The 288,358-nt window shown below is 41.5% G+C and overlaps 11 protein-coding genes and 1 non-coding gene across 59 annotated transcripts; 4 read left to right on the plus strand and 8 right to left on the minus strand.

Moving 5' to 3' along the window:
* The first annotated feature begins 490 nt into the window (after positions 1-490).
* On the plus strand, positions 491-30,534 carry LOC139386671 (acid-sensing ion channel 1C-like). 3 transcript variants are annotated; one of them, XM_071132453.1, is made up of 11 exons: positions 491-1,640; positions 6,949-7,099; positions 7,521-7,648; positions 14,423-14,573; positions 16,396-16,452; positions 16,699-16,852; positions 19,300-19,391; positions 21,985-22,064; positions 22,300-22,371; positions 25,156-25,208; positions 26,836-26,997. In XM_071132453.1, exons 1-11 carry the CDS (start codon positions 906-908, stop codon positions 26,912-26,914), a joined length of 1,752 nt encoding a protein of 583 aa, XP_070988554.1. In that variant the 5' UTR covers positions 491-905; the 3' UTR covers positions 26,915-26,997. The 3 variants fall into 3 exon arrangements, with proteins under 3 accessions (XP_070988554.1, XP_070988556.1, XP_070988555.1); XM_071132455.1 differs by lacking the exons at positions 25,156-25,208; positions 26,836-26,997 and adding an exon at positions 30,181-30,534; XM_071132454.1 differs by lacking the exon at positions 25,156-25,208.
* A 2,229-nt stretch (positions 30,535-32,763) lies between these two features.
* On the minus strand, positions 32,764-41,631 carry LOC139387160 (cyclin-dependent kinase 5). Its single transcript, XM_071133204.1, has 12 exons — positions 41,453-41,631; positions 40,995-41,083; positions 40,814-40,881; positions 40,558-40,618; positions 40,293-40,349; positions 37,404-37,499; positions 37,158-37,232; positions 36,963-37,059; positions 35,503-35,572; positions 35,261-35,321; positions 34,965-35,045; positions 32,764-34,629 (listed from the first exon to the last, which is right to left on the minus strand). Exons 1-12 carry the CDS (start codon positions 41,487-41,489, stop codon positions 34,543-34,545), a joined length of 879 nt encoding a protein of 292 aa, XP_070989305.1. The 5' UTR covers positions 41,490-41,631; the 3' UTR covers positions 32,764-34,542.
* Positions 41,632-47,114: 5,483 nt separating this feature from the next.
* On the minus strand, positions 47,115-53,584 carry LOC139387159 (ATP-binding cassette, sub-family B (MDR/TAP), member 8). Of its 3 annotated transcripts, none has more exons than XR_011629135.1 (16): positions 52,242-52,454; positions 51,528-51,864; positions 51,243-51,398; positions 51,028-51,122; positions 50,762-50,867; positions 50,347-50,508; positions 50,072-50,157; positions 49,824-49,921; positions 49,627-49,732; positions 49,443-49,476; positions 49,183-49,319; positions 48,985-49,079; positions 48,740-48,873; positions 48,403-48,569; positions 47,939-48,189; positions 47,115-47,738 (listed from the first exon to the last, which is right to left on the minus strand). XR_011629135.1 is itself a non-coding variant. In XM_071133203.1 (16 exons), exons 2-16 carry the CDS (start codon positions 51,744-51,746, stop codon positions 47,655-47,657), a joined length of 1,911 nt encoding a protein of 636 aa, XP_070989304.1. In that variant the 5' UTR covers positions 51,747-51,864; positions 53,402-53,584; the 3' UTR covers positions 47,300-47,654. The 3 variants fall into 3 exon arrangements, 2 of the variants coding, with proteins under 2 accessions (XP_070989304.1, XP_070989302.1); XM_071133203.1 differs by lacking the exon at positions 52,242-52,454 and adding an exon at positions 53,402-53,584 and having other exon boundaries at positions 47,300-47,738; positions 48,403-48,550; XM_071133201.1 differs by having other exon boundaries at positions 47,300-47,738; positions 48,403-48,550.
* On the plus strand, positions 52,657-76,211 carry LOC139387158 (autophagy-related protein 9A-like). 2 transcript variants are annotated; one of them, XM_071133199.1, is made up of 15 exons: positions 52,657-52,956; positions 53,588-53,720; positions 54,000-54,043; positions 56,635-56,699; positions 56,822-56,992; positions 59,674-59,815; positions 60,146-60,894; positions 61,227-61,380; positions 69,605-69,784; positions 70,509-70,754; positions 71,015-71,256; positions 71,490-71,583; positions 71,695-71,782; positions 71,927-72,105; positions 72,630-76,211. In XM_071133199.1, exons 2-14 carry the CDS (start codon positions 53,612-53,614, stop codon positions 72,085-72,087), a joined length of 2,445 nt encoding a protein of 814 aa, XP_070989300.1. In that variant the 5' UTR covers positions 52,657-52,956; positions 53,588-53,611; the 3' UTR covers positions 72,088-72,105; positions 72,630-76,211. The 2 variants fall into 2 exon arrangements, with proteins under 2 accessions (XP_070989300.1, XP_070989301.1); XM_071133200.1 differs by having other exon boundaries at positions 52,718-52,956; positions 53,594-53,720.
* trnaa-ugc (transfer RNA alanine (anticodon UGC)) lies at positions 74,856-74,932 on the minus strand. Its single transcript has one exon. It is a non-coding gene; the product is annotated as a tRNA-Ala (tRNA).
* A 16,815-nt stretch (positions 76,212-93,026) lies between the features above and the next one.
* LOC139387425 (cathelin-related peptide SC5-like) lies at positions 93,027-94,840 on the minus strand. Of its 2 annotated transcripts, none has more exons than XM_071133579.1 (4): positions 94,594-94,840; positions 94,319-94,441; positions 94,093-94,200; positions 93,027-93,831 (listed from the first exon to the last, which is right to left on the minus strand). In XM_071133579.1, exons 1-4 carry the CDS (start codon positions 94,771-94,773, stop codon positions 93,667-93,669), a joined length of 576 nt encoding a protein of 191 aa, XP_070989680.1. In that variant the 5' UTR covers positions 94,774-94,840; the 3' UTR covers positions 93,027-93,666. The 2 variants fall into 2 exon arrangements, with proteins under 2 accessions (XP_070989680.1, XP_070989679.1); XM_071133578.1 differs by having other exon boundaries at positions 93,027-93,834.
* A 7,051-nt stretch (positions 94,841-101,891) lies between these two features.
* LOC139387257 (cathelin-related peptide SC5-like) lies at positions 101,892-106,849 on the minus strand. 2 transcript variants are annotated; one of them, XM_071133367.1, is made up of 4 exons: positions 103,561-106,849; positions 103,184-103,306; positions 102,958-103,065; positions 101,892-102,699 (listed from the first exon to the last, which is right to left on the minus strand). In XM_071133367.1, exons 1-4 carry the CDS (start codon positions 103,738-103,740, stop codon positions 102,532-102,534), a joined length of 579 nt encoding a protein of 192 aa, XP_070989468.1. In that variant the 5' UTR covers positions 103,741-106,849; the 3' UTR covers positions 101,892-102,531. The 2 variants fall into 2 exon arrangements, with proteins under 2 accessions (XP_070989468.1, XP_070989469.1); XM_071133368.1 differs by having other exon boundaries at positions 101,892-102,696; positions 103,561-103,799.
* Positions 106,850-115,521: 8,672 nt separating this feature from the next.
* Positions 115,522-203,480, plus strand: LOC139387467 (obscurin-like). 39 transcript variants are annotated; one of them, XM_071133663.1, is made up of 73 exons: positions 115,522-115,746; positions 117,586-118,684; positions 121,698-121,967; positions 122,455-122,715; positions 124,519-124,824; positions 125,341-125,607; positions 126,366-126,472; positions 126,825-126,993; positions 127,765-128,037; positions 128,268-128,546; positions 129,021-129,299; positions 130,262-130,537; positions 130,995-131,273; positions 134,047-134,322; positions 134,693-134,968; positions 135,309-135,584; positions 135,670-135,942; positions 136,056-136,322; positions 137,643-137,912; positions 140,050-140,319; positions 140,999-141,268; positions 141,380-141,492; positions 141,641-141,794; positions 142,088-142,249; positions 142,712-142,816; positions 148,922-149,191; positions 149,394-149,660; positions 152,905-153,171; positions 153,340-153,606; positions 154,345-154,611; positions 155,717-155,983; positions 156,437-156,703; positions 157,365-157,439; positions 158,128-158,229; positions 158,451-158,543; positions 159,754-159,840; positions 160,540-160,617; positions 163,766-164,035; positions 164,708-164,971; positions 167,298-167,576; positions 168,048-168,305; positions 168,571-168,837; positions 169,325-169,600; positions 173,123-173,389; positions 174,007-174,282; positions 174,560-174,832; positions 181,853-182,143; positions 182,416-182,688; positions 183,284-184,690; positions 185,652-185,933; positions 186,155-186,236; positions 186,391-186,512; positions 187,027-187,224; positions 187,381-187,413; positions 187,562-187,660; positions 188,404-188,622; positions 188,849-189,019; positions 191,063-191,202; positions 191,522-191,722; positions 191,847-191,923; positions 192,281-192,451; positions 195,434-195,593; positions 195,711-195,827; positions 195,993-196,157; positions 196,277-196,435; positions 196,712-196,889; positions 197,101-197,214; positions 197,362-197,529; positions 198,282-198,384; positions 198,587-198,716; positions 199,101-199,194; positions 199,432-199,474; positions 200,056-203,480. In XM_071133663.1, the coding sequence occupies exons 2-73, from the start codon at positions 117,595-117,597 to the stop codon at positions 201,191-201,193; spliced, it is 17,640 nt and encodes a 5,879-aa protein (XP_070989764.1). In that variant the 5' UTR covers positions 115,522-115,746; positions 117,586-117,594; the 3' UTR covers positions 201,194-203,480. The 39 variants fall into 39 exon arrangements, with proteins under 39 accessions (XP_070989764.1, XP_070989774.1, XP_070989765.1 ...); XM_071133673.1 differs by lacking the exon at positions 163,766-164,035; XM_071133664.1 differs by lacking the exon at positions 160,540-160,617.
* A 305-nt stretch (positions 203,481-203,785) lies between these two features.
* LOC139387470 (guanylate kinase-like) lies at positions 203,786-213,857 on the minus strand. 3 transcript variants are annotated; one of them, XM_071133703.1, is made up of 7 exons: positions 213,657-213,857; positions 207,602-207,715; positions 207,460-207,501; positions 207,072-207,307; positions 206,787-206,871; positions 206,602-206,687; positions 203,786-206,441 (listed from the first exon to the last, which is right to left on the minus strand). In XM_071133703.1, the coding sequence occupies exons 2-7, from the start codon at positions 207,711-207,713 to the stop codon at positions 206,403-206,405; spliced, it is 600 nt and encodes a 199-aa protein (XP_070989804.1). In that variant the 5' UTR covers positions 207,714-207,715; positions 213,657-213,857; the 3' UTR covers positions 203,786-206,402. The 3 variants fall into 3 exon arrangements, with proteins under 3 accessions (XP_070989804.1, XP_070989805.1, XP_070989803.1); XM_071133704.1 differs by lacking the exon at positions 213,657-213,857 and adding an exon at positions 212,601-212,724; XM_071133702.1 differs by lacking the exon at positions 213,657-213,857 and adding an exon at positions 212,578-212,692.
* Positions 212,521-217,321, plus strand: LOC139387469 (multiple myeloma tumor-associated protein 2 homolog). Its single transcript, XM_071133701.1, has 8 exons — positions 212,521-213,369; positions 214,133-214,286; positions 214,372-214,417; positions 214,716-214,798; positions 215,211-215,283; positions 215,485-215,573; positions 215,675-215,767; positions 216,596-217,321. The coding sequence occupies exons 1-8, from the start codon at positions 213,273-213,275 to the stop codon at positions 216,843-216,845; spliced, it is 885 nt and encodes a 294-aa protein (XP_070989802.1). The 5' UTR covers positions 212,521-213,272; the 3' UTR covers positions 216,846-217,321.
* Positions 217,322-218,382: 1,061 nt separating this feature from the next.
* On the minus strand, positions 218,383-222,508 carry LOC139387472 (ADP-ribosylation factor 1-like). The gene is made up of 5 exons (XM_071133705.1): positions 222,410-222,508; positions 221,660-221,839; positions 221,358-221,468; positions 221,135-221,259; positions 218,383-220,972 (listed from the first exon to the last, which is right to left on the minus strand). Exons 2-5 carry the CDS (start codon positions 221,802-221,804, stop codon positions 220,811-220,813), a joined length of 543 nt encoding a protein of 180 aa, XP_070989806.1. The 5' UTR covers positions 221,805-221,839; positions 222,410-222,508; the 3' UTR covers positions 218,383-220,810.
* Positions 222,509-245,388: 22,880 nt separating this feature from the next.
* Positions 245,389-268,460, minus strand: LOC139386694 (protein Wnt-3a-like). Its single transcript, XM_071132515.1, has 4 exons — positions 268,366-268,460; positions 256,547-256,785; positions 246,027-246,292; positions 245,389-245,868 (listed from the first exon to the last, which is right to left on the minus strand). Exons 1-4 carry the CDS (start codon positions 268,458-268,460, stop codon positions 245,389-245,391), a joined length of 1,080 nt encoding a protein of 359 aa, XP_070988616.1.
* Positions 268,461-288,358: the final 19,898 nt, after the last annotated feature.

Raw genomic sequence — 288,358 nt, forward strand, 5'->3', positions numbered from 1 at the left:
GCCTGATTACGGTAAAAGCCCTTGTGACTGATATATCAAAGTTTATAAATGCATTTGATTGATTTTCAACTAGAATTCTGAGGGTGTAATTTGAGTTCATGTCTATTGGCTAGTATCTGATTTACTGTTCTCTGGTTTATCAATAATACAGTTGTCATGGATCCCAGTAAATAAGCTGCTACTGTTGCAGCACTACTGTAGCAGAGTGTAGGTAGCAGTAGATGGAAATGGAACCAAGGCATTCCCTGTTGCAATAGGACTTTTTGCTGTATTCTTGCTTGTATTTTCGAAATACCGTTCCCCTTCCCCTCCTCGCATCTGTGCCTATTCTATCACTGGAGGAAAACAATTTCACTCAGTGGCTCCACCTCATTCCCATTCGACTGTAGAGAAAAGAGAGTGAGGGGGGAAAGTAGCTATATATTCCTGCTGCAAGTCCACAGACAAAAGCATATCTTCCAGCTGAGCAGAAGGGAGGAGTTGATAGCTTTCTAGGCAGCTTGCGCACAAAAGGCACAAACCACTGGAAACTGGGAGAACTATTGTCTCATTGTGGAGATGAAGAGGAAGGTGAAGAAGAAAAAGAGAGACAACATCTGAGCAACAGGGATACGTGTTTACAGATTTCCTAAGTGACTGATTGCTTCAGGAATTGAACTACATGCCTGAACCTGCAACATAGTATTATCACACCCATCTGTTGATGAGAGACTGGTGTTGGTTATCTTCTCTTTAAAATGTAATTACATTTTTTTTTAAATTAAATCGTGAAGTTATCAAGCCTAAGTACTGGACAGCTGAGTCTATCTGGAGCATCGAAAAGGATATTCTTTTTCACTTTTTCCTGGAATTGATGACACCAGTTCAACCAGAAAACCCATTATGATTTTCCAGGAAGCCACTGTATGCAAAATGAAAACCCTAAAGCTTGCCTAAGAAGACTGTATTTTGGCTTGAACCTTACAGGTTGCCTTTGGACAGAGATCATGATGTTAACTGCCCCCACATCAGAATTAAACAGCCTGGGGTCTCTACCTAACGATGCCCAGGAAACCACTATCCAGAACAAAACAGGAAGGAGGAAGAAGAGCATGCTGAAACAGTCATGGATGGAGATCACCATAGCCTTCATGAGGAGGACCAAGGTCCACGGGCTGAAGTTTGTCTTCTCCCCAGACAAGACCTTACCCCAGCGGGTCCTCTGGCTCCTGGCCTTCTTTGTGTGCATGGGTCTCCTGTTCACCTGGTCCTGGAACCGCATCCTCTACCTGATGTCCTACCCGACCGTCACCAAGATCAAGATGGTGTGGGCTCACAACATGTCCTTCCCGGCCGTGACCTTCTGCAACCACAACCTGTTCCGGGTGTCCAGTCTGACCAAGGCTGACCTATACCACAGCGGCTACTGGATGGACCTGATGCATCAGAACCACACGGTCATGGAGAGGAGCCTGGCTCTTCTGAGGGACAACCACAAGTACAGCCTCCTCAACCTGTTGGACTTCAATGGCTACACCCCGTCTCCACATTACCATGTCAACACAACTGAGATGATTGGCAGGCTGGGCCACCAACTGGAGGACATGTTGCTGGAATGCAGGTTCCGGGGGGGGAACTGCACCCATCAGAACTTCACCACTGTATGTAAAGTAACGTAGTCTAGAGATATAGAGACCAATGTTTGAGAGGTGTTGTTGATGGCATTTTGTGTACATGGTAATAATAATTAATTCAAGGGTGTGTTTGAATGATATTCACTCGAGCAGGTACTCTCTAGGCAGGAGGATTGAAGGTATTGAAGTTTTAAGGCTAGCTGCTGGTATCAAGTCAGATGATTTGTCTGGTCCTTGGTAAACATGCCATGTCTTTTTGGTAACACTTATTTTAAGGGTCCGTTATAAAACATTTATAAGGCATTTATAAAGTGTGTGTTCACTATTTATTAAGCATTAGTAAAGTATTTTTGCAGCCCCTAGTCTAAAGTGAGCGCTATTTATGCTTTATAAATACTTTATAAATGTTTGGAGTGTCCAGTGTTATTTCTCAAAAGAAGATTGTCATGCCATTGGTAGACATTCCAGCAGTACCTGGTAAAAGAATAGGCACACAATAGAGGATATTTAAGGAAATATATATATACATTTGTGAATAATTAGCTTACTAAGATTTTCAAATGTGGGAGTAATGATTAATAAATGGTGCGCAAACTGTTTGGAAATGTTTTAGAAATGCCTTATAAAACATTTATTATGGACCCTTCACATAAAGTATTGCAGTCTTTTATTTAGCCTATTAAACATAGTAGTTGTTCAGTGAATTGTAAGAATGCAAATAATCCAAATACAGTTTAGAGAAGGTTATTGATCCATTTCTTTACATATTGTTAACACGCTAGATGATTTTAGAGCCGCAGTGGTACGGTATAACAAAGTGAATCCTACCACATTCACATTGTCTCCATCTCCAAACATGATCCTTTTAGTAACTGCTATTCAAACCACAGTGGCAGCTTCAGGGAAGACTAATGAAGGCATCAATAATTCAACCATTATAAACGTACAAAATTAAAGTTTCCGCATCTCATATTAAATATCTGGAAGTTTAATGACTGTGTGCATCCATTTCATGAGCTTATTCCTCGGAGAGGTGGATTGCTTTAGGCTTATCAGTGAAAATAAGCCCCTGAATGCACCAGTCTATAATTATAACAGTCAGCTACTCTCAACCATTTCACCTCAAAGCTATTAGCACTCTTCAAACAGATTGCTGCTAAATTTGACATGAAAAGAAAATGGATGTCATTGTTAGTCACATTCAAGTGCTTAGTAGACATGACCAATTTATCAAGAGCACAGGTTTGGAAAAATTATGAATAGACAATTTGGGATTTGAGTTTAAGTAGCTGACAGGTCCAGAGATTTTTATCGTCTGTCATTTCAAGTTTTATCGGATTAAATGAGATTCTATCTAAAGGAGGACTTTTCTCTTTAGGTTCCGTCTTTTGACAGCTTTGACAAAGAGATTTTCCACAAAGATTTGGTACTTCATTGTGAGGCATTGTAAAGCTTCATCCTAGGGATTATTTTATATTAAACCAGCACATTTTCAAAGGTCAAACCAACAACAACAAAAAATTGAACTCCAGCTGCCATTTTGTGCAGGGGCCAGTTCCTCCGAGGGCCTCATTATGGACAGGAGGAGAGAGGAAACTGAAGCCTTGTCATGTCCGTCTGAGCCGATGTTGGTCTATCTAAGACAGGACATGGAAGCCTGACTGATATCTAGAGAGAGGCTTTGTTACGCTGTCAGAGTCATCTCTCTCTTCCCCATCATCACTCTCCCTAAAACGTTCACCACAATGGATATTGAAAGGGAAATCTGTAGCCCATGGCTACAGAGTACTGGGCTACCTGTTTCTCTTCTAATGTATATATGTGGGACCAGAGTATTAAGCCAGGTGGTGATTGATTCAGCAACAAGGCTTGTCTTGACCATGCTAGTGTCTGTTAGTGGCTATTAAATACTGGCATATTATGCCCCAGCTCAAATCAAATGGTAGTTGGCAGTGTGAAGGGATTAAATAGTGGTGATTTATCCATCATAAGGCCTTATTAGTTTGATGAGACAAAATACTCCCAACAAACAGGTTTACCTTTTATATGGTAGTTGAGAGAGCAGGCAGAGGCAAGCGGGTCTCGTGCCATGATCTTGGATGTGTAATATTCCCATGTGTATGAACACCGTCATGGATAATTGTGCCCATACAGTACCTTACTGATGTATCACCTGTCCTGTGGTTATGAATATACAGTGGGGCAAAAAAGTATTTAGTCAGCCACCAATTGTGCAAGTTCTCCCACTTAAAAAGAGGAGAGGCCTGTAATTTTCATCATAGGTACACTTCAACTATGACAGACAAAAGGAGAAAAAAAATCCAGAAAATAACATTGTAGGATATTTAATGAATTAATGTATTTGCAATTTATTTGAATTTATTTGAAAATAAGTATTTAGTCACCTACAAACAAGCAAGATTTCTGGCTCTCACAGACCTGTAACTTCTTCTTTAAGAGGCTCCTCTGTCCTCCACTCGTTACCTGTATTAATGGCACCTGTTCGAACTTGTTATCAGTATAAAAGACACCTGTCTACAACCTCAAACAGTCACACTCCAAACTCCACTATGGCCAAGACCAAAGAGCTGTCAAAGGACACCAGAAACAAAATTGTAGACCTGCACCAGGCTGGGAAGACTGAATCTGCAATAGGTAAGCAGCTTGGTTTGAAGAAATCAAATGTTGGAGCAATTATTAGGAAATGGAAGACATACAAGACCACTGATAATCTCCCTCGATCTGGGGCTCCACGCAAGATCTCACCCCGTGGGGTCAAAATGATCACAAGAACGTTGAGGAAAAATCCCAGAACCACATGGGGGGACCTAGTGAATGACCTGCAGAGAGCTGGGACCAAAGTAACAAAGCCTACCATCAGTAACACACTACGCCGCCAGGGACTCAAATCCTGCAGTGCCAGACATGTCCCCCTGCTTAAGCCAGTACATGTCCAGGCCCGTCTGAAGTTTGCTAGAGAGCATTTGGATGATCCAGAAGAAAATTGGGAGAATGTCATATGGTCAGATGAAACCAAAATAGAACTTTTTGGTAAAAACTCAACTCGTCGTGTTTGGAGGACAAAGAATGCTGAGTTGCATCCAAAGAACACCATACCTACTGTGAAGCATGGGGGTGGAAGCATCATGCTTTGGGGCTGTTTTTCTGAAAAGGGACCAGGACGACTGATCCGTGTAAAGGAAAGAATGAATGGGGCCATGTATCGTGAGATTTAGAGTGAAAACCTCCTTCCATCAGCAAGGGCATTGAAGATGAAACGTGGCTGGGTCTTTCAGCATGACAATGATCCCAAACACACCGCCCGGGCAACGAAGGAGTGGCTTTGTAAGAAGCATTTCAAGGTCCTGGAGTGGCCTAGCCAGTCTCCAGATCTCAAACCCATGGAAAATGTTTGGAGGGAGTTGAAAGTCCGTGTTGCCCAGCAACAGCCGCAAAACATCACTGCTCTAGAGGAGATCTGCATGGAGGAATGGGCCAAAATACCAGCAACAGTGTGTGAAAACCTTGTGAAGACTTACAGAAAACGTTTGACCTCTGTCATTGTCAACAAAGGGTATATAACAAAGTATTGAGATAAACTTTTGTTATTGACCAAATACTTATTTTCCACCATAATTTGCAAATAAATTCATTAAAGATCCTACAATGTGATTTTCTGGATTTTTTTCCCTCATTTTGTCTGTCATAGTTGAAGTGTACCTATGATGAAAATTACAGGCCTCTCATCTTTTTCAGTGGGAGAACTTGCACATTTCGTGGCTGACTAAATACTTTTTTGCCCCGCTGTACATGTTGGTGATAACTGTATGACAGTATCGATAAAACCCTTAGAGAACTGCATGACCAATCAATTCCACCTCGGTGAAATTAAATCACTTACACAGCAAAATGCATAGAGAATTTAAAGCCATTATCGCCTTTATCTATTTTAACTTTTAGTTTTAAGTTATAGCTCACCAGCCATGTGTGTCAGTTGTGCAAAATCAGATGCAGCATTCTAAGAGGCTCCTAATGATTATTTTTGCTCTGCTGGCACACATGAAAGCAAAAAAAAAATAATGAAACGTCAATATGAAATGTGTGAGAGATGGTGCTAAAAGAACATGGTGGTGCTATACTGGAATATCAGCACTGTATATCTCTGAATCAGTTAAACCAGCTGGCTATTTGCTGCAGGCAAAATTTTGTCTGTACCAATACTTAATAGTACAGATGTAGGATCTTAATTTGAGCCAGTTTGCTACAGCAATCTGAAGCAGTGGAATTTCTGCTGACTTCTGTGCTGCTCTTGGGAGCCAATTCTTAATACACCTAAATCACGGCTGGTAATTCACAAAGCTTAATTATTTATTTTGTTCTCTCTTACTCAGAGTCTGCTACCATTGCCTTTCTGTTACACCACAAAATATTATTTTCACACTCAAAGGAAATGGATTTACTTTTATACAAAAGGAATTTGTCAACAGCTTGCCATTGTTCTTTGTATTTTTTGAAAAGCCAACCAGTCAATGTAATTTTTCTCACTACATGTTATTATGCATTACTGAATGCAATTTATGTACAGATGTAGAATCTTTATTTGAGCCAGTTTGTACAGCAGGAAAACAATCCTGCAGCAACAGGAAATGGGAATTATTATGTGGATTATAATATTTTGTAGAGGTTGATACATTTTCTTAAGGGAAAGTCAAGTCTGAAATTTCAAAGTTAAAATGACATGCTTCAGAAGCCTTTTAAAACATTAACTCTACTGCAAGTTGTACATTTCCTGGAAATGTTATCTTGCAAAAGGGTGATCCAATTAAGATTCTACATCTATAGATTACCATTGAGCTGCATTGGTACAAGTTAATGCTTTCAAAGGGGTCTATAAGACACTTCCTAATATAAATTGTATTTGAACAATCTAATTTAGTGTTTTGTGGGATGGAAGAGGTTGGGTTTTGGCTACATTGCTTTGGATTAACTAGAACTTTCAGTTTTAATGGAAAATATATCCTAAAGAAGTATCTAAATTACTCAGGGGAAATAAAAAAAAATGGGTCTGGGTAAAGATTGCCAGTTGCCACAGTAGAGGTGTTAATTTATTTATTCATTCATCATTCTAGTATCTTGTTTGGTTCAGTGTTTTCTAAGATAATTACCTGCAAAGCTTTCCTGCCCAGCAACCCTATCCCCAACCGCAATTTAAATTGGTCTACACAGAGAGCAACCATTGCTCAAAGTGACTGTGCTGTTTACTGTCTGTGTTGTCGCTATGTCAAAACAATGTTGTTGCATTGAGTTAATGTCATGTACCTTCTTCTTCTTGCAGATTTACACGCGGTATGGAAAATGCTACACGTTCAACTCTGGTTTGGATGGCAACCCGATGTTGACAACGTTGAAAGGCGGGACAGGAAATGGGCTGGAGATCATGTTAGATATCCAACAAGATGAATACTTACCTGTTTGGGGAGAGACAGGTGAGTACCCAGTGGTATGACACCACTTAATTAGTACCACAATAACTGATCTGTCCATAAATACAATAATAACTTTGGATTTTGGGACATTGGTAGAATGAACTTTACACATCAACCAGCCGACTGACATGCATTCATTCAAGGTTCCTTCCTAGTGCTGAATTTGACCTGTACACTATTACAACAACATATAGTTTAACAACTTATCCAACACAACATTTATTGTCTCCGTCCTGGGAAAAATAGTTAATTCTTAGCACTGCATTTTCAACACGTGACTTTATCACAACAGATGTCCAATATCCAGTAAAAACACATATCTCATTCACAACACAACAAGCAATGTCTCTGACCAGGGAACAGCGATCAGCAGAGGTTTCTGTTGTTACATTCTCTAACCTGCTGTTGTATGTATCCACAGATGAGACCTCGTACGAAGCAGGCATCAAGGTTCAGATTCACAGCCAAGATGAGCCTCCCTTCATTGACCAGCTGGGATTTGGTGTGGCCCCTGGTTTTCAAACTTTTGTGTCATGTCAGCAGCAACTGGTACATACTGCTTAGCCTTTTGCACAAACACCTTTCCCTTCCTTCCTTCCTTTTTTTCTACTTCAATCCTCCTCTCGCTCTGCTTTTGTCTGTGTTTTTATCCAAAGCCCCAACCCTTCTTCCTTCTCCTGTCATTGGCTATACATCTGTGTCTCAGAGCCTGGAGAAAAATATATTCTATTTATCTTATTGTATAATGCACGTAATAACATGCGACCAGCACAATCGCTAAATCTGAACAGAAACCGTCTAATGATTCTGAACTGAAGTAGTAACAATATAATGTTTTCTACCTAGTATGTATCCAACAAGGAATACAGAAGGAGAGACAGATTGGATGTACAAAGCAGAAATTGCCTGTAAATGTATTTACACTGTTATTGGTGGCCAGAGCTACAGTACCCCAGGCAGTTCACACGCAATCTCTGACGGCTCAAAGGTATATTTTCCATATAATCTTGCTGTCGCTGATACCAGTTGGATAGAGAACAATAGCATAATATATGCTACAGATGTAAGATCTTAATTTGATCACCCTGTTGCATGAAGACATCCTGCAATGCAGGCTTCTGAGGTTTGTCATTTTTTATTTTCCCTTATGAAAAACGTATAAATTAATTATAATCCACATAATAATTCACATTTTCTGTTGATGCAGGATTATTTTCCTGCTGTAGCGAACTGGCTCAAATTAAGATCCTACACGTGTACATAAATTGGATTTAGTCATGCATAATAACACTATGTAGAGAGAAAATAACATTTGGGAGACTTTGGTTTGCTTTTCATAAAATACAAAGAACGATAGAGTTACATTTTGTGGTGTAACGAAAAGGCAATGGTACCACAATTATCATGGCTTTGAGTAAGAGAGGACCAACAAAATCATTAAGCTTTGTGAATTACCGGCTGTGACTGAAGTGTAGTCAGAAATGCCTCCCAAGATTAGCACAGAATACAGCAGAAATGTCATTGCTTCAGATGCTCTCTCTCTCGTTCAAATCAATTCCACATGCTAAATAAATACAAATCATGAATGATGGAGCATCTGGTACATTGAATCAAAAATATTTCCAGAGGATTTCATTTACATTGTATGGATACATTTCAGATGGAAAAAAAGACCTAGCTATAGGCTACAGACAGTGCCTGTAACCACAGTCCTATACAGTAGCCTATATCTATTGGGCACTGTGAACAGTCGTAACGGAGCAGCAACATCTACACTGAACAAAAATATAAACATCACAAGTATTGTGTTGGTGTTGGTACAATGTTTCATGAGCTGAAATAAAAGATCCTACAAATTTCCCATAAGCGCAAAAAGCTTATTTCTCTCAAATATCTAGCACAAATTAGTTTACATCCCTGATAGTGACCATTTTTCCTTTGCAAAGATAGTACATCTCCCTGACAGGTGTGGCATATCAAGCAGCTAATCATATTAAACAGCATGATCATTACACATGTGCACCTTCTGCTGGGAAAAATAATAGGCCACTCTAAAATGTGCAATTTTGTCACACAACTCAATGCCACAGATTTCAAAGGTTTTGAGGGAGCGTGCAATTGGCACGTTTTAATTTTTAAAATATATATAACTAGGCAAGTCAGTTAAGAACAAATTCTTATTTACAATAATGGCCTACCCCGGCGACACTGGGCAAATTGTGCGCCACCCCCTATGGGACTCCCAATCACTCCCAAGCCTCTTGCACTGAGATGCAGTGCCTTAGACCACTGCGCCACTCGGGAGCACTGCAGGAATGTCCTCCAGTGCAGTTTCCAGAGATATTCATGTTAATTTCTCTACAATAAGCCGCCTCCGTTGTTTTAGAGAATTTGGAAGTATGTACAACCGGTCTCACAACCGTAGACCATGTGTATGGTGTTGTGTGGGCAAGCAGTTTGCTGATGTCAACATTGTGAAAGAAGTGCCCCAAGGTGGCAGTGAGATTATGGTATAGGCAGGAATAAGCTAAGGACAATGAACACAATTACATTTTATCGATGGCAATTTGAATGCACAGAGACACTGTGACGAGATCCTGAGGCCCATTATCTTGCCATTCATCCGCCACCATCACCTCATGGCCTTATGTAGCAAGGATCTGTACACAATTCCTGGAAGCTGAAAATGCCTGCATACTCAGCAGACAGACATGTCACTCATTGAGCCTGTTGGGATGCTCTGGACCGACATGTATGACAGTGTGTTCCAGTTCCCGCCAATATCCAACAACTTCGCACAGCCATTGAAAAGGAGTGGGGCAGCATTCCACAGGCCACAATCGACAGAATGATCAACTCTGATCAACTATCTGAAGGAGATGTGTCGCGCTGCATGAGGCAAATGGTGGTCGCACCAGATACTTACTAGTTTTCTGATCCACGCCCCTACCTTTTTTAACTAACAGATCTGTATTCCCATTCATGTGAAATCCATAGATTAGGACCTAATTAATATATTTAAATTGACTGATTTCCTTATATGAACTGTAACTCTTATATGAACTGTAAAATCTTTGAAGTTGTGCATGTTGCGTTTATATTTTTGTTCAGTATAGTATCCATTATCCAGTTGTCAGACACGAATATTAAAATCAATGTAGTCTTCCATTAGGGCAGATGTCAGGACCACGGGAGTCATTTTAATACTGAACTAAAATGTCTCTAATAAGTCTGTATTCCATGTGGTCACAATGGTCTGTTTGCCAGATCCATAGGTCATCTATTTCACAGTCCTGTCATTGTCACTAACTGTAACCATATCCAGGGTTAAATCAGTGAACATCAAACATACGTTAATAGACTCTCTTCGCAGTGTTCTTTCGAGTTGAGCACCCAATACTTCCTTCAATAATAGAACAGGTGCTTGTCCATAATACCCACATTGTTTTTCACATCAAAACCCAGACAAATCAAAATGTGTCGAAGGAATGTTTTCTACTACTGCATAATCATTTAAAGAGGATAGAAAATAGTATTACAAACCGTGCACCAGCGCCGGTTCCACGCATAAGTGACATAGACGGTCTCAATTGACTCTATTGAGAGTAAGAATAGTAGAATACACCAGGTGTAACTTCAGAATTTGTTTGTGCATCAGCAGTTTTTCTCTTGTTATGTCTGTCACTGACAGTCACTCAATTAGCCATGTTTGCGAACAACTTTTAGATTGGTAGTTAGTCTAGCCAGCTGTAATCATGGCCAAATACTGACCGGGCACACAGGGCACGTGCCTAGGGGCCCTGACCTCCAGGGGCCCCCATAGATTTTTTTTGTCATTCTCACTCAGATATCATATTAACATGGCATAAGAAATTACAAAATGTGTTGTATTGCAGGAAATGTGCTTTAAAACGGCAAATATTCCTCTCACGCCCATTTCAAAATCGGTAGAATTGCAGGAAATTTGCTCTAAAACTGCAAAAATGTCTCTCAAACCCATGTCAAAATCGGTAGAAATTCAGGAAATTTGCTCTAAAACTGCAAAATAATTTTCTCTGCCCCATGGCATAATGAGTAGAATTGAATGAAATGTTATAATATTGCAGTTTTTTCTCCCCATTGCAAAATGTAGAGAATAGCAGAACACTTTTTAACACGCTTTAAAACTACAACATTTTCTCTATGGCCCATGGCAAAATGTGGAGAATTGAAATTTTCTCAAGAGGGGGCCACTAAAATGTTTTTCCGCAAGGTGGGGGCCCCCCAACGAAACCTGCTTAGGGCCCCCAAAAGGCTAGAGCCAGCCCTGCATTGCACATTGTTTTTTGTCCATAAAATAAAATCTAATAAAATCTATTGCAATAACATGCCACTCAGGCTGCAGCTCGTGAAATCCTGTGGTTTGAAAACAGTGACAGGACAGTGAAATACAGCTGTGATCTTTTGATAGATATTTTATTTGGCAACCACTTTATTGTAAAGGACCTCAGCAAAGTGTCACTGATGTCACAATGTCACGTTTTATACACCCATTGAAGATACAAATCTCATTAGGTGTCAGAACTCAGTTTCTCTTGAGTAGGGGTTTGTGGCACTTTTCCTACTGAATGAGTTACAAACTCATCAGAAATTAATTATAATACCTAGAATTATACCTTGAACCACAAGTTATTCAAAAAATCCTTTGATTCCAGAGAAGATATTATTTGGTACAAGTCACAAGTCTCTTCAAAATCCCTCACGCCATATTCAACAGAATAACATAGGGTTATCGGTGCAGTGCATCTCTAAAACAGACAATTGGACACAACAATCCAAACAACACTGAATTCTGAATTCAATCGACTTCCCTTGTAAAGTAGCTATGAGTAGATATATAAGGTGATATAAGGGCTCAGCTGTTTTGGGGCTCAGTAAGATGAACACCTATAGGTTGACTGGCTGGCTGCTTACTGTGTATCTGAGAGCCAAACAAAGGGCTTTGACAGATGTTGTCCGTGTCAAAATCGGTAGTTGGTGACGTGTTCACTGGTCCTTCCCCTAAATGAGAAGTCCTATGAGGCCTGAGTAAAGGTTCAGATTCACTAGTCAGAGCCTCCTCTCCCACACTAGATAGGTTTCGGGGTGGAAGCCCTCGGCCAACTGTAACCCCAGGCTTCCAAACGTTAGTTTCCTCCCAAGTGCAGCGGGTGGCACACCATAGCATACCGTAGTGTACCATAGCATACCGTAGTGTACTGTAGCTTAACGTAGCGTACTGTAGCACACCATATGTACAGTAGCGTACATAGCAAACCTCCCAATCTCATTACCGATCAAGTCTTCATGATGGAATGGACCAATCACCTCCCTCCATGTGGCTGTCGTGACCTCATTTCAACGAAGGGTTCTTCCTGGTTCATCTCTGTCTTATGTCTCTTCATAACTACCATCACTATAGAATATCAGCACATAATGTTATCCTTTCCAGCTAACACATTAAACACTCATTATCCAGTCTTTGTCTTCATAAAAGCTGTTGTATATGGTGCAACCAATATTATTGTGCAGTTATGTTGAGTTTGTTTTGTTGTTTTTGGGCTTTGCATTTGAATGTTGTATATTGCTGGGATAATCTACATCTGGCTAATGTCTTCTGTTAGCCAATCGTTGTGTTTAATGTGGTTCTATTACCCTCCCAGAGTAAAGTCCTAGGAGACATTAAACAGATTCAGAGGATCCCAGGAGTATGCAACATTCAAATGCAAAGCACAAAAACAACAAAACAAATAAACATACTGTAACTGCAAAATAATATTGGTTGCACCATATTCAACAGCTTGTATGAAGACAAAGACTGGATAATGAGTGTTTAATGTCTAGAGGGCCTGTTATTTTCTCTGGGTTTTTATTTCCTACATGGATAATGTTTATGAGAGGCTGTAGCCTGGAAATCAAGTTCCATAAAGAATAAAATCAAGTATTCCATTTCAAGTCACTTCATGACTTACTGGCACTCTGTATCTGTCACACTCAGTCTTCCAATGCATGCAGATGCAAGAGACGGTCAAGGGTAGATTTGGGGAAAATGATTGAGAAGTTCGGAAAATCTCTAAGCCACACCAAGGTCTTTTTCAGTTATCTGTCATGTCCAATGGGCTATGTGCTTCTCTGAATGTTGGTACATACACAAATACAGTTGAAGTGGGAAGTTTACATACACCTTAACCAAATACATTTAAACTCAGTTTTTCACAATTCCTGACATTTAATCCTAGTAGAATTCCCTGTCTTAGGCCAGTTAGGATCACCACTTTATTTTAAGAATGTGAAATGTCAGAATAATGATTTATTTCAGCTTTTATTTCTTTCATCACATTCCCAGTGGGTCAGAAGTTTACATATACTCAATTAGTATTGGGTAGCATTGCCTTCAAATTGTTTAACTTGGGTCAAACGTTTCGTGTAGCCTTCCACAAACTTCCCACAATAAGTTGAGTGAATTTTGGCCCATTCCTCCTGACAGAGCTCAGAGTCAGGTTTGTAGGCCTCCTTGCTCGCACACGCTTTTTCAGTTTTGCCCACAAATGTTCTATGTGATTGAAGTCAGGGCTTTGTGATGGCCACTCCAATACCCTGACTTTGTTGTCCTTAAGCCATTTGCCACAACTTTGGAAGTTTGCTTGGGGTCACTGTCCATTTGGAAGATCCATTTGCGACCAAGCTTTAACTTGATGTCTTGAGATGTTGCTTCAATATATCCACATCATTGTCCATCCTCATGATGCCATCTATTTTGTGATGTGAACGTGTCCCTCATGCAGCAAAACACAACCCACAGCATGATGCTGCCAACCCCGTGCTTCACGGTTGGGATGGTGTTCTTTGGCTTGCAAAGCCTCCCTCTTTTTCCTCCAAACATAAAGATGGTTGTTATGGCCAAACAGTTCTATTTTTGTTTCATCAGACCACAGGACATTTCTCCAAAAAGTACGATCTTTGTCCCCATCAAGTTTTAATGACTCCAACCTAAGTGTATGTAAACTTTCAGGACTAGACCTGACCTGCATCACTGATTTTCTGCATGGTGTCTGCTTGTTGCTTTCTGTGAGCTGTGTTTCTCAGTTACACCGTTGTCTGAGTGGAATATTCTTATAGATGTGAACAGAAGCCAGAAAACATGTCATTATTTCATTATGTTCCCTTATTAAATGTTCAATACATATGTTTGTTTTTTTGTCTGCTTGTGTGCACTTTTATTTTGGATTTCCTGCTGGGCTTGACTAGATGTTGTTGAAAGTGGCCAAGATACTGAGGGGAAATCTATGCTCTGTTCTGTCGCAGCTTCAGTACCTCCCTCCCCCATGGGGAGACTGCAAGTCCACTCCCATCGACTCTGAGTTCTTCTCCACGTACAGCATCACAGCCTGCCGTATCGACTGCGAGACACGCTACCTGGTGGAGAACTGTAACTGCAGGATGGTCCACATGCCTGGTACTCACACACGTCTTGGCTTGACCATCACATAGTTCCTCAATGGAATATGATTAATAATGTTTTCTGTGTTGTTGTTGTCATTCATAGGAATATGTACAGTGGGGCAAAAAAGTATTTAGTAAGCCACCAATTGTGCAAGTTCTCCCACTTAAAAAGATGAGAGAGGCCTGTAATTTTCATCATAGGTACACTTCAAGCATGACAGACAAAATGAGAAACAAAATCCAGAAAATCCCATTGTAGGATATTTAATGAATTTATTTGCAAATGATGGTGGAAAATAAGTATTTGGTCACCTACAAACAAGCAAGATTTCTGTCTCTCACAGACCAGTAACTTCTTCTTTAAGAGGCTCCTCTGTCCTCCACTCGTTACCTGTATTAATGGCACCTGTTTGAACTTGTTATCAGTATAAAAGACACCTGTCCACAACCTCAAACAGTCACACTCCAAACTCCACTATGGCCAAGACCAAAGAGCTGTCAAAGGACACCAGAAACAAAATTGTAGACCTGCACCAGACTGGGAAGACTGAATCTGTAATAGGTTAGCAGCTTGGTTTGGAAAAATCAACTGTGGGAGCAATTGTTAGGAAATGGAAGACATACAAGACCACTGATAATCTCCCTCGATCTGGGGCTCCACGCAAGATCTCACCCCGTGGGGTCAAAATGATCACAAGAACAGTGAGCAAAAATCCCAGAACCACACGGGGGGACCTAGTGAATGACGTGCAGAGAGCTGGGACCAAAATAACAAAGCCTACCATCAGTAACACACTACGCCGCCAGGGACTCAAATCCTGCAGTGCCAGACGTGTCCCCCTGCTTAAGCCAGTACATGTCCAGGCCCGTCTGAAGTTTGCTAGAGAGCATTTGGTCCAGAAGAAGATTGGGAGAATGTCATATGGTCAGATGAAACCAAAATATAACTTTTTGGTAAAAACTCAACTCGTCGTGTTTGGAGGACAAAGAATGCTGAGTTGCATCCAAAGAACACCATACCTACTGTGAAGCATGGGGGTGGAAACATCATGCTTTGGGGCTGTTTTTCTGAAAAGTGACCAGGACGACTGATCCGTGTAAAGGAAAGAATGAATGGGGCCATGTATCGTGAGATTTAGAGTGAAAACCTCCTTCCATCAGCAAGGGCATTGAAGATGAAACGTGGCTGGGTCTTTCAGCATGACAATGATCCCAAACACACCGCCCGGGCAACAAAGGAGTGGCTTCGTAAGAAGCATTTCAAGGTCCTGGAGTGGCCTAGCCAGTCTCCAGATCTCAACCTGATGGAAAATCTTTGGAGGGAGTTGAAAGTCCGTGTTGCCCAGCAACAGCCCCAAAACATCACTGCTCTAGAGGAGATCTGCATGGAGGAATGGGCCAAAATACCAGCAACAGTGTGTGAAAACCTTGTGAAGACTTACAGAAAACGTTTGACCTCTGTCATTGCCAACAAAGTGTATATAACAAAGTATTGAGATAAACTGTTGTTATTGACCAAATACTTATTTTCCACCATAATTTGCAAATAAATTCATTCAAAATCCTACAATGTGATTTTCTGGATTTTGTTTCTCATTTTGTCTGTCATAGTTGAAGTGTACCTATGATGAAAATTACAGGCCTCTCTCATCTTTTTAAGTGGGAGAACTTGCACAATTGGTGGCTGACTAAATACCTTTTTGCCCCACTGTGGTTATGTTAACATTACATTTTTGTTTTGCCCTCTCTCTCTCTCTCTCTCTCTCTCTCTCTCTCTCTCTCTCTCTCTCTCCCGCTCTCTCTCTCTCGCTCTCTCTCTCTGACGTGTTGAATAGGGACCTCAACAGTATGCACACCAGAGCAGTACAAAGACTGTGCAGACCCAGCTTTAGGTAAGGCAGAAACAATGGTAATGACATAAGGATTAGGAATATGAACCAGTTATCACTGATCAGTAGATACACCAAACAATATTTTAGATGAGTACGAAAGCGTTTATACAATACAGCATTTTGAAATAAGGAACTGCTGAGCAGCAAAGGTTGTTTTTGCAGCTTCTTTTGAATTGTACTACCTTTTATCATGGGGCCTGTAGTGAATTGGGCCCAGGACTCCCATTCTATTGTCATCCCCCACAGACTTCTTGGTAGAGAAAGACAACGACTACTGTGTGTGTGAGACACCCTGCAGCATGACACGCTATGGCAAAGAGCTGTCCATGGTGAAAATACCCAGTAAAGCCTCTGCCAAATATCTGGCCAAGAAATTCAACAAAACTGAACAGTACATCGGGTAAGTATCTGGATAGTTACAGTGAGTTAACAACTTCAAATTAATTTAGTCTCAAATAGCCGCCTGTCCCTTTTAATAGTCAGCAATGGTACACATTTCAGCAAATAAATGACTGTTTCAAATAAACGCTGGGTCTAAATGAATTGTTTCCAATTTTACCATGAATTGTTTACTATTTTTAACGTGAGATTTGTTGCATTAAATAATTAAGTAATGACTCTGAAAAAATATGGCAATCATCTGTTTTTATTGCCATTAAGAAATTGACAGCCATTGGCTACTAACAGCTGAGAACTGCTAGCTAGCTGGCTAGCATAACAAAAACAGGAAATCATGCTCCAGTTGCGGATTACGCTCTAGTGGCAAAAGTAAGAACTGACGAAAATGCACAGTCAAAGAGGAGAATAATTATTCTGTCAAGGAAGTTTTATTTAATTTTAAAAGAGGTATACTTAGACAGAAGACATGTAACACAGTGCTTAAATGATAACATATTAGTGCAGGAAATAAAAAAATGTATTAAAATACTGGAAGTGGACTTAAACAATGAACTACAGTTGAAGTCGAAAGGCTACATACACTTAGGTTGGAGTCATTAAAACTTGTTTTTCAACCACTCCACAAACTATAGTTTTGGCAAGTCGGTTAGGACATCGACTTTGTGCATGACACAGGTCATTTTTCCAACAATTGTTTACAGACAGATTATTTCACTTACAACTCACTGTATCACAATTCCAGTGGGCCAGAAGTTTACATGCACTAAGTTGACTGTGCCTTCAATCAGCTTGGAAAATTTCAGAAAATGATATCATGGCTTTAGAAGCTTCTGATAGGCTAATTGACATGATTTGAGTCAATTGGAGGTGTACCTGTGGTTGTATTTCAAGGCCTACCTTCAAACTCAGTGCCTCTTTGCTTGACATCATGGGAAAATCACAACAAATCAGCCAAAACCTAAGAAGAAAAATTGTAGACCTCCACAAGTCTGGTTAATCATTGGGAGCAATTTCCAAACGCCTGAAGGTACCATGTTCCTCTGTACAAACAATAGTACGTAAGTTTAAACACCATGGGACCACGCAGCCGTCATACCATTCAGGAAGGAGACGCGTTCTGTCTCCTAGAGATGAACGTACTTTAGTGTGAAAAGTGCAAATCAATCCCAGAACAACAGCAATGGACCTTGTGAAAATGCTGGAGGAAACAGTAAAACAAGTCCTATATCGACATGACCTGATAGGCCGCTCAGCAAGGAAGAAGCCACTGCTCCAAAAATGCCATAACAAAGCCAGACTACGGTTTACAACTGCACATGGGGACAAAGATCGTACTTTTTGGAGAAATGCCCTGTGGAACAAAAATAGAACTGTTTGGCCATAATGACCATCGTTATGTTTGGAGGAAAAAGGGGGAGGCTTGCAAGCCGAAGAACAATATCCCAAACGTGAAGCACGGAGTTGGCAGCATCATGTTGTGGGGGTGCTTTGCTGCAGGAGGGACTGGTGCACTTCACAAAATAGATTGCATCATGAGGATGGACAATTATGTGGATATATTGAAGCAACATCTCAAGACATCAGTCAGGAAGTTAAAATGGGTCTTCCAAATGGTCAATGACCCCAAGCAAACTTCCAAAGTTGTGGCAAAATGGCTTAAGGACAACAAAGTCAGGGTATTGGAGTGGCCATCACAAAGCCCTGACCTCAGTCCTATAAAACATGTGTGGGCAGAGCTGAAAAAGCATGTGTGAGCAAGGAGGCCTACAAACCTGACTTAGTTACACCAGCTCTGTCAGGAGGAATGGGCCAAAATTCACTCAACTTATTGTGGAAAGCTTGTGGAAGGCTACCAAAAACGTTTGACCCAAGTTCAACAATTTAAAGGCAATGCTACCAAATACTAATTGAGTGTATGTAAACTTCTGACCCACTGGGAATGTGATGAAATAAATAAAAGCTGAAAGAAATCATTCTCTCTACTATTATTCTGAAATTTCACATTCTTAAAATAAAGTGGTGATCCTAACTGACCTAAGACAGTGAATTTTTACTAGGATTAAATGTCAGGAATTGTGAAAAACTGAGTTTAAATGTATTTAGTGTATGTTAACTTCTGATTTCAACTGTATGCAAATGAGCAAAAGCTGTGTACATTAAGGAAACAGAAGTCTCTATCTATTAAGCGCCTGTTGTGTTCAGTGATTTAAGCAAATAATCACCCGGGCTATTAATTGACGTTTTACGGTAAGTGACGTAACGATCAGAGGTTTGCATTTTGATTAAAATAAATCATAATAAGTATGATATTGGTCTCCACCGTTCACCTTTATTGTAAATTAATGCAAAATGTCTCAGAATTAGTAAATTAAATCAATCAATTGTATCTCTAAGATTGATGTACGTTATAAAGTAACACCTTTTCGATGTATTTGTTTTTGTCTCTAGAGAAAACTTACTAGTCCTGGACATCTTCTTTGAGGCATTGAATTATGAGAAGATTGAACAGAAGAAGGCGTATGAAATTGCAGGGTTGCTTGGTGAGCGATTGTTTCAAGTTTTCCCATCAGGTTCATGATCTGTTTTTACAGACTGAGAGGAAACGCCCTAGGCCTGAAGATCACATCCTCAGCAAGCACTACACGTTGTCCCATTGTGTGATCATGCCTGCTGGTCTAAACTCCTTTTGAGACTATTTTCTTTGAACCTGTAAGACTCGGTCGAATGCATTATTAGAATGTACTTGAAAAGAGCACTCAGTCAGGAGAGGCATATGAAAAGCAAAGTCTGGATGGACAGTTTCTGGTCTGAGTCTGACAGCTCTCCTCATCTTGCTGAGAGACAGAGCTTAAGTTAATGTTTCAGGAATCGTTTTGTGCACTGTGTTTTTAATTATTTTTATTTCACCTTTATTTAACCAGGTAGGCCAGTTGAGAACAAGTTCTCATTTACATCTGCGACCTGGCCAAGATAAAGCAAAGCAGAGCGACACAAACAACAACACAGAGTTACACATGGAATAAACAAACATACAGTCAATAACACAATATAAAAATCTATATATAGTGTGTGCAAATGATGTAAGATTAGAGAGGTTAGGCAATGAATAGGCCGTAGTGGCAAAGTAATTACAATTTAGCAATTAAACACTGGAGTGATAGATGTGCAGAAGATGAATGTGCAAGTAGAGATACTGAGGTGCAAAGGAGCAAAAAATGTTTTTAAAATAACAATATGGGGATGAGGTAGTTGGATGGGCTATTTAAAGATGGGCTATGTACAGGTGCAATGATCTGTGAGCTGCTCTGACGAATATGAAGCGAGGGCCAGCCAACGAGAGCATACAGGTCGCAGTGGTGGGTAGTATATGGGGCTTTGGTGACAAAACAGATGGCACTGTGATAGCCTGCATCCAATTTGCTGAGTAGAGTGTGGAGGCTATTTTGTTAATGACATCGCCGAAGGCAAGGATCGGTAGGATGGTCAGTTCTACGAGGGTATGTTTGACAGCATGAGTGAAGGATGCTTTGTTGCTGAATAGGAAGCCAATTCTAGATTTAATTTTGGATTGGAGATGCTTAATGTGAGTCTGGAAGGAGAGTTTACAGTCTAACCAGACACCTAGGTATTTGTAGTTGTCCACATATCAGAACCGTCCAGAGTAGTGATGCTGGATGGGCGGGCAGGTGCGAACAGAGATCGGTTGAAGAGCATGCATTTAGTTTCACTTGCATTTAAGAGCATTTGGAGGCCAAGGAAGGAGAGTTGTACGGCTTTGAAGCTCGTCTGGAGATTAGTTAACACAGTGTCCAAAGAAGGGCCAGAAGTATACAGAATGGTGTCGTCTGCATTAGAGAATCGCCAGCAGCAAGAGCGACATTATTGATATATACAGAGAAAAGAGTCAGCCCAAGAATTGAACCCTGTGGTACCCCCGTAGAGACTGCCAGAGGTCCGGACAACAGGCCCTTCAATTTGATAAGAATACAGTGATTGACAGAGTCGAAAGCCTTGGCCAGGTCGATGAATACAGCTGCACAGTATTGTCTTTTATCGATGGCGGTTATGATATCGTTTATAGGACCTTGAGCGTGGCTGAGGTGCACCCATGACCAGCTCGGAAACCAGATTGCATAGCGGCGAAGGTACGGTGGGATTCGAAATGGTCGGTGATCTGTTTGTTAACTTGACTTTCGAAGACCTTAGAAAGGCAGGATAGGATAGATATAGGTCTGTAACATTCTGTGTCTAGAGTGTCTCCCCCTTTGAAGAGGGGGATGACCGCAGCAGCTTTCCAATCTTTGGGGATCTCAGAAAGAGAGGTTGAACAGGCTAGTAATAGGGGTTGCATCAATTGCTGTGGGTAATTTTAGAAAGACAGGGTCCAGATTGTCTAGCCCAGCTGATTTGTAAGGGGTCCAGATTTTGCAACTCTTTCAGAACATCAGTTATCTGGATTTGTGTGAATGAGAAATGGGGGAGGTTTGGGCAAGTTGTTGTGGGGGGTGCAGGTCTGTTTACCGGGGTAGGGGTAGCCAGGTGGAAAGCATGGCCAGCCTTGGAAAAATGCTCAATTATCGTGGATTTATTGGTGGTGACAGTGTTTCCTAGCCTCAGTGCAGTGGGCAGCTGGGAGGAGGGGCTCTTATTTTCCATGGACTTTACAGTGTCCCATAACTTTTTGCAGCTTGTGCTACAGGATGAAAAATTATATTTGAAAAAGCTAGCCTTTGCTTTCCTAACTGCCTGTGTATATTGGTTCCTAATTTCCCTGAAAATTTGCATATCACAGGGACTATTCGATGCTAATGCAGTACACCACAGGATGTTTTTGTGCTGGTCAAGGGGAGTCAGGTCTGGAGTGAAACAAGGGCTATATCTGTTCCTGGTTCAAAATGTTTTGAATGGGGCATGCTTATTTAAGATGGTGAGGAAAGCACTTTTAAAGAATAACCAGGCATCCTCTACTGAAGGAATGAGGTCAATATCCTACCAGGATACGCGGGCCAGGTCGATTAGAAAGGCCTGCGCGCTGAAGTGTTTTAGGGAGTGTTTGATAGTGATGATGGGTTATTATTTGTCTGACTGTGGTATTGCCTGTTTATGTCTTTTCATCTGTCATCCTCTTTTCAGGTGACATTGGTGGGCAGATGGGTCTGTTCATTGGAGCCAGTGTTTTAACAATACTGGAAATATTTGACTACTTATATGAGGTAAAGTGGAGGCATTCACATTTGTTTAATCACTTAAAAGTATTCTCAAGTAGTAGAGTTGGGGTTATATGTTGAAAGTACACAATTCATTCATGATGATGAAGTATTTAAATGAAATCAAAAATACGAGAAACCCTTGTCCTAATGATGTTGTCTGTCTGTATGGTTTTAAGTGTTTTCAACTGTTTGCACTGTCTGGTTTGTTGTGATGTTAACTAGATACTCTTGTATTTAGGTATTTAAGGATAAAGTTTTGGGTTACTTCATGCGCAAGAAACGACCGCAGCGTTGTCCAAGCGACAATCTGGTAATTTGAGTCTCCCACAATGCACTGGTTTGTAGTTCTGCACTGCACTACAAACAAAGTAAAGCACTGTAATGTGTCAGAATCTCAAGCCTTTTTCATGACCAATCAATGACAGATGTGGAACGCAAATCAAAGTGAGCACTTTTTCTTTAGTTATATACAGTGCCTTCAGAAAGTATTCATACCCCTTGACTTATTCCATATTTTGTTGTGTTATAGCCTGAATTCAAAATGGACTAAATACATTTATTTTCATCAATCTACACACAATACCCCATAATGACAAAGTGAAAACAAGGGTTTTAAAAATGTATTATGTGACTTGTTAATCAAAACTTTACTCTTGAACTTATTTGGGCTTACCATAACAAAGGGGTTGAATACTTATTGACTGAAGACATTTCAGGTTTTCATTTTGTTTTCATTTGTAAAAATGTCTAAAAACATAATTCTACTTTGACATTGTGTGTTGTGTGTAGAACAGTGACAATAACATCTAAATGTAATCCATTTTAAATTTAGGCTGTGAAACAAAAAAATGTGGAACAACTCAAGGGGTGTGAATACTTTCTGAAGGCACTGTATATGCCCATAGTCTGGTTCCAAGGTAGTGAAAAAGCCCTGGGTTTCTGTTTCTGCATGAACTATCTGCATGCACGGTTGCTTCAATCTTGGAGTTTTTCCAGTAAACTGATGTGGTGGAAAAGGTTAGATAAAGATGTCCTGGCTCCCCTACTGAGATAACTGCAGCTGCATGTGCCAAGGAGGTATGTCTCCTACTGATATTTTTGTAAAACCTATAAACCAAATAATACATTTAAAAAACTCTAAGACTGAATGAATAGGAAGTCTTTAAAATACACTTCTGTTGTTACTTGGCTTTCAGCTCTTTTTGCATTATGTGTAAAATAGAAAGTCCAGTTGGATTCAGCCTACAGATTTGGACATGTTGACACTTGGATACAGTTTGACTTACAGTATCCTACAAAAAGCAGTTTAAACGGTCTATTGTAATTTAAACAGTCAAAAGGTATATAGTAATTTAAACAGTCGAAAAGGCAAGAGATGTTTGACAATGAATATCATAGATATGGTTCTGTATTTTTATTTGTTTGTTCAAATGGAAATAACAGGTTTATTCAGAGCATTCTACATGACAAAGAGGAGAGAGAAGTAAACAATTTCAACTGGATGTACCCTATGAGAGATCCGCTCCAGGCATAGAATAGTTTCTTTAGTATCACATTGTGTCAGCACTATCACTCTCAGCTTGATACTGGTAGAACCCATCATATCTGAACAGCTAAATCTGGACACATGGAGAGAAACACTTCTCCCAAACCTGTTTTCATGCCTGTTGACTTAACTGTTTCTTAGTGAATCAACAATACTATGCATGCCAGTCTCTCTTGGCTAAGAGTTAAGGAAATACACTTCATCACTTATTGCTTTAATAAGAAACATGAATGTGTTGGAAATTCAATTTTCTTTGCATAGTCAACTTACACAGAGCACTGATACACACACTTACAACGCCAGAACCCACCAGGGGTCTTTTCACAGTCCCCAGGTCCAGTACAAATTCAAGGAAACATACAGTATTATACAGAGCCATGATTGCATGGACCTCCCTTCCATCTCATATAGCGCAAATTAACATCAAACCTGGTTTAAAAAAAATCTAATAAAGAAACACATCACGGCACAAAGCCTCTCCCCCGTGTGACCTACTTTTTATGTGTATGTACTGACATGTATGTGTAACTGATAGATGCCCACACACACTACATGCAAATGTTTTTAAATATATGTAAATTGTAAAGTATGTTGTCTGTAATGTCTTTTTCGTTGTGTGTCGGAGCCCAGTAAGACTAGCTGTCGCCACTGGTGTCGGCTAATGGGGATCCTAGTAAAATCAAAACAGAGTAGAGCAGAAAAAATACCTTTGTGGCATCACAACAGTTTTTCCTCAGGCTTCAGCATTATAGATGCTTTTCATCAGCAGGAACCAACAATGTTATGTAACATACCCTGACTAGAGGCACATACTGCAACATGAAACAAGGACATGGAGCTTTAGGTGGATGTAATGCTGTTTTACTGTAACATTGTTTCTCCACCCATGTCATGTAATCATCCATTATTGGAGGCTTTCTTTGCATTGAAACATAATGATAAGCCATCTTTAATAGCTTTTACTGTCATGTTCCCCAATCCTCTTCTCCTTTACTTCCAACTCCATTCATCTCCTCTCCTCTCTAACCACCCAATAAATCAACCTAGATGAGATCAAGACAAGTGCTATATGAAAACAGTCAAATAAGTAATGCAGATGAATGTTAAACATAGTGGTATGATAGTTCTAAGACTACTGACTTTACATAGTACATTAGATGGCATGTAAGACGAATGGCGCCAATAGCAACCCTTCCATATCAAGATACAGTATATTAGTGATTTCTATTTCAATGAATGTCTACAATCTTTGAAACATTACAAAAAACATACATGGGCAGAGACTAAGAATGGTCTCTTGCTTTCTCAAATGTCTCTGATTTTCATTAAAATTAAATGGCTGAATGGAGGTAGCTCTCTGTAACATTTATGTATTGGTGTGCAGCATTCTTCTCTGTAACTAATCAATTACACAGGGCTGTAGCCTAGCCATTGTGCACAGACAGACTTGCTTGGTGGGGCCACTTGTTTACTTACTTATCAGCTCTGCATTGTATTTTAATTTCATTTCAGTCACCCTCATCTTTCTTTTCATCATGTCTATTCCAGGAGTTTCCAGAGAACCCAACCAGCCCTGGTGTCACGCCTAATCATGCCCCCAGGTAGCAAACCCCATTGATAATAGCTCCTCCCACCCATACTGTCCTTCCTTTTCAGACATTCTGGGAACCATTTCATACATCATTTCCATTCTGGTTAATGAGATGTTGGTTCACCTGAAACTGGTTTGGTGGGTGATTTTGTAGAGATGTTGGTTCACCTAAAGCTGGTTTGGTGGGTGATTTTGTAGAGATGTTGGTTCACCTAAAGCTGGTTTGGTGGGTGATTTTGTAGAGATGTTGGTTCACCTGAAGCTGGTTTGTTGGGTGATTTTGTAGAGATGTTGGTTCACCTGAAGCTGGTTTGGTGGGTGATTTTGTAGAGATGTTGGTTCACCTGAAGCTGGTTTGGTGGGTGATTTTGCAGAGATGTTGGTTCACCTGAAGCTGGTTTGGTGGGTGATTTTGCAGAGATGTTGGTTCACCTGAAGCTGGTTTGGTGGGTGATTTTGCAGAGATGTTGGTTCACCTGAAGCTGGTTTGGTGGGTGATTTTGCAGAGATGTAAAACATACTAGTAGTGATCACTTTATACATTTGTTTTTCCAACATTGCGTTAGGTTAATCTTCCTAAATACAATACAATGTATTTTCTGTGGAGTCTATTCTGAAATCAATGACTCTTAATGCCGTAAATAGGTTTGCTGTGTGGATTTTTCATTCTGAGATTATTATCGGTTTATTATAAACAATGAATTGTTTGGATTCTCCATCTGTTAAGACAATTTGGGACTCGGCTATAAGAAAATTAGCTTCTTTCTTATTGTTTTCACTGAATAATAAAGATGCTTTCCTTCCCTTAGGATAAAATGCAGTTTCCTGAGAAAAATATAAATGTGTATACATACATAATTTGTTGTAGATGGCACAACAAAAGCTGATCCGCAGGGGATCATCTACATATTGCTTCCCTGCAGCACCAAGGTCCATTTAAGCGGACCATTTTACTGGAATCTGTGTTCAATAACATCACTAGATGCATTCCTTTGTGATGCTATCACAGGTCTGCATGCAATGCAGTTTGCATCAAATTAAATGGTTCTTTGTCTGCTGAAATAGCTATCTACATCTACAGTATGGCTAATGCTTCTTTTGAACCCACATATCAGCAATATTAACTGAAACAGCCGCAGTTGCACTAAACGTATGCAGATATCATGTGGATGTCGATGAACATGTAGGAATCAAGATACTAACATAGAGACAAGGACTAAAAAACTGTTTTGTTTTCTCTTTCCCTTCTTCATCCATACCATACTCCTCTTCTCTTTCTTCTCTCTACCCATACCCTGAAACATAACTGACCTACTTTAAATGTCCCCTACACTACCAATTTAATGTTCACCCATTTGTATTGTATTATTTTGTCAATGTGTGTACTATGCTTTCAACCCTCTCCCTCTGTCTGATGTATCAATGATGGTTAACGTCATGTTATCTACATCTATTCTGTTTCCACTTGGTTCTGGTTATGTTAAATTGTCCCACTTTATTCCTATTTATGTCACATCCCCTCCTATTTTTACTGTGACCTGTGTGCCTCTCGATCTCCTCTTCTCCTCCCTCCCTCATCACCCCTCCCTTAATACGGTTGAACTCCTCTTCCCTCCCTCCCTTCCCTTGTCTTACAGAGCACCTGTGACACCCTCCGGAGTCACTCGGACAGTCTCGGATTCACGCCGAACATGTTACCTCGTCACCCGACTCTAGGCAACTTTGAGGAGTTTGCTTGTTGACGACATAAAGCAGGGGGGGGGGGGGGGGGCTCTTGGGATATTCGGGGTTTGACAGAAAACTGTGAAATAACATGTATTATTACAAACATGGTTAGTGTAGAGTAGTAGGATCTAGCGATTGCCTGAATAGAAATAGAACACTATCATAAGAATAAAACCATTTCCAAAGCAGAACTCAGGTGACGGACATATCAAGGCGTCGACGACACTATTTATTTGATGTTCCATTCATGTTGCATTCTATTAAACAGGGTGACATTAGTGTGTTTGAATTGGTTTTAATCAGCCTAGTAATGTATAAGACTAGTAATGTATAAGACTAGTAATGTATAAGACTTGTAATGTAGATGGAAAGGACTTCAGAGTGGTCTCAGTTCATGTCAACTTATTTAAACCATTGTAATATACTCAACAAAAATTTAAACGCAACATGCAGCAATTTCAAAGATTTTCCTGAGTTACAGTTCATAGGAAATCAGTCAATTGGAATATATGAATTAGGCCCTAATCTATGGATATCACATGACTGGGAATACAGATATGCACTTGTTGGTCACAGATACCTTTAAAAAGTTTAAAAGTTGGGGTGTAGATTAGGAAACCAGTCAGTATCTGGTGTGACCACCATTTGCCTCATGCAGCGCTAAACATTTCCTTCGCGTAGAGTTGATCAGGCTGTTGATTGTGGCCTGTGGAATGTTGTCCCACTCCTCTTGGCTGTGTGAAGTTGGTGGGAACTGGAACGCGCTGTCGTACACGTTGATTCAGAGCATCCCAAACATACTCAATGGGTAACATGTCTGGTACATGCCATGGATGAAATGGGAAATGTTCAGCTTCCAGGAACTGTGTACAGATCCTTGCAACATGGGGCCATGCATTACCATGCTGAAACATGAGTTGATGGAGGCGGATGAATGGCACGACAATGGGCCTTAGGATCTTGTCACTGCATCTCTGTGCATTCAAATTGCCATTGTGCTCGTTGTCCTTATGCCTGCCCATACCATAACCCCACCACCACCACCATGGGGCACTCTGCTCACAACGTCATCAGAAAACAGCTCACCCACACAACGCCATACACGTGGTCTGCGGTTGTGAGGCTGGTTGGATGTACAGCCAAATTCTCTGAAACAACGCTTATGGTAGAGAAATTAACATTCAGTTCTCTGGCAACAGCTCTGGTGAACATTCCAGTAGTCAGTATGCCAATTGCATGCTGCCTCAAAACTTGAGACATCTGTGGCATTGTGTTGTGTGACAAAACTGACCATTTTAGAGTGGCCTTTTATTGTCCCCAGCAGAAGATGCATCTGTGTAATGATCATGCTGTTTAGTCAGATAACTGATATGCTACACCTGTCAGGGGGATGGATTATCTTGGCAAAAGAGAAACGCTCACTAACAGGGATATAAACAAATTTGTGCACACAATTTGAGGGAAATAAGCTTTTTGTGTGTATGGAACATTTATTGGATATTTTATTTCAGCTCATGAAACTTGGGACCAACACTTTACATGATGCATTCATATTTTTGTTCAGTGTAGCAGTCAGTTCTGGTGTGCTGAATATCAAATTGAGAGGCTAGCCATGGTTAGCATGTGTAGCATCAGCATAGCCAGGTCCATTCATTAGTAGAATCAAGAGGGGTTTTAAAGACATATTCATGTTACCACTCTTTCATTTATAACTAATTGAGAGTAAGAGAATGCAGATTTCAGTGATGCCCACTCAACTATGATCACAATGCTCAAAGGAGAACAGCAGACCTAACTTGAACCCCCCAGTAATAGACAGTTCGCAGTAATTGTGCTGCCTTCGTACTCAAATGATTCTGTTCAGAGATTGATCCTATCACTGATTTGAAACTATAAACCATCAAGTAATGAAAGCCTCTCGCGTTAGGTCCCCGGAAGATAAACTATTGCAAGATAATTGAATGCAATTCTTTGTTTACAAGTGACATATTGGAAAGTAGAAAAAAAGTGTATGTTTTCACATATGAACAATCACAACTTTTCCATGAGATTTGGGGAAAATAGGAACATTTCCGTTGTTATATATAGTGCTCCACATACTTTCTATCTGCTTACTGCTGAAAAAATGTACATCAATGACAACATTTTCTTCTGTCGTGTTTTCCCATTTTTTCTGGGAAAAGAGTTGTCGTACTGACCGTACTGTCACTGGAAATGGACACTCTTCACAGGAGTCTGCTGTAACTCAGCCCCCCTCTTAATCACCACTTTCAATAGAATAGACAAACAAGCAAGATGATCCACCAAACGTAAAGTTAGTTTATGTGGGTGTTGTTCAATTTTGTTCCATGACCATGGCTTTTAACTGCTACAAAAACACTCATTAGCACAAGTCCCCTGTGATCGTAAACTATTCTCTATTGGAAACTAGTGGAGTACAAACATTGTCAAGGTGGTGTTCTAAATATTGATTCAAATGTGTAAATACCAGATCAAAATGCCCTTAAGAAATTCAATCTCGCTCATATGTTGATATGTTTATAGTATGTAAAAAAAAAAAAAGACAAAAAAATGTATCCATTACTGCTGTTGCACCATAAGGGAATTGGAGGACAAGGGAGCTGCAGACTTACCATACGAACACACAATGGCCTACCCCAAGAGTTGTCCATTAGTTTGTGTTGTTATCCAAGTGGACCTCAAGTGTCTTCCAGCTTCTATTTAATTTTAGGACTGGACACAAGAGTAGAATTTGTTAGATGCCAGAGGCAGTTTAATACAGTGCTTCAAAAACATACATGTCCCAGGTTCCCTACTTTATTCAGTTCAGTTGGTTTAAAACACTGAAATGCATTGTATAATTGCATTGTTATATACTATTGTTATTGGAATTCCAGTACATGTAATAAGACTAACTTAACAGTCAGTTTGTGATGTGTAAATTATCAAATATAATAAACTATATATTTAACCATCTTCCTATGTACATACTTTTTTTTTGTAAATCTTTTGTGTCTATTTTCTCTTATGCTACTGTTCATGTTGATCTTTGCATTAATTAGCTAACAACATAGTTTTTTTTATCTATGTGAAATTAGTTCTAGTCATGTTAAACTTTGTTATGTGGTCATTTTAGAGAAAAGACACCAGAACACTTCAAAGGGACATTCAAAGGGACATCTGTAGCGTTACCCTTTTTCCTATGGAAAATGTCTAATTCTAGAAGTTATATTTCTATGCTTTTGTCTGTTTATTAGATGACTGTTGATGAGAAGCACAAAGACCTTGAGATCAGCCTTGGTTCCTGAGCCAATTACCTCCCTCTCTGATCAAGACTGGCTACCTTATTGGCACATCTTATATCCAACTATGTATCCTGGGATAAGCCTTGTCTTGGGTGAGACTAGAACCAAGCCAAACATCACTCAGTAAGGGTCTCTTTTTTGTAGTTGTAAACTTTAAGATATGGTTAATCAGTGTTTTGTTATGAGCAATAAATGCATAGGTCCAAAAATAATGTAATTGTCAAATCAATGCTATTAACACTATTTTCAAGTCTGGTCACAGCTCCCCTACTAATGGAATTTGTGGATTTGGCATAAAGGAATTCATTTTTGTACTGGGTTACCACAACTGATGATGTGACATTGTCTTGGTGTTAACTGTGTGTCCCATTGTGGTCTGGTCTTTCATGACAATGTGGAGGTTAGTTATAAAACTCACCACCAAGGGGGTATCACCTGTCCTTCCTGAAAAAAATACAGTACGTACTTAACAGAAATCAGAATACATTGCAACTATTTGCTTATGCTTTGTAAGCATCAATCTAATTTACATTCAATTCATTATAAATCAGATTGAAAGTAAAACAGGTAGCAAATTTAAGGGGTTAAAGTTTTAGGAATACTTTGTACTACGTGCCATACTGTGTCCCATGCTAGAATCCTTATCTACCCCTGCCATAATGCCAATCAAAGAATAGCAGAGCAGAAGCAACACAATAGTCTGAAACAGAATATGGACATGGTCCTGTCAATACTGGTTGTGCTTATTGATTCAAGTCTTTTAATGGGTATTTTATAGCATTATAAATCACAGCCAAGTAGATGACAGTGTTGTATATTTATGTCAACTAATAGTCTAAAGACCTTCATTCTTGCAGCTTAATGATGTGTATTGTTATTGCACCTCACCTCTTTTCCTCCTTGCATGATCATTGTGTACTCCTCCTTGTGTATAACCAGCCGCCATGTTACTTTACTATTTTGTTGGGAGCGAGATGGTTAATATCCATGTTGTGTGGTAGGGTACTGTTCAATCTTTAGAATGAAAAAATCTTCATGAAAAACTAGGCTTAGGGTTGTGCAATATTCAGTGACCATGAAGTATTGAACATGGGGCTGAGAAGCCGGGATATGTTTCCTGACAACAACAAAAATATATATATTGTACGTACAGCATGTGGCCACTGGCTTGTAAGGAATGTTATACTTCTGTAAGACTGGATCTTACAGAGAGTAGATTATAGTATGTCTCGCACTGTTGGAGGCCTACAGACAGCTGTGGAACTGAACTAGGATCAACTGGCACTATGTACTGTATGTATATGATACTTCCACCATGTGATTGACCTTAAATATCCATTAAATAATGAATACCCTCTCCTAACCAAGTGTAACATTCTCAATCTTACGTGAAACATCACGTGCAGACATTTCTGGAAATGTAATCAGCATTGTTTGGTCTTCTATGCATCATCATTCATGTAATTACATGTAGATCATGTAACACCATCTTTATCTACCCTTAAACAATCAATCAATCAAATGTATTTATAAAGCCCTTCTTACATCAACTGATGTCACAAAGTGCTGTACAGAAACCCAGCCTAAAACCCCAAACAGCAAGCAATGCAGGTGTAGAAGCACAGTGGCTAGGAAAAACTCCCTAGAAAGGCCAGAACCTAGGAAGAAACCTAGAGAGGAACCAGGCTATAAGGGGTGGCCAGTCCTCTTCTGGCTGTGCCAGGTGGAGATTATAACAGAACATGGCCAAGATGTTTAAATGTTTATAGATGACCAGCAGGGCCACTATAATACTAATCACAGTGGTTGTCGAGGGTGCAACAGATCAGCACCTCAGGAGTAAATGTCAGTTGGCTTTTGATAGCCGATCATTCAGAGCATCTCTACCGCTCCTACTATAGAGAGTTGAAAACAGTAGGTCTGGGACAGGTAGCACGACCGGTGAACAGGTCAGGGTTCCATAGCCGCAGGCAGAACAGTTGAAACTGGAGCAGCAACACGACCAGGTGGACTGGGAACAGCAAGGAGTCATCAGGCCAGGTAGTCTTGAGGCATGGTCCTAGGGCTCAGGTCCTCCGAGATAAAGAGAAAATTAGAGAGAGCATTCTTAAATTCACACAGGACACCAGATAAGACAGGAGAAATACTCCAGATGTAACAGACTGACCCTAGCCCCCCGACACAAACTACTGCAGCATAAATACTGGAGGCTGAGACAGGAGGGGTCGGGAGACACATGGTATGACATGTCTCTCCATGATATAAGTTCCTTCAACTATTTGAACCATTTGTGTAACTGAGGTATTCTATTTGGCAATATTTGGTGCAAAAAGTTACTTTAAAATCCTGGGTGATGGACCATGGTAACATCTTAACGGAAATTCACTCACGCCAGCTGGTGCATAGGGCAGAAAGTTGGAAAAGGCTCTCCACTTCTGGTGGTTGTTGACCATCTTTTCCACCGTGCCCCTGCTCTGAAATTGATGGAGCTTTGTCTTGATTTTACTGAAAAGGAAATCATTTTCCAACAACAAAAAAATGTTGAGTCCACTTTATTGAATACTGAACCATTGTGTTTTAAAATGTACACAAAAAGACCACTGCTGACAGCAATTGTCTAAATACTTGACCCAAGTTTTACAATAAAACAATGATAATAATAAAAGTGCAAAGTCCACTCTTCTTTCAAAATAGAAACGAGTCATATTTAAACTAATAATCTACAGCAGTCTTGTCTAAAAAATAAGCACTGGAATTGCTTGTCTTTACAGATGTAGGATCTTAATTTTATCACCCTGTTGCAGGACATTTCCTGCACGGCAGGAAATGCAAACTTGTAGTGTATTTGAGGTTTAAAAGGATTCTAAAGTTTGCAATTTTCACTTTAAAATGTCAGACTTGATTTGCACCATCTAAAAATTTATCAAACTCTACAAAAATGTCTATTAATTATAATCCACACAAAAATTCACATTTTCTGCTGTGAGAAACTGGTCAAATTAAGATCCAACATATCTGCATGTGATAATGGAATTGAATCTCAACTCAGATGCAAACATCAATGCACACTATAAAGAGCTGTAAAAATGACATGGAACTAAGTGTCACAAATGTTATTATTTGAATAAGAAGAGCAAATACAACTCCTGAAAGTAATTTGTTTGATAGAGAAAAAGACAATGCACACATAAGCAGACATTCAATGATCAATAAATACATGCATTCTGCTTGTCATCTTACATCATCAAAACACATATTTCACCTATCCATGCAAACCAATGTTTTGGTAGATTACTTATAATTGTGGCTTTCGTGGGATAAGTAGCTGGAGTAAAATAACACTGAAAAATGTGCTAGTTCCTTGCCAAAATTAAGTTACCCATCTGAGTGAACACAGTCAGTCAGAGTGGTGCAAAACAATATTAATGTGGTAATACAGGTATCAGTGGATTTCCTCCTCTCTTCACTTTCTCTTAAGCTATAAGAGATTAGGTCAATTATGAAAGATTGTACAAAGTTACAAAAATGTAACTATAAAATAAAAGCAATGACTCAAGTTCGTATGGTCCACTGTTCATAAAATATATCAGTTGGCCCCAGCTTTGACAATACCGACTGTGTTCAACTTTACTTTATAGAGTAGATGAGATCTAAACTATTAAAAAAGCAACTGCCATTTACAAAGTGCACAAAAAAACTCAAACACAAAAAGCTAAACAGCAAGCCTGAGAAGTAACTGATAAATATGCCTCCCCCTCCATTTTACAATCTCCTATTGTAAGTGGAATATTGTTATAACTATGATGAAGAACAAGGGAAATATGCAAGTCTGTCTCCAATCTTATGACCAATTAATGCAATATTGACAAGTTAACAGCAGTAGCACAGTAAACCTATTTGAACAATGTATCCAAATACCTACATTTTGCCAGTACATTATGCAGCACACAACTTCAATTGTTCAAACCTCTTACTCTGCTGCGCAGCTATTGGCTCAGAAGGATTCACGGTTTCTCTGGGTCCAGATTTGTTATTCGCTACATGTTATATGTTTCCATATCAGTGCGCTTCACAGACAAAAGCAGACAGGTTTGCTAACAAAGTCTAAAATATTGCAGAGCCCACAAGGACTTGATTCCATTTGGAGGCACAACAGGATGAAGTGAAGGGAAGTGTCTTAGTCAAAACAGGTGCTGCTGAAGGATGAGCCTTGTAGGGAGTCGGGATAGACAGATCCTGGTGAGAAAATGGGAGTGAAAGAGGATTGATTCAGATGGAGGAGGTTCAGTTGAGTGACGTGTTTGGGCACCTCATCTACGGTGGGCAGAAATCAGCAAAGTAAGGGTGTTGTAATGCCTCCTCTGCAGAGATCCTCTGGACAGGATTACACTTCAACAGATTCTAAAAGAGAGAAAAAATAAATAATGCAAGTCAGATGTGTGTTGTTTGTAAGGCAACATTTCTTAAGTATTCAAGTGGCATTTGGGAAAAGCTTAGCACTGACTCCACCTAGTGACAACGTGACATTCCTGTCTAAGCTGTCTGCCAGGTACACTACACACAACTAGTTTGTTGTAACTCCACAGCGTGGGTTTGCTTATATGAAACATATGAATTCAGAGTATTACAGTAAAGGACATTGCATTGTAAGTTTATGTTAACGTCAAGGAATGATATAGCATGATAATACATTGTATACTGATTAATATATTGGTTATGGGGGGAGGAATACTAACCTGCAGGAGATCCCGTCCTGTGCTACTGAGTTTGGGGACAACATTCACCAGTGAGGTCGTGGCTGGATACATGGGGTACGGCTGTAGGTAAAAACAACGATAGAGAAAATGGATGTACAGTAAACAGACAGCAGCGCAGAAAATATTTGTTCCATCTCTTATCGATGAATCTGATCTACAAACGTCAATTACTCTCATACCTTGTAAATCATATATTCTTATTTTCCTGAAGGCAGTAGAAAACATGAGTTTCTGTATGGTCATCAGTAATTGACAACATCAGTGGGATAGCCTACCTTATAGTCTGGAAGCTTTGTCATTGTCTGCCACTGTTCTTCAGTTGGTGTACCCAACAATGTGCCACAGCATTAAGGAAAGACTTTCACCAGTAAATAGGACTGGTAAAGTTTAGTCATTGCAATAGATTAATCTCAACAAAGTGGACCAACTTTAGTTTCCGTGTCTTTGTTTCTACATACCATACAACACAGACAGTATATTGAACCTGGTTACCATCTAAACATCTCTGAAAGGATATCGGAAGATCCTCTTCAGCTGGTCGTCAACGTCATTACCCGGAAACAGGGGCCTTCCAGCGTTTGCCAACTCTAAATGAAAAAAAGCAAAAGTTATAGAAGATCAACAAAAGGTAGAGGCCCTAACTTATTTACTTACTTGATTGTCCCCATGGGGAAATATTGTTGCAGTGTCATGTACACGTTTAAAGTGGCGTTTAAATACAAAACAAAATTGACAATACAACTTTCCTAACAGTTACATACCAATATAAAACATTCATATATATATATAAAAATAAAAAAATGTTTTAAAGACTAGCCTGCTGGCCTTACTGAGTCAATAGGAAAATTAGCCGGAGCTATTTAGGAGGGATATCACACCTGGCACAAATGATTGTCTAGTTCTGTTTTTCCTGCTGAGGGGTGCCCTATGCCTGCGCCCAGAGGGGAGCAGTTCAAAGTCCGGGTACAGGGGGTGGCTTGGGTCTAAAATGATTTTGTGAGCCCTGACCTTAAATATCTTAAATATCTCATCCAGGCCTTTCTGTTTGACTCCAAGTACCTTGCTTGCTTTGGTGATAATCCTTCTCAGCAGATTTATCTGGCTTTCTCTGACAGTGTCATTGCCAAACCAACAAACAAATCAAAAAGTTAAAATACTTTCAAAGAAAGATTTGTAAAACAGAGTCAGTATAGTACAGCCTACATTAAAAGATCCCAGCTTTTTGAGAAAATAGTCTCTGTTGGCTCTTTTTGTAGGTCAGGTCTGTACATTTACTCCACTGAAGTTAATTGTCCAATAGGACACCAAGGTATTTGTATTCCTCTACAATCTTTATATTCTGACCTCTGACAGATGTTAGAGGTAGGTGTTGTACACTTCCTGAAGTATATGCACATCTCTTTGGTCTTGAGGACCAAGTGTGATTCCTCACACCACTCTACAAAGTAATCTAGGACCGGGAGATGATGTTCCTCGTCATCATGCAACAGGCTGACCAAGGCAGTGTCATCAGCTAACTTAACAAGGTGTCTGTCAGGATGGTGTACAATATGTACAGGAGTGGGGACAAAACACATCCCTGAGGAGAGCCTGTGTTGCTATTGCGTATGTCTGACACTTGGGGACCTATTTTGACTCGCTATGAGCGTTGGGTCAGGAAGTCCAACAGCCACAAAACCAGCCCCCCCATCTAAAGAGCAGTCCCAAATGAGTCTCTGTGCCAGAATGTAGGGCTGGATTATTTTGAAGGCAGAAGAAAAATCAACAAACAGAACCCTAACATGGGATTTGGCACCCTCTAGATGTCTATAGACCATGTTAAGGAGGGTAAGAATGGCATCATCAACTCCTCTGCTAGGCAAAATGAAATGGGTCGAGAAGCTTCTGGGTGACTCAGAGAATATAACACAGGTAAGTAGAGTGTACAATCATCCCCTTGAACTTGCTGTGCAATTTTGATCTCAAGGTTATACATACCTGCAAATATGCATCCAGCAGACCACATGTCAATAGAGGTAGAATAAAGCTTAGCACCGAAGAGCACATCTGGGGGCCTATACCACAACGTCACAACCTACAGAGAGAGAGAGAGAGAAGCTTGAATGACACCAGTAATTTAGGCATTCATTTTCTTTGCCCGTATCCAAATTAATACAATAATTGTCATATCACCTCTGCTGAGTAACATCTCACTGGGATTCCAAAGGCTCGAGCCAAGCCAAAGTCAGCCAGCTTCAATTCCCCATTCTAAAAGGAGCAAATCATTCCACATTGTAGACTATGGAAAAGGTAAATTATTTTCTCACTAACCAAGCAAGATCATTTCTGTTTAAGTGAAGACACTTACAGCACAGTATATCCTCTAACTTTCAAGAACTAGAACTTAACCAGTCAAAGCCTAACTTTCCACTGACTTACCCTATTGATGAGGAGGTTCTGTGGCTTCAGGTCTCTGTGGAGAACATTCCGACTGTGGCAGAAGGCAAGCCCCTTCAACAGCTGGTACATGAACGACTGCACATACAGAAAGTAGGAAAAGACTGAGTTAAGCACAGAGATACAGAAAGACAACAAAGCAGTAATACTTCATTCTCATTATTAATGAGAGAGGACATTGGTGGTAGTCTTCGGAGTTACACGATAATTTGTGTCACACAGTGGAGGAAGGGGAGGACCATCCTCAGTGAATTTTATAAAAATAAAAAGGTCTAAACATTTAAAAAGTTATAATTTTTAAATGAAACTAAGCTAAATATAATCACGTCAACAAATAATTTATTAAAACACACTATTTGGAATGAATATAGTAGCCTTTAACAGAACTCTGTAGGGTAGCACAATGGTATAGCCGGAGGACAGCTAGCTTCGTTCTCCTCTGGCTATATTGACTTGACAAAACCTAGGAAGCTCATGGTTCTCACCCCCTTCCATAGACTTATAGTAAGAGCTCATGCAGCATTTTATTTTTTATTTCACCTTTATTTAACCAGGTAGGCTTACAACTGCAACATGGCAAAGATAAAGCAAAGCAGAGCGACACAAACAACAACACAGAGTTACACATGGAATAAACAAATGTACAGTCAATAGCATGATCTGACATGTTGTCCACCCAATCAAATGATCAGATAATGAATCTAGTACTGAAAGCTACAGCTAGCTAGCACTGCAGTGTATAAAATGTGGTTAGTAGTTGACTCAAAGAGAGGAAGACAATATTTGAACAGTTCTGAACAAATTAATTTCTTCCAAAATGAAGGAGAAGCAAGAGTCTTTTTTTCCACTTTCAGTTTCACTTAGCTAGCAATTGCAGCTAGACATTGAAACACCCTGCTCAAACAGAGGGATGCTATGTTAGCTAGCTGGCTATGACTTTAACACAACACTGGAACTCTTCCAAGTCATGGTAAGCTTTTGGTATTACTAATTTATTGCCACCGGGGCCCGCCCGCGTAACTGCTTACTGACTGTACACTAACGTTACTGCATGATTGTAGTGGGTTTACTAACGCGTTAGTTCTATTAGCTACATTGACTATGACATTATTGCAAGTAAAACTAAATGCATGCTCTTCAACCGATCACTGCCCGCACCTGCCCGCCTGTCCAGCATCACTACTCTGGATTGTTCTGACTTAGAATATGTGGACAACTACAAATACCTAGATGTCTGGTTAGACTGTAAACTCTTACTCCAGACTCACATTAAGCATCTCCAATCCAAAATTAAATTGGCTTCCTATTCCGCAACAAAGCATCCTTCACTCATGCTGCCAAACATACCCTGGAAAAACTAACCATCCAACCGATCTTCGACTTTGGCGATGTCATTATAAAATAGCCTCTAACACTCTACTCAACAAATTGGATGCAGTCTATCACAGTGCCATCCGTTTTGTCACCAAAGCCCCATATACTATCCACCACTGCGACCTGTACGCTCTCGTTGGCTGGCCCTCGCTTCATACCCGTCGCCAAACCCACTGGCTCCAGGTCATCTACAAGTCACTGCTAGGTAAAGCCCCGCCTTATCTCAGCTCACTGGTCACCATAGCAGCACCCACCCGTAACATGCGATCCATCAGGTATATCTCACTGGTCACCCCCAAAGCCAATTCTTCCTTTGGCCACCTCTCCTTCTAGTTCTCTGCTGCCAATGACTGGAACAAACTGCAAAAATCACTAAAGCTGGAGACTCTTACCTCCCTCACCAGCTGTCAGATCACTGCACCTGTACATAGCCCATCTGTAAATAGCCCTTGCAACTACCTCATCCCCATACTGTATTCATTTATTTATCTTGCTCCGTGGCACCCCAGTATCTCTACTTGCACAAGCATCTTCTGCACATCTACCATTGCAGTGTTTAATTGCTATATTATAATTACTTCGCCACCATGGTTTATTTATTGCCTTACCTCCCTTATCTTACCTCATTTGCACTCACTGTATATAGACTTTTATTTGTTTTTTTCTACTGTATGTTTGTTTATTCCATGTGTAACTCTGTTGTTGTATGTGTCGAACTGCTGTGCTTTATCTTGGCCAGGTCGCAGTTGTAAATGAGAACTTGTTCTCAACTAGCCTACCTGGTTAAATAAAGGTAAAATAAAAAAAATACTTTACATAATATGGTGACAACGATGTAGGCTGTGTGTAGTGGTTTGGCTTGGAAAGTTTTTTTTGTTGCCTGGTCACATACAGCTGATGTGTTGTGCTTTGAAGTCCACAAGTGAAGGGAAGAGGTGAGAGGAGGAGAGTGCATTGATACGAGAAGGAATACAACGTGGCTGCTATGAAAGTGAACTATGTTTAAGCGTGATCAGTGGTGTATTAATTGTGCCGATTCTGTTCAAAAACGGTTCTTAAACAGAAACAAAACGAGGACCAAAACCTGAATTTGTCCAATAGAAACTCGTTTGCAATTGTTGGACTAATGATTACACCCTATATCAGCTAGATGCAAGCAAGTGTGCAAGGCGGTATTGAATATCACTGTCTGTCACCTCAAACTTGTTTCTCGACCTGTGTGCACCTACTTTCATTCATTGGATAGATTGTAGCGACCTCATGATCGGTTTAGGGAAAATTTGAGTAACATGTAGTAGTCTCATCCAATATGCTGTAATAGAATAAGGCTATGCTCTTAAAAAAAAAAAATCCTCCCTCATCTTAAACGGCACTGACCGCCACTGGTGTGACATTACATGCATTTGACTTAGTTAGTCATGGGACATCATGGTGTGGTTACACAAACATGTTTCTCAGAGCCATATTCTGCACCTTATTTGAATCTCAATGACTCACCTTGACAGTTTCTGGATCTAGGTCTCCATTGCAGCTGTCAAAGTATTTCTTTAGATCCTGTGGTTGTAAGAGTCAAGTTAAATCACTGCACCCCAGCAAAAAGAAAATCAGACATCAAATCAAACAAGTGAATCACTGGGGAGAAAACTTGTATCTTGTGGGCGGGCACTTCTACTTTAAATTGGTTTAGGTAAATTGTCATAGCTAAAGCAACAAACTACTCTTCATACAAAAACGGCATTCACATACATCTGGCAGCACTCACCTGATCACAAAATTCAAACACCAATGTTAACTTCTTGTCACTGTGCAGAACATCATGCAATCTAGGAAAAGCAAAATTAAATGTGAATTAAACTCTTTGCATAGCTAGATATTTAATAAAATGCTAGAAATTACACTGTTGAAAAGTTATTTACTAGTCACTTAAGTTCTGATTCGGGAAGATGTATGCCATACAATAGTTGGACATAGCTAATTTATGCATTTTCAGAATTTGATAAATTTCACATCAGACATACCTCACAATGTTTTTATGCTTCAGCTCTTTCAGGAGGCAAATTTCTCGCAGGGCAGAACTTGGGACCCCCTACAAGAAACCAGCAAGCAAATTGAGCCGTCAACAAATATGTCATAACCTTAGCAAACTAACCAGTTGACTAGCCTTAGCATAGCTATATTTGTAGTCTCAATAATTCCTACCTCATCGTCGTCATCCAATCTCACTCTTTTTAAAGCCACGATTTCATGCGTTTCTCTATTTTTTGCTTTGAAAACAGTTCCATATGTGCCTGCAGAAAGAAATCACACATTTTACTAGATGGCTAGCTAGCTTGGCTGAATGGGTTATGTTAGCTTGCTTAGCTACATTGCTAGCTAACGTGCCCATGACTGGAATAATGACACGCTAGCTAGCTCAAGATAACTAACTTTAATTAAATTAACTGCCTACATTTTCATTGTGGCTTAATCTTGCTGCTAGGTAGGAAAGACATTGTCAAATTAGCTAAATATTATCAAACGTGTGTAACATATCAATGTCAATGACTTGTCATTCAAAATCGCTAGCTGGCTAACGTTAGCGATCTAGCAATGCTAACAGAAAACAACATTATTAGATAACATTAGAGATTATCTGGGAAAGAAACAGGCACACTTACCCTCTCCAATCTTCTCAAGTTTTTCATACTTCTGCATATTTTGTCAATAAAGCTAGCCTTTAGCTAGCTAATAGTAGTGGAATGCAGCCTCAGTGGAAATGTTGTTAACGTTCGCTAGCCAGCTGTTATTCACAGCTACAATGTTGCTGCTACACCGGCATCTAAAGCGGTCAAATTATGAACTGCAACATGCGGGTGAATCACCACCCATTCCCTCAGTGAAACAGCATTCATGTGGATAATGAACCTGTAATGACTGTCAATCTTAGAAATATTTACAAAAAATGTAACATCTCTAATGTTACCTTCTAACGAAATCCTCAGACATTGGTCCAATTAGACAGCCTGTAGGTGTACAATCTTGTTAAATATGTTAATAGTTTAGCTAGAACCACCATCTTCACACAGTATAATCTATTTTACACAATGATTATCGCACGCACGCACGCACACACACACACACACAAACACACACACACACACACACACACACACACACACACACACACACACACACACACACACACGGGAAATATGTTTACATTGCCTAAGTAAGTGAAATAGATAATAAACAAAAGTAAAATAAACAATCAAAAATTAACAGTAGACATTACACTCACAAGTTTCAAAGGAATAGGCACATTTAAAATGTCATATTATGAATATGTACATAGTTAAAATGATGTGCAAATAGTTAAAGTACAGAAAGGAAAATAAATAAACATAAATATGAGTTATATTTACAATGCTGTTTGTTCTCCATGGGTTGCCTTTTTCTTGTGGCAACAGGTCACACATCTTGCTGCAAGGCTGCAGGCCCAGATGGCATCCCCAGCCGCGCCCTCAGAGCATGCGGCCAGACCAGCTGGCCGGTGTGTTTACGGACATATTCAATCAATCCCTATGCCAGTCTGCTGTTCCCACATGCTTCAAGAGGGCCACCATTGTTCCTGTTCCCAAGAAAGCTAAGGTAACTGAGCTAAATGACTACCGCCCCGTAGCACTCACATCCGTCATCATGAAGTGCTTTGAGAGACTAGTCAAGGACCATATCACCTCCACCCTACCTGACACCCTAGACCCACTCCAATTTGCTTACCGCCCAAATAGGTCCACAGACGATGCAATCTCAACCACACTGCACACTGCCCTAACCCATCTGGACAAGAGGAATACCTATGTGAGAATGCTGTTCATCGACTACAGCTCGGCATTCAACACCATAGTACCCTCCAAGCTCGTCATCAAGCTCGAGACCCTGGGTCTCGACCCCGCCCTGTGCAACTGGGTACTGGACTTCCTGACGGGCCGCCCCCAGGTGGTGAGGGTAGGCAACAACATCTCCTCCCCGCTGATCCTCAACACTGGGGCCCCACAAGGTTGCGTTCTGAGCCCTCTCCTGTACTCCCTGTTCACCCACGACTGCGTGGCCACGCACGCCTCCAACTCAATCATCAAGTTTGCGGACGACACAACAGTGGTAGGCTTGATTACCAACAACGATGAGACGGCCTACAGGGAGGAGGTGAGGGCCCTCGGAGTGTGGTGTCAGGAAAACAACCTCACACTCAACGTCAACAAAACTAAGGAGATGATTGTGGACTTCAGGAAACAGCAGAGGGAACACCCCCCTATACACATCGATGGAACAGTAGTGGAGAGGGTAGCAAGTTTTAAGTTCCTCGGCATACACATCACAGACAAACTGAATTGGTCCACTCACACAGACAGCATCGTGAAGAAGGCGCAGCAGCGCCTCTTCAACCTCAGGAGGCTGAAGAAATTCGGCTTGTCACCAAAAGCACTCACAAACTTCTACAGATGCACAATCGAGAGCATCCTGGCGGGCTGTATCACCGCCTGGTATGGCAACTGCACCGCCCTCAACCGTAAGGCTCTCCAGAGGGTAGTGAGGTCTGCACAACGCATCACCGGGGGCAAACTACCTGCCCTCCAGGACACCTACACCACCCGATGTCACAGGAAGGCCATAAAGATCATCAAGGACATCAACCACCCGAGCCACTGCCTGTTCACCCCGCTATCATCCAGAAGGCGAGGTCAGTACAGGTGCATCAAAGCTGGGACCGAGAGACTGAAAAACAGCTTCTATCTCAAGGCCATCAGACTGTTAAACAGCCACCACTAACACTGAGTGGCTGCTGCCAACACACTGACACTGACTCAACTCCAGCCACTTTAATAATGGGAATTGATGGGAAATGATGTAAATATATCACTAGCCACTTTAAACAATGCTACCTTATATAAATGTTACTTACCCTACATTATTCATCTCATACGCATACGTATATACTGTACTCTATATCATCGACGGTATCCTTATGTAATACATGTATCACTAGCCACTTTATACTATGCCACTTTGTTTACATACTCATCTCATTTGTACATACTGTACCCGATACCATCTACTGTATCTTGCCTATGCTGCTCTGTACCATCACTCATTCATATATCCTTATGTACATATTCTTTATCCCCTTACACTGTGTACAAGACAGTAGTTTTGGAATTGTTAGTTAGATTACTTGTTATTACTGCATTGTCGGAACTAGAAGCACAAGCATTTCGCTACACTCGCATTAACATCTGCTAACCATGTGTATGTGACAAATACAATTTGATTTGATTTGATTTGTTATGGCACACTGTGCAATTTCACTCGATAGATATGGGAGTTTATCAAAATTTGATTTGTTTTGGTATTCCTTGTGGGTCTGTGTAATCAGAGGGAAATGTGTGTCTCTAATTTGGCAGGAGGTTAGGAAGGGCAGCTCAGTTTCTACCTCATTTTTTGGGTTGTGTGCATATTTTCACACAACCCAAGTTTTCATCAACACCACAGGCCTTTTTGGGGTGGAGGGTTTGTATTTTGTCCTGTAGTTCATTCAATGTAATTGGAGAATCCAGTGGGTTCTGGTAGTCTTTAATAGCTGATTCTAAGATTTGTAATTGATCATGTATATGTTTTTGCTGTTTGTTCTTTGTTATAGAGCCAAAAAGATTGGAGAAGTGGTTTATCCATCTCTATTTTGGATAGATAAGTCTTCATCTTGTTGTTTGTTTAGTGTGTTTACATTTTCCCAGAAGTCGTTAGATTCCTTCCATCTATAGCATTCCTTAATATTGTGCAGTACCTTTAGGCTGACACATCATGATTGAGTATTGCTCTGTTCAAATAGACTGTGATTTTGCTTTGATCTGATAAGGGTGTTAGGGGACTGACTGTGAACACTCTGAGAGACTCTGGGTTGAGGTCAGTGATAAAGTAATCTAAAGTACTACTGCCAAGGGATGAGCTGTACCTACCATAGGAGTCTCCTCAAAGTCTACCATTGACTATGTACAGACCCAGCGTGCGACAGAGCTGCAGGAGTTGTGACATGTTTTTATTGGTTGTTTTGTCATGGTTGTGTCTAGGGGGGAACATTTGGGAGGGAATACTGTCACCTCCAAGTAGGTGTTTGTCCCGCTGTGTGTTGAGTGTCAGGTTCTTGTCCAGTTCTGGCATTTAAGTCGACACAGACTAGTACATGTCCCTGGGCCTGGAAATGGTTGATCTCCTCCTCTAGGATGGAGAAGCTGTCATTGTTAAAGTATGGGGATTATATTGGGGGGATATACAGTGCATTTGGAAAGTATTCAGAACCCTTCACTTTTTCCACATTTTGTTACGTTACAGCTTCATTAAAAAAAAAGAACTCTCTCCAATCTACACACAATACCCCATAATGACAAAGTGAAAACAGATTTTATTTTTGCAAATGTATAAAAAATAAATAAATGTATTTACATAAGTATTCAGACCCTTTGCTATGAGACTTGAAATTGAGCTCAGGTGCACCCTGTTTCTATTGATCATCCTTGTGATGTTTCTACAACTGAAATTGAAGTCCACGTGGTAAATTCAATTGATTGGATTTAATTTGGAGAGGCACACATCTGTCTATAAAAGGTCGCACAGTTGACAGTGCATTTCAGAGCAAAAACCAAGCCATGAGGTTGAAGGAATTTTCCGTAGAGCTCCGAGACAGGATTGTGTCAAGGCACAGATCTTGGGAAGGGTACCAAAAGCATTGAAGGTCCCCAAGAACAGTGGCCTCCATCATTCTTAAATTGAAAAAGTTTGGAACCACCAAGACTCTTCCTAGAGCTGGTTGCTGAGCAATGAGGGAGGGGGGTCTTGGTCAGTGAGGTGAGGTGACCAGGAACCTGATGGTCACCCTAACAGAGCTCCAAAGTTCCTCTGTGGAGATGGGTGAACCATCTCTGCAGCACTCCACCAATCAGGCCTTTATGGTAGAGTGGCCAGACGGAAGCCACTCCTCAGTAAAAGGCACATGACAGGTCTCTTGGAGTTTGCCAAAAGGCACCTAAAGGACTCTGACCATGAGAAACAAGATTCTCTGGTCTAATTAAACCACGATTGAACTCTTTGGCTTGAATGCAAAGCGTCACGCCTGGAGGAAACCTGGCACCATGAAGCATGGTGGTGGCAGCATCATGCTGTGGGGATGTTTTTCAGTGTAAGGGACTGGGAGACTAGTCAGGATCGCTGGAAAGATGAACGGGACGAAGTACAGAGAGATCCTTGATGAAAACCTGCTCCAGAGCACTCAGGCCCTCGGACTGGGATGAAGGTTCACCTACCAACAGGACAACGACACTAAGCACACAGCCAAGACAACACAGGAGTGGCTTCAGGACAAGTCTCTGAATGTCCTTGAAGGGCCCAGCGAGAGCCCGATCTAACATCTCTGGAGAAACCTGAAAATAGCTGTGCAGCGAATCTCCCCATCCAACCTGACAGAGCTTGAGAGGATTTGCAGAGAAGTATGGGAGAAACTCCCCAAATACAGGTGTGCCAAGCTTGTAGCATCATACCCAAGAAGACTCGAGGCTGTAATCGCTGCCAAAGGTGCTTCAACAAAGTACTGAGTAAAGGGTCTGAATCCTTATGTAAATGGTTTATAATACATTTTTTAAAATCATCCTCCCTCATCTTAAACGGCACAGACCACCACTGATCTACCGGTGGGTTAAAAGTCAGCCTCAGTTGGTTCTGTTTTTTCTCCTGCAGAAATTCCAGTTGAAAAACTAGGGATGGTTGGAGGAATTTGTCACACTTATTCCCTCTTGATTCCAGAAAATCTGTTTTCACTTTGTCATTATGGGGTATTGTGTGTGGACGAGGGAAAAAATATTTGATCCATTTTAGAAGTGGTCTGTAAGGTAACAAAATGTGGAAAAAGTAAAGGGGTCTTGTGACGACCCTCCCACTCTGTCTGCCGTATTCTCTCTTTGTTATTGTTTCCTTATTAGGATGCCGGTGGGCGGAGTTGGGAGGGTCGTCAGCTACATGTGAAACACCTGGGCCCGGTGTGTCCCAGGATAAATAGACCTCTTCCACATTCATGGAAGAGACTCTCTCCATGCAGACACCTTTATAGATTTTTGTTGTGTTTCTTGGTGGCTTTTTGGTTGTTTGCTTTAGCATCTTTCAACACCCTGCATTATCACATTCATGCATGCAAAACACTCACTTACACTACTGATTAAACACACCAATCTATATTATACTTAGTTACTTATTTAATAAATATATATTTTGTTACTCCTTATCTCCACGTTGTCTCCCTTTTGTTCCGGGCTTTGAGCCGGTTCGTGACAGTCTGAATACTTTCCGAATGCACTGTAGGTAGCACACAAGGAATTTTTTTTGTTTCTAGCCAGATGTATAATGTTCCTGTTTTGACTAATTTAATAGTGGGTTAGGTCTGCTCTGTACCAAATTAGCATTCTCTCGCTCTCTCTGAAAACAGATTAGTGGATGAATAGAATTTAATGATTAAAAGTCTTGCAAAATGTACAGACACAGGACAGGGCCAAGTAACCCTGCTAAAACCACATTCACATCCTGTACAGTTAGTATTCTCTTCCTATAAACACATGATAAACACTTGCAATTTTAGCAGCCTTACTTGGGCCACAAAATATAATCCAATTGGTCCAACCATACATTTGGCTTTAAAAAAAAATGGAATTGGACCATTAAACTAAATCAACTTTACACCAACAAAACAAGTGATAATACCTATGCATCTTTAATTTCTTATGAAAAGGCTGTCCCTAAGTTCATGATATAGGCCTACAGTTCTGTGCCATATCAAAGTAGTGTTCACTTCTCTCCCTCTGATCTCTGCCTGCGTATCAAGTCAGCATACAGCCCTCCTTTGCTCAGCAATTCCGTGTGAGTTCCAGCCTAGGAAGAGACAAGACAAAAACTATACAACCAAGCATTTGTAGTTAAATTGACATACATCATTACGTGTTGTGATGCTCTTTAAAAAACTTTACGATTATTACTTTAATGACAAGAAAACGTGTCTGGAAAAAAACACCAACGGGACAGAGGACAATAGACATCCCTCTCTTCCTTCAGTGCTTTAGCCGCTCCCTCACCTCTACAATGCGTCCATTGCTCATGACACAGATGAGGTCTGCCCTCTGGATGGTGCTGAGTCTGTGGGCGATGATGAGCACAGTGCGTCCTGTGGTGGCCCGGTCCAGAGCCTCTTGCACCACCCGCTCTGACTCTGCGTCCAGTGCACTGGTGGCCTCGTCCAGGACCAGGATGCTGGGGTTCTTGATCAGGGCACGGGCAATGGCAATACGCTGCTTCTGGCCCCCTGACATAGTCACTCCTCGCTCACCTGTGTGTCCACAGAGGTACAATATTCAGTAAAAGCACTTATTGTAATGCAATTAGTACTACTTATGTTAAAAAGTATTTAAGTACATTTGATTTGAATATGTGTGTCTGGGATTTATTAGAGTGGAATAGACTAGTAATAAATCAGAGGATGTTAGAACTAGGCCATTCACAAAAAAATATGTTTTTTTCTCAAATATGTGATGTCACTTACCAACCACAGTGTTGTATCCATCTGGAAAGCCTGTGATAAAGCGGTGGGCGTTGGCCTGCTTGGCAGCATTGATGACCTCAGCATCAGTGGCCTCCGGCTTTCCAAAGCGAATGTTCTCCATCACGGAGGAGCCAAACAGCACAGGCTCCTACACGCAGGGGTGGGTTCTGAATTGTTAATAACAAAGTAACATTGCTATCACTGTTATTAAGGCTAAAATCACACAAGAAGGCTGTTTCTTACAGAGGACAATCACCAAATCTGAAGCAGTTCTGAAAGAAGATCCTAGAACATCCTTATGCACTAGAAAACAGAATGATTATTCTAGAACATTTACCTGATTGATAAATCCAATGACTTGTCCTCTGAGCCAGGATGGATCCAGTGTCCGGATATCCAGACCATCCAACATGATCACACCACTGCTGGGGTCATAGAAACGCTCCAACAAGGAGGCCACTGTGGACTTCCCTGCAGTGCAGGAGAACCATAACTGACACATCATTTTCATAAATATTTCATTATGTTTATGTAATCAGACTAATTGAAAACTTGTATCCATGGGAACGCATGGAACATTACCTCCTCCGGACTCTCCAACGATTGCGACAGTCTTACAGGGGGGGATGATGAGGTTGAAGTTCTTTAGGATCTGTTGGCCAGGTCTCGTTGGGTAACTGTGGAAAAACAAATAGAAAAAATGTCACTTACTGATATATATCATTTGTATGTGTTTGTGTGTGTCTTTTTGTTAATTTTGTCTTTCTGATGTGGTCATGCCTGAAAGTAATGTTCATGAAGTCCACCCGTCCTGTCAGAGATTTGTAAGGAATGCGGCCTCCTCCCGAAAGTGGAATGGTAGGCTCCAAAGACAGGTACTCAAAAACACGGGCCCCAGAGCTGAGGCCTCTGACCATCTGCAAAACATGGTAGGTTCTAATTTCTTATTGCCATATCAACTGATCACCTTGTGAAACCTGAAACTCTACATTGATGGCAATGTATTTCTGACTTCTTCTATACGTCAAGTCTTTACTCACTTGGCCAAACAGGATAGAGATGCTGGCCAAAGACCTAAGAAAAATAACCGAAGGAAAGGTCAAATTCAATTTGTTATTCACCTAACTTTCATTGAACACTTCCATTTGACAATGCAAGCATTTGGCACGTTACAGTGTGAGAGATTAGCTTAAGTGTTATCTTTGCTAACAACAAATATTTTACCTCTGCACCGTCTGTGAAGCCACCAGGAAAGACATGAGGTCACCTGGAGACATTTCATCACCTGCCATCAATGACCCACCAGCAAAGATGGTGCCTAAAACAATGCCTGCAAGAAAAGAAACCATGTAACAGATAAGCAATGGCATACTTAAATAAATAGCAAGTTCAATCCACTATTCATGATAAAAGGAACTCACAGTTCAGGACGATATTTGACATTCCTTGGAAAACAGCTATCCCTGAGCCTAGAGATTCATTCATCTCGCATGATTTGTCCACTTCCCAGGCATATAACCTGCAAAACACAGACAAATAGTTACATTCTTTCACACAATCCCTCTAATAAGGGGTGAAATTAGGAATGCTTTGAAAGACAATTGTGACTTTATTATAAGGCAGGTCTGATAATATTGTCTGATCTGGACTATAATAGACTGTCACTCACTGCATCTCTCGCTCCTCCATGGCGAAGGCTTTCACTGTCCTCACATTGCCAAGGGCCTCGTCTGCCACCCCTGTTGCTTTCGACACCTACACAACCACAACAATACACATACTGTATATCAGTCTAGACACAGACAGACACCAATGCTCAGCACACACCATTCTCCATGCTGTAGTTCTGATAAACTCAGTAGAATGCTTTCTCAGTTGACACTTTTATCTATTTCTCTAATGTGTTTCAGATAGTGAATGAGTCAGAATGAGTGATGATGTCACCTGTTCCTGAGCCAATCGGGACAGCCTGCGAAGGAATGAGCCAATCAGAGCTCCTGCCCCCACCAGACAGGGAAGTATCACCACTGTCATACCAGTGAGTTTAGGGGAGATGACATAGAGGGACACGAAACAGCCAACCGTCTGTGTTACACTCCGCAGGCCCTGTAGATATGAGTAATTGAGGCAATATCATTAGATTTCGATCTTGTGAACTGTCTCTAGATGGGAGCAACAGCTAATTAATAAATTATACTGAAAAGTTATGGCAATATGTAATAGGGAAGTGCATAGGGAACCACAATGGAAATAAGCTTTATTGTGTTTTTATCCTAGATAATTTTGAATGTATGTTGTCTTCGGCTGGAGCAGCCTACTACTTTTAATTATCCAATAAATCATATGTACACAGCCATACCTGAGAGACAACCAGTTTGAAGGAAGACTTGAACTCCTGAATATCAGCAGTCAAACGGTTCACCAGCATGCCAGTTTTGTTGGAATCAAAGAAGGCTACATCTTGCCTGAAACAAAAATGGCAAGTCTTGTGTTAGCAAGAGTAAAAGTTGGACAGTGGATAGCAGGTCTAGTGACATCTAGTCAGTCACTCTACTCTCTGTCTTGGAACTGGTCTATTCTACCTCTTGTTGCTTTCAATATATATTACTGCAACTGGGTGTATACCTGAGTAAAGATTGGAAAAGAGTCTTTCTCATGTCTGCTGCTACTCGCTCCCCTACCCTGGAAAGCAGGATGATGTAACCAGTCGTGAGCAGACCCTGAAGCCAGGAAAGAGATTTCATGACCATATTGTTTTTCTATGTATTCCGCAGAAGTAGATTTTTCAATCTACATTTAAATTAAATCATTGACAATGACTTTTTTGACAAACAACTTACTTGGAGACCATACAATCCCAGCAACTTCAGAGCAGGTCCCCTCATCTCTCTCATGTAATTCCCAGTATGTTCTCTCATGTAGCGTGCCACTATGTTCACCAGATCGCCCAACATCAGGGGAATTTGAATATTCAAGATGGCAGCACCAAAAGCAAGCTGCAAAAAAAACATGATTGGTCTAAAATATCTCAGCATTCCAATACTATTAAAACACCAATGGAGTTTAGCCAACATGTTACTGTCTAAACAGTAGATTGTCCAGTAGTGTTAAGTTATGTTGCTCACCACAACAGCACCAAGAAGGGCAAAAAGCTGGGGTTTGACAAACTCCCACAGGATATGCCAGTCGAACTCAGGCTCAGTTTCTTTGGCTTGAAGCTCTAGTAGAACATTGTTATTCACATCTGCCTGGCAATATGCTACACTACCAAGTACTTGAGCAGAGATGGTGAGAACCACTGGCCCCAAGATGAACTTCAGGGCACCCCCTGGTGGTTTTGACATCCAGCAGGCAGATTGGCGAACTGCTGCTTGAGCCAGACCCCAGATACGCCCAGCAGCATTACTTGGCTGTCCAGAGGAGTTGCCTGCATTGGCCAATTGTGTTGTGTATAGCCGTGATCTGAAACGAAAACAAAACAAACAAACAATATAACAAGCTGTACTGTTTGTAGTGTGATCTGTATTATACAAGTTTGAGAGACATGGACAACATGAGCTTAACAACTAATAATAACTATGTGGTTGGCTTTTCACTCAATGTATTGTTAAAATTGTGACAAAAAAAGTTACAAAAGGCATGACACTTCTGGATGGTCCATTCCATTAAAATCACTTTACTGAACAGTGAACAACACAACTTACAACTTTGGGACAGAGCTGAACTAATATTGTTTTCATAAGGAATCATATTAGCTAGTGCAAAGTCTAAGGTCTGTAACTATAGTAGCTGTCTGATCAGCTGACTACCGGTATTAGCCAACTAGAACGTTGTCCTACCGTGGCTGTCTCCATAAACCTTGTGTTCTATTCAAATGCGAGTAGAGGGGGCGCAACGGTGCAGTTGTGGTGACTCTATTACAAAGTAAGTGAAACATATTTAGACGTTTTCACGGAAATCTAACAAAATTTAAATAATCTGAGCGCTTAACTCAGAAGGGTACAAGGAACAACATGTAGGCTGCCATGTTGACACTATCCCAGAATGCATCTCATTGGCACAGTAAATGGGATCATGTTTAATGTCAATAACAAAACACGCATTTTGATCGCTAAAAACAATGTTAAAAGGCTACAACATGAATCTGTATTCATTATCATTGGCAAGGATTATCTCTGTCATTGGGAAAAAGAAGAAAAAAAAGACACTCGTCTCGCGGAAGTGACGATCGTTAAAATTAAGTGACGTCAAATTGTGTTTTGTTGACATATGTTTGTGAAAGACAAAACAGTGGAAGCCCACGAATGATCTCTAGCTATTTAGCTGGCCAGCTACTGTTAGTTAGGTTGTTAGCAACCATTAATATCTATTAGTTAAATATATAATATTGGTTATTCCAATAGCTCGACAAATAACGTTGAAGTCCAGGCCATTTGAATTTAGAATTCTGCGAATGGACCGTGAAGGGAACAATAACGTTAATAGCAGTACATCAAGGCAAGGATAAACGAGTGACGTTAACTGACTGGCAAGCAAGAAAATAAGCTGATCGAGGTAAGAACAGTTAGCTACCTTGCTAGATAGTTAGCTACTTGGTAGTTTGTTGCTGCCTTTGTTGGTGTTAGGTAACGTTAACCATTCAACGTCACATTGTAATGCTACGTATCTAACTAACGTTAACTAGCATAATAGCTACAGTAGCAAGAAGTCCCCAGCTGTCTGATTTCGCTTTAGCGAATGTTAGCTAACTAACGTTAGTTATCTGTGAAATGACTGGTTGGTTGTTGACAACAAGTAACCAACATAACACAATATTTAGTCAATCTAACTAACGTTAGCTATGTGACGTTATGCCTATTTCTGTTAGCTAGCCAACGTTACCTGTCACACTGTCGTGAACACGACTGCTAGCTAACGTTAGCAAGTTAGATTCCAAGAAAGGCAAGAATGCATAGAAAACCAAATAGACCAGATATTTTAAATCTAACGTTACACTTACTTGGTTATCTAACTCTCCAGTTGAATGTTGTTGACAGCTCATCTTGCTGTGAATTGTCTCACACAGCTGACATCATCTATGTAGTGTGTGCTCACTGTGTCTGACACTCGTCGTTGATGAATGCTGCTCTTTCCAATCCACACCACAATAACACTGTGTGTGTTCCCAACTTGCCTACTGGAAGAGGAACAGTGGAGAATGTGAAGGACAATGGCGAACTTTGAAGCTTACCAGGAGTATCAGCGGATTGATGACTTTGAGGAGGACTCACCTCCCGGGGAGGAGGACCTATTAGTGCATGTGCCAGAGGGCCTGAGTGGTACTGTACTGGTTATATTATAACGTAATATATATTGATCTATTATGGATAGACATAAAGGCTATGTTATGGTATAATATGATTTGGTGTGATAATGTGATTCCTTGTAATGAATGACACAGTACTACTATTTCCTATAAGCCCAGGCTCTAGATTCACTGAAAGTTGTTGTTTTCTTCAAATCATACCTGATTACTACTGTTATTGCTGTTTTGTTGAACAAAAGTAATGGTTTCATTAAGTCTCAGTGTTACTTTTATTCCCACCCCTAATTTGCAGACTCATGGCACCATATCAAGAATCTGGACAACTTCTTTACAAGAATATCCTTTTAAGATAAACATGATAAACATGTTTCTCTGGCAATATACAGTACCAGTCAAAAGTTTGGACACCAACTCATTCAGGGGTTTTTCATTGTTTCAAAAATGTTTTACATTGTAGAATAATAGTGAAGAGATCAAAACTATGAAATGACACATGGTAAATAGTTGTTTACATAGTAAACAAAAAAGTGCTAAACAAATCCAAATATATTTTAGATTCTTCAAAGTAGCCACCCTTTACTTTGATGACAGCTTTGCACACTCTTGGTATTCTCTCAGCCTGCTTCACCTGGAATGCTTTTCCAACGGTCTTGAAGGAGTTCCCACATACTTGTTGGCTGCTTTTCCTTCACTCTGCAGTCCAACTCATCCCAAACCATCTTAGTTGTGTTGAGGTCAGGTGATTGTGGAGGCCAGGTCATCTGATGCAGTTTAACAGTTTAGATCCGTCCCTCTCCTTGCTCCTACCTGGGCTCGAACCAGGGACCCTCTGCAAACATCGACAACAGCCACCCTCGAAGCATCATTACCCATCGCTCCACAAAAGCCGCGGCCCTTGCAGAGCAAGGAGAACAACTACTTCAAGGTCTCAGTGCAAGTGACATCACCAATCGAAACACTATTAGCACACACCCCGCTAACTAGCTAGCCATTTCACATCGGTTACACTCATCCCCCTTTTGACCTCCTCCTTTTCTGCAGCAACCAGTGATCCGGGTCAACAGCATCAATGAAACAGTTTTGCTTCCGTCCCTCACCTCGCCCCTACCTGGGCTCAAACCAGGGACCCTCTGCACACATCAACAACTGCCTCCCACAAAGCATCATTACCCATCGCTCCACAAAAGCCGCGGTCCTTGCGGAGCAAGGGGAACAACTACTTCAAGGTCTCAGTGCGAGTGACATCACCGATTGAAACGCTATTAGCGCACTCCCTGCTAACTAGCTAGCCATTTCACATCGGTTACAGCAGCACTCCATCAATCTCCTTCTTGGTCAAATAGCCCTTACACAGCGTGAATATGTATTGGGTCATTGTCCTGTTGAAAAACAAATGATAGTCCTACTATGTAAACTAGATGGGATGGTGTATCGCAGCAGAATGCTGTGGTAGCCATGCTGGTTACGTGTGCCTTGAATTCTAAATAAGTTACAGACAGTGTCACCTGCAAAGCACCATCACACCTCCTCCTCCATGCTTCACGGTGGTAACCACACATGTGGAGATCGTCCGTTCACCTACTCTGCATCTCACAAAGACATGGCGGTTGCAACCAAAATTCTCAAATTTGGACCCATCAGACCAAAGGACAGATTTCCAATGGTCTAATGTCCATTGTTTGTGTTTCTTGGCCCAAGCAAGTCTCTTCTTCTTATTGGTGTCCTTTAGTAGTGGTTTCTTCACAGCAATTCGACCATGAAGGCCTGATTCATGCAGTCTCCTCTGAACAGCTGATGTTGAGATGTGTCTGTTACTTGAACTTTGTCAAGCATTTATTTGGGCTGCAATTTCGGAGGCTGGTAAACTCTAATGAACTTATCTTCCGTAGCAGAGGTAACTCTGGGTGTTCCTTTCCTGTGGCGGTCCTCATGAGAGCCAGTTTCACAGCGCTTGATGGTTTTTGCGACTGCACTTGAGAAACTTTCAAAGTTCTTGACATACCTTCATGTCTTAAAGTAATGATGGACTGTCATGTCTCTTTGCTTATTTGAGCTGTTCTTGCCATAATATGGACTTGGTCTTTTACCAAATAGGGCTATCTTCTGTATACCACCCCTACCTTGTCACAATACAACTGATTGGCTCAAACCCATTAAGAAGGAAAGAAATTCCACAAACTAACTTTTAACAAGGCACAGCTGTTAATTGAAACGCATTCCAGGTGACTACCTCATGAAGCTGGTTGAGAGAATGCCAAGAGTGCACGCTGTCATCAAGTCAAAGGGTACTTTGAAGAATCTTAAATATAAAATATATTTAGAATTTTTTGGTTACTACATGATTCCATATATGTTAAGTCATAGTTTTGATGTCTTCACTATTATTCTACAATGTAGAATAGTCAAATTAAAGAAAAGCCCTTGAATGAGTAGGTGTATCCAAAGTTTTGACTGGTATTGTGTATCGTAGCTTATTGTCATGTAAATAAGCATTACTTTCAGTATGATGTTTAAAATTGCAGCTTTATCATGTATGTTATCATTATTATCACCTAACAATCTAATTTAGGAAGGAGCCATTTTAAACACCGCTTTGACATGAATATGATTCTGACAGTAAATAAATGCAACTCGTGATGCACAGTGACTTTAAATAAGAGACTTGCCTCAGGAGAACGACTTTCAATTATGTGTGTCCTTCCAGAACGTCCTCTGTACTTTAATGATATTGATGCCATACTGGTTCACTTTACGTTGCTTTGTTGTGGTTTTGTTTCTCTGTAATGGATGTATTAAGTCTACTTAAAAAAAACGACATCATGGTTATTATTTGATTAGCCATCAACGATTACTTCAAGAGTGGTTGTTTTGTAGGCTATGACAAAACAAAAACACTTGACTCTGTTTTCCTTAACTCAAATTTCCACATCTATCAGTTTCATCAGAAAAATGGCTTTGCTTGTATGATGTTATCAGAGTTCTTTGAACTTTTGTAAGTATATCCATTTATTTACCAACCTTATGTTAATCTAAGATTGTTTCAACTTTTAAGACAATATTCAAAGTTTATATCGGCTAATGTTTAACCCCAACATCTCACACTCCTTATTGCAGTCAGTTCCTGTTTGTGGTCGCTTTCACAACATTCCTCTTCAACTGTGTGGAGTATGATATACTGTTTGCCAACCGGGCAGTGAACCACACAGGACCTGGCCAGAACCCCCTGGACAGGAACAAGGTCTCTCTGCCTGATGCCATCCTACCAAGCCAGCAGTGCACTGAGAGGTAGGTCAATCAGCATTGGCTTAATAGATGGATTGGTAGCCTATATAGGCATGGATGGCTATAAGAATATGTAGTTGAGGTAGAAATAGTTGTCCTTGTTGCCAGTTCAGGTTTATTGTTTTTGTACATGATCCCTCAGAAACAAATCTGAGTGCTTGACTGCATAGATAAATTGGGTGGTTTTCTTACCACTACAACGCCTCTCCCCCATGTGACCTACTTGTTATGTGTATTTACTGACATGTATGTGTAACTGATAGATGCCCACACACACTACTTGTTAATGTTTTTACATGTATGTCAATTGTAAAGTATTTTGTCTGTAATGTCTTCGTTATATGTCGGACCTCAGTAAGACTAGCTGTCACTAATGGGGATCCCAAAATCACTGCCAATGCCAGAATGTAAATCCTTCTTCATGACATTGGGTATTTTATTCTCTTGTGACTAGACATAATTATACCAGGGTATACGTCTCAGAGCCTGCAGAACTTCATCAGGCCTGAAAAGGGCATTTCCAGAAAAATATAATGATGACCAGTAATTCTGAGGCTAATGTTTGCTTATTGGGTTGTGTCAGATGAGGTTTTACTGTAAGACATGCTCACATTCATAGAGATACTCTGTGGAGCGCAGAGCTCTGGCCTACTTTCACATTGCCTGTGGGTTATACTTCCACTCAACATTATGATGAAGAAATAATTTTCTTGTTTATCAGAGATGCTAATTGCGATATGAGCTCTTTTGAGTGGTGAAGTCTTATCATTGTCATTTTCTATTATCTAATTGGAAGTTGACATTAATTTAATTAATTTGGAGTGCTATTGGCATGTAAGTCTAATTGTGTTCAATGGACTGAGGGAGGGCTGCTGTTTTAATTAAATTTGATCCAAAGTTATTTTAGTTAGCCTTGTGTGCTGTGAACTAGGTGAACCCTCTTCCTGTTGAAGAGTTTAGTTAGTTAGACCTACCGAGCAAAGGCTTTGCTAGTCATGACTTCTCTGTCAAAGACAAATCTGAAATATAAATTAAGTTCCCTGCAACTACATTTGAATAGTTTATTTCAAAATACTAAATCATCCACATAGCCTCGGCCTAAAACACTTGGAAACACGAGGCAAGTTGCAACACCGTCAGCCTGTAGTTGATGACAGGTTCTTGAAGCAGGTTATTTGTGTATCAGTGCACTGTGTTCAGAGTAATACCAGGGAAAACAATGTAATGGATAGCCCCTACATGGTAAGTCTCACACAGGGACAGCTCACTGAGTAGCTGAAAGGAGTCACTCTTGAGGTCTGGGCAGGCAGTCTGTGGACCCCATGACACACCCATGCTCTGCTGCTAGACCCAGTCCCCTCCACCCCCACCACAGCCACATTTGTTTCCAAGATGGATAAACACGCTTTCCTGTTTTCATATCATTAATCTGGTTCTGCACACAAACACAATCTTAGGCTGCCCCCCCCGAATCCCTTTTCTGAGAACCCTCCATGACTGAATGGGTGTTTAGACGGAAGATGATGACACACCACTGCTAGGAATTCTAATCGAGGAACAGCATGTCCCATCATTTAAAACCACAGACGTTGCCTGCTCTCCCATACTCCCCCTAACTCCTCTCTATTTTAACATTTGAATTGGTCTGGAAATGAAAAAGATGTCACGCAAATTCGGAAGTAGCCTAACTTTGTCACGTTGTTTGTTTTAGTTTTTTTAACTTCCAAATTAAACTCCTGAATGTATGTTTATGTTCATTGTTCATTCTTCTGAATATGTTTACCCGGGTGGTTACCTAGATCAGGGGTTCCCAAACTTCCAGCATTAGGGAACACCACCCACTAATGATGCACTACCCAATTTTTAAATTGCACCTTGTGCATTCTACTATTTAAACTTTCAAGAGTAAGTTGAAAAGGGAACTAAGTTCCTTAAAAAAAAAATAGGAGTTTAGGGACATAACCTGTGTGTGACTTGTTCTGTGTTTTGAAATTACATGGGATACTTAAAAGTTTACCAGCTGATTCTCAGCAGCTCTCTGATACGCAGGAGAGACCACGTTAGTTGGACATAACCAAGCCACAAACCTTAAACAGGAGTTAATTTACCTAAGATATCTCTCAGGCCCAACAACATACATTACAATATAAGGTTGGTTCAGGTCACCTGTGAGGAGTCTTAAGTCTTAAACTAACAGATTTATAAGGCTCCTTTACTCTCATTTGTAGATAGTTAGTTAGTTAGTTAGTTAGTTATGTTCATACATCAATGGTGCAAATAAATCATTTTAACCTTCTATGCATGGCCTGCATCATCATCCAAAGGGGTATAGTAGTAGGTGCCAGGTGCACCTGTTTGACTGTGTCAAGAACTGCAACGCTGCTGGGTTTTTCACGCTTACAGTTTCCCTTGTGTATCAGGAATGGTCCATCACCCAAAGGACATCCAGCCAACTTGACACAACTGTGAGAAGCATTGGAGTCAACATGGGCCAGCTTCCCTGTGGGCCGCCTCAACGAATTGAGGCTGTTCTGAGGGCAAAAGAGGGGTGCAACTCAATATTAGGAAGGTGTTCCTAATGTTTTATACCCTCTATACACATTCATTTTCCATTAATTGAAATGAACCTTTAATGTCAAACAGAGACTAAAAATATGAATTATTTCATCCCTTCTTTTCCCCAGGATCCAGGAGAATAGTTGGATCATCTTCCTGCTCATCATGGCGACCATCTTCTGGGTCTACCGGATGATCAAGGTCTTCTGCAACATCCTCAGCTACTGGGAGATACGCCAGTTCTACATCAAAGCACTGAAGATCAGCATGGTAAGGCTTTTTTTATGTCCACTGGACATAAGGGGTTGACATGACTACATGCTAGACATTTTATGTCAACCCCTTAAAGGTTTCAGTGACCAGGAATAACACATTAAGGGATAATTGTATTTTATGTTTGATCCTAGAGTCTCATGAAACAGTGGTATGCTGATTTTTCAGACCGTTTTAGCTTACTGTAGTTGTCAGTTTCCTTGGAATCCATTGGTTTCAAAAGATATAAAGAAAAATGTTTGTTATATCCACCCAGCTTACCTGCAAGTAGGTGTCCCTCATATCAGGGTACAAAGTCTGAACACCTTTGACCTCTCCCCTTTCCAGGACGAGCTGTGTAACTTCACATGGCAGGAGGTCCAGGACCGTCTGATCAGCCTGCAGCGGGAGCAGCAGATGTGTATCCACAAGAAGGAGCTAACTGAGCTGGACATCTACCACCGCATCCTGCGATTCAAGAACTACATGGTGGCCATGGTCAATAAGTCACTGTTACCTGTACAGCTTCAGCTCCCCCTTCTGGGAAACCTGGTGTTCCTCACCCAGGGCCTCAAGTACAACTTTGAGCTGATTCTCTTCTGGGGTCCGGGGTCGCTGTTCCAGAACAAATGGAACCTGCACCCCAAGTACAAGCGAGCAGGGAACCGTCTGGAGCTGGCCCAGCAGCTGAGCCGTGTCATTCTTCTACTAGGCGTGGCCAACCTGCTCCTCTGCCCCTTCATCCTGGTGTGGCAGGTGCTCTACGCCTTCTTCAGCTACACCGAGGTCATCAGGAGGGAGCCAGGGAGTCTGGGAGCACGCCGCTGGTCTATGTTCGGCCGACTCTACCTGCGCCACTTCAATGAGCTGGACCACGAGCTGCACGGCAGGCTAGGCCGCGGCTACAAGCCCATCTCCAAGTACATGAACTCGTTCACCTCGCCGCTCCTCACCGTGCTGGCCAAGAACGTGGCGTTCTTCTCGGGCTCGGTGCTGGCCGTGCTCATCGCACTGACCGTGTATGATGAGGATGTCTTGACCGTGCAGCACATCCTGACCGCCATCACCGTGCTGGGAGTGGTTATCACCATCACCAGGTAAGCCAGGGGACAGGGGGAATGGTGACCTCTCGGGATGATCTTGCAGTGATTTGTGGCTGTGTATCATTTGAAAAATGTGTTCCTTACCCCTTCCCATTGCAGAGTTGGTATGCAACACCTCCATCTTTATTCCACCATATTGTTGTCACCCCACCAGTTCTAACAGACAGTAATGAGCGAGGGAGCAGAAGGAAACGTCTTTGTTAGATAATATTTCAGCCTATGTTAAACCCCCAGACATACCAGTCTGTCCATAATCCATATAATATGTCGTGTTAAGTGTTGTGTCAAATAGAGAGATGATGTCTGTGAATATGCCCTCCTTCTAGGTCCTTCATCCCAGACGAACACATGGTGTGGTGCCCGGAGCAGCTGCTGCAGTGTGTGCTTGCTCACATCCACTACATGCCAGACCACTGGAGGGGCAACGCCAACAAGAGCGAGACCCGGGACGAGGTGGCACAGCTGTTCCAGTACAAAGCGGTGGGTGAGAAGGGCCAGACAGTAAATAGAGACTGCTCATTGGCTGCAGCTTAGATAGAATGGAACTACTGAACTATTCAGAGTGTTCAAAACATTAGGAACACCTTCCTAATATTAAGTTGCACCCCTTTTGCCCTCAGAACATCCTCAATTCGTCGAGGCATGGACTACAAGATGTCGAAAGCATTCCACAGGGATGCTGGCCCATGTTGACTCCAATGCTTCCCACTATTGTCAAGTTGGCTGGATGACCTTTGGGTGGTGGACCATTTTTGATTCATACGTTAAACTGTTGAGCGTGAAAAACCCAGCAGCGTTAAAGTTCTTGACACAAACAGGTGCCTGGCACCGACTACCATACACTGTTCAAAGGCACTTACATTTTTTGTCTTACCCATTCACCTTCTGAATGGCACTAATACACAATCCATGTCTCAATTGTCTCAATGCTTAAAAATCCTTCTTTAACCTGTCTCCTCCCCTTCATATACACTGATTGAAGTGGATTTAACAAGTGACATCTATAAGGAATCATAGCTTTCACCTGGATTCAGCTGGTCAGTGTATGACTTTATGACATACGATCTGAAATTGAAATGCTCTTGTAACTAGGGCTGTTGCGGTGGCCGTATTACCGCCACACTGGTGGTCATGAGTCATGAAGGCAGTCAAATTCCACATGACCGTTTAGTCACGGTAATTAGGCTTCTCCAAGCTCTGATGCTGCTGCTGGTCATTAGTAGCCTACCAAACTTGGTAACTGTCACTCTGACATCAATGCAAATGTAATCAAAAATCGAATCAAACACTTCATGAGAGCTCATGTTGCGCAACATTTCTATAGGCTATGCAATTGTGGAAGAAAACAGTGATGGCCGCTAATAAAAATAGGAGGATCCTATTAGCTTTCTATAGGCTAAGCCTACTATATTTCTCAACTTTCCTAATATTAAGCTCATTGCTTCTCTTTAAAACTGGAGTATAGCCTACCTGGCTGGCATGAAAATGAACCATGGGAAAAAGCATCCTCCATTCGCTATTTAAGTACGTAGATGACATGTCTTTTTTCCCTCTGCCCCTGTTTCGATACAAGTGCATGATAATGGTCTCTTCTAAATCAAAACAAATGTCACATATATATTATTTAGTATACACTACTTGTCAACCATTTTAGAACACCCACTCATTCAAGGGTTTTTCTTTTCTTTTTACTATTTTCTATATTGTAGAATAATTGTGAAGACATCAAAACTATGAAATAACACATGGAATCATGTAGTAATCAAAAAAAGTGTTAAACAAATCAAAATATATTTAATATTTGAGATTCTTTTAGCCACCCTTTGCCTTTGACAGCTTTGCACACTTGGCATTCTCTCAACCAGCTTCACCTGGAATGCTTTTCCAACAGTCTTGAAGGTGTTCCCACATATGCTGAGCACTTGTTTGCTGCTTTTCCTTCACTCTGTAGTCCCACTCATCCCAAACCATTTCAATTTGGTTGAGGTCGGGTGATTGTGGAGGCCAGGTCATCTGATGCAGCACTCCATCATTCTTCTTCTTGGTAAAATAGCCTTTAGACAGCCTGGAGGTGTGTTGGGTCATGGTCCCGTTGAAAAACAAATGATAGTCCCACTAAGCCCAAACCAGATGGGATGGTGTATCGGTGCAGAATGCTGTGGTAGCCATGCTGGTTAACTGCCTTGAATGCTAAATAAATCAGACAGTGTCACCAGCAAAGCACCACCACACTGTAACACCTCCTCCTCCATGCTTTACTGTGAGAAATATACATGCAGAGATTGTCCACCTACTCTGTGTCTCTCAAAGAGACGGCGGTTGGAACCAACATTCTCAAATTTGGCCCAAGCAAGTCTCTTTTTATTATTGGTGTCCTTAAGTAGTGTTTTTTTTGCAGCAATTTGACCATGAAGGCCTGATTCATACAGTCTCCTCTGAACAGTTGATGTTGAGATATCTATTTTTATTTAACCTTTATTTAACTTGGCAAGTCCAGTTAAGAACAAACTCTTATTTATAGTGATGGCCTACAGCGGCCAAACCCAGATGACGCTGGGCCAATTGTGCTCCGCCATATGGGACTCCCAATTACGGCTGGACTCCCAATTACAGCCTGGATTCGAACCAGTGACGCCTCTAGCACTGAGGTGCAGTGCCTTAGACCGCTGCGCCACTCGGGAGCTGGTACTTGTACTCTGTGAACCACTTATTGGGCTGCAATTTCTGAGGCTGGTAACTCTAATGAACTTATCCTCTGCAGCAGAGGTAACTCTGGATCTTCCATTCCTGTGGCGGTCCTCATGAGAGACAGTTTCATCATAACGCTTGATGGTTTATGCAACTGCACTTGAGAAAACTTTTAAAATTCTTGAAATTTTCCCTATTGACCTTCATGTCTTAAAGTAATGTTGGACTGTGGTTTCTCTTTGCATATTTGAGCTGTTCTTGCCATAATATGGACTTGGTCTTTTATCAATATACCCCCCCCCCCCCCCCCTACCTTGTCACAACACAACTGATTGGCTCAAACATATTAAGAAGGAATGAAATTCCACAAATCAACTTTTAACAAGGAACACCTGTTAATTGAAATGCATTCCAGGTGACTACCTCATGAAGCTGGTTGAGAGAATGCCAAGCATGTGCAAAGCTGTCATCAAGGCAAAGGGTGGCAACTTTGAAGAATCTTAAATATAAAATATATTTTGATTTGTTTAACACTTTTTTGGTTACTACATGATTCCATATGTGTTATTTCATAGTTTTGATGTCTTCACTATTATTCTACAAGGTAGAAAATAGTAAAAATAAAGAAACACCACCGGTCATTTTAGAACAGGGTTTATGTAAAGATGAGAATAAATGAAGAATAGTCTGATGGGTGACAATATTAGCCTATCACTTGTGAATTATATAACATCACTTGTTAATGATGCCCAGCATCAGAAACAATGTTGTTGTTTTTTTGCAACTTTTTGATTCATAGTCGCACATCTCATGTAGCCTAGCCCATAGGCCGATGTGTGTGTTTTAATGAGGTTTGTATCTCAACTAAAGTGGCCAAATAAATTCTTAAAATTAATCACATTTGTATGTATTATGGATCCCCATTAGCTGCTGCCAAAGCAGTAGCTACTCTTCCTGGGGTCCAGCAAAATTAAGGCAGTTGATACAATTTTAAAACATTACAATACATTCTCAGATTTCACAACACACTGTGTGCCCTCAGGCCCCTACTCCACTACTACCACATATCTATAGTACTAAATCCATGTGTATGTAGTGTGTGTATGCATGTGTCTGTGCCTATGTTTGTGTTGCTTCACAGTCCCCGCTGTTCCATAAGATGTTTTTTTAATCCGTTTTTTAAAATCAAAATCAAATCACACTGCTTGTGTCAGTTACTTGATGTGGAATAGAGTTCCATGTATTCATGGCTCTAGGTAGTACTGTGTGTCTCCCATAGTCTGTTCTGCACTTGGGGTCTGTGAAGAGACCCCAAGATGTCTTGTGGGGTATGCATGGGTGTCCGAGCTGTGTGCCTGTAGTTTAGACAGACAGCTCGGGGCATTCAACATGTCAATACCTCTCATAAATACAAGTAGTGATGAAGTCAATCTCTCCTCCACTTTCGGACAGGAGAGATTGACATGCATGTTATTAATATTAGCACTCTGTGTACATCCAAGGGCCAGCCGTGCTGCCCTGTTCTGAGCCAATTGCAATGTCCTTTTTTGTGGCACCTGACCACACGACTGAACAGTAGTCAAGGTGCGACAAAACTAGGGCCTGTAGGACCTGCCTTGTTGATAGTGTTGTTAAGGCAGAGCATCACTTTATTATAGACAGACTTCTCCCCATCTTAGCTACTACTGCATCAATATGATTTGACCATGACCGTTTACAATCTTGTGTTACTCCACGCAGTTTAGTCATCTCAACTTGCTCAATTTCCACGTTATTTATTACAAGGTTTAGTTGAGGTTTAGGGTTTAGTGAGTGTTTTGTTCCAAATACAATGCTTTTAGTTTTAGAAATATTTAGGGCTAACCTATTCCTTGCCACCCACTCTGAAACTAAGTGCAGCTCTTTGTTGAGCGTTACAGTCATTTCAGTCGCTGTAGTAGCTGACGTGTATAGCGTTGAGTCATCTGCATACATGGAAACTCTGGCTTTTCTCAAAGTCAGTGACATGTCGTTAGTAATAATTTTAAAAAGTAAGGGACCTAAACAGCTACCCTGGGGAATTCCTGATTCTAACTGGATTATATTTGATAGGCTTCCATTAAAGAACACCCTCTGTGTTCTGTTAGACAAGCAATACTTTATCCACATTATAGCAAGGGGTGTAAAGCCATAACACAAGTTTTTCCAGCAGCAAACTATGATCAATAATGTCAAAAGCTGCACTGAAGTCTAACAAGACAGCCCCCACAATCAGTTTATCATAAATTTCTCTCAGCCAATCATCAGTCATTTGTGTAAGTGCTGTGCTTGTTGAGTGTCCTTCCCAATAAGGATGCTGAAATTCTGTGAGAATGAACCAATCATGTGACGGAGAGCAATGCGAGTGAGAGACGCTTCGGATTGCGCAGCACACTCAGGGAGAAAGGCACAATGCAGCACTCCGGGCCACAAAAGACATTAATTTGTTTAGGGTCCATTATCGTCACAAAGAGGATGCTTGTCAAAATGTGAATGAGAGACTAATTGGAGTGTATACAGCCTGCGCAAAAAACAATGCACAGCTCGTGCCTTTTCAAGCAAGTTTTTTCAAATCATCATTAGCGTCTCATCATGCAACCTTACAATGTATTAAAAATAAAAACATATGGCCCAGTGTTTGTAGAACAACTAAAGTTACATTAATAACTCTAAATGAAGCATATAGGAATTCCTATTTCTTTGTTAATACCTATTTCTTTTTTAACATCACAGAATAACCACGTGTGCACTCCCTCAAATCGTTTGGAAACCAATTTTATATTATGTTCCATTGTATTCTTCATACTATAAAATACTATAAAATAATGCCACGGAATTATAAGCAAATCTTGTCTGCTAAATGAACTAGTGTAGCCCATAGCCATTTGGCATAGCCACATCAGGACCTAACTTTTTATTTTTATTTAAACTTTATTTAACCAGGAAGGGCTCATTTGAGATTTAAAATCTCTTTTTCAAGAGCGTCCTGGTCAAGATAGGCAGCACCAAGTCATTACAAAAATTACAGACAAACAACATGAAAAACTACAAGTAATCTAGTAAAAACCATAGAATTCACAAGAGTATATCAAAATCAAAAACAGCATTATTGAGGATAAGTTTCAATTGACACAATGTATGTTGAACAGTATAAAAAGCAGTTTGCAAGTTCTGTAAAGCTTTTGTAACAGACGAGGCACAACAGTAAATAACAGTATCATCAGTATAAAAATGAAGTTGCGCATTTTGGAAATTTTTGTCTAAATAATTAATATAAATAGTGAATAAGAGAGGACCAAGTACAGAGCCTTGGGGCACACCATTAAAGACAGACAATTTAACAGACATAAGCCCATCAAATTGAGTGCACTGAGTTTTATCAGACAGATAGTTAGCAAACCATGCAACTGCATGCTCTGAAAGACCTACACTCGACAATCTCTGCCTTAGTATAGCATGATCAACTGTATCAAAAGCCTTAGAGAGATCAATAAAAAGTGAGACACAGTGCTGCTTTTTGTCAATGGCTTCAGTGATATCATTTAAATCCTTCATGGCTGATGTAATTGTGCTATGCTTCTTCCTGAAGCCCGATTGGTACATTGATAAAATAAAGTTAGTAAATTAAAACTCTTTTAGCTGTTCACTCACAAGGGACTCACACTCACAAGTATTTTCACCAGGGGTGACAGCTTTGAGATTGGCCTATAATTATTTAAAAGAGTTGGATCTCCCCCTTTTAAAAGTGGTAGGACAAATGCTGATTTCCAGATTTTCGGAAGTTCATTACATTCTAGGGTTAGATGGAACAGTTATGTAAGTGGTTCAGCTATGAAATCAGCTGCCAGATTTCTCTTATGAATAAAATGTGGGTTTGTCTTAGGAACCTTAGTATTTCTAACAGCAACAAATGCACAATGGTCACTTAAACCATTACAAAAAACACCAACCGCAGAATATTTATGTGGAACATTTGTCAATATCAAGTCAATCAGGGTAGATTTATCTGGGCATTTAAGATTTGGGCGAGTGGTTGAGTTAATCAACTGGGTAAGATTCATAGAATTACAAAACATTTTTAAATCATCAGACACCGGCTTTAATCAACATCAGTTGAGATCACCAATCAAGATCATTTCACTGCAAAGAAGTTTAGACATAAGGTGCGTCAAAGAAGAAAATGCATCACCGAGAGCCAATCACAGTTATAGAGAGACCCTTTGAAACCTCAATATTCAAAGCAAGAAATTCCAACTGTTTACAAATAGTTTCAGACTTTGCCACACTTACAGGGAATTTAGATTGTACATATATAGCCACACCCCCACCTTTCTTAACTTGATCAGTGCGATAAACATTGTAACCACTTGTACAAATATCCTTATCAAAAACAGACTTGCTGAGCCAGGTTTCAGAAAACACAATTACATCAGCATCAGTTGATTTAGCCCAAATCCTAACCCCATCAATTTTTGACAACAGGCTGCTGCGTACATTTAAATGAAAAATACCAAAACCAGATCTTGATTTAAAATCAGAGGGGGTTTGGAGACATTGCATATCAGGGCCAGGGTTAGGTTGCACGTAACCTGATATCAACAAAAGAAGAATAACTAGGCACCTCTGTTTAATAACCTTACACGGCTTCTCTTTTTTAAGAGACCTAATCCAAGCGAATTCTACAAGTGAGTTTCCAGACAATACAAAACAGTCATTTAAAACCATTAGACTTTGGTATTGACACATTCGTACTGTTCACATCATGCCACAAATACATAGGCACTTGGACGAGTGGACTGAGTGAAAAAGAGCGAGTTCCTGCAGACAAAATGTCTAATGGACAGGAGAGCACATTGTCAGATGTACTCACCCAGCGACAATGTTCGTTTTCTCCAGAGTTCAGTAAAGTCAGTGCACAAAGCAATACCACGAAAATTGTCATTTTCTCTGACAAATGTAAAAAATAGAGGTCAACAAAGGTAAGGGGAGAGAGGGACAGCGTGTATGTATGAGTCTGAATGTGAGTAGATTGGGTGTTGAGGTCGATTGAGAGAACGGGTTGGGGATTGTTGAGCTGCCACTGACATCCAGGCGAAGAGCAAAAAGGAGCAGCTTGGACGAGACACTCCGCGGATGAAGGAGGAACTCAGGCCAGCCAGAGATAGGGTTACTTTGGTCAACTTCAAGTAATGAAGTGCCGAGTTGAGGGAGACCCGTAATCTTTACACCAGCAAAAACAAAAAAGTTTGCACTACACAACAAGGAAGTTACTCAACCATAAATAAATAGGTTATTAGTAGGTTAAAATGTACTAGTCACAGACAAACGACTTGACATGCTGCCATCTTGGATTTGCCGCAAAACATAAAGACAACTCAGAGTATGCTCTGCTTTTCTTCTGAAATATACTTTCTTTTTGAAATATCATGTTTTCTTTAGACCTGTCTAAAATAAATAATATATTTATTGTGAAGGTGTAGACTGTATTACATGGATTTATTATACTTTTTTTAATGGTGTGTGGAAGCCAGGAAATGCTAAATATGTTAATTTATGGTCAATTACCGTGAGACCAACAGTTATTTGCTTGACAATCACCGGCTGACGAAATTTCGTGACCGCCACAGCCCTACTTGTAACACACATGTAAGGATTTGCTCAAGATTTGATCAATGCCTAAACAAGTGCTTTAATTGTATTAAGTTATTCTTGTACACTCCAATTCATATGACCTCACCATAATATTGTATGTCACTTTCCACACAGGAAGTAATTCATCTTATGCCACTTTAATCATTCGTTTGGGGGACACAATGGAAAGTATTCAGACTTGATCAAAGTACTTAACTTTACTCGCAACTCTCTCATTAACAATCAGTGAATGACAGGCTATGTAAAAAGTTCAAGTTAAGGGTGCAGATCTCAAGTCTGAATAGCGCCAAATCCTCATCCAGTATTGTCTGTCTTTGTGTCTGTGTGTGTCTGTCTGTCTGTTTAGCTGTTTATCCTGGAGGAGCTGCTGAGCCCCATCGTCACGCCCTTCATTCTCATCTTCCTCCTGAGGAACAAGTCCCTGGACATCATCGACTTCTTCAGGAACTTCACTGTGGAGGTAGTTGGGGTCGGAGACATCTGCTCCTTCGCACAGATGGACATCCGTCGTCATGGAAACCCTCTGGTTAGTGCCTGTAATTTAGGGTATGGGAAAAGGACTTTGATATGGAAAGTATTGTCATTACTTTGTTGAAATGAAGATTCTCACTGCTGTTTTTAGGTCAGTGATCACCAGGTCATCATTATTGCATCAGAAATGAATGTGAATGCGTCCTCTCCTGATATTAGTCACTTATGCATAGTTCTTTTTTTTAATATAATTTTTGTTATTTACCCTCTTTTTCTCCATAATTCCGTGATATCCAATTGCCATCCAATTACTATCTTGTCTCATCACTGCAACTCCCCAACGGGCTCAAGAGAGGCGAAGGTCGAGTTATGCTTCCTTCAAAACATGACCCGCCAAGCTGCACTTAACACCCGCTCGCTTAACCCAGAAGCCAGCTACACCAATGTGTCAGAGAAAACACCTTTCAACTGACGACTGAAGTAAAACTGCAGGTGCCCGGCACGCACAAGGAGTCACTCGAGCGCAATGAGCCAAGTAAAGCCCAACGACCAAACCCTCCCCTAACCCGGACGACGCTGGGCCAGTTGTGCGCCGTCCTATGGGACTCCCGATCACGGCCGGTTGTGACACAACCTGGAATGGAACCCCAGGCTATAGTGATGCCACAACACTGCGATGCAAAGGCTTAGGCCGCTGCACCACTTGGGAGGCCGCATAGTTAATTTTTTTCAATATTGCATTGTTTCAGTGAGTAATTGTCACACGTTGTCTGTTTCAGTGGATGTCTGAGGGCCAGACGGAGGCGTCTGTGTACCAGCAGGCTGAGAACGGCAAGACTGAGCTGTCTCTGATGCACTTCACCATCAAGAACCCCCGTTGGCAGCCCCCCCAGGAGAGCTCAGTGTTCATCAGCCATCTGAAGGAGAAGGTGCACCAGGACGCCCAGGGAGGACCCCCCACCCAGCTGCTGCTCTCTGAGGCCCCGCTCTGCTCCTCACTGCTCTCCAACGGGTCCGGCAATGAAGTTAGTAACTACAGTAACTCCCCACTACATCCACATCCCCATCCAGCTAATTCATTGTCAGTCACAGTTAGGACACAGGTAGATTTTTGCCTCAACACTATAACGGCAACCAGACTCTGCTAGTCATTCAACTGTTTCATCCAACAATGATGTCAATGTATTGCAATTTGTCTAAGGTTTGTTATTGGATTACAGTATGTTGAGTTATATCTTGACAATTTGCTTGTATACTGCCCTCTGGGTTATGTTTTCCTGTCCAGCCTGACAACCTATTGGCAAGTGTCCTGGCCCACCCTGTGCTGACCGCGTCAGGCCTACCAGGCCGAGACCGCCGCTTCGTTCCTCCCAGCACGGCTGCCTCTGCCGCCGCCAGCGTCCTGGCCTCGCTATCCAACTCCCACTCTCAGCTCCCCCACGCCAGCCGCTCCCGCTCGCATGTCCATCTGCCTTCCACCCACCCCGACAGCACCATGTACTGCAGTGACCGCACCATCATCGACAGGTAGGTAGACCGACACCATGCTCTGCAAACACACACTGCAAACACAACACTGTTGTCTAGGTTAATCCGTAATGCAAAAGTGTTGATTGATTTGATACAGTACCTGCTTGTCGAAGGTGCATTATTGATTGAATATGAGGTTAGTTCATAGTCTGTGAATTAAGTGATTAATAACAATGTACTTAGATGTTTTTTTTAGACTTGCTGATAATAGCTTGTTTTTATTTCCTCAGCATGTCAGCCAGTGATTCTCGAATGAAGAGCACTACATTGCTATCAGAGTTTGCCTCGGCTGAGATGAGTCTCCATGCTATTTACATGCATGAGGTAGGTTACCTCGAAGAGGTGGCCTCAGGGTCCTTCTTTTCATTTACCTTTCTACACGCACGCACACACACACACACCGAGTGTGTGACGTGTGTTCCACTCTGTCCCCAGGTCCACCAACAGAACTCGCTCCCCCACCAGAGGACATTCGGCCAGTGGCAGAACCCAGTGCCAATGAGAGAGCTAAGCAGCAACGCTGGTACGAAACAGTCATTCATCTGTTTTTACTTACATAAGATCTTGGCTAACGTCAGATGGAGCGTGTTTGGTAGTTGATCGTTTTTAGCTTATGACATCCAGTTGTCCAACTGTCTATGCTCTGACCCTCTATCTACGCAATCAGGTTCTCAGACGCACAGCGTCCACACAGCAGTCAGCCTGTCTAATATGCCCACCCCGCTGCGTCTGGGAGGCTGGACGGAGGAAGAGGAGGGGGATGCAGAGGAAGAGGAAATCCTCAACAGTGGGTCGACTCCTAAACAGGACTCTAGGAGTAGCTATTGAAGTGCCTTAAATAAATGGGTTTGTTCCATCACATCTCTATTTCCTACACACGGACACTCCTCCATAATCTATAGGCTAATATTGTCAGAAAATTATCTTTTATCTAGTACTACTCTTTTTGCTTTTCTTAAATGTGCAATATGTAGAAATAGCCCTGCCTTTTCCTGTTTTCTAAAATTCTAAAATGATTTCAGTTTGTGACATCAAGCAAATGTAGAGAATTGTTGTACCATCTAAACCACTGTGAAATATCTTTAAAGCCAAAAATATTAAATATCTTTATAGCCAAAAATATGAAATGGCTTCATAACCAAAAATATTTTTCAGCTGTTTGAAGCTGATGTACAAAACCGAAAGTAAAAGAAGCAAAAATTAAACTTGTGGAGGGGAAACAGAAATATTGCACATATAATGGATCTACTGCTTATCAGACTTGCTTTCAATGACTAAAATGTCTGTCTGAAAACAGTCGGGTCATACACAATTCCATTATGGAACTTAAAAAAAAAAAAATCCTGACTGTCTTTTCTCTTCTTTTGCAGTGTTTACACTTTCCTTTCTGGATGAACATTGTGGCCTTAGATGATCTTTTTGGAGTATAGGATAGATAGGACCTTTATGACGTCACACAGCACAGACAGCTGGGGAACTCATTGGATAACCACTGTCTCCATGCCTCTCCTCCTATCACATCAGGAGGCTTTGTCGTCAGGGAAACCAACTGTATGTCTTCCGTCCCTCTCCATGTTTTTGTTTTGTTATAGAATGTATTTACATCGCTCATAGAGGTGTGTGTGTGTGTGTGTGTGTGTGTGTGTGTGTGTGTGTGTGCGTGTGCGCGCGTGTGTGTGTGTGTGTGTGCGCGCGCGCTTTGGGACTCTGCGAAAGAGTGGCATGCACAGCTAGGACACTTGCAAGGCAGGCTTGAGCATGGTACGCAGCAAAACCTGTCACACTTTTGTTGAATATTCATGTTTTTTTATATATATATAAGTTTGATTTGTGCATTTGGGAGGTTTACAATATGGGTCTGGGTTCACTTTCTCATGGTGGAAATGGTGTCTTTCCTGGTGCTGAAGAGACTGGAGTGAAGGTGTATCATACTAGCTGCCTGACCATTTTCACTATATGATGAAAGTTAAGTGCAAAATTCTACATTGGCATATTTGGCCCTTACTTATTGCTTGACATTTGTAAATACACTTTAGCGTCTTACCTCTATATGAATATTTAAGTTTTGTTGTTTTTAGTCCTTGGGGCAGTTTTAATCATTGGGGAAGATGGAAAAGTACTGAAAACAGTGACATGAAGCAGGCTGCAACTATACTACTGCTTCTACAGATAGGACCCCACTAGAAAATATGACAAAAGCCTACAGATGCGCTAGATTAATTAACCACAATTGTAAACAGGATAAAATCTCATTAAAAGCTGCTGTCTGATTTAAATGGGCCTAATATTATTATCTTTCTTTAAAATCCTGGGTGACTCTAAGACAGGATTCAACATATAATAACTTGATTATTTTGTATCAAAGTATCTTCCATGTACAGTCTCCACTGGCAACAGGGGTGTTATACTTGACAAAGGTACATACATCAAGATTACATATGTACAGTAAATTAAGAAGTGTTGTTGAAAACATTAATTTTGCATGTACTGCTCAACATTTTGTTTACAAAACACTTTCCCCTATGTACACACAAGTGAACTTTATTATTATTTTGCAATTACAGCAATCAGATCTTGAGGCTTAAACCGGTTGGTTTTCTGTTCTACCTGATAGTTAATTGCACTCACTTGGTGTCCACGGTCTAAATTAGTCCCTGATTAGAGGGTACAATGAAAAAATGCAGTGGAACTAACTTCGAAATCCAGAGTTGAGATTGAGGGTTATAGAGGATGATGTGAGCTGGCCAATCAGCGGTCTACTCACATTAATATTTTTAATGACCGGTATACACCCACACCATTCTGTTTTTGGGGTATGCCCACACCATTCTGTTGTTGGGGTATGCCCACACCATTCTGTTGTATTGGGTATGCCCACACCATTCCAACACAGAATAGCATTCTTTTTATACAAATAATTGTACATTCTTCATTCAAAAACTGTGGAAGGAAAACAACTATTTCACTCATATTGGTATTCATTATATGTCATATTTCATAGAAATCTGGTAACTGGATAGTTACTTTAATATATTTCATTTAGTATTTATTGTTGAAAAATCATCTTTATAGTAAATACATTCATACCAAATATGATTGGGATCTAATGTTAATAACTGAATGTCTTAACAGAAATCTTGAAGGCACCCATGTAAATCTAACTTGTTTTCCTTAATGTATGTCTCATACAACATTGAACAAAACTGATTTAAAAAAATATATATTTTTGTTGAATTGCCTTTGACAAAACATATTTGGATATGCAACTTTTAAATGAAACAATCCTTCATGTTGCTGGTTTCATCAGTACAGTACAACTCAAAGGAGGGCACACTTGTCTGCATGTAAATGCTGAACCCACCCAGCCATCATCCCATGAAATACGTGGCATGATGTATCATTGGTACTGTAGCCAGAACAGTTTATTGAAACATTATACTAAAGCTCCATTACTGCTACTGTATCCATGTCCCACTGATACAATAACCTAGTCCACACCTATATGTATATCTCTGTATCCTCCACAACATTTTAGTCATTTAGCAGCTGCTCTTATCCAGAGCGACTTACAGTAGTGAGTGTATACATTTTTGTTTTGGTCCCCCGGTGGGAATCAAACCCACAACCCTGGCATTGCAAGCACCATGCTCTACCAACTGAGCCAAACAGGACCACTATTGTAAGACTAGAGAGTATATGTGTTTGACGACTTTTTCCCTTCATTTAGTTTTTTTCATTTGTGTTTTGAAGTGGTGTGGATGTAGACATCATCCTAACTATGCTAAGCTAACGTTGACTCAAAAGTTTTGCACTGATTGAAAATAAAAATTATATTGCTAGAGACCTGCATCAAACTATATTTTCGATCAAGCCGAGGTCTCAAAGGAACAGTGAGTGGAACTCCCTTCCTGAATGGCCTCTCTCACTATATATAATAACCATAAGTAGGATTGTTATCATCCATACCGTGGGCCTATCACAGACCTGGTTGTTGTTACCTCTGGTCAGCAAAAGTTCACCAATTAGTGGGGAATGTCTGTCAATGTTTTAAGTAACATTATAGGCCTAGTCAATGCCACATATGGTATTGCTGTTGGTGTTCCATTTGTTTTACTGATGTAATAAGTTTTAGGGGAGACGTGGTAGTTCATGAGTCTTGCCAGTTTCCATAGCTAGATTGCACTGCCTCTCCCTATCTTTTTTTATTTGATTATTTTGCTTTATTTTGAGCAGTGCCTTAGGGTTAGCTTTAGTTCATATTAGAAACCATTGAAACCGTCAGAGCTCATTTTACTTTGTATTTTAGCAGCACATAATGTACAGTATTTCTTTTGGCAGGATTGTCATGTTTTGGCACCAAGTATACAGTGGGACTTGTATTCTAATATTGTTGATGAGTCCTGAGTAACATGAACTACAACAGACTGATATTTGACATAAAAGTAGTCAAATCACTTTCACCTGATGACAGAATTAATCTGATCAAAGTGTTTCGTTCTGTACTGTCTGCCTCCCCAGTCCAAAATAATCAGTTGGGGAAGGGAAATGTTCTATACCCTTTTCATTTATGTTTAATTATTATTTAATTCCATCCTTGAGGCTCCCCATTCAATATCATTGCTTCTTATCCACTACAAACCAGTCTCCCCCCAAAAAACATGTTGACTGGTACAAGGTGCTACGTTTTCATATTCTTAGTGTTGAATAGATTTTGAGCCATCTATTCTTTGTTGCTTAGGTTTGTTCTTTTTGTTTGTTTTGTTTAATTTAAGAAACACTAGCTGAGAATGAACAATGCCAAAATAACTTGTTTTCAGCAAAGCTTTATCATACACATTTTATTTGTTTTCTGTAACTGAATAGGCAAAGGAATTCTTATTGTGTGTATTTAATCATTGAAGTGTGTCCCAAATTCTAATGTACTTGATTTGAAATAAAACATGTAATATACATTCTGTTCTATGCATTTCTTGAGTTTCCTTGGCAATGTTTGCATTGGAACAAACTTTTCAAATACTGTAGTATTCCTGAACTGCCATGAAACATTTAATAAATAATGCATTGCCCAGCCATTCTCTTTTAAAAAATGTATTTTTCAGTTTATTAGTGTGATAAACAAACTGGACATAACTAGTAATAATTAACATTCAACAATTGGCATATAAGAATATGTGTATCAACAATTTTTTATTAAAACGAATTGCAAACAATTCAGAAGGTAAGAAAACAAAGCTATTGGCAGCATTTTAGAAAAAGAGCTAAATAAAAGTTGTTCAACCACCATAACTTGAAGTTCTTTAACAGATCGGACGAGTCATGGAGGTGCGATGGAGACACTTCTAGGGAGAAGAACTCTGCTGCCCCCCCTGGAACCTTTACTGCCCACCTTTAACCCTCAATTACTGTTTCTTATCTGAATCTGCTGTTGCAATCATGAAAAATATGATTAAAATGTGTATAAAATATAATTAGATAATTACAAGAAGTGCATGTTCACTTCATCAAGAAACATGAACTTCAAACAAATAATTAACATATGCATTTTTTGATAGAAGAGCAACTCTTCTGTCACTCACTTCATCGTTGTGTCTTATAAACTTCCAGTGCTCAGTAGCATCCCAACTAGTTGTTTCCATGTCATTTCAATGAAATGATGTTGAACCAACGTGGAATAGATATTGAATTTATGTCTGTGCCCAATGGGCCACCTGCGTAGCATGATATCCTACCTAGACACTTTAGACAGGTTGTGTGATTTGTTTTGTTTGGGTGTCGTCAGATACAGTTCAGGGAAATAAATATTCAAACGTATAACATCTATTATGATTTTTTATACTCTGAAATCAAAGATAACCCTTTTGGTTAGACCGCAAGTGGCAGTCTAACCAAAAGGGTTATCTTTCAGGATTTCGGAGTATTTTACAGTACAGTATTTTAAGCTACACTTGGAGCACCTGTATTTGGGGATATTCTCCCATTCTTCTCTGTAGCTCCTCTCAAGCTCTGTCTCAGGTTGGATGAGGAGCGTTTCTGCGCAGCTATTTTCAGGTCTCTCCAGAGATGTTCGATTGGGTTCAAGTCCGGGCTCTGGCTGGGAAACTCAAGGACATTCAGAGACTTGTCCTGAAGCCACTCCTGCGTTGTCTTGGCTGTGTGCTTAAGGATCTCTATGCACTTTTCACTTTTCTCATTCATCTTTGCCTTGATCCTGACTAGTCTCCCAGTCCCTGCTGCTGAAAAACATCCTCGCTGCATGATTCTGCCACCAACATGCTTCACCGTAGGGATGGTGCCAGGTTTCCTCCTGACGTGACATTCAAGCCAAAGAGTTCAATCTTGGTTTCATCAGACCAGAGAATCTTGTTTCTCATTGTCTAAGAGTGCTTTAGGTGCCTTTTAGCAAACTCCCAAGTGGGCTGTCATGTGCCTTTTTGTGAGGAGTGGCTTCCGTCTGGCCACTCTACGATAAACACCTGATTGGTGGAGTGCTGCAGAAATGGTTGTCCTTCTGGAATGTTCTAACATCTCCACAGAGGAAATCTAGAGCTCTGTCAGAGTGACCATCGGGTACTTCGTCACCTCCCTGACAAGGCCCTTCTCTGCGATTGCTCAGTTTGGTGGGGGGGACAGCTCTAGGAAGAGTCTTGGTGGTTCCAAACTTCTTCCATTTATGAATGATAGAGGCCACTGTGTTCTTGGGGACATTCAATGCTGCAGAAATGTTTTGGTACTCTTCCCAAGATCTCTGGCTCAAAACAATCCTGTCTACGGACAATTCCTTCGACCTCATGGCTTGGATTTTGCTCTGACATGCACTGTCAACTGTGGGACCTTTCCAAATGATGTCCAATCAATTGAATTTACCGCAGGTGGACTCCAATCAAGTTGTAGAAACATCTCAAGAATGATCAATGGAAATAGGATGCACCTGACCTCAATTTCGAGTTTCATAGCAAAGGGTCTGAAAACTTATGTAAATAAGGCATTGCTGTTTTTTTATTTTTTATAAATTTGCTAACATTTCATTTTTTTACATTTGTCATTATGGGGTATTGTGTGTAGAAAAGGGCTGTAATGTAACAAAATGTGGAAAAGTCATGGGGTCTGAATACTTTCCGAAGGCACTGTGTGTCTGCCATTCAGAAGGTGAATGGGCAAGGCAAAAGATTTAAGTGCCTTTGAGCAGGTTATGGTAGTAGGTGCCAGGCACACCAGATTTAGTGTTTCAAGAACTGCAACACTTTCCCGAGTGTATCAAGAATGGTCCACCACCCAAAGGACATCCAGCCAACTTAACACAACTGAGAGAAGCATTGGAGTCAACACGCACCAGCGACTCCTGTGGCGGGCCGGGCACAGTGCACGCTAACCAATGTTGCCAGGTGCACAGTGTTTCCTCTGACACATTGGTGCGGCTGGCTTCTGGGTTGGATGCGCGCTGTGTTAAGAAGCAGTGCGGCTTGGTTGGGTTGTGTATCGGAGGACGCATTACTTTGTAGTAGTAGTAATGGTGGTAGTAGTAGTAGTAGTAATGGTAGTAGTAGTAGTGGTAGTAGTAGTAATGGTAGTAGTAGTAATGGTAGTAGTAGTAGTAATGGTGGTGGTAGTAGTAGTAGTAGTAGTATTAGTGGTAGTAGTAGTAATGGTAGTAGTAGTAATGGTAGTAGTAGTAGTAGTGGTAGTAGTAGTATTAGTGGTAGTAGTGGTAGTAGTAGTAGTAGTAGTAGTAGTAGTTTATTGATCCCAACATGGATAATTGATTTATCACCACAAGCATACACAATACATAATGTACAGACACCCGGACAAGGGTCAATAACAATAGTCTTATTGACAACAATGAAGACTACCAGGTCTGCCTTGTCAACAAGCACAATTTATTCCAAGCAGTTGATAATCCAAAGAATACAGGCAAACAATACCCCATTCGGGCAGAATATGTTCTATTAAAGCCCCCATACAGTCTTTGTAATGTTATTTTTAAATCATCACTGTATGGCTAATAAATCACTGTGTGTGTCTATTTAATGAAAATAACTCCAAAATATATTTTTAATCATCTATTTCGCTGAGCCTCGTTTGGCCCTTGAAATGCTCAGTCTGATCATGTGGGCGTTAGGAAAATGTGAAAATATTCACATACACACTGAATGGCTGATAGTAAAGTCTAGAGCCCACCCCTTTACCCAGATGAACAGTTATTGGTCTAGTATAATCAGATCACATTAAGAAATCATGATGTCTACAAAAAAGCTTTCTTAGTGTCCAACAAGCTTTCTCTGCCCTTAACCTTGTTCTGAACATCTCCAAAACAAAGGTCATGTGGTTTGATAAGAAGAATGCCCTCTCCCCACCGGTGTGATTACTACTACTGAGGGTTTAAGAGCTTGAGGTAGTCAACTCATACAAGTACTTGGGAGTATGGCTAGTATGGTACACTGTCCTTCTCTGAGCACATATCAAAGCAGCAGGCTAAGGTTAAATCTATACTTGGTTTCCTCTATCGTAATCGCTCCTCTTTCACCTCAGCTGCCAATCTAACCCTGATTCAGATGACCACCCTACCCATGTGTAGCCGATGTGAAATGGCTAGCTAATTAGCGCTAGTGGAGTTTCAATCGGTGACGTCACTTGCTCTGAGACCTTGAAGTAGTGGTTCCCCTAGCTCTGCAAGGGCCGCGGCTTTTGTGGAGCAATGGGTAACGATGCTTCAAGGGTGATTGTTGATGTGTGCAGATCGTCCCTGGTTCGCGCCCAGGTTGGGGCGAGGGGACGGGTGTAAAGTCTACACTGTTACACATGCTAGATTACGGAGACATAATTTATAGATCACAGGTAAGGGTGCTCTCGAGCGGCTAGATGTTCTTTACCATTCGGCCATCAGATTTGCCACCAATGATCCTTATAGGACACATCACTGCACTCTATACTCCTCTGTAAACTGGTCATCTCTGTATACCTGTCGCAAGACACACTGGTTGATGCTTATTTATAAAACCCTCTTAGGCCTCACTCCCCCCTTTCTGAGATATCTACTGCAGCCCTCATCCTCCACATACAACATTGTTCTGCCAGTCACATTCTGTTAAAGGTCCCTAAAGCACACAAGTCCCTGGGTTGTTCCTCTTTTCAGTTTGCTGAAGCTAGCGACTGGAACGAGCTGCAACAAACACTCAAACTGGAGAGTTTTATTCCATCTCTTCATTTATAGACTCAATCATGGACACTCTTACTGACAGTTGTGGCATCTTCGTGTGATGTATAGTTGTATCTACCTTCTTGCACATTGTGCTGTTGTCTGTGCCCAATAAAGTATGCCTTTTGGTATGCCGTCATTGTAAATAAGAATTTGTTCTAACTGATTTGCCTACTTTCTAAATAAAGGTTATGTAAAAATGTCTGCCAAAAGTTCCATCCCACCTGAACAGCCTGACATTCAGCTCTTATGAAAAAGGGCATTATCATCATTTTCACAATTTCAGAGTGTTAGCTCGACCTCGTAGTGCGGAAATCTTTTTCTTTTTTTACTGCACTGCCCACTTCAGAAGATATCTTACTTATTAAGTCATAGATACACATTAACTGCAATGAACTGTTTCTCAAATATATAAACATATATACTGAACCACCAAGCACCATTGTAAAATGAGAGGCTTATCTCCGTGTCACATTGCACAAGCAACATGCCTCCACCCACTGGGGTGCATGGCTTACTAACCAGGACAACCGGTTGTAAGACCAATAACTATTAAATGTACAGTGTTATCGTGTAAGGTACACATTCTGTTTGTATTTTTAACTGGTCTGACCTTCCATTTACTTTCTCTCCTATCCCTCATATCTATCCCACCTCTCTCTATCAGGTTTGAATCATGAAAAGGCATGTTATGGCTACGATTATTTCTTATCATCTAATGTCGCCATTTTCAAGCATACAGCCCACACAACCCAACTGTTCTTCACTCCATTGTGGGCACCAGAATGCATCTGGAAATTGGTGATGGAAAGTTTTAAGGTCAGATGTTTTATCTTGGTTACCTATCAGCCAGGCTTTTCACCTCACTTCGAGGTGAAAACCTGTGGCAGAGGCTACCTATCAGCCTTAACTGCTTTGGGACGGTGCATTGGCCTTGTTCAAAAACCATCTATTTAGACTGAGTTACCTGTAGGACCCTCTATTTCCCATAACTGTGTTATTAAGTGTGTTAGCCTCTAAAAGTCTAAGCCGTTGAATTTGGCCCTTGCTACTATAGCCCATATAAATGCATTGAATAACATTCATAAATGGCAAAAAAGACAGTCCAAAAATAAAGAATGTTGTTTTAGACCCATTTTTAACCCCTTATTTTTGTTTGCACAAAACTACCACCATACTTCCAGTCATTTGTATGGGTTACCTTCAGACAGGTCCCATGACACACCTTCGTGTTTGTGTGAGTCTCCCCTTTCCATAGAATGGTCATAATAGAGTGACAAACACCGCTCTAGCTCTGCCACCTTTCAAAGCAGATGCGCAAGGCCGACATAGGCACAAGGAGGACTGATATCTCTTGCTTAAACTGACGGATTTTGATGGGGAATCCACAGGGAAACACAGGTCAAACTAGTAGGTTTTTAACATGAATTAAAAATGTGGTTATGAGGTGTCTTCTTTTGACAAGGTACATTTTTAATATTGATTTTAAGGAAGAGAGTCAAGATGATGCATAGTGATCCATTTGATGGAATAGTAATAGGACAATTGTAGAACCCACATTGTTGCATTATATGTGCATGCTGATATGTCGTTCAGCACTCATCTTGGTCTTGCAGTTGTATAGTAGCCTAAACATCATGCCAGGTTATATTTATACTACATCTCAAACTGTCTCAACATTCTGTTCTTTCCAGCCTCTTCTCTTTCCTCAGCAGAATGCACCACTCTACCCTAGGGTCTGTGGCAGGCCAAGAGACCAACCTGTCATGTTGCTTTAATACTGATCAGACCAGTGTGGAAGTGTCCTTAACATTTGTATGCACTGCAGATTAACTTTGCATAATGTACCCCGTCGTCATGTATTGCACTGTTATATTCACGTAGCCTGTGAACCATTTAGTAAAAATATAGGCAGGATATGAATTAATGCAAATACTGCCATAGCCTTGCGAGAGAGAATATACTGTATATCTACATCTGAAACTGCTAACAAACTCTTTCTTTTTATCTCTCTGTATACCCCATGTTTCACAGATGTCAGATGATATTACATGTAACAGACAAAAACACCTAATAGGATAATAATTGAGAAACCTCTTTCTTACAAGCGTTTTCAATGATCTGGGGCCGGCAAGCCCAAGCAGGGCCTGAACCAGCACTGGCATCAAAGATGATCAGGCCGAAGAGCTACAGCGCCGTGCCGGTCTTCAGCGTCCAGAACACCCTCCTCACCATGCCCACTAACAGGCACAGGACGATGGACAGCACCAATCAACCAGAGCTAGGAGAGCCCACTGGCCTACCGAGTGTGAAGTGAAGTGAGGAACGGCTGGTGAAATGGAGAGAGAGGGAAGAGAGAGAGAGAGGGGGCAGGGAGGAGAAAGAGAGGGGAGAAATAGAGTGGGAAGAGAGAGGGGAGAGGGGGTAGTGAAAGAGAGTTTAACTGAATTCTAAATATGACTTGTGCAACTTTTGTGACTGTAGTTTTTCTTCAGAGGGCATGGTTGGCCTTGCTGCCCCTGTGCCTTACTGCAGAGCGTCTCCTGCAGGGGGAAGCTCAACCTTACAGACACCTCAGACTGGTCCACATCCTCTGTATTCAACTGGGATCATTTTCATGAAAATGTGTACATGTTGTTACATATTAAACAGACAATTATTGCTTGACTTGAATGAAAGAAAACTATTTAACAAACCATGACACGTAAACGTTGTTGTGCCCATCAGCACTGTGTAAATAAGGAGGGAAACTTTCATACTGTCAGAATACTCAGTCTCGACTTCCAGCTGGTTCAGAAACGACCGAAAGCCTGCTCTTCCACAGGAAGCAGCTGATTTGAAGCAGCTGTGATGACGTCTTCATACCTAGTCTCAGTCTGGGTCTGACCTCTGACCAGCAGGCAGGCCACATTGAGCAAGAGGAGAGATCTCACCAAAGCCTTCATCTTCATGTCTGATTCCTACCTTGAGATCCACTTCTGTTTTATAGTCTGTCTTGTGTTTATAGGAAACCCCAGTAATAAGCCATTTTGGGAAACCACGTCCCTTTTGTCAAACCACTGCCTGCGGGGTAATCCCTGTTTACTCTCTGTGCCAGAAAGGTAAACGTACAAAGCAACGTGATGGCTCAGGCAGCATTCTCAACTTGTTTTCTTTTCCCAGCCTGGCCAATTAGAGATAGGCCAGGCTGGTTTACCAGACACATAAAGTCCTGGACTGAAAAGTATTTTGTATTAAGATTATTTGTCCAGGACTAGGCTTCATCTGCATCTGGAAAGTGGGTCTTACATGTTTCAACAAAGCCAAAATTGTCTGCCAAATAGATCAATCATAGCATTGACCATTTATATATATATACATATATAATAACCTGTAACTGAACCCACAAATGCTGATGCTCCAGATACTCAACTAGTCTAAAGAAGGACAGTTGTATTGCTTCTTTATCAGCACAACAGTTTTTAGCTGTGCTAACAAAATTGCAAAAGGGTTTTCTAATGATCAGTTAGCCTTTTAAAATGATAAATCTGGATTAGCTAACACAATGTGCCATTGGAACACAGGAGTGAGGGTTGCTGAAAATGGGCCTATATAGATATTCCATAACAAATCAGCCATTTCCAGCAACAATGGTCATTAACAACCTTAACAATGTCTACACTGTATTTCTGATCAATTTGATGTTATTTTAATGGACTAAAAATGTGCTTTACTTTCAAAAACAAGGACATTTCTAAGTGACCCCAAACTTTTGAACAGTAGTGCATATATACAGTCGTGGCCAAAGGTTTGAGAATGACACAAATATTAATTTTCACAATGTCTGCTGCCTCAGTTTGTATGATGGCAATTTGCATATTCTCCAGAATGCTATGAAGAGTGATCAGATGAATTGCAATGAACTGCAAAGTCCCTCTTTGCCATGCAAATGAACTGAATTCCCAAAAAACATTTCCACTGCATTTCAGCCCTGCCACAAAAGGATCAGCTGACATCATGTCAATGATTCTCTCATTAACACAGATGTGAGTGTTGATGAGGACAAGGCTGGAGATCTCTCTGTCATGCTGATTGAGTTTGAATAACACACTGGAAGCTTCAAAGGGAGGGTGGTGCTTGGAATCATTGTTCTTCCTCTGTCAACCATGGTTACCTGCAAGGAAACATGTGGAGTCATCATTGCTTTGCACAAAAAGGGCTTCAGGCAAGGATATTGCTGCCAGTAAGATTGCACCTAAATCAACCATTTATCAGATCATCAAGAACTTCAAGGAGAGCAGTTCAATTGTTGTGAAGAAGGCTTCAAGGCGCCCAAGAAAGTCCAGCAAGCGCCAGTACCATCTCTTAAAGTTGATTCAGCTGCGGGATCGGGGCACCACCAGTACAGAGCTTGCTTAGGAATGCCAGCATGCAGGTGTGAGTACATCTGCACGCACAGTGAGGCGAAGACTTTTGAAGGATGGCCTGGTGTCAAGAAGAGCAGCAAAGAAGCCACTTCTCTCCAGGAAGAGCATCAGGGACAGACTGATATTCTGCAAAAGGTACAGGGATTGGACTGCTGAGGACTGGGGTAAAATCGTTTTTTGGGACATCCGGAAAAAAGCTTGTCCGGAGAAGACAAGGTGAGCGCTACCATCAGTCAAGTGTCATGCCAACAGTAAAGCATCCTGGAACCATTCATGTGTGGGGTTGCTTCTCAGCCAAGGGAGTGGGCTCACTTACAATTTTGTCTAAGAACACAGCCATGAAAAAAGAATGGTACCAACACATCCTCCGAGAGCAACTTCTCCCAACCATCCAGGAACAGTTTGGTGACAAACAATGCCTTTTCCAGCATAATGTAGCACTTTGCCATAATGCACAAACAATATTTTAAAAAATATAACCAATATAATTACAGAGATAAACTCAAAATACAGTGCCTTGCGAAAGTATCCGGCCCCCTTGAACTTTGGGACCTTTTGCCACATTTCAGGCTTCAAACATAAAGATATAAAACTGTATATTTTTGTGAAGAATCAACAACAAGTGGGACACAATCATGAAGTGGAACGACATTTATTGGATATTTCAAACTTTTTTAACAAATCAAAAACTGAAAAATTGGGCGTGCAAAATTATTCAGCCCCTTTTACTATCAGTGCAGCAAACTCTCTCCAGAAGTTCAGTGAGGATCTCTGAATGATCCAATGTTGACCTAAATGACTAATGATGATAAATACAATCCACCTGTCTGTAATCAAGTCTCCGTGTAAATGCACCTGCACTGTGATAGTCTCAGAGGTCCTTTAAAAGCGCAGAGAGCATCATGAAGAACAAGGAACACACCAGGCAGGTCCGAGATACTGTTGTGAAGAAGTTTAAAGCCGGATTTGGATACAAAAAGATTTCCCTAGCTTTAAACATCCCAAGGAGCAGAGTGCAAGCGATAATATTGAAATGAAAGGAGTATCAGACCACTGCAAATCTACCAAGACCTGGCCGTCCCTCTAAACTTTCAGCTCATACAAGGAGAAGACTGATCAGAAATGCAGCCAAGAGGCCCATGATCACTCTGGATGAACTGCAGAGATCTACAGCTGAGGTGGGAGACTCTGTCCATAGGACAACAATCAGTCGTATATTGCACAAATCTGGCCTTTATGGAAGAGTGGCAAGAAGAAAGCCATTTCTTAAAGATATCCATAAAAAGTGTCATTTAAAGTTTGCCACAAGCCACCTGGGAGACACACCAAACATGTGGAAGAAGGTGCTCTGGTCAGATGAAACCAAAATTGAACTTTTTGGCAACAATGCAAAACGTTATGTTTGGCGTAAAAGCAACACAGCTGAACACACCATCCCCACTGTCAAACATGGTTGTGGCAGCATCATGGTTTGGGCCTGCTTTTCTTCAGCAGGGACAGGGAAGATGGTTAAAATTGATGGGAAGATGGATGGAGCCAAATACAGGACCATTCTGGAAGAAACCTGATGGAGTCTGCAAAATACCTGAGACTGGGACGGAGATTTGTCTTCCAACAAGACAATGATCCAAAACATTAAGCAAAATCTACAATGGAATGGTTCAAAAATAAACATATCCAGGTGTTAGAATGGCCAAGTCCAGACCTGAATCCAATCGAGAATCTGTGGAAAGAACTGAAAACTGCTGTTCACAAATGCTCTCCATCCAACCTCACTGAGCTCGAGCTGTTTTGCAAGGAGGAATGGGAAAAAATTTCAGTCTCTCGATGTGCAAAACTGATAGAGACATACCCCAAGTGACTTACAGCTGTAATCGCAGCAAAAGGTGGCGCTACAAAGTATTAACTTAAGGGGGCTGAATAATTTTGCACGCCTAATTTTTCAGTTTTTGATTTGTTAAAAAAGTTTGAAATATCCAATAAATGTCGTTCCACTTCATGATTGTGTCCCACTTGTTGTTGATTCTTCACAAAAAAATACAGTTTTATATCTTTATGTTTGAAGCCTGAAATGTGGCAAAAGGTCGCAAAGTTCAAGGGGGCCGAATACTTTCGCAAGGCACTGTACCAACATGTGAGAAATACTGTACTTTATTAATGACCAATGGAATCCACCAAAATCATACAACGAATTAATACAAAACACATTTTACCAAAATCAAGGTTTCATAATTATTGTCACTCACCATTTAGTTATATTTTACTTTAATATATTAACTAGGCAAGTCAATTAAGAACAAACGATGGCCTGATGGCCTAGGAACAGTGGGTTAACTGCCTTGTTCAGTGGCAGAATTACAGATTTTTACCTTGTCAGCTCGGGCATTTGATCTTGCAACCTTTCGGTTACTAGTCCAACGCTCTAACCACTAGGCTACTTGCCGCCCCATTTAGTACATAGTGCAACCACCTCTGGCAAGGATAACAGCATGGAGTCTATTCCTGCATTGTTTGACAAGATTAAGGAACACATCTGGAGGAATTTTGGACCATTCCTCTATGCAGATCCTTTCAAGATCCTTCACATTCTTGGGTTTGCGCTTATCAACTGCTCTCTTTAACTCAGCTCTCAGGTTTTCTATTGGATTGAGGTCCTGCAACTGAGATGGCCATGGCAGAACATTGATTTTGTTTGTCGCAGATCCATTTCTGTGTGGATCTTGAGGTATGTTTTGGGTCATTATCTTGTTGGAAAGTTCATATACGGCCAAGTCCCAGCCTTCTGGCAGTGGATTGTCAGACAAAATTGCCTGATACTTGGTGGAATTCATTATGCCATCAATCTTAACCAGTGCCCCTGGACCTCTGGAATTAAAACAGCCCCAAAACATTACTGACCCACTACCATATTTCACCATGGGCATGAGGTGCCTCTCCTTGTATGCATCTCTGTTTCGATGCCAATCATGCCAATGTTTCAATTTTGGTCTCATCTGACCAGAGCACCTTCTTCCAGTCATAATTTAAATTACGTTTTGCAAACTCCAAGCACTTGCGTCTATTTCTTGGGGTCAGAAAGGGTTTCTTCTGGCAACCCTTCCAAAGAGCCTTTGGTTGTGGATGTGGTGTCTGAGGGTGCTTTTTGAAACCTGGTGACCCCAAGATACCACCACGGCCTGCAATTCTTTTACAGTGATTCTTGGGGGTTTTGTTGCTTCTCTCACAATCGTCCTCCCTATCCCGGGGGACAAAATGCATTTGCGTCCTCTACTTGTGAGGGTTTCAACTGTTCCATATCTTTGGATTTTTTAAAATAATTGCCCTGACAGTGCTCAGTGGTATATTCAATCATTTGTGGATCTTCTTGTTATGATTATGATTATGATTATTAGAAAGCAAATTACGGACTCCTTTTTAAATCTGCGTATTCCTTCAAAGCTTGGTTGTCCTGAGTCTGCACAACTCTGCCAGGACCTACGATCAAGAGAGACGCTCAAGTGTTTTAGTACTATATCTCTTGACACAATTATGAAAATAATCATGGCCTCTAAACCTTCAAGCTGCATACTGGACCCAATTCCAACTAAACTACTGAAAGAGCTGCTACCTGTGCTTGGCCCTCCTATGTTGAACATAATAAACGGCTCTCTATCCACCGGATGTGTACCAAACTCACTAAAAGTGGCAGTAATAAAGCCTCTCTTGAAAAAGCCAAACCTTGACCCAGAAAATATTTAAAAAACTATCGGCCTGTATCGAATCTTCCATTCCTCTCAAAATTTTTAGAAAAGGCTGTTGCGCAGCAACTCACTGCCTTCCTGAAGACAAACAATGTATACGAAATGCTTCAGTCTGGTTTTAGACCCCATCATAGCACTGAGACGGCACTTGTGAAGGTGGTAAATTACATTTTAATGGCATCGGACCGAGGCTCTGCATCTGTCCTCGTGCTCCTAGACCTTAGTGCTGCTTTTGATACCATCGATCACCACATTCTTTTGGAGAGATTGGAAACCCAAATTGGTCTACACTGACAAGTTCTGGCCTGGTTTAGATCTTATCTGTCAGAAAGATATCAGTTTGTCTCTGTGAATGGTTTGTCCTCTGACAAATCAACTGTAAATTTCGGTGTTCCTCAGGTTCCGTTTTAGGACCACTATTGTTTTCACTATATATTTTACCTCTTGGGGATGTTATTCGAAAACATAATGTTAACTTTCACTGCTATGCGGATGACACACAGCTGTACATTTCAATGAAACATGGTGAAGCCCCAAAATTGCCCTTGCTAGAAGCATGTGTTTCAGACATAAGGAAGTGGATGGCTGCAAACTTTCTACTTTTAAACTCGGACAAAACAGAGATGCTTGTTCTAGGTCCCAAGAAACAAAGAGATCTTCTGTTGAATCTGACAATTAATCTTAATGATTGTACAGTCGTCTCAAATAAAACTGTGAAGGACCTCGGCGTTACTCTGGACCCCGATCTCTCTTTTGAAGAACATATCAAGACCATTTCAAGGACAGCTTTTTTCCATCTACGTAACATTGCAAAAATCAGAAACTTTCTGTCCAAAAATGATGCAGAAAAATTAATCCATGCTTTTGTCACTTCTAGGTTAGACTACTGCAATGCTCTACTTTCCGGCTACCCGGATAAAGCACTAAATAAACTTCAGTTAGTGCTAAATACGGCTGCTAGAATCCTGACTAGAACCAAAAAATTTGATCATATTACTCCAGTGCTAGCCTCCCTACACTGGCTTCCTGTCAAAGCAAGGGCTGATTTCAAGGTTTTACTGCTAACCTACAAAGCATTACATGGGCTTGCTCCTACCTATCTCTCTGATTTGGTCCTGCCGTACATACCTACATGTACGCTACGGTCACAAGACGCAGGCCTCCTAATTGTCCCTAGAATTTCTAAGCAAACAGCTGGAGGCAGGGCTTTCTCCTATAGAGCTCCATTTTTATGGAACGGTCTGCCTACCCATGTCAGAAACGCAAACTCGGTCTCAACCTTTAAGTCTTTACTGAAGACTCATCTCTTCAGTGGGTCATATGATTGAGTGTAGTCTGGCCCAGGAGTGGGAAGGTGAACGGAAAGGCTCTGGAGCAACGAACCGCCCTTGCTGTCTCTGCCTGGCCGGTTCCCCTCTTTCCACTGGGATTCTCTGCCTCTAACCCTATTACAGTCACTGACTTACTGGGGCTCTCTCATGCCGTCCCTGGAAGGGGTGCGTCACCTGAGTGGGTTGATTCACTGATGTGGTCATCCTGTCTGGGTTGGCGCCCCCCCTTGGGTTGTGCCATGGCGGAGATCTTTGTGGGCTATACTCAGCCTTGTCTCAGGATGGTAAGTTGGTGGTTGAAGATATCCCTCTAGTGGTCTGGGGGCTGTGCTTTGGCAAAGTGGGTGGGGTTATATCCTTCCTGTTTGGCCCTGTCCGGGGGTGTCCTCGGATGGGGCCACAGTGTCTCCTGACCCCTCCTGTCTCAGCCTCCAGTATTTATGCTGCAGTAGTTTATGTGTCGGGGGGCTAGGGTCAGTTTGTTATATCTGGAGTACTTCTCCTGTCCTAATCGGTGTCCTGTGTGAATCTAAGTGTGCGTTCTCTAATTATCTCCTTCTCTCTTTCTTTCTCTCTCTCTGAGGACCTGAGCCCTAGGACCATGCCCCAGGACTACCTGACATGATGACTCCTTGCTGTCCCCAGTCCACCTGGCCGTGCTGCTGCTCCAGTTTCAACTGTTCTGCCTTATTATTATTCGACCATGCTGGTCATTTATGAACATTTGAACATCCTGGTCATGTTCTGTTATAATCTCCACCCGGCACAGCCAGAAGAGGACTGGCCACCCCACATAGCCTGGTTCCTCTCTAGGTTTCTTCCTAGGTTTTGGCCTTTCTAGGGAGTTTTTCCTAGCCACCGTGCTTCTACACCTGCATTGCTTGCTGTTTGGGGTTTTAGGCTGGGTTTCTGTACAGCACTTTGAGATATTTTAGCTGATGTACGAAGGGCTATATAAATACATTTGATTTGATTTGATTTTTTGCCATTAACAGATTTACGAAGGTCTATGACCATCTGTCTCTTTTGAACTGCCAGTTCTTTTCTTTTCTTCATGGTGTTGGAAGACGAAGGGATATTGCATGCGTGTTACCTTATTTGTAAACCCAGTGAAACAGGAAGTGATGTAATGACTCAATGTAGCTCCTTAAGACTTAGATAAACTAAAATAAGTGGAATTTAATTCCGGGTTTAATTTTGGTAGATGTTATTTACAATAATCTTAAGGCTGCCATTAATTGTGAAACCTTGATTTGGAGGTCATTGATTCATTATTAAATCAATAAATGATTTTGGTGGGTTACATTGAAACATTAATAAAGCACAGAATTTCTCACGTTGGTATTTTAAATTTATCTCCATAATTATATTGTTTATATTTTTTTAAGTATTGTTTGTTTATTGCCAGTCAGGGGTGCCAGTAATTTTGGAGCACACTGTACGTGTGTATGTGTATATTGTATATTGTATATTTTTCCACACTGCGTCTGTTCAACTTGGTCACACGGCATAAGACAAATAGCCTCTGTGAAAGACCACTGTCTCAGTCCATACTGTTCTTCTCATATATTTCAAGGGCACAGCTATGTGGAGATGTAAGGTGAACAGAGGCTGGCTTGATCAGAGAGGAGTAACGGAACTAATGTCATCACTTGAAAGACCTCAGTATTTCCTGTATTGTCACCTAACGGTGGTCATTGACCAGCTCCATTATTGCAATAATTTAGCGATATTAAAGTATGATTGTTTGAAGAAATAAAAGTCACTCCTTATTGGTTAGAATTTCCACATCTTACCACTTACCACGGTCCCAACATCTTACCACTGCTACACCTGGATATCAGTAGAGCCTTGTCTGGCAGCGAAACAGTTCATTCAGCCTCATTTACTACCTTTAAAAAAAATAGCTGATACTGTATGTTTGACTTGCTTAAACAAATGTGGTTTCTAATGACAATTGAGATGTAAAAACTATGGCATAAGGGGACGACAAGCGGATAAGAGGCACTCCGTAATTTTGATTAGGACGGACGGTTACTCAATATAACTATTTGTTCAGCAACAGAATTCAGAACATGGGCCGTTCTTACAGTATTATCCCTGTACACCAAGTTAGAACCGTATAATAAATAAAGGGGGCATATAAGCAGATAATGAAAGCTCTTACAATATTAGATGATTACATTTCTCTAAAACAGGTTATAGGCTACCTTAGAACAGTCAGAACAGTAGGCGAAATTAAGATGGGTAAATAGACCAAATTATTAGGGTGAGACAAATGCGCTACTAACATCTTACTACACAACATACACTTAGTATTGCTTTCTTAGCTACAGTATACATATCTTCCTGGCATATTACATCATTTACGAAGCTGAATACATTACATTGTTTTACTCAAATTGTTGTGCTCGGCTCACTTGAACAGGAAGGTAATGCGGCGGTCCTCCAAGTTAACAGTTGTTTTGATCATCATGCTTCATTGACAGCATGGCCAATTTTTAATGTTTATCATTTTAAACTCGGAAAAGAGTCCCTTAATCCCAGATTTGTGTCCACACAGCCACTGTCACTGATTCCTTCCAAACCACTCGTTGAATTATTTGTGATTTCCAACTTGTTGTGTAATGTTTATGTCTAACCGCCGATGAGCACCGATACGTTTTATTTATCATTTCTCTTCATTATTTCTATTCATGTGACAAGGATTAAAAAGGATTTGCCAGTAGATTGTCAACTTGATTCATGATGATGACTGCTAGCTAAGATTTTGAAGGTATGATGTTGACATGAACAGTCCAGTCAAATCTGCTGTACATATAACGTGATTTTACATCATTTTATCTGTGAACAATGACCATGAGCCTTCTTGGATGGGCACGTCTATGGCAGTAACCGAAGAGCTAGCATTTTCAATGTCTCTTCTTACACTTGGCAGTGACGTAAAGTCCCAATGAGTGACAGAACACTGAGCCAATCATGGCGCAACGATCCGTACTTTCTGCTGGCTTGCCCCACCACCACAAAAAGCACTGAGCTAGGATGAAACACCTGCATTTTGGAGATGCCTTACTCAAGAAAACAGAAAAGAGACCATGTTTGTATGCTGCTTTATTATGTCAATGAAATATATATATTTTTTACATTGTTGGCAAACTGATATGTGACACGTATTAATGCCAAAATAACATGCAAAACAGGCAAATGTCTGGCTAAAAATGTGGGGCTCTGCCCCCACCTGCCCTGAATGATAGGTCACTGCTCTTAACTCAATCTGTGTCCAGGAAACCATCCCGACATGTTTCAGCAAAGCCTAAACTGTCGGCCTAACAGAACAACAGAGAAATTATCTTTTTTTAAAGAACAATAAACACAAAAACGAAAAACGTAGAGCTCTCAAAAACTTCCTAAACTGCCATGAAATTACATATTTTACACACAGTGTCTTTTGAAAACTTATTTTGCAGTTTATTAGTGCAGTAAACATGAACTGGAAATAATTTTCGGTAGTTAAAATTCAAAGATTGGCATGTAAGAATAGGTACATTATTACAAACAATGATAGCTACAAAATACAAAACAATTCATAATGTAGACAAAAGAGTTACCAGAAGCATTTTTTTAAAGAAGCTCAAGGTTTTATGTTCACCCATTAACCACAACTTTGAGTGCTTTTGAAGTTTATTTGATTGGGGAGATATCTTGCAGTTATCCAAAGGGTGTGGTGTGCTGTTCTATGCAGGGAGAGTTCCAACATGGTTTACTCCGCTAGCTCCAGCAATGCCGGAGCCAAACCCAGGACGAGAGCCACTCCCAGGACGACCTCTCCAACCCCCCTTGGAAGTTTTTCTACCCATCTTAGGGCCTCCGCTGTCCTTGCCTCTTCTTGTCCGAATCTTCTGCTGTAATCATTAAAAATATGAATTTAAACTTTTAAAAAGGAAAAAGCAGAACCTTTTTGACCAGACTAATCGGAAAAAGTTATTATTTCAAGAGATGCATGTTTCCACATTCATGAAATTCATAAACTGCTATGCATTTAATGACCTTTAACATCTGCATTTTTTTTTATTGCAGATCAACTGTTCTGACACTGTTAGGCTACCTTTAGCATTACGTCCTAACTAATATAGGTAGGGAGATGTTGAGAAATAACTTACAACTTCTGCCTCCATGTATTCACAAGAAATGTCAGACCGGTCAGTGTTGAGGGTGTTGCCAATCTCCAGAATCGGATGTCTGACCTCCATGCTGCACATCATTCGTTTCTATAGAGGAAGGAGTCATTGACAATTAGCCATTTGCCAATCTCAGCTTATTATTGGTTGTTTCTTGCGTCCCATGACTATTATTTCACACAATACTGTAAAATCCAATTGTTCTTACCCCATTTTTCTTCAGAGGGCATGGTTGGCCTCGCTGCCCCTGTGCCTTACTGCAGAGCGTCTCCTGCAGGGGGAAGCTCAACCTTACAGACACCTCAGACTGGTCCACATCCTCTGTATTCAACTGGGATCAGAGAGAAAACACAGTATTGTCAATTATTTCAATGGTCACCCCCCCCCAAACCATGATACATAAACATTGTTGTGCCCCTCAGCACTGTGTAAATAAGAGGACGGAAACGTTCATACTGTCAGTCTCACTGTCTCAATACTCACAGTCTCGACTTCCAGCTGGTTCAGAAGCGGATGGAAAGCCTGCTCTTCCACAGGAAGCAGCTGATTTGAAGCAGCTGTGATGATGTCTTCATACCTGGTCTCAGTCTGGGTCTGACCTCTGACCAGCAGGTTAGCCACAGCGAGCAAGAGGAGAGATCTCACCAGAGCCTTCATCTTCATGTCTGATTCCTACTCTGAGAACCACCTCTGTTTTATAGTCTGTCTTGTTCTTATAGGAAAACCTAGGGTTGAGCAATCCAGGCTTTTGGGAAACCACTGCCTGCAGGTTGTCATGCTTCTTCCAGGACTAGGTTAGGCCTAATCTGTGTCTACGAAAATGGCTCTACATGTTGTCTGCCAATTAGATCAGTCAGACTATTGGCCCCTTTGCAGTATATTGCTAAATTAGATACATATTTTAGTTTAAACAGCGTAATGAACAATTATTCTAATTCTAATAATGTCTGTTAAGATGATGTATGTTTTGTATTCTACTTTATACATGCTAAAACAGTCATTCGTTATGGGCTAGACTATGATGATCTGTAATGTCTACTACACTTTAAAACAAGTTGTTGAGTGAAATTAGCACTCGTCAAACTTGGACGTGTATTAAGTATGCATGTAAAGTGGACTTAAGTGCTGAACACCTAAACATACACAACTTAATTGACCAGGAGAGATAGTTGACAAGCAAACATAATTGGATGGCAAGAATTATCACAGACGTCCTTGTAATGTATTGTGTGATATGTTTCTTGTTTAATATGCAATACAGTGTAAAACTTTTTTTATATACAGTGCCTTCAGAAAGTATTCATACCATTTGACTTATTTCACATTTTGTTGTGTTACATTTTAGCAAATGTATAGAAAATGAAAGATCAAATTTACATAAGGATTCACACCCCTGAGTCAATACATGTTAGAATCACTTTTCTGGGTAAGTCTTTAAGAGATTTGCCCACCTGGATTGTACAATATTTGTTCTGATCAACTGGCAAGTGGCTTTGCTGAATTTTTCAACCTCTCTATGACTGAGTCTGTAACACCAACATGTTTCAAGCAGACCACTATAGTCCGTGTGCCCAAGATCACTAAGGTAACCTGCCTAAATGACTTGCCTACCGACCCGTAGCACTCACGTCTGCAGCCATGAAGTGCTTTGAAAGGCTGTTCAGGGCTCACATTAACACCATTATCCCAGAAACCCTAGACTCACTCCAATTAGCATACCGCCCAAACAGATCCTCAGATGATGCAATCTCTATTGCACTCAACACTGCCCTTTCCCACCTGGACAAAAGCAACTCCTATGTGAGAAAGCTATTCATTGACTACAACTCAGCATTCAACACTATAGTGCCCTCAAAGATCATCACTTAGCTAAGGACCCGGGGACTTAACACCTCCCTCTGCAACTGGGTCCTGGACTTCCTGACGGGCCGCCCCCCAGGTGGTGATCAACACATCTGCCACATCTGCCACCTCAGGGGTGCGTGCTCAGTCCCTTCATGTACTCCCTGTTCACTCACGACCAAGACCATCATCAAGTTTGCAGATAACACAACAGTGGTAGGCCTGATCACTGACAACGATGAGACAGCCTATAGGGAGGAGGTCAGAGACCCGGCCGTGTGGTGCCAGGACAACAACCTCTCCCTCAACGTGATCAAGACAATGGAGATGATTGTGGACTACAGGAAAAGGAGGACCGAGCACATCCCCATTCTCATCGACGGGGCTGTAGTGGAGCAGGTTGAGAACTTCAAGTTCCTTGGTGTCCACATCACCAACAAACTATCATGGTACAAACACACCAAGACAGTCGTGAAGAGGGCACGACAAAACCTATTCCCCCTCAGGAGATTGAAAAGATTTGCCATGGGTCCTCAGATCCTAAGAAGGTTCTACAGCTGCACCATCCTGACTGTTTGCATCACTGCCTGGTATGGAAACTGCTCGGACTCTGAACGCAAGGCACTACAGAGGGTAGTGCGTACGGCCCAGTACATCACTGGGGCCAAGGTTCCTGCCATCCAGGACCTCCACACCAGGCAGTGTCAGAGAAAGGCCCTAAAAATGTTCAAAGACTCCAGCCACCCTAGTTATAGACTGTTCTCTCTGCTACCGCACGGCAAGGGGTACCGGAGCGCCAAGTCTAGGTCCAAAATGCTTAACAGCTTCTTCCCCCAAGCCTTAAACCTCCTGAACAGCTTATCAAATACCTACCCAGACCCCTCTTTTACGCTGCTGCTACTCATTGTTTATTTTTATGCATAGTCACTTTAACTCTCCCTCCATGTACATATTACATCAATTACCTCGACTAACCGGTGACACCGTACATTGACTCTGTACCGGTCCCCCTGTATATTGCCTCAGCAATATACAGCAGATCATTGACATATGGAGGTTAGTGTTCTTTAGTGACGTATGCTTCTGAAGGTGCTGGCCAAGTAGCAGTAGGAAAGCTAAGCCAGGAAAAAAAGTGTTGTGAAACGTCTCATGACTCATGTTCCCCCGTCACTCAAAATGTGTGTTGCAACTTGCTTAGAACCTTTTATTTCCCAATCTGACTGCCACTATGTCAAGGCACTGTCAAATGTAAACACATATCAGAAAACTTTACAGCTACACAAAACGTTCCGTTTCTAGATCTAGTATATCTGTATGCTAGATGTTATTGATTTGCATCATTTTGAATTGAAGAGGTGAAGAACATTAGGCTACTGATCTACTGTATGTTTTCCTTGTGGGTTGGTAATGTGGGGCAATTTAATACTCAGTTTCAATGACATGCATTTTAAATGGTTATATATCAGTATGTGGCAGTTATTACAATGCAGTCTACTGTTCATAACAGTAGGCCTATACTATATGCATATGTTGATACCTTTACTTTGACTGTATAGATGAACAATTATGTCCCAAGATCAAAAAGATTTTCAGATTTGCACATTATTGTCACCCATGATGTAACTGTATCAAGTCTGCTCTCAATTGTAGATCCACCGCAGTATACACAGTAGTAATAATAATAACAATTATATTTATTGGGAAATATACATATAGTGCTTTTCAAGGACTCAATGTCACTTAAACTAGTTCTTTATTGCATAGACTATAATTTGCTAGCTCACCGAGTAATACTGTCTCATTCTCGCCATCTCCTGGACATGCTGTGAAACCTCTTCTCTTGTTATCTTCCCAAAAACATGTGCATGTCTGAGTCACCAACATCATACACACTTGACTGTAGACGGCAGAGGTCACGTGAAAGACCGAAAGAGGGTTGGATCCTCTGCAACAAAGGCATTTCAACCGCTTTATCTATTTGGACATTTTTTTGTTGTCATGTTTGAAAACAAAATACATTTACATTTCCAGACATTTATTTTCACACACCTTCCTATTTTGTTTCAATTTACATGAACACATATATTGAAGTGTCACTACAAATCAACTTGAATAGAGTTCAGTACTGCTGTAGTGTTGTTGTTGTAGTACTGTCTGGAGATGAGTCACACTAAAGTAGCTTCTCTATGCTTGTCTATAGCAGCTGCTGTAAGAATCCCTTCATTTACACAGATGTACATGTGCAGCACTGTAAAGGCACAAATGGCACCTCAGTTGCTGTAGGAGTAGTGACCGCTTGCTGTTAATGTCTTTTGGGTGTTTACTGAGGGGTGTGGAAAAGATTTACAACTCGCCTCTAGACCAGCTGGTTTTTTCAGCATGCTCTGATAATATTCTCACTCGCAACAACTCAAGATGGACTGTGAAAATTCACATGCACCTATAAAACATGCACATACATGTAGACAGTAAAACACATACAACAACAAAAAAGTACACATATGATGAATGTAATGCTCAGTTATAATAATGTAATTAAAATGTACCACAAAACATATGTTGTTTATTGTTTTCGCATAACTACAGTAAATTGTATGCATGACATTGAGCACTAAGTTTGAATGTTACAGTATGAAGCTATGCACAAAGCTGGAGACATTGGAACTTGACATGCCAATACCAAGTATGCAGTGGCGTGCCGTGGGCCTGGGGCCTGGGCCTTCAGTGAGGTCCTACACAGTCCCCTTTGAATTAATCCACCTCTTATTACCATCATTATGATGCCATGGCTCTAGACACTATACATTTAGACAGAAACGCAGTATAACCAGGCGTTGCGTCACCTTGAAATTGACATTTTTATTCAGACAATTGCAGGGGAAGAGTACAATACAGTACAGTTCAACTAATAGGCAAGAACATAGTCGAGTGCAACAGAGTTATATTAATATTCTTCTTCTATCCATTTCTGGTCCACAAACTTTGAGCTTTAAGTAAAAAATAAATAAAAAATACAGTTCCTGTTTACCCAAAAACATGACACAATAAATGAGTCTTTTCAATATTTCCCTATTTTTCTTCACCTTTTCATTGTGCAGCTCCGTTGCCCTGCGCGCTTGTTCGTTGAGCTGTAGATCCACTCGGGTGTCCCCAAAAGTTTTCAAAAGCACCATTGCTTGTAAGTGCCCAGCCATACTTTGGTGTCTCGTTGCTGCCTTGGTTAGACAACTCAAGTTTGCAAAGCCAGTGTGGCTCCAAACACCAAATCGATCACTTGCAAATAATAGGCATTCCCAGCAGTACAGTTTGCAGTGCTTCTCGTAGCCTGTGAGCCATTGATAGAGCTCGTAGTTGGAACTTTGAAAGTGGCGAACGAACCCCTTTCCCGCTTGTGACAGGCTTTGTAGCGTCGGCGTTGGGCGACCTCTCCTTACAATGTCTAACTTTTCTTGAAAAGTTAGTCTTGAGAATGGCGTTATAATTATATCCTCGACCAAATCGATATCTTCTCCTCCTTCCGCCATTGTGGGTTGAAAAAACAGCTTAGTAGTACCCAAATTAATTTGTTTATCAAATTCAGTTTCCTAGTTCTGAGGTTCTGCATAGACCTGCCCATAGGACTTGCCTCTCAATATTGGTAATCCAATCAAAAGACGTGCACACACTACGCCTGCTAGCTGGCTCCTGTGTAACACTGGAGCCAGCCAGCAGGTGTACAATAGCCAACTCTAAAGCTGATTGGTTGACACAAAATTTTAATTTCCATTCACTTTAAGCTACAAGCGCCCGCACTGTTGATTCTGAAGGCCTGAGGGCAGATTTTAGACCCCTGGCAACACATGATGGCTGAATATGATTGCATAAAAGATCTAACATAAAGACCAGCCCTCCAAATCTCAACCTGGGGCTGGAAGCAGTGCAACCAAGAGGAAAGCTATGAAATGAAGAGTATAACTCTTACTCTGGGGAATAATTTGTGGGAAAATATATATTTTTTAAAATTATATTCTGATGATGTTTAGGCCAGCAGAGAAGGCCTTGCTGGCCCTGACGGTCCACCACTGCAAGTATGGAATTTCAATTTTGACATTGTGTCCATCATGACATTGAAGTGTCGGTCTCATTGATCAAAAATAGTACAAGCATAAATTGATAGCAAAACATGGCTATATGTATTACTGTACATGTGATAAACCGCCTGTAATTCTAAAAGCAGATACAGTACAACTATGTATTTAGTTTATGTGATCCTCTATCCAATTTGCCTATCCTCTATCAGGTACAGTATAAGCATTTTTAGGTCCACTATATAAGACCTCAGCATTTCCTGTAGTGTCAGGCTTGATCAGAGAGGAGTAACGGAACTAATGTTATCACTTATTTGTGCGCTATGAACCAATAGCCACAAGAAGAAAACAAGGTAGCTCCCTGATCTGCCGGGAGAGATGGAACTAGCCATGACTACGCATTTTTAGGTCCACTACATAAGACCTCAGTATTTCCTGTATTGTCAGGCTCTCAACGATCACCTAAGGGTGGTCGTTGACCAGCTCCATTATTGCAATAATTTAGCGATATTAAAGTATGATTGTTTGAAGAAATAAAAGTCACTCCTTATTGGTTAGAATTTCCACATCTGACCACTTACCACGGTCCCAACATCTTACCACTGCTACACCTGGATATCAGTAGAGCCTTGTCTGGCAGCGAAACAGTTCATTCAGCCTCATTTACTACCTTTAAAAAAAATAGCTGATACTGTATGTTTGACTTGCTTAAACAAATGTGGTTTCTAATGACAATTGAGATGTAAAAACTATGGCATAAGGGGACGACAAGCGGATAAGAGGCACTCCGTAATTTTGATTAGGACGGACGGTTAGTCAATATAACTATTTGTTCAGCAACAGAATTCAGAACATGGGCCGTTCTTACAGTATTATCCCTGTACACCAAGTTAGAACCGTATAATAAATAAAGGGGGCATATAAGCAGATAATGAAAGCTCTTACAATATTAGATGATTACATTTCTCTAAAACAGGTTATAGGCTACCTTAGAACAGTCAGAACAGTAGGCGAAATTAAGATGGGTAAATAGACCAAATTATTAGGGTGAGACAAATGCGCTACTAACATCTTACTACACAACATACACTTAGTATTGCTTTCTTAGCTACAGTATACATATCTTCCTGGCATATTACATCATTTACGAAGCTGAATACATTACATTGTTTTACTCAAATTGTTGTGCTCGGCTCACTTGAACAGGAAGGTAATGCGGCGGTCCTCCAAGTTAACAGTTGTTTTGATCATCATGCTTCATTGACAGCATGGCCAATTTTTAATGTTTATCATTTTAAACTCGGAAAAGAGTCCCTTAATCCCAGATTTGTGTCCACACAGCCACTGTCACTGATTCCTTCCAAACCACTCGTTGAATTATTTGTGATTTCCAACTTGTTGTGTAATGTTTATGTCTAACCGCCGATGAGCACCGATACGTTTTATTTATCATTTCTCTTCATTATTTCTATTCATGTGACAAGGATTAAAAAGGATTTGCCAGTAGATTGTCAACTTGATTCATGATGATGACTGCTAGCTAAGATTTTGAAGGTATGATGTTGACATGAACAGTCCAGTCAAATCTGCTGTACATATAACGTGATTTTACATCATTTTATCTGTGAACAATGACCATGAGCCTTCTTGGATGGGCACGTCTATGGCAGTAACCGAAGAGCTAGCATTTTCAATGTCTCTTCTTACACTTGGCAGTGACGTAAAGTCCCAATGAGTGACAGAACACTGAGCCAATCATGGCGCAACGATCCGTACTTTCTGCTGGCTTGCCCCACCACCACAAAAAGCACTGAGCTAGGATGAAACACCTGCATTTTGGAGATGCCTTACTCAAGAAAACAGAAAAGAGACCATGTTTGTATGCTGCTTTATTATGTCAATGAAATATATATATTTTTTACATTGTTGGCAAACTGATATGTGACACGTATTAATGCCAAAATAACATGCAAAACAGGCAAATGTCTGGCTAAAAATGTGGGGCTCTGCCCCCACCTGCCCTGAATGATAGGTCACTGCTCTTAACTCAATCTGTGTCCAGGAAACCATCCCGACATGTTTCAGCAAAGCCTAAACTGTCGGCCTAACAGAACAACAGAGAAATTATCTTTTTTTAAAGAACAATAAACACAAAAACGAAAAACGTAGAGCTCTCAAAAACTTCCTAAACTGCCATGAAATTACATATTTTACACACAGTGTCTTTTGAAAACTTATTTTGCAGTTTATTAGTGCAGTAAACATGAACTGGAAATAATTTTCGGTAGTTAAAATTCAAAGATTGGCATGTAAGAATAGGTACATTATTACAAACAATGATAGCTACAAAATACAAAACAATTCATAATGTAGACAAAAGAGTTACCAGAAGCATTTTTTTAAAGAAGCTCAAGGTTTTATGTTCACCCATTAACCACAACTTTGAGTGCTTTTGAAGTTTATTTGATTGGGGAGATATCTTGCAGTTATCCAAAGGGTGTGGTGTGCTGTTCTATGCAGGGAGAGTTCCAACATGGTTTACTCCGCTAGCTCCAGCAATGCCGGAGCCAAACCCAGGACGAGAGCCACTCCCAGGACGACCTCTCCAACCCCCCTTGGAAGTTTTTCTACCCATCTTAGGGCCTCCGCTGTCCTTGCCTCTTCTTGTCCGAATCTTCTGCTGTAATCATTAAAAATATGAATTTAAACTTTTAAAAAGGAAAAAGCAGAACCTTTTTGACCAGACTAATCGGAAAAAGTTATTATTTCAAGAGATGCATGTTTCCACATTCATGAAATTCATAAACTGCTATGCATTTAATGACCTTTAACATCTGCATTTTTTTTTATTGCAGATCAACTGTTCTGACACTGTTAGGCTACCTTTAGCATTACGTCCTAACTAATATAGGTAGGGAGATGTTGAGAAATAACTTACAACTTCTGCCTCCATGTATTCACAAGAAATGTCAGACCGGTCAGTGTTGAGGGTGTTGCCAATCTCCAGAATCGGATGTCTGACCTCCATGCTGCACATCATTCGTTTCTATAGAGGAAGGAGTCATTGACAATTAGCCATTTGCCAATCTCAGCTTATTATTTGTCGTTTCTTGCGTCCCATAACTATTATTTCACACAATACTGTAAAATCCAATTGTTCTTACCCCATTTTTCTTCAGAGGGCATGGTTGGCCTCGCTGCCCCTGTGCCTTACTGCAGAGTGTCTCCTGCAGGGGGAAGCTCAACCTTACAGACACCTCAGACTGGTCCACATCCTCTGTATTCAACTTGGATCAGAGAGAAAACACAGTATTGTCAATTATTTCAATGCCCCCCACATTGAGTCTATTTCTTTTCCATGTAAAAGTATCTGAAAATGTGTACATGTTGTTGCATATTAAACAGACAAATATCGCTTAACTTGACTGGAATAAAACTATTTAACAAACCATGACACATAAACATTGTTGTGCCCCTCAGCACTGTGTAAATAAGAGGAGGGAAACGTTCATACTGTCAGTCTCACTGTCTCAATACTCACAGTCTCGACTTCCAGCTGGTTCAGAAGCGGATGGAAAGCCTGCTCTTCCACAGGAAGCAGCTGATTTGAAGCAGCTGTGATGATGTCTTCATACCTGGTCTCAGTCTGGGTCTGACCTCTGACCAGCAGGTTAGCCACAGCGAGCAAGAGGAGAGATCTCACCAGAGCCTTCATCTTCATGTCTGATTCCTACTCTGAGAACCACCTCTGTTTTATAGTCTGTCTTGTTCTTATAGGAAAACCTAGGGTTGAGCAATCCAGGCTTTTGGGAAACCACTGCCTGCAGGTTGTCATGCTTCTTCCAGGACTAGGTTAGGCCTAATCTGTGTCTACGAAAATGGCTCTACATGTTGTCTGCCAATTAGATCAGTCAGACTATTGGCCCCTTTGCAGTATATTGCTAAATTAGATACATATTTTAGTTTAAACAGCGTAATGAACAATTATTCTAATTCTAATAATGTCTGTTAAGATGATGTATGTTTTGTATTCTACTTTATACATGCTGAAACAGTCATTCGTTATGGGCTAGACTATGATGATCTGTAATGTCTACTACACTTTAAAACAAGTTGTTGAGTGAAATTAGCACTCGTCAAACTTGGACGTGTATTAAGTATGCATGTAAAGTGGACTTAAGTGCTGAACACCTAAACATACACAACTTAATTGACCAGGAGAGATAGTTGACAAGCAAACATAATTGGATGGCAAGAATTATCACAGACGTCCTTGTAATGTATTGTGTGATATGTTTCTTGTTTAATATGCAATACAGTGTAAAACTTTTTTTATATACAGTGCCTTCAGAAAGTATTCATACCATTTGACTTATTTCACATTTTGTTGTGTTACATTTTAGCAAATGTATAGAAAATGAAAGATCAAATTTACATAAGGATTCACACCCCTGAGTCAATACATGTTAGAATCACTTTTCTGGGTAAGTCTTTAAGAGATTTGCCCACCTGGATTGTACAATATTTGTTCTGATCAACTGGCAAGTGGCTTTGCTGAATTTTTCAACCTCTCTATGACTGAGTCTGTAACACCAACATGTTTCAAGCAGACCACTATAGTCCGTGTGCCCAAGATCACTAAGGTAACCTGCCTAAATGACTTGCCTACCGACCCGTAGCACTCACGTCTGCAGCCATGAAGTGCTTTGAAAGGCTGTTCTGGGCTCACATTAACACCATTATCCCAGAAACCCTAGACTCACTCCAATTAGCATACCGCCCAAACAGATCCTCAGATGATGCAATCTCTATTGCACTCAACACTGCCCTTTCCCACCTGGACAAAAGCAACTCCTATGTGAAAAAGCTATTCATTGACTACAACTCAGCATTCAACACTATAGTGCCCTCAAAGATCATCACTTAGCTAAGGACCCGGGGACTTAACACCTCCCTCTGCAACTGGATCCTGGACTTCCTGACGGGCCGCCCCCCAGGTGGTGAGGGTGGTAGGTAGCAACACATCTGCCACGTTGATCAACACATCTGCCACATCTGCCACCTCAGGGGTGCGTGCTCAGTCCCTTCATGTACTCCCTGTTCACTCATGACTGTACTCCCTGTTCACTCACGACTCCAAGACCATCATCAAGTTTGCCGATAACACAACAGTGGTAGGCCTGATCACTGACAACGATGAGACAGCCTATAGGGAGGAGGTCAGAGACCCGGCCGTGTGGTGCCAGGACAACAACCTCTCCCTCAACGTGATCAAGACAATGGAGATGATTGTGGACTACAGGAAAAGGAGGACCGAGCACATCCCCATTCTCATCGACGGGGCTGTAGTGGAGCAGGTTGAGAACTTCAAGTTCCTTGGTGTCCACATCACCAACAAACTATCATGGTACAAACACACCAAGACAGTCGTGAAGAGGGCACGACAAAACCTATTCCCCCTCAGGAGATTGAAAAGATTTGCCATGGGTCCTCAGATCCTAAGAAGGTTCTACAGCTGCACCATCCTGACTGTTTGCATCACTGCCTGGTATGGAAACTGCTCGGACTCTGAACGCAAGGCACTACAGAGGGTAGTGCGTACGGCCCAGTACATCACTGGGGCCAAGGTTCCTGCCATCCAGGACCTCCACACCAGGCAGTGTCAGAGAAAGGCCCTAAAAATGTTCAAAGACTCCAGCCACCCTAGTTATAGACTGTTCTCTCTGCTACCGCAGGCCAAGGGGTACCGGAGCGCCAAGTCTAGGTCCAAAATGCTTAACAGCTTCTTCCCCCAAGCCTTAAACCTCCTGAACAGCTTATCAAATGGCTACCCAGACCCCTCTTTTACGCTGCTGCTACTCATTGTTTATTTTTATGCATAGTCACTTTAACTCTCCCTCCATGTACATATTATATCAATTACCTCGACTAACCGGTGCCACCGTACATTGACTCTGTACCGGTCCCCCTGTATATTGCCTCAGCAATATACAGCAGATCATTGACATATGGAGGTTAGTGTTCTTTATTGACGTATGCTTCTGAAGGTGCTGGCCAAGTAGCAGTAGGAAAGCTAAGCCAGGAAAAAAAGTGTTGTGAAACGTCTCATGACTCATGTTCCCCCGTCACTCAAAATGTGTGTTGCAACTCGCTTAGAACCTTTTATTTCCCAATCTGACTGCCACTATGTCAAGGCACTGTCAAATGCAAACACATATCAGAAAACTTTACAGCTACACAAAACGTTCCGTTTCTAGATCTAGTATATCTGTATGCTAGATGTTATTGATTTGCATCATTTTGAATTGAAGAGGTGAAGAACATTAGGCTACTGATCTACTGTATGTTTTCCTTGTGGGTTGGTAATGTGGGGCAATTTAATACTCAGTTTCAATGACATGCATTTTAAATGGTTATATATCAGTATGTGGGCAGTTATTACAATGCAGTCTACTGTTCATAACAGTAGGCCTATACTATATGCATATGTTGATACCTTTACTTTGACTGTATAGATGAACAATTATGTCCCAAGATCAAAAAGATTTTCAGATTTGCACATTATTGTCACCCATGATGTAACTGTATCAAGTCTGCTCTCAATTGTAGATCCACCGCAGTATACACAGTAGTAATAATAATAACAATTATATTTATTGGGAAATATACATATAGTGCTTTTCAAGGACTCAATGTCACTTAAACTAGTTCTTTATTGCATAGACTATAATTTGCTAGCTCACCGAGTAATACTGTCTCATTCTCGCCATCTCCTGGACATGCTGTGAAACCTCTTCTCTTGTTATCTTCCCAAAAACATGTGCATGTCTGAGTCACCAACATCATACACACTTGACTGTAGACGGCAGAGGTCACGTGAAAGACCGAAAGAGGGTTGGATCCTCTGCAACAAAGGCATTTCAACCGCTTTATCTATTTGGACATTTTTTTGTTGTCATGTTTGAAAACAAAATACATTTACATTTCCAGACATTTATTTTCACACACCTTCCTATTGTGTTTCAATTTACATGAACACATATATTGAAGTGTCACTACAAATCAACTTGAATAGAGTTCAGTACTGCTGTAGTGTTGTTGTTGTAGTACTGTCTGGAGATGAGTCACACTAAAGTAGCTTCTCTATGCTTGTCTATAGCAGCTGCTGTAAGAATCCCTTCATTTACACAGATGTACATGTGCAGCACTGTAAAGGCACAAATGGCACCTCATTTGCTGTAGGAGTAGTGACCGCTTGCTGTTAATGTCTTTTGGGTGTTTACTGAGGGGTGTGGAAAAGATTTACAACTCGCCTCTAGACCAGCTGGTTTTTTTCAGCATGCTCTGATAATATTCTCACTCGCAACAACTCAAGATGGACTGTGAAAATTCACATGCACCTATAAAACACACACACACACACGTAGACAGTAAAACACATACAACAACAAAAAAACACACATATGATGAATGTAATGCTCAGTTATAATAATGTAATTAAAATGTACAAAAGAATATATGTCGCATAACTACAGTAAATGGAATGCATGACATTGAGCACTAAGTTTGAATGTTACAGTACACTATGCACAAAGCTGGAGACATTGGAACTTGACATGCCAATACCAAGTATGGAAATTATTTTTGACATTGTGTCCATCATGACATTGAAGTGTCGGTCTCATTGATCAAAAATAGTACAAACATAAATAGATAGCAAAACATGGCTACATGTATTACTGTACATGTGATAAACCGCCTGTAATTCTAAAAGCAGATACAGTACAACTATGTATTTAGTTTATGTGATCTTCTTTCCAATTTGACTATCCTCTATCAGGTACAGTATAAGCATGAAAAATTAAACACCTTGCCTTGTCACTGAAACATAATATTATTAGTCTTTCCATTGTTTGTCAAAAGCATGACTGTCAGTCTACAATTAATTAATTAATTAGTCTCTAGGACTATTATTTTAGCCCAGGACATACAGTAACTCAGTAAAGACATGAAGTCTGAATTCAAGTCGTCCGTGGCAATAGAGACTTAGTAATGTTAGGATTACCCTCCGCTAGAGTTTCAGAGTTTAAATAAGAGCCATCGGAGGCCTGCTGTTGTCAGTCACACAGTAAGCTAAGCAGAGCAGAGGGGGAAAGCCCAGTGAGAGGACTAGGACCATGATATGGCTTGAAGGCAAACAGTCAGGCAGGGGCTGCATCAGCTTTGCACTACCTCTACTTTATTCCTATAATAAACCATATTTAATTCAGGTTGCAGCTGAAGTAGATCATGCTTTGAACCAGAGCCATATAAGCTCATATGGTTCTGCTTTGAACTGTTTGCCCAGTGGGGTAGTGCACTTTCGTGGTACCCCCGCAAGGTTCAAGCAAAATTGTATAGCTAATCTTATGCTATTTTACACATTATTCCATGAGGCTCAGAGAAAATAGCGCTGTTAGAGCTAATTTCCTGTATAAAAAAAAAAGATAAGTCATTGCCCATAACATGATATGCTATCTGGGGAGTGGGGAGCCCCCCCCCCCCCCTGATATTTAATAGCTTATTCATAGGTTGCACCTCTGTCACTCATTGAGTAGAATGCTCAGTCGGGCATAAGTCCAAAACGAACCTACTTCCATCCAATGAGATGCAATTTGTTCTGTAGTCCCATAATAGGAGGGATGATTTCTATATTAATTGTCTTTGAATTGCTCTGTTGATTGATTTGAATGAACTTTGGTAAACAGAGACATAAGAACACAATGCTGTATGTTGTCCGTAATGGTAAATTCAGAGCAACTCCATGGTAAGAAATGTGACTGTTCCTGGTGCAAATACAATGTCCTATCCCATCCTATCTAGCCCTATGCCCTCTCTAAATCATGGCATTGAATGTGTTAGCAGGATTATCTCTCTTCACAACTGGCTACGTGATTATTGCAGCTCAATGGGTGTAACTTTTGTTGACAATTTTGCTACCTTTTGGAAACAAAACACGTTTATAAGGAGGATGGGATCCACCCAAATAATTTGCATTCCTGGATCCTTTCACAGCATCATAAGGCTGCGTTGAGACAATGACTTATCAATGACCCAAGCCCAGCTCAGCTAATCCCTACCATTGTGTTGCTGAGTTTTTATAATGCTTCAGCAAATGTACATTATCCCAGGGGTGTTGGTAGACACAATGTAAGTAACCTAATGTATGTCCCTCTAACTGCCCTGAATGCCTCTGCTGATCCTACAGCAATTGTATGCAGTAATCATGTGCCTATGAACCGGGGCTATACTGTTAGCACTGATGCGGTGTGCCCTAGTAGGAAGTCCACTGTGTGCAGCTCAGCCTGCACTAACATAAATTGCATGAGCATGTCTACTGCTGCTAAGCTTTCCAGTAAAACTAGGAAAACAATCAAATCACAGAAAAGTTCTAAAAATAGCCCACTTTAACACATGTAGCTTAGGAAACAAGGTTCATCAAATGAATAACTTGCTACAGTAGTAACAGATGACATTCATATTCTGACAATCTCTGAAACTCATTTAGATAATACCTTTGATGAAACAGTGGTAGCAAAACATGGTTATAACATCTACAGAAAAGACAGAAATGCCCATGCTGGAGGTGTTGCTGTTTATATTCAGAACCACATTCTTGTAAAGCTTAGAGAGGATCTCATGTTAAATACTGTGGAAGAAATATGGGTAAAGGTTCATCTGCCTCACTTAAAGCCCATTCGGGTGGGATGTTGCTATAGACCACCAAGTGCTAACAGTCAGTATCTGGATAACGTGTGAAATGCTTTATAATGTATATGATATCAACAGAGAGGTATATTTTCTGGGTGATTTAAATATTGACTGATTTTCATCAAGCTGCCCACTTAAAAAAAGCTTCAAATTGTAACCAGTGTAGTTACAAACAGCACAGGAATGAAATCATAAACATGTATTGATCACATCTTTACTAATGCTGCAGAAATTTGCTTGAAAGCTGTATCCAGATCCATCGGATGTAGTGATCACAATATAGTAGTCATATCTAGGAAAATCAATGTTCCAAAGGCTGGGCCTAATATAGTGTATAGGAGAAAGTGTGTGCCCTCTGGCCTGGAGGGAAGCAAAAGTCATTTTGCTACCTAAGAATAGGAAAGCCCCCTTTACTGGCTCAAATCGCCTGTTACCAACCTTTAGTAAACCTTTGGAAAAAATTGTGTCCGACCAGATACAATGCTATTTTACAGTAAACAAATTGACAATAGACTTTCAGCATGCTTATAGGAAAGGACATTCAACAAGCACAGAACTTACACAAATGACCAATGATTGACTGAGAGAAATTGATGCTAAAAAGACTGTAGAGGCTATTTTGTTAGACTTTAGCAATGCTTTTGACGTTATGATTGTAGTCTGCTGTTGTGGCTAGGGCTGTGGCGGTCAAGAAATTTCGCCAGCTGTTATTGTCAAGTAAATAACTGCCGGTCACACAGTAATTGACCGTTAATTAACATAAACACATTTAGCATCTCATGTCTTCCATGCATAGCCTACAAGCCACTGATGCAGACCTTTGAAACGTCTACATTAAAAAAATCCATGTCTAATAAATCTATGTAATATAGCCTACACCATCACAATAAATCCATGTCTAATAAATCTATGTAATATAGCCTACACCATCACAATTATTCCATCTCTTATAAATCTATGTAATACAGCCTACACCTTCACAATAAATCCATCTCTTATAAATCTATGAAATACAGCCTACACCATCACAATAAATCCATGTCTAATAAATCTATGTAATATAGCCTACACCATCACAATTATTCCATCTCTTATAAATCTATGTAATACAGCCTACACCTTCACAATAAATCCATCTCTTATAAATCTATGAAATACAGCCTACACCTTCACAATAAATCCATGTCTAATAAATCTATGTAATATAGCCTACACCATCACAATTATTCCATCTCTTATAAATCTATGAAATACAGCCTACACCTTCACAATAAATCCATGTCTAATAAATCTATGTAATATAGCCTACACCATCACAATTATTCCATCTCTTATAAATCTATGAAAAACAGCCTACACCTTCACAATAAATCCATGTCTAATAAATCTATGTAATATAGCCTACACCATCACAATTATTCCATCTCTTATAAATCTATGAAATACAGCCTACACCTTCACAATAAATCCATGTCTAATAAATCTATGTAATATAGCCTACACCATCACAATTATTCCATCTCTTATAAATCTATGAAATACAGCCTACACCTTCACAATAAATCCATGTCTAATAAATCTATGTAATATAGCCTACACCATCACAATTATTCCATCTCTTATAAATCTATGAAATACAGCCTACACCTTCACAATAAATCCATGTCTAATAAATCTATGTAATATAGCCTACACCATCACAATTATTCCATCTCTTATAAATCGACGAAAAACAGCCTACACCTTCACAATAAATCCATGTCTAATAAATCTATTTAATATAGCCTACACCATCACAATTATTCCATCTCTTATAAATCTATGAAATACAGCCTACACCTTCACAATAAATCCATGTCTAATAAATCTATGTAATATAGCCTACACCATCACAATAAATCCATGATTTATTTTAGACAGGTCTAAAAAAAACATGATATGAAGAAAATGTAGTCTATTTCAGAACAGAATAGCATACTCTGAGTTGTCTTTATGTTAGGTCCTGTTCTGGCTATGCCATATGGCTGTAGGCTACACTAGTTCATTTAGCAGACAAGATTTGCTTAGAATTCCATGGCATTATTTTATAGTGTGAAGAATACAATTGAACATAGCTGAATAAAATAGAAGGGGTATTTTCTCCTAAACAATTTTAGGGAGTGCGCACATGCAGCTATTCTGTTTTGAGCGGTTACAATGAAACAGGTCCTCCTATATGAGTTATTTATGGAACTTTAGTTGTGATACAAACGTTGGACTGTATGTTTTGATTTTTAATACATTCTAAGGCTGTATGATGCGACTCTATTGGTGATTTGAAAAAAGTTGCACGTGCCGTTGTGCCCTTGGGTTGCATATAATTATTAGTATTCCTTTCTCCTGGCTCCATGCTCCAAGGCACCTCTCACTCAAGTGGGTCTCTGTCATGTGATCGGGTCTTTCTCACAGGCTACAAGCAACTCTGTGCATCCTTATCCAATTCCGAGGCGCATAGTGAAGATATTGGAAGAACTGTCCACATTTACTTTTTGTCAGCCAACAAGATGAGTAGACCTAAGGAACAACAAAAGCACTCACCTATGTCAATATACTATCCCCCATAGCACAAAAGTTCTGTGAGAGAAATAAATATTCCAAACAAAGTCTGTGACAGTTGTGGGATGGGATAGGTCCCAAATCAATACAACCATTAGCATCAACAAAAACTTTTTAAAGCAATGATCAGAACGTTTAGCTTAGAAATCTTGTTAAACTATTAGGCTACTTCGCATTATAAATGCAGCAAAGCGCAAATGTTCCATTAACGGAAAACACCATTCTTAAAAGTGACTGCAAATGCGATTATGCATGTAATGTTTTAATTATAAAGGTGCATTTTTATAGTGAAAATGATCTTCCCCAAACTCATGTGCTGCGAATAGTTGCCAGTTAGACTCCAAACCCGTTGTAAAGCTGATTAATGTTCTTAATTTTAAGAAGTTATTTGGCTACTTTAGTTGTGACACTAACCTTATCACTACATATAGGCCTATGGGCTAGCCTACATGAGGTGTGTGACTATGATTTTCTTGCCTTACTGTACACAAACTTGGCATCATTCACAACTTAAGTGATAATATAAATCACACTTTTATTGATTTATCTTGTCTTTATAGATACCAAATAAATAACATAAAGCTGTCATCAAGGCAAATGGTGGCTATTTTGAAGAATCTCAAATATAAAATATATTTTGATTTGTTTAACACTTTTTTGGTTACTACATGATTCCATATGTGTTATTTCATAGTTTTGATGTCTTCACTATTATTCTACAATATAGAAAATAGTAAAAATGAATAAAAACCCTTGAATGAGCAGCTGTGTCCAAAACGTTGACTGGTACTGTATGTGTGAAATTAGTTTTGGTTTAGAATGGACCATTATGATGCATCTGTCGGAATAGGGGGGAAAATACATGTAATCTATGCACTTAAATAGAGAATGGAGGACACTTTTCCAATGGTTCATTTTCATGCCAGCCAGGCAGGCTATACTCCTGTTGTAAAGGAAATAAGTGTGCTTAATATTAGGAAAGTTGAGAAGAAAATATAATAGGCCTAGCCTATAGAAAGCTGATGGAATCCTCCTAAAATTACAATTGGCTCATAACAGGGCAGCAGGGCTGGCCCTTAAATGTACACGGAGAGCTAACATTAATGATGTGCATGTCAATCTCTCATAGCTCAAAGTGGAGGAGAGGTTGACTTCATCACAACTTGTTTTTGTAAGAAGTGTTGACAAACTACAAGCACACAGCTCAGACACCCATGCAAACCCCACAAGACATTCCACCAGAGGTCTCTTCACAATCCCCAAGTCCAAAACAGACTATGGGAGGTACACAGTACTACACAGAGCCATAACTACATGGGACTCTATTCAACATCAGGTAACTGTTGCAAGCTGTAGAATCAGATTCAAATAACTGATAAAAAATATACCTTATGGAACAGCGTGGTCTGTGAAGAGACACAAATACAGGTACACAAAAACCAGCTTCATGAGGTAGTCATGTGGAATGCATTTAAATTAAAGGTGTGCATTATTAAAAGTTCATTTGTGGAATTTCTTCACTTAATGCATTTGACCCAATCAGTTGTGATGTGACAATGTGAGGAGGTATATAGAAGATAGACCTATTTAGTAAAAGACCAAGTCCATAATATGGCAAGAACAGCTCAAATAAGCAAAGAGAAACAACAGACCATTATTACTTTAAGTCAGTCAATACGGAACATTTCAAGAACGTTGAAAGTTTCTTCAAGTGCAGTCGCAAAAACCATCAAGCACTATGATGAAACTGGCTCTCATGAGGACCGCCACAGGAATGCAAGACCCAGAGTTACCTCTGCTGCAAAGGGTAAGTTCATCAGAGTTACCAGCCTCAGAAATATCTGCCCAAATAAATAATTCACTGAGTTCAAGTAACAGACACATCTCAAAATCAACTGTTCAGAGGAGACTGTGTGAATCAGGCCTTCATAGTCAAATTGCTGCAAAGAAACCACTACTAAAGGACACCAATTAGAAGAAGAGACTTGCCAAGAAACATGAGCAATGGACATTAGACCGGTGGAAATTTGTCCTTTGGACTGGAGTTAACATTGGAGATTTTTGGTTCCAACCGCTGTGTCTTCGTGAGACGCTGTGTGGGTGAACGGATGATCTCTGCATGTGTATTTCCCACCGTAAGGCATGGAGGAGGGGGTGTTATGGTGTGGGGGTGCTTTGCTGGTGACACTGTCTGTGATTTATTTAGAATTCAAGGCACACTTAACCAGCATAGCTACCACAGCATTCTGCAGCGAAACGCCATCCCATCTGGTTTGGGCTTAGTGGGACTATCATTTGTTTTTCAACAGGACAATGACACATCACACCTCCAGGCTGTGTAAGGGCTATTTGACCAAGAAGGAGAGTGATGGAGTACTGACCTGGCCTCCACAATCACCAGACCCCAACTCAATTGTGGTAGTTTGGGATGAATTGGACTGTGTAGTGAAGGAAAAGCAGCCAACAGGTGCTCAGCATATGTGGGAACTCCTTTAAGACTGTTGGAAAAGAATTCCAGGTGAAGCTGGTTGAGAGAATGCCAAGAGTGTACAAAGCTGTCATCAAGGCAAAGGGTGGCTATTTGAAGAATCTCAAATATAAAATATATTTTGATTTGTTTAACACTTTCTTTGGTTACTACATGATTCCATATGTGTTATTTCATAGTTTTGATGTCTTCACTATTATTCTACAATGTAGAAACTAGTAAAAATAAATAAAAACCTTGAATGAGTAGGTGTTCTAAAACTTTTTACCGGTAGTGTAAATTTTGGTATTGTTGTATGGTGTTTTTTTTTGAGTTGTGGATAAGTAGTGGTGTATCGATGTTATATGATTTACAGTTTAATTGTTTGCTTAATTGTAATGTAAGTGTCTTGATGTGCTTAGACCCCAGGAAGAGTCGCTGTTGCCTTGGCAGAAGCTAATCTGCATCCATAATAAAATACAAAAAAATACTAATACAAATGATGGCCCTCATATGCACAATTTTGAATCTGTTGTTATGGTGTAGGCTAGTCAAGGTAGATCAGCTATACCAGCCTGTCCATCCCCCTGCTCCAGCACGCAGGCTATATCTACAGTAAATGACAAGTCTATTTTGGGAAGGAGGCTGCACCATAATAGGAACGTCAGCTACTTGGCATCATGAGGTACCAATGAAGAAAAAAGAAACACGCGTAGTCAAACACCCACTGCAGGAGACTGGGGGATGTTACACTGCCCTGGATACAAATCATCATTGTAGGAATATTGACCAAACATAAATTTGTTGAATCTCAACGGCAAAGATTGCATCATCTTTCGGACTGTAAAAGTTTGTTAAAGTTTTCGTCCACATGTTTCAGTGCTTGTTTTACCAGAGAGTGTCTGAAGACTCAAGGTGAGAAAATTATTGCTGAAATTGAATTAACCCAGTTCCCAGTTGAAATAGTCTAAATGTAAATTTAATTTGCAATAACTGAACAACATAAATGGTAATTTAATCAGGCCTAATTAATGTAGGCCTATTTTTAAATGTCGAGTTTCTTATTTTTAGACACATCATCTTCATTAGTGTGCTGTTCTATGTTTGTGGTGACAGTTTTACACGGTCTAAAACCTACGTTTTTTTTAAACGTATATGTTGAATTGCAATGAGTAACTTATAGGTCGAAGAAGACCATATCTAAAATGTTTTTTTGCCGACTATCTATAGTATATCAAACCATCTACATAAAACATGTATGATCTATTTGCATCATTGTATTGGTACATTTATCAAACAATATCGAATAACGAAGCTTTTCCTTCTCTTGCGGGTTCTCTACCAAACAGCTGAACTCTCTTTGCTACTACAAATGGCAATGGACAGAGACGCGGCCTGACAGCTGAGGTTATTTTTGGGACAGGCAGCTCAGGGGAGGGAGGTGACAAAGATGGCAAATGTCACCCTTTCATATACAATATTTGCTGTATTTAACTGGGTTAAAACAGCATTTATGGTAATCTGACGGTGCGCTGATCAGTTTGGGTAGGCTACAGGCCTAATAAACCACCTGCTCCCCTCTGGATACGTCTTTTTAGCAAGTGTGTGGGTGTTATTTGATCTTGATATGGGTCTGGTTGATGTCATATGCGACCGTGCTCCTCAAGTCTGGTCCTGCAGACTCAAATAATGTATTAATAAAGAATGTGCACCCCTGTGGGTTCCCAGGACCAGAATTGAAGAACAGTTACGCCTATGGTACCAACTAATCTAAATATTCCACTTCAGTAGGCTAGTATTGTTTTAAGTGTAACAAATAGGCAGAAACCTATGAAATATGCACTTCTCACCCAAAAACCTACTGTCGGCTATTATTTTGGAAAAAATGAGTAGGATTGTTTTTCTATGCATCCCTCTGTCACTCTAGAATCTGCCTCCCTCTTGGTTAGCTCTGATGATTATTTATCATCAGTTGGACATTTTTTGCTAGAATATGATCCATTTTGTGGTTGTTACTTGTAATCTTGTTAGCCTACTCTGTATCACGGTGTTTTAGTTGAAAATCTGTCCTGGGTAGGCAAATGTGCTGTACAAAACAATAAAACTGCAGATTGTTACATTGAATGGGACAATTTTATGTTCGACCTTCATAGAGACATTATTTACAATATTTAAATCAGTATTCTGTATTGTTTATGTAAATGTAAACAGATGAAGGCTGAGTGATTTGCTCTATAAATGTTTTAACTACTGAGATATCATTGTTATCTGTCCTCAATGCATATCTTACATTTTGGAAAATATGTTTTGTTGACTTCCATTGCAGACAGACGTCACTAAAAATATCTAGGCCATAAGTGAGACATGTTAACACATTCCTCCAAGTTCCGATGAAAACAATCTTAGTTTACAGCAAACAATTAACTCTACAATGGCCCACCCAAACACAGTGTGAACCTATGTGTGAACAAGGTTTTCCAAACTTTAGTCATTACTTGCTGATGTAGAGTTGTTACATTATTATGTCAGGCATGAGAAGGATGAGACACTAGAGGCTGTGTAGTGTCATGCAAGTTTGACATTCCAGTTCAAGAGGCAAGTGATTTAAATGATTGACAATAAGATTAGAAGGATATTTCATAGATTTGGTTGCCTTTCCTATACACTTCTTGATATAGCCTAGTAATCTTGATTATTCTATTCTCTCAAAGGTGTGTTTCAATTCTAAATGACACTATTTCCTTGGTACACTAGGATCTAGTAATGGACCAGAACCTGTTTGGAGGGGCCCCCAGGTTTCTCACGCGGCCCAAGGCTTTCGCAGTGTGCGTGGGAAAGGATGCCACCTTGAGCTGCACCATCGTGGGCAACCCCACCCCACTGATTACCTGGGAAAAGGAGAAGCTACGTCTGACCTCTGGGGGCCGCTTCAAGATGGTGGATGATGGTGACGTCTACCGCCTCACCATCTACGATCTAACCCTGGAGGACAGCGGCCAGTACATGTGCCGGGCCAAAAACAATGTTGGGGAAGCATATGCATGCGTAACCCTTCACGTAGGCCTTCCACAGGAGATGGTGGAGAGGGCCCCCGTCTTCATGGTCAAGCCTACCTCCACACGCGTAGGCCTGGGGGGCGATGTGGTCTTCCACTGCCGGGTTGCGGCTTACCCAGAGCCCAAATTTGACTGGGAGAAGGACGGGCGTTACCTGGCCGAGACGAACCGCATCAAGGTGACATCGGACAGTGACAGCAGCTCTCTGAGGATCCAGAGCGTGCGCAGTCTGGACAGCGGCACATACACTTGCCGTGCCCAGAATTCGGTAGGCCGCTCTAACTCCGCCGCCACCTTGGTTGTAGACACCCAGGACTCCCATCACCTGGGCAAGGACAAGAGCACCTCCCTCCTCTCCCACCTGCAGAAGCGTAAAGAAGGGATCTCTATCTACTGCACCGCCGAGACCAGCAGCTCCACTTACAACTCCACCACCACCTCCTCGACCGCCACCACTATGGTCACAGATGGGTTGAGCCTTCTGGGTCTAGACCACAGCAGCGCAGCACTGGTCAGTCATCTGCCCAAAGGCGTCTTCACCCGCACCTGCACAGTGACTGAAGGCAAGCACGCCAAACTCAGCTGCTTCGTGACAGGCCACCCCAAGCCTCACATCATCTGGAGGAAGGATGGGGGGAACATTGGCGAGGGACGCAGACAAATCATGTATGAGGACCAGGCCGAGAACTTCATCCTCAAGATCCTGTACTGCAAACAGAGGGACAATGGTCTGTATACCTGTAACGCCTCCAATATGGCTGGACACACCTACAGCGCCGTGCTGGTGATAGTTAAAGGTAAGCAAAAAAATATATAAAAATCACAAATGGTTGGTATTTCAAGAGCGATGTTTGATTGGAATATAAATTATGTAGAATAGTGCATTTACTCCATCGATTATTATTTTAATTTGAGAGTGCATCACATCTAAGTCTTCTAAAATAAAATGTTTAGCGTTAGTTTTTCCATATTCTGCCATTACCATACTCCCAAGTCTAGTTCATCACTCGGCTGTTGAGGATAAAGGGAGTGTAGTTTTCTTTAACGTTTCCATAACGAGGCAAAGGGATTCAGGTGTATTTAAGGGACATGACAATGCTTGTCGTGTGGGGAGATGACCTTAGATTAACTCTCTCTCATTGCTCTATATGAATTGCTGATAATCGACTAGTATATAACATATATAGCATTTGTTTAAATATAGCTCAAATGTCTCTGCAATGCAGGCCTGCATAACAGTGGAGTTTGTCATTCTTGTGATGTTGAGGTCCCCCTGTACACGGGCTTATGTATGTGAAAGCATTGATTTCAAAGAGTGTTTAAAGGCCCAATGCAGCCATTTTTACATGTTTTACCTTTTACATTTTAGTCATTTAGCAGACGCTCTTATCCAGAGCAACTTACAGCAGTGAGTGGATACATTTTATATTTTTTTTCCCATACTGAGCTCATTATCAAATCATTTCTGGGCGACAGTTAAGTACCTTATTGTGATTGTTCTCAATTAAAATGGTCATAAAGAAACAAAAATAGCTTCTTAGCAAAGAGCAATTACTCCAGCAATAATTTTACTAGGACTGTCTGAGTGGTCTGAGTGGATAGTTTAAAAACGAAAAAATGAGCTGTTATTCACCGCATGTTGATGTCTCCATGGCAACACTCCATTCCACCAAAACAGGCTGAAATTTCAGGCGGTCTTTACAAACAGCTTTTACACTAAAAGAACATTATCAACAATTGTACAATACACAGTATTATTACAATTTCATTGCGTGGAAATATACTGTATATAAAACACAGGAAAATCACATGGTCCTGCACTGGGCCTTTAAACATGATAGTGCAAGGAATCTGAAGAGGTTAACCGAGGGTGTGCTGTCCTTGAGATATCGGATAATGTCATACAGTCATGCTCTTACGGAAATTAGTCTCTATCCACACGAAAATAATTAACCAAAGTGAGCTAAAACGTTCACCTGAGCACAGTTTTACTTTGCCCCAACATAGACTTAAACTGTGCAACTAAGTGGTGGAATGCTGGCAGCGAAATGAAGGGGGGGGTGTCATGTTTCATCTATTTTCTGCTAGTGATGAGTAGTTCACAGTTGCAATGATGGCCATTAGGTGCCAGAGCTAGGGTGATTTTCCATGAGCAACTCCTGATTTGCTAGAAGCCTGGAGCATGGAGATTTATCAATGGCGGTCGGTCTCAATTTGACAGCGAGTGCAGTGCCCATGGCAGTGATTTTGGTTGCATCTGGTTATACAGTAATTGACACCAGATAATGGATTCTTGAGAGGCTTTGCAAACGAGAGGGACTGTATCCCTCCACCCTTTATGTACCAGTGTTTTTATTAACACCAGATCATTTGATGACCCACTGGTGTACAATAAGAACCTCTAGGAAATGTCATAATTGAAACATACTCAGTAGTCACAGTCCCAGCCAAACATTCAAAACACACATTCAAAAGTTATATGGAAAGATGATACCAGCACATAAACGCTAAACTAAAATGTAAGTGAATATGGTTTAGCCTCTGTTCCTTCTCAACTGTTTTCAAAGAGCATGAGCCAATATTTAACCTTTTACTGCAGTGGGCTAAACAAGGGTCACACAGTATGTCTTGGTAGCCTTACACAAATTTATTTTGAAACACAAGTCTACACCTCACACACATGGTTATGGTCTTAAAACAAAGAAGACACCTGTACCATGTCAGATATGGAGTTGAAATGCATTCCATTTTGAGTTTGCATCACAATATTACACTTGATATATATCACATAAGACTGAAATATAACAAAACAGTTTGACATAGAAACACCTGATTTCCGGGTGGGTTTTTGAAATAATGTTTATTAATTAAGAAATTATGAAAAATATGAATAACATTCCACCCATGAGGCAACTAGGTCATTTGACTGCGCTGCCTATTTTGAAATAATAAATAAATAGAGCTGATTATTCTGAGTGCTGATGTCTTGTTCTAAACTTGTCCAAATGGAAATGCAGTACATAATAATAGCCCTGTAAGTAGCCTTGTAAGCTCATTCCATAATAAAGTAAACAGACAGTTAAATCGTAGAGAATTAAAGCATTCTCAAAATGGAATGTTTCCTTTTGTTGCTGAAAATGGAACAGCACTTGTCTATGTAATCTGCTTTCTAAGGACTGTAAATTTTAGTTTTATTTGATGGAAATACTCTGTGATGTATTGGAGCCCATAGAAATCAGTCCTGTAGAATGTGTGTGTATCACATGAGGTGGACACATGACAAAATGCTGGCTTGGACTGGTCCAACCTTGGGTTGTTGATGGAGTACAACTAAAATACATAAGTGATTGAAACTTTAGTACTGTACAAGTACTTTAAAGGTTGAATCAGTGAAATTACGTTGCCACAGGCAGCACCGGAGATATTGAGATGAGCGAGAGTCACACACAGTATCTGCGCATGTGCACAGATTCGCTTTGTGCTGTATACAGTGTGGTAGCCAGGGCACCAAAACAGTGGAGAAGTTGCGCTTCAATGCTCTTAGTTGTTGCTGTTTACTTTCTGCTGAGAACGGTTCAAAGTAAGATACATTCATTTAATTACAGGAGTCACTCACCTTTTTAAAAATGTTCTGCAATCTTCCTATGTCAGAGCCCAAGGCAGGGTATGGCATATTAAAATAAATACATCCATTGTATCTGCAAAACAGAAAGAGATTGACTTTATGAGCAATTGATTTACGCATCCACCAATTTCCATAATTTCACTCACCTTCTGACAATTATTGTGTGTTCTTTCAATGATCCTCAGAGCCCAAGGTGCCTTTCAGGAGGAAGCTGCAGGATGTGGAGGTCCAGGAGAAGATGACGGCCACGCTGCTGTGTGAGGTGCCCATCTCCACAACCCAGGCCAGCTGGTTCATGGAGGAGACGCGACTGGAGGACTGCTCCAAGTACCGAATGGAGGAGGAGGGCACCATGCGGCGCCTCACCATCCACAACGTCACCACCAATGATGATGCCGTCTACATCTGCGAGATGAAGGAGGGGAGCCGCACCGTGGCCGAGCTCACTGTGCTGGGTACGAGAGCCATTTTGTTGTATCTAGTCTTCTGACAAACTTTTGATGCCTCAATAACAAATGCCTCAATAACATTATCAACATTGAGATTGTTCCTACATCATACTTTGATGGAAAATATATCAGAGAGAAGTTTACAATGAAATGTTGTGCAGTTTCATCATGTAATAGGCATTACTGCCTATTACTGTCAAAATACTGTCAAAATATACTGTCAAAACACTGTCAAAATATACTGTCAAAATATACTGTCAAAGTACTGTCAAAATATACTGTCAAATACTGTCAAAATACAGTGTCAAAATATATTGTCAAAATATACAGTAAAAAAACTGTCAAAACATTTAATGATGCAAAGGGAGTCTCCAATTTCCTTTCTGACCTTTCAAGGGGGCAATAACCTTGGTATTCAGTTTACACAGTGTTAGTGCTGCAGCGTTGTAGACTACACTTGCCATTTGGTGACCCTTGTACTTGTCACTCACAGGCAACATCACTAAGAAGCTGCCCAGGAGGACTGTAGTGCCAGTGAGTGATACAGTGATCTTCTGCGTTGAGCTGGAGCACCCCTGTTCTGACGCCTACTGGACACGCAATGCCGAGCGTCTGAAGCCGGACACACGCATAATAATTGCGTGCACCCTCAGGCAGTACACTTTAACCATCAGCCACTGCCAAGCTGACGACTCAGGAGAGGTGGCCTTCATGGCTGGAGACTGCAAGACCTCCACAAGATTCTCTGTCACAGGTGAGCTACAAACATAGACCTACATGCATAGCACAGACTCTAAAGCCCTTTTCCTGTCACAACATCAAATTAGGAAATCCTACGTTTAAATTCCATTTTGATTCATCTGATCACAAAGGCTAACTATATTTATTTTATTTCACTTTTATTTAACCAGGTAGGCTAGTTGAGAACAAGTTCTCATTTAGAACTGCGATAACCAAGATAAAGCAAAGCAGTTGGACACATACAACAACACAGAGTTACACATGGAATAAACAAACATACAGTCAATAATACAGTAGAAGAAGAAAAAAGTCTATGTGCATTGTGTGCAAATGAGGTAAGATAAGGGAGGTAAGGCAATAAATAGGCCATGGTGGCGAAGTAATTACAATATAGCAATTAAACACTGGAATGGTAGATGTCCAGAAGATGATTGTGCAAGTACAGATAATGGGGTGCAAAGGAGCAAGATAAATAAATAAATACAGTGTGGGGATGAGGTAGATGGATGGGCTAATTACAGATGGGCTATGTACATGTGCAGTGATCTGTGAGTTGCTCTGACAGCTGGTGCTTCAAGCTGGTGAGGGAGATAAGAGTCTCCAGCTTCAGTGATTATTGCAGTTCATTCCAGTCATTAGCAGCAGAGAACTAGAAGGAGAGACAGTCAAAGGAGGAATTGGCTTTGGGGGTGACCAGTGAGATATACCTGCTGGTGCGCGTAATTTGGATTGGAGATGTTTAATGTGAGTCTGGAAGGAGAGTTTACAGTCTAACCAGACACATAGGTATTTGTAGTTGTCCACATATTCTAAGTCAGAACCGTCCAGAGTAGTGATGCTGGACGGGCGGGCAGGTGCGGGCAGCGATCGGATGAAGACCATGCATTTAGTTTTACTTGCATTTAAGAGCAGTTGGAGGCCACGGAAGGAGAGTTGTATGGCATTGAAGCTCGTCTGGAGATTAGTTAACACAGTGTCCAAAGAAGGGCCAGAAGTATACAGAATGGTGGCGTCTGCGTAGAGGTGGATCAGAGAATCACCAGCAGCAAGAGCGACATCATTGATGTATACAGAGAAGAGAGTCTGCCAAAGAATTGAACCCTATGGCGCCCCCATAGAGACTGCCAGAGGTCCGGACAACAGGCCCTCCGATTTGACACTCTGAACTCTATCAGAGAAGTAGTTGGTGAACCAGGCGAGGCAATCATTTGAGAAACCAAGGCTGTTGAGTATGCCGATAAGAATGTGATGATTGACAGAGTCGAAATCTTTAGCCAGGTCGATGAGTACGGCTGCACAGCATTGTCTCTTATTGATGGTGGTTATGATATCATTTAAGACCTTGAGCGTGGCTGAGGTGCACCCATGACCAGCTCGGAGACCAGACTGCACAGCGAAGAAGGTACGGTGGTATTTTAAATTGTAATCTGTTTGTTAACTTGGCTTTCGAAGACCTTAGAAAGGCATGGTAGGATAGATATAGGTCTGTAGCAGTTTGGGTCTAGAGTGTCTCCCCCTTTGAAGAGGGGGATGACCGTGGCTGCTTTCCAATCTTTGGGAATCTCAGACGATACGAAAGAGAGGTTGAACCGGCTAGTAATAGGGGTTGCAACAATTTTGGCAGAACATTTTAGAAAGAGAGGGTCCAGATTGTCTAGCCCAGCTGATTTGTAGGGGTCTATATTTTGCAGCTCTTTCAGAACATCAGCTATCTGGATTTGTTCTATACATCTGCAGATACATCATATCACTGACTTTTCTCAGGATTTATCATACATACGTGAGCCATTCCAAACTATACCTCCCTACCTCCCAGCTGCCAGAAAGCATCCTCCTGATCCCCCCGTCGATGTGGTGGTGCGCAACAAGACAGACTCATCCATCACCCTCCACTGGTCCCCCCCAGACAGTGACCGCCCTGTGCCCATCAAGGGGTACATGGTAGAGAGGAGGAAGGTGGGTGCCCAGACCTGGCAGAGGTGCAATGGCATGGAGATCAGCCCGTTTACTGAGATCACGATCCAGAACTTCACAGAGGAGGCCAGCTACCAGTTCCGCATTTCTGCAGTCAACAACTATGGCCAGAGCCAATACCTGGAGGTGCCCGGGACCTTCTACCTTGGTGAGACAGACAAACATCTTCTTACTCCTTATTATTTGGTTTTATTGAAGAAGAAACTAATGGCAGTCTAGGAATACTCCTGGAGATGTATGAGGTAGACAAGAAGAATGTGGGTCGGCACCAAGGCTTTTAGGTAGAAGGTGACTTGTACGTAAGAGTAAAATAACTAAGTACACTCTTAGAAAAAAAGGAGCTATCTAGAGCCTAATAGGGTTCTTCGGCTGTCCCCATAAGAGACCCTTTGAATTACCCATTTTGGTTCCAGGTAGAACCATTTTGGTTTTGAGGTTCCATGTAGAACAAGAAGAGGGTTCTACATAGAACCCAAAAGGTTTCTACCTGGAACCAAAAAGGGTTCTACCAGGATCCTAAAATGGTTATCCTATTGGGACAGCAGAAGAACCTTTATGGAACTTTTCAACAGGTACTCACAATCAAACCGTAATAAAAAAATATACATAAAAACACCAGCATGCTACTTTTGTAATACTGATGTGATTCAACCATTTCTTACAGAGCCCAGTGCAGAGGTGAAAACAGGCCTGATGAACAGCACAGCCATCTCAGGTGAGGAGTCCTCACTCTCCGTGGATCTGTCTGCCGTGTGCTCTGGCTTCTGGTCTATCAACGGACGCCTCCTGCGTAGTGGTGGTGACTACCTCATCACCCGCCAAAAGACCATGCACACGCTGATGATCCGGACGGTCTTGATGGAGATGAACGGAGCCGTGGTCAAATTTGTGGGCGGTGGCTCGGAGAGCACTTGTATACTCAAAGTGAAGGGTAAGCACTGGAATAGGGGGCAATGCCAAGAATAAGAACTGTGGTTGAATATGCATATCTTCATTAGCATGATGCTTTGAGTTGCCTGTATAAATCAAATCAAATAAAACATGCTTTGTAAACAACAGGTGTAGACTAACAGTGAAATGCTTACTTACGGGCCCTTCCCAACAATGCAGAGAGAAATAAAATAGAGAAATAATAGAAAGTAAAACATGTAATAATAAAAGTAATAATAAATACACAATGAGTATAAAGGCTATACATACATAATCAAAAAAATGTACTACCTAGAACCGAAAAGGGTTCTTTGGCTGTCCCCATAGGAAAAGAACCCTTTGTTGAACCCTTTTTGGTACTACTGTAGGTAGAACCCTTTTGGTTCCAGATAGAATCCTTTTGGGTTCCAGGTAGAACCCTTTCCTCTCTTTCTTATTGATCTATTAACTAATTTACCGCATGGTGATGTCACCAGGCAGACCAAAACTCCATCCCACCAAAACAGGATGAAATTCTACACTTTCTTTACAAGTAGCTTTTACACTTTTACACTAAAAGGGCGTTATACTCATTTTCACAATTTCACACTATTATTCCAAACTCATAGGGCTGTACAAGCAGTTAGGAACCTCATCTGTTAGCTGTTCTGTTGGTAGACAGTCACCATCTTTCCATTGGAATTTCCCATACAACAACTACAATTCAATACTCTGTAATAAGCATAGCCCCGGTAGCTTATGTGAAACCTCTATTTACAGCTCCACCTATCCGGTTCACCAGTAAGTCTGCTCACACTGAGGTGGTGACCTGCAGCGCCCAGTCCTCCGCCCAGCTGACCACAGAGGTGTCTGATTACCATGCCCAGGTGTGTAGTGGTCCTTTTGTAGCTCAGTTGGTAGCGCGTGGCGCTTGTCACACCGGGGTAGTGGGTTTGATTCCCAGGACCAGCCATGCATAAAATGTATGCACGACTGTAAATCACTTTGGATAAAAGTGTTTGCTAAATGGCATATATTTTCTAATGGCATATAATATATGAAGTCCAGATGACTGAATTAATTAATGAACCCTGTTAGTGTTAGGAGTAGTGTTATAAATACAAAAATACTTAAGACTTCCTCTTTTGAATTGTTCAGATTCAATTCACTGTGTAAATCACTGTGTAATGCTGTCTCTTGTGCAGATTGTGCATTTCAATGTTTCCTCCGACTCTGTAGGTGGTCTGGATGAAGAATGGACGGGAGCTGAAGATGGGCAAGAAGTATGAGTGCATAACCACTGACCACAAGAGGATCCTGATGGTGCACAATGTCACTGAAGAGGACACGGGAATCTATGAGTGTGTCCTAAACGAAGACAGAATGTCCCTGAAGCTTTCTCTAAAAGGTACAACAGGACAGCCGAAATATCAAGAATAAAGACTCAACTCCTATAGTAATCTATCATGCTAGAAATAAGAAAACACTCCAATGTCTACAACATATTAATAACTTGTTGACACCTGGTGGAAAGTGGAAACCTGATCCCTCAGATTCCCATATAATTGTAATACAATAACAGAAATAGCTACATTTTGTACAGCTTCACTGAAAACCCGTTTTGTACTTTATCTTTATTTTTTACGTATGACAGATGTTGTTACACTCGAAATCCAGTAGGTTAGTCTGACCCCGGATCTTAAACTGACACTGCGTATGAAGTGCAACCTCTAACCTACATTGCCTACAGAAAGCCCCTCTCACACCACGTGACACACAGGGACAGACTGTGCTGTGACAGCTAACACCAGGTGGTAGTGAGTCGTCTAGCATGGGAAAGAGCTCTCTGTCATCATGTAATAAAGTCCAATGTGTCACTGGTACCGTCCCCAATCCTCCAACCACGCACAGGCAGGCACCCACCTATCATATGATGGTGTATGAAATGTAGCTGTTTGGTTATAAAAGCATAATCAAATATTTGTAAAGCAAATAAATCATCATAAATGATTCTGTTATTGCATATTTTTTGTCATATTCAATTCCACATGGGCTTTTGTTAATATTTAATTATAACCTTAAGGTATTAATAGATTTCCACCACAACTCTATAAACTAAAAAAGCAGACAAATCATGTTTTTGTTCTTGATGACAAATCCATCCATGTTTCTCTTCCAGATGAAGCAAAATTCCTGAACAAGCCCAGGGGTCCCATGGGGGTGGCACCTGCCCTCAGTGGGCACCTTGAGTTGAACTGTGAGGTATCGTCTGCCAGCGGGGTGGTGGTGTGGAGGAAGGATCAGACAGTGGTCATTGAGGACCAAAGAACTACCATTATCTCCAAAGGGACACAGAGGAGACTGGTCATCAAGAACGCCAAGAAGAGTGACGAGGGACACTACTCCTGCGAGACAGCGGAAGACAAAGTCACATTCCAGGTCAAGATAAAAGGTAAGAGGGAGAAGGAATGTCTGTAGAGCACACCGGACAAACAATATCATTGTATTCAGCTTGTAGAATACCTAGTCATATATATATATATATTTTATGTTTAAGCTAGAAAAACTAGTGTCCCCTCAGAATCACAGACTGCCCATACAAATACTGTTCCTGTTTTCAGTGTTCAACCCAAAAAGAAAGGTTTCTGATTTTACTTAGCCATTCCATGACTGTTCCCTCAGAAGTTCAACAGGCTGCCTTCACCAACAAGGACTCTGTACAGAAGGAAGTGAGGGCTACTCTCTCCCAGAAAGCCACTCTGAGCTGTGAGGTTGCAGATACCAAGACAGAGGTGAAATGGTACAAGGATGGTAAACAGATCATTGCAAGTAAAACAGTCTCCATGGAGACAAAGGGCAAGAGTCGTCTGTTGGTAGTAGACAAAATGGAGAAAAAGGATGCTGGAGAGTACACCTGTGAAGCTAGAGCAGAGAAGCTGGTCTTTAAAATACATGTGTCAGGTAAGCCAAATATTGAGTTACTGTCTATTGTCTACTTTTGCACGAGGTTGCTGGAGTGGTTGTCCATGTGCCAGTCTTGCAAATTGGAAACGTTTTCCCCCTTAGTCCTTGGTGATGGTTTGAACAATGTACAACATTTGAATTTCTTCAGCTCTGCTCATTATGTTAGACATGTATGGTTGTTTTGTTAGTTTCAATGTGTTCTAATTGAGACCTAAAAATGTGTGAGGTTATCAGATAAAATATTGTTTGGAGATATGGGCTTCAAAGCTGTTTCATTGGATGATTTTGCTTTCATGGCTTCTGAGGACACCTCAGTGATGCGATGTGTCTGCCTCTGCTATATTAGTGCTGTAGCTGGTTGACTATGGCTGTTATATATGTCAATGCTACCCATGTCTGTCCAGTGTCGAAAAATTATTCCTGTTTTCATTATTTGACCCCTACTATGCCCCTCCATGATTGTTCCCTCAGAAGCCCAACAGGCTGCCTTCACCAACAAGGACTCTGTACAGAAGGAGGTGAAAGCTACTCTCTCCCGGAAAGCCACTCTGAACTGTGATGTGTCAGATTCCAAGACTGAGGTGAAATGGTACAAGGATGGCAAACTGCTGACTTCCAGTAAGACAGTCTCCATGGAGACAAAGGGCAAGACTCGTCAGCTGGTGATAGAGAAGGTGGAGAAGAAGGATGCTGGAGAGTACACCTGTGAGGTTGGAGCAGAAAAACTGGTCTATGAGATACAGGTGACAGGTAAGGAGGATATCGACTTGCTGTCTTGTCTCCTTTCTGCCCGATTGCTTGAATGGTTGTCTGTCTGCTCTTTACATTAATGAGGAATTGGACCTTGCATGTTACAGGCACCAGCAGTCCGCCACCCCACCTCCAAGCACTCTGAGCTCTTCAGCCTAATATCTATTGCTTCTAATATTGTTATGTAGCCCAGCTCATTGTCTTTTTTCAATTATATGTGACATTTGAATTGTCCATTTTTTTTATTCTTCCACATATCCCTTGTTAATATGTATTCACTCCTTTTTCGCCAGTCTCTAATCAACTATCTGCTTGCACCTGTTGCGCCTGTTACGCACAGCAGGTGTGTCTTCTTAAGTACGTCTTCCTAATTTGTTTGTACATTACTGATGATAAGGCCGAAACGTATGCTCCGTTTTTGTTTATTAACTTTGTACTTTTTGTATTCTTTTGAGCGTGGATTAAATTAAGTGTATTATTTTTGCACATCGGCCTCCTTGGGTTATTCCTTTTCATGGTTTTGAGTGCCAGTACCTTTTGAACTCTACATATATTTTTTCTCCTACACACCGGCTGCCTTCCATTGTAGCCTGACTGCAAACCCTCATACTGGCTTTCTGCTCTACACATTGGACATGTTTATCTTAGGAGAAGATAACTATTAAATATTTACCTCTCCCCTCGGATGCTTTGGCAAGTGTACTGTTGAATTACATTTAGCTTTTGTCTCAGTAAGAAACAAATGCCTAGTTTTTTGCCATACTGATAAAGTTGAGATCTTAGGATTAGTTGATTCCATCAGACAAGGGGCTATGTTGAGGCTTCAATGTTGTTTCCTTGCTTGATTTGGCTCTGGTTGTTTTGCTTTGTGGCTTATGGGGACGTCTCACTGGTCTCTGTCCCTTTTGTGGCTGTGTGTCTATTCCCATTCTAAATTTGAACTGCTAATGGTTGATTTACAGAGGCCCAGGCTGCCTTCTCCAATAAGGACTCTGTACAGAGAGAGGTTAGAGCTGCTCTCTCCCAGAAAGCCACTCTGAGCTGTGATGTGTCAGATACCAAGACTGAGGTGAAATGGTACAAGGATGGCAAACTTCTGACTTCCAGTAAGACAGTCTCCATGGAGACAAAGGGAAAGACACGTCAGCTGGTGATAGAGAAGGTGGAGAAGAAGGATGCTGGAGAGTACACCTGTGAGGTTGGAGCAGAGAAACTGGTCTTTAAGATACATGTGACAGGTATGGAGGATATATTGGATTTACTGTCTGTCTATTGTTTGCTCTGGGGCATATAGTGGGACAAATGGTTGTCTATATGCCTGTCCTACAAATATTTATTTGATAAAACTTGTCTTTGACAAAGGTTGTTTCATTTGTCGAGTTGTCTTCCCAAGTTGACATCTCCTACATTCTGTGTTGCTGCTCTAGCTTATATTACATCTGAATAGTCTGTTTCTGTGTTGCTGCTATAGCTTATATTGCATCTGAATAGTCTGTTTCTGTGTTTGTTGCGCAGTTTGTTTGTCTCCGTACCATGTTAGAATTGCTGACAGTTAACACTCGGTGTCATTCTGTAGACAATTCTCCCCATGTCTGTACAGGACAGTAAGTGGTGTGTTCTGTGTTTGGTGCTGATACTGTTTGACTCTAAATTAAGTTTTTCTGCCATTGTGCCCCTCCATGACTGTTCCATCAGAAGCACATCAGGCTGCCTTCACCAATAAGGACTCTATACAGAAAGAGGTGAAAGCTACTCTCTCCCAGAAAGCCACTCTGAGCTGTGATGTGTCAGATACCAAGACAGAGGTGAAATGGTACAAGGATGGCAAACTGCTGACTTACAGTAAGACAGTCTCCATGGAGACAAAGGGCAAGACTCGTCAGCTGGTGATAGAGAAGGTGGAGAAGAAGGATGCTGGACAGTACACCTGTGAGGTTGGAGCAGAGAAACTGGTCTTTAAGATACAGGTGACAGGTATGCAGGAGTTGTTTTTTAGTTAGGAGCCCTCTGTGATGTGATTTAGGTTTTGGTTGCTTGAATGGTTGTCCGTTTGTCTGTCCTATTAATTAAACTTGTATTCTCCTTATTTAAAGATAATCGTAAGAGATTTTCTTAAGTCGGAGAAGATGTTATGGGACATACACAGTTACATTTTTAGTTCTGTTTTTTAACTTACAGCTATTTAGTTATTTTCTAAGTGTAATTGGTAATGTTGCCTTAGCATTTGTGAGTTCTATCTTGCAAAAAAATAGGTTTAATTGGTTGTTTTGATTGCGCACAGCATTGTCCTTTGAACATTTTGTCTCGATTCACAGATGTTTCTCATGGGGATATCTGAGTGCTCTGTTTCCCAGTTTGTTGCTCTGGACTGTGTGTCCGTCTCCACGCCACATTGGAATTTCAGATGGTTGACTTTGCAAGGCTGCTCTATGTCCAATAACTCCCGTATTTGTCCAGTCTAGAGATATGGTTCCTGTTTTCATGTGATATTGAGGTTTCTCATTTCCATCATATCCCTCAATTGTTCCTCCTTTAGAAATGAAGGCTGCTTTCTCCAATAAGGACTTTGTACAGCAGGGAGTGAAAGCTACTCTCTCCCAGAAAGCCACTCTGAGCTGTGAGCTGTTAGATACCAAGGCAGAGGTGAAATGGTACAAATATGGCAAGCTACTGACTTCCACTAAGACAGTCCACATGTTGTCAATGAGCAAAGCTTGTCAGCTTGTGATAGAAAATGTGTAGAAAAAGGATGCTGGAGAGTACACCTGTGAGGCTGGAGCAGAGAAGTTGGTCTTTAAGATACAGCTGGCTCTATTATTGTTTCTCAGAAGGCTTTGGAGGCTGAACAGTTGTCAATGTACAGTGGGGAGAACAAGTATTTGATACACTGCCGATTTTGCAGGTTTTTCCTACTTACAAAGCATGTAGAGGTCTGTCATTTTTATCATAGGTACACTTCAACTGTGAGAGACGGAATCTAAAACAAAAATCCAGAAAATCACATTGTATGATTTTTAAGTAATTAATTTGCATTTTATTGCATGACATAAGTATTTGATCACCTACCAACCAGTAGGAATTCCGGCTCTCACAGACCTGTTAGTTTTACTTTAAGAAGCCCTCCTGTTCTCCACTCATTACCTGTATTAACTGCACCTGTTTGAACTCGTTACCTGTATAAAATACACCTGTCCACACACTCAATCAAACAGACTGCAACCTCTCCACAATGGCCAAGACCAGAGAGCTGTGTAAGGACATCAGGGATAACATTGTAGACCTGCACAAGGCTGGGATGGGCTACAGGACAATAGGCAAGCAGCTTGGTGAGAAGGCAACAACTGTTGGCGCAATTATTCGAAAATGGAAGAAGTTCAACATGACGGTCAATCCCCCTCGGTCTGGGACTCCATGCAAGATCTCACCTCATGGGGCATCAATGATCATAAGGAAGGTGAGTGATCAGCCCAGAACTACATGGCAGGACCTGGTCAATGACCTGAAGAGAGCTGGGACCACAGTCTCAAAGAAAACCATTAGTAACACACTACGCTGTCATGGATTAAAATCCTGCAGCGCACGCAAGGTCCCCCTACTCAAGCCAGTGCATGTCCAGGTCCGTCTGAAGTTTGCCAATGACCATCTGGATGATCCAGAGGAGGAATGGGAGAAGGTCATGTGGTCTGATGAGACAAAAATAGAGCTTTTTGGTCTAAACTCCACCCGCCGTGTTTGGAGGAAGAAGAAGGATGAGTACAACTCCACGAACACCATCCCAACCGTGAAGCATGGAGGTGGAAACATCATTCTTTGGGGATGCTTTTCTGCAAAGGGGACAGGACGACTGCAACGTATTGAGGGGAGGAGGGATGGGGCCATGTATTGCGAGATCTTGGCCAACAACCTCCTTCCCTCAGTAAGAGCATTGAAGATGGGTCGTAGATGGGTCGTGGCTGGGTCTTCCAACATGACAACGACCCGAAACACACAGCCAGGGCAACTAATGAGTGAGAAGCATCTCAAGGTCCTGGAGTGGCCTAGCCAGTCTCCAGACCTGAACCCAATATAAAATCTTTGGAGGGAGCTGAAAGTCTATATTGCCCAGGGACAGCCCCGAAACCTGAAGGATCTGGAGAAGGTCTGTATGGAGGAGTGGGCCAAAATCCCTGCTGCAGTGTGTGCAAACCTGGTCAAGAACTACAGGAAACGTATGATCTCTGTAATTGCAAACAAAGGTTTCTGTATCAAATATTAAGTTCTGCTTTTCTGATGTATCAAATACTTATGTCATGCAATAAAATGCAAATGAATTACTTAAAAATCATACAATTTTTGTTTTAGATTCCGTCTCTCACAGTTGAAGTGTACCTATGATAAAAATTACAGACCTCTACATGCTTTGTAAGTAGGAAAACCTGCAAAATCGGCAGAGTATCAAATACTTGTTCTCCCCACTGTATATGTTCTCTACATTGTCTACAAATGTTTTCCATAATAGAAAGAGGCGTTATAGTGTTGTCTTTTTTTATTGTTTTGCTAATGTCTGAATTGTCCGTTACCCTGTTTGTTGCATTGTCTTGTCTGTCTTACTACTTTATAAATGCAGATGGTTGATTTATCTAGCATTTGTATTGCTTATGTCCCCTAATGTCTGTTGTGTGTAAGATATGGTTTGGTTGTTGGGATTGTTTGACCTTGAATGTTATGTTTCTGGTACTATCATGCACCTCCATAATTGTTCCCTCAGAAACTCAAGCAGCTTTCACCAATAAGGACTCTGTAGAGAAGGAGGTGAAAGCTACTCTCTCCCAGAAAGCCACTCTGAGCTGTGAGGTATCTGACACCAAGACTGAGGTGAAATGGTACAAGGATGGCAAACTGCTGACTTCAAGTAAGACAGTCTCCATGGAGACAAAGGGCAAGACTCGTCAGCTGGTGATAGAGAAGGTGGAGAAGAAGGATGCTGGACAGTACACCTGTGAGGTTGGAGCAGAGAAGCTGGTCTTTAAGCTACAGGTGACAGGTATGGGACGATTTCAAAGCTGGCTGTCCATTGATGTTTCTCTCAAGGTTTTGGAGGCTGGATGGTTGTCAATGTACTGTGTCTGTGTTCTACGTTGTCTACAATTTTCTTCTCCCAAGGAAAGACATGTTATACTGTTTGTTTTGATGGTTTTGTTAGTGTGGAAGTCTAAATTGTATGTTCTTCTCTGTCTCATAATGCTTTAGAAATGCAGATTTCTTTTTTTTACTTACTCTGACAATATCGCTTGATTTCCCTTTTGTATGTCATGTGCAAGATATCCAAAGGGTTTCTGATTTGGTGTTGGGATTGTTTGACCGTGAATGAAGGGTTTCTGGTTTTACCATACCCTTCAATGATCCCCATTCAGAGGCCCAGGCTGCTTTCTCCAATAAGGACTCTGTACAGAAGGAGGTGAAAGCTACTCTCTCCCAGAAAGCCACTCTGAGCTGTGAGGTATCTGACACCAAGACAGAGGTGAAATGGTACAAGGATGGCAAACTGCTGACTTCCAGTAAGACAGTCTCCATGGAGACAAAGGGCAAGACTCGTCAGCTGGTGATAGAGAAGGTGGAGAAGAAGGATGCTGGAGAGTACACCTGTGAGGTTGGAGCAGAGAAACTGGTCTTTAAGATGCAGGTGACAGGTATGGAGGATATGAAAGCTGGCTGTCTATTGATGTTTCTCTTAAGGCTTTGTAGGCTGAATGGTCCCAAACCAGTTGATGTTTTGTATACTCAAGTCAATGGCCTCTGAATGTATTGCCCATTTTGTTTTGGTAGATGTCTGTCTCTTGGTTGCATATTTGTGTCTAAAACTATATTTCAAAAGCTGGTAATTGACTTAATAGTCTAGCCATTGTATTGCTCAACACCTCCCAGTCTCATGTCTGTCCAGTGTAGAGATGTGCTTCCTGTTTGTTTTGTGTTCAACCCTGAATGAAGGGGTTCTAATTCCACTGTGGCATGTCATCATTTCTCCTTCAGAGATTCAAGCAGCTTTCACCAACAAGGAGTCTGTAAAGAAGGAGGTGAAAGCTACTCTCTCCCAGAAAGCCACTCTGAGCTGTGAGGTATCTGACACCAAGACAGAGGTGAAATGGTACAGGGATGGCAAACTGCTGACTTCCAGTAAGACAGTCTCCATGGAGACAAAGGGCAAGACTCGTCAGCTGGTGATAGAGAAGGTGGAGAAGAAGGATGCTGGACAGTACACCTGTGAGGTTGGAGCAGAGAAACTGGTCTTTAAGATACAGGTGACAGGTATGATGTCATTGACTCATTCAACCGTATTTGTTATACCCATCACTATCATCACTATGCTAACAAGTCTTATTTTTTTCTCTAGAATCCTCTGCCAAGTTTAAAAAGACTGCCGTGAAGGATATATGCAGTGTTCAAGCAAGTGAGAAGATTGTTTTGACCACTGAGCTGACTTCGGAGAGTGCCAGTGTTAAGTGGTTCAGGGATGGAGTAGAGTTGAAGGAAGGCACTAAATATGAGATGAAGAGAGAGGGACATTCTCGTACCCTGATTGTGAAGTCCACCGAAGTCAAAGACAGTGGCACCTACTCTTGCCACACTGATGATGACAAGCTTGAGTTCAAAGTTCAAGTCAAACGTTAGTTAGCAATTAATTCATCAGAACAATTGATTGGCGTGTACAGTCAATACTGACATAAGAGCGTGCATATAAAATGTAGTTAATTAAGTTCTGTCCATGTTTCCTCTCAGAGACACCGCTGAAGTTTGTGGTGCAGTTGCAGCCTGTAGCCACAGAGCTGGGTGTGACGCTGACCCTGACCTGTGAACTGAACCAAGCCTCAGGGGACGTACTCTGGCGCCACAACAGTCGTGAGGTCAAACCCGGTGGCAGGTTCTGTGTCAGCGCTGACAGTGCCAAGCGGGTCCTTACCGTAACAGGAATGACCAAAGAGGATGAGGGAGAGTACATCTGTGAATGCAAAGATGATAAGACCTCTGCCAAGGTCTCCACCAACGGTAGCTGAGGCTTTACTTTCATTAGATTTAACACTTGGTCACTCATTACTGCAGCATATAGTTACAGACATAAACAACATAGTTAATGACATATACATCATAGTTACAGACATATACAACACAGTTACAGACATGTACAACATAGTTACAGACTTGTACCAGAAAGTTACAGACATGTACTACATAGTTACAGACATATACAACACAGTTACAGACATATACAACATAGTTACATACATATTCAACAGAGTTACAGACCTGTACAACATAGTTACAGACCTGTACAACATAGTTACAGACCTGTACAACATAGTTACAGACCTGTACAACATAGTTACAGACATATACAACATAGCTACAGACATACACAACATAGTTACAGACATATAGAACATAGTTAGAGACAAATACAACATAGTTAGAGGCATATACACCATAGGTACAGACATATACAACATGGTTACAGACATAAACAACATAGTTACAGGCATGTACAACATAGTTACAGACATATACAGCATAGTTGCAGACCTGACCTGTCCAGCATAGTTACAATCAAATACAACATAGTTACAGACATATACAACACAGTTACATACATATACAACATAGTTACAGACAAATACAGTACAGTTACAGACATATACAACATAGGTACAGACATATACAACATAATTACAGACCTGTACTACAAAGTTACAAACATGTACAACATAGTTACAGACAAATACAGTACAGTTACAGACCTGTAAAACATAGTTCCAGACATATACAACATAGTTACAGACATATACAACGTAGTTACATACATTTATAACATAGTTACAGACATATGCAACATAGTTACAGACACATACAACATAGTTACAGACACATACAACATAGTTACAGACACATACAACATAGTTACAGACATATGCAACATAGTTACAGACATGAGTATCATAGTTACAGACATATAAACATAATTACAGACATATTAAACATATTTACAGACATATACAACATAGTTACAGACATATAAACATAATTACAGACATATTAAACATATTTACAGACATATACAACATAGTTACAGACATATACAACATAGTTACAGACAAATACAGCATAGCTACAGACCTGTACAACATAGTTACAGACATATACAACATAGTTACAGACATATACAACATAGTTACAGACATATACAACATAGTTACAGCCATATCGTCAAACATAATAGATATGAACCCATGTATTTCAATATTAACTCATTTTCTTTGTGCCTGAGTCTAATTAAGTGTCTCCAGATAATCTTTTCCATTCTGAACTTTTCAGCCCCCAGACTGGTGAATCTGACTTCCAAGCTGAGCAGCATCGTTGCAGTGGAAGGGAAAGATGTCATCTTCAAGTGTAGTGTCACCCCAGCAGACGTCAAAGTAAAATGGTTCCGCAACAACGTGCCAATCACTGCTGGGCCCAAGTATAAGATTGAGCACAGGGCCACCAGCCACTCCCTCACCATCACGTCAGTCAGTCAGGAGGATGCTGGGGAGATCAGCATGGCAGCTGAGGGCAAAACCTGCAGCGCTACCCTCCAAGTGCAACGTAAGAACCAACCTCTATTCACTTTAACACTTAGTGTATGATATAATATCTGAGCTAATTTCCAGTGGATATACTTATGTTCTGTATTATCATCAAATCAAATCAAATTTATTTATATAGCCCTTTGTACATCAGCTGATATCTCAAAGTGCTGTACAGAAACCCAGCCTAAAACCCCAAACAGCAAGCAATGCAGGTGTAGAAGCACGGTGGCTAGGAAAAACTCCCTAGAAAGGCCAAAACCTAGGAAGAAACCTGGAACCAGGAACCAGGCTATGTGGGGTGGCCAGTCCTCTTCTGGCTGTGCCGGGTGGAGATTATAACAGAACATGGCCAAGATGTTCAAATGTTCATAAATGACCAGCATGGTCAAATAATAATAAGGCAGAACAGTTGAAACTGGAGCAGCAGCACGGCCTGGTGGACTGGGGACAGCAAGGAGTCATCATGTCAGGTAGTCCTGAGGCATGGTCCTAGGGCTCAGGTCCTCCAAGAGAGAGAGAGAAAGAGAGAATTAGAGAGAGCACACTTAAATTCACACAGGACATCGAATAGGACAGGAGAAGTACTCCAGATATAACAAACTGACCCTAGCCCCCCGACACAAACTACTGCAGCATAAATACTGGAGGCTGAGACAGGAGGGGTCAGGAGACACTGTGGCCCCATCCGAGGACACCCCCGGACAGGGCCAAACAGGAAGGATATAACCCCACCCACTATGACAAAGCACAGCCCCCACACCACTAGAGGGATGTCTTCAACCACCAACTTACCATCCTGAGACAAGGCCGAGTATAGCCCGCAAAGATCTCTGCCACGGCACAACCCAAGGGGGGGCGCCAACCCAGACAGGAAGATCACATCAGTGACTCAACCCACTCAAGTGACGCACCCCTCCTAGGGACGGTATGAAAGAGCCCCAGCAAGCCAGTGACTCAGCCCCTGTAATAGGGTTAGAGGCAGAGAATCCCAGTGGAAAGAGGGGAACCGGCCAGGCAGAGACAGCAAGGGCGGTTCGTTGCTCCAGAGCCTTTCCGTTCACCTTCCTACTCCTGGGCCAGACTACACTCAATCATATGACCCACTGAAGAGATGAGTCTTCAGTAAAGACTTAAAGGTTGAGACCGAGTTTGCGTCTCTTACATGGGTAGGCAGACCATTCCATAAAAATTGAGCTCTATAGGAGAAAGCCCTGCCTCCAGCTGTTTGCTTAGAAATTCTAGGGACAATTAGGAGGCCTGCGTCTTGTGACCGTAGCGTACGTGTAGGTATGTACGGCAGGACCAAATCAGAGAGATGGGTAGGAGCAAGCCCATGTAATGCTTTGTAGGTTAGCAGTAAAACCTTGAAATCAGCCCTTGCCTTGACAGGAAGCCAGTGTAGGGAGGCTAGCACTGGAGTAATATGATCAAATTTTTGGGTTCTAGTCAGGATTCTAGCAGCCGTATTTAGCACTAACTGAAGTTTATTTAGTGCTTTATCCGGGTAGCCGGAAAGTAGAGCATTGCAGTAGTCTAACCTAGAAGTGACAAAAGCATGGATTAATTTTTCTACATAATTTTTGGACAGAAAGTTTCTGATTTTTGCAATGTTACGTAGATGGAAAAAAGCTGTCCTTGAAATGGTCTTGATATGTTCTTAAAAAGAGAGATCAGGGTCCAGAGTAACGCCGAAGTCCTTCACAGTTTCATTTGAGACGACTGTACAACCATTAAGATTAATTGTCAGATTCAACAGAAGATCTCTTTGTTTCTTGGGACCTAGAACAAGCATCTCTGTTTTGTCCGAGTTTAAAAGTAGAAAGTTTGCAGCCATCCACTTCCTTATGTCTGAAACACATGCTTCTAGCGAGGGCAATTTTGGGGCTTCACCATGTTTCATTGAAATGTACAGCTGTGTGTCATCCGCATAGCAGTGAAAGTTAACATTATGTTTTCGAATGAGGTCAAAGAGGTCAAATATATAGTGAAAACAATAGTGGTCCTAAAACGAAATCAGATTGTTTTGATTGACTGATACACAATTATAACTATTGTTTACAAAAATGTATAAGCCTTTTAAGCATTTTAGCTTAGAAGGGCTACAGTTATCACGAAGGAGTTGTAATATCTGTGTTTTCTTTGTACCCTGACAGTGGAGCCGGTGATGTTCAAGAAAAAGCTGCAGAACGTGACGACGGTAGAGGATCAGAAGGGAGTGAAGCTGGAGGTGGAGCTTAGTAGACCTTCTAAAGAGGTCAGGTGGATGAAGAACAGCGTGGTGCTGCAGCCCGGAGCAAACATGGACATCAGGGTGGACGGGGCCAAGCAGACCCTGGTCTTCAAGAGTGTGACTACTGCTGACCGCGGCTACTACTCCTGTGAAACTCTGGATGACAAGACCCAGGCCAAACTCACGGTGGATGGTAAGTACATTTATATTTTAGTCATTTAGCAGACGTTCTTATCCTGAGTGACTTACAGTAGAAATGAGGGTTAGGTGCCTTGTTCAAAGGGACATCGACAGAATTTTCACCTAGTCAGCTCGGTGATTCGATCTAGCGACCTTTCAGTTACTGGCCCAACGCTCTTAAGCACTAGACTACCTACCGCCCAAGTAAGAGTATGTCCCATTTACAGATGCTGTAGTTTTATAATTATGTATAAATAGCGATCTAGTGATCTTAGTTAAGCACAGACAGTATTTCCTAATCTGACATGCAGTTTGTACATTTGATCTCCACACAGATGTTTATTTTGTTATGTATATATTTTTGTACCTTTTTTAACTCGGCAAGTCAGTTAAGAAGAAATTCTTATTTACAATGACAGCCTACCCCGGACAAACCCTAACCCGGACGATGCTGGGCCAATTGTGTGCCGGTTGTGATACAGCCTGGAATTGAACCAGGGTCTGTAGTGACGCCTCTAGCACTGAGATGCAACGCCTTAGACCGCTACGCCACTCTGTAGCCCCAGACTATTTATATCTACAGTGTCAGTGCCGAAAAGAGATGCACAGGACACTTAGCGATGATTCTTTATAACCTAAACATTTAGCATATTCCAACACACCTAAATATTCCCTCTATCTGTATTTCACAGTGCAGAAGATTGAGGTGGTCAAGGGCCTGCTGGCCGAGGTCAAGGCCAATGAGAAGGAGACAGTGACCCTGGAGGTGGAGCTCAGTCAAGCTGACGTGGAGGGTTCCTGGATCAGGAGCGGAGCCAAGCTCAAGGCAGGGTCCAACTGTCGCATCACGGCCCTTGGAAAGAAGCATGCCCTTACACTGTCCCAACTCAAGATGGAGGACGCAGGAACGATTGTCTTCCAAGCGGAAGGGGTCAAGTCTTCTGGCAAGCTCATTGTTGCAGGTAGGTTATCTCAATTTCTGTCCAACATTAAGCTATTCATCAAGTTGAGTGTTATTTGAAGTGGCACCTCTTATTTAAATACTGTACCTTTTTGCATTGTGGCTCATACAGAACCTGCTGCCATGATCTCTAGGCCCATGGAGGATGTCAAAGCTCCAGAGAAGGAGAAGGCAACACTTGAGTGTGAGGTGTCCAGAACCAATTCTGAGGTCAAGTGGTTCAAGGTGAGAAAACATATTCTAGTGGTAAATCATAGAACTCGAACATCCAGTCATGCAAAATGAGAAAATGTTCAATGTTAGCAATTTACTTTGCATAATTGTGTATACAAAGTGAAGTAATCATTTGTACTAAAATATCACTGTTCCCTAGGGTGATACGGAACTAAAACCAGGAAAGAACTTTGGCATCCACTCCCAGGGTCGCACACGTAGCCTCCTCATCCATAAATGTTCCAAAGAGGATGAGGGCACATACGTTTGTCGAACGTCTGACGACAATACATCAGCCAAACTCACTGTACATGGTATGAGTCCTTACATGTTATTCTTATGATACAACATGATACATGGTATATTATGCGATCCAATGATAATGATCGTATAATACAATCCAATGATTGTATAGGCTTGTCAATGATAGATGTACTTACAGGTTGGTAAAATAGTGCATGTCTCAATTTTAAATAATAGGCATCCTTCTTACCAGATATATGGCTATGAATCAATGGAAAAGAATGGCCCTATTCCATTCAGCATTAGATGTGTTGAAGGCTCTCTGATGTCTCTTTTAATGGTCTCTTGTGATTCTCCCCCAAAGCCCGAGACATTAAGATAGTGAAGAAGCTAGAGGATGTGGAGGTGATGGAGAAGGAGAGTGCGTCATTCATGTGTGAGATTTCTCACGATGAAGTGGCCTGCCAGTGGTTCAAAGGTGACACCAAACTCAAAGTTGGTGACAACATCAAGATGAGACAAGACGGTGAGGAGGATACACACATTTAGAATTCTTTCCAAGTATATGTTTAGATGTCCATTTTAGCAATAGACTCTCATATATTATATTTTAGTAATACACTCATATATTTTAGTAATAGAAACTCATAAATTTTATTAATAGACACTCATACATTTTATTAATAGGCACCCATTCATTTTAGTAATAGACACTCATATATTTTTGTAATAGACACTCATACATTTTTGCAATAGACACTCATACATTGTTGTAATAGACACTCATACATTTTAGTAATAGACACTCATACATTTTAGTAATAGACACTCATACATTTTAGTAATAGACACTCATACATTTTAGTAAAAGACACTCATGCATCAGCTTTTGAATTATTAGACATCATTGATTAATTAGGTCTAATGTACTATTTCTGTGTTTTACCATTCTGTACTGTTCTTATAAGTTGCCCTCTTTCAATTAAAGGTAAAATCTTTGTGCTGCTGATTAAATCGGTGACACCAGAAGACGTGGCGGAGATTAAATTCACAGCTGAAAAGGCCTCTTCAACGGCCAAACTGACAGTGAAAGGTAAAGAAACAAAGTCCATTTCCAGCATGCATTCCTCATAGAATGCTATGTACGGCACAATATGTCATATGATAGAATACCTTTGTTAAATTAATGATGTTCAGGTCATCACAATATACACAACAAATCCACAGAATTCACTAACACTTATTAAACATACCAATGGTGAATGCAGTGCTCTAACCATAACTAAAATCTAGTTAGTCTGTCCTCTGTGTCCTCAGAGTTATTGTCCTGGGGTTTATTTTGGTTCAGCAGCCAGATGTCTGTGGGGATTGCCTCTTTTATTCTGAAATGTTGGTGTTTTGCATCCCTGGCCAGAGGGCAAGATGACCCCTAAGAATATGTAGAGGTTGTGAGTTGTTTCCCTGGAAATCCATGGTGCAGTATTTTCTTGATATACGGTTGTTTTACATCCTCTGGAAACCTGAACCACGGGACACAGATCCTAGGGTGACCTGACCACCCTCGGGAGCTTGCGCTCATGTTGCTTATGGAGATCCCTCTGTACCAGGCCAGGAGTGAAAAGGTCATGCAGTGACTATCCAAGCCCCTCAGGACGTTGGAGCAGATGGAGGACAGCACAGGAGAAATCCCTGTTCCTTGGGGTAGCCCGTGGATATGAATTGCACAGGGAGATGTTTTATTTGGCTTACTGACCCCATATTGAGGAGAAAGTCAATGACCCACTTAATTAGACTTAAGTCCACTTTGAGATTCTGTAGATTGGGACAAAGTTGGTACAAAAAAAATATTTGAAGAAAAATTAATTTGAGGAAAAATGTATTTACGATGACTGTGATATTTGGTTGTCTCATCTAGCTATCTTAAGATGAATGTACTAACTGTAAGTAAATCTGGATAAGAGCGTCTGCTAAATGACTCAAATGTAAAATGTAAAAATATAAGTCTGTCCAAATGTGTGTAGGCTGCTGATGCATCAGGGCGATTATTATAACGTTTTACTCCAATGAATTCCTCATCTTGAGGATTGGACATATTTCAGAGCTCCTTGAAGTTATTTCAAGATCTTTCCTATGATGAGATCCAGGGGACATGGCTCTTTTAGTGTTTCCATCTCAATTTAGGGAGTTTGCTGTTCTGTAAAAAAGCCAGTAAAAAAAGCCAGTGCTGTAAAGTACAGTTGTGGCCAAAGGTTTTGAGAATGACACAAATATTAATTTTCACAAAGTCTGCTGCCTCAGTTTGTATGATGGCAATTTGCATGTACTCCAGAACGTTATGAAGAGTGATCAGATGAATTGCAATTAATTGCAAAGTCCCTCTTTGCCATGCAAATGAACTGAATCCCCAAAAAACATTTCCACTGCATTTCAGCCCTGCCACAAAAGGACCAGCTGACATCATGTCAGTGATTCTCTCATTAACACAGGTGTGAGTGTTGATGAGGACAAGGCTGGAGATCACTCTGTCACGCTGATTAAGTTCAAATAACAGACTGGAAGCTTCAAAAGGAGGGTGCTGCTTGGCATCATTGTTCTTCCTCTGTCAACCATGGTTACCTGCAAGGAAACATGTGCCGTCATCATTGCCTTGCACAAAAAGGGCTTCACAGGCAAGGATATTGCTGCCAGTAAGATTGCACCTAAATCAACCATTTATTGGATCATCAAGAACTTCAAAGAGAGCAGTTCAATTGTTGTGAAGAAGGCTTCAGGGCACCTAAGAAAGTCCAGCAAGCGCCAGGACCGTCTCCTAAAGTTGATTCAGCTGCGGGATCGGGCCACCACCAGTACAGAGCTTGCTCAGGAATGGCAGCAGGCAGGTGTGAGTACATCTGCACGCACAGTGAGGCAAAGACTTTTGGAGGATGGCCTGGTGTCAAGAAGGGCAGCAAAGAAGCCACTTCTCTCCAGGAAAAACATCAGGGACAGACTGATATTCTGCAAAAGGTACAGGGATTGGACTGCTGAGGACTGGGATAAAGTCATTTTCTCTGATGAATACCCTTTCCGATTGTTTGAGGCATCCGGAAAAAAGCTTGTCCGGTGAAGACAAGGTGAGCGCTACCATCAGTCCTGTGTCATGCCTACAGTAAAGCATCCTGAGACCATTCATGTGTGGGGTTGCTTCTCAGCCAAGGTAGTGGGCTCACTAACAATTTTGCCTAAGAACACAGCCATGAATAAAGAATGGTACCAACACATCCTCCCAACCATCCAGGAACAGTTTGGTGACGAACAATGCCTTTTCCAGCATGATGGAACACCTTGCCATAAGGCAAAAGTGATAACTAAGTGGCTCGGGGAACAAAACATCGATATTTTGGGTCCATGACCAGGAAACTCCACAGACCTTAATCCCATTGAGAACTTGTGGTCAATCCTCAAGAGGCGGGTGGACAAACAAAAACCGTCAAATTCTGCCAAACTCCAAGCATTGATTATGCAAGAATGGGCTGCCATCAGTTAAGATGTGGCCCAGAAGTTAATTGACAGCATGCCAGGGTGGATTGCAGAGGTCTTGAAAAAGAAGGGTCAACACTGCAAAAATTGACTCTTTGCATCAACTTCATGTTATTGTCAATAAAAGCCTTTGATACTTATGAAATGCTTGTAATTATACTTCAGTATTCCATAGTAACATCTGACAAAAATTTCTAAAGACACTGAGGCAGCAGACTTTGTGAAAATTAATATTGTGTCATTCTCAAAACTTTTTCCCACGACTGTACTTAAGCTACTTTAGTTTTTTGGGGTACTGGTACTTTACTTTTTAATTTATATTTTTGACTACTTTTACTTCACTACATTCCTAAATAATAATGAATAACTAGTCTGGGGATGTTTTTCATGGTTCAGGCTAGGCCCCTCAGTTCCATTGAAGGGAAATTTTACAATGACATTCTAGACAATTCTGTGCTTCCAACTTTGTGGCAACAGTTTGGGGAAGGCCCTTTCCAGATTCAGCATGAAAATGCCCCCGTGCACAAAGCGAGGTCCACACAGAAATGGTTTGTTGAGATTGGCGTGGAAGAACTTGACTGGCCTGCACAGAGCCCTGACCTTAACCCCATCGAAGACCTTTGGGATGAATTGTAATTGGAATGCAGACTGCGAGCCAGGCCTAATCGCCCTACATCAGTGCCCGACCTCACTAATGCTCTTGTGGCTGAAAGGAAGCAAGTCCCCTCAGCAATGTTCCAACATCTAGTGGCAAGCCTTCCCAGAAGAGTGAAGGCTGATATAGCAGTAAAGGAGGGACCATCTCCATATTAATGCACATGATTTTGGAATGAGATGTTTGGTTAGCAGGTGTCCACAAACGTTTTGTCTTGTAGTGTATGCTGGAAGCAACTGTACAGTAAATAGATCAGATATGCTTACGAAGGGTTTCTGCATAGGCTTATAGGCTTCTTTGGTATTGTCATGGCCCATCAAGTACTTTCTTTTCTTTGTAGACTGTATTATTTTAGTGCTGCTTTGATGTATGATAGAGTTTTTATATGCTACTGTGGAACTGCTTAGTATGGCTTCCTTGTATTGATACGGTTGTTATTGTTACTGTAGAGCTCCCTGTCCAGTTTGTGAAGAAGCTCAGGGATAAGTTAGCCATGCATACACACCGTGGGTTCCTGGAATGTCAAATGTCTCGGGCAAGCGCCAAGGTCAAGTGGTACAAGAACAAGAAGGAGACCAAGCCCAGCAAGAAGCACGAGATTAGCAGCAAGACTATATACCGCAAACTCACTATCAATGACGTGGGCTCGGATGACGAGAATAATTACACCTGCAACGCCATCGTCGACAAGACATCCTGTAAACATGTTGTGGAAGGTAACGGAATGAAAATCAGGACATTGTCTATTGTAAACTTCTAGGAATTTTCTTTAAAGTGTATTTATATAAAGGTTGATGTGACTTTATAAAAATACACGTTCAATCTCTTTTAGCACGTATGATTACTTCAGGACACAGGATTACCCGTCAGTGAGTGAATGAATGGAAATAGCACTCTTATAATATCCCTAAAGAGTGTAATTAAGAGTGCTTCTGTCTCAAGTTAGACCTATACGCTCGGTATCTATGGTCCCTCTAGAGCAGGCCATCAGCATCGTACGGGAGCTAAGTGCCGTGGAAGTGACCGAGCCCTTTTCCGCCTTCTTCGAGGTGGAGATAAACATCAACTCAGTCCTGAATGGTGTGGCCATGCAGGACATTGTTGACTTGGAGATGGAGAAGTAGGGCTCCATGCATCGTCTCACCTTCAAGAAGGCCAAGGTCTCCATGACAGGACCTGTCCAGTTCAGTGCTGGCAAGAGCAAGAGCAAGTCTGTGGCCCAGGTCACTGTCAAAGGTCAGAGGCTTCTCCTCACACAGAGCACCAGATTCCCAGTGGGTATAACTGGCTGAAATGACGTTGTTACAACCAGATTACAACCAAAACTGGGTTAGGACCATGTTACATGACTTGCCTATGATCAGAGCTGTTTGCACGTCTTATTGTCTCGACTACAGAGCGCCCTCTTGAGGTTGTAGAGCCCATTAAGGATGTGACAGCCAAAGAGAAGGGCTCAGCCACGCTGAGCTCCAAGTTCTCCACCGCACCCAAAGAGGTGAGCTGGTTCAAAGGCCAAACCCTCCTGGCGACATCAGACAAGTGCAGCCTGAAACAGGACGCTGTGCGGGCTAAGCTGACCATACCGAAGCTGACTGAGGAAGACACTGGGGAGTACCGCTGTCAGTCGACTGCTGCCGAGACCAAAGTCACTCTCACTGTAGAGTGTATGTTTTGTATTGCTTTTTGGTGTTGATTTGACTTCAATGCTATTTGCTTTGCTGAGCATTGATGGTTCAAATGAGATTCCATCCTCTTAATTTAAACCAAATCCATGGTACAATGATGATGTGTGCTGTGGTTTATCGCAGTTCGGAAAGTGGAGATCACCAAGCACCTGGCGGACACTGAGGTGGATGAGGATAGTGATGCAGTGTTCACCTGTGAGATCAACTCAGCTGCTCAATGACAAAGTACTCTTCTCAAACGAAGTCAACACCATCACTCAGGTGGGCAAAATGCACACGCTCACACTCAAGAACCTTGCACCTGAAGAAAGGGGCACCATCACCTTCAAGGTCAGGGAGGTCAAGGAGGCTGTGACCCTAAAGGTCAAAGGTAAGGACTCATGACCTAGTCTGGTTCCAAGTCAAAATATTGTAGTGTAGAAGTGGGACTAAAGAATATGTTAAACGTCTGTCTGGTGGTTGTGGGGTTGCTCTCCATTTGGATTCCTCCAGAAAAGTGTGCAGTGTTCCTCAAGTCTCTGGATGACGTGGTAGGAGAAGTGAAAGGTATGATCACCCTGACGTGTGAGGCATCCAAGCCCAGGGTCTCCCCCACCTGGAGGAAAGATGGTACGGTCCTGACCGCTGGGCCTAAGTATGTCAAAGCCGGGGTCTGATCGTCAAAGCCGTTACCAAGGAAGACGCATGTGATTACAGATGTGACCTGGGAACTGAGCTTTCCAAGTCAAAGGTCACTGTGAACAAAGCAGCATAACTTGCGAACAAATGAGTATAGTGCGCTGAAGCCTCAGGTCCTTGAAACAAAGATCCTCTCCCCACCCTTTACGTAGACCTGAGCACAGGTATCACCAAGCAGTTGAAGTCTGTGGAGGCGATGGAGGGAGAGACATGTAACTTTCAGTGTATTCTATCATGGGAGAGCACTGACGAGTGTGCCTGGACCTTGAATGGCCAGACTGTGGCAAATGGAGGATGCTTCCAGGTCTCCAGTACAAGTTGCAAACACATGCTGGTTATCAAGAACGTGACACCAGCCGATACTGGTGAGGTGGTTTTCAACATCAAGAACCTGAACTCCAAGACTACCCTAGCTGTTGAAGGTCAGACATCTGTACCAGTTGAGGCTCTAACATCAATCTGCAGGGCTTTTAGCATTCATTGTTTTGAAACGTCGAGCAACTGATCCCTGAGGTTATCGTTTTACATTGGATATGTAGACCATTGGGAGAAATTAATCAAATTAACCAATTTCTGAGTTTTTTTTTGTTTCTGTAATTGGAAGGGAATTGAGCCATCCTCAGAATTAAAACAAAGGTAGTATAAATGTCCTTTATTTCAGGCAAAGCCCAATCTGTGTCACGAGAGCTGCAGAGCGTCAGCGTTGTCTCAGGTGAGGATGCTGTGTTTACCTGTGAGGTCACACAGACCAGCACCACCGTCCAGTGGGCCAAGGATGGGAAGGACATCAGGAAGAGTGAGAAGTATAACATCAGCAAAGAGGAGAGGGTCATGAAGTTGACCGTCCGCAGCGCCACTGTCCAGGACTCTGGAGAATATAGTTGTGAGGTCATCGGAGGAGCCACTACCAAGGCCAAGCTGGTGATCAAAGGTAAGTCTGACAAGTTCCTTTCACAGACACCTTCAGTTGTTTAACGGTTCTTGTTTACTGGATATTCAGGTAACATTGACAGTGAACTACCACTTTTCAACTATGACTGCTTTTTAATGTTAAATAACATATAAATATAAGCGCTGCCTCTCCTACCTCAATGCCTTCTGCTGTGCTCCTACCGGAATGTCCCTTTCCTCAGAACCAGTCCACAAGTTCACCAAGGAGCTGAAGGACAGTGAGGCGGAAGAAAAGGGTTCAGTGACCCTACAGTGTGAGACGGCCCAGCCTGCCTCCAAGGCCACCTGGTCCAAGGGAGGCATAGAGCTGAAGGCCGGGGGACGCTGCGAGATGACCCAAAAGGAGACCGTTCTCACACTTACCATTAAACAGCTGGAGGAGAAAGACAGCGGAACTTACACCTGTGACGTGGGCACCGCCAAGATGACGGCTAAGGTGACAGTCAAAGGTAAGACCTTGGCCTATATATGTGTCTTTGTCTGAAATGTTTGGTGTTGCACATTAATATGTTAATAACTTTTTTATTTAGTAATTACACCCGCTGTAAATGAAAGAGCTTTGCTGACGTGCTGACTGCTGTGCATAGCAGGGCACAGAGCTTTGAATTTGTGTTGAGAATTTGGATTCTTTCCTGAAAATGTTTTGTGAGTGATGTGATTGACCTCTGCCAACGTTTAAAGATCAGAACTTGAATATTACTTGAGGTCATATGAGTCATAGTTTGGTTGGGGTGTATCAGAGCTGACATTGTGACATCTAGTAAGATTTACTCCCCTGCTTGTCTTCTTGAGCAGACATGCCGATTATTACAACATTCATACGATGCAACAATATTGACTGAGCGTAATTCATGTCCCTTTGCTTTGCTTCATTTTTAAACATTTGGGAGATCATTCCTTCTTACTGTCTATTCCCATGCTGGTTGGTGGACAAGAAATACATTATGCTCAGAGCAGCATTTGACCTGGATGTGTTCCATCCAGGTCAGACAGTGCTCATAGTAGTCACCCCAGGACGTTGAGTGTTTTGAGGGGGACTCTGCCATGTTTAGGTGCCTTGTAAGCCCGCCTGACCTGACCCATCAGGTGCGGTGGTGCCTAGACCAAACCCCTCTGCAGCCCAGCCCCCTCAATGAGATCCAGGTACCTCAGGGGGGTTTCCACTCCCTCACCATGAGGGAGCTGACCCCTATGGATTCAGGCGCAATCTCTGTGGTGGTTGGGGATAAGAGAGTGTACGCTTCGCTAATGATCAAAGGTAACTCCCATGGCCGGGTCCATGGTTCAAATTATATGTGAGCTAGAGGGGGCTGGGAACCCTCATAACAATCCACCTCTCCCACATAACACTGTATCTATATCTATTGTGGGTCTACAGTTCCAGTGGATACCAGAGATGGAAGTGCATCACTGCGTTTGCCCTCTTTTTCAGTTTCTCTGAAAACGAAATGATACTTGCTTGACTTTTAACGTTCATCTAGACTCGTCGTTGCAGTGTGCATTGTGAAATGCACAATTTATCCAATTTCATAAGTGACCATAAGTGTCTTCGATCTCAGTCAACCATTCTGTATCGGTCTGCGTTGGTCTTGATAAAACTTATTTGGGATAGGGGGCAGTATTTTCACATCCGGATGAAAAGCGTGTCCAAAGTAAACTGCCTGCTTAGCCCAGAAGCTAAGATGCATATTATTAGTAGATCTGGTTGGAAAACACTCTGAAGTTTCTAAAACTGTTTGAATCAGTGAGTATAACAGAACTTATTTGGTGGGTGAAACCCGAGGACAAACCATTCAGATTTTTTTTTGAGGTCACTCTCTTTTCAATGGGTTTTTATTGGGAATCCAGATTTCTAAGGGACTTTTGCTTCCACTGAATGTCAGTCTTTAGGAATTGGTTGAGGTTTTTCCTTTGAGAAAAGAAGAAGTAGCACTGTTCAGAACGAGGGTAAAGAGAAGTGTACTCTTTGATAGAGGCGCCTGACCTGAAAAGCACGCTCCACTTTGTTTTCCTCCGGTATTGAATACAGTTAATTCCGTCTTAAATTTGATCGATTATTTACGTAAAAAAATACCTAAAGTTGTATTAGGAAAGTAGTTTGAAATGTTTGGACAAAGCTTACATAAATAGACATTTTGGATATATATCGACTGAATTATTCGAACAAAAGGACCATTTGTGATGTTTATGGGACATATTGGAGTGCCAACAGAAGAAGCTCGTCAAAGGTAAGGCATGAATTTGTTATTTATTTATTATTTATTATTTATTTCTGCATTCTGTGTCGCGCCTGGAGGGTTGAAATATGATTGTCTGTGTTTGTTTGCTGGGGTGCTGTCCTCAGATAATAGCATCATTTGCTTTTGCCGTAAAGCCTTTTTGAAATCTGACACGTTGGCTGGATTTACAACAAGTGTAGCTTTAATTTGCTGTGTTGCATGTGTGATTTCGTGAAAGTTACATTTTTATTGTAATTTATTTATATTTGGCGCTCTGCACTAGCGTCCCACATATCCCAGAGAGGTTTTAATCATTCTCTCGTCTTTGGGTCTCCAATCCTCATGGGAAGTGCATGATGTATTTGAATCCATGATGCAGGTAAAAGAATAAAGACCAAAAGATTTGATTCTTAAAGGATGCATACTTGATGAATAGAGGCATCCCTGATCCGTAGATTCTTAGTTGTCCAGTTTATTTGCTCACTCTACCTAGACAGTTAACAAATGTCTATGTAAAAAAAATATATACAGTACAATACCAGTCAAAAGTTTCGACACACCTACTCATTTAAAGTTTTTCTTTATTTGTACTATTTTCTACATTGTATAATAATAGTGAAGACATCAAAACTATAATATAACACATATGGAATCATGACGTAACCAAAAAAAAGTGTTGAACAAATCGAAATATATTTTATATTTGATATTCTTCAAAGTAGCCACCCTTTGCCTTGATGACAGATTTAGAAACTCTTGGCATTATCTCAACCAGCTTCATGAGGTAGTCACCTGGAATGCATTTCAATTAACAGGTGTGCCTTGTTAATTTGTGGAATTTCTTTACTTCTTAATGCAATTGAGCCAGTCAGTTGTGATATGACAAGGTAGGGGTAGTATACAGAAGATAGACCTATTTGGTAAAAGACCAAGTCCATATTATGGCAAGAACAGCTTATTTTTTTACCATGTAGGCTCAGTTTTACATCAAAGGTTTGGACAATGTTTCTATTGTGTCTTGGAAAATACCGCAGGGTCATAAACTAAGACATTATTCCTATCTTGAAACTATTCTGAATATTGTTCATGTACAGATGTGTGCCTCAATGCAAAGTTATGCTGCATAAGTGATACAAAAGCTCCACAAATGTATTTCTCTGTAAGCTGCTGATCCTTTGTGCACTTTGGAAGGATTTCATTTTGTGGTGGTGACCAGTTGTGAACACCATGTTCATTCCATGTACTGGTTTGATAACTATCTTCAGTTAACAAGTCATCTGTTTCATTGAACAACCCAATCATTGGAATCGTATTTAGGTTCCAAAGGACAGCAATAAAAGTATCGGAATCATTGTCCACTACCCATTCTTCTCCACAATTTTGATTCTTATGCCCTTCCATTACAACTGAAGATTGCAAAGAAAATTATTTAGCCTACTTTTTAATGAAGTTGGGCATGTTCGTCTTTTTCCAGCCTTGCCTGCCAGCTTTAAACAGAAGCTGAAGAACCAGCAGGCCACGGAAGGAGAGAATGCTACTCTCTGCTGTGTGTTAGCCAAACCTGGAGCCAAGGTTCAGTGGAAGAAAGGCATTGAGAATCTCAAAGCTGGAAACAAATATGAGATTAAGCAAAAAGATGCCTGCTGTGAGCTTCAGATAAAACATCTGAAGGTTGAAGACAGTGGAGAGTTCTCCTGTGAGTGTGGAGATCAGAGGACCACAGCGACTATAAACGTCAATGGTATGGGTACATGTTCTTGGTCAATGGGAATGTTGGGGAGGTCTTGTTTACAAGGAGTCAGTCAGTCTTAATTGATATGTGTAAGTTCATGTGTTGGAAGCAAAAATGTGTGTAGTTAGTGGACTGTATATACAGAATAATTTCCTATTTAAATCAATTGTTTGTCAGCGTTACCTGTGACCTTCAAACACAAACTGGCGAGCCAGGAGGCTGAGGAAGGGGGCAGTGTTACCCTGCACTGTGAGCTCTCTAAACCTGGAGTTCATGTAGAATGGAGGAAGGGAACACAGGTGCTGAATTCTGGAGAAAAGTACCAGATGAAGCAGAAAGAATCTGTGAGTGAGCTCCTGATCAGCAAAGTAGTACCTGAGGACAGTGGAGACTACAGCTGTGTGTGTGGAGAACAGAAGACTACAGCCAGTCTCAAGATTAAGGGTAGGGGGAAGATTGGTGTCATTAAATTGCTACTTTCTGTTCCGCTGAAGATGTTCTGTATTGTCTTTGTCACTGTCGTTATCAAAGTTTCAAGTGTGATTCAGCAGAATATTTTAAAGAAGTTGGTTTGGTATAACGGCTCTGATTTGTGTTGAGTTGGCGTAGTTGTCAACTTGGCTTTGATGAATTTTGTACATTTAATGATTCATTGTCAGCAGGAAGTTCAGAATTGTCTGGAAATCTAGTGCTTAAGCTGATAAATGTTCCCATTTTACTATTACTCTCTCAATGTCTTATCTGTCTCTGTGTCTCATCTGTCTCTGTGTCTCATCTGTCTCTGTGTCTTATCTGACTGTGTCTTAACTGTCTCTGTGTCTTAACTGTCTCTGTGTCTCATCTTTCTCTGTCTTATTTGTCTCTGTCTCATTTGTCTCTGTCTCATCTGTCTCTTTGTCTTGTCTGTCTATGTGTCTTATCTGTCTCTGTGTCTTAACTGTCTCTGTCCAGATTGATCTTTGTAGTCTGTCTGTCTTCATTGTGTTGATTATCATGTTGTTAGTCTTTGTGTGCTGGTGATCATTCTGTCTCTGTTTCTGTGTTTGGTTTCATTATTCAAGTATCTGCTTTCTGAACTGTGCCATTCTCATGATTTTTAGAGAATGAACTCATGTCTGATTGCCTCATATCAGTGGTTATTGTGTTTCAGTGTATTTTATATTGTTTAATTTGAATCCACAGCCCAACCTGTTACATTCAAACACAAACTGGCGAGCCAGGAGGCTGAGGAAGGGGGCAGTGTTACCCTGCACTGTGAACTCTCTAAACCTGGAGTTCATGTAGAATGGAGAAAGGGAACACAGGTGCTGAAGTCTGGAGAAAAGTACCAGATGAAGCAGAAAGAATCTGTGAGTGAGCTCCTGATCAGCAAAGTAGTACCCGAGGACAGTGGAGACTACAGCTGTGTGTATGGAGAACAGAAGACTACAGCCAGTCTCAAGATTAAGGGTAGGGGGCAGATTGGTGTCATTAAATAGCTACTTTCTGTTCCGCTGAAGATGTTCTGTATTGTCTTTGTCACTGTCGTTATCAAAGTTTCAAGTGTGATTCAGCAGAATATTTTAAAGAAGTTGGTTTGGTATAACGGCTCTGATTTGTGTTGAGTTGGCGTAGTTGTCAACTTGGCTTTGATGAATTTTGTACATTTTAATGATTAATTGTCAGCAGGAAGTTCAGAATTGTCTGAAAATCTAGTGCTTAAGCTGATAAATGTTCCCATTTTACTATTACTCTCTCAATGTCTTATCTGTCTCTCTGTCTCATCTGTCTCTGTGTCTTATTTGACTGTGTCTCATCTGTCTGTGTCTAATCTGTCTCTGTGTCTTTTTTTAATTTTTATTATTTTAATTTTTTACCCCTTTTTCTCCCCAATTTCATGGTATCCAATTGGTGTAGTAGCTACTATCTTGTCTCATCGCTACAACTCCCGTACGGGCTCGGGAGAGACGAAGGTTGAAAGTCATGCGTCCTCCGATACACAACCCAACCAGCCGCAATGCTTCTTAACACAGCGCGCATCCAACCCGGAAGCCAGCCGCACCAATGTGTCGGAGGCTACACCTGGCAACCTTGCAACACTGCGCCCGGCCCGCCACAGGAGTCGCTGGTGCGCGATGAGACAAGGACATCCCTACCGACCAAGCCCTCCCTAACCCGGACGACGCTAGGCCAATTGTGCGTCGCCCCACGGACCTCCCGGTCGCGGCCGGTTACGACAGAGCCTGGGCGCGAACCCAGGGACTCTGATGGCACAGCTGGCGCTGCAGTACAGCGCCTTTAACCACTGCGCCACCCGGGAGGCCCTTGTGTCTTAACTGTCTCTGTCCAGATTGATCTTTGTAGTCTGTCTGTCTTGTGTTGATTATCATGTTGTTAGTCTTTGTGTGCTGGTGATCATTCTGTCTCTGTTTCGTGTTTGGTTTCATTATTCAAGTATCTGCTTTCTGAACTGTGCCATTCTCATGATTTTAGAGGATGAACTCATGTCTGATTGCCTCATATCAGTGGTTATTGTTTTTCAGTGTATTTTATATGGTTTCATCTGAATCCCCAGCCCAACCTGTGACCTTCAAACACAAGCTGGAGAGCCAGAAGGCTGAGGAAGGGGGCAGTGTTACCCTGCACTGTGAACTCTCTAAACCTGGAGTTCATGTAGAATGGAGAAAGGGAACACAGGTGCTGAAGTCTGGAGAAAAGTACCAGATGAAGCAGAAAGAATCTGTCAGTGAGCTCCTGATCAGCAAAGTAGTACCCGAGGACAGTGGAGACTACAGCTGTGTGTGTGGAACACAGAAGACTACAGCCAGTCTCAAGATTAAGGGTAGGGGGAAGATCTATGTTATTACTATTTACAGTACTGCATAATTGTTGTGTTCTTCCGACGTTCTGATCAATTGTAGGTAATATTTCAAATGGAATTTCAGTGCATTGTCAAGCAGATTTCTTTTGGTTTTAAATATATCTGTATTCGGTAATTATCAATTATGACGTCCATTTGTTGGTTAACTTCATCATGTTTTGTGAAATGCCATGTTATGTCTGTCTCTCTGTGTTTTGTCTTTGTGTCTAAGGATACTTTGCTTCAGTGTTACGTCAGTGTATCGTTGTTTATATCGCTTTGATTCAAGGAGTTATATTGTTGTTTATGTAAATGTTTTAGTACTGTTTAGTTCCATTTATTGCTTTGAGTGTGTTTCATTGACTATGTAAGGATGACTTTAGTTTTTGGTTGTTAACTGTCGTCATTCATAACTAAACCATGAATGACTTTCAGCCCAACCTGTGACCTTCAAACACAAACTGGCGAGCCAGGAGGCTGAGGAAGGGGGCAGTGTTACCCTGCACTGTGAGCTCTCTAAACCTGGAGTTCATGTAGAATGGAGAAAGGGAACACAGGTGCTGAAGTCTGGAGAAAAGTACCAGATGAAGCAGAAAGAATCTGTGAGTGAGCTCCTGATCAGCAAAGTAGTAACCGAGGACAGTGGAGACTACAGCTGTGTGTGTGGAGAACAGAAGACTACAGCCAGTCTCAAGATTAAGGGTAGGAGAGAGTTAATACATTTAGATGTGCCTTTGTCACTAAATATGTTTGGTAAAAATATATTTGTATGGTCCGGATTTTCTATCTGTAGATGTGCTACAGATGGTCATTCTATCAACAAACTATATGTTGATAAGAAACTGCTTTCCAAGGTTACAGTTAGGGTTAGGGTTATCAAGAGCCTCTGATGCAGGAGACCAAACTGGGTCAAGGTAGGAAGGGGAGCGTACATGGAGAACAGTTTTTCTGTCTGCTTTAACTTGTCATCTGTGCAGTTTGTCCTGCTTCTTGGTCCTGTTGATGATGTCGGTGATGATGCTGATAGTATTCGTTGTCCTTTTACAGTCAGTGCATATGTCGCTGTACTTGAAGTTTCTTGTGGTTTGTTTGTGCCACTGTTTGTTGTGCTTAGAAAGGAAATTGAGCAGGCATCTTTGTCTCTGTATTCTGTTTGCAGTCAGTCCACATGTTCGGAAGGTTTTGTCTCATTGCTTCTGGTGTTCACAGTTATCATGTATTTATTTGAGACTTGTGTGGTACATCCTTTGTTGGCAGTTTGTATGATACGTCCCTCTGTTGGCTGTTTTTCTGTTATGGTCAGTCTTGTCATAAAAGGTTTGGTTATGAGGTTTTATATTCTAATTTGCATGTTTTACGGCAGCTCTGAAGTATTCAGCTCCTCCAGTAACTCCCAAACAGGAGGAGCCCCAGAAGGAGAAGGCCAAAAAGGAAGAAGGTAGGGAAGGACAAGGAGAGTAACAGTTTGGTTTATGCTTGATTCTCTGTCTTTATGGTATGTCTATAGTGCCTATGTCTTGGCTGAATGCGGTGTGCAACATCCTAAATTGTCAGAAAATCAGAAAATGTTGGTGTAAATTTGTGGTTAAATTAGGACAGTACAAATATACAATGGGCGGCTCACCATTAAAGCTTGTTAAGGAGGAAAAGTATGCATTTGCAGCCTGAATGTGGGATGCTTTATGTACGAGCCGGTCCACGGGGAACACAAGTGTATTACCTAGGTCAGTGCTCTCCGGGATCCTTGGAACATCCCTACACCATTGAAGATGAAATTGAAAATGGTTAAGGTAAGGTTTAAGGTTAGGGTTGGGTAAGGGTTATGGTTATGGTTAAGGCTAGGGGTTAGGGTTTAGGTTTAGGATAGGGACGTCCCGAGGATTCTGGTTAGCACTGACCATTCTCATTAGCCAGATGTAGTTTGTTGTTAATCTGTCAAGAAGTAACCCTTAACCAGGTTGCAACTATGTTTTGTATGTGTATGTAAACCTTGTCTGTGCACAATTGTCACCTTAGCTTTGAGCAGCCTGACATTGTTTTGGATTCTCTGCTTCCCTTTGAGGGCATGCTTTTGTGAGCATACTCAGCTCAGAGTTGGATCTAAAGTGAAATGTTTAAACCCCCAGCTCCTCCAGTCACTCACAAACAACAGGAGACCCAGAAGCAGCAGGAGACCAAAGAGGCCCAGAAAGAGACAGTAGAAAGGAAGACAGTAGTAGAAGCCCATGGTAGGAAAAGATAAGAAATGTTCTCTGTTGAGCTCATTCTGGAAGTTGTAGAATATTGAGGTATTCTGATTTCTGCTATATCTGTGATGACTGCTGTTCCTGCCGGCCCTAAACCAGAGCCCCAGAAGGAGACCGTAGAAAAGAATACAGTAGATAACATTTATGGTTACTTGTTGAAGTAAAGTTAAAGAATGTTTAGTTATTATGGTGTTTTGTCATAGTCTCGGAGCCAGCGACCCCTATTGCTCCTGCCACTCTCAAAACGGATCCCCAAAAGGAGACATTAGAGAAGAAGACCGTAGTAGAAGCCTCTGGTAGGAAAGATGAACTATATGTTGTCTGTCACAGCAATTTTAAAAAATCAATTGTATTCTGGTGTTGCTGTATGTAATTGTGTTGTTTTATCCGGTCGATAATTGCAGTCAGATAGGCCAACAAGCAGTAGTTCATCTGTTCCTTTGTGGCTTTAGCACTGCGTGACTCATTTTTGGGGTCTGTGTTTCAACTTGTGATCCTCTCAGTATTATCTTACTTGACGCAAATATGTAATAATGTAGTAATGTAATAATAATATGTTTTTGTTTGGTTTTCCCTCAGTTTTAATGGCAGTGTGTGTCTGTTCTAAAGATGTTTACTTATGTGACGTAATATGAATTCATGTTCATGCCGTCACGCGTGTTATTGAGTTTTCTGCTTTCTAGACAACTGATAAAGTTCAGTTATACACTGAGTGTCCAAAACGTTAAGGACACCTGCTCTTTCCATGACATAGACTGACCAGGTGAATCCAGGTGAACGCTATGATCCCTTATTGATGTCACCTGTTAAATCCACTTCAATCAGTGTAGATGAAGGGAAGGAGACAGGTTAAAGAGATTTTTAAGCCTTGCGACTACTGAGCATGTTTTGTGTATGTGTGCCATTCAGAGGGTGAGTGGGCAAGACAAAATATTGAAATGACTTTGAACGGGTTGTGGTTGTAGGTACCAGTCGCACCGGTTTGAGTGTTTCAAGAACTACAACGCTGCCTGTTTTTTTTTACTCTCAACAGTTTCTCTTGTGTATCAAGAATGGTCCACCACCTAAAGGACATCCAGTCAACTTGACACAACTGTGGGAAGCATTGGAGTCAACATGGGCCAGCATTCCTATGGAACACTTTCGATACCTTGTAGAGTCCACGCCTCGACGAATTGAGGCTGTTCTGAGGGCAAAAGGGGTCCAACTCAATATTAGGAAGGTGTTCCTAATGTTTTTTCTACTCAGTGTTTTCTGGTAGTCATCTTGATGTTTTGTCATAGTCTCTAAGCCTGTTGTAGAAAAGAAGATCGTAGAAGCCCCTGGTAGGAAAGATGAGCTATCTGTTGTCTTTTCAACTCATACCTGTGGGTAGTTGGTCACATCAATTCAAATATGGCTGCTCTTTGGCCTATCTGTTCAACTTCAAGCAAACATCATTCGTGGCTTTAGTATTGTGTGGCAAATTTTGGGGGTGATTATAGTCATTTTGGTGTTTTGTTATAGCCTTTAAGCCTGCTGCTCCTGCCACCCCCAAACCGGAGCTCCAGAAGGAGGAGACCGTAGAAAATAAGACTGTTGCAGACGCTCAGGGTGGGTACTTTTTGTTTTGGAACTGCTGCTCTTTGGTCAGTCTGTTCAAGCGAACGTCATTTGTGGCTTTAGCATTGTATGGCTAATTTTGGGGTTTCTGCTTCACCTTGTGATCCTGTTAGTGTGTCCTGTAAGCTTCTTCTGTTTAGTCTTAGCCTACACTGCAAGTGGAGGACAATGTATTGGCAGTCTGTGTCACTGTCTGTTTCTCTCTTTGAAGACTGTTGCATGACGTTGGGAATTCATGTTCATGCTTTTGGTTGAGCTTTCTGCTTACTAGACAGACGATGAAGTTCAATTATATACGGGTAGTTATTTCGGTGTTTTGCTACAGCCAAGAAGCCTGCTGCTCCTGCCGCCCTCAAACTGGAGCCACAGGAGGAGACAGTAGAAAATAAGTCAGTAGTAGAGAAGATCAGCTATCTTTTGCCTGTTAAGCTCATACCTGTGGCAAGTCTGTCATATCAATTTAAATACTACTGCTCTTTATCCGTTCAATTGGACATAATTTGTGGCTTTCACATTGTGTGGCACATTTTTGAGTCTCTGCTTTATCTTGTGTGGTCCTATTAGTCTGTGTCATGTATGATGGTTGCCCTTCACTCAAAGGGATGTAATGGCAGTTTGTCTGTTTAAATACTTTTTGTTGTATGACATTGGGAAGTTAAATCATATACCGGCTTTGATGTTTTGTCATAGCCGTGAAGCCTCCTGCCGCCCCCAAACTGGAACCCGGGAAGGAGACAGTAGAGATGAAGACAGTAGTAGGAGCCTCTGGTAGGAAAATATGAGCTGGCTGTTGTCTGTTGAGCTCCTACCTGTGCATTGTCTGTCACATCATACTGTGTTTCTCAATGTAGACTCAGAAAGCTTGGATCTTTGCTCTTGATTCAAGTTGTACTGTATGTGGTGAACAGTGTGGATATATTCTTTCTGAAGGCAAGTTGTGTCACATAGTCTTTCTGTAGCCCTTCAGCTAGCTTCCCTTATCTTGTGGCTTCGGCTGGTTTGTGGCTTCGGCTGTTCTCTTAAGAGGTGTTGAGGATCTTATCAAGTGTATTACTGTACCACAGTAGAGAAACCTCCAGTTCCTGCAGTCACCCTTAAACTAGAGCCTCAGAAGCAAGAGACCAAAGAGAGAGGAGATTCGTTTGTCATTCTTAAGTTCAGTACATCGGTCATTGTTTGTATGAATGGATTAAAAATAATTGACTTTGGACATGGTTTGCTTCCATCAGGTTTGCACGTGCATTTTTTGAAATGCAAAAGTTATTCATCTCGTACTTTAGGCTATCTGATATAGTTCCTGTCCTTTTCATTCTTACCTCGACGAAGTACATTCTTTATTGACAATATATTCAGTAGTATTGTTTTGTCTGCATACTTTGCCATGCTTCTAAATCGTAGTGGAAAGAAAGTAGGCTAAAATGATGGTTGCCATTTGAATGGGTAAGATTTGAAGCTCCGTGGACAGTGGGCTTTGTTTGCTTCCGTCTGGTTCACTTAGGTGCACAATTTTAAAGTTGATGTTATAATGAAGATATATTCAACAGATTGTTCATGTTTGTGCTGTAGTTGTGGAGACACCAGTTGCTCCAGTCCAGCCAAAACCAGAGACTGAAAAGGAGGAGAAGACAGTGGTAGAAGCCAATGGTGGGAAAAGAGGAACTTTCTTTTGCAGTTTATTCTTGTATAATGCTGCCATGGAGCTTGCAGTTGTAATATATTTACAAGTCTCCTTGCCCTTAAATGGGGATCTACTACAGGTCTTAACTTGGTTGTCTTTTGTTGACCTTGCTGGAGTCTCCTTGATGTAGATTCCTTGTTGTAGTTGGATCATGATATTCCAGGTGTATTCTGCGTACAAAATATTGAATTTAGGCAGAGACCAGGATTGTTCATGCAGTCCTCTACATAACCTTGGTTATGTGTAAACCCAGAGTAGTTAAAATCTCACTTTCAATGTGGTGGTGGGTCACACACAAGTATTTTTTTAAACTGCTGGCCTGGACGGATGGACACCAAGCAGAAGAGTGCCTACATTAATGGTCATTGAAAGTGTTTACCATACGTAGAGACACCATCCCAGTGGGATCGTCTTCCAGATGCTAACGCCATATGGGTTTGCAATGTCTCTTTTTGAGGCATTGTGACAGTGGATGAAGATATTTTAACCCTTTATTTCTCAGCTCTTCCAGCCACATTCAAACACGATCTTGAGAGCCAGGAGGTTGAGGAGGGGGGCAGTGTTACCCTGCACTGTGAGCTCTCTAAACCTGGGCTCAATGTAGAATGGAAGAAGGGAACACAGGTTATAAAGTCTGGAGAAAAGTACCAGATGAAGCAGGAAGATTGCAGTGTGAAACTGCAAATCTGTGATTTGAAACCTGAAGACACAGGAAACTACCACTGCAGCACTGGAGACCTAGAGAGCTCAGCATACCTGAAAGTCAATGGTAGGATGATGACCTTTTCACTGGAGCCCAATTCTTCACTAGCACAGAAAATATCACCTTGATTTATGATAAATTGATCTGAAGCACCACATGTATTAACTGAAATGCTATAAATAGTTAGTAAAAATAGGTGATCCAACAAAACAGTTGGAATAATGCCTACCATTTATTATGTAAGTGTAGGCTTATAATTAATATTTTGCGATTTTGATTTGTCAGCTCTCCCAGTCATATTCACCAAAGATCTGCAGAGCCAGGAGCCTGAGGAAGGGGGCAGTGTTACCCTGCACTGTGAGCTCTCTAAACCTGGAGTCCCTGTAGAATGGACGAAGGGGGAGGTGGGTCTCTGCCCCTGTGCCAAGTATGAAATCGTCCAGGAAGGACACAGCGCCAGACTAGTCATCCACAGCTTAGACCCTGAAGACTCAGGCAGCTATACTTGTGACAGTGGCAACCGGAAAACCACAGCAAACCTTTCTGTGAAGGGTAGGCTGAAAGAAAACTCTTATGGTTTTAGCTGTGTATGCTGTCGGGAAAGAAAATCTAACTTTCCCACGTTTTATACATATTTTGTGGTTTGGAGGCACAATTCTGCCCTCTAAAAGTTTCTCTATCTCACCTCTCCCAACCTACATCGTTCCTACCCCCCCTTTTGCTTTCCACAGCCCTGCCTGTTTACTTCAAAACCCGACTACAGAATCTAGAGTGGGACGCAGGTGAGATCGCCATCCTCCGCTGTGAGATCACAAATCCTGGGGCCAGCGTTGTTTGGAGCCGGGGCGACAGGGTCTTGGAGTCTAACAACAAGTATCAGCTGAAACAGGAAGGTGCCATAGTGAAGCTTATCATCTATAACCTACAAGGGGCTGACTCTGGGGAGTATATCTGTGACACGGGTTACCAGAAGACCTCATCCATGCTCACTGTACAGGGTAGGGGACAAGATGAAAGTCTGCTACTGTCTTCTGACATTCTTTTCAACCACTCTTTCTCTCTGCACACCTCTTGAATCATGGCACCTCTCTTTTAATTCACTCTATCCCTACCACCGCTTTCCATCCTGAGTCCCACAAGACTAATATCACGCAAGGCTTTAGAGGACCAAAGGCCTAAAGAGCACAGAAGTAAAGCTTGTTTGGATCTTCATCCATTTCCTGATTCACCTACTGCTTCCTATGTCTTTCATATCCTTCACACACCTTCCTCTGCACTTCTACCTTCATAACCATTCCACCCGAGTGCTCTGCTGTTAAGGACAATGATCTGTCTCACACTTCCACTTCCTCTGTCTTGACAGGAGCAACCTTATGTCTTGACAGTTGTCTCTGTATTGTAATTGTATTGAGTGTGTATGGTTAGGTTCCTTTTTTCTGTTGTAATCTAACCATGTACACCCATATAGACACTAGTGCTCCCTTAGATTGAGATTCGCATCTAAGCAGTAACACATAACTGGCTTTTTAAAACAGAGCTGGAGGTGACCATAGTGAAGGTCTTGAACAGCTGCTCGGTGCGCGAGGGGGAGGACGTTCACTTTGAGTGCCATCTGTCCCACGAGGATGCCAAGGAGGTCCAGTGGAAGCTTGCGGATGTCCCTCTGCAGAACAATGAAATGAATCTGATCCGCAGCCAAGGCAAGGTGCACAGCCTCACCCTCAGGGGGGTCACCCAGGCTGACTCGGCCACAGTCGCTTTCACCGTCGGCCACCATACCTCCACCGCCAGCCTGACCGTCGGAGGTAAGGGGTGCATATACATAGTCCAAGGTTAGGAGTATACAGTATATAGTCATATACTGTACATAGTCTGAGGTAAGAGATACATCTGCTGGTAATCAGCCCCAACCTTCTCCCATTGTACCCCAATACCAGGATCCATTCTGTCCATTCCAAATCCGTTTTATACCCCGAACGTCCAAGGTAAAGGGTACATATACTGTATAGTCTGAGGTAAGGGGTTATATAATATATGTATGATGCTAATCACTGACTTTTACTAGACCTAACCCTTTTCCATTGTACCGCAATACTTGGAGCCATTCTGTCCATTCTTTCATAGATTCTTCATGTCTTTTATCTTCTCTTATCAATAATAGATCTCTCAATTCATGTTCATCTTGTTGTGGAGATCGATTATAATAGCAGTGCATGCCATTGGTAGGCCACTTGTTAATTTCTCTCACATTACAACATAGCAAGAAACAAGAAATCCCCCCCGTTTTTGTCATTTGCTATTTGAAACCTGCAGTGGTTAATGTCTGTTCAGCAAATGCTTTTAAATGTTGTTGTTAAATGTTGAATGTTTCCTTTCAAGATATTGGATGTCCGTCCCGTCTGTGTCCACTCCCTAAACCAGGTAATGTCTCCATCAATTTGAACCTGGTCTGTATCTATCTTGCTGTGTCCCCCCAGGGGCCCCTGTGGTGTTCATGAAGGAGCTGGAGAGCCAGGAAGCAGTTGAGGGGGGCAGTGTCTCCCTGACCTGTGAGATCAGTGTTGAGGGCAAGGTGACATGGAGAAGGGGCTCCGTGCTCCTCACCCAGGGGGAGAAGTATTCCATGGAGCACACAGGTTCTACCTACATCCTGATGGTTCACAAGCTGAAGGTCGAGGATGCTGGAGAGTACACCTGCGATACTGGGGATAAGCAGAGCACGGCCACCCTGAAAGTCAAAGGTAATGGAGCGTCTGTATTCACATCGGTCTCTCGTTTGCTGTGACTCTACATTATCGTCTGCTTTCATTCAGTGTGCCAACGGACTAAGAACTTCCATCTTAATGCCAAGGCAGCAGCAACTCTTCCTGGGGTCCAACAGAATTAAGGCAGTTATACAATTCTAAAAACATAACAATACATCCACAAAAGATTTCACAACACATTAAGTGTGTACCCTCAGGCCACTACTCTACTACCACATATCTACAACACAAAATCCATGTGTATGTACAGTGCATTCGGGAAAGTATTCAGACCCTTTGCCTTTTCCACATTTTGTTATGTTACAGCCTTATTCTAAAAACTATTACATTACATTTTTCCTCATCAATCTACACACAATAACACAGAATGACAAATCAAAACAGATTTTTTGAAAATGTTCAAATTTATAACAATAAATATCAGATTTACATAAGTATTCAGTCCTTTTACTACTACTTTGTTGAAGCACCTTTAGCAATGATTACAGCCTTGAGTCTTCTTGGGTGTGACGCTACAAGCTTTGCACACCTATATTTGGGGAGTTTCTTCTCTGCATATCCTCTCAAGCTCTGCGTCACTGCACAGCTATTTTCAGGTCTTTCCAGAGTTGCCCGGGTTCTGAATGGGCCACTCAAGGACATTCAGAGACTTGTTCCCGAAGCCACTCCTGTGTTGTCTTGGTTGTGTGCTTAGGTTCGTTGTCTTGTTAGAAGGTGAACTTTCACCCCAGTCTGAGGTCCTGAGTGCTCTGGAGCAGGTTTTCATCAAGGATCTCTGTGTACTTTGCTAAATTCATCTTCCCCTCGATCCTGACTAGTCTCCCAGTCCCTACCGCTGAAAAACATCTCCACAGCATGATGCTGCCACCACCATGCTTGACCGTGGGGATGGTGCCAGGTTTCCTCCAGACGTGATGCTTGGCATTCAGGCCAAAGAGTTCAATCTTGGTTTCATCAGACAAGATAATCTTATTTCTCATGGTCAGAGTCCTTTAGGTGCCTTTTGGCAAACTCCGAGTGTGCTGTAATGTGCCTTTTACTGAGGAGTGGCTTCCGTCTGTGCACAGTACCATAAAGGGCTGATAGGTGTAGTGCTGCAGAGATGGTTGTCCTTCTGGAAGGTTCTCCTATGTCCACGGAATAATTCTGGAGCTCTGTCAGAGTGACCATCAGGATATTGGTCACCTCCCTGACCAAGGCCCTTGGGTTTTGCTCTGACATACACTGTCAACTGTGGGACCTTATATAGACAGGGGTGTGCCTTTCCAAATCATGTCCAATCAATTGAATTTATCACAGGTGAACAATCAAGTTGCAGAAACATCTCAAGGATGATCAATGGAAACAGGATGCACCTGAGCTCAATTTCTAGTCTCATAGCAAAGGGTCTGAATACTTATGTAAATATGGTATTTATGTTTTTATTTTTAATACATTTGCAAAAATGTATAAAAACCTGCTTTCACTTCGTCATTATGGGGTATTGTGTGCAGATTAATATAAAACAAATATAAAGAATTATCCAATTTAGAACAAGGCTGTAACATAACAAAATGTGGAAAAAGTCAAGGGGTCTGAATACTTTCCGACTGCACTGTCTAGTGCGTATGTTATTGTGTGTGTATGCATGTGTCTGTGCCTGTGTGTCTCTTCACAGTCCCCGCTGTTCCATAAGGTGTATTTTGATCATTTAAAAAAAATCTAATTCTACTGCTTGCATCAGTTACTTGATGTGGTATAGAGTTCCATGTAGTCATAGCTCTATGTAGTCGTGGCTCTACAGCAACCAGTTTTAGAGGTATAATCTGTGAGTAAGCATAGTTGTCGAGTTAACAATAAAATGTTTGTTGATCATGAAATGTAGGTTTCATTAATCAATGTGTGTTTTTATGTTTGAACCACAGTCTATTTGCCATGTTGGGGACTACTGCATGTTGGTTTTGTTTTCATAATCAGACCTATATTAAGCTATTGTGTCAGATCACTTCTTGCATATACATATGTCTACAGTACCTTCCTACACGTTAGTCATTACGTAGGAAGTGAAAGTGTGTTTTGCGTAATATTGTACTCTTTCAATGAGAAGTCCTAAACATTGAGTTGGCAGAAAGAGTTTCACTAATATCCATGGTGTCTCCTGGAGTGCAAGTGTCCATCCTCTATAGAACTCACTTTTAAATTGGGATACCAATGTTGGTGCTCTAATGTTGAGTGTTTCACCTGAATGAATCCCCTGGGAATCCTTGACCCCAGGATCCTTTAAATCTCTCACTCCCCCATCGTCACATTCATTCACCTCCAGAGTCTGTACGCATCACTCGGGAGCTGCACGACATCACAGTGACCACCGGGCAGGATGCTGTCTTTGCGTGTGAGTTGTCCCAGGAGGGCGTAACCAATGGAGAGTGGTGGCTAGGGGATAACCTCCTCCAAAACAACGACCTGAACCAGATGACCTTCCAGGGCCGGGTGCACCGGCTGACACTGCAGATGGTCACCACTGATGAGTCAGGGGACGTGGCGTTTGTGGTGGGCGAAGAGAAGACCGTCGCATGCCTACTGGTGGAAGAGAAGCCCAAAGGTAATGGAGATGTTAACGGAGATGTTAAAGATGGCAATCTAGTCCTCACTCCTCTCCATCTATATCTTCCATCAAACAGCATTGGAACAACCTCTGTTCATCTGCTGTGCACCATCATCCATTCCATTCTAACCTTTCTGTAAACGTGTGTTGGCCATCCTCCTGGCTTTTCTTTTTATAGCATCTTTGTCTTTAAAGATACTATGAAATGAAGTTGACAACAAGATGGTTGTCAGTGACATAAACATATCACTTTGCTAACTTCAGTATCAATTTGAATATCAATTGAGTGATTCACGCCTAATGGACATAGTCTTTATGGTTAGCATTGGCGGCATTGTAGACCTGTGGAAAAAGAGGCACTTTAAACACTGCCCATAGAAATACCATACAAGTTTGACATGCATGACATCTGACACTCAAAGTGCATTACACTGTATGTACTTAGCTTGGGATTTCCCATATCTACAGTCTTAATCCTAGAGAAGCCTCATGACACAGTGGCCTTGGAGGGTGAGACAGTCACCCTGTCCTGCACCGTCTCCGACCCCACGGCCACTATCAACTGGAGCAGGAATGATGTTGACATCAAAGCAGGCCTCAAGTACGACCTGCGGAAGAATGGAGCTCTCATGCAGCTCCGTATCCACAACCTGGAGATGGAGGACTCTGGAACTTACTGCTGTGATACCGGGGATGCACAGTGCACCGTCACATTGACTGTGGAAGGTAAAGAATGATGCTGCCACTTGAAAAGTTTGGACCCTCTACACTGCATCTAATGGGTACTAGAAAATAGTCTCCTAAAACTGAAGGCTCAGGATGAGTTCCCCCACAATACTGTTCTTAACTTGCTTGCCTTCTACAAACTATCAGGCACCCAGTCTTCCGTCAACATACAACAGAGCCATCTTACGCCCCTGTCCACCATGCCACCATCGTCTACACATCTTCTATTGTCCGACACTGATGTCATGTCTCCTACTTCCACCAGGTGCCCCAGCATTCTTCCAGAAGGAGCTGAAGAACAAGGAAGCCCAGGAAGGCGATGATATCACTCTGCGCTGTGAGCTCTCCAAGGCGTGCACTCAAGTGGAGTGGAGGAAGGGAGGCATGGTCCTCCAGGCTGGTAAGAAGTATGAGATGAGGCAGGAGGGCTGCGTTCAGGAGCTCTGCATTCGTAACCTGGAGCCAGAGGACAATGGCTACTACACCTGCGATGCTGGAGACCAGCTCACCACGGCGTCGGTGGCAGTACAAGGTATCATGTCACAACTACACCATCTGTCCCTGAAAGGGTTCATTTCTGTATCGTTTTTTTCTTCATTTCTCTAGGATCAAGGAATGAATTCCTAACAGTTTATAATACACTTGTTGAAACCACAAAGGCTATTGTATGTTTTTTAGCAAGATAAAGATGATCAGTTATAGGATGTAATTGTAAATTAAAAAGATGTAAGATTTATTTGTTTACATAGACCGTTTCCAGTCTTGATTGAAAACAGATGGTTAACATTTAGTTGAACAAAATGTATATTGTATCATGGAACATAGGGAATAAATAACCCAATGAAGTGAACAAGGATGCTTGCCCTCTTAAAGTCAAAGTTTAAATGAGGAATGAGACCAGGTCAAGGTCGAAGTGATCTTTATTATCCCATAGGCTGGCATTGTGAGTGTTAGAGGTGAGTTGTGTGACTGTGAGTGGCAGTAGCTGAGTGTCTGACTGTATCTCCACTACTCTGCAGAGGCAGAAGTCCTCATAGTGTGTGGTCTAAAGAGCACCGATGTCTTTTTGGGCGAGTGGGCCACCTTCTCCTGCCAGCTGTCCCGCGGTGTGAGGCCCGGGGAGGTGCAGTGGTGGCTGGACGGGACCCTTCTCCAGGACAGCCCCTCCAGCGAGATAGGGCAGAGCAAGGGCCACGTCCACACCCTCACCCTAAAGGACCTGGCCCCGGATGCCTCGGGCACCGTCACGTTCAAAGCCTGCAGCCTGGTGTCCTACGCCAAGCTCTTAGTTAAAGGTATCAGGGAGGAGGAACTAGAGGGATTGAGAGGAGGAGGAGGGTGACTTCTAAAGCTCCAGCTGTGTTCTCCAGACCTTGCAGCATCAATGCTAATAATACTCAACATACATACAGTGGGGCAAAATAGTATTTAGTCAGCCACCAGTTGTGCAAGTTCTCCAAATTAAAAAGATGAGAGAGGCCTGTAATTTTCATCTTAGGTACACTTCAACTATGGCAGACAAAATGAGGAAAAAAAATCCAGAAAATCACATCGTAGGATTTTTAATGAATTTATTTGCAAATTATGGTGGAAAATAAGTATTTGGTCAATAACAAAAGTTTAGCTCAATACTTTGTTATATACCCTTTGTTGGCAATGACAGAGGTCAAACGTTTTCTGTAAGTCTTCACAAGGTTTTCACACACTGTTGCTGGTATTTTGGACCATTCCTCCATGCAGATCTCCTCTAGAGCAGTGATGTTTTGGGGCTGTTGCTGGGCAACACGGACTTTCAACTCCCTCCAAAGATTTTCTATGGGGTTGAGATCTGGAGACTGGCTAGGCCACTCCAGGACCTTGAAATGCTTCTTACGAAGCCACTCCTTCGTTGCCCAGGTGGTGTGTTTGGGATCATTGTCATGCTGAAAGACCCAGCCACGTTTCTTCTTCAATGCCCTTGCTGATGGAAGGAGGTTTTCACTCAAAATCTCACGATACATGGCCCCATTCATTCTTTCCTTTACACGGATCAGTCATCCTGGTCCCTTTGCAGACAAACAGCCCCAAAGCATGATGTTTCCACCCCCATGCTTCACAGTAGGTATGGTGTTCTTTGGATGCAACTCAGCATTCTTTGTCCTCCAAACACGATGAGTTGAGTTTTTACCAAAAAGTTATATTTTGGTTTCATCTGACCATATGACATTCTCCCAATCTTCTTCTGGATCATCCAAATGCTCTCTAGCAAACTTCAGATGGGCCTGGACATGTACTGGTTTAAGCAGGGGGACACGTCTGGCACTGCAGGATTTGAGTCCCTGGCGGCGTAGTATGTTACTGATGGTAGGCTTTGTTACTTTGGTCCCAGCTCTCTGCAGGTCATTCACTAGGTCCCCCCGTGTGGTTCTGGGATTTTTTCTCACCGTTCTTGTGATCATTTTGACCCCACGGGGTGAGATCTTGCGTGGAGCCCCAGATCGAGGGAGATTATCAGTGGTCTTGTATGTCTTCCATTTCCTAATAATTGCTCCCACAGTTGATTTCTTCAAACCAAGCTGCTTACCTATTGCAGATTCAGTCTTCCCAGCCTGGTGCAGGTCTACAATTTTGTTTCTGGTGTCCTTTGACAGCTCTTTGGTCTTGGCCATAGTGGAGTTTGGAGTGTGACTGTTTGAGGTTGTGGACAGGTGTCTTTTATACTGATAAAAAGTTCAAACAGGTGCCATTAATACAGGTAACGAGTGGAGGACAGAAGAGCCTATTTAAAAAAAGGTTACAGGTCTGTGAGAGCTAGAAATCTTGCTTGTTTGTAGGTGACCAAATACTTATTTTCCACCATAATTTGCAAATAAATTCATTAAAAATCCTACAATGTGATTTTCTGGATTTTTTTTCTTCTCATTTTGTCTTTCATAGTTGAAGTGTACCTAAGATGAAAATTACAGGCCTCTCTCATCTTTTTAATTGGGAGAACTTACACAATTGGTGGCTGACTAAATACTTTTTTAGACATACTAGATTAGACATAATATTCAATTATGGTATTTATCTCTAAGTGACCACCAGAGCATTTTCACCACATGGAGAGTAGACTACTATTTGCACACTTACTGTCCAAGGCTAATGTTAATCTTGACAGTATTATGCCAGTGTCCTCAAGAGTTCAAAGCACCCTGATTCAGTAGTGGGAATGACTAGTTCAGTAGCTAAGGTCTTTTTGTGCCTCATCCATGCATGCTTTCATGCATGAGCATACATTTGAGTAATTTCACTAATAGTTAGAATGAGAGTTTTCATGCTGCATGCTTTTGATAAGACCAAAACATACAAGATGGTGCAGCAGTAGAGGATGTTTCCACCAGTTTCTTAGTAATATGGAGCAAGAGCAATGTTATCCAATGAGGATTCACACCCATAGTTCCATTGTGTATCTATATTTTTAGCTAATAATGGCAAATGGTACCTAACAGTTGTGGTTTACAGAATATCTAGTTGTAATAGATTAGGACTGGCGGACATATTTTGATGATTAAAGGTGGAATATGCAGAAATCGCACCGCCATTCCTGGTTGCAAAAATGTGAATAGTTTGCCTAATTTCAGTTTGTGTGTAGAGAATCATTGTACCATCTAAAGCGCTTTGTAATACATTTTCAATAACCAAAAATAATATGTTTGAAGCTGGTTTACAAAACCGAAAGTAAAAGATGCAAAAACTAAACTTAAGAATAGAAATAGCGCACATACAACAGATATACCACTTCTTAGACTTGCTTTCAATGAGAATGACAGATCTATAACTCACATTTATACGTAAATTTGCTTGAGTCACCCAAAAATGAACATATTGCAGCTTCAAGTATAGTTCTAGGAATCATCCACTCTAATCTTATCCAACAATTATAGAAATAAATCATATCTACCTACTGTAGTGTATTCACATTGAAATAGATTACATAATATGTAATCTATTTTGTGGCAGTATGTGGGATGTATGATTGCTGATAAGTGATGTGTGCACACAGGTAGTGATTTAAGAAATAAAGTGTGCACTGTGTATTTTATGAACTTAGTTTTGATGCAGTTCAATTGGTACAGTGGGACAGATTTGACCTGTAAACAAGCTTTGCTGTTGTTGTATGTCAACCTATAGAATCATCAGTAGCTGGAAATTACAGTGTAGGGCAGTACTGCTCCACCCATCCACCCTGGCCTGCCACTTTCCCTTACTTACTCTCACTCTTTGCTTCACCTCCACCCTGCACTGCACCGCCCCTAGCCTGCAAGCACTGAAACTCTCTAACCCTTCCTACCTCTGCCCTGTCAGTCTGGCATATCTATCCACCCACTGGCATATCTCCCCTTTCTCATTGGTTGGTTAGTGGGCAGTAGTTGTGTCTAACTCCCCCTGCCTCTTGAGGAGATTGGGCTTTTCACTCCCCCTTCAGTTTGGAGTAACAAAAACATCTGTCACAGATAAGTAGACATTCACATACTGTATCTAAGTGCATATTTGGCCACGGAGTGCTGCATCCATAAGATATACTGTTAATCAAGGCAACTCTAAGGGCTTGCCACAGCAGCACACAATGCATACTAAAATACTAAGCCACCTCTGATACCACCAACAACTCAAAACATGTATCAAATTTCCCCCTTGGGGAACAATAAAGTTAACTCAATTCAAAGTAATATACATCAAAATACTCCAAGGTGTACTGGGGTGTTTATAAAGCCCAGGTATTGTTCTTTGGCATGCCGAGAGAGTGCATGTCAGTCATGATGACCTTGTCATATGACCCCTGCCCCCACTCTCAGACCCCACAGTAGAGGTGGTGAGCGAGATGCAGGACCTGCGGGTGGCTGAGGACAAGCCGGCTGAGTTCATCTGCCAGTACTCCCGGCCGGTCCAGGCCCAGTGGAAGAGAGATGGTCGGCCATTGCAGCCTGACGGCCAGAGGGTGGTAGTGGAGCAGGACTGGACCGTGGCTCGCTTGTACATTAAACACGTGTCCACCGAGGACAGGGGGAGATACTCCTGTGAGGCAGAGGGGACCTGTGTGGTTGCCTTACTGGAGGTGGAAGGTGAGCTTCTCTCCATTTGGAAAGAGCACCTTGCTATTCTACCCTTCCACTGAACTTGTAAAAATGTTCGTTGTTGTTTTCAATTATGAACAGCAGATAGCGATTTAAAATTTTTTTATCCTTTAATTTATACCATCTTTCCCCCCACCCGTCTTTAGCAGGCAAGGCTAAATGATAAATGTACATGACTTCTAAACCATGAGACCTGATCAGGAAAAACTCTGATCAAATAGGGCCCTTGTTTCTCATGGTCAGGTCACATGCACAGGAAAAACTCGTGGCCCTAATGTGAAAATGGGGCAAAAGCATTGTAAGAAAACAAAGCATTGTAAGACAAAGCATTGTAAGACTCACCAAAGACTGCATTGACGTCCCTGGCAGGTCATTTCATGTATTGTGTGTATGTGTGTGTGTCTAGCAGTTTTAGCAGGTTTTCAATGTGAGGTTCCACTTGAATAGCAGCAAGTGTCAAGCATAAAAAATCCACTTGACCCACAGGCCACCGTGAACCTGAAAACCCCACAAAAGCTTGTCTTATGACACATTCTCCCCTCTCAGTCAAAGCTATTCTTTTACAGTAAACTGCCCTCTCCCTGCTCCCCTCTCCACACATACAGCCAAACCCATTGAAATCCTACAAGGCTTGGAGAACATGGACACCATTGATGGCGGGGAGGCCCTATTCGAGTGCTCTATCTCTCGTTGCGAGATCAAAGACTGCCACTGGCTGATTGGGGGCAAGCCGGTGAAGGAGTCGCCCACCACGGAGATCGTGTCCTTCGAAAATGGACGCCGCCACCTCTTGCTGCTCAAGGATCTGCACGTTGGAGACAGCTGCAAAGTTACTTTCCAAGCCGGCACCGCAACAACCTCCGCCATGCTCAACGTCAAAGGTGTGTCACCCCAATTAATGTCCAACTTTCAGTATGTTTGTTTGTCAATTAGTCACCCCAGTTAATATCCCCTTATGTTTGTTAGTTCCTGTTTTTTCTGGAAGCGTAAGTCTTAGGCCTGGTCTACTGGTGGAAATAACATACTACAGATGAAAATAAGGAAAATCTGCCTGCAATTGCTATAGGAACCGAGACTAGCATTAGTTTCTGTATATGTAACAGTATTGTGAGTCTTGAGTTTGTTAGGCATTATGTGACATGGATTTTGTGTGAGTAGGCTGGCAGCTGGATGTGGTGAGTGGTCTGGAGGATAAGGTAGCTGTGGTGGGAGAGACTCTAGAGTTCAGCTGCAAGCTGACTGAGCCTGTGCCTGAGGCGGAGGTAGCCTGGTACTCTAACGGAGCCGAGCTAAAGGCTGATGACACCTGGGGCATGAGGGCTGACGGCTGCTCCTACCACCTGGTGCTTAGACAGGCACCAGCTATGCAACCACAGGAGATCACCTTCGCTGCCAGGGACGCCATCTCCATGGCCAAGCTCACCATCATCAGTAAGTGTCTGAACAGCCATTTTGGAATCAATAATAGAAGCGTTCTCCAGGGAAGTGATTCTCAATTCTGTTAGATCCATTCGTCTCTCTTTCTCCTATTCCCTACATTCAGAACCACATTCCTGTTCATGTTAAATACTGTTGAAGTTATATGGCTACAGGTTAATCTGCCTCACCTAAAGCCCATTCTGGTGGGAAGCTCCTATAGACCACCAAGTGCTAACATCAGTATCTGGATAACGTGTGAAATGCTTGATAATGTATGTGATATCAACAGAGAGGTATATTTTCTGGGTGATTTAAATATTGACTGGTTTTCATCAAGCTACCCACTTAAGAAAAAGTTTCAAACTGTTACCAGTGCCTGCAACCTGGTTCAGGTTATCAGTCAACCCACCAGGGTAGTTACAAATAGCACAGGGTTGAAATCATCAACATGTATTGATCACATCTTTACTAATACTGCAGAAATTAGCTTAAAGTCAGTGTCCAAATCCATCAGATGTAGTGATCACAATTTAGTAGCCATGTCTAGGAAAACCAAAGTTCCAAAGGCTGGGCCTAATATAGTGTATAAGAGGTCATACAAGTTTTGTAGTGATTCTCATGTGGATTATGTAAAGAATATTTGCTGGTCTGTGGTTTGTAATAAAGAGCAACCAGACGCTGCACTTGACACATTTATGACATTTCTTATTCCAGTTACTAATAAGCATGCACCCATTAAGAACATGACTGTAAAAACTGTTAAATCCCTGTTGATTGATGAGGAATATAAGAATTGTATGGTAGAGAGTGATGAGGCAAAAGTTATGGCAAATAAGTCAGCATAACTGAATGGCAAACGTACTGCAAATTAAGAAATCATGTTTATTTTATTTTATTTCACCTTTATTTTATTTCACCTTTATTTAACCAGGTAGGCAAGTTGAGAACAAGTTCTCATTTACAATTGCGACCTGGCCAAGATAAAGCAAAGCAGTTCGACACATACAACAACACAGAGTTACACATGGAGTAAAACAAACATACAGTCAATAATACAGTATAAACAAGTCTATATACGATGTGAGCAAATGAGGTGAGATAAGGGAGGTAAAGGCAAAAAGGCCATGGTGGCAAAGTAAATACAATATAGCAAGTAAAACACTGGAATGGTAGATTTGCAATGGGAGAATGTGCAAAGTAGAAATAAAAATAATGGGGTGCAAAGGAGCAAAATAAATAAATAAATTAAATACAGTAGGGAAAGAGGTAGTTGTTTGGGCTAAATTATAGGTGGGCTATGTACAGGTGCAGTAATCTGTGAGCTGCTCTGACAGTTGGTGCTTAAAGCTAGTGAGGGAGATAAGTGTTACCAGTTTCAGAGATTTTTGTAGTTCGTTCCAGTCATTGGCAGCAGAGAACTGGAAGGAGAGGCAGCCAAAGAAAGAATTGGTTTTGGGGGTGACTAGAGAGATATACCTGCTGGAGCGTGTGCTACAGGTGGGAGATGCAATGGTGACCAGCGAGCTGAGATAAGGGGGGACTTTACCTAGCAGGGTCATGTAGATGACATGGAGCCAGTGGGTTTGGCGACGAGTATGAAGCGAGGGCCAGCCAACGAGAGCGTACAGGTCTCAATGGTGGGTAGTATATGGGGCTTTGGTGACAAAACGGATTGCACTGTGATAGACTGCATCCAATTTGTTGAGTAGGGTATTGGAGGCTATTTTGTAAATGACATCGCCAAAGTCGAGGATTGGTAGGATGGTCAGTTTTACAAGGGTATGTTTGGCAGCATGAGTGAAGGATGCTTTGTTGCGAAATAGGAAGCCAATTCTAGATTTAACTTTGGATTGGAAATGTTTGATATGGGTCTGGAAGGAGAGTTTACAGTCTAACCAGACACCTAAGTATTTGTAGTTGTCCACTTATTCTAAGTCGGAGCCGTCCAGAGTAGTAATGTTGGACAGGCGGGTAGGTACAGGTAGCGATCGGTTGAAGAGCATGCATTTAGTTTTACTTGTATTTAAGAGCAATTGGAGGCCACGGAAGGAGAGTTGTATGGCATTGAAGCTTGCCTGGAGGGTTGTTAACACAGTGTCCAAAGAAGGGCCAGAAGTATACAGAATGGTGTCGTCTGCGTAGAGGTGGATCAGAGACTCACCAGCAGCAAGAGCAACCTCATTGATGTATACAGAGAAGAGAGTCGGTCCATGTGACGAAAACTGAATAAAAACAAGAATAAACTATACTATGAAACAAAAATGAATGATAGTAAAAAGCTTTGGACCAACTTAAAACCTCTTTGGGTTGAGATCCCGCTAACGGGATCGATATGACAACAGCCAGTGAAAGTGCAGCCAAATTCAAAACAACAGATATCTCATAATTAAAAGTATTTTACACAATTTTAAAGATACACCTCTTGTTAATCCCACCACAGTGTCCGATTCCAAAAATGCTTTACGATGAAAGTAAACCAAACGTTTATGTTAGGTGAGTGCCTAGTCACAGAAAAACACAGCAATTTTTCCAGCCAAAGAGAGGAGTCACAAAAAGCAGAAATAGAGATAAATGAATCACTAACCTTTGATCTTCATCAGATGACACTCATAGGACTTCATGGTACACAATACATGTATGTTTTGTTCTATAAAGTTAATATTTATATAAAAAACCTCAGTATACATTTGCGCGTTATGTTTAGTAGTTCCAAAACATCCAGTGATTTTGCAGAGAGCCACATCAATTTACAGAAATAATCATAATAAACATGGATAAAAGATACAACTATTGTGCATGGAATTATACATACACTTCTCCTTAATGCAACCGCTGTGTCAGATTTCAAAAAAGCATTACCGAAAAAGCACACCATGCAATAATCTGAGTACAGCGCTCAGAGACCAAAACAACCCAAACAGATATCCGCCATGTTGTGTAGTCAACAGAAGTCAGAAATAGCATTATAAATATGAACTTACCGTTGATGATGTTCATCAGAATGCACTCCCAGGAATCCCAGTTCCACAACAAATGTTTGTTTTGTTCGATAATATCCATCATTTATGTCCAAATACCTCCTTTTCATGGCGCGCGATCACTAGGAGCAGACGAAAAGTAAAAAAGTTCCATTACAGTCCGTAGAAACATGTCAAACGATGTATAGAATTAATCTTTAGGATGTTTTTAACATAAATCTTCAATAATGTGTCGTGACGTTGTATTAGTTAATGTGACGACTGTTGCTCATCGAATTATTACAAGTTTCTAATTACGTGATTAACTGAATCAAGCAATTATTAACTCATTAACCTGGGGCACCATGGGAAAACTAGCTTTTATTGAGTTTCTATTTCCCAAATTAACTCAAAGAATATCAGATTATCGATTTTACAACAGCCGCTAATTAACCAGTTTCCTCTACTAATCTCGTTCTGAACGTCGTATAGCCCATGAATCTGCACGGACCCGGGTCCCACCAATGAATTCGTACCACACCAATCTTCGTTGAATATTTATTTACTAAAAAGCTAAAATGATGATAAAAGATACACATAGACAAAACACATTATAGGCTATTGATTAAAACTTAGTATAACGGGCCAACACACTATGGCGAGTGTTACCCACAATGGGAATTTCAAAAGAGAGAAAAAAAGAAAGTACACGAGAAATATACGTTTGGGTGAATTTGTCAGCTATGCTATTCTAACCCTAGCCTTGCCCCAAACTGCCGCTCTTATGGGTCAGAATATAATGATGTAATTACGTGGGGATGATCGCCGAGGATTCTCTGCGCGGACCGTTCTCCTGCGCACCTCCCTGCTCGTCCTCTCCATGTCAGTGTCCTTTTTGGCTTAGGAGTCTGTTCCCTCACCCTTTTCTCTGGAAAGGGTCTTCTGAGGACAGTCAGTTCTGTAGCTCAGAGCTCACAGCATAGGAATGAAACCCTTTAGATACCACGATTTGATGGGAGATGGAGGCTAGGTGGTTCGACTTGAATTCACCCGCTTAGACACAGCTACTCAGCCGTAGCTTGGGTAGAAAAGGATTTCTTTGTCCTCAAACTTGCTTTGCGTTCTGGGTTCATTGACTTTTTTAGACCTTGTTGCAGCTGGGGTCACGTAGTCCTGCTGTAAATTCTATACTCACAGGTTTTATACCCTTGGGTCAGAAGTGGGCGTAGCCGCCTTCAGGGCGATTTTCTGGGCGTACCAAGTTCATGAGGCAAGGTCCAGATTTTACTCAAATCCAATTTTAGACAACTAACTTAACATTTCATCTCCCCCAAAACATTCCCTTTGATTTGGACATTTTCCACACAATGTACAATGTATAAACATCAAACATATACTAGGAAAACTCTTCATGTTGCAATGTTTTTGTAATAACGTCATCTATTAACCTTTAATAACATTTTCATATTCCATCTATCGTCAAGACGAAAACCATTGTTCCAAAGTCCCTTTAGTTCATGTTTAATGTTCTGAGGCTGATTCTCCATAGTAACAGGACAAAGGAATTTGTCTGTGGCCTGAGATTTACCAGGGGCGTAAGGGTCCATAAAACCCCCCACATCTTCAGACCCCTAGATCTCTCCTCCTCTGTTGGGGTTGAGAGATAATCTGTAGGGTTGTGGTCTCCTGTAATCTGACCTGATCAGGACAGTCATGATAACTCAAGATAACTCTCACATGAACTCTCGTGGCCAGCTCGTGACTCTCTGGCAGACCTCTGACTCATTCCCCTCTCATTCGTCCCCACTTAACAGTAGAAGCATCAAACAAGGTTCTAAAGACTGTTGACATCTAATGGAAGCTGTAGGAAGTGCAATTTGGCCCCATAGATACTGTGCATTCGATAGGGAAGGAGTTGAAAAACTACAAACCTCAGATTTCCCACTTCCTGGTTGGGTTTTGTCTCAGGTTTTTGCCTGCCATATGAGTTCTGTTATACTCACAGACATCATTCAAACAGTTTTAGAAACTTCAGCGTGTTTTCTATCCAAAAATGCTAATAATTTGCATATATTAGCAACTGGGCCTGAGTAGCAGACAGTTTACTCTTGGCACCTTTTTCATCCAAGCTACTCAATACAGCCCCCAGCCATAACAAGTTAAATGATATTTTAGGCAAAAAAGCAAACTCAGCTCCATCATTCATCGAATCAGATGGCTCATTTATCACAAAACCCACTGATATTGCCAACTACTTTAATGATGTTTTTCATTGGCAAGATTAGCAAACTAAGGCATGACATGCCAGCAATAAACACTGACACTACACATCCATGTATTCTGTCCAAATTATGAAAGACTAGCATTGTAATTTTGAATTCCGTAAAGTGAGTGTGGAAGATGTGAAAAAATTATTGACAATGACAAGCTACCGGGGTCTGGATGAAAAATGGCGGTCAATATTGCCACTCCTATTTGCCATATCTTCAATTCAAGCCTACTAGAAAGTGTGTGCCCTCAGGCCTGGTGGAAAACAAAAGTCATTCTGCTGCCTAAGAATAGTAACGCCCTCTTTACTGGCTCAAATAGCCGACCAATCAGCCTGTTATCAACCCTTAGTAAACGTATGGAAAAAATTATATTTGACCAGATTACAATGCTGTTTTACAGTAAACAAATTTACAACAGACTTTAAGCACGCTTATAGGGAAGGACAGTCAACAAGCACAGCACTTACACAAATGACTGATTGGCTGAGAGAAATTGATGATAAAAAAATTGTGGGGGCTGTTAGATTTCAGTGCGGCTTTTGGCATTATTGATCATAGTCTGCTGCTGGAAAAACATATGTGTTATGGCTTTACATCCCCTGTTATTTTGTGGATCAAGAGTTACCTGTCTAACAGAGAACAGAGGGTTTTCTTTAACATAATCCAGGTAAAATTTTGAATTCTTCAGGGAAACTGTCTAGGCCCCTTACTATTTTTCTATCTTGATGAACGACAAGCCAGTGTGTCTATGTAGAGTTGAAGTCGGAAGTTTACATACACTTAAGTTGGAGTCATTTAAAACTCGTTCTTCAACCACTCCACAAATTTCTTGTTAACAAACTAGAGTTTTGGCAAGTCAGTTAGGACACCTACTTTGTGCATGACACAAGTAATTTTTCCAACAACTGTTTACAGACAGCTTATTTCACTTATAATTCACTGTATCACAATTCCAGTGGGTCAGAAGTATACATACACTAAGTTGACTGCGCCTTTAAACAGCTTGGAAAATTCCAGAAAATGATGTCATGGCTTTAGAAGCTTCTGAAAGGCTAAATGACATCATTTGAGTGTACCTGTGGATGTATTTCAAGGCCAACCTTCAAACTCTGACCACTGTTCAGTTGTGTTGTCCGGTACCACAAAGAGGGACTTAGGGAAATTACAATTGGTTTGAACAGGGCAGCACGACTAGCCCTTAAAAGATCATGGGGGCGCTAACATTAATGATATGCATGTTATCTCTCGTGGCTCATAGTGGAGGAGTGATTGACTTCATCACCACTGGTTTTTGTAGGAAGTGTTGACATTTTGAGTGCACCAAGCTGTCTATTTAGACTACTAGCACACAGCTGAGACACCCATGCGTACCCCACAAGACATGTCACCAGAGGTCTCTTCACAATCCCCAAGTCCAGAACAGACTATGGGAGGCGGACAGTACTACATAAAGCCATGAATACATGGAACTCTATTCCACATCAGGTAACTGATGCAAGCTGTAGAATCCCAATTATTATTTTTTATACACCTTATGGAACAGCGGGGACTGTGAAGAGACACACAGGTACAGAGACACGCATACACACACAAACAATAGCACTCTACAAGCGCACATTGAAATAACGTTGTATGGTGTTATTATACATTTTGTATTGTAGATATGTAGCGGTGTGCTAATGCTATATGATATTTTGTTTGTGTAATATAAGTGCCTTGGCAGCAGCTAATGGGGATCCCTAATAATTACAAATACAAATTCCTCTCTCTTCAAACCCACCATTGACCCACTCTCCTTTTTATAGCTGTTCCTGACCCCCCGGAGGACCCAGAGCTGGTCAGTAAGAGTAAGCAGGCGGTGACCCTGTCTTGGTTCACACCCCTCAGCGACGGAGGCAGCCCTATTTTGGGCTACAGGGTGGAGATGAGGCTGGCGGACAGTGTCCTCTGGCTGCCGTGCCATGCAGAGCCTGTGTGTAACACAGAGTTCTCTGTGGATAACCTCATCCCAGGGAGCGGCTACAGGTTCAGGGTGGCAGCCATCAACAGAGCTGGGACAGGAGAACCTGTCCAGCTGCCTCAGAGCGTTCAGCTGGGTGAGTTGGCTATTTGATGAGCTCACACCTTAGCCAAACATAGATATCTCTATATGGCTCTGTCTCAAGCCCAGCATGTTGAGCAACCTAATTATAACCTAGTCCTAGATCATGTATGTGTTAGTTACACCATTTAAAACCTAGGAGAGTCTAATACATTTCCCATTGGCATGAATTGTATCTGTAGTGTCCCATCTATTGGAAAAAATATAACTCAATCAACAACCAATCAATCAATCAACGAACAGTCAATCAATCGTTTTGGTCCATAGAGGCTCCAGTGACAGTGACCCAACAGTTGGCCTGTCCAGACCTGCAGGAGGGTAAGATGGCCCGTGTGGCTTGTGACCTCTCTGCTGAGGGCAGCTCGGTCACCTGGCTCAAAGACAACAAGGAGGTGGAGTATGGGGTCAAATACCAGGTCACCACAGAGGGCAAGACACAAGTGCTGCTGATCAAAGACTTTGAGTCTGCTGACCAGGGTGTGTACACCTGTGTGGCCTCAGACGAGGCAGAAAGCTCCCTTAATCTCAACCTACCAAAAGGTACATATGCCCAAACAAACCAGAATATTTTACCATGTAATTTTAATTTTGCTTTTCCATTCGCCCACATTCATTTATTATGAAACTCTTGTAAGCCATTCTCCTCAAGCCAAACTGGAAGCTTGGTGGAGATGTGTTTGTTATTTGAGGGTAAGTTAAGGTAAGTTCATCTGCTAGTTCTAGCAATCAATCAAATCTATTTATAAAGCCCTTCTTATATCAGCTGATGTCACAAAGTGCTGTACAGAAAACCCCAAACAGCAAGCAATTCAGGTGAAAAAGCACGGTGACTAGGTAAAACTCCCTAGAAAGGCCAGAACCTAGGAAGAGAGGAACCAGGCTATGAGGGGTGGCCAGTCCTCTTCTGGCTGTGCCGGATGTAGATTATAATTATTATCAGCTAGTAATGGTGTGAGGTGAGCTCCTTCTTTCAAAGTATACATGAACACACTACTCCTATCAGAAAATAATTTAATCCCATGGGTAATTGTCACTACATGATCAACATAGTTCTTATAAATGTGTGTGTTGGGGCTGCTATATTGTAGATATGTCCATTTGCTGCATATAACATTCCATTGTGTCCTGGTTGTAGGTGGAGATGGGGTTCAGTTGGAGGAGGGGGCCCAGCCCAGCCTGCCTCCTGAGGCTGCCTCCGAGGGTGACGTCCATGCACTGTGGGAGGACCTGGCCAAGAAACGCCGCATGAGCCGAGAGCCCACCCTTGACTCCATCTCTGAGCTGCCTGATGAGGAGGACAAGGAGCCCAAGACACCCAAGGGACCAGTCAAGGAGAAGAAAGCCCTGGAGAAGGAGAAGGTGGGGGTGAAAGCCCTGGAGAATGAGAAAGTGGATGTGAAAGCCCCGGAGAAACAAAAGGTGAAAGAAAAGGAAAAGGTTGTAGAGCATGTCATCGTCCCTAAGAAGAAGGTGTTGGAGCCAAACTTGTACACCAGCTCTGAAGATGAATCCAGGCCTCCAACACTGGTTTCCTACCTGAAGAAGAGCAGCAAGTCCTCCCTCTCTGTGTGTGACCAGACAGATTCCATCTCCACTGAGAAGTTCTACGCACAGTTCAAGTTGAAAGAGGCGACCACAGTCCAACAAACTTCAGTCCAACAGACCTCATCTTCAGTACAGCAGATCACAGCACAGACCACGGACATCACAGAGGTCGTTGATGAGGAGGACGAAGAAATGGGGCTGCTGGATGCTGCTGTAAAGATCCAGGCTGCCTTCAAGGGGTACAAAGCCCGCAAGGACATGCGTCCAGTCTTCAAGGACGTCTTCAAGGACCAGACCAAGGAACCCAATGGCACCATCCACCTGGAGTGTGTGGCGGAGGGCAAGCCAGAGAAGGTGCGCTGGCTGAAGGATGGCGAGCACCTGGCGGACGGCAAGCACCACCACATTGACATCTACAACGATGGCACCTGCTCTCTGGTCATCACCGCCATAACCACCAAGGACACGGGTGTCTACACCTGTGAGGTCACCAACAAGTTCGGGGTGACCACCCACAGCGGCAAGGTGACGGTGGGCTTGGCGCGGGAGGCATCTGGAAGGAGGCCCCTGACCATGGGCTACAGTGCCGACAGCGAGGCGGAGAGCTCGTCGGCAGAAAGCGAGATGGACGAGTCTCTGAGGCAGGCTAGCAAACGTCTTCGCCGCCTCCTCCGCACACGCCTGCCGGCCACGTCGGAGGAGGAGTCGTTCGTCAGCTGTGATGATGAGGCTGAGCTGCAGGCCCCCGACCCCAAATCGTACCGCGAGGACGAGCGATACATCTACATCCGCTTTGACAAGCGGTCTGAGGCCCAGGTGGCGTCTCAGCGCTTCAAGGAGATGTTCACGGCCCAGGGGGTCCCTGTGGAGACCACCATCCAGGAGGCTGGACCTCTCAAAGTGGAGCTGCGCATCATGAAGATGGGATACACTCAAGATGGCTCTGCAACACCCACACAGGAGAAGCAGCTGCCTGTGTTCATGACAGGAGCCCCCGGTATGAAAACCAGAGAGTACATTTCTCTGTACGCCTTGCTGCAATTAAGTTTGATGCTGAGATTATACCATATAATTAAATAGGTATTTAATGTATCTCTATCGGTTATACTAAGTCATTTTGTCTACCATTCTATTTAGTAATCTAAATTAACCAGTTAAATCACAAAAAGACTAATGCCTTGACATTGAAGTAATGTACATGTAATTTATTTTGCTTGAATAATATAAATACATGTTTCAATGTGTTTAAATTCCAAACATTAACAGGAGCCTTTGCTTGTTAGCTAAGACGTTACGTGTGTACTTGCTAAATAAATTGTCAAATTGTCCTCATCCAGGCTTTCATCTTGCTTTTCATGGTGTATTGTGTGTTCCATGTGGTTATACTACATTACCTTTTCTGTCTTCGTGTGTGACCTAATGTTAATTTTCTCTTGCCCAAACAGTTTGTCTTTCAGTCATATCAGTGTGTGTCTTCATTGGTATGTTTGTTTTGATGTAGTGTCCTCAGTTATGTCCCAAACATTTGTTTGTTTGTCTTTGCTGTAATTTAATGGTTGCTTCAATTTCTTTTTACCCACTTCTTTCCAGTATTGACACTATATATCCATACTATCGTTCTATTCACACTTACCCTCCATTTCTCCTCATGCTGTTCTGCCCTGTCGTAGTCCTCAGTTTTAAATATGTTTGCCTTTGCTCTCCTTGACCCACTCCGTTCTAGTATTGATACAATCCTTTCCCTTCAATAATCCTCATGTTGCACTGCCTGCCTTTACACCCTTTTATATCTGTGCTTTTTGTTGTACTGTAAAAGCAAATTATAAAAATATATATATAGATAATCCTGGTCAGTAATAATTACACATGGAATACCAGTGAAATGAATCCCCTGCATAATGAATAAAAGCTCCTAATTTATTGTTGTGCCTAACTGATTGTCCCGGTCTCTCCCCCAGCTGCCCCAGTCTTCCTGACTGAACTCCAGAGCCAGGACGTGCCAGACGGTTACCCGGTCAGCTTTGACTGCGTGGTGATTGGGAAGCCTCCACCCAGTGTGCGTTGGTTCAAGGATGGTAAGCTGCTGGAGGAGAACGACCACTACATGATCAACGAGGACCAGGAGGGCTGCCACCAGCTCATCATCACCACCGTGCTGCCCTCTGACATGGGCGTCTACCGCTGTATGGCCGAGAACACCAGTGGCATCGCTGCCACCAAGGCTGAGCTCAGGGTCGACAGTGAGTACAGAACATATAATATTGATTGTTAGGTTGGTTATTTTGTTTGTTATTTTGTTAGTTATGTTTTTTTTGTCGTTGGTTCTTTTGGTTATTTCGTTGTTTATTTTGTTGATTATTTGGGTATTTAGTTGGTTGGTTGGTTGGTTGACTGTATGCATAGGATATCCTCATCCATGTTATTTTGAGAGTAATTGTGTAATGCATCTCTCTTTCCTCAGTGTCTTGCAGCTCAGACTACGATACTGCAGCTGATGCCACTGAGACCGGCTCCTATATCAGTGCCAAGGGCTACATGTCTAGGTGAATGAGACAACTCAGAGTTTACAAGCCCTTTGACTTTGAATGCAACCTTCTTTACAATGGAATCCTGATTCCTAATAGTACCTAAAACGTTTCTCTGGTCATGTTACTTCTTTACTGACAGCCTTACTTTCTTCCTATCCTCTCCCCTCAGGGAAACGGAAGCCTTTGAGTCTGTGGTAGAGGATGAGCAGATGCCACAAGTACTGGATGAGCTCCATGATGTGCACGTCAGCCCAGGCTCACCCATCGCTAAGATGCAGCTGAAAGTCAAAGGTTGGTCTGTGGGTTACTCTCCACCTCCTCTGCATTAATCAAACCCTGCTAGACTAAGTTGTCTCTGCTCAGTTCCTTCAGAGGTCGATAACTTAAATAGAGAATAATTAACTTCAGTCATGTGTACCTAGATCTGGTAAAAAAGCCAAGTAAACACTAAAATCAAATTTTATTTGTCACATGCACCGAAATGCTTACTTACAAGCCCTTAACCAACAACGCAGTTCAAGAAATAGAGTTAAGAAAATATTTACTAAAAAAACTACCGTAAGTAAAAAATACAATCAAATCTAAAAGTAACTCAAGGATATTAGATAACGAGGCTAAATACAGGGGGTACCGGTACCGAGTCAATGTACAGGTTAGTCAAGGTAATTTGTAAATAGACTATGCATAGATAATAAACAATGAGTAGCAGCAGTGTAAAAACGACTGCCCACAGAGGCAATTTATTATTTATGCCCCCAGGGTCAATAACTAAGTGAGTTGCTTACTCTTTGTTGATATTTCCCAGGGTTCCCTAGTCCAAGGGTGTACTGGTTCAAGGACGGCCACCCGCTGCGTTCCTCAGACAGGATCCTGCTGCTGGACAAGCGAGATATCCACAGCCTGGAAGTCCTGGTGGTGAAGAGGGAGGACACAGGAGAGTACTCTGCCTACATCAGCAACGCTGCTGGAACAGCATACTCCTCTGCTAGGCTGCTGGTTCTGGGTAGGTCTACTCATGACTGAAAGGTTTATATTGAGAGGGATTCCTGTCTTCTACTTAGGATGATGTATATAGTCTGCATTATGATATGTGTGTTATTGTATACACAACATAACATTCTTGTATTTACTGAAGAATTCATGGTTACCCTCTCAACAGGTCCAGGAGAGCTCACGCCTGTAGAGAAGCACGGTATTTCATTATGATTTTATAATATTCATTGATTAATTAATTTATTCATTCATTACTGCTTGCACTGTTGCCTATAGCATGTCACATTGTTCTGAACTTTGAGCTACGTAATGATGACGCTTTTCTACACCCATGTTTTACTTCCTAGATCCCAAGGTGCCTCTGGTGCCACCCCGCTTCCTGGAGAGGTTCAGCAACAGGAAGGTGAAACAGGGAGCCAGTGTCACCATGTCTGTCAGAGTGGAAGGTATCTATCAACAACACTGAACTCATATATAATGATGGTATATTTAAGCAATAAGGCACGTGGAGGGGTTGTACAGTATATGGCCAATATACCACGGCTAAGGGCTGTTCTTATGCACATCACAACGCGGAGTGCCTGGATACAGCCCTTAGCCGTGGTATATTGGTCATATACCACAAACCCCCAAGGTGCCTTATTACTACTATAAACTGGTTACCTACTTAATTTGAGCAGTAAATGTTTTTTCATACCCGTGGTATAACATGGCTGTCAGCCGATTCTCATTTAGGGCTCAAACCACACGGTTTATAAAACATGTTATAAACTTGGTAATTTGTGTCATGCCTAAGAACAGCCTTTAGCCGTGATATATTGGCCACATACCACACCCCCTCGATCATTATTTATTAATTATAATATGTGGGTACGTTTTTGTTTTGTAGTGTGACGCTAAGCTAGAGAAACAACAACTTCAACCTCAGATTGTTTTGGCATTTAGTAATTGGTTTCTATAGCCGCAGTAACAGTACAGTATATCTCTCAACCTTGGCTGAGAGTTGACCAAGTCAGAGGAGCAGACCCAGAATCAGTAACGCGTCCTATGAGAGATACGCTTCCATAAAATATATTGTCATTTATCATACAGACACGCATGCGAGTCCACAGACTACTGTTTGATAAGACTATTCATCATACACCATGTGAATTCCCAAGTCCCACTATCTAAATGTCTGCTCTCCAAGGTTCTCCCACCCCAATGGTGACGTGGTTGAAAGAGGAGTCTGCTGAGGACGTGTTGTGGATCAAGCCAGACACTAAGGGCTACAAGGTGGCCAGCTCAGGGCGCCAACACAGTCTCATCCTGATGGATGTGGGCTCTAAGCATGCAGGCACATACACCTGCATCGCCACCAACAGGGCCGGACAGTCCATTTGCACTGCCCAATTTGAAGTGGAGGATGGTGAGAAACTGAACGATACACTGTACTTGGTTTGTTTGTTTGGATCCCCATTAGCTGTTACTATTGCAACATTTCTTGAGTCCACAATACATATTAGAGAAACAGCTAAACATACTGACACATGCTTTTCTAATCATACATAATATAAATTCATGTAGGATATGCGTGGCAGACAGCAAGTTCTAATGTGAAACATTCCTAATGTATTATCTGCTTTCTGTTGTAGCACCACGACCAAAGGAAGAGACCACAATCCCTCTGGGGATTACTATCAGCCCTCCACACGAAGATGTTGGCAGAGGAAAAATGCAGTATCTAGGTGAAGTTGGAACAGAAGAGTTCCTTATGAAGCTCACCTCCCAGATCACTGAAATGGTATCTGCCAAGATCAGCCAAGGTGAGTGAAAAGGTGTCATGGGCTGTTCCATCAAAGGTCCAAAATAGGGCACAGTTAGAACATTTTCTTATTTGATTTAAAGAAATATTCTTCCACTCTTTGTGTTGATTTAAGATCAAGGAAATACACTTTTTGATTTGATGCAAATTTATTTCGATTTTACATGTAACTTATAATGACTTCTAGAATAGGTTAAAGTGATGTAATATTAATATCTGGTAAATGGGGATATAACGGTCAAATGCATCCTGGTGTATTTTACAGTCTGTGCTTTTATTGCAGGCTAAAACATTTGAATCTGCTTGTCTATGCTAATACAGAAAAGGCTATTATAGTGTTTTAATAGCATAATAAAATATATATGTATATGTCTCTAATATTGCCATTGATCAAGTCTAAATTCAAATTGTATATATACATTACCTTGGTAATGCTGTCATAAACACTATAAGCTATCTGTCATAACACTTCATCACAGTTTATGTAATATTATGACAAGTTACTCTCATCCCACATGCAGTACATCAGGCAAAGGGCCAACTAACACACCAGCGTTTGTTGGATACAGCTACACCGCTGCGACTGTGGATATGTCAGTTACTAATAGAGCTTCATGTAGGCTTTAAGAATTAACAGCTCAAAGAAAATGTCATGCACATTGCCTCTTGCTACTCGCCATTCTCTTTATGTTCATATAATTAAGTATGCTTTGATCTCTTTCTTCTCACTCACTAATACTTGTTCTGCTTGTGTTTTGAGCAATGTGTGGATTCCTACACCTTGTCCTCCCCTACGACCGACAGATATGAATTGTCATTGCTTCATTTCATCATCCTTCAGCCCTCCATCCATTAATTCACTCACATGCACTCATCCAATCGTTAATTTGTTATTCAGACAGCACACAGAACCATCAAGTGCTCCAGTGGATGAAATCATGGCCCAAAGCCTCCAGTATGTATCCACAGTACATAAAGATCTCAGCTACTCTCACTAAAAACCAGACATCCTTTACACAAGTTAGTGAGTCTCCTCTTATGTTATATGTCCTCCTCTCTGCATCTGTCTCTAGCTGTCTGACTTGGATTGGATTGACTGAATTTAAAAGAGGAGTACTACTTGACATGAAACAAGGGGTCAGAAAATGACGTCCCTCTGTTCGTGTTGCACGACAGTAAGAATATCTTGGCTATCACCGGCGATGATGACTTGTGGAGATGACATTAACATACAGTATTTCACCGTTCAAGACACATTTAAACATTTTGAAACAAAATGGTCAAGATTCCATTGTATAGTGGGGGACAAAACTATCATTAAATCAGTTCCATTATTCTGCTGCCATTTCAGTATAACAAAGAATATATATACCTGGTCAAACATTTCTCCCTTTATGTTTTTGTGCTCCATGATATTTATTTGATGCATTAGTAGAAGTTGTGTCTTGGCAAAGCAGTGATTACCTGAGCACATGATTCAAATGGCTTTGAAGTGATACTCCGGATAGCATATAGCTGGAATACATGGCTGCACTCAGACATGTATGGACACAACTTAAGACACCAGGTCTTATTTGTACAGTATCTTTCTTATGCATGCATCTAGTGTTCTAACTAGTTTGTAATAGTGAAAACTATTTAATCAAATAACTTGTGCAGTAGCAGCAAAACTGTTGATGGCACTAATGTGTAGTTTAGCTAACCTTCTGAGGAATCTTGATAATTAATTGTGCTATGCCAGTGATAATATTCATTTTACGGGTCAAGAAGCCAAAGCTACACATTCCAGGTGGTCTGTGGATGTTTCAGTGGCCAATTTCACCTTTCTGTGAATGTGTGTACAGTATTATTAGGCCTATGTGCAGGTAACTGCCGAAATAAAGGAAACACTTGTGTAACTGAAGGATACTATTGACACTTAATGTATGTGTTTCCTTTATTTTGGCAGTTACCTGTATATACTGTGATATGTTGAGGTGTGTGTGTGTGTATTGTATGCTCTCCTGGCTGTCTCCCTCTGAACCCCTCCCCCTTGCTGACCCAGCCTCACTACGTGTCCCGGGAGGCGATAGTGACGACGAGACCAAGACACCCTCCGCCTCACCACACCATGGTCGCTCTCGCCCCGGCTCCATTCTCGCTGACTCCTCCTCTGAGTCTGACGACCCTGATGCCAGGGGAGAGGTATGGAACTATATAAAAGGATCTGTCATTCTTGTTCTTTGTTTGGAACACCTCAGTATCACATCACTCATACTGGGTCCTCTCTAATGACTCTGAATTTTTTTCTCTTATATTTTTGACTGGATTTGCAGACTACTTACTTGACTTATTCCTTTCAGCTCCTAATGCAGAAAAGGGCTTCAACTGGCCTGCATCACCAGCAAACCCAGTTCTGGGAAAATCTCTTATAAATACAATTATATTTTTTCATCCAAGTCACTCTGCAAATATAAACTCTTATAGACAAGACTTTGTGTCTGATGTTCGACTCCTTCTACAGATGTTTGACATCTATGTGGCTACGGCTGACTACAACCCCACCATCCCCAACAAAGATACCATTTCCCTGAAGGAGGGCCAGTATGTTGAGGTTCTGGACTCGGCACATCCACTCAAATGGCTGGTCCGGACCAAACCCACAAAAACCACTCCATCCCGACAAGGCTGGGTCTCACCTGCCTACCTGGATAAAAAACTCAAGGTGTGTTTGAAGATCCAAGTAATTGCTTTAGCACCAATATTGTACATCGACCTCTACTCTCTTGATCCTATTTTAGTTCAATGTTATTGTGTTCTTAATGTTACATTAAACCTTTGTGTTCTAGCTGTCTGATGTTGCTGGTGACATCCCAGAGGGAGGTGGAGAAGAGGTCTCAGAAGGAGAGTACAAGAAGAGACTACTGTGAGTCGAGAGCTTCTAGAACTTCTCACACTCTCTTCTATTAGGGCCAAAACTTAAACTGAGATCAGACTGCCATGCAACTCTGACTTTCACACAAATCAAGATGATTTGTGTGAAATCAATGCAGGTGCTTCTACACCTTGCTGTTTGGGGTTTTAGGCTGGGTTTCTGTACAGCACTTTGTAACATCAGCTGATGTAAGAAGGGCTTTGCAAATACATTTGATTTGATTCGAGAAGGAATGTAAAAAAAAAAAAAAGAAGAAGATAGTTAGGATTCGGCTCTGCATGCACAAGCAAGAAACACCACCACACTCAACGACACCCCATAGTAACCACAATGCTCTGTCATCCTCAGCCAACTGATTCAAGACATGATCAACAGCGAGGCAGAGTTTGTCAAAGAGATGGACTTCTTCACCTCCCACCACATCAAGCAAGTGGAGAGCCCTGACACCCCATCTGACATCACCAGCCAGAAGGAGGCCATATTCAGGAACATCAACGAGATCAAGGCCTTCCATAGCGAGTAAGTACCACTGACTGTTTTTTGGCCCGTCTTCAAACAAACTTAAACTTTTAAGGATTAATGAAGCTTTCATAAAGCCTTTATAAGGCTTGTATGTATGCTTCAGAAATGACCTAACTGGTTCTATTGTATTGATGTTTTGTCATTATATAATACCATACCATTACAAAACATTAGGAACACCTGCTCTTTCCCATAACATAGACTGACCAGGTGAATTCACCTGAAAGCTATGATCCCTTATTGATGTCACTTGTTAAATCCACTTCAATCAGTGTAGATGAAGGGGTTATTTTGAGACATTTGAGACATAAGCCTTGAGACAATTGAGACATGGATTGTGTATGTGTGCCATTCAGAGGGTGAATGGGCAAGGCAAAATATTTGAGTGCCTTTGAACGGGGTATGGTAGTAGGTGCCAGGCACACTGGTTTAAGTGTATCAAGAACTGCAATGCTGCTGGGTTTTTCACACTCAACAGTTTCCCGTGTGTCTTAAAAATTATCCACCACCCAAAGGACATTCAGCTAGCTTGACAAAACTGTGGGAAGCATTGAGTCAACATGGGCCAGCATCCCTGTGGAACGCTTTTGACACCTTGTAGAGTCCATGCACCAACGAATTGAGGCTGTTCTGAGGGCAAAAGGGGATACAACTGAATATTAGGAAGGTGTTTGTAATGTTTTGTACACTCTGTATATACCACTTATAAACTGGGCAGTTTGGGTTCTGGATGCTGATTGGCTGTGTTAGGTTCTAAATAAACACAGTAAAAAAACTAAGACTCTTATTAAAGCTCAAACCAAGTTTATTCACCCACTGGGTCATACAGCTGCATAAGACAAATCATATCCACACAAGCAGTAGTATTTAATCCTTTCCCCTATGCTGAGCCCCTCTTTACACATCTGAACAGCCAATACACCTCTGTTACTATGCAGAAGATTAGTGATGTATGTTCTTCCCCACTTCTTCTAACCTGACCTCTGCCCAAATTCCTCACTCCTCCACAACTCACTGTCATGAGACTGTCTCTTCTCCTCCCATAGGATCCCTAATGTCTGACAATAACATATCCTGGTAGAATGTAAACATTCTACATTCCCCTCTCTCCTCCAGTGACATGAGAAATGATATTTAATGTTTTCAAGTCTAAAAGTCAGAACCCAACAGATGAAACAGCATCCCAGCTATATCAGACAATATACCACAGGTATTACATAAAATTACACTAAACAAAAATATAAACGCAACATGTAAAGGGTTGGTCCCATGTTTCATGAGCTGAAATAAAAGATCCCCAAAAATGTTCACACACACAAAAACATTATTTCTCTCAAACTTTGTGCACACATTTGTTTACATCCCTGTTAGTGAGAATTTCTCATTTGCCAAGATAATCCATCCACCTGACAGGTGTGGCATATTAAGAAGCTGATTAAGCATAATGTAATGTCATGTAATATTTCTAATTGCATATAACTGCCTTAATTTTGCTGGACCCCAGGAAGGGTAGCTGCTGCATTGGCAGCAGCTAATGGGGATCCTCAATAAATACAATTTACACAAGTGCACCATTGTGCTGGGCACAATCAAAGGCCACACAACACAATGCCACAGATGTTTTGAGTTTTGAGGTGGTGTGCAATTGGCATGCTGACTGCAGGAATGTCCATCAGAGCTATTGCCAGAGAATTAAATGTTCATTTCTCTACCATAAGCCGTCGCCAACGTCATTTTAGAGAATTTGGCAGTACGTCCAACATGCCTCACAACTGCAAATCACATGTATAGCATTGTGTGGGTGAGCGGTTTGCTGATTCAACGTTGTGAACAGAGTGCCCCATGGTGATGGTGAGGTTATGGTATGGGCAGGCATAAGCTACGGACAACAAGCACAATTGCATTTTATTAATGACAATTTGAATGCACATCAATACCGTGACGAGATCCCAAGGCCCATTTTCGTACCATTCATCCACCGCCATCACTTTATGTTTCAGCATAATAAGGCATGGCCTCATGTCACAAGGATCTGTACACATTTCCTGGAAGTTGAAAATGTCCCAGTTCTACCATGGCATGCATACTCACCAGACATGTCACCTATTGAGCATGTTTGGGATGCTCGGGATTTGATGTGTGTGACAGCGTGTTCCAGTTCCCAACAAAATCCAGCAACTTCACAGAGCCATTGAAGAGGAGTGAGACAACATTCCACAGGCCACAATCAACAGCCTGATAAACTCTATACGAAGGAGATGTGTGGCGTGCATGAAAAAAATGGTGGTCACACCAGATACTGACTGGTTTTCTGATCCACCGCCCCTACCTTTTTTTTAAGGTACCAGTGACCAACAAACGAATATCTGTAGTCCCAGTTATGCCTATTTCAATTGATTAATTTACTTATGTGAACTGTAATTCAGTAAAATCTTTGAAATTGTTGCATATTGCATTTATATTAATGTTCAGTATATTTTTTACTGTTCTATTTATCTTGGTAACTGGTTTGTAAAAGCAATAAGTCACTTCTGGGGTTTGCGTCATGCCTAAGGTTTGCATAAGAACAACCCATAGCCGTGATATATTGGCCATTATAAACTGCGTGGTTTGAGCCCTGAGTGCTGATTGGCTGACAGCCATGGTATATCAGATCGTATACCATGGGTATCATAAAACATTTATTTTTATTACTCTAATTACGTTGGTAACCAGTTTATAATAGCAATAAGGCACCTCTGGGGTTTGAGGTACTTTGCCAATATACCACGGCTAAGGGCTGTGTCCAGGCACTCTGTTTTGCATTGTGAGAATGAACAGTCCTTAGCCTTGGTATATTGGCCATATACCACACCCCCTCGGGCCTTATTGCTTAAACTTATCACACCACCTCTGGGTTTATTGCTTAAATAAACTGGTAATAATTACATTTCTCACAAAGCTGCTGAATGAATTGACCCCATACTGTGTCATGCGTAGGTCCATGCTCCCTAAGTTGAGCCACTGCGACACTGATGACGACGTGGCCATGCGCTTCCTGAGGAGTGGCGAGGGCTTTGAGAAGTACCTCCAGTACCTCGTAGGCCAGCAAAAGGCAGAGGCCGCTATCAGTGACAAGACCGTACACCGCTTCTTCAAGGTAAGTGAACCCTTCACAAATACTGTTAGCACAAGTGGTCATTAATGTGTAAGTCTTGTCATCTTAGTGACTATGTAAGGCTAGTAATGTTTCTAAACCCTGTTGTCTTTGTCACAGGAATACACAGACAAAGAACAGGCCAGTGCCGACCCTGCTGAAGGTCCTGTACTGAGCATCAACGCCTACCTACAGAAACCTCTGGACAGAATCCAGAAGTACAAGGCCTTGCTCAAGGTGAGAGTTTAACACTGTAAATTGGGTATTCTTTGTTCTTGTTCACACACTAGGAATTAATGCACCAGAGCATAAATTGTCATGTTTTTATGTTATATAATCTTGTTTAAATATTAGTGTTATTATTATTATCTTAAATCGTTGTGCCCATTTCTGTGATTGTAGGAGCTGATCAGGAACAAGGCCAGGAACGGTCAGAACTGCTGCCTGCTGGAGGAGGCCTATGCCATGGTTTCATCACTGCCTCAGCGTTCAGAGAACACACACCACGTCTCCATGATAGAGAACTACCCTGCCACTCTGGATGTATTGGGGGAGCCCATCAGACAGGTGAATAACCAAAATCCATTTGCTTCCGTTTGGTGGCTAGTGAATACGACCATATTCTTGAGGATTTTCAACTAATTTTGTTTCTGTAGCCTATGTGACGGTGTTGTGTTTTGTGACAGGGACCCTTCATGGTGTGGGAGGGTGCACCTGGGGTAAGGTCCTCCTCCAGAGGTCACCATCGACATGCGTTCCTCTTCAAAAACTATGTCATCATCTGCAAATCCAAGAGAGACACCAACACAGACACCCAGGGCTACGTCTTTAAGAACATGATGAAGGTAAGACTCTCTTCATTGCTCTTTCTAAAAACTCCAGAAGTAACTCAGCATGTCTATCCACTGAAACAAGTCACTAAAGAATTAGTCAACTCTAAACACCAGACCATTCCAATCTGTTGTTCAGGGTTGGCATAGAAATAGATTGCTGCTGGAGAGAATATATCATCAATGTCACACTTCCTATGACATAAAAAATAATTTCCTAACAGATAAATAAATAAAGTGAATCATAGTCTTGAGGATAACTACTGTTTCTCTGTCTGTCTCCCTCCCTAGCTGAACAACATAGATGTGAATGAGACAGTGGAGGGTGATGACCGGGCCTTTGAGATCTGGCACGAGCGTGAGGACTCTGTCAGGAAGTACACGCTTCAGGCTCGCACCGTCATCATCAAGAACTCCTGGCTGCGAGACCTCAGGGAACTGCAGCAGCGCTACACCATGCCTGCCTGGAGTGAGTCTGACACACATATATTCACTCAGATCCACCAGACAAACAGAGACTAGTTTTACATAGCATATTGTGATCTAACCTTTACTATCAAACAAGTACTTTTTACATACTATGAAATTGCATACTATAATTTAATCTGTAATTGCATAAAATGAGTCATCTCTCCACTCAGGATTGATTGATGTGTAAATACATCCCTCTATCTGTCCAGGTATGCCTGACTTTGATGAGATTCTGGCTGACTGCACAGCGGAGCTGAGACAGACGGTGAAACTGGCCTGCAAGGTTACTGGAGTACCCAAACCTGTGGTCACCTGGTACAAGGGTATGAGACACACCATCGAGACCGCTGTGCGAAACGCAATAGCTGTGCATACAGTGCATGTTTGTTTTTATCTACATAGCCCATACCCTGTTAATGTTTTTGAGGTAGAAACACCTCTGTTAAAACTGTTTCCTCCTCTGATGACAGACGGACGGGCAGTGGAGGCCGACCCTCACCACATCATCATCGAGGACCCTGACGGTTCCTGCACCCTGATCCTGGACAACATGACGGCTGATGACTCTGGACAGTACATGTGCTTCGCCACTAGCACAGCAGGCAACGCCAGCACCCTGGGAAAGATCACTGTCCAAGGTCAGTCTCTATTACAGAGGGGAAATGACACCAACATTAGGCTTGAACTGTAAAAGTGAACATAGTGCACACCCAGACCCTACTCATATGAATCATTGACATACAATGAGTGTCCAAAACATTAGGAACACCTGCTCTTTCCATGACATAGACTGGCCAGTTGAATCCAGGTGAAAGCTATGATCCCTTATTGATGTCACTTGTTAAATCCACTTCAATCAAATCAGTGTAGATGAGGGGGAGGAGACAGGATAAAGAATGATTTTTAAGCCTTGAGACATGGATTGTGTGCTATTCAGATGGTGATTCAGGTTCCTTTGAACGGCTTATGGTAGTAGGTGCCAGGTTTGAGTGTGTCAAGAACTGCAATGCTGCTGGGTTTTTCATGCTCAGCAGTTTTCCGTGTGTTTCAAGAATGGTCCACAACCCAAAGGACATCCAGTCAACTTGACACGACTGTGAGAGGCAATGGAGTCAACATGGGCCAGTATCCCAGTGGAACGCTTTCGATACCTTGCAGGGTCCACGCCCCGATAAATCGAGGCTGTTCTGAGGGCAAAAGGGGGTCCAACTCAATATTAGGATGGAGTTCCTAATGTTTTGTACACTCAGTGTACATGTCAAAAGTAAAAGTGATTGATACTTTGCTTTGGGGAAAAATCTACAATTCCAAGAATCTAAATTGTCTGGGAGGAATGTTGATCTTATAAAAAAATAAGCCTGTTTTCAAGAGTAACAATTGTGTGTTTTAGTGCCTCCTCGTTTCGTGAACAAGATGAGGAATGCTGTCTTAATCGTTGGTGAGGATGCTCAGTTTTCCTGCACCATCCAGAGCGCCCCCAGCCCCAAGATCAGGTACACTACACCACACCTGTCTCCTAGGCTTTTTAAACTGACAATTTTTTAGTGACAGTGGACTGTGCCATTTTCTTCTTCCTACTGTGCTCATTATGTTGCCCATTCTTAATAGTTAATATACTGTATAAGCTAATAAATAAGTATGTGTAAGGTAATTCATATTATCTCAAAATGTAATTTCATGCGTGTCCCTGAACAGATGGTTCAAGGAGGGCAGGCTGCTGACTGACCAGGAGAAGTATCAGACCTACACTGAGTCCCGTAGTGGAGTCCTGGTGCTGGTCATTAAAGGCCCTACGGAGAGAGACCTGGGACACTACGAGTGTGAGGTAGGCCTTTAATTCACCACCCCTCAGCTAAAAAAAATAGGTCCGGTTTCCCAGCCAAATAAAGCCTAGTACTAGACTGAAATGTACTTTCAATAGAGATTCTTAATCCAGGACTGGCCTAATATGGGTCCAGGAAACCATTCCATACAGTTGTAAAACACTGGACTGCAAAGCACCTCGTGTGAATAGCTGCTGCTGTATCACTTGTGAATGATCAATACAAAAGAAAAATGAGAGATACAGTAGTAGTAACATGTAACAGTAGTTACATTATTTGGATGCTTGACATCCTTCAAAGAGGATTGTTTTCATGAGACATTACATTGATAAGATGAAGCCATTGTTTCAGTAAGCCTAATGTATTCTCCTCCCTGCCCATCCCAGTTGTCTAACCGACTGGGCAGTGCTAAATGTGCAGTTGATCTGTGCCTTCCTTCTGCTGTGGCTAGAAGAGGAGAGCAGGCGATCACCATCGAAGGTAGGAATACTCCCATTCATGCACATACCGTTGTGCATTAGTTTCATAATTTACCTCTTTTACCAGGTTCTTAAAATGTAGAGAATGTATGCTTTTATTTCCATACGCCACGTTCCTACAAAGGAAAAGATGAACCATCAGTTCATCAACAATTTAGATGATGTAGTCTTTTTGTCTTAACATTAGCTATCAATTTATCTGACTAACTCCATAAGCCCTGTCCTGCTTTCCTTCTAGTCACTGAGCAGGAGACTAAAACACCAAAGAAAACCATCATCATGTAAGTGTGAACAGGTTATGATACACACTATAAGAAGCATGCATACTTGTGTGTGTCCTCTTTAGGCCTCTGCATGCATGGCCAGGCAGTATTTCAATGTGTAAGAGTGTAAGAGGGGCTCACTCAACGCCAAATATAACTTCCAAGGAGCCGGCATTTGGAATGGTTCCATAAGGGAATGGTTGTTAATATTTCTTTGTCTGCACATTTTCCTTAACTCATGTGCCATTGCATGACATGTTTGTATGAGTAGACAGGACTCCACTTTGTGTGTGTGTGTGCGCGTGTCCGTGTGCGTGTACACGCTAATTAACACCTTTTGTATGTAGTCTTATTGTGAAAACAGCATGCCAGCAAGTTGTTCTATCTCTCTGCTGTCTCTCTCATACCTTCTGTTCTGTTCCTGGCATACAATACACTCTTAGAAAAAATGGTTCTAACTGGAACCAAAAAGGATCCTTCTTTGGGTTCTCCTATGGGGACAGCCAAAGAAACCTTTTAGGTTCTAGATTTAACCTTTTTTTAAGTGTTCCTTCTGGTCTGTCCCTCTTTCACACCCTCTGTGCTGTGTCCCCTTACAGAGAGGAGACCATAACTACGGTGGTGAAGAACACCCGTATGAAGCGTCGCGGCATGTCTCCATCTGGGTTCAACCTCTCCGAAACCAACACCCCAGATCTCCCCACCACCCCCACCGGCACGGCCAGGCAGAGGAGGCAGGTTTCTGCCAGCAGGAAGACCACCATCCCCACCCTGTACGTCACGGAGCCCGAGGGGGGTGCTGGGGCCCGGGCCGCAGAGAACAGGTGGGTGGAGGTAGAGGAAATCATTGAGTACAAGGTGAACAAGTCGCCCAGGCTATCCAGGAGAAGAGGGGTCTCACCAGCTGGGTCGGAGCGAGCGAACACCCCCTCCTTCACCCGGCCACGGAGGTCCCCGAACCCCAACACCAACAATTCCAACAACAAGCTGGTAGAGCTGCAGAACTGCTCCGAGCTGGAGGGGGCTCATCCTACAGCCTGGGATGATGATGAGGATGATGAGAACATGGCTTGGTCCGAGGTTGCCCCTGAACTCAGTGGAGAGGCCTGCGAGGTCTCCGCTGTTCTAATCCCTAACGACCATGAACATGATGAGGCCTGGCTAGAGGAGCAGAAAGAGGCCTTTGTCACAGAACCGGATGATGATGATGATAACATGGAACCTCCCAGGAAGCTGGAGCCTAAGACCCTGACCCAGGCCGGTCGCGTTCTCACCCTGGAGGACTTGGAGGACTATGTTCCCAGGGAGGGGGAGACCTACAGCTCCTCCAACACCAGGCCCTCCCCTACCGAGAGACCCTGTGAGGTCTCTGTGCTTCAGAGGGAGATTGGGGGCTCTGTCGTGGGCCAGCCAGTGCTGCTCAACGTGGGGAGGCCTGTGGTGGTGCCCAGGGGGAGGCGCAGCCCTGGCTTCTTCAGCCGATTTAGAGAGTACCTCTCAGGCAGCATGTTCTCCCTGGCTGCCCCCCACCACCACCACCCCAGCGGAGACCAGTCTAGAAGGGAGAGAGAGATTCCCATCCAGGTCAGCCACGCCAAGCAAGAGGTCAAGCCTGCATACTGCTCTGAGGTGCAGAGAGTGGAGGGAGGGCAGCAGAGATACAAAACCAAAGTCTACACGTCAGTGGGCAAGCCAGTCACTCTTCAGATTAGCCAGAACCCATATCAAAACCAATAACCTAGTGTGTGAAAATCAGTTGCTTGATCTGAACCAAACTGATTTTTGTTAATTGGTGATACGTACAATAGTCGTTTTAGTCTTAAATGGGAACATTACTACTTAAGTGTTAAAAAGCATATTCTAACCTTGCATTTTCTTGCAAATGGGAGGATCATTCCATTTTGAAACAACCCATCTGAAAGTCAAATGCAGACACAGGAAGTCAGTTGTTTTGGTCAGACAAAGTCGTTTTTAAAGGACAAAACATCAAAAGGGGGTTGGATATGTTGTTTAGGCTAAATGATTTCCAAACGCCATTGTATACTATCCAGGCTTCAATTTATTGTTGCCTTGCTTGCCACATATTTGATTATTTGATGTACAGAAAAATATAGAATAATTGCAAGTCTTGCAACATGGACTGACACCGTTTGAAAGTTTAAAAAATCCATCTGCTTTACCCTCAGGTGACAGCTGTTTTGAATGTCAACATCTTGATGTTAAACTTCTGTTCTGTAGGAGAACATCAGTACAGTACTATATTTCTCTCTGTGTGTTATCTCTGAAGTTTAATGAACAAGGAATATCCACCTTGACTTGTAGCATATCAGTTTGTAAATAGGCTAACTAACTCCTGTGAAAGGAAAAAAATGTGTCTCGACAGTAACTAACCAAACCAATGACTTCAGCAACGAAATTGCTAGAAGTACAAAAGAAGTCTAAAAGAGCATTGATTACAGACGTTGCTGGATTGTGTGAAACATTGTCGATGTTCTTTCAAATGCAGCCACGGTCTGCTTGAGAATACAAGAAAGACAGATTAAAGACTGATACATGGATCATTGAGTTGTACTTCAGATTGGGCTGTCCTGTCCTATGGAGAAGTCTAGAATTTTCTAAGCGTTTCTAGATGGGCAGTTACATGTTGTGCAGTGCTGATGCTTTTACATTAACTGTATATCACTCACTTGTGGTGTGGACTGTGGAATGATATAGGCCTATGATTATGTTATACAGGTCTCGTATAAAGGGTCTCTGTTTACTTTAGGTCATATACATGCAAAACATAGACCTATATAGGATATTTCATTTTGAACTGGGTCATTTGTTTTATAGAAAAGCACTTCATTATCAGTTTATTGAGAGCATTAAAGAGTAGATTGACCTCAGATAATTAAGTATTTGTGATTACTTTAAGGTCAAATGTAATTAATTATATTTAGAAAAGTGGGAGCATGTTATGTATTAGCTTTTTGAAAGCTGATTTGCGTGTTTATCTGATTGACATAATTTAATTAACACAATGAGTCCCACTGTAACTCCGGCACGTTTTGGACTTCTGGGTAGAACCATTGGATTTGTCTTTCTTCTGCATCCGTAGATACCTACCATTAGTCTGTGTAATTAACGGGGGCTGAGCTAGAGCTGTGTTTGTGAGACAAGGGCGGATCCCAATGGGGCCCTGGGCTGTGTCTTTTTACTAAAACCTATGTAGTCTGAATGATTTGAGCTACAAACTATTCAGATATTTATGAAAAGGTGAGACTCTCACGAACACATGCATGTAACTATGACGCTCAACACCTACACAAGAGTCATTAGAAGGTAAGGGGTTGTTCTACATAGAAGATCATAGGAAATCCCAGGACATAGTGTCTATAATAAGCTCACATAGTGGCTCTCACAAAATCTAAACAGTTGTCATTTCCCAGTGAGCATACAATTTCTGTACTTACAGGATTTTGCTTTGGCAGATTAAAAACATTTTTTTTTTGACATTTGTCAATAAAACTCATGAATGCAACTGTTTTATGTCAAAGAGTTTTGTGTTCTACTTGTAGCCCTGGTTGTCCTGAAAAGAACACTCCCTTGTGAGGCTAAATATCAAGGCTGGACATGCCCTTATAATAAATTAAAGTCAGATACATTAAAAGATGATTTTTGCTGGGGTCGCGGGACTGATAGGGTTAATATTCATCTTGTCACATTCAGTTCAGGTGGGAGCACAGTTACATAGTTAGTAGTGAGCCATTGTACACTGGATTTATTCACTTTGTTGCAATATATTGTTTTAAAAAGTTAATTACCACTTTCCAAAGTAAGAGTGATGTTTTGTTTTTATGTTATTTTAAACGTCTTGTAAAAGCATTGAATGTTTAACTTTGTAAGAAATTCAACATAAATCACATAGGTTTTGACTGCCTGCACATGTTTAGTTAAGAGAATGAATAGTTCATGGATTTTTGGGAGGGTACTCCCAAGTGTTTAATACACCAAAACAATTAAATTTCAACTGATGAACTGATCAGCCTGTTGTTTTATTCACTCTTGGTGAATGTGTGGGTTGGTTGGTAATGCAATCACCGAATGTAAATGGTTGTGCTTTGTCTTCCTCTCGTCTATATCCTCTTCAATTACATTGAATCTTTCACATATAAAAGAGTAGGCCTAAGAAATACTAGTCAGAATTGGGAGTCAACAACGGTAGCTCTAACCATTGATTATATATTTCAGGTAAGGTGCTTGGACTTCAACCATACTGTTCAGCAAATCACTGGCCGTTTTCAGTCAAGTTAACAGGATCACTATGCTTAAAAAAATAAAAAGATATCCAGGCAAAACATTTTTATTAATTTACTTGACTACACTTGTAAAATACATAAAATGTTACTAGAAATACATATTATTAAACAAGGACTCGTTGAAGGCTGGGTAAATTGTCAATATTTGGCCAAAGATGACACATTCAAAGCAGTGGTATAACATTTGCACCATTAAAAAGCTGTTTAGAGTGAAAAAGTTAAATAAATATATTTCAATAAGTAATTTGTGCAAAGGAAGGAATGTTTTGTTCAAAGGGAGATCAAATACAGAGGACAAGAAGCTATGGAGTTTAAGAGTCATGGGCCAGAGTATGTCATATTAGTTACCAATGAACTGAATTTGGGTTCTGAATGGAAAACATGTTAAACGACAAACTTAAAATAAATAGGTGCAGCCTTTTTAGAAGGCTGCCTTGAACAAAGAGGCTTTGTGGAATTCAATGTAACCAGTTTCAAGTAAAGCAAATGCTCTGTGTGCTTGGTTCTACGCTTTTCTATATTCTCCTGAGGACAGAGCCAATATTTGCTCCATTTATTTCATATTCATTCTCTTTAATTCTCACTCAAACATTTCCTTTCCAAAAAAAGGCCAACTGAATATCATTATAATATAGGTGAGATTGTAAAATATAAATAAATATACAATAATAAACATACAATACAAAAGTTTTACACCATTACAATACAACTGTCAAAACAACAAAAACATGTATTAGGGGTTAGACTACATCACCGTGAGTTGTGGGCTCCAGAAGTGTAACTTTGTTATACAGAGGTTAACATCATGATTGTAAATCCTAAATGGCAATCCTTTGTTTTATGAGTGAATGAATATTGTACTTTATCATAATTGTATCAGTATGGTAAAACAGGGAAACTTCAAACATATCTTTTCACACACAAGATGACTAGGATCATTAGCTAACAGCAGCTAGGCTACAGTAAGTTCCTGAGATCAGCTGTAATACGTATGGTGCTTCCGTGTGACTATCTTAGAGCCAGAGTTAGCCTGTGCTTCGCTAGTGCCCAAGCACCTGGCCTTGTGATTGTTTGTTAGCTGCCCTATGTTGATGAACTACTATATGGGTCAAGAATCCCTCTTTTAAAAATAATGAAAAGGCAACATAAAAAAAATATAACCATTGATTTTCTCCTCTTCACATTTCTGGCTATGGCACCTTGCTGTGGCCATTACGACAACCAATGGGGGAGGGGGGGGGGGCAGTACTGAGTCAAGACCGGGAAGGGGACAAGGGGTCCGAGACAGAGTCAAGACCAGAAAAATGCGAGTCCAATTCAAGACCATGATTGTAATTTGGTCAACTCACCACCAAAATGTCCAGTATTTCTGTTTTCATATTTAACAACATACGGATTCTTTAGGCATTCAGAATAGTGAGAAAATGCATGCTGAGGGAAAATACAACATGTGTGTGAAACATTGTTGCATTTAAATATGGAACTGATAGCATTTTAGGAACAGGAAATCTTATTAAAAATGTGTTCATATACACACCCCCCAAAAAATGGTCATTTTTACATTTTCATAAATTCTTAGAACGTTTGGGAATTACGTATACTAAACAAACGAGCCATTTGCCAGAATAAATTTTAGAACACAGTTGTTCAAGTTCTTACTAGCTAACCAAATGATACCTGCATCTCTAGCTCTAGCTGTGTATAGCCACCGTTAGTGTAGCTATCTAGCTAACGTTAGGCTCCAGGTTTTTTAGCTTGCTACATATTGTGTTTTACAAAAAGTGCACTCTCATACATGAGTGTGCTGGTATTATGGTTGCTGTCCTTTCAGAATCACAAACATGTCATACACTGAAGGCCTATAGGTTCACCACTGTACTAACCTGTCACACTGAAGGCCTATAGGTTCACCACTGAGAAAACATGTCTATACTAGATATAAAAGCTGTTAAGGTATTTATGTTTCAAGAAAGGAGTGTATATATTTGGCCTGGAGAAGCAGTTTTATGCTCTGACTGATAGTAAGCTGGTAATTAGGCGTTTTTTTACTCTGCTGATCTCGGCTGGTCCCAGACTGAGTTAAGACCGAGTACAAATGTATCCAACACTGAGACAAGACCGAGACACTCAATGTGGTCTCGAGTACTACAACACTGCCATTAGTGGGAATGAGTCTTGTTATTATGGCCTTCTGTTGTTGAAGAGCAGAGAGAACACAGTTAATGCTTTGGGGGTATAATACTACTAAATGGGCAGAAGAGAAAAAAAAATGGCAGAAACTCCTGTATGCAGTAAACATAGAAGAAAAACTTATTAGGGACCATCTCAGTCACAGGTTAACCATTAATGGAGTGTTTTTCTTTGTGGACAAAAAATAAATAAAACTGTGCCAAATTAGTAAATAAAGCTAAATAGTCCACTTCTACTTACAGTTTTTATCATCTTAATACCTACCTATATCCTCCCAATATGTAAAAACATAGGCTAGATCTTAGTGCACACTCAAAAGTCTAGGTGCAAGGGATGTTGTCTGGAGTTCCTTCCCACACCAGTATCTGACAGAGTGTTCAGGATTGGAATAGAGGGGCTGACATTTTGTACGGAGTGGCCAGGACGGCTGGGATGGATGTCATGCTTCTCGTCGCTTAAGAGGACAAGTTGGTTTTCTGGACTTTTTTGATTTCCTTAAGAAAGAAAGTAGGTTTGAGGATGACATCAACACTGACAAAGATCTATTAAGGATTTAGCAATACACATTATGTGACTAATTGGTTTTCAACAAGTTAAATGGTGCGTATGGTCCAGTCCATCATACCCAGCTATGTCATGTCGATACCAACTGACCTCAATAAGAGTGTCTTTCAACTTCCCATAGGCATCGTCAAGACTATCATTGACAATGACAACGTCAAATATGCCAGGATCTTTGCCTGAAAGATAGGGGAAACAGTTTTAGACCATTTTTAAACATTTCATTTATAAACATACAACTCTGTTTTAGCCCAAAGTCTCTCCAGAATCAGACTCACTTATCACCATGTCCACCTGGGCAGCATGCAAACGTTTCTGGAGGCTCTCCTCTGACTCTGTCTCTCGGTCTCTTAAACGTTTCTCCTACAATTACAAGTGACAGAAGAAGATGAATTAAGTCATGGGGGTTTATGTTTGGATCACAATCCCAGACTGAGTTATGATAGGTTTATAACCACATTACACGTTTATAAACAACATTCAATATGGTATATCAAGTCTCAAAGTAAAACGAGACAAAAATGGCCCTGGTAAACAGTTTTATAATGCTGCCCGTCTCTCACCAGGATGCTCATGGACGGAGGTTGGATGAAGATGTAGATGGGGTTGAGGTCTGTCATCTTGACCGCCCTAACGCCCTGCATGTCGATGTCCAGGACGCAGATCAGGTTCTTGTCCTTGACGTCCTGCACGGAGGCCCTGCTCGTCCCATACATGTTCCCGGAAAACACTGCGCTCTCAATGAACTCCCCTTTGTCGATGCTGGCCTGCATATACTCCCTTGTAACATAATGGTAATCTGTAACACAACAACAGTTGCATATAAAAGGTTGGTTGTTGAAACCAATAGGACACAGCGGACAGCATAGGTGGTTGAAGCGAATTAAAGAGATGCAGCAGGAGGAATTGGAGCAAGATCATCCATCCTGGGAGTTTATAAACCCTACCTACCTTTACCATTCTCTTCACCAGGACGAGGGCTCCTTGTTGTGTCTGACGGATGAGAGCACACAATTGGATATCTTATTTCTGTAACTGACACCTCGCTGACATTATACAAAGTTAACATGGGACTGGAGCAGAGCACACTTACGTGAGACGCTGAAGCCAAAGATGCCCTCGTACTCCTTGAGCAGCTTTTTGAGCAGCGTGCTCTTCCCAGCCCCCGACGGGCCACTCAGCACCACTGGCCTGGGTCCTGCCATAGCTGGGGGAGAGAGAAAGAGACAGGGTTAGAGGAGATGAGGAGATGAAAACACACACACACACACACACACACACCAAACGGAAAGATCAATTTACACAAATGGTTGGAACTGGTGTCATAAGGAGAAACAGACAGATTAAAAACATACCTAGGCCTATCCTTTACTCACATGAAACTGGAACAATCTCAAGTAGCCTATATTGAAAAAGATCAGACAGGTGGTGTAGTATAGGCTGGTACTACCACACTGATCTCATGAGCTTACATAACTGGTTTACCTGTAGTACAAGGCTAGGTGTAATATGAGGCCAGGTGTAATATGAGGCCAGGTGTAATATGAGGCCAGGTGTAATATGAGGCCAGGTGTAATATGAGGCTCGGTGTAATATGCCTGGTCTAAAGAATACACTATAGGGATGAATATGAAATGGACCTAATGACCCAAGCATCCCATAAAACATGGAACAAACAGATTAATTGCCTTTTGAAAAAAAAAAAAAAAACATTTCAGAAGGTGATTATGTAGTAAACATCCTAAGCAATCAGAACAGGTTCCAACAAGACTAGTAGGACCAACACAGCTAGAGCAGTTATTAAGTCCCATTAGGCCGTTACCACGGCACCATCTACTAATTGGAGTGCCTAAAATTACCCTGCTGCTTCTGATTGCAAGGCATAAGTGCTTTCAGTACACTGTCTACAATTATTATTTTTTAACCATAAAATACACTTAAAAAGACTAAAATCAGTATGATCCTAGGCTAAATGTTTACTTGTTTCTTATGATGTAGCCTAGGCTATTTTTGAATGTGTTGTCCAATTTAGACATACCCAACAAATGTTCCACTAATAGGTCTAGGCCTAAACTGAGACTAGTACAATCTGAATGAGGAACAGCCACATACCGTGGAGTTATTTGATTTTCAATTTAGCTAGTGTACTAAAAACCATCAGCCGAGTCAACACAGCCGGGTCAACTACAGAGATAATGACAGTGATAATAGCAATGACACACTATTTTGGAATTAGTCAAACAAATCAGCTTTACAATAAAAAAAAATTCTGACCTATCCTATTCCAGAAATCTTCATCTTTAGTTGTTAGCCATATAGGCTATATCATATTATTAGGCTAACGCCCCTCTTCCTCCTTACCTTCAGTCACTTTCAGTAGACGTGCGAGTGAGGGAGAGCAGCAGGTTGTGGGAGGACTGGATTGGCAAGTGAATGAGCAGCACTATTATATACTGGAGCTGGGTGTGTCAGTCTATGTGGTGTCTGTGTGGGCGCAGACTCAGCACTGTACAAACATAGGAAAGTAAATCGCTGCTCCCTCCAATCACCGCTCAGTAAGTTACACAGTAGCCTAAACCCTGCCCAGCAGCTCGTGACATAGCCTAGATATTGACAGCTTCTTTCAGTTGTCTACGGAAATGATAAACGAATCATGCAAAACACAAAATAAACTCAGGTGAGAAATTATCATACAACAGTCTACTGCATTACTATTAAACACTGCAAACATAACTAGACCTAAAATGCATATCTCATAAATGACAAATGTCTCTTCAATCCACAAAATAGCATTGCACCTTAAACGACCATGTCATTTATATATCGCTAGCCTACACTGTTTTAGGCTACTAAAAGTAATGTATCAGTGGGTTTGGTTAGATGTCCAAAAATAAGAAAATCCATGTGAATGACGTGTCATACTTTACTTAAGCCTCCTCATAAATCTACAGATGCTAATTTAAAGGAACTAGAGTTGTCTGCAAAAAAAAGGAGTTTGTTATAATAGCCATATGATCCCATATAAGCTCATTTCCATTTTAAAAAATGGATTCTCTCTTGTAATAGGCTAATCAGACATGAGCTCACCCCCTGACAAAAAGATAGGAAAAACCTCAGTGCGTGTAGCCTGACAGCTGCAGGTGACAGAAGCATTCATTCTCTGCCGCCTCTTGAATGTTTAAACCACAAACAAATTCACAGCTCCTTTACAAGTCAGAATCAGTCATGGGTTTGACGCTGGGATGCAGATGGTCAGACTGTTGTCACAAAAACATGTGGACAGAAAACAGACTATAAGAGTGGTTTAGGCTACATCCAGTCAAATAAGAAACCACTTCTCGCAAGGTTCAGATCTAACTTTCTCTTCCTTGCAGTCAGAATACCAGCAAGAAATGGTACAATTCAAGAGAAGGTGACAAGTTAGCCTGTACAGCAAATATTCAAAACAATTGGGTCTACAATGACACCATACATAGGGACATCTTATAGGCTTGGCCTAACATCTAAAGGCACCACTTTTCAAACGTGACAGAAAAATTGGCTATAGGCTACATCTACACAGGCAGCCCAATTCTGAAATTGTTTCCACTACTTGGCCTTTTGCCCAATCACATCAGATCTTTTCCCATCAGATATTTTTTGGATCTGATAGGTCAAAGGACAAATTAGTGAAAAAAATATCAGAATTGGGCTGCCTGTGTAAACAAAGTACGTGTTACAGAAAACGAGGTGCATGTGAGCCGACTGCAGGCACAGGATAAGGCTAATTGAAATGGTTACAGGAAACATTGTTCTGCATGCCATTACAGATGTTGCATTCAGTTAACTTTAGGTCAACCCTTATATATGCTTTCCACAGCATGTGATCGATCTTTGCCAGACAGTGACCAACCTTTCATCATGTGAATTCAGTTGGCTCCTAATTTCATTAGGCTGTTACTGATTAGTATGTTTTCTAATCAGCTGCAGCCTGCGATAACAAAGTGCTCAGTCAGGTAAGATACACTATATGTCCAAAGGTATGTGGACACCTGTTTGTTGAACATCTCATTCCAAAATTATGGGCATTAATATGGAGTTGCTATAACAGCCTCCGCTCTTCTGGGAAGGCTTTCCACTAGATGTTGGAATATTGCTGCAGGGACTTCAGCCACAAGAGCATTAGTGAGGTTGGGCACTGATGTTGGGCTATTAGGCCTGGCTCGCAGTCAGCATTCCAATTCATCCCAAAAAGTGTTCGATGGGGTTGAGATCAGGGCTCTGTGCAGGCCAGTCAAGTTCTTCAGCACCAATCTTGACGAACCATTTCTGTATGGACTTCGCTTTGTGCATGGGAGTATTGTCATGCTGAAACAGGAAAGGGCCTTCACCAAACTGTTGCCACAAAGTTGGAAGCACAGCACTCTCCAGTCCCGTTCTGTGAGCTTGTGTGGCATATCACTTCACAGCTGAGCAATTGTTGCTCCTAGACATTTCCACTTCACAATAACAGCACTTACAGTTGACCGGGGCAGCTCTAGCAGGGCATACGTTTGACAAACTGACTTGTTGGAAAGGTGGCATCCTATGACAGTGCCACGTTGAAAGTCACTGAGCTCTTCAGTAAGGCCATTCTACTGCCAATGTTTGTCTATGAAGATTTCATGGCTTTGTGCTCGATTTTATAGAACCTATCAGCAACCATGCTCTGAATGCATGTGTGGGTATGGATGTGGGTAAGCAGACAATCAAGCTACTACGGCCCCCCCCATGATGAGTTCAGATTTTTTGTGGTTGCCACCCCATCAAAGTTGCCTATCCCCGATCTAAAGCATATTGCATGAGAAGGTTCTTACCTAAAAAGGTCTTCCATCCCTATTCTATGCGGTTCAAATTAGGCCAGAAAATGTTTTCCCATTCAACAGTAAAAAGGCAAAAGCTGCCAAACCAGATCCAATATGTACTAACAATCAGTTTTCCTTTTCTCCCCTATAATAACTCATAGCTTTCTAGAAACATCCAAGTTGATAAGATATCAAGCCATAATAGAGCAATGTACTTGATAACTAATTTAGGCACCACTTACCTACTTACCTACCTTACATAGCCTAAAGCTGTGTGGGAGAGTATAGATGATGATTATGTAAACAAGACATTTCAACTTCAACACAAATGGACAGTGAATTAGACAGCTCTGTCTTTCCTACTAGGTGGTGCCTATTGGAGCTCATACTTTTTGGGGAAAAGCATATATTTTTTTGTATTCTATCAGAAAAAAGGACATGTTTGACTTTCAGAAAAACATGTTGGTCAAGCTCAGGCACTTTAAAAAAAATGCTGGGGTGTATTTTCCAACCAGTTAGCTGCATAATCCTAAATGGGTGGAATGTAACAGGGTGGGAATGTGAAGCCTAAATTAGCCATAGCTCTGTGAGTGAGCAAGATTGAGCTAGTATAATGGTGTATAAACATTTGAGCACGATTTTAAAAACAGATAAAACAGTGTTTATATTTATTTAGCTTTGCGCCATTGTTTTCCCACCAAATAAATGATGACACTTCCTGAATGTGGTGTCATTTTAGGAAGGGCTTGTTTCTTAAACGGAGATTAACAACAAATTAACAGGGTGGAAAGTGATATCAGAAAATCTTAAATGAAACCATAAATACAATAATTATTAAAAAACGTTATTGATGAAAGACAATTTAACTAGGACTATCAAATAACTAAAATATTTAATATTTTATGGTTTATATTTCTCGTGGAAGTTGATGAATAACACCCGGGGACATGGCAAAAACGCCTACATCCACTGAAAAAGTGTTCAAAAGTCATAACATTTCCTCTCAAGAGCCATATTTTTGAGGTAAAAGACACCCGACCTTATATTTAAAGTATTTTGGAATCCACATGTTACAGTAAATAAGAAGTGATATTTCCTGGGGACAGAATAATGCCTTGACACGGATTGACCAATGCGTATGGCCTGTGTGACAGACTGGCTCGCTTCAGTGATGATAACGAAAAACAGCAGGCTATTGAGAAATAGTTCATAGACTAGCGGTCAAAATAATATATGATCATCCTACCTGAGAAGAGCCTGGATAAATACCTTGTATACATCTACAATGACTGCGGTTCAATATCTCAATAATGTCTCCAAGGCGTCATTTCCGTACTTATTGGGTGGTCTTTCTGCCTTTTCTGTCTACATTCCGCGTGAAGGCCATTAATATAGATGGTGTTTCGACGTCATCTTCACGAGCCAAATAAACGAGAGTACATCGTTCAAATACCAGTGTGTATACGTCCTCAACCGAGTACATTCAAAAAGGAAACGGTGTCGTATTTTTGTGAGCGTTTAAACTCCGCACGCGATACATAGACCTTTTGAAAATCTACATCCAACCCAATAAACAGAAATAATATAATTACTTAATATAAGCATTTTACAGGGGTTGCAGATTCAGTATTACGAACTGTGCGTAATGAACGCCCCCAGCTAAAAATAGCTATTTGCGTGCAGATGATCGGCGCACAAACACTCGAGACAGAATAGTTAGCAACGGTGTGGTTTTCGTTCTTGGTTTTTCACTTGTTTAGCTAGCTAACTCAGTTTATTCGAAACACGGAAAAGGTTACTATCCATGCTTCTAACCATCGCTTACTATATCGTCGTAAGCGGACGTGGGAGAGAAAAGCCAGAAGGAAACTCCCCGGATGGACAACGAGAGGGCCTAACGTGTAAACAAAGCTTTCATCGTCTTTATTCAACGCTAAAATAATGTTTGGTGCTTCAAGATCTGGGGGTGTAAGGGGGGGGCAAGACCAATTCAACTGGGATGACGTGAAAGGCGATAAACACAGGGAAAACTACCTCGGTAAGTGGAGAAAAATGGGCATCAACCCATCGTCGCCAATGACCTTTGTCTACTGTAATTAACGACTCGCTTCTTTGCGAATAGACAGCAGGGCGACTATCCAACTAATAATTAGGTCAAATGTTTAGTTAGTAACTAGCTAACTACTTTCTAGATGAACTAGATACAGTAGGTAACTACTTAGCAAGTTATAATAATCGACAATGTAGTTAGCTAACGGTAGTTACCGCAATAAAGCAATAGGTTGTTAGCCTGTACTCATTTATTCTCGAGTGCCACGTTCTTACCTTTTTCCGAAGTGTAGTCAGTCCCTCATTAATGTTGCATTGCTTGTCAACAACTCAGATTGTCTGCCTGGAATATACTTATTTTTTTAACCCTATGTTGGAATGGTGAATTTTGAGATTAAGATAAAACCAAGCGCAAACAATTGACTGAGCTGCCAAGGAGAGCGGCCACGCACACTCGACTGCGGCTGGTCAGGGAATGCAATTATGCTAGTCTGCGCATATACATGGCTTGCTGTATATACATGATGTTATCCAAATTAATACACTGGTCACGAACGAGAACTATTTCTCAAATATTTTACACTGTGCAGCCAGGAGGAGAGGGGTGTGTATTCAACACTGCAACGTTGATTGTAGAAGCATAGTTATGGCAATCACTTCATTATGTAACTTTATTACCTAAGCCATGTCTCTGATTTGGACATGCATGCATTTGGAGTATATTTATATCCCTGCTATTGTTTCAACCCCAGGGAACTCTCTTATGGCACCAGTGGGGCGATGGCAGAAAGGCAAAGATCTGACGTGGTATACCAAAGACAAAAAAGGTGGTGTCAAGCCTATGTCAAGAGAAGAGGAGCTTGCTGCTGTGAAGGCAGCAGAGCAAGAGGCTCTGCTGGCTGCCCTGTAAGTGGAACATCACACAGAAACGACTACCTTACAGAAATATTAGAGTAAAATGTCAAACTAATGTCTTATTCATTATTTTCAGAGGCCACAAGAATATAAAGAGACAACCATCTGGCCTGACCAAAGAGGTACTTTTTTTGCCTTCATAGGGTTTGAGACTCATTTGTATTATGTGCTTTTTGTTTACACAAGTTCTAGTATGTTTTGGATTATAATCATGTCTTAATTTGATAGTATCACAACTGCATTAGACCAGGGAAGATGACATTTAGTTTAGTTTAAATCTCTTTTATTTAGATTTTTATTTTTTTATTTTAAGCATTTGTCACCATGATTTAACGTAACTAGCCTAGTCATATTTTATCATAAATCTTAAGGATGAATACGGGATTGCTTTTGTAATGCCGATTCCAATGTGTCCAACAGGACCTTGCAGATGTGTGCAGGAGGGAGGATGCGGAAGCTGAGGACAGAGATGTGGACAGAGTTTCTGGCCTTGGAAGCTCCGGGTAACTGACTGAACTGTTTGCAAAAGTGGTTGTTTCACAAATTCTGTTTTTAAAGCTGGGTTGATACTGTAGGAGACTTCTCACCAACAATATTTTTTTAATATACGTAATTTAGTAGACCCTCTTATTCAGTGCGACTTATAGGCGCAATTAGGGTCAAGTGCGTTGCTTGGTGATTCGAACCAGCAACCTTTTGATTACTGGCCGATGCTCTTTAACTGTGAGATTTTTTTTTCTCCCACGTCTTCTAAGCATTCTCTCAGGTCGCTCTTCACTCGTTTAGACTTTTTTTAGCAGCATATATGAGTCCATGACCGAGTATCCCCTTGATATTCAAGTGGAAGAAACAGTGGAAACATTATGGATTGGAGTGTACTAGTTGAGTAACTAGGAGTATGTTTTCTGTCACCAGTGCAACGTCACGGAAAATGGTGTTCTCCCAACAGGAGAAGGAAGCTGCCAAAATAGGCTTGTCAGTCTTCACAGTAAGTTTGTTTATGCTCTCTGAGTAAAACATCCTCACGCAAAGGTGAGCCATCTAAAATAATACACAACTCTGTTTAGGTGTGTTAATCCATTTGTGTTGGCTACATATTTTTCTAACATGATTGATACCGCTTAGGAATTGATTCTGTAATAGTCATGTTACATGATTACGATCATAATGGAGAGCATTGTTTTCACAGCACCATAAAACAGAAGGGAAGTCTGGAAACCAGGAAGCCTCTGCCAGAAAAACATCTGCGAACACAGAGAAACAGGATGTGGATCAAAGGTAGTGTGTTATTGATCAGTGTGTTGGCAATCGAATATCTGAGGTAAATTTCTTCAGATTACTGTCTCAAAAGACTTGCCTGTTATACTTTCCCATCATAGACACGATAGCAGCAAAAAGAAGGAAAAGAAGCGCAAAAAGAAGAAAAGGCAGAGAAGAGACTCTTCCTCCTCGGATTCAGAAGATGACAAAAGGTGAGCGTGTTGTTTCTCCCTTTTATACCTGTAGGTCACTTGTATGTCATGTTCACTTTGCCTTCCCCTTTTTAAATGATAAAATCACAAGAAAACAGAACACCAATGTCCAATAATGTTACAAGTGGCGCAGCCACCTAAGGCACTGTATCTCGGTGGAAAACCAGGCTGTATCACATCCGGCCGTGATTGGGTCCCATAGGGCGGCGCACAATTGGCCCAGCATCGTCCGGGGTAGGCCGTCATTGTAAATAAGAATTTGTTCATAACTGATTTTCCTAGTTAAATAAAGGTACAATTTTAAAACGGCTTATTTGCTTTAGCACTAGAGGGTGCTAAATCACTGTTGGCGAGGTGGAGAGCTGGTCTTTGGTTCCATCTCAAAAGATGGGTTTTTGCCAACCTGCAAATGTTCTGTCAACAATTAGACTTTGTATGCTTGGTAGAAACATAGAACAGGTTGTACACTTACTAGGGATGTGTCAGTTAATGTGTCCAGCTGCTGTATTCTGTGGTAATACAAGACTGATAAAAAAAAAAAAGCAGGCTTGGGATGTTTAACAACAGGAAGAGGTAGTCTTAGTTAAAATAAGGTGTAGGGTTGATTTTTGAACTGAGTGAATGCATCATCCAGCCCATGTCATGCTTATCTTGTTTGGGGGGCGGGCCTTATTTACTATTCTCCTATGGAACCCAGATAGTTATCCTTTTATAGATGAGGCAGTGGTTTGTATAACGTTCAGTGTATTCCTAATGTTTCTTCCTCAGCTTACTTTGACCCCTGCCTATTAGTCTCAATCATTGATTGTGTGTTTCTTTACTCCTCAGGCGCAGAAAGGACCACCGTCATCATAATCCATCATGCCTCAGTCAGACTGGAGCCAGACCCCATGACAGCCATTCAAAGGGGGGACCAAAGGGTGAACGCCACCCCCTCTCCTCTCAACGACGCCAGCAGAGGCATGACACACACTCCTCCCACAGGGAGTCCCCCGTCCCCCGCGCCAGCCACAAGGCAGCCCATGCTGCTCTGACACAAAGCCACAGGCGGCGCCATGACACAGACTCTGACGAATAATATCCCCCCCCACTCAATCAGACACATTGAGGGAGAGGAGTGCTCTAGCCCACAGCAGAGCAGCTTGACTGGTCTATGGACTGTCCTCATGTACTTCTGAACTGGACTCAAGGGCTGTGGTTGAGAACAGTAGGTCAATCTGTAGGCTACTCCTCAAACCACTAGCAGGCTTGTGTCCTTATTTGAACTGACCAGTTTTTATTTGTGTTAAATTTTAAATTGTTAAATTTGTTTTTATTGGTATTTTATTTTTCTGAACCAGCTCAAATGCATTGTTTCTGTGTCTAGCTACCAAAATTGAAGGACACTATTCATACAATTGAATCAGGGACTACCGAAAGCAAGTTAAGTGCATGTGTTCTTGGTGCTGAAAATAAGTTAGTCAATACAAACTATTGCTGTCCAAGACATTAAATCCGGCGTGACACTTGCCCATTAAAAAATGTATTTAAATGTGTGCCAACACCTAAATGTTACCGAGTCTCCTCTTTGGTTTGTCAGTCTCGTCATCAGTTGAGAATATTCACTTCTCTCCATCCCACTGTGCCTCACACTACTCAGCATTTTTGCTCCTTTTCCTCTATCAAGCAAGAACTCCTTTGCCCCATCACTCTTTTCTGTTCTAGGTTCAGTTGCCTGCCTCCCTGGCTGGGGTAAGATACAATGCACTCCAGTGGTCATAATGGAGTGTAGTGTTTGTATTTGCCTTAAATCAGGTCTGAAAGGGGGCATTCTACTGGCTAGCACCTGATGGTGAACTAAAATGAGCAAGACATTCACAAAGGAGTGTGCAAAGAAGAAAAAAAAACAGTGGTCTTTTATATGGCAGAGTACCATTAGGACTGCCATACACAAACCAAGCTGATGGACAAAGTTACACTGCAAGGGACTCAAGACTCCTGCCCCCTCCTTCCATGACCACCATACTTCTGCCATGTTTTATAGGCTTGGCTGCATTAACCAGCAGTCTAATCAACCTGAAAGAACATCATAAATTGCTCCCCAATTATTGCCACTGCCCATCCCTAGCGCACACCAAATGTAACAGACAGGCCCAGCTGTAGCCATTTGTAACTTATTCAACACCCGCGTTGGGTGGTTAGTTGGCTGCCATCACCTTGGACCAATCCACTCTCTTAGTCCAAGTCATGGGGGGAGAGTAGTTGGGTGTGATTGCGGATTTGGGACAAGAGAAGGCTGTCTGACCAAAGCACAGGCAAAGTCCATTTTTAGATTAGGAGTCATTTTGAATTCATAATGGGGAAAGAGGCTTGATTAACTCCTACTCATGGGGCAGTGTGGGTTTCTAACCTGGAAGTTATTAATAATAAATATGTAAATGGTAAAATGTACAATATTTGAATTGTGCCAGTTGGCAGATTCAGTATATGTTGCCTTTCTTGCTGTTGATCAATAATGTTCACTGTGCCTTCAGCCCTGTGAGTCCAAGGAGGAGATAGAGGTTAACGGTGCAATGTCAGCATGATCAAATCCAATAACTTAAAAGAGAATTACATGAAAAATAACAGAACATGTAAACAGTCTCTAATCACTTTAATTACAGTGCTTTTCTCCAAAAAATTTTAAGCTGGAATAACTTTACATAAAAATTTAAAAAAAGTTTAGACAAAAGTTCTGCTAAAGAGATTAACGTTTCAACAAAAGGTTCAGGCAATCAGTTTTAATCCAATGCCTTGCTTTAAAAGAAAGACTAAGAAATGTCCATAGCACTCTGGTGGAATAACACCCAGAACCTTTTGATAAGAAGCACAAAAGGTTTGTAATGGAACAGCATGTTTCTTTGACATGAGGACAAAAGTATCCCCCCAGAACTTAGCCAAGGACAACATGAGCTACGAAGGACAAAAAAATACTAGTGCCCACTAAGTAAAAAATATGGAGTTCATACATTTCCTATTGCCACTGACATTGATGCATGCCTTGTTCCAAAACTATTAATATACTTTAATCATTCCCAATAAAAAGGGATGAAAACAAGGTCTTCAGGTCATGATGGAGGACATCAGAATACGACTGCTTTTGTCATATCAGAGCATCATACCTTGAGTGCAGGGGTAAACAACCGGGTGTCTGCGATGGGGGTTCAATGTTTTTATGAATATCGCTAGCAACAGACTAAACACATTTTGAATGACATACCTACAGTAGAAAAGAGGAAAATATCTTATTTCTCATGACGTCAACTTTATTTCTCCACTCCTAATATTGAACAAATTACACTCACTGGAGTATCTGACATTGGCTTTGAAAAATAGGCTACCAGTGTGGTAAGTGCTACTGGCTGCTGGTAAGTGTTCTTGACTTGGACATACATTTTTGCCAACCCATGGATAGCAAGCTAAACAGTTGCGCTTAGCGAAAGTGTTTGCAGTTACCTTTCTAGCTAATAGGCTATGTTAGAGTTTACACTTCCTCTTCCAATTATAAATGTGGGGAGGTCAAACTAATGAAAAAACATTTACCAAATCTATTCATTTCAAAAAGTTTTGATTACTTCGCCTTGACATTCACCTGATAAGACATGAGGAAAAAAATGTTTAAGCTAACATAATGGGAGTCCCTGGTTCAGTGGTTTGCCTGGAAGGGGGAAAGATAAGATTGAAGACCCCTGAGTTACAAGGTTGTTGTGGCGCTAAGTCATTGTGATGGTGATGTTGAGGACATCAAGGTATCCCAACCCTTGAGCACCTGCAGCTGACAAGAGTAATGACAATGCTTATTTAGACAAAAATGTTTAACAATCAATTAGCTAGTCCCGCTGACAATCAACGTGTTCGAGATATTAGATTCTGCACAGAACATGGATTATAGCAAATGGATAGGCAGGAATTCTGCTTCTCTAGGCATTGTGAAAATCTGTTGATTTGCACAGAATCTGTGTGTCTTAAACATGCATTTGTCCAACATACAGACCACATCATGCACTTTTTTTGCTATTAAATTCAGGCTCACTGCGACAAGGGCAGTACACATGATTATTAACCTGAGCCACTTTCATACATCATAATGCTGACAAGACAGTACCTCTGTCCATCACAAAGCAGGTGAATGATGAGATTCATGGAGGAACATAGTTACTCTGCATGGCAGCCACTTCTCAATGAAAGCCAACAAGATCTGACAAACAACAAAAGCTGGTAAGTGTCGACAAGAGTTTGACTTTGAAGCCCACTAACCTGTTTTAGGCCTCATCTCAATAATATGCTCTTCAGTGTTTTGCTAAATGGTATTTTGGGGGAGCAGGATATTGTAGCCGTCAGAGGTGTTAAACCATAATTGTTGAAAGTTGTACATCTGTATGTATGCTTAATTCAGGAGAAACACTCCTTTCAGTAAAAATTACCCGCAGACTTATGTAAAAAAGTCAATAAACATAGGGTCCCATCAATTATTTTTTGCCTCCCTTTTCTATTTACTAGACATGCATGTCTGCCCAAGAGTCAAGAGGAGGAAATAACCAAGGTAGATTTTTAAAAGTCTGCAATAAGCTGCCTCTTAAACCCCTCACCATCCAAAACAAGACTATTTACATTAAATAAGAAACCCAGACAGCTTTCCATGATTGGGTTATTATCCTCCCTGGCCCATATGGTGTATTGTTGTAACGAGAGATGAGAAATGAGGGCAGCTTTCCAGTAGGTACTTTTGACAAAAGTAACTTAATTTTCAACATCAGAAGAGTACAAAGCAAAGATAGAGAAGATACAGTGTTACACTTTTCACACTACTGAGCCGAGCCAAACTGAGCCGAGCAGAGCTGTACTGCGCCAGCAGGGCTGTACTGCGCCAGCCTGGTAACTCTTCTACCACACAGTTGCTAGAACCATGCAGGAAAGGACAAAGTGAAAGAAAATCATCTGAGCCACCGTACGGTTTGAGTCAGCACGATAGAGTGAAAAGGGTATATGTGAGTTGAGGAGGACAGTGGATTATGATGATTAGGCCTATTTCTGGTTTTTTAACTGATTAGACAACCAATCCAGTCCTTCATAGAGACCGTCTCCGCTGGTGGCACAGGTGGCCTGGATGTACCAGTTTCTATGGCGGAGGGAGTGCAGTCCCAACTTGTCTGTGAGTTCGGCCGCATTCATAGCATTTGGGAGGTCCTGAAAAGAGAAGTTCTCCCATAATGAGACAAAAGCCAAGCCAGGGAAGGACATCCAAAGTATATAACAGGTATATTGTCCTTTCTATTTTATTAATACAACAAAAGCAAGTTGGAGGCTTTTTGCTTTCACACAATGGACAGGTGAAAAATGTAGGAGTACCTGTTTGTTAGCGAATACTAATAAGACTGCCTCTCGTAGTTCATCCTCTGCCAACATTCTCATCAGTTCTTCGCGGGCTTCGTTCACTCGCTCTCTGTCATTGCTGTCCACAACGAAGATGAGACCTGAAACACACCAAAATAAAAACATTTTGAGTCAACATCTCTAGTCTGTTGGTCCTCCTTTGACAGGAGTAAAATGACTTGCTGTCAGCACATCTTACCCTGTGTGTTCTGGAAATAGTGACGCCACAACGGTCTAATTTTGTCTTGACCACCGACATCCCACACTGTAAAACTTATGTTCTTGTACTCGACTGTCTCAACATTAAAACCTGAATTGAATAAAGAAGATATTAATAACCCGCACAATCTATTTGATGCAAGTGAACATGTCCAGGGGGAAATTGTGTTGTTTCTAATTCTATATTTTTAAATAGTCTCAACGTTACACAAAATATGATATTCATACAAACTGGGCTGACAACACTTGGGCCTACATGCCACCACCAGTGCTACTACTTACCTATAGTTGGAATGGTAGTTACAATTTCTCCAAGTTTGAGTTTGTACAGGATTGTTGTTTTACCAGCAGCATCGAGACCCACCATGAGGATCCTCATCTCTTTCTTGCCAAATGCTTTAAAGAGGCTTGCAAATAAATTCCCCATAGTGAAAGACGGATTCACCTTTGGCAGTAGGAATACTAGAAGAGAACAAGAGGAACCCAATTTTGTAACCGTCAGTGTGTAGTTGTGCGCTGCCAAATACAGGTTTACCCATCTTATAAACTGAGTTGTTTAATATACCTAGTATATCAACTTTTTGCCAACTATGTTAGTTGATTAGCTAGCAATATAACTAAAAACAAGACGCTAGTTAACTAACCATATAGTGCGCGTCAATGCTTAGATAGCTGCTAGCTAACGTTACACAAATCATTTCATAAACTAATCAGTTGAATAAATGAAGGTAACAACCATCGCGTTGAAAACTGCCTTGCAGTGAAAGACAAATGGCTATTACGTTAGCTATATCGAAAGACCACTATAAGTTAGCTCTCTAATAGATAACTGACTGTTTTGCTAGCTTTAGCAAGCGGCGCCAAGCTAGCCTAACCAGCCATCTGGCAAGTTTTTTAGATACCCTTTTAACTAGCTAGACCCCAGGAAATGAGACCCCTTTACGTTATATAGCTAAACAGCTAAATACAATGTATGTGACGATTATCATATTCAAACAACATCAAGCGTAAAAATGACAGTTTTCTGCTTACAGTTGTTTTCAATTCTTTCCTCTTTAAGGCGTTTCCTTCCTCAAGATGTCGGGTTATTATTTGGCCACGTCAGAGCTTCCAGAACGACTTCCGTGAAACAGAGCGTTTGGTATGTCGCGCCCTATGGGCTGGAGGCGAATGACACTCATTTTCACATTTTTGTGCTGCTAAAACATGAGTTTGCTTGTTGCAGGTGCGTGAGAATAATTATTCGATTATATGAAAATAAAAAACGCACACACTGCTTTTTCTTATATAACTTTAGTTTTAGGAATGCCAAAAGCATGGCCCGAAAGGTAAACTTATAGGGAAAGACAACATTTTAAGGGTTGTGATATATTGTATTGAATATGATCTCCAATTAGAAAAATGTTTTACCATTTGATGTGCCATTCTATAAATATTTAGATTTTTTGGATAAAGTTCAAGGTGGGCACCATTTTGAAAACAGAATTCAGTCAACTTGATCTACTCTCTTCCTGTACAGCATAGTGAAAGCTACTGAAGAGTGCTCTACTGGCAAACAGTGTTTTCCTTTTCTTTTTAATCAAATTGTATTAGTCACAAGCACCGAATACAACTGGTGTAGACTTTACCATGAAATGCTTGCTTACGAACCTTTCCCAATGATGCAGTTTTAAAAAAGTATGACAAATAAAATACCAACACAAGACATAAAATAAAATAAACAAAAATTGAGCTATATATAGGGAGTACCAGTGCCAGATCAATGTGCAGATGTACAATGTATTTGAGGTAGATATGTACATGAAGGCAGGGTAAAGTGACTAGGCATCAGAATATATAATATATAATATATAATATATCAAATAAAGAACAGAGTAGCAGCAGCAAATGATGAGTGAAAAAGTGTGTGAGTGTGTGTGTGTGTTGTGTGTGTGCGTATGTGCGTATGTAGTGCATGTGAATGTGTGTGGGTTTTATGTAGGAGTGTCAATGTAGTGTGTGTGAGTGTGTATCTTGTGAGTATACTGAGCCTTCCTCTGACACCGCCTGATATAGAGGTCCTGGATCAGCCCCATTGATGTACTGGTCAGTTCACACCACTCTCTGTATCGCTTTGCGGTCAATGGTGATGCATTTACCATACCATGCGGTGATGCAGCCAGTCAAGATGCTCTCAATGGTGCAGCTGTTTAACTTTTTGAGGATCCGTGGGGCCTGTGCCAAATATTTCCTGAGTGGGAAGAAGCACTGCAGTGTCCTCTTCATGACTGTGCAGATGTGTGTGGACCATGTTAAGTCCTTAGTGATGTGGACACCAAGGACCTTGAAGAGCTCGACCCACTCCACAACAGCTCCGTTGATGTGGATGAGAACATGCTCTCCCCTCTTTCTCCTAGAATCCACAATCATCTCCTTGGTCTTACTGACATTGAGGGAGAGGTTGTTGTCCTGGTACCACACTGCTAAGTCTCTGACCTCCTCTCTGTAGGCTGACTCATCGCTGTCGGTGACTGTCGTGTCTTGTCGTCAGCAAACTTGATGAGGGTGTTGGAGTTGTGCGTGTTGGAGTTGTGCGTGGCCACACAGTCGTATGTGAACAGGGAGTACAGGAGGGGACTAAGCACACACCCTTGAGGGGCGCCGTGTTGAGGGTCAGCTGGTGTTGTTGCCTACTCTCACCACCTGGGGCCGGCCCATCAAGAAGTCTAGGATCCAGTTGCAGAGGGAGGGATTCAGTCCCTGGGTCCCTACCTTGGTGATGAGTTTTCAGGGAACTATGGTGTTGAGCTGTAATCTATGAATAGTATTCTCACATAATTATTTCCCTTCTTGTCCAGGTGGGAGATTGTCCAGGTGGGAGATAATTCACTATGACAAAATTCATTATTTCTGCCATAGACTTCAGGAGACTACATGTCTTCAAATGACTTCACTAAAGGCCAGATGCAGGGCCCACAAGATCCAGACCAAAGCTAAAAAGACCCAGCTCCTCTTTCTCCACACCTAGCACAATGGAAGACCATCAGTTTGTGGAAAAAAATCAAGAGTGCATGTGGTAAACTGCCTTGTCTTATTCAAACTCACTAAGGACCAACATTTCCATTATAGGCCATTTCAAACCCTCCTTTATTCCTTGACGGCTTAGCAACAGGGCAGATTGAGTTACAACACTGAAATGTTTGATAAGGTATGAACAAGATTCTGTATCTCTAACCATGACCTGTGACACTGTTTGAAAAACATTACAGTCATAGCAAACCCATGAACATGAATCCAATCCAATGTTTTCATCATCAGACTTATGGACATTGGTTGTCCTAGTTCTACTCTAGTGTAGAAATAATATTATAAGTCAAGGGGTGGTGGTGCTGCTGTCACTACAAAACATCCTTGTTTCTTTCTATACAGGTCCTGTCTTGTCTCCCAGGTGTTAGATTGAGTAAAGTAATGAACCGCCCTTGCCCCTTGATTTTGCCGCCACTGTACAATGTACAATGGCACATAGGCCTATTCATGTGGGCAAATCTGCAGTGCCAATCGGGGGCATTTGAGGGGTGTCTACGAGACACTTGGCTTTTCATCATGTCTGTCTTCTCACGGTCTCAGGGTGAAACCAGGGTAGCTCAGCTGTTGCCATTATGGGGGTGGAGTGCAGAGGCTAGCCAGCCAGCCAGCCAACCCGGCCCAGAATCACCCCTTTCTCTGGCATGGCAAGACCTTGTCCACTGAATAGCTTATCATGAAACAATGTCCTCTGTGTGACTGTGAGACAGGTGTCCATACATTGACAATAGATGCTAATGTGAGCAAGCAAAAATATCTTATTGGAAAAAGAGAACATAATGCCGCTGCCACCGGGTTGGTTGCAAGAATAGATGTATAACTTTATGTTCCATTACTTGACTATTCTATTCATAACCAAATGTTCAAGTGTGAGTTGGTTCCATTTCAAAAGAGAGCAAATTGTGAATGTGCTTTTATATTCTGATGTACAGTATGTGTGTGTTGTCTGTTGGTATATAATGTTTTAAAGTTTATATGTTCACCTGCCCAGAGACTGCAGATAAGTAAATTAGCTGTTAGCTAAATCTGGGGCAATGCATCACTTCTAATTTCTGAGACTTAGCCTTTGTACATTATCCTTTAACAAATAAACATAATAAATCAATTAAACACAATTCAGGCTAAATGTTTCCAATGGATAGAATGGGGATGTTCTCTAGGCCTACTAAAGATAATTAATTCACACTATTGTGATTGCAATTTGTTGTGCATGTCACATTGGCCTATATTTATCTGACTGGAATTCCAATACATTTCGTCCCCAAAAATATTCCAAATTCTAGTAATCAAATATTTATGTGCAACAAGTTGAATTTTAACCAGGGTCAACCATGTCTGCCCCTTCTCCAGTGGAGAGGGCAGTGCCTGGGACTCAGGGACAGAGCAGCAGGGGGGAGAGTGGGTCTGTGGTTGGTGGAGGACCACACAGTGAAGCCTACATAATGCCGTCTCACTACTGGAACCTTCATTTGTGGTTTTGGTCTGCCAAATGCCTGAGGAAGAAAAGCTTTCAGCATAGGTTTGTTTCACAGGCAGACAGTGGTGTATTCACTTGTAAAGGAGTGCTGTGTTTTCTCTGTAAGATGGTTATTTTTTTTATTTTGGATGGTTGGTGTTTCACTGTTTTAATGTTGCAGTCCTGTGCCAGATCAATCTAATATTTTTATCATTTGGCCTTTCATTTTCTTTCCTTGTACATCTCTGTAGTGCTTTTGAGAATAAGATAAGAGTACCATGATTTATGCCTTATATACTGGATTTGGCTGCATGATTTCAACAGGATAAATTGTAAACTGCAGTAGTTACAATCCAAATTTTTTAAGATCAGGTTTTCGGCCTAAAGCATTTAGAAAAACAAACATGATGATTTCAATTGTAATAGTCACAAGTTTTTGTAATTAAAGCCTATCTGTTTTTGACAGATTACATTAACACATTTGGCAATGGCACTGAAAACATTAAAATATCACAACAAGCAAAAAACATTATTAGCTATAAGCAGTAGGTATCATACTGGTATAAACCTAACACTAGGGAATCCCTTTCTCAATAGTGACCTAACGCCCTCTATGTGTCAAACAGAGACTGCATACATAAGAGGTTGACAGCAAAAAGTGACTGGGATTTCCCCACTAATAGCGTACTTACTTACAGTTGACTACTTAGTTGAAAAAATGGAAACCACTGTGTTTGTGTTTGTTAAAAAAGTAGGTAATATTACTGGGCTGTCAGCTCTTTTCATTATTATTGTGGGACACTTTTATCAGTTTCAGAAAAGTATGATTCAAGTCAATTATTTCCTCTTTTCCTCACTGCTTAAAACAGCTCCACCCAACTGGGTCTGTGCACTACATGTATCAGTGATTCCAATGTTGTCATTACTTTTAGTTTTTGTCATAACTATGATCATTAAAGTTAAATATTCAGCTTTAATTAGTTACAATTAGTTGGGTCGTTATATCCAAACATGCTGTAAGACCAGAAAAGAAGGACTATATTTAAAGACATGAAAAGCAAGATTCCTCTTTACAAATACATCAAAGCTGTTTGTGAAAAATCCCACCAATTCAAGTTCATACACAATAGGGGGTAGGCAAGGTTGCTTTGTGGAATGTCACACAGTTTGCCAATGATTTTCCTCAAAACTATGGATCGTTTATGGGGTTCTATTTAACCAAACCAGGCTGAATAAAGAATACTGTTACAATCCTTCAATTTCACAATGAAGGATTGTGCGTCGACGCTCCCTCCCAGCCCATGCATCAATACAGTGTGATTGTAACACCCTCAGTACCTTAAAAGCAGTCAGTGCATTAGCCTCAGCCTGCTACTGTGTGGTCTTCCACAGAACTAGTACGCAGGAACGTGATTAGACAGATGGAAGGCAAGGGAATGAACAGAGGCCTCAACAACAATGCATGCTCTGTGACTCCTATCCTCCTAGCCTGTAGAGTTTGGGTGATTTCCTACTTCCCAACCCATGCCCGAGGGACACATTAGTAAATGCAGTTTAACAAGACCAAATTAAGCACATCCAGCAACAAAGCACTGTTTGACTTGGAGAGGACTTGCTTGCTTACAACTGGAACCAATGAAAGTCCGTCGGTCACCCCGCACCCACATAGTGCCTTCAGAAAGTATTCATACACCTTGACTTATTTCACATTTTGTTGTGTTACAGCCTGAATTCAAAATCAATTAAAATACATTCTCACCCATCTACACACAATGCCCCATAATGACAAAGTGAAAACATATTTTTAGAAATGTTGTGCAAATGTTTTGAAAATGAAATACATAAATATCTAATTTACATAAGTATTCACACCCCTGAGTCGGTACTTTGTAGAAGCACCTTTGGCAGCGATTACAGCTGTGAGTTTTTATGGGGAATCTCTAAGATCTTTCCACTCCTGGATTGTGCAACATTTGCCCATTATTCAAGTTCTTCAAGCTCTGTCAAATTGGTTGTTGATCATTTCTAGACAACCATTTTCAGCTCTTGCCATAGATTTTCAAGTAGATTTAAGTCAAAACTGTAACTCGGCCACTCAAACATTCACTGTCATCTTGGTAAGCAACTCCAATATAGTTTTTCTTGTGTTTTAAGGTTATTGTCTTGCTGAAAGATAAATTCATCTTCCAGTGTCTGGTGGAAAGCAGACTGAACCAGGTTTTCCTCTAGGATTTTGCCTGCGCTTAGCTCCATTCATTTTCTTTCTTATCCTGGAAAAACTCCCTCGTCCTTGATGATTACAAGCATACCCATAACATGATGCAGCCACCACTATGCTTGAAAATATGACGAGTTGTACTCAGTACTGTGTTGTATTGGATTTGCCCCACACTTTGTATTCAGGACAAAAAGTGAATTGCTTTGCCACATTGTTTGTAGTATTACTTTAGTGCCTTGTTGCAAACAGGATGCACGTTTTGGAATATATTTATTCTGTACAGGCTTCCTTCTTTTCACTCTGTCATTTAGGTTAGTATTTTCGAGTAAATACAATGTTGTTGATCCATCCTCAGTTTTCTCCTGTCCCAGCCGTTTAACTCTGTAACTGTTTGAAAGACACCATTGGCCTCATGGTGAAATCCCTGAACTGTTTCCTTCTTCTCCGGCAACTGAGTTAGGAAGGACGCCTATATCTTTGTAGTGACTGGGTGTATTGATACACTATCCAAAGTGTAATTAATAACTTCACCATGCTTAAAGGGATATTCAATGTCTGCTTTTTTTTATTGTACCAATAGGTGCCCTTCTTTGCTAGGCATTGGAAAACCTCCCTGGTCTTTGTGGTTGAATCTTTGTTTGAAATTCTCTGCTCGACTGAGGGACCTTACAATTATCTGTATGTGTGGGGTACAGAGATGATGTAGTCATTCAAAAATCATCTTAAAAACTATTATTGCATACAGAGTGAGTCCATGCAACTTATTATGTGACTTGTTAAGCAAATGTTTACTCCTGAACTTATTTTAGGCTTGCCATAACAAAGGAGTTAAATACTTATTGACTCAAGACATTTCAGCTTTTCATTTTGAAAAACAAAGTTCCACTTAGGCCAGTGACAAAATATTTTTTGTAAAATTCAGGCTGTAACACAACAACATTTGGAAAAAGTCAAGGGGTGTGAATACTTTGTGAAGACACTGTATATCCCCAGTCAGTTAGTCTACAGACACACTGAGAAAGACAGAGCACAGAGCACAGGTGCAGGTGATGATGTTTGACAGGTTAGGTTAGGGGGAAACACCTGTCCTGTCAAATATAAATATTTTTATTTTGGTAGTATTTTATTTTATCCTGTCAATAAGCCAAGATTCCACAAGGACGGATGTGAGAGCAGAGAAATCACTTTTTCCCTGCAGGTTTTCAAATAACAAGCGCCATATGATGCTTGAAATACTCTTTGTAAGGCTAAAATATGTGAATAGGGCATTCGGTATGTTACAATACAGGCATAGTATTTTTTAGGTGCTGCATTCTGCATGGGTCTCATTCTCAATTTATTTCTCAATATATTACACAATTTATTTATCTAAATTTATTTCTTAACCTAATATTATTTCCCAAACAATTGCTCAATCAAAACGTGTGTCAATGTTTATAAATTTTACTCACTGCATCATGAATAGAAATACAACATTTATACCACAAATAGAGCTAAAATATGACCTTTTTTACAGTAAAAGCTATTAATATTCATATTCACTGTTTCTGGACGAAATGTTCTTCATATCATACCTGAAATATACACCGTATAAAAATCATGCTCATTTGCAACAAACCCTGACCTGGTTTTAGTAGGCGAGATTCTGCGGACATCCTCCCATAGAGTGGTATTATCCATATGTTGGTGTTCTTCCTCTTCTCTTAATAACTGTCTAAAGAGTGACTGTTCACATGTGTGGACAGACTGTTACAACTGAGATAATACAGGGTCTATATCTTCCACCCGCCCTTCTGAAAAAACACAAACACAAGCACATGCACACACAAGCACTCATTCACACACACACACACACACACACACACACACACACACACACACACACACACACACACACACACACACACACACACACACAGTTTCCTTATGCTCGTCAATAGCTTCTCCATATCAACCTTTTGTTGAAATGAGACTGGGCCCCAGCAAGGACAGTAAGGCCTACAGGAGTATCTGTGTTAAACACCCGCTATAGGCTACATATGACCATGGGAAATGTTGAAGTAGCATCTTCAACTTAGGTCATCAACCCTGGATGTGTTATTCATGTAGCTGAATCATTCATGCCCAAATCAAAGCAAATTCATGGGTAACCAGGCAGGGAGTCTGCAGAGCTAGTCGGCACTGTCTGAATGGAGGAAGGAGGCCAGCGGGCTGATCAGAACAGGCTTTTCTCACTGTAGGAAGTTGGTATTGGTCTCAGTAGGGGGCAGACGTGCTCCCCTCTGAGATGATGCCTGGAGAGGATAAAACACGCTCAGTAAGGGACTTGAGAACAGTGGACTCTTGGGTGTGTGTTGTTGCTGTGAGTGTATGTGTGTGTTTTGCTGTGTGTGTGTGTTGTGTGTGTTGCTGTTTGTCGGTTACTGTGTGTGTGTGTGTGTGTGTGTTTTGCTGTGTGTGTGTGTATGTGCGTGTGTGCGTGTGTGTGTGTGTGTGTGTGTGTGTGTGTGTGTGTGTGTGTGTGTGTGTGTGTGTGTGTGTGTGTGTGTGTTAGAGCCCTACTGATGTATCGGTTCACTAATATTATTGTCTGTTTAACGCTATATCGGCATTGGTAACCAATAACCGATATTCAATCAATTGGATGAAAAAAGGGAATCTCATGCTGATCTCAACATTTGCGACAATTCCCATGATGTGTCATTCACTTCACAATGTAATAAATCAAGAATTGAAACATTTCTTGGAAAATTGCTGTTTTGGATGGCAATCGGTACGTTTTGTCCCCCCAAAGAATTGCTATGGGACCCCAAAAAAACATATCGGTCGGGCTCTAGTGTGTGTGTCACAGTGGGGTATTTTGTCATCCTTGTAGCAGATTAGTAGCCCTTCAGAGTTTTAGACAGTCTGTGTATGGATGGAGCCCATGTACTGTATAGACCCCCCCCCCCCCCCCCCCCCCCGTGAGGACTACACAGGGGTTCCAGGGTGGGGGTTAGGGTTGGGGCAAATAATAATAATCTGAATAATGATGACAATAGAAACACATTATGGAGCAGATTGGTCCAATGGGACCACTAATGGACTGCCCTGTGAGCAGTACAATGGGGCGAAAGAAGGCCAAGTCGTGCTGGAACACAGACAGACAGGCATGGATGCCTTCCTCTGCGCCTGATGTGCTGGAATATTGGCCCTGGCCTATTCCCCAAAGGGAATGGGGTGTGTGGGGCTGGAAACAAATCGAACATTATTACCACGACCCACATGGTTGCCGTGAGAGGATCCATGCTGGCTTTACCCCATTGGCAACGACCGCCACTGGGCACCCTACCCCACGCCTCTCACAGTAGGGGGCGCTATAGAGCGAGGTGGTGCTGGGCAAAGGATAACTGTGCACCATGGTGTCGGCTGCCAATCACCTTTGTGTTGCGATTGTCAGCGGCCTGAAAAGGTCGTTAAGGGGATTTACATAACATTTTGTATGCCTTGGGCGCATAAGGAAATGTGTGGTACCCCGTTGAGGATTCATCTTCAATGAGATTTTGATGGCGGATTGTGCCAAGAAGAAGACTAAATGAAGTAGACCAATCACTATAAATTAAATATTGTCAGCAAAAATAATTAGGACTTTAGGTGTTTTGCATAAGATTATCCCAATTACAATAAGGAGCTAAGCAGACCACAAGGCACAATAAAACAATAGCCCTTATACTAAATCATTCTGAAAGAAACCCAATCCAATCCTGAAGACAGAAATCCATTCTCCATTTGCCCTAGCTTCTGCAAAAATATGAGGAGGCGCTTTCCTATAGCAGATACAAACAAAATCTGTTGTAGAATGTATCTACTAACCAGTAGCATTAACTTGTGGGAGCTAATTTGGCCAACATTAATTCCACATTGGTGCTGAGTGGGATGATAAGTGGTGACTGTGTGGGTCATTGGAGCCATGAGGAATATCTATTAGGGATATGTGTGACGGACGATTGAGACAAGCGCTTCAAAGATGCACTTCCTCAGGGAAAAAGGGGGCCACGTATTGTCAACCATGCATGGGCATTGTGGGTCATAATGTAAGATGAGTGTGTGTTGGCGAGTGATGGATGTTACCAAAGAATGTCTATTTAGTTGACTGGATTGGAGTGGAGGTTATCAAGGACTGTTTTGATGAACTTTCATTATTCATGTGGATTAGGCTTTCCGTCTCTGTCTGACCTCCATTGCAGTGTGCAAAAATGTACTGTTTTTCTGAGTTGAGAACATCAGGTTCTTTATGACGTGACCAATTATTCAGAAACCTGACGATACTATCAACAGTAGTTGAGGTTAATCAAAGAGAGGGAAAAAAAATAATTTGTTTTTCCTCAGTGGTGTCCGTTTGAAGTTTCTCCCTGTTCGTCTGCCATGAACTGTACCTGAATGATGACTAAAGAAAGAATAAAGGATGCCCCACCCTGTACCTTTAGTTTGCCATGATTAAATCAAAGACTCTGTAGAGGAGGCATCAAAGGTAAGATGTTAACCTGTTCCACCTTGGGCTAGATAATTGGTTGGAATGTAGTAGCGTGTCAGAGCACAGACTGAGGAGAGCAGAGAGACCCAGCACCAATTGAAAACCTGTGGCATCCTAGGTACCCATACCTACTACTTTTAATTTGGCATCGCCGAGCCTTGCCATTGTGACGGCGTCGATGTCAAATTATTTGGAACCCACCCTCATTCAATTTCTCTAACACTGACTGACATCTGACTGACAAGGTGAATGTTAGTGGCCCTGTGGGTCTGGAGAGAGAGACCTAGACTCTGACAAAGCCAACAGTCTCATAACATATCTCTCCAAGGTGGTCTGGGGCTGGACTGACTGGGGTACAGGTCTGTGTTGCTACTGACAACTCTCTTGAGTGTATGCATGTCCATCAGTGATATAATAAAGCCATAGGCTATAGGTTATTCCAAATTGTGTTATGTGATTATTATTCCTCTATACAAAGTAACCTTAGTACACCTGCTATGTCATCTTGGTAATTGGGCAGAATACCGTCATGGAATTAGTGACATTTCTGAAATTATCCAAATAATTGTGGCAATGCAGAATTAACACCCATAATTATCTGACAGAAGTTGAAACAGTGGTTCTTCCCATGATGTCATCCAGCCAGTGTACTTTGTCACCTAGCCAGTGTACTTTGTGGAATCAACAGAACAATAATGTTTTGTTTGTTATAATTTTTTCAGATGCATTTTCCTGCGTGTGTGTGTGTTGTTCCAGATGCACACCTGCCTACCTCCAGGCTAAAATATACCACAGTGGGCAGCCTCTCATTGCTGGCTGGAGCCACAGCTCCCCCTGTAGTAATGCATTAGAGGGCTTGTCATTTTACTTTATTGTAGCCCTCTGACAACCCATTAGACACAGCAGGGTCAGAGGTGTCAACCTGCTCTGACTGACAGACGAAGGGAGGATGGAGGGAAGGAAAGGGGATGGACAGATTATGCCACAGACGAATTGGGCTGCTCCCAGAGTCAATTACCAAGTCCTACCCTGGGGCACCTCAGCACACAACCGGGAGAGCTGGACATACTTTAGTTTGATGTATCACGTTTTATTCCACCTTTTGGAACACGGGAAAAACGGGAAACAGGGTTATACATACAGTGATATATATCTTTAGAAGATAGGGCAGTGTAACATGGCCTTACATCCCTGTTAGATTTTCAGTAACCTTTATAATTGCTTCTCAAAAGAAGGATAACAAATAGAAAAGGAACTGAAGTTGAATGCAAACGTATTCGTAATTGTATTTGTGTGTTTTTTCAATTAATTTGAGAGTGAAAAGGAACAACTGATTAACATACAGTATTATTTAATGTACGGGTGTTTGTGTATAGGAGTTTGAGTTGGGGGGTTGAAGCTTCCTTGTTGCACTGTCCGGTCCACCAAACTGCAGACAATTTAGATGGAACTGCATTGGATGGATATAATGGCAGTCTAAAGTCTAAAATCCTTGTTAAGTCCCTCCATCTTTCAAACTTGACTGGATCACACCAATAATATCTTATTATTTTTATCATGTCTTGATCCTCTAATCCTTCAACCATTTCCATCTTCTCCTTTTCTCATTTCAAACGAGCAGCTGTTTTTTGATTGTCCAGCATTAGAACACAGAGAATTTGTCCCCTCTTCCACGAAAAGAAAAGTAACTACATTGACGAGAAAAAAGAGGTACAGCTTGACAGAGCCAAGAATGCAACTGGATCTGTTTCAGTGTGATAATGAGGTGTTTTCTGTGCTCGGAGCTTGTATTGACATGGAGACTAATTATTTCCATGTAGTACAACACTGAGGGAATAATGTGGAGGGATGGGAAAGACAATAATCAGTGATTACACTTGAAGACAAGCCAAGATGCTCAACTGCTGCTATATCGCTTGAAACAAGACAGGAAGTCTGTCAATAGCAGACTGACCCATACACTTTTTGTTTGTTGACCATTTCAATTATTTTCTAGACAGAAAATATTCATTGGATGAATAGTTAATTTAGCAGTGATGCCATGATGTCCAAACCGGCAATGGTGGAATATATTGTGAAGAGATGAGAGAAATAGAAAAGCTCAAATCTTTTGGATTATACGCACCTCCCTCTATTTTTCAAATTTTTCCAATAACAGAAATAATGCAATCTATGTTAACCCCTCGCCCCTCCTTAGTGGGAACTAGCTTTAGTTTGAAAGGTGGAGGAAGGCAGTGCAGAGGGGATTCGGGGGGGTCGCCCCAATAAAAATAGCACTCAAATGCAATTACAGTGCTGTGAAGAATGGTCTTGTCAGTAATTTGCTGCTTAAAACCAAGGAGATTGCAGGTCTGGGGCCGCTTGGAATTCTGAGCCTGCAGTGCAGTGTGGGAAAAGCAGTGGGAAGGCAGGCAGCGCCCTTTGTGAGGTAATTACTGGAACTAGCAGCGGCCAGCGCCAGTCCCTGCTAATGATAACCTCTCTACCGCTGCTAGTCACCTTGTCATTGATACACCCTATCGGACACATGCATACACACAGACACACACACACACACACACACACACACACACACACACACACACACACACACACACACACACACACACACACACACACACACACACACACACACACACACACACACACACACATATATATATAGCCACATTCACACATGCAGACACACTATATGCATTCACAGCCACATGAACAGCCGCGCACGCACAAATGCATGCTCCCACACACACACAAATGCATGCTCCCACACACACACACACACACACACACACACACACACACACACACACACACACACACACACACACACACACACACACACACTGTTAGATATTACTGGTTAGATATTGCTGAACTGTTGGAACTACAAGCACAAGCATTTTGCTACACACGCAATAACATACGTGACAAATAACATTTGATTTGACAAAGTGTTGCTGTGGTATTGTGAGTCGATTAATATGGTTGCTTTTGTTTAGTGGACAGAAAATGTCTCTCATAGTTGTGTTTTACGCAATGTTTTTTCATCATCGATTGTCTGGGGTTATCTGTTCAGTTACTACAGATGCAAGAAATTGTAACTTCTCTGCCATGAAACGCAGTGCATGGTCCTTGTTCAAGGAATGACTGAATACATGAATGAACACATGTTGTCCCACATTGATAAGATCAACTGAGAAGAAATCCATGGATGTCATACATGTTAAACAGCTTGAGAGGTGAAAAGGTGACCGACCGAGTGATCATGTCAGCTCCCACCTATCTGCCCCCCCCACACACACTTTGGTCTAGCTGACCTCTCGTCAACCTTTGCCCCTGGCCCTGCCCCCCAGACTGCCTTTACAGTAGCACACCCACCTCACAGAGCGAGCTCATTAACATTCTCCCTGCTATTATCCTCCACGTTTGACTAAAGGTGGCAAAATTCCTTTGTTCGCTTTAACAATACAAACAATCACTTCAAAAGAAAGAGGAGCGCCGTGCAGGTGCTACAGCTTTCCTGGTGGTGGCTCTCATCTATAGAACGCCAGGGGATAACCCCGTTCTAGCCATTCAGGGCAGGTGACACACTTCTCACGTTTCCCCTTCATGGGTGTAAAAGATGAAATAGGGCAATGATCGGCACAACTAAAGCTATAAGATATTTCACAGCAACAAAACAGAGGCATTTGTGTCCAGTGTGAAGTTACCATATGTTATAAATCTTAATAGATGAAGATACTTCAATTATATATTAAATGTGTTTGCTTCTTAAATTGTTTGTAGTATTGTATGCTCTTATTATGTTGTATGTTTGAATGTTGTAATTTAATTGAATTTGTTAATAAATTGTGTTCATGCAAGGCTCCCTTGGAAAAGAGGCTTTGGTCTGAATGGAACCCCTTGCTGAAATAAAGGTTCAATAAATATAAACAAATACATATTTCACCCCAGGACCTAGTCTGGATTCAATGATGGAGTGTGATGTGATTGTTTATTTTAAATGACTGTTAACTATCAGCAATCAGGTTTGTGTTAGAAACAACACGTCTATGTTTAACGTCAAATATATCACGTTTACCTTGATTGGAAGGAGATTTATATTGCTTGCAAGTGACAATATTTTGCACTTCTGTAAGACTAACTGTAGGCCTCCATAATAGTCACACCTCAATCTAGCATTATTGACATAGTTGACCTAAAAAAAGGTGTAGAAGGAGTCTATAATCATGCCGTTGTGTCTCTCATTGCACTGTTCAGAGCTGGTGTATGGAAGCTTGCTGAATGTGTGGCAATGTGGTACTGGGACTGAAACACACATGTACATTAAAAGGTTTTCTTCACAGTCCGCAGCATAAGGAAATAGCCGCACACTGAAGTAGCTTGCTCTGTGCATCCATTACCAACTCTTTGGGATTTATGATATACAAATAGTGCTTTGACTGCCACGTTCTTTCCCAAATTGCTGTTCAATGTCAGACATTCCACCCAGTGCTGTAAAATACCATCAGCGAGGGTTCAAATCTAATTTAGTTACTTAGAAGTGTTGATTTGATGAAATCTTGGATGATCAAATCAACATTTCTTTGACAATCTTTTGAAGTCTAAGTGCAATAGGATACTAGATATGTCAATTGTAATACGGTAGTCAAACACCATAGACATCTATCACCATCACCAGGCCAACCACAACAACAATAACAACATCTCAATGTGATCTGTATGCAAATATGACATTAGGGAATCCATACTACATGGACATCAAAAGGTTTTAGACCGTGGGAGTGTTTTGTACCATGTCACTTGTAAAGAATGGGCTTTGCATCACACCACCAGAGCACACCACCACTATGTATCATGCCCCAGTCGTCCTACCCCTCCAGAACACCACAGCTTTATTGAAATGCATGGGATGGAGATGGGACTCTCTCTATTGTGAAACCCTGGTTTCTCTCGCCTTCCCTATTCAATAACAGCAAAAACAGGACATAAAAAGAGGCGGAGGGCACTGATTGCAATTAGGGCCATTGTCTCCCATTTATATGGTTATTGGGTGGTGCCACTTGAGGGTCTAGCTGTGTCGATTATCTCACAGTCAGGATGCCAGCTTCCATAGCTGGAGCCGCCGTAGCCTCCTCTGGCAACTATCTGGTACATCTCACCTGGGTGACAAGGCAGTTAGGTGGCTCTGGTGGAAGAGGAGGGAGGGAAGGGCCCATTTCCCCCCTCGGTGTTGCTGCAGGGGCTGAGTTTCTGGCCATCCTGTGATCTTTCTGTTGTTTGGTTGTTTCATGTTTTATACTGGGTTTTCTAGTCCCTTTCAGTCTGTGTGAAAAGTGGAAGAATCAAAGTGTGTGGAATGAGTGAGCTATACTGGTCTGGGCTGTCACTAATCCGCTCTAGCTGCAAGCCTGCTCTTGTCTTGAGGGGGCACATATGAGTGAATGTTACTAGATAAACATCAACACTTTCTTTAATCTTTATCACGAGAGAAAAAGTGTTTGCATGGCACAACTGCCGTCATTCCTTCATTAATTTATTGCTGGACCCCCAGGCCTACGAAGAACTTTAACAGTAAATGACAGCCTGCGATAACATTTGAGTTAGGTGAAAGACATGAATCCACATGAATAAGAACAGACTGACATGGGTATCATAGTGGCCTGGCTATATTGTAGCCATTCCTCTCAGAGTGGGGGTTGTGTATCAATGTATTCTCTGATAATGAGGTTAGATAGCACTGAGCCCTGGCCTCTGGTGGTGATATTGTTGTGGGTCTGAAAGAGTATCAGGTGGCTGGTTCGGGAATGAGGGGCAGAGCTGGAGCACTGGTGGGCTCTATTCATCAGATCACCCCCTCGAATCTATCTACCCCCAGATCAGCGCTCTCTCCTCACAAAGCTCCAGCCACTCTCCCTCTCTACCCCCTCTCTCTCTACCCCCCCACATTATACTTTAATAATTTGTCTTGTGTCATTTATAGTTTCCCCATCAGCAGGAGATGGAGGATACAATGACCTTAAGGCATATGAAAGGGCAGCTCAAGGGACTAGGTCCATTCAGTGTCAATTGTACTTTTGCCTGCATGTTGAGATAGTTATTGTGAAGGACCCACTGAAACTGGCTGCATTTGTCTGTCCAGCCAGTCTATGCATTGATGCAGTGAGGCATCTTATCTATATTATCCCCTTTACAAGTGAACATGTATTTTGTCCGTTGGCATGCCAATAGGCAGTGCTGTGCAAAACCGTCAAGGGGTGGTTGAAGTGTGTGGGTAGACATGTCATGATGTCATCTCTATGGTCCTCCCTAATAGGCCTCAGGAAATGTTCTCCCTGTGACCAGATAAGGCACAGCAGAGGAGGAACAGAGACGTTGAGCCCAACGTTAACATAAGTATGTCAACTACAGACATGGGTTCAAATGCATGTGTATTTCAGTATCTGGTATTACAAATACTTTTTCTGTGTATTTGAGTATTTTCAAATGCACAGCCCAAAACAAGTACATTTATTTGAGTATTTGAGTGGTTATTGTAAACATTTTAAAAAAGGCCTGCCAAATTGTTTTTGACAGCATTTTTAAAATACTTATTTCAGATAATATTTTTAAATACCTAGTTTAAATGCATGGGAGTGTATTTGAGTCTTGTGTATTTTTGTATTTCAAATACTTCCAAGTGGGTTTTCAAATCCATTAAAATATTAAGCTACTTGTCTTTCCAAATAAAATATATCTGAATACTTACTTTGAGTGCATGTGACAGTAATTTGGATATTTTAAATAGTATTTCAAACCAGTTCTCGTAAACTACTAGGGTACTAAATTAGAAACAGGAGATGAAAGTTAACCATAATCGCCCCATTTGCCATTTTCTATGGCCATGTCTCTCTCTCTCTCTCTCTCTCTCTCTCTCTCTCTCTCTCTCTCTCTCTCTCTCTCTCTCTCTCTCTCTCTCTCTCTCTCACACACACACTCTCTCTCTCTTTCTCTCTCTCTCTCTCTCTCTCTCTCTCTCTCTCTCTCTCTCTCTCTCTCTCTCTCACACACACTCTCTCTCTCTCACTCTCTCTCTCTCACTCTCTCTCTCTTGCTCTCTCTCTCTGTCCCTGTCTCTATCTCCAGTCAATTAGAACTGGCATCTCCTAAAATTAATCAATCTTCTCCTCTCTCCTCACTTTGGAATTTGTATTGTATCTCCATGCTCAATGCAGAAATATAGGGAATTAAGAAACTGTATTCTGGAGACCTGCCTAGTTGTTTTTGTAATGCCAGCGGCATCTATCCTCCACATGGTAACATGATTTTAGAGCGAGAAAGAAAAGTGTGACCTCACTTGGAGAAGGAATGGAGTTTACGGGACATATTTTATTTATATATTATCCTCTCTGTTTTTAGAATTTAGAGCATCATTTCACCTCTACACGTGCTTTAGTTAACATCATTTATCAGTCGATGCTAAAACAAGACAGGTTGTTATATTCTTGTAATCTATTTACCTTTATCTATATTAAAGAAACATATGGATGGGTATTTGGTTAGAACGACTTCATGATCTCTAGAACTATACCTGTTTGTGGTTGGTGAGAGGATGGGGACATGGAAGGATGTTTGTAGGTTGTACTATAGGCCTATATAGAAAAAATGCATTTAGCAGTGGAGGCTGCTGAGGGGAGAACGGCTCATAATAATTGCTGGAACGGAGCGAATGGAATGGCATCAAACCATGTGTTTGATGTATTTGATACCATTCCAATCCTTCCATTCCAGCCATTACCATGACCTGTCCTCTCCAATTAAGGTGCTGCCAACCTTCTGTGATAAAAAGTGACTCCATGTTTGTAGTTTTTTATGTTGTTTTATTATGTCATTCTAAAGTTAACATCTATCAATCTATTACAGACAGTATCCTGTGTACAGTCAGTGATAAAACAGACATTGAGGTAAAACTGTTACAGTGCTAAAAGTAACAACACTGTTTCGGAAACTAAAATATATACTCTTACTTACTAATATATACAGTTACGGTAAAATAAATAATCATTACAAAAACATCAGACTTTAGAAATACATGAATGCAAATAACACATTTGTACAAAACTTTGGGTTTAAAGACCATAACACATTTTTTTGAACGTCAGCAAATTGTCTACACAGACAGACAGACAGACAAACAAACAAAACATGAACTGAAATATAAATGCAGAAAAGCACAGATTGTATCGAAAATGGTTGCTCAGTAGTTTATCATAGTCAAAAAGTACTCTCATGTGAAACATGATTGTGTCATTCTGGGGCTTTCATTTATACAGCACAGTGGCAGTCATTGTATGAGGAATGCATTTTAAGTCTATGGATGTCTATGGAAGATGAACATGGTGAGAGATACACATGCCTGACAGGAAAATACATAGTTTACTATTTAATCAACCATCAACCTTTCCTATTTCCCAAGAGCTTCTGGAACCAACAAAATTATTGCTGAAGTTCTTCACTCCTTATGGAATTCATAACTCTTGATTCGAGGTTCAGTAGTCTAATTTTTGTTCTGCAAAGGTATGAATATTATGTTGTATTTAATCTCACATATAACATAGGTGTACTGATATGCAGTAAGTGATATAGGTTTCATATTTGTTCAAGCAATCAGTAGCTCATCTAAGCTGAAGCTCTACATAACTTTTAGTCCACAGTTGGACCAGTGAATACATGATTCCCCAACCGAAACACAGACTAACAAACAATACTTATCAAAATATGTCTATTTGGTTAACATTCATGTACATGTCTATCCAGTCTATATGCAAAATGAATTAGTAGAAAACTTCACATTTTTGTTCAACCTACATCTAAACGCTGTCTTTCATAGAAAGAAGAATAACTAACATACAGTACATACATACATACACTATATATACAAAAGTATGTGGACACCCCTTCAAATTAGTGGATTTGGCTATTGCAGCCACACCCGTTGCCGACAGGTGTATAAAATCGAGCACACAGCCATGCAATCTGCACAGACAAACATTGGCAGTAGAATGGCCTTACTGAAGAGCTCAGTGACTTTAAATGTGGCATTGTCATAGGATGCAACCTTTCCAACAATTCAGTTCATCACATTTCTGCCCTGCTAGAGTTGCCCCAGTCAACTGTAAAAGCTGTTATTGTGAAATGGGAATGTCTAGGAGCAACAACAGTTCAGCCAAGAAGTGGGAGGCCACAAGCTCACAGAACGGGACGGCCGAGTGATGAAGCCGAGTGCTGAAGCGCGTAACGGGTAACAATCACCTCTCCTCGGTTACAACACTCACTACCGAGTTCCAAACTGCCTCTGGAAGCAACGTTAGCGCAAGAACTGTTCATCAGGGAGCTTCATGAAATGGGTTTCCATGGGCGAGCAGCCGCACACAAGCCTAAGATCACCATATGCAAAAACAAGCGTCGGCTGGAGTTGTGTAAAGCTCGGTGCCATTGGACTCTGGAGCAGTGAAAACCCGTTCTTTGAAGGAATGAATCCCACTTCACCATCTGGCAGTCCGACGGTCGAATCCGGGTTTGGCGGATGCTAGGAGAACGCTACCTGCCCAAATGCATAGTGCCAACTGTAAAGTTTGGTGGAGGAGGAATAAGGGTCTGGGGCTGTTTTTCATGGTTTTGGCTACGCCACTTAGTTCCAGTGAAAGGAAATCTTAATGCTACAGCATACAATGGCATTCTAGACGATTCTGTGCTTCCAACTTTGTGGCAACTATTTAGGGAAGGCCATTCCCTGCATGTTCCAGCACGACAATAAACCCCCGTACAATGCATTTGTATGGGCTAATAGCAGTAAGGTCAAAAATGCATTTTAATCAAATATTTTTTTTTATTGTAATTTTTACCCCCTTTTTTCTCACTGATTTTGTGATTAGGATCTTGTCTCATCTCTGCAACGGGCTTGGGAGAGGTGAAGGTCGAGTCCTCTGAAACATGACCCATCCAGCCACACTTCTTAACACCCGCTTGCTTAACCCAGAAGCCAGCTGCACTAATGTGTCAGAGGAAACACCATTCAACAGATGACCACTGTCAGCCTGCAGGTGCCCGGCCTGCCACAAGGAGTCGCTAGAGCACGATAAGCTGTAGCAAGGAAAGCCCCCCGGCCAAACCCTCCCCTAAACTGGACAACGCTGGGCATATTGTGCACCGTCCTATTGGACTCCTGGTCACGGCTGGTTGTGACACTGGGATTGAACCCCAGGCTGTAGTGACGCCACAACATTGTGATGCAGTGCCTGTGCCACTCGGGAGGCCCCTATATATATATATTTTTATATATATATATACTTCAATGGGTCTTACACTTCAAAATCAAATAGCTAAATGATCCTTGGTATGACCTTAAAACAATTCCATATAGTTTAGTAGAACCCCCTTCCCCTGGCTTAGACAGGGGAAGACTGACTGTTTAGTGCCAAAAATAAGTGGTTAAGTAAAAAAGAATAACACATTTTTCCTGATATTTCTGATTTCTCTCAGATATAAGAGAGACACTTCAAAACAATCCTCCTTTTGATATTTTTGGGGGACTATCTGTTGTTCCATGTAGTGAATCTGTTATTCAACGCATTTGTATGGGCTAATAGCAGTAAGTTCAAAAATACATTTTCATCAAATATTTTTTAAATATATTTTTGGGATACTTCAAGGGGTCTTAAAATTCTAAATCAAATAGCTAAATGATCCTTGGTACGACCTTCTTAAAACAATTACATATATCCCCCGGCTTAGACATGGCTTTCACTCTAAAGGGTTAATGCCCATGATCTTGTAATGAGATGTTTGACGAGCAGGTGTCCACATACTTCTGGTCATGTAGTCTACATACATACATGCATACATACATACATAAATACATACATACATGTATAATTAGCAGCATACAAAGGGGAAGTCTTGATAGTTTCAGTGATGCTGCAGTTTGTAAGGTTGGAGGAGAAAGAAAACAGATGTAAGATCTTAATTTGAACCAGTTTGTGAATTATTATGTAGATTATAATTAATTGACATTTTTGTAGTGGTTGATACATTTTCTGTATGGGAAAATCTAATTTCAAAGTGGAAATTACAAACTTCCGAAGCCTTTTTAAACCTTAAATACACTACAAGTTTTAAATGTCCTGTATTGCAGGAAGGTTCTCCTGAAACAGGGTGATCAAATTAAGAACCTACATCTATAAGCCAGGAATCAGAATCTGATACACAGATTTTGGTCATCGTTTTACAGAAACTACAGCTGGGTTACCACTTGACATCAGATTGCTGTTCATAACATACTGTACAAAGTACGAAGTATACTCTGAGAAGCATTTCAGATTACAGTTAGTAATAGCTTACAGATAGGAAACAGTAAGATTGCATACATGCATTCATGGGCATAATGAAAACAGAATTATACTAGTGGGCCAGTCTCTTTCACATACTTTCATTTTCAAACACTAAATAGCTTGGGTCTGTCTGCACCGGGACACGTGGTGATACACATACTGTGTTCTGCTGAACGGTTACTAACACTGATAAAAACGAGTAGAACAAGCTTTATTCTCTTAAATTAGACACAAGTGCTGAACTTTCAAACTCACTTTAGACTCTCTGACCACCTCATCCTCCTCCAGCTGAAAGTAATTTGTCTTTGGGCTAAACTTAGTTTTTTATCATCTATCGTTCTATGGCCAACTCTTAGAAACTTTCTTCAAAGAGCTTGCAGTTGTAGCAGGGTTCCCGACGAGACATTGATAGAAGATTGTATAGGGATAAACATAAATTATTTTCAAACCTGTTTGATTTGGTTGATTTGTGCTCATGTGCTTTTTGTGATCAGAGTAATCCTACTTCATACCACAGACTAAAAAAGACAGGATTTGAGAATACATGAACACAGAAATGTAAAAACTACATTCACTTAGGTGCAAGTGCATTCTAATCCCAACATTAGTAACATGTTAACACTATATTTATCATAAAACAGTTGAAAAGTTACCACTTACATACTGCAAATGTCGAGTAGAATGTGTGCTTTTGAGTGCACCATCGTCATACAAAGTTGTGAACATAGCTCAGAAATGCTGTTCTTTTTTTGTAGATATATAAAACTCATAAGCAGAGCAGAGTGCCACTTAATATTTAGAAAAATAGATTGTATGGTGTCCTAAAGGTTTAGACAGTGCTGTTCTGCTATACATGAAGGAGTCTACACAGAGAATACAGACTTTTCACCAACATGGTGCTTGTCAACAGTACAGTTTATGTAGCCATATACAACCTACAGTTTTCTTTTGAAACATCTTTCTGGAAGTCACTGAAAGTCACTCCTTGGCTACTCATAGTTCACTCTGTAATGGTCTCCTCTTTTGCCTCTATCGATGAAATGGTGGTCATCAACATATCGATGAGATGGTGGTCATCAACATCAACATAACCATGTTGATTTTCTGAATAGAGCCTCCATGAGTCCACCTCTGTATTCTAGAACTACCTCAGCATTCTAAGAGCGGCTGACACCACAGCATCACATGACAGGCCGCCATCTTGGTTGCCTATTAGGTGACTGTACTGTAGCTGAATCCACAGACAAGTCAACTAATGCTTGATCAAAGTCCAATCAAAGCCTCTCAAGTTCTCTGAGCCTGGCTCGTACAGTAGCTTCCTCTTTTATACGTTGAAGTATTTTAAAAAATACATTTGGTGAGGTGCAGAAAGAGCGGTCCCAAAGGCCCTATCTATTTGCAGGTGTGAACATCATAGACTCGAACACACTCTTGGCAGCTGACGTAGCAGCACCAGTGGAAGATGCAGTGGCACTTCTCCTTCCGTTTCTCCGTCCGGGTGTTGTGTCCCCGGCCGCAGCACAGCAGGTCGCAGCCGTCGATGCCGTGTGATGTCAGGTTACAGGCACGGTCGCGCGTCCCGAAAGAGCCTGTCTCTGGGTTGGGCTCGCAGAAGTTGGGCGAGCTCTCATAGTAGACCAGGTCTCGCTCCGTGGGGGGTTTGAAGAAGGTGAACTTGGGTCTCAAAGTCTCCACCCAGCCGCGGGACTCCTTGTGCTTCTCCACCACCATCTCTGATGCGCTGTCGTACTTGTCCTTCATGTAGTCTCCGATAACTCTGAAGTCAGGCTGGGACCACCAGCACGTCTTCACCTCACAGCTGCCTGACAAGCCATGACACTTACACTTCAGGAACATGTTGTCGTTCAGAGACTGAGGGAGAGACAGACGGGACAACAGGGGGGTGCAATTAGTTTAACGAATGTCAAAGTAACACCATATTACTAAGTCTTAATAACACTTGGTGATCTTTATGAATGTTTATTCCATAAGGCTGATATTATCAGTGATTCAGAGAGAAGACGTCTCACCGTTCGTCCCGCCTCGTTGTTTTGGCGGTTCATGGCGGAGCGCGCATCGGGCCGGTTCTCACGGGCGTCTGCAAACTCCCGGGACACCATGCTGCCGAAATCCACATCCTCGCTGCATCCGCCCCACTTCCAGCCCTCGCCAGGTGGGCCCTTGTGGCGTGTGTCACAACCACAGATGGTGGCTGAGCCCTCGGCGCAGGACCGCGTCACTGCGAACGCCACCCCCGCTGAGGCAATGGCATGAACGAATGCTGACTCCCGGGTGGCTGTAAAGAGAAGGAGAGGGAGAGGTAGATGGCAGATTGATATATTTATCAATTATACAGATGTGAACAACCACATACGTTTTTAAAGTTCCAATGCAGACGTTTTTATTTTAATATCAGATCATTTCTGGGTAACAATTAAGTACCTTACTGTGATAAATCTAATTGCTTCTTAGCAAAGAGAAATTTCTCAAGTTTTATAGTTGATATGGTTACAGGTTTATACATTTAAAACCATGGCACTGCAGAGAATGATCGATTGCTGTTACCAATAACTTTGTTGGAATGTACCCATAAATGTATCTCAACAAGCACATAGGAATGCAGGTCAGTGTTTGCAGAATGATGATGTTGACACCTGCTACTGTTCTGTCCTGTATAATCCTGTATAATACTGTAAATGTCACACATCAACCCTTCTAAAGAAAACATGTCATAGACATCTTGAATGAATGACTATGTTGACTGTGTGTGTATGTGCGTGTGTGTACGTGCGTGTGTGTACGTGCGGGTGTGTGCATGTTTGAGTGTGGGAGAGAGGAAGAGATGGAGGGAGAGAGCAAGGGATAGAGGGAAGGCATAGTTTACTGATGACTAATCAAGATCAGGAACTTCCAGAGAGATGAGAGGAAGAGACAGGCCTGACAGGGCTATAATTAACAGACTCAATTAAGCTTTTGAAAGGGTAGGAAATGGCCTCACTATAAGACTCTAGGCTGAGACACAACAGGGAGAGATAAAGAGAGAAGAGACAAGAAAGAGAGAGAGAGAGGGAGAGAGAGAGAGAGAGAGAGAGAGAGAGAGAGAGAGAGAGAGAGAGAGAGAGAGAGAGAGAGAGAGAGAGAGAGAGCGACAGAGAGAGAGAGAGAGAGAGAGAGAGAGAGAGAGAGAGAGAGAAAGAAAGAGAGAGAGAGAGATAGAGAGCGAGAAAGAGAGAGAGAGAGAGAGAGAGAGAGAGAGAGAGAGAGAGAGAGAGAAGAGAGAGAGAGAGGGAGAGCGAGAGAGAGAGAGAGAGAGAGAGAGGGCGAGAGAGAGAGAGAGAGAGAGAGAGAGAGAGAGAGAGAGAGAGAGAAAGAGAGAGAGATAGAGAGCGAGAGAGAGAGAGAGAGAGAGAGAGAGAGAGAGAGAAAGAGAAAGAGAGAGGGTTTCCGGGATGTGTCTTACATGTCCATTTTTCACAGAGGTCTTGTTGACGTTCCACTGTCCCTGCTTTTTACAGGATCCCTTATGACAGGGAGGATTCATTGGATATATGTATTTAGGTCTTGTATGGTCTTGTAAGATGACAACAACAGAGAGAGACAGATAGGGTGAGCGGGTATGAGAGTGGAGAGAGAGAGAGAGAGCTATAGAGAGGAGAGAAATAGGAAGACAGGGTAGGGAAAAAGAGAGAAACAGTGAGAGAGTTGGACAAGGAGAGGAAAAGATAGGGAGAAAGAGGGAGGGAGTCGGGAGAGAGAAAGCTCCTCCCAGGCTGCAGGTTTCAACCAGTTTGAGGAATAAGGGGCATTAAAAGCAATGATACAGCAGAGGTTTACTGGCATCCATCACACCTTCCCTTAGCAGGACTGTACCAAGCACTATTAGCCGGACTGTGCTCCCTTAGCAGGACTGTACAAAACACTATTAGAAGGACTGTACTCCCTTAGCAGGACTGTACCAAGCACTATTAGCCGGACTGTACTCCCTTAGCAGGACTGTACCAAGCACTATTAGCCGGACTGTACTCCCTTAGCAGAACGGTACCAAGCACTATTAGCAGGACTGTACTCCCTTAGCAGGACTGTACTCTCTTAGCAGGACTGCACCAAGCACTATTAGCAGGACTGTACAAAACACTATTAGCAGGACTGTACTCCCTTAGCAGGACTGTACTCCATTAGCAGGACTGTACCAAGCACTATTAGCAGGACTGTACCAAACACTATTAGCAGGACTGTAATCCCTTAGCAGGACTGTACTCCCTTAGCAGGACTGTACCAAGCACTATTAGCCGGACTGTACTCCCTTAGCAGGACTGTACCAAATATTATTAGCAGGACTGTACTCCCTTAGCAGGACTGTACCAAGCACTATTAGCAGGACTGTACTCCCTTAGCAGGACTGTACCAAGCACTATTAGCCGGACTGTACTCCCTTAGCAGGACTCTACTCCCTTAGCAGGACTGTACCAAGCACTATTAGCCGGACTGTACTAACTTAGCAGGACTGTACCAAGCACTATTAGCAGGACTGTACCAAACACTATTAGCAGGACTGTACTCCCTTAGCAGGACTGTACCAAGCACTATTAGCAGGACTGTACCCCCTTAGCAGGACTGTACCCCATTAGCAGGACTGTACTCCCTTAGCAGGACTGTACTCCCTTAGCAGGACTGTACTCCCTTAGCAGGACTGTACTCCCCTAGCAGGACTGTATCCCCTTAGAATGACTGTAATCCCTTAGCAGGACTGTACCAAGCACTATTAGCAGGACTGTACTCCCTTAGCAGGACTGTACTCCCTTAGCAGGACTGTACCCCCTTAGCTGGACTGTGCTCCTTTAGCAGGACTGTACTCCCGTAGCAGGACTGTACTCCCTTAGCAGGACTGTACCAAGCACTATTAGCAGGACTGTACTCCCTTAGCAGGACTGTACCAAGCACTATTAGCCGGACTGTACTCCCTTAGCAGGACTGTACTCCCTTAGCAGGACTGTACGAAGTACTATTAGCAGGACTGTACTCCCTTAGCAGGACTGTACTCCCTTAGCAGGACTGTACTCCCTTAGCAGGACTGTACCAGGCACTATTAGCAGGACTGTACTCCCTTAGCAGGACTGTACCAAGCACTATTAGCAGGACTGTACTCCCTTAGCAGGACTGTACTCCCTTAGCAGGACTGTACAAAGCACTATTAACAGGACTGTACTCCCTTAGCAGGACTGTACTCCCTTAGCAGGACTGTACTCCCTTAGCAGGACTGTACCAAGCACTATTAGCCGGACTGTACCCCCTTAGCAGGACTGTACCAAGCACTATTAACAAGACTGTACTCCCTTAGCAGGACTGTACCAAGCACTATTAGCAGGACTGTACTCCCTTAGCAGGACTGTACTCCTTTAGCAGGACTGTACCAAGCACTATTAGCAGGACTGTACTCCTTTAGCAGGATTGTACCAAGCACTATTAGCAGGACTGTCCTCCCTTAGCAGGACTGTACTCCCTTAGCAGGACTGTACTCCCTTAGAAGGACTGTACCAAGCACTATTAGCCGGACTGTTCTCCATTAGCAGGACTGTACCAAGCCCTATTAGCCGGACTGTACTCCTTTAGCAGGAATGTACTCCCTTAGCAGGACTGTACGAAGCACTATTAGCAGGACTGTACTCCCTTAGCAGGACTGTACTCCCTTAGCAGGACTGTACTCCCTTAGCAGGACTGTACTCCCTTAGCAGGACTGTACCAGGCACTATTAGCAGGACTGTACTCCCTTAGCAGGACTGTACTCCCTTAGCAGGACTGTACTCCCTTAGCAGGACTGTACCAAGCACTATTAGCAGGACTGTACTCCCTTAGCAGGACTGTACCAAGCACTATTAGCAGGACTGTACCCCCTTGGCAGGACTGTACTCCCTTAGCAGGACTGTACTCCCTTAGCAGGACTGTACCCCCTTAGCAGGACTGTACTCCATTAGCAGGACTGTACTCCCTTAGCAGGACTGTACTCCCTTAGCAGGACTGTACCAAGCACTATTAGCAAGACTGTACTTCCTTAGCAGGACTGTACTCCCTTAGCAGGACTGTACCAAGCAATATTAGTAGGACTGTACTCCCTTAGCAGGACTGTACTCCCTTAGCAGCACTGTACTCCCTTAGCAGGACTGTACCAAGCACTATTAGCAGGACTGTACTCCCTTAGCAGGACTGTACTACCTTAGCAGGACTGTACAAAGCACTATTAGCAGGAATGTACTCCCTTAGCAGGACTGTACTCCCTTAGCAGGACTGTACTCCCTTAGCAGGACTGTACCAAGCACTATTAGCCGGACTGTACCCCCTTAGCAGGACTGTACCAAGCACTATTAGCAGGACTGTACTCCATTAGCAGGACTGTACCAAGCACTATTAGCAGGACTGTACTCCCTTAGCAGAACTGTACTCCTTTAGCAAGACTGTACTCCTTTAGCAGGACTGTACCAAGCACTATTAGCAGGACTGTACTCCCTTAGCAGGACTGTACTCCTTTAGCAGGAATGTACTCCTTTAGCAGGATTGTACCAAGCACTATTAGCAGGACTGTACTCCTTTAGCAGGATTGTACCAAGCACTATTAGCAGGACTGTACTCCCTTAGCAGGATTGCACCAAGCACTATTAGCAGGACTGTACTCCCTTAGCAGGACTGTACCAAGCACTATTAGCAGGACTGTACTCCCTTAGCAGGACTGTACCAAGCACCATTAGCAGGTCTGTACTCCCTTAGCAGGACTGTACCAAGCACTATTAGCAGGACTGTACTCCCTTAGCAGGACTGTACCAAGCACTATTAGCAGGACTGCACCAAGCACTATTAGCAGGACTATACCAAGCACTATTAGCAAGACTGTACCCCCTTGGCAGGACTGTACTCCCTTAGCAGGACTGTACTCCATTAGCAGGAATGTACTCCCTCAGCAGGACTGTACTCCCTTAGCAGGACTGTACCCCCTTAGCATGACTGTACTCCATTAGCAGGACTGTACTCCCTTAGCAGGACTGTACTCCCTTAGCAGGACTGTACTCCGTTAGCAGGACTGTACTCCCTTAGCAGGACTGTACCCCCTTAGCAGGACTGTACTCCCTTAGCAGGACTGTACTCCCTTAGCAGGACTGTACCCCATTAGCAGGACTGTACTCCCTTAGCAGGACTGTACTCCCTTAGCAGGACTGTACCCCCTTAGCTGGACTGTGCTCCCTTAGCAGGACTGTACCAAGCACTATTAGCAGGACTGTACCAAGCACTATTAGCAGGACTGTACCAAGCACTATTAGAAGGACTGTACTCCCTTGGCAGGACTACAGTACTCCGTTAGCAGGACTGTACCAAGTTGAACCCCATCAGAAAATGCCTTCCTTCCTTTGAAACATACAGATAGAATTTGACTAATGTCAGCTCACTTAATTTTGACCCTGGAGCAGTCACTGGTGGTTGGTAGTCGGAGGTGTGAATGGTCTAAAGCTTGAGAGGGCGCCACTTCTACATCAATTTAAAACCACTGAGTCTTCCACTTTTATTATCAGGAAGCCAATAAACCGTGGGTCAAACCCTTACGACTAACTGACAAGGATTCCGCAGAGCAAATAAAGGGGAAGGGAGAAATGGAGGGATGATGGAAAATAAGATTATCTGGGGACAAGATGAGAAAAACATTGGTGGTGGCTTCCACTAGTTACCACAGACACAAAGTCAAAATTGGCTATATCGTAAATATTCATGAAAACAAAAACAAGGTTAGCAGTGTGGTTAAGGTTAGCTTTAAAATCACATTTTAAGAAGATCCATTTAAGAAATAGGTGGGGTTTATGACTGTGATAACTAGTGATGACTGTGGGTGGTGGCTGGGACAGACCAGGGCTTACCTGGGAAAAGAATGTGTCGGGGGGTGCCTAGTCTAAGTGGACTGATTGTTTGTGACATCGCCCCCCCCACCACCCTACTTTGCCGGACCCTGGCATGGCAAGTGGTCCCTACGACCTGCTGGGGGGCTGAATCCCCTATTGTGTTGCCACTGTCACACTGTGTTAGCCCCACAATGGCCCCAGATATTTTATATGAAATCTGCCCTTGCCAGTGATTAGTGGGGACCAAGTTAAGTCATAGCAACAGAGAACTATGCGTTGTCCAGACCCCGCATGTCGGCAGACTGGGAAATCCCTATTCAAATGGTTTAATAAAACAATCTAAAGGGCGTGTGAATGGGGAAAAGCGCTTTCTCTCCTGGCTTAATCTCATGGTTGCGGAGATATTGTGCTTCGAGCAGCGCCCAGTGGGGAGCGGAGCTAAGGTCCCCCATCAACTCCATTTACCACACCCCTTCTTTCTTTCTTAGCCAGAGTTAATGATATACCGGTGCACTAACCTCACCTCCCCCAGCATGGAGAAACATGCACTTTATGAAAAGCAGGGTCCTCTTAGCACATCCTAAATTGTAACACTTTCTCATCCTGAGGTCAGGGGTCGTAACCTGAATTCCGTGAATGGCCTTTTCCCTGTTTGGTTTAGTTTAGGCATGAAGTACCAAGGATAAACACACACAGTGCATATAGAATATACTTAGATTATAGAAGCAGATGCACTGCCTTTATGAACATCTTCCATGTATTTTCCATCTAAGACATTTATCAGGGTTATTGTGGGTATATCAGTCCCTAAAGCAAGCAAACATCCTGATTTCCCAAGCCTTGTGGCTATGGTTGTCCAGTTGCACATTATTCTCAATAGTATTGCAGTACAATAAAGTCAAACTGCGAAGCTGTGAGACCACATGAACAAAACTACTGTAGCTGAACTATAATTCACCATCGGGACAATGCCACAGACTATTGATCAAACTCATTGTAAGCACACGTGTCCCTATCATATCCACTTTTACATAATGGAGACCTATTGTATCAGAGACACATCCTTTTCACCCATTTAATCCACTGGGGTGACTAACAGTGCATGTTTATACCTGTGAAACAGAGCTTTTGTGTCTGGGTTCATGTGACTGTCTGTCCTGTCCACTCTCGTTGGCATTCCCTGTTCTAAGCATTTCTATGACTCACACTAGGCTACGGTTTGGCTGCAGCCCTGTTGCAATGTCCTATACTCCTCCTACTCTGCCAAGTGTGCCGAGCGAGCTCCCCAAAGCACACCCTGTCCGAGTCCGACACACACACACACATTTGTTTTACTATCCTTGTGGAGACCAAACAATTGATACCCATTCAAAATCCTATTTTCCATAACCCGTAACCCTTAACTTAGCCTAACCTTTACTCCAAACCCCTAACCCAAATCCTAACTTCTAACCCTAACACCTAACCCTAATTCTAACCCTAACCGTAACGCTAAACCTAACCTTTACTCCAAACCCCTAACCCAAATCCTAACTTCTAACCCTAACACCTAACCCTAATTCTAACCCTAACCGTAACGCTAAACCTAACTCTAAAAAAAAACGCTAAACCTAGCCTTTTTCCTTGTGTGGACTGGCAAAATGTCCCCACTTGTCAAAATGTTCCTTGATTTACTATCCTTGTGAGGACTTTTCACACACTGAGAACACCTGCACAGTCTGCCTTCCCTTTCATCACAGGCAGATTCCAGCGGTGCATGTTTTGACACTGGTTAATGTAAATTAATGAGTGCTGACGCAGACATAGCCTGGAGGTATGCTAGGCACTGTGAGGGGGGCAGGGCAGGAGAGAGAGAGAGACAGAGACAGAGACAGAGAGCGAGACACAGAGATAGAGACAGAGAGAGAGCTCGAGAGTGAGTGAGAGTGAGCGAGAGAGAGTGACAGAGACAGATAAAGAGTGAGCAAGAGAGAGAGAGAGAGAGAGAGAGCGAGAGAAATAGAGAGAGACAGAGACAGAGACAGAGAGAAATAGCGAGCAAGAGACAAAGAGAGAGAGCATAAGAGATAGACAGAGAGAAAGTGAGAGCGAGAGCGCGAGAGAGAGAGAGAGAGAGAGAGAGAGAGAGAGAGAGAGAGAGAGAGAGAGAGAAATAGAGAGATATCAGGAGGATCACTGGCTGCCCATATTCTCTGTCATGCTTATCGGATATGGACGGTTCCACATGTTTTCAAGTAAACAAATCATGGAAAAACCTTGTAGATGCAAAAACTTTGTAGATGTAAATACTACGTAGAAATCTTGCATAACACAACATCTGCATGATACTGTTGATTGATGTGTACTGAATAAAGAGAGAGATAGTGTGAGTGAGAGGGTATGATCAGTACAACAGGTTGTTGCCAGAACCTGCAACAAAATGTTTCAAAATCCAAACATGTTTTCCACTTAATGTTTCAAGGCCTTCTATAACCTGTGTGCATATTTAAATAACTTTATCCTCTGTCAAGTCCATTATATATCACACATATTTGCCTTCATTCATCCTTTTCCTACCTAGTGATGGCGTATACAGTAGGTTAGGTATCTGAAGGAACAAACTTGAGCCCTGATCTTTACTCATCTTTGCTTGTTAGATGTTCAGGGAGACGTCTGCCAATGAGCTGGTTAGGACAAGGTATTGGCAATAGTAGGCTAACTACTGTAACAGATAGGTGCAAAGCTTTTGAGGCCTACTGTTCCTTTCAGCTTTTCTCCCACTAAAAAGGCCTGAGGAGGAAACAAACACACATCCATCTGCACGGCTGACAAACAGAACAGACACTGGCCGTGCCGGGGGACAATGGCCCAGAATCCAAAGACAAATACAAGCATCAATCAAAGCAAATGAAATGAGAAACTTCTCCCCTATCAAAAGGCCCTGAGCCCCCGCCAGTCACTCTCCCCGGACCCTGACAAAGACACTTAATCCAACCACTTTGACCTCTCACGTTATTAAGGGCTTCACTGACCTTAATCCAATCAAAATGATTTACTAAAGCCCCCCCCCCCCCCCCAGCCCAAAACTCAAGAGTAGCCTGGCCCGGCCGCCTGCCTCCCCGCCTCCCCTTTCCACACAGTGGCCCTGCAATTTAGACAAGGAGGGAGAGAAGCCATGGGGAGATGTGGAGGTATTTACACCACAATGGGGCCAGGGACTGTGAACCCCTATCATTACCCACCTACTTGAGCTCAAGCCTTCTCTATCAATGGAACAACTGGCTCAAGAGTTTATTAAAAGCAATTGCCCCAACTAACCCCACCTCCCACTATAGTAAACATCAGTCTTTTCCAGACCCAGTTGACAGGTTTAGACCCCCTCCCTCTTTTTCCTCCTTCCCCCTCTCTTTTCCATCACCCCTCCATGCTCCTCTCACCTCATCTCTCTATCCCTGACTACTGGCAACAATCCTGGGGTCACGGTGCAAACATGTGCAGACAGAAAAAAACACTAACTTCATGATATCACAGCTGAATGATACAGCTACAAAAATGTTTTTGTAAAATATGGGTTATTCATTGGTTATTTGGTTATTGGTTATTCATATCAAATAGAATTTTGAATTTAATGTAAGTTATCTGTCTTTATCCTTATTTTACACTCCTCACATTGAGGAGGGGGGGCTTAAAGGGGATTCCCTTCTAGAGAAAATCCCAACAAAAGACAACGTTCTCCACCCAAAGTGTATACACACATCATTTCATCGGTTTACACTGCTCATAGCTGAAGGAGTCTCTCAAGTCTATTTGAACAAGGATTTTAAGTGCATATGATACATACACACACACACACGCACGCTTCCACACACATACACGCACACACACACACACACACACACACACACACACACACACACACACACACACACACACACACACACACACACACACACACACACACACACACACACACACAGAGACTGCAGCAGAATGGAGTAAAAACTTTCCTTGCTTGTTTAACAACAACTAACAACATAATGCTCTTAAACTCTCTGAATATCAACACAGGTGGCAGCCTTGAGTAAAGTGAGTGATAGAGGTTCAGTTGAGACAGGGTTAGCTATCGTTTGTCATTTGACATGCCAAGCATAACCAACATTGACAGACAAGGAAATTATTATAGTACACTAGTATTCTTCCAAGAACATGGGAACAGGTAGCTATGAGGAAAACACTCACTTCAGGTATTCAAGTCATGCAGTTCATGCAATTTGGTTGCCACCTGTGCTGTACAGCACGAAGAAAGTTATTTCCAATGTAGCCAAGTCCCTCAACAGTTCAACTGGTTTTAAACATGATTCTCACAGTTAAGTGTTATTAAATGTAGATTGTAGGCATGTCACCCACAGCCTTCCTGTTCTGGAGATGAGTAGCCCACTCAGTAGGAAAAATACCATTGGGCAAGGCTGCACTGTTTTATTACAGTGCCTTTTCCTCTCAAGATATGTTCTTACATTTGTCCAGCTCTGGTCCAAAGATGGCTAGCTTGCACTGTTTTATGAGTGTAACCTGTGTTGTCCTTTAGGGGTATTACGGTATGTTACCTTTGTCAAGCACTGGTCCAAAGATGGCTAGCTTGCACTGTTTTATGAGTGTAACCTGTGTTGTCTTTTAGGGGTATTACGGTATGTTACCTTTGTCAAGCACTGGTCCAAAGATGGCCTTGTCGTTGATGGTGGTACAGTTCCAGCGGCGGCCCCTGAATTGGTGCTGGCACTCCTGGATACCGATCTTCACCCCCTCGGCCACACTGGGCATGATCTCCACGTAGTTCCGGCAGAATCGCAGCTGTTTGGGCACCAGGCCAGGAATGGAGCCACACAGGATGGGCTGGGAGCCCAGGGACGAGTACTGGTGGCCCACCGCTAGGGACCTGCATGGGGGAGACAGGAGGTGGGTTAGTGCCATGATATACTGAGTGTGTTTTTCTCTTTCTATCTCTGCGTGTGTATGCAGTGTGTATGTGCAGTGTGTGTGCGTGTGTGTTTGCATGTGCGTGTGTATCCAGCATGGTCTCATAGACTAGATGTAACATACAAAATGTAAACCCATGGATGGGTGGGCGTATAATGCGAAAATCTAGCATCTAGTTCGAATCTCATCATGGACAACTTTAGCATTTGAGCTAATTAGCAACTTTTCAACTACTTACTACTTTTTAGCGATTTTGCAACTACTTAGCATGTTAGCTAACCATAGCCTTAACCCTTTTAGCTAACCCTTCTCCTAACCATAGCCTTAACCCTTTTAGCTAACCCTTCTCCTAACCCTAACTTTAACTCGTTAACCTTATTCCTAAGCTTAACCCTAACCTTAACTCTAACCCCTAGCCAAGCTAACGTTAGCCAGCTAGCCACCTACCTAGAATTTGTTACATATAATACGTTTGGCAAATTTGTAACATATTGTATGTTTCGCAAATTCGTAACATATAATACGAATTGTATTTCGTAACATATCATACGAGATGGTTGATAGACATCCACAAATTAATACATACCATGCGAAACTAAACATATAATACTAAATGGAGTGTTACAGAGTTACGTACAGAATAATATGAAATGCTCTGAGACCAGGTTGGTGTATCAGATGCTACCATTAAGCATCCATGCCTTATCCCTGCATCTATCCCCTCTGTAACCACCTGGCCTTTGTGTGGATTTAAAACAGTCTCAATCCTATACTCCAGAGGTAACAAAGCAGGGCCACGGGGAAAGATGAAAGTCCCCAGTGAACCCCAAGTGGTTCATAGACCTCTAGGTTGAGAACTTTGAAACGGCACCTTGTTATTACAGAGAACCACAACCTTTTTTTATTTACCCTTGGCTTAGGGTAATGAGAGTGCAAATGTACACTGGGACTTCATAGGTATGTATTAATTATATATCCATCCATCCTCATCGTCCCCTCCCTTTGAGGATGGGGATTCTGGGTTGCAACAAGTGCAAACTTGATTGTTCCCTGATTATATCTTTCTCGCTGTGTTTTTGTGTGTGTCTCAATTGAGGTATTTACATCGCTCATAACCATCGAACCGTGACAACTAGTCCCCTGCTGTGTCATCTCGTGTTACGTCATCCTAGTACTTTTGTAGAAGACTTTTCAACAGCATGCTGTAATTGTTTGATCTAAAGAAGGTAGTAAAGGCACCAGTCAATCTGTCTCCAGTCAGTTTGCATTTCCACTGTTTTGTACAGTGGCCATGAAATTAGATTAATTTATGCCCGCTATATTCTAACACACATATGTCAGAGTCAAGGCCCGCGGGCCACATCCGGCCCGCAAGAAGGTTTTTTACGGCCCCTGGGATGATCTTGATTTATTATTAGAACCGGCCCGCAGCAAGCCGGCAGCCCGCAGATCTTTTACACGCACCAATACTACATTTCCCACAATGCAAAGGTGACGCACCGAGCAGTAGGCTGCTTCATTTCAATATTTATTGGCACAGCAGTCGTCAGCATCACAGTAAAATTAACTTTCAGATACCCATCAAAAATGGCAAAACGGAAGGTGGATACTGAGAACCGGGGGTTTCAAACAAGGTGGGAGTCGGAGTATATGTTCACGAAGGTAGCTGGAAAACCTGTGTGTCTTCTGTGTGGAGAAAGTGTGGCGGTACTGAAAGAGTATAATCTGAGACGACATTATGAAACGAAACACGCGGACAAAAACAAGAATATGGACATGGAACAAAGGCTACAAAAGGCAGAGGAATTAAAACGAGGCCTCAAATCTCGACAGGCTCTGTTCAAAAAAGCCAAATCACAAGGCCAGGCTGCTGTCAAGGCCAGTTTTATTTTGGCAGAAGAGATCGCTAAATCAGCCCGGCCATTTACGGAGGGGGATTTCATCAAAAACTGCATGATTAAAGTTTGTGACGAAGTTTGCCCAGAAAAAAGGCAACTCTTTTTAAATGTGAGTCTGAGCAGAAACACCATTGCCGAGAGAGTAGACCAGTTGTCCATCAATCTAAAAGAGCAGCTTGTGAAAAAGGGAAAAGATTTTATTGCATATTCCTTGGCTGTGGATGAGAGCACCGACATTTCTGACATTGCCCAGTTGTCAATTTTCATCCGCGGAGTGGACTCCAACCTAAGCGTGACAGAGGAGTTTTTGGCTTTACGTCCTATGCATGGCACAACTACGGGGCATGATTTGTATGAAGAGGTGTCAAGATGTGTAAATGAGATGGAGCTGCCTTGGGAAAAACTCGTGGGTTTGACAACCGACGGAGCACCTGCGATGTGTGGACACAGGAGCGGACTGGTGGCGAAGATACGGGAAAAGATGCAAGAGGAAAACGCGACAGGTGAGCTGACAGCTTATCATTGTATCATACACCAGGAAGCGTTGTGCGGTAAAGCCTTGAAAATGGAGCATGTAATGAGCATCATCACGCGCACAGTTAACTTTATCAGAGCCAAAGGTTTGAATCACCGCCAGTTCAAGGCATTTCTGACGGAGTTAGAAACGGAGCATGGTGATTTGCCTTATCACACAGAGGTGCGATGGCTAAGCCAGGGAAAGGTGCTTCAAAGATGTTTCGAGCTTCGTGAGGAGATTTGTCTGTTCTTGGACAGCAAAGGGAAAGACACAACACAACTCCGAGACGAAATGTTTCTGTGTGAAATGGCTTTTCTGTGTGACATTACGAGTCATCTGAATGCAATAAACTTGCAGCTGCAGGGTCGGGATCGTGTCATCTCTGATATGTACAGTACAGTGAAGGCATTTAAAACCAAACTGACTCTGTGGGAGACGCAGATGCGGAAAGAAAATTTGAGCCACTTTCCCAGCTGCCAGACCATGAAAGAGAAGCTCTCTACCAGTGCGTTCCCGAGCACACAGTTGGCTGATAAAATAGGTATGCTTGCCGCTGACTTTCGACGCCGATTTGCTGACTTTGAAGCACAAAAAAGCAGGTTGGAACTGCTCGGTAACCCATTTGCTGTTGACGTGGAAAGCTCACCACCAAACCTCCAAATGGAGTTGATTGACCTCCAATGCAATGATGCACTGAGGGCAAAATATGCGGCAGTGGGTGCTGCGGAGTTCGCCCGTTTCCTCCCCGGCACAATGCCCCAGCTGCGCATCCAGGCTGCTCAAACGTTGTCTATGTTTGGCAGCACATACCTGTGTGAACAACTGTTTTCTTTGATGAACCTGAACAAAACATCACACAGAAGTCGACTTACTGCTGAACACCTCCACTCAATTCTGAGGATTTCTTCAGCTCAGAGCCTTACCCCGAACATTGATGAACTTGTGGAAAAGATGGGACACCACCAAGTATCACCCTCAACCTCAAACAAGTGAACATTACTGTGCAATCACATATTTAGAGTTTTTACTCAGTTCAAGTTTAAAAGTTAAAATTTAATATTTGTTTTCACTGCATGTTACTTCTCCTTAAACAAAGTGTTGTTTTTGATTAATAGATTTTTGCACTTTATTTTTTTGTATTTCAATCCAATTATATTTTAAAAATATTTCAGTTGAGTGGATGATAGAAAATTGCTATTATTGTTTTTTCTTTGAAGTAAATTTAGCCCACTTTTGCTAAAATAGAAAATATAGTCTACTGATGGTGCCTTGAATACCGGTTTCTTTCATTTAATGTTCATGTTATGGGGATATTTATATAAAGGAAATTTGTCTTTTGTGTCTGTTGAAAATTAAAGATTACTGACAGAGCCATAAGAAAATATTGCTTTATTTATCTGATCATATTGTAATATATTTGTTAGGTTTTCAGTAGGTTCAATTAGGTTCACTAGACTATATGCGTCATTTAAAAATTTTTCAATGAACATTCGAACAGTCCGGCCCTCGTCTTGTAGCTGATTTTTTTATTTGGCCCTCCGTCCATTTGACTTTGACACCCCTGTTCTAACAGCAGCATATGAACTTTATTGTCCCCAAGGCGGGCATTGTTTAGGACACAGTTCCATTATCCATACCACAATATGGCTGTTTAGTTGATATCCTACTGTACTCATGTATTATTACAGTATATTAAGAAGATATACTCAGACCACTCTCATGACACTTCCACATGAAGCTTGTTACATACAGTATGTGTCCTTCACTCCTCACTCACGGTTTCTCTGCTCTGCTCCTCTCATCCCATCACTCTGTTTTGATCTAGCCACCATGTTCCATTTATATCCATTCATCCTCTTCCACCGTACTAGAGTGGGTGAGTTGGGGTTAATTCCATTTCAATTACTATCCACACTTGTCAGCTCAGGTAGATACAGCTCATAGATGTGCTTGGACAAACCTCATTCTATGAATGGGATTGTTATATTAATCAATTCACCACGAATATAAACATATTATGTAACGGCCATAACATAACATTTTATTTAATAGCTGACTTCCTATTGTCATTGGCAAGGTAACTACCGCATAGTAGCAACAAGTGCCTTCTTGGCACACCATTCAACAGCTCCTTCTGCAGTAACATCAGTCCACACTAAGGCTGCTATTGATGACAGTAATCTGGTGATCCAAGTCTGAGTGATCTGGCCATAATGATAGAGGCTGACAGTGCAGTGTTTGTTTGCATAGCGACCTGCTCCAACCACCAACAGTAGAACAAGGGAATTTTACACTTATCCAAAATAACATGAGGTGGACAAAAAGAAGATCAAGTAGATAGAAGAGATGTCCACCCACTGTTTTGCTTCTCCAACAGTAGCCCTAGAGTGAGAGCAGGTGGAAGCAGGCAGGTCTTGTGCAGCTCAATTAGCTCACTAACTGTTGACCTGTGCAACGATGTTTAAGAAGTAATCACTCTGTGATCACAAGAACAAGATAACCACACAGAGACAAAGTTCCACCCCCAGGCACATCTAAATTACACCCTAAAAATTGTTTTAATAAAAAATGACCGCATTATCCTACACTGAGAGGTCCTGGTCGTCCCTGAGAAACACACTGACCTTGTGTACCACACGTGTATGCATCGCAAATCAACAGTCACAAAGATAATATATTGTTTGCTCTAAACAAATTAAGCTCAACTGAATACATCTAGTCCCATGCATCTGCTTTCACCTCTTGTCTTTAGCCTACATACCTCAATAGGTTACCTAGTAGGTGTAGCCATTTAGTACTTTCCAAAGTATATCCCTGAGCAAATGGCGGAGCAATGTGTCATGCTCACTTTAAAGGGTTTCTCATATTATTTTCTTTGACTCTTAGACATGACTAGACCTCTGGTTAATCATATATGAGAAATACAAAAAGAAAGACAGGGAGAAACAGGTTTTAAAAGTTTCTGTGAGGAAATCACATCCTCATGGCCTGCATTTTGTCTGCGATAAATATGAAAGAAAGCAAGAGCATCAGTAAACAAGGAAAGTCCTATTACAAAATGACCTCTCTTTGGCCCCTTGTCAATCCGCATCCTGAGGTGTTGAGCAGAGCATAGCATAGCACACCTCTTACAACAGAAACCTGAGTCCACATCACAACGTACCTCAGACACTTGCCCCTAATACACATAGAGTAGAAATGTGAAGACTGAACCATGCCAAGTGGAACCAGCAACACAAGTACAACTCCCTCTGCAAGTGTGAGCAGATAGGATCTTGTCTGGGGGAAGACAGAAGGGGGAAGAAGGGAAAACAAATGGCACAGCTTTTAATTTGACCTGTAGACGTTCTGTTCTGCCAGGAAGAACTCATGAATGTTTCTGTGGGTGTTGAGTGAGGTCAGCAGGTGTAAGAAAACAAACAAAGGCAGGATTCCAAACTGTTTGACTAGCTTGCTACCCTGATACTCTGCTACTGTATGTGGTTTTATTTCACCATTGTGCTGCACTTATTGTTGTATTGCTTTATGCAGTTCCCCACACCTGTTGATTGTGGTTATATACACTACCGGTCAAAAGTTTTAGAACACCTACTCATTCAAGGGATTTTCTTTATTTTTACTATTTTCTACATTGTAGAATAATAGTTAAGACATCAACACCACAAACACATATGGAATCATGTAGTTACCAAACAAGTGTTAAACAAATCAAAATATATTTTAGCCACCCTTTGCCTTGATGACAGATTTGCACACTCTTGGCATTCTCTCAACCAGCTTCACCTGGAATGCTTTTCCAACAGTCTTGAAGGAGTTCCCACATATGCTGAGCATCTCAATTTGGTTGAGGTCAGGGGATTGTGGAAGCCAGGTCACCTGATGCAGCACTCCATCACCCTCCTTCTTGGTAAAATAGCCCTTACACAGCCTGGTTGGATTATTGTCCTGTTGAAAAACAAATAATAGTCCCACTAAGCCCAAACCAGATGGGATGACGTATCGCTGCAGAATGCTGTGGTAGCCATGCTGGTTACGTGTGCCTTGAATTCTAAATAAATTACTGACAGTGTCACCAGAAAAGCACCCCCACACCATCACATCTCCTCATCCATACTTCACGGTGTGAACCACACACATAAAGACACGGCGGTTAGAATCAAAAATCAACAATTTGGACTCAGACCAAAGGACAGATTTCCACTGGTCTAATGTCCATTTCTTGTGTTTTTTTTGGCCAAAGCAAGTCTCTTCTTATTATTGGTGTCTTTTAGCAGTGGTTTCTTTGTAGCAATTCGACCATGAAGGCCTGATTCATGCAGTCTCCTCTGAACAGCTGATGTTGAGATGTGTCTGTTACTTGAACTCGGTGAAGCATTTATTTTGGCTGCAATTTCTGAAGCTGGTAACTCTAATGAACTTATCCTCTGCAGCAGAGGTAACTCTGGGTCTTCATTTCCTGACTGACCTTCATGTCATAAATCAATGATGGACTGTCGTTTCTCTTTGCTTATCTCAAATATAAAATATATTCTGATTTGTAGAATTTGTTTTGGTTACGACATGATTCCATATGTGCTATTTCATAGTTTTGATGTCTTCACTATTATTCTACAATGTAGAATATAGTAAAAATAATGTTGACCGGTAGTGTATATTTGTAGGTGTGACCTGTTGATTCTCATTTATGCGAAACTCATGTTTGACCATGTATGAGCTGGCTAAACCTAGTAGTGTATGGGAGTGTACACTGTAGAACATATGATTTGATCAATACAAGCCAGACAGACAGACAAAGAGATAGACAGAATCTGCCTGGACACATAGTCATAAGTCTCAAGATGTCCCATACAGGCTGAGTGATTCAGGTCACCTCTATGCCTGTAAGGAAGCAGGAGGAGAAGAAGCGGCAACGCTTCAACAGAATATGATTCATGGATTTGTTACAGAGGTAGACTATAAAGGACATGGTGTTATTGAGTGCTAAAAAATACATATTTTACATGCTGTACAACTTCATTTCAGATATATGGAATTTGTGGTCTAAGGTTGAATGCAAACTGTTTGTATTTATTAGTGAATGGTTCCTCCTTGTAATTCATAGATCTAAAGTGAACATATTACAAAAGGTATTTTTGTTTCCTCATAGGTAAATAATGCATCATGTGTCTGATATTGCATTCCTTACCACTTGCCACTGAGCAGAAACAAAACATTTCCTGTTGGTGATACACAAACTCAAACAAAATCAAGACCATTGAGGATTCATATAAACCAGACCTGTATCATCTCTATAAACAGTAGCTGCGTGTTATAATCAGAAATACACACACAAGAGAAAATAATAGATATCATGTTTGATTCTAGTCTCAGTCAGTATAGATCTGTCCTCCTCTCACTGAAGTGTATCCAGCCTAGGTTAAATGCATATTTCAGCAAGCCCAAGCAGGGTACCGTAGAATTACCACTTTACTCTTGCAGGCCCCGGGGCTTTGGAGCCGACTTTGACATCAAGAGAGCATGTTTGGGAAAAGGAATGTGCGGCAAGCTTTCACCTCCAGGTATTTATCTTTTAAGGTGGTGTGGGGTGGGTGTGTGGCGGGTGTAGTCAGGCTGAGCCATGACAGGTCAGAGAGTTAGACAGACATGAACCTGCCTTGGTTGAGATCCACATCCTCCACCAATCCTCCACCATGATCCGCCTGCCACTGTACAGTGTACACTCTTAGAAAAAAGGGTTCCAAAAGGGTTATTTGGCTGTCCCCATAGGAGGTAGAAGCCTTTTGGTTCCAAGTAGAACCCTCAGTGGAAAGGATTCTACAATGAACCCAAAAGGGTTCTACCTGGAACCAAAAAGGGTTCATCAAAGGGTTCTCCTATGGTGACAGCCAAAGAACCCTTTTAGGTTCTAGATAGCACCCTTTTTTCTAAGAGTGTAGTTAAAGGTGAAATACCTCTGGTGGCCATTCCAATTCCAAGCGGCATTCAGGCACCAGCTTCCACCAACATACCTCCACAAAGCTACTTTTCATCATAATATTATCTGTCATTATCTGTCATTTATTGGATGGTTGACAGGTTATTTGCTAAACTCACGTTTGGTGAGAGGATCTAAAAAATGGCTATTGTTCAACAGCATGGTGTTCAAATTGGATTGAATTATAGTACCATGAAACACGTTTCTATTTTAGCTTCTTATCTCACTCTTTAGTGAGGTATCTAGTTTCCATGAAGACAGAATCAATCAAAACTCGATATTACGTAAAGTATGCAGAGTTCAATGGTGACATCACTTCAGCTCCTTATAGCCTGGTGCTGCAGCTCCAGCTGAGCTTTGTTTGAATTGGTAGGGGTGATACAATAAACCCAGAGAGACCACAATGGCGTCTTTGGACACGCTCGCCTCTGTTTTGCTTCCGTCGTTGCACTCTTGCCCAGGCTGAATCAGTGCTCTGACCCACCCGCCAAGAGCAAATCATAAACACACAAGTTGATGACAGAGGCTGGTTACTGTGACCAAATGGAAGCCTGCCTTCCATCCTCTTTGTCAGTCATCATGACTGGATCTGGTGTTTTGATACAATATTGGCCCCACAAAAAAGAAACAAAAAAGACAGCTCCTTTATGATCCAACAAGAGAGGGTGAATGATTGTGTACTGTGCGCTGTACCTCAAGAACATACTGTTTTGCAATGACATAAGTTATAACTCTGTCACTTTGATTCTGGAACCCATCTGGTGGAACTTGGGGACCAACCCTCTGTCAGCATTGTAGTAGACCAGTGTTTCCCAAACCTCTCATTGAGTATCCCTAGCCACTCCCACTTAATTGAGCTACGGTATTCTACTAGGCCACCTTGATTCAACATATCCAGGGCTTGATGATTAGCACCAGTTGAATCGGATACTAGTACTGGTATAGATCAAATAGGGGAACGGCTAGCGGGGGGGTGGGAACCACAGAAGTAGACCATAGCCTTTAGGTTTCTCCCCTCAGAATGAACCTATCCTGATCCTGGCCAGTCTCAGAGCAATGGGTCTCAGAGCAGGAGTGCTGATTTAGGACTAGAGCCCACCACTGTTTATGCTGGATATCTGTCCAGCTGAGCGTGTAAGTAGATTAATAGGAGACCTATTAGCTGAATTAAGTGCAGGGACACAGCATCTTTAATATTTCATGTGAAACATTGATTTGAGGAAGGATGCCATTGTGTGGTTGGTGAAATATAAATCTGTAGTGAATTTCTTGGGGATGAGGATCTCTGATCTAGGACTGTGTCTATAATGTAGCATCCCCTATCCTCCGGCTATAATGCCTCTGGGCTGCAGCATCTGACAAATGTCTCCCCTCTCAAGGGAAGAGTTGTTCAACAAGAGGGTTCCACTAGCCTTTCTACGAAATCCACCCTAAAGAGGAATAAATGGAATTCACATTCCTCCAATTTTCTATCCTTTTTCAACCCACTGTCACTAATTCATTCCTCTCCAATTGCACTCTTCCATCATTGTTTCTTTCTCAGTTTGATCAGCTGACTCAACCAGTTCACCCAGTGTTGTTGGCTCAAATCCCACTCTTTTCTTGCATCAATTTTTGCTGTTGTTTTTTCAACAGAGATCAATTAATGATCAATTGAAGCTCCTCTAATGACTTAAGGCAGTCCTACTTACATTATAAATGTCACCTTCAATCAAGATACTTTTATAGCATGCAATAAGCCTAAACAATAACTCAGAAAACAGTAAATATTTTGTGATGAGATGATACCAGACATCTCTTACCTTTAAAATAAGACATTCGGTCAATTATGGATTATTTTCAATCAAAATGCAATTAAAGTTGAAAAACTTACATCCTCATTTCCATTGGTCTGTGAATGGACCATTGGGTTTAATTCCTTTCTCAACTGACCCCCAACTCAAGGCCTAAAGCCATCCCTCATTCTCCTTAGGCCTTTAACACTTGCAAAAAATAATTTGACTGTTTGGGAAATGATCAACACCAGTCCTTTAAGAAGACTAATAAATAACACGAATAAATAACAATTGCGTATGGGTACCACCAAACAACACATGTTAGGCTGTAGTTTATGAAGCATCATTGAAAGCTCATTTCAATGATGAAGCCAGGATAATCAGTATCTGAAGCTATACAAATAATTGCGGTATAGGGTTACACCACTCCATTGGATTACATAACTGATGGCCAATTTCAATTAAATACTGAGCTTTGGGAAATAATCAATATTCTCAATCGTGAAATTCGTGTAATCAATAAAATCTATATTATACATATCGAACAAAACATTGAGATTATTAGGTCATTTAAATGTTGCGTTTAAACTTTGATTAAAATAATAACGCGAAGGAAAGTAAGCTGAACGTGTTTTGTTGAATGATGATTCCACATGATTTTTTATAATTTATTATTATTATTGTTGTTGAATATTAGTATCATGAAACTAATAACCTTTCCGTTTCGCACCGCCCCTCTCATAAACGCATGTAATATTCAACAATAATAATAATATTAATAAATAATAATAATAATTTGAAATGATCATTCAACAAAACACGTTCGGCTTACTTTCCTTCGCGTTATTATTTTAATCAGTATCTATCATCAGCGATCTCTTATCAAGTAGAATGCAGCATGACCTCTTTTTAGGGTAGTCAAAGCAAACGGAAACTAGTTTAAACAAAAATGTCTTTGAATTTTATTTTGTATAACCAGTCTGGGTAAGTAGGCTATTCTTGTTTCCGCACTGCATGCGTTTTTAAATCAATAGCTTCAGTGACTCACGTGCTGTTTTTTCTTCATACAATTTCACTTGATATAACCCATCTTGATATAACCCATCAGCTCTATAACCCATCTTCACGATTCTGTCTCTGCTGGTTAACGTCGATATCCACTGTCCGTTGACAGGGTCAATTAGACTGGTATGATAGCCTAGGATACAACTTAATTGCCGGGGCGCCCAGCATCGGAAACCACATGCTGATATTATTATTTCAAACAAACCAACTGAAAGCAACAATAAACAAAAAAGTATATTGATGAAATAATAGGTCGTTATCATTTTTCAGAACATGTTGCAGTTAAAAGTAGAGTGAAGATAAAACTTACCACCAGATAGGATAACTTGGTATTGCATGCGTAAACCCACAAAGAAACAGGAAACATCCAAGGTATATCATCCTTAAAAAAGTTTCGCAAAACATCTTCACCACATACACGCGCGTTCATACGCGCGCACTCCGTTTTTCAATTAGAAAAAAAACAAAAAACAATCTGTGCTGCTGACCAATATTTCTCACATTGTCCTAAAAATAATGATAGGCTAGAGAAACAATATTTTGCGACTAGTCGTGGCAGAAGGGAGCCAAATATAAAAAGTTAAAAGCAGCTTGCTTTTAGGACCCAATCAGCAGTTATTGCCAAAGGGGAAATTCTGGTCATGCGAACGCGCTATCCCTGAGTCAGTCAGGCTGAAAGCAAACACAAGAATGAGCTAATTTTAAGAAGATAGTGTTTTAGTGCTCATTGAGACATGGTCGCATTGGCATGTTGTGTGTGATATATAATGTTGTTTAAAGGAGAAGAGGGAGGGTCCGCGGTCTTTTAAATAGACATCGAACCCCCGTGGATTGGGTAGCTATAACAACCTGTCCGGATTTCACTCCCTGGTTTGAAGCTGCTAAAATGCAGAAATAGATATGTGTGAATTGCTTGAGCCCCGCTATTCAGTTTTCTAATCCTTCATTTGTTCCCTGTATGCCATCATGGATACATCTACATTCCCCTGAAAAGTTATTTTGTAAGTGATGAGCTGAGTAGTAAATACATGGAGCTTTAACTTGCAGATGCGTTGGGCTACTTTAGAAGTACTGACATATTTGCAGGATCCTGATAATGGTCCTTATTATATTATACCCATTCAGATAGCCGAGCTATATTCACTTTCACATATTGCCTTAATTATTGATGCCATTTGTCTAATTTATATGACAAAATTATAGGCATACAAGAGTGAAATTCATGTCGAATGTCCAAATAGCATCATAAAACATCTGCAAACGAGTAAAATATCATCTGGAATCAAATATTGTTCACTTTACACAGATTACAATACGATTTTTTTTTAAAGAAGAACTTTTGGCGAGATAAACCAGACTTTTTTCAATGAACTGTCCATGGTGCTTATGGGTTATCTATAGGCTGCTCCACTCCACGTCATGTCATTGCAACGCGAGCATCCCATAGGGTTGCCCGTCCCGCGCTGTGCCGAGTTTAAATGGCAGGGTGTTGTATTTCCTCTCTCTCAGTGTCAAGTGGCTGTTGATAGGTGATCTAATAGGAAGTGGACTAGTCCTCACTTTCCATTGATATGCACTCGCTGATGCACATCTTCGTTTTAACTATATTCTTGTGGTGATTGTTTAATACAATTTACCTATAGTCGCAAGGACTGTGAATTTACACTGAAATAAGCTTTGAATTGACAAGAAAGGGAAACCAAGATAGTAGGCTACAACTGGATAGGATGTCAAGCAAATGGATTAAACTCAAGTCCAATGTCACGCATTTAAATTCAATATTTCCTGCAGCGGTTATAATCCCTTTAACGTTTTACACATTTTCTTTTCCCAATAAACACTTTGACATTTTTAAAACTCCAATAAGAAAGTAAATGTTTTTTTTGTGAATCAATGAAATACTTTATTCTTGTTCATAAATATTGTTTCTTATGGATGTGTTGCTTTATAAAAATGTATGTATGTTACTATAATGTGATACCCAATCGCATTCATCATTCAGGTGATTCATGAATTAATTCACTCCACCCCTCACTCACTCATAAAAGTATTTCGTTATGATTTCAAAAGCCCCTTAGATCTAACCATCGAAAGATTGTATCGCCATCTTGTGGACATTGAGCGTCCTGTGAACCAAGTTACTTTTTAGAAGGCGTATGATGGGCACACATCCACCCAACAGAAAGACGGGGGACCAACTAGATCAACAACTTGTATAAGGAAGAGAAGGTAACGGTAGTAGGACCTCCAGACATACACTGCTTTGAATGGGCTGCATAAACATTAATCTTATTGATTATTGCTCTTGAATGCATAATAAACTGTCTTTATCCACTACAGTTGTCCACTTGGTTGACAGAATGCTTTGCTGTTCATTGTAATGAGGCAGTGGGGTCCCAATTTCTTCACAGGAAGGTGATTCCTCCCTTTACTACTATGGATCAAGACAAAATAATGAATGTTGAAAAGTGTTGCTGTTCATGGTAAGTTATATTTAACTATGAAGACTGGATTAAACACTAGATTTCAGACATATTACTTTGGTTTAACCTTTGGAAATGTAGTGTGGAGTCAAGGGGTTCAGCAGCAACAGCTTGAGAGAGCTACAGGTGCAGATAGAACTGGGTGCCAGACCTGCCTAGTATAGAAGGGGAACTCTGGAAACAGGCAGAAGCAAGGGGGTACTGACCATATGTCAATGGGTACTGGTAGGGGAGGAGGTGTGAACGATGCCTCTTTTCCAACTGCCGTCAGCATTGGCAAGCGGGCAAAGTCAGGGGTGGTGAGGAAAACACATGATGTCTGCTCAATTTACAGTAATAGTATGGCATGGCATGTGAATGTCTGTGCAATGTAACTGCCCTGTCAGGAGGTGACGGTCACACCATTTCTCATTGCTGTGTGATACGATTTGACCATTATTCATCTTTACGAATCAGCTTGCATACAGGTCCAGCTAAATGTCAGCATTACATTTGCTGTGATTCAGTGACAGTCCCAATGTGGGGAATTCATTATGTGAGTGACTGTGTAGTGCTAGTTAGTGTTGACTTCTTCACTGACGTGATTGATGTCATGGTTGAAGTGTTGAACCCCCCAGGTCCTAGCTGCCTGTCAGCTTTACTAAAGAAAGATGATTGTTTACTGAATTTAAATAACGGGTCAAATAATGTTTCAGATTACCGGTAGTTCTTGATATAGTTAGCTACTATTTAGTTGATATGTACTTACTATATAATTACAACAGTACATGAAAAAATATACATAAACAGTATCTGTGCTGAAACCTGTATTTGTATCTGTGCCTGAAACCCTCTTCCGAGGGTTTCAGGCAGCAGCAGTGGCAGCCCATTTAGTTTTTCCTCAGAGAGAAACAGAGGGACATTGTGTCACTTGGCCATTATAGCACCTCTATGTGGCCATGTTGACCTCACTGCCACGATGATGTCATCCAGCATGCTGTCAAGGCCAAGCCAAATCCAGAGCAGCGGGTGACCCTGGCCAGCCAGTATGTATCCCTGGTTGCACATGGCTCATTCAGCCTCTCATTGACAGAAGACAGCAGTGCACACTATAACGGCATGACATGAAAAATCAAATCAATCCAAATGTGAATTACTAATGTGATTATTTAGCTGAGGTAAGAAAATAAATGACTCCACTGTGTTATTTAGACATGGAGAGTTAGACGAGTGTTAGTTGATTCCATAGACATACATTTAATTGGAGGTTGGTGGCACTTTAATTGAGGAGGACGGGCTCATGGCTGGAGCGGAATGAGTGGAATGGTATGAAATATATAAAACATGGTTTCCATGTGTTTGATGCCATTCCATTTGCTCCGAGCCATCCTCCTCTCAGCAGCCTCCACTGATATACTGTACATCATTGGTTCAGTCTAACAACAACATGATTATTTGCATTCCTTCAGAGTGCCTACATTGTCGACATATTTGTGGACATATTTAAAAGAGATCTTAAAACACACATTTATAGCTTTGCTTTTCCTTAGCGTGCTTTTAGGCATTCAGTTTTTATTATTATTTAATTTTTTATCCTCTTATGTTTGTTGTGTCGTAAATATTGAAGTTTTTATTTTCATTGTTTTTATTCGTTTTTTTCCTGTGAAGCACATTACGTTGCATTCCTTGTCTGAAATTAGCTGTATAAATAAAGCTTGATTTGATTTGATACAGTCATTCAGTTATGAATTTACAGAAGAGTGACGATGTATGTAACGGATGTGAAACGGCTAGCTTAGTTAGCGGTGCGCGCTAAATAGTGTTTCAATCGGTGACGTCACTTGCACTGAGACCTTGAAGTAGTAGTTCCCCTTGCTCTGCAAGGGCTGCGGCTTTTGTGGAGCGATGGGTAACGATGCTTCGTGGGTGACTGTTGTTGATGTGTGCAGAGGGTCCCTGGTTCGAGCCCAGGTATGGGCGAGGGGACGGTTTAAAGTTATACTGTTACATTGGTGCCGTGACCCGGATCACTGGTTGCTGCGGAAAAGGAGGAAGGTCAAAAGGGGGGTGAGTGTAACGGATGTGAAACGGCTAGTTTAGTTAGCGGTGCGCGCTAAATAGTGTTTCAATCGGTGACGTCACTTGCTCTGAGACCTTGAAGTAGTAGTTCCCCTTGCTCTGCAAGGGCCGTGGCTTTTGTGGAGCGATTGGTAACGATGCTTCGTGGGTGACTGTTGTTGATGTGTGCAGAGGGTCCCTGGTTCGAGCCCGGGGAGGGGCGAAGGGACGGTTTAAAGTTATGCTGTTACATGTACAACGTTAAACTCATTGCAGTGAGGTCATTTCTCTCTATTTTCCTGGTTTTCCTTTCTCTACTCTGCAGCTTTGACAGTCTAATACTGTTGATGTTTTAGTCTACATTGACTCATAGACTTGAATATTTGCGTTACTTACTGTCCAGGGAAAATAACCCAACTGGTGGGTGGGCGATTTGTGTTTTCGTTTGCGTTTGAATAAGACAAAGTGTGCAACTATATGTCAACCACTAGATGTCCGTGTTGTCTAAGGAAATTATGGTTCAACTTTTTATTGTGCAATTGTTCTGTTGTTTCCTTGTCTCCTTTGATTATACTGTAGAGACTATGCTTTGATTACTGTCAACCAGTATCATTGTTGACAGCTGATAATGACATAAAACAAACAGAGCTGACAATCAATAGTGGCTTATTAAGTTTTTGCTAATTTCCTGCAACAGTAGGCCATGTTCTCTAACAATCATATATGACAAACCAAAGGTCAAGCTACAAGTCTAGGCAAACTGCATGTTAATCACCACCCCAAAAATATTGGTTTCATGCAGTTAAAAAAAACATGTTTATGTAAAATCAGCATTCAAACATAAACATTGACAACTGCAGTTGACCAAGATGCGGTACTGTGCACACATTCCCATCTGACCTGTATCGGGCACGGTCAAATGTTTCTTGTCTGGAACACAATCCCACTGTGTCCTGACTGTGAGTGAGTTAAAATCCAGTCAACAGCAGGCCAGGCCAGACGGACACAACCTATTGATTAAACACAGCCAGCCATTCCTCCAGCACCGCTGCTGCTGCTCTGTTTACATTACAAAGTTCTCAAGGTAAAGGGAGGAGGGAGCTAGGCTACCAGTGTCTCTATACGTCTCTGTCTAAGTCAGGACCCACCCCAGGAGGAGCTCAATTCACCTGGAAACTACCATCACTTTCCCCTTTCCTACCACAGCTCCTGAGATCTGCCTCAGTTCAAATACAATACAATATAATAGAACTTTCAAGACATAGGAAACAGGGCTAGTGCCATCACTGTTCCTTATTGGCAGGAAGGGCACTGCCATGGGTGTTGACAACACTATGTCTACCTCTCCCTCCCTGGGTGCAATGTGCCATATTGGTAAAACACATAATTGAAGGCGACCTCCAATCTGGACACAACCTCTTTGGACAGTCTCTAGGACTTCATGCTACGTCAGGAAGGAAGGACAAGGATGTGGCCACTGTACTGCCAGTTTCGGTAAGGACACCCATTGACAGGCAGGCGTGTGTGTGTGTGTCAGGATGAGCAGAGATCAGGATGGTAGGAAGGGAGGAAAGCTGTAGGTAGGCTGTAAAGTCTCACTCCGCCCATCGCTGTGTTCTTTATCTGCAGGTGTCGCCTTAGCCCTGGCCTTTGATCACTGGGCTCTTCCTCCAAGCCACCTGGACAGTTGTGTCAGAGCTGAGGTCACAGATAAAACAGTGGAGTGCCTGAACAGGAGGTTTTGACATTTGACATCCCTGTCAACTCAGGACAGAGTGGCTTTCATCAACTGCAGGACGGACACATGGAGCAGAGATACAGGGATCTCTCCTTCACAACTTCTGCCTCTCTACTTTACTCCCTCTCCCCCTCTCTCCCTCCCTCTCTCTCCCTCACTCTCTCCATGCCTTCCTATCCCCCTTCCTACAGACGGTGACACTTTCTCTAGGTCATTCCCAGTCGTCATCGCTGGCTAAGCGAGATGGGAAAGGCTAGGGTTAGTGTAAGGGTTAAGGTTAAGGGTTTGGTTAAGGTTAGGGTAAAGTAAGGGTCAGTTTTAGATTTTGATTCGTCGTTTTCCAGATCAGCAGTGGCCTGATATAGTCTCCCAAGAGAGACACACCAATGACTACAGCTGTTCCTTTAGCGGACTCCTACTTTAGTTATTAAAAAATAAAACACCATAACCCATTCCAAACTAATACAGATGTAGGATCTTAATGTGATCCCCCTGTTGCAGGAGAACTTTACTGTAAGGCAGGACATTTAAAACATGTTATGTCTTTGAGGCTTGAAAAGGCTTCTGAAGTGTGTTTTTCCACTTTGAAATTTCAGACTTGATTTTCCCTTATGAAAAATTATGAAACACATAATAATTCACATCTCCTGTTGCTGCAGAATTATTTTCCTGCTGTAGCAAAGTGGCTTAAATTAGGATCCTACATCTGTACACGTTAACTCTATAAAAAAAAAATCAATGAATTGCTGTTTAACATCCTGTAAGGTTCAAAGCCTTTTCTTTTTTATGTTAAAAAAAATGAACTTGGGTGCCCAAGAGAGTAAAGGCAAATAGTGGCTCCTGGAGCTTTGTCACTCTGTACACATGGTTTACCCGGGGTGTTCTCGGTTTGCTTGGCAACCACCGTACTGATCATATCTTGTGGCTCTTGTGCATAACTGAATAGTATCCAAGTCTGCTGAGGGTCAATTCAAATTGCATATGTTGTGGGTTTATACGCACAAAGAGTTCACTTGCTTGAAACGGAAGGTAGTCAATTGAGTGAATCGTTAAGCCAAAGACAAACATTGAGAGATAATGTTTCATTAATAAATAGATCTTTGAAATCTTTCCCAGAATGACTTGTCAAATATACCTTGTTGTTGGGCTGCTTAAGCTAACCCACCTACAATGTGTTTCTTTATTGTCTACGATACTGTACCGAGGTTTGCTGGCAAATATTGACTTTGTTGAACTAAGATCAAACTTTGCTATGAGGAAATGTTTCATCTTGTCAGGGCCGGCTCCAGGCATAAGCGACATAAGCGGTCGCTTAGGGGCCCCGGCCACTAGGAGGCCCCCTACCATAAATTAAATGAAAAATACATGTTCAGGAACGCAGTCGGGGTCTCAACTTACTGTTGAGAGTTAGAATAGTAGAATACACATGGTGAAATTTAGGAATGTGGTTGTGGTTCAGCAGTTTCTGTATTTTATGTCAGTCACTGACAGTCACTCAATTAGCCATGTGAGCTAAACATTTTAAGATTGGTAAGTTATTCTAGCCAGCTACCGACCGGGCACGCAGGACATGTGCCGAAGGGCCTGACCTGCAGGGGGCCTCTATTGATTTTGTTTGTCACTCACTCAGATATCATTCACATGCATAAGGCAGAAGTCTTGGTAAAATGTGCAGAATTGCAGGAAATTACCTTTAAAACTGAGAAGAAAAAACATCTCTGGACATCACTTTGCAAGGACTGTGTTTGTGCAAAATATTTCTGTGAAAAAACATTGTGGCCAGCTCAAATGCTGACTGTTGCATCATCAAAACTGGACGTTCAAAATAAGTGTTCTAATCACATCGGTTTGAGCTTATGGTGCAGGGACCACTGTCGAATTATCACACCCGTTTGTTGGTATATGTCAAAGAGTTAAAATAAATTTCCTGCAATGGGCCTCTGTACGCCTATGTAGATATTCAATAAATAATCAGCCGTTTCCAGCTACAATAGTCATTTACAACATTAACAAAGTCTACACTGTATTTCTGATCAATTTTATGTTATTTTAACAGACAAAAATGTGCTTTTCTTTCAAAAGCAAGGACATTTCTAAGTGACACCAAACTTTTGAATGGTAGTGTATATGCATACATACAGTGCATTTTTCCACATTTTGTTACGTTACAACTTTTTATAAAATGGCTGAAATATTTGTTTCCCTCATCAATCAAAACACAATACCCCATAATAACAAAGCAAAAATAAATGTTTAAATATATTTTTTTAATTGATAAAAAATGATTCACAAAACTATTCAGACCCTTTCCTATGAGACTGGAAATGGATCCTGTTTCCATTGATCATCCTTGAGATGTTTCTACAACTTGAATGGAGTCCACCTGTGGTAAATTCAATTGATTGGACATGATTTGGAAAGGCACACACCTGTCTATATAAGGTCCCATAGTTGACAATGCATGTCAAAGCAAAAACCAAGCCATGAGGTCGAAGAAATTGTCTGTAGAGCTCCGAGACAGAATTGTGTTGAGGTGCAGATCTGGGGAAGGGTACCAAAACATTTCTGCAGTATTGAAGGTCCCCAAGAACACCGTGACTGCCGTCATTCTGGAACCACCAAGACTCTTCCTAGAGCTGGCTGTCCGGCCAAACTGAGCAATCAGCGGAGAAGGGTCTTGGTCAGGGATGTGAACTTGATGGTCCCTCTGACAGAGCTCCAAAGTTCCTCTGTGGAGATGGGAGAACCTTCCAGAAGGACAACCATCTCTGCAGCACTACACCAATCAGGCCTTTATGGTAAGTAAAAGGCACATGACAACAAAAAGGTACATGACAGCCCGCTTGGAGTTTGCCAAAAGGCATTTAAATGTCTCTCAGACCATGATAAACAAGATTCTCTTGTCTGTTGAAACCAAGATTGAACTCATTGGCCTGAATGCCAAGTGTCACGTCTTGAGGAAACCTGGCACCATCCCTACGGTGAAGCATGGTGGTGGCAGCATCATGCTGTGGGGATGTTTTTTAGCGGCAGGGACTGGGAGACTAGTCAGGATCGAGGGAAATATGAACGGATTAAAGTACAGAGAGATCCTTGATGAAAACCTGCTCCAGAGCGCTAAGGACCCCAGGCTGGGGCAAAGGTGCACCTTCCAACACGACAACAACCCTAAGCACACAGCAAAGATAATGCAGGATTGGCTTTGGGAGAGCCCGGACTTGAACCCGATCGAACATCTCTGGAGAGACCTGAAAATATCTGTGCAGCAATGGGAGAAAAAAACCAAATACCGGTGTTCCAAACTTGTAGCGTCATACTGAAGAAGACTCGAGGCTGTAATCAATGCAAAAGGTGCTTCAACAATGTTCTGGAACCACCAAGACTCTTCCTAGAGTTAGCTGTCCGGCCAAACTGAGCAATCAGGGGAGAAGGATCTTGCTTGGTCAGGGATGTGAACCTGATGGTCCCTCTGACAGAGCTCCAAAGTTCCTCTTTGGAGATGGGAGAACCTTCCAGAAGGTCTGAATACTTCTGTAAATGTGAATTGTCCGTTATTTTATTTCTAAGAACCTGTTTTTGCTTTGTCATTATGGGGTAATGTGTGTAGATTGATGAGGGGAAGAAACGATTTCATCCTTTTTAGAATTAGGTTGTAATGTGATAAAATGTGGAAAAAGTCAAGGGGTCTGAATACTTTCTGAATGCTCTGTACATACTGTATGCTGCAGTAGAAACAACAACACGTCATACAGAAAATAAAGCACTTACTTTGATAAGACTGCACACAGGTCCAAACAAGAAATTGACAAGTTGAAACATAGCCTATAGATAATTAGCAGGCAGCGTGTGTTGGTTTGAAGGCAGCGTGGGTTAACTTTCCTGTTGTGTAACAATCACGTTTTGGAACAGTGAGTGCATTCTGACATCACATGCATTAAAAAACTCATGCTGGGGCATGATTTATTTGGAACACGCGTGAAAACGTTTAAACTCCGCTGTCAAAAGGGGGGCTACTAAAATGTTCTGCCCGCGAAGTGGTGGTCCCCCCAACCAAATCTCACTTAGGGCCCCCAAAAGGCTAGGGCCAACCCTGGATCTGGTAATGTACATGTAGATGTTGTTATTGTTATTATTATTTTATTTTTTATTTAACATTAATTTAACTAGGCAAGTCAGTTAAGAACAAATTATTTTATTTTGCCCTGCTTCCAAAGGAAAATGCATGCACTTTCAGTTTCAGTTGCTGTCCAAAATGTTATTTACCCGTGTTTTATATATATTTCCACACTAAGAGGTTGAAATAATACTGTGAAAATCATGATATGCCTATTTTGTGTAAGACCTGTTTGAAAAGACCACCTGGAATTTCAACCTGTTATGGTGGGATGGAGTTTTGAACAGCCTGATGACATCACCAGGTGGTAAATTAGTTAATAGACCAATAAGAAAGGGAGTTTGTAACGGCTGTTGGAAGGAGAGGACCAAGCTGCAGCGTGGTATGTGTCCATATTTATTTAATGAACACAGACATAACAAAAATAACAACGCGAACGACCGAAACAGTTCTGGCTGGTGCAGACACACAACAGAAAACATCTACCCACAACTCAAGGGCGAAACCAGGCTGCCTAAGTATGGTTCTCAATCAGAGACAACGATTGACAGCTGCCTCTGATTGGGAACCATACCAGGCCAAACACATAGAAATACAAACATAGAACAAAACATAGAATGCCCACCCCAACTCACAGTGACCAACCAGTGACCAACCTAAAATTGAGACATAAAAAAAGGAACTAAGGTCAGGACGGGACAGAGTTCCAATTCTCTCTACCAATAACAGCTAGTTTTCAGTTTTCCCCTTCCCACTCAGACCACTCCCAGACAGTCCTAATACAATTCTTGCTTGACAAATGTCTTTTTGCTAAGAAGCTATTTTTGTTTCTTTTTGACGGTTTTAGTTGAAAACAATCACAGTCGTGATTTAATACTGTGATAAAAACTGCTGCATTAGACACAGGTTGAGTTTTGTCCTGAAGGCAGAACAGAGCAATTTCACCTTAGACAAGCAGGCTGTAAAGTCAAAATTGCCTATATTGTAAAAATGTATGAAAATAAAATATGCTTTTTGGTCTTAATTTAAGGTTGGGATTAGGTATTAGGGTTAGCAGTGTGGTTAAGGTTAGGGTTACGGTTGGGGTTAGGTTTAAAATCAGATTTCATGACCACTCTGCAGAGCTGCCTCCAGAACAAGATTCATGACAAAAAACGCTAACCTGATCATTCAACAACATTGCACTCCATTAGTGAAGTCTCCATGGCAAGGTGTCTTTTAAGCAGAGATTTTCGAGAATGGACATGCCACTACGTGCACATACAATTTGGCTCAAGTATGTCATAACGTTTCACAAAAAAATGTGCATGCCACAAACGAAGTATTGGAATTAAGTTCCACTAAGGTATTCTATGGGACTGGAGAGCTCCACTTTATTCTGCCATGTCACCTACTGTATTATCTTAAATCTCTCTCTCTATATATTATTTACACAGTGCAGTGAAATGTGTTGTTTACAAGGTCAGCCATAGTAGTACAGCACCCCTGGAGCAAATTAGGGTTAAGTGCCTTGCTCAAGGGCACATCGACACATGACACATTTTTCACCTTGTTGGCTCGGGTTACTGGCCCAACGCTCTAACCGCTAGGCTTCCTGCCGCCCTTATGTACAGATGATACTGTCCCATTTTGAGGAATATCAACAAAGACATACAGCATACTCAGTGAGCTAAATTAATTCCAGTATTTGTTAAGTTAAGATTTTATTTTTGAACTTCAATTCATTATGTAATACATGTCAGAAAATTGTACTGTGAATTAGCACACCATTAGGGAGTTGAGAGGATGAGGTAAAGTTGCATTGTGAGAGACCCTGCCTGTTGATGTCTCTCATTTACAATGGAACTAAATGCCTGGCTGATCTAATACAAATCAATCCCCCCTATATTGATTACTGTATTTGTTATGATATTCAATCAAGTCTGCAGATATGTGGTTAAATAACTTGTAATGAACAGCGTTTATAAGGGTATCTCCTCTATCCCCCTAATTACCGCACTTATCCTCACTTTGCAGTGTTGGGTGAGTTATGTCATTTAGAATGTACCCAGGGACACAATCAAAACAACCCATGAATTGACAGATTGCCGTTTCAAAAACAACATTTACTTATCCGGTTCCGAAGGAGGAGTGACTGGGTAGCTGGTCCTGAGAACTGCACAGTGTACATGATGCGACCTGACCAACCCGACGCCTGAAACAGCAGAGCAGCGAGCGCAAATGCACCGTCAGCCTCCAAACCCAAGCCACAAATGATGTCTGGGGCATGGAAAAGATCCTGTGGGCCAGCCGGGCAGAGTAGGGTTGGTGAGAGCAAGAGAGGAGGTTGGTAGTGGTAGTAGCAGAGTCGGATTGGACGGATACGATTTGCATTCCTTCTCCAGGGATGTGATATCAGGACAAGGTCATAGCAAGGCTAATATGCAAGAGACTGGAAGTACTGTAGTAGTACTATTACCCTATGTTAGAACTTCTGTGGCGTCTCCTGTGCTCACTGTTTCAGTCAGGGAGATGATACTGTGGGTATCTTCTTCTCATCCCTTCAGTTTTAAGTTACTTAACAAATAAAACAAATATAAACGGTCTTGATAGAGGCAGTGATTGAAAAAGTACCCAATTGTCATACTTGAGTAAAACTAAAGATACCTTAATAGAAAATGAAAGTCTCCCAGTAAAATACTACTTGAGTAAAAATCCAAAAGTATTTGATTTTAAATATAGTTAAGTATCAAAAACTAAATGTAATTGCTCAAATATACTTAAGTACAAAAGGAAAAGTATGAATAATACAAACATCATTATATTAAGCAAACAAGATGGCACAAATGTTTTATTTTTTTATTTACTGCTAGCCAGGGGCACACTCCAACATTCAGACATAATTTACAAATGAAGCATTTTACATTTTACAAATGAAGTGTGTTTAGTGAGTCCGCCAGATCGGAGACAGTAGGTTTGACCAGGGATGTTCTCCTGATAAGTGAGTGTATTGGACAATTTTCCTGTCCTGCTAAGCATTCAAAATGTAACGAGTACTTTTGGGTGTCAGGGAAAATATATGGAGTAATAAGTACATTATTTTGTTTAGGAATGTAGTGAAGTTAAAGTAAATGTTGTCAAAAATATAAACAGTAAAGTACAGAAAAGCTACTTAAGTAGTACTTTAAAGTATTTTTACTTAAGTACTTTACATCACTGTGTAGGTGCATGGTAACATAACATTCTGCACAGTTTGTTGTCCATAGTCTATCTGGCTGCAGACATACATTGGCCATTGGGTTTAGCTTTAGCCTGTGCTGAAGGAAATACCTAGAACTCCATCATCACCCTACAGCACATTCCAGCTAATTTGAATAGTCTACTCTGTGATCAGAAGTGCTCCTAACCACAATTCCCAGAAGAAACTGATTGTAATTGCAAAAAAATGCTTTAGGCTAACTTCAATCATGTCTGAGTATTATAGTCACACTAGGAGTTGAGACCAGGTTGACTTTTTCAAAAGAAAAGGCAAGGCTACACCCGCATTTAGTTACGGATACCTTTCACGTGATATTTTATATCTCGACACACAAAATATTATTCTCATTCCCAAATGCAAAAGGCATAACAAATGTTTGTTTCAAGCATCAAATCCAGCTGAAACACAAACAGACCCCACAGAACCCCAGGACAGCAACACAATTAGACCCAACCAAATCATGAGAAAACAAAAAGATAATTACTTGACACATTGGAAAGAATGAACAAAAAAACTGAACAAGCTAGAATGCTATTTGGCCCTAAACAGAGAGTACCCAGTGGCAGAATACCTGACCACTGTAACTGACCCAAACTTAAGGAAAGCTTTGAATATGTACAGACTCAGTGAGCATAGCCTTGGTATTGAGAAAGGAAACCGTAGGCAGACCTGGCTCTCAAGAGAAGACATGCTATGTGTACACTGCCCACAAAATTAGGTGGAAACTGAGCTGCACTTCCTAACCTCCTGCCAAATGTATGACCATATTAGAGACACATTTTCCCTCAGATTACACAGATCCACAAAGAATTCGAAAACAAACCCGATTTTGATAAACTCCCATATCTACTGGGTGAAATCCCACAGTGTGCCATCACAGCAGCAAGATTTGTGACCTGTTGCCACAATAAAAGGGCAACCAGTGAAGAACAAACACCATTGTAAATACAACCCATATTTATGTTTATTTATTTTCCCTTTTGTACGTTAACCATTTGCACCTTGTTACAACAATGTATATGTACATGATATGACATGTGTAATGTCTTTATTATTTTGGAACTTCTGTGAGTGTAATGTTTACTGTTAATTTTTATTGTTTATTTCACTTTTGTATATTATCTACTTCACTTGCTTTGGCAATGTTACAATTTTTCTCAATTGCTAAAACACTAAAACCCATTGGCTGAACAAAGTTCTCAGTTGCCTGGACTCATTTAGCTAATTATGCAGTCTGTTGTCAATACCTTAAACCATTTCACATGGTAAAACACAATTTGCAGATCTCACTTAGACTTTTCAGCAAAACGCTAAACACATTCTCATTCTCAAAACACATTCTGCACTCTAATGCACATGTCATCCATACTGGTAAACACAAGTGGCAACAATCAAATACAAATAGAGAAAACATGTCATTGATTGAATACAACCACTCAAAATGGATTTAACCTGTTTCAAATGATGCGACACAACCAATATAAGCCAGTTCAGAGAGCAAACAGGTTGTTGAAGGTGTAAAGGAGAAAGTCTGAGAATGGATAGAAGAATCAATGTGAGAGGACAAGGATGAGTGCGTATGCGAGGTGGGCGACGAGGAGGAAGAGGAGGGCAAGAAAGAGGAAGACGAAGAGGAAGACAAAGAGTGGAAATATCTGATGAAATTCGAGCAACAGTTATAGACCATGTTCTTGTCCATGGACTGACAATGAGGGAAGCAGGACTTAGAGTTCAACACAATTTGAGCCGATTTTCTGTGTCCACTATAGTAAGGACATTCAGAGAAGAGAACAGGTACAGTATACTACTGTATTTTTGTAATTGCAAATTTACTGTACTACACTATATGCAGCTGTTTCAATAGACATTTGTAAAGTTAATCACTGTATGTATTGTACTGCATGAATATGTTTTGTAACTGCACAACTACTTTTTGTAGAATTGCAAGGCTGCCACATGCAGGTGGAAAGACAGCTATATTCACTCGGGAGCAAGAGGCCGTTATAGTGGGCATGGTCCTTCAAGATAATGCAATACGACTCAGAGAAATCCAGGAACGAGTGATACAAGACAACACACACTTCCAGGGAATTCGACAGTGTGAGCATTTCCACAATTGACCGTGTCCTCCATCGTAACAGGATGTGAATGAAACAAGTATACAGAGTACCTTTTGAGCGCAACTCACCAAGGGTGAAAGAACTGCGAGCTCAGTATGTGCAAGTAAGTGTACATTCAGAAATATTTACTGTAATCCAGATTGTCTACAGTACTAACACATACTATGTGAATGACATTACTCTTCAGTACATATAATGTATGTGAATCAGAAGCCTAATTGTACTCTACAGTATCGCACTATCTCTGTACGACTTACAAAATCCTACATACAGTACATTGTATTTCTACACAGACAATATTTGACTTGGAATCCTTGGACAGACCCCATGAGCTCATCTTTGTCGATGAAGCAGACTTCAATCTAGCAAAGAGGAGAAGGAGAGGCCGAAACATGATTGGACTGCGGGCCATTGTTGAAGTCCCTGGTCAATGAGGTGGCAATGTCACAATCTGTGGTGCTATCAGCAACCATGGTGTTCTACCTCACCATGTTACACTCGGGCCATATAACACCCAGCACCTTCTAAGATTTATTGCCATTCTAAGAGATATTTGATTTGAGCAGCAGGTTCAAGAGCAGCAGGGTCAAGAGCTAAATGAGAATATCATTCCCACCTATGTGATAGTGTGGGACAATGTCAGTTTCCACCGAGCTGCTCAGGTAAGGGAATGGTTTAACATCAATGGGCAGTTTATGAACTTGTACCTCCCTCCATACTCGCCTTCCCTGAATCCGATTGAGGAGTTTTTCTCCTCTTGGAGATGGAAAGTGTATGATAGACAACCCTACACCAGAGTAAATCTGCTGCAAGCCATGGATTTAGCCTGTGGTGATATAGGTGAGGAATCATGTCAGGGCTGGATACGGCACACAAGAGGCTTCTTCCCCCGTTGCCTCAGGAGGGACAATATTGCTTGTGATGTCAACGAAGTGCACTGGCCTGACCCAGCCCAAAGACAAGAAGAAGCACATTGATCCCATGTTTACTCCTTTGATTTGTGTCCCTTTTAGTATTGTATACTGTAGTACAATGCAATGTAGGCTGTATACTGTACAATGGACAAATTGTATGGCCCTGAACATTGTGCTTTCCATTTATTAACAGTACTGACTGCTCAATAGATTTTGACTGGTTGCAGGTTCATATCAACAAAGAACAAGAATTACAGTATCACAGAGACAAAGGACAAGTTTGTGAGATGCAGGGTACAGTACTGTAAAAATAGGGGTACAAGGAGGAGGAAGAACAAAAAACAACATTGCAAAGAGCAAAGCAGAGTAGTAATTTCTGATCAATTTTGAGCTACTATGACAGAACATGTTTTCGTTCATTAAAAGACAATGATGAAAAAATATGAATATTTTTTTAGATAAATGTACTTCTCCCTGAGAATTGTATGTTTTGAACAATGTGTTTTCTATTTTTCAGTGTATTGTTTACTGACTGAGAGTGTATATCATTTTGATCACTATGTTTATGATTTGAGAGCAGTGTTTGATTTTGAACACAGGTAAAACTGTTTTGCGAGAGGAGTCAGAGGTTATGTAAATAGTGCTTGAAAATTAGGTTTTGTGTTGAATGTTTTCAGGAAATGGAGTGTTTTAGCAATTGAGAAAAACTGTAACACGTTTCCCATGCTAATGAAGCCCCTTTATAGAGAGAGAGAGAGAGAGAGAGAGAGAGAGAGAGAGAGAGAGAGAATAAAGTCAGGAAAATAAGAGAGGAGTAAGGTAGGGTAGGGTAGGGTAGGGTAAGGTAGTGTAGGGTAGGGTGCTAAAAACAAGTTTGAGGGAAAGCTCCTGACAGACCTCAATGATTAGGCTAGGTTACAAAACTAATTTCAACCACCGCCTACGTGTGACTGGCGTGTGACTGGCCTCTAGTCCAGCCCTCACGGTCTCCTTATGACCAATCAAATCAAATCAAATTGTATTAGTTACATAAGCCTAATACAACCTTACAGTCAAATGCTAACTTAAGAGCCCCCAACCAACAATGCAGTTTAAAAAAATATGGATAAGAATAAGAAATAAAAGTAACAAGTTATTAAGAGCAGCAGTAAAATAACAATAGCGAGGCTATATACAGGGATGTACGGGTACAACACCACTCTCTCTCTCTTTACACACACACACACACACACACACACACACACACACACACACACACCGGAGAAGTACTGTTTTCCTGGTTTCTCAACCTGGTGTAATGAGAATTGAGGGAGAGCGTTTAAGTTAAGCAGAGTGTGGGAATCAATTGCCCCACTCACCAGACATGCAGGACCAGTGGGTATTGCCTACCAGGATTAGTGTCCATTATTGTCATGAAGCTGACAAACCCTCCAGCTTATCTCCTTTAAACCAGGTGTTATTAAGAAGCAGGCCAGGAATCTCTCTCTTAATCAAGCCTAGATTAACTGACAACAGTGTCAGAACTGAACTGACTGACAGGTATAACTGTAACCCTGTAAAAGGCCTTTCTCTGAAATGGGATACAAGTGGACATCTGTATTGAGATTCTTTCAATATTCAGGAATAATTGTGTTATTCATTGTAAAAAGCCCACAGTACTTTACCATGTATCAAATCAAATCAAATGTAATTTATCACATGTGCCGAATTCAATGCTTATTTATAAGCCCTTAACCAACAATGCAATTCAAAAAATAGTGTTAAGACAGGTGGCCATTTCCTTAATTGTTCAGCAGTCTTATGGCTTGGGGGTAGAAGCTGTTAGATACCGCTTGCCATGCGGTAGCAGAGAGAAAAGTCTTTGACTTAGGTGACTGGAGTCTTTGACAATTTTTTGTGCCTTCCTCTGACACCACCTTATAAATAGGTCCTGGATGGAAGGAAGCTTGGCCCCAGTGATGTACTGGGCAGGTTAAATGGTTATGGGAAGGGTTAGCTAACATGCTAAGTAGTTACACAGTAGCTAAAAAGTAGTAAGTTGCTAATCAGCTAAGTTTTACATGATGAGTTCCTAGACATTCTAGTTTTACGCCCACCCATCCACCCCGACCATATACCCTATTTTTGATTTAGCCTTAGATAACCTTCTGTCTTATGTAACCATACCTAACGTAACATATCATACTAATTTGAGTGTCCCGGATTTACGTTTACTATGTCAGTCTATGAGACCAGGCTGCTTTGAGAGCGAAAACCTGTTTAAAAAAATAAAATCAGAAACCTGTACATTCCTAACTCAGATGACATCCTAATTTATCTGTTTCAGTAGTAGGCCTACTATTAGCCTACTTGTACAGTACAGCTTGGGTTGGCCTGACTGTGAAAGACCAATATGGGATTCATCATTTTGGGTATGTCACTGTTTCTCATAGAATTTTTCACACAGGGCGCCTTTAATCCTTGGCCGGGTGGGGCCGTTGGGGATTTTTTTTGCTAAATTAGAGTATAACCACTTCTCCAGGCACCACTACACCACTGCCTTGAGCCTCACAGTAATCTATGCCATTAGTCAGGTGAACACAACACAAATGATCTCTATGACATTGGCAACCCTTCAGTAACAGTAACTAACTACACAATGATTTATGAAGCACATCGACATACAGTAGGCCTCTATATCACATGGGTGATGTGGAATGTTCTTCAGCATGATGCTGATCTTTGGTAATTCCTTTTCTCAGTCCTTCTTATCCACTATTTGTGAGCTCGCAGAACTGGCCATTCGGTAAACAGAAACTTGGCAGAAGGTTGGCTGTTCCTGGCACTTGTGTTGATGTTGCTATGATCTTTGTGATGAATGGGGATTTATTGTTTAATTTTGGGGATGAATAGACTTCATCTCTGGATCTGGCGTTAGTTCTCCCCAGGTGTAAGGTATGTTAAGAAAGCTGGATCCTTCCCAAGTCCAGATCCATTTCTATTTTTTACTCCTTGATCCATAAATTAACTAAATGAACACAGAAATGATCTCAATGTGTCTGAAAATCATGAAATGGATTGATTATATGTTTAATTTATGGCCATCAAAGTCTCTATTATGGAACCGAAAACTGTAGATCAGAAAAGTAGTATCAGAACAAGCATAGACAATCTTTTCCTGAACATGTTTGCCAAAATCTTATTGATTTATGGCTTTGAGTATACATTTGTGCTTACTAATTAAAAGGTTACATCTTCAGCTCTTGTGAAATATTAGCCTAAAGAAATATGCTTTGCACATGCAGTTATTAACTATAAATTAACCTACGTTCTTACTTAGTTCAAATAAACACATAAAAGGATATCCCACAAAGGATAGGCACATACACTGATCTTTAACTTAGTTGAACCAAAAATAGTTGAACCAAAAATAATTAATAATGGTTAGTCTGTCTGGGATATATGATGATTTCACTGTACATACCCAGGCCAGCTGCAGGCTTCTTCTGCAGGTAATCGATATAGTGTTTGTCTCCGTGTAGACAATATACAAAACATACACAATCATTTTTGTCCATATCTTCTTGACAGATTTTCTCAGCGCCAGAACGTTTTTGTATGAGCATAGTGCCAATTTAGTCACTGCTACACAGGATACTGTATTGTAGAAATACAAGAGA

Source organism: Oncorhynchus clarkii, chromosome 28 (genome assembly GCF_045791955.1).
Source record: "Oncorhynchus clarkii lewisi isolate Uvic-CL-2024 chromosome 28, UVic_Ocla_1.0, whole genome shotgun sequence".
In the NCBI taxonomy this organism is placed as follows: domain Eukaryota; kingdom Metazoa; phylum Chordata; class Actinopteri; order Salmoniformes; family Salmonidae; genus Oncorhynchus; species Oncorhynchus clarkii.

Excerpts from the sequence above, each read along its gene's own strand:
- LOC139387469 (XM_071133701.1), top strand. The coding sequence starts at position 213,273 with ATGTTTGGTGCTTCAAGATCTGGGGGTGTAAGGGGGGGGCAAGACCAA. Across the intron at positions 214,287-214,371 it reads GAGGCTCTGCTGGCTGCCCT|AGGCCACAAGAATATAAAGA; the intron begins GTAAGTGGAACA and ends CATTATTTTCAG. Across the intron at positions 215,768-216,595 it reads GATTCAGAAGATGACAAAAG|GCGCAGAAAGGACCACCGTC; the intron begins GTGAGCGTGTTG and ends TTTACTCCTCAG.
- LOC139387425 (XM_071133578.1), bottom strand. The coding sequence starts at position 94,773 with ATGAAGATGAAGGCTCTGGTGAGATCTCTCCTCTTGCTCGCTGTGGCT. Across the intron at positions 94,442-94,593 it reads ACCAGCTGGAAGTCGAGACT|TTGAATACAGAGGATGTGGA; the intron begins GTGAGTATTGAG and ends CTCTGATCCCAG. Across the intron at positions 94,201-94,318 it reads GCCCTCTGAAGAAAAATGGG|AAACGAATGATGTGCAGCAT; the intron begins GTAAGAACAATT and ends CTTCCTCTATAG.
- LOC139387159 (XM_071133201.1), bottom strand. The coding sequence starts at position 52,339 with ATGTTTCACTTACTTTGTAATAGAGTCACCACAACTGCACCGTTGCGC. Across the intron at positions 51,865-52,241 it reads GGTTTATGGAGACAGCCACG|ATCACGGCTATACACAACAC; the intron begins GTAGGACAACGT and ends TTTTCGTTTCAG. Across the intron at positions 49,922-50,071 it reads ATGGAGGAGCGAGAGATGCA|GTTATATGCCTGGGAAGTGG; the intron begins GTGAGTGACAGT and ends TGTGTTTTGCAG.
- LOC139387470 (XM_071133702.1), bottom strand. The coding sequence starts at position 212,611 with ATGTATACAAGGTATTTATCCAGGCTCTTCTCAG. Across the intron at positions 206,872-207,071 it reads CTCCGTCCATGAGCATCCTG|GAGAAACGTTTAAGAGACCG; the intron begins GTGAGAGACGGG and ends TTGTAATTGTAG. Across the intron at positions 206,688-206,786 it reads CCAGGTGGACATGGTGATAA|GCAAAGATCCTGGCATATTT; the intron begins GTGAGTCTGATT and ends CCTATCTTTCAG.
- LOC139387472 (XM_071133705.1), bottom strand. The coding sequence starts at position 221,804 with ATGGGGAATTTATTTGCAAGCCTCTTTAAAGCATTTGGCAAGAAAGAG. Across the intron at positions 221,260-221,357 it reads CTATTTCCAGAACACACAGG|GTCTCATCTTCGTTGTGGAC; the intron begins GTAAGATGTGCT and ends GGTGTGTTTCAG. Across the intron at positions 220,973-221,134 it reads TAGTATTCGCTAACAAACAG|GACCTCCCAAATGCTATGAA; the intron begins GTACTCCTACAT and ends TTCTCTTTTCAG.
- LOC139387158 (XM_071133199.1), top strand. The coding sequence starts at position 53,612 with ATGGCGAACTTTGAAGCTTACCAGGAGTATCAGCGGATTGATGACTTT. Across the intron at positions 56,993-59,673 it reads AGCCAGCAGTGCACTGAGAG|GATCCAGGAGAATAGTTGGA; the intron begins GTAGGTCAATCA and ends TCTTTTCCCCAG. Across the intron at positions 60,895-61,226 it reads GTGGTTATCACCATCACCAG|GTCCTTCATCCCAGACGAAC; the intron begins GTAAGCCAGGGG and ends CCCTCCTTCTAG.
- LOC139387257 (XM_071133367.1), bottom strand. The coding sequence starts at position 103,740 with ATGAAGATGAAGGCTCTGGTGAGATCTCTCCTCTTGCTCGCTGTGGCT. Across the intron at positions 103,307-103,560 it reads ACCAGCTGGAAGTCGAGACT|TTGAATACAGAGGATGTGGA; the intron begins GTGAGTATTGAG and ends CTCTGATCCAAG. Across the intron at positions 103,066-103,183 it reads GCCCTCTGAAGAAAAATGGG|AAACGAATGATGTGCAGCAT; the intron begins GTAAGAACAATT and ends CTTCCTCTATAG.
- LOC139387160 (XM_071133204.1), bottom strand. The coding sequence starts at position 41,489 with ATGCAGAAGTATGAAAAACTTGAGAAGATTGGAGAGG. Across the intron at positions 41,084-41,452 it reads ACTTGAGAAGATTGGAGAGG|GCACATATGGAACTGTTTTC; the intron begins GTAAGTGTGCCT and ends TTCTTTCTGCAG. Across the intron at positions 40,350-40,557 it reads TGTTTGAATTTTGTGATCAG|GATCTAAAGAAATACTTTGA; the intron begins GTGAGTGCTGCC and ends TTACAACCACAG.
- LOC139387467 (XM_071133658.1), top strand. The coding sequence starts at position 117,595 with ATGGACCAGAACCTGTTTGGAGGGGCCCCCAGGTTTCTCACGCGGCCC. Across the intron at positions 155,984-156,436 it reads AGCCAGTCTCAAGATTAAGG|CCCAACCTGTGACCTTCAAA; the intron begins GTAGGGGGAAGA and ends AATGACTTTCAG. Across the intron at positions 164,972-167,297 it reads GGCCACCCTGAAAGTCAAAG|AGTCTGTACGCATCACTCGG; the intron begins GTAATGGAGCGT and ends ATTCACCTCCAG.
- LOC139386694 (XM_071132515.1), bottom strand. The coding sequence starts at position 268,460 with ATGTTTTGCGAAACTTTTTTAAGGATGATATACCTTGGATGTTTCCTG. Across the intron at positions 256,786-268,365 it reads CCAAGTTATCCTATCTGGTG|GTCCCTAGCGGTGGGCCACC; the intron begins GTAAGTTTTATC and ends TCCCCCATGCAG. Across the intron at positions 246,293-256,546 it reads TGGACCAGTGCTTGACAAAG|CCACCCGGGAGTCAGCATTC; the intron begins GTAACATACCGT and ends TTCTCTTTACAG.
- LOC139386671 (XM_071132453.1), top strand. The coding sequence starts at position 906 with ATGCAAAATGAAAACCCTAAAGCTTGCCTAAGAAGACTGTATTTTGGC. Across the intron at positions 7,100-7,520 it reads ACCTGTTTGGGGAGAGACAG|ATGAGACCTCGTACGAAGCA; the intron begins GTGAGTACCCAG and ends ATGTATCCACAG. Across the intron at positions 22,372-25,155 it reads GTTGTCCAAGCGACAATCTG|GAGTTTCCAGAGAACCCAAC; the intron begins GTAATTTGAGTC and ends TGTCTATTCCAG.